This window comes from Trichosurus vulpecula, chromosome 5 (genome assembly GCF_011100635.1).
Source record: "Trichosurus vulpecula isolate mTriVul1 chromosome 5, mTriVul1.pri, whole genome shotgun sequence".
Lineage (NCBI taxonomy): Eukaryota > Metazoa > Chordata > Mammalia > Diprotodontia > Phalangeridae > Trichosurus > Trichosurus vulpecula.
In genome coordinates, this window is record NC_050577.1 from 164,084,908 (window position 1) to 164,373,265 (window position 288,358).

A 288,358-nucleotide genomic window follows, 5' to 3' on the forward strand; every position below is an offset into this window, starting at 1 on the left:
ATTGGTATGGCACTGAATAGATAGATTAATTTAGGTAAAATTGACATTTTTATTATATTAGCTTGGCCTAACCATGAGCAACTGATATTTTTCCATTTATTCAGATCTGACTTTATTCACGTGAAAAGTGTTTCATAGTTATGTTCATATAGGCCCTGGGTTTGTCTTGGCAAATAGACTCACAAATATTTTATAGTGTCTACAGTAACTTTGAATGGAATTTCTCTTTCTATCTCTTGCTGTTGGGCTTTGTCAGTGATGTATAGGAATGCTGAGGATTTATGTGGGTTTATTTTATATCCTGAAACTTTGCTAAAGTTGTTTATTATTTCAAGTAGTTTTTTACTTGATTCTCTAGGATTCTCTAAATAAATCATCATATCATCTGCAAAAAGTGATAATTTAGTTTCTTCTTTTCCTAATCTAATTCCTTCAATTTCTTTTTCTTCTCTTATTGCTACAGCTAACATTTCTAGTATCAAATTGAATAGTAGGGGTGATAATAGACATCCTTGTTTCACCCCTGATCTTATTGGGAATGCATCTAGCTTATCCCCATTACAAACAATGCTTGTTGATGGTTTTAGGTAGATGCTATTTTTAATTTTAAGGAAGGTTCCATTTATTCCTATGCTTTCTAGTGTTTTTAATCCATTTAGAGTTTTCTTGGCCAGGGTACTAGAGAGGTTTGTCATTTCCTTCTCTAGCTCATTTTACAGATGAATCTGAGGCCAACAGGGTTAAGTGACTTGCCTAGGGTGACACAGCTCTTAACTGTTTGAGGCTAGATTTGAACTCAGGAAGATGAATTTTCCAGGCTTCAGGCCCAGAGCTTTCTGCACTGTGCCACCCAAGCTGCTCATTCTATTTGTAATTCTTTCTTCCGTAGCTTTCATTTCTTTTCCAACTTTTTTTTCCTCTAATGCTCTCATTTCATTTATAAAAACATTTTTTAACTCTTGCTTCATTTTGTCCAGGAATTCTAGTCAAATTCGTGCCCAAACTCTGTGTGTGTGTGTGTGTGTGTGTGTGTGTGTGTGTGTGTATGTATGTTTGAGGCTTTGCTTGGAGATTTATAGTCATTCTCTTCTTCTGGATTTTTGTCTTGCTCATCTCTGTATTCATAATAATTTTTTTATAGTAGCGTTATTTTTTTTGCTTTCTCATTCTTTTAGCTTACTTCCTAACTTTAGGGCCTACCTCTGCACACTTCTGCAGGACATGTATAAAAAGTCCTGCTATTGCTTTCTTGGGGTATTGAGTATTAAGTTAATCCAGGATATCAAAGGCAGCTGAGGTTGGGAACTTTCAAACTTTCAGTGCTTTGAAAGTAATAAGATCTAAGGCAAAGTCTATTTTCTGCCTTTATTAACTCATTTTTGCAAGTTCCTAACCTGGATTTGATTTTGTGCCACACACCTGCTTGCTTATCCCTAGTTGGAATTCTAATAGACTTCTACTAGATTCTGCTACTGTTAACCAACTGAAAAGTTCTGCTAATTCAGAATGACAGAACTGCAGGCTCTTCTTTGGTCTGGGATTCCTGCCCTGACTATCTTATTTCAGGCTCTAGAACAGCCTAGGGCCATAAATATTCTTCACCTTGAAATGCCATCCTTGGGTATAGATTCCCCTCCTCAATCCTCTCTGGATCTGTGACCCAGAACTTGGTAATGAGCAACAGAGCTTATGAGGGCTACCTGTCTCTACATATTGTATAAGGTCAGGGCCTCCATGTGGGTCTGGGATCTCTACTGGAATATTCCTTAAGCACAGCTACTCCTGTCTAGACCTCATTCCTGGTATCCATAGACATCTGTGTCTATCTCCCCATGCTTACCCGAGCAGCAGGAATTGATTCACTATGACTTTTTCTTGGATTTTCAAGTCAAGACTTGGACTGGTACATTTTCTAGATCCTTCTGACAGCACAGCTGTTCTTCCTGTTATACCTCCATCTCGGTTCCTCCCTCCCAGACTGTGATTTTAGTAGGTTATATAGCTATTGTTATTATCTTTAGTATCTTCTCTTATTGTCTGTCACACTGATTTGTTCTTTGACACACTCATTATTTAACAAGTATTTTTGAATCTTATTTTAGGCTTCCTTTTTTCATATTTCCTTTTTAAAACAAATGTTGAAGATTTCTGCCTATTGGCATTTATATAAGGTTTTTTTTTATTTCAAAGAGTGTAATCAATGTATGCAGAGGTATGACTTATATTTGAGAAGTCACCTAATATTTATTTTCAGCTTTCACCATGTATCTTTCAGTTCCAGTTTTTCCAGCATTCTCTTTCTCTCAATCGTCTTCCACATCTTCTGCTAGATTTATCTAGTTCTGAAAAAGGAGACTTAAAATCCCCTTCTCTTTAGTAAAGAGGTACTCTCTGTATCTTCTTATATTTCTGCAAACTCTTTTAGGTAATAATGATAAAATAGCTATTGTTTCTAAAGTTATCACTTGAAGATTTCCAAAGTACAACATACAATAGCTCATTTGAGAACTTCATTGCTGTGCCATTCAATACATGTATATTTAATATTGATATGTTTCATTATCTACAGTGTCTTTAAGGATTATATAATTTCCCAGTTCAGCTGTGTTTTTGTTTCTGTTTTGTACAAAATTGTGGTTATAATTTCTGAGTTTTGGAGTTAACTAAGGCATAATCAATATTATTTGAGTCTTTCACTATGAAACAGTGGGTAGTTCTGTGTTTTAGGTATTTTCCTGTAGTTAACACATAATTCAATATATTCTTTTTTTAAAAGCCCATCTAAAAAAAAAACTTTGTTAATGATATTTAGCCCATTCTGTATAAGGTTACAAATTTTATATTTGGTTTTCCCTACACCATATTTTGTTATTTTTGCTCATTTTAGCACTGATAGGCATAATTTTTTCTTATTTCATTGGCACTTTTTCCAACCTGAACTTGACCTATACACAGAGAAATGTTTCCTACCTCCAAACCCCCTCCCTCTCCACCTCAGATTCACAAAGCCTTTCAAAGCTTCATTACTACTCCATCATTTCAAATAGTTGTGTATTTTAAGAATTACACACTCCACCCCATCACTCCCACTTCTTCATGAACTTGATTTCAACTCTGGGCACCAATACTCAAGGTACAGTAATCTTTTCCTTTCTTCCCTCTCTTCAATTTTGTCTGCTTTCATTCAACGGGACTTTACCCAATCAATTCTAAATCATTGTTTCTTAGGTATCCTCCCTACCAGCTGGGTCCTCAAAGAGACAAAACACCATTTTTACTTCCATGCAAACTATAAATTCTTAGGTTCTTTTATATTCATTCATTTTAAAAGATATTTTACACTGATAAATGTAAATTTCCATGTCTTCTGCAATCAATTGCCCCTTCTGTCATCCTCACTCTCTTACTAATCTTCATCAAGTATCTATTGGCTGCCCCTCACTGCATACCAATAGGCCCCTGTCTCTCCCAATGACAACTCTAACAGGATGCTATCATTCTATATCATTCCTCCCTTTTGAGAAGACTGTCTCCAATCCATGCTTCCACTTTCTTTCCTTTCACTCTTCTTAGTTCTTTCTAGTCTGACTTTTGACCTCTTCATTCCACTAAAACTGCTCTCTCCTAGTTATTGTTGAACCTTTATTGCCAAATATCATGGGCCTTTCTCAATAATCATCCTTCTTGACCACTCTGCAGCCTTTGGCAATATTGCTCACCCTTTGTTCCTTGATCATCCCTTTCTCCTAAGTTTTTAATGATGCTGTTCTACCCTGATTCTCCTTTTATCTGTATGACTTCTCTTTCTCAGTCTCCTTTGGTGGATCTTTATCTAGATGGGGACCACTAACCATGGTTCATCCCAAGACTTTATCTTGGACTTTGTTTCCTTCTCCCTCTATACTGTTTCAGTCAGTGATCTCATCAGTTCCCAGAGATTCATTTATCTCTATGCAAATAATTCTCAGATATATTTGTCCAGTCCTAACCCCTATCCTGATCTTTAATCTCATATCTCCAACTGCCTACTAGACATCTTGAACTGACTGTCTTGTCATATTAAATTCAACATGTCCAAAACTGGAGTTATTATCTTAAAAAAACACTTCACTTCTTCTTAACTTCCCTGTTATTTTTGAGAGTACCACCATCCACCCATTCACCCAGGTTCACAATCCCTCCTCCTCCCCCTCTTTCCATTCTTCCTCCCCCTCCTCCTCTTGTCCTCTCTCCTCCCCTCCATATCATCCAGTCATATCCAAAGTCCTTTTGTTCCTCCCTTGATAACATTTTCGTATATGTCCCCTTCTCTCCTCTGATCCTGCTGCCACCCTGCTGCAAGCCCTCTTCACCTCACATTTGAAATATTGTGATAATCTGCTGCTTAGTCTAACTGACTACTTCAATTCATCCTCCCCTCTGCTGTCAAATTGATCTTCCCAAAGTAAAAGTCTAGCCATGTCATTTCCATTCAATAAACTCCAGTGGCTCTCTATCACCTCTGGGATAAAATACAAAATTATCTATTTGGCATTAAAAGCCCAATCTGTCTCCCTCCTACCTTTCCAGTCTTCTTACACCTACTTCCTCACCCATGTACTCTGTGATCCAATGACATTGGCCTCCTCTCACAATGATACTCCATCTCCTGACTCCGGGCATTTTCATTGGCTCACCCCATTCCTAGAACTCTGTCTCTTCTTGTCTCTGCCCTCTGGCTTCTTTCAAGTCTCCTGTAAAGTTCCATCTTCTACATGAAGTCTTTCATAGTTCTTAATGTTAGTGCCTTACTTCTAAGATTATCTTCATTTTATCTTATAAATATCTTGTTTGTACATAGTTGTTTGTGTGTTGTCTCCATTAGATTGTGAGCTCCCTGGGAATCAGGATTTTTTTTTTACTTTCTATGTATCCACAATACTTAGTATGCTACCTGGCACATAACACGTACTTAATAATGACTTGTTGACTTAAAGTTGGGAGCCAAGTTTTGTCTTCTCAAAAATTTCTGAACCATCTCAGATGAATTTTAAAAATATATCTTTTTTCCTGAAAAGTTATGATTGATTTTGTTGTATAGGCATTTTGGGCTATTGACCAATTTCCTTGCTTTCAAGATATAGTATGTTCTGTTATGTTCAGTTCTTATTTTGGAAGAAAAATATTGCAAGATTCAAATAGGTGCTTTGTATTTGGTTTGCTTCTTCTTTGCTGCTTGTGGGGTGCTCTTATTGTTTCTGAAAATCTAATCTGATGACTACATTTCTGGGTGAACTAAATTGATGTTCCTCTCTTTCAATGTCCTCTGTGTTCTGAAAATGTTCTTTCTGTCCTGTTTTTGGGTACCTCCAGGAAAGTTTCTTGTATGATTTTCTGAAATGTGGCATCTTTACTTCTTGAGATTTTTCTGGCATACCAACAATTCTGGGTTCACCACCCTGTTCTTGGTCCTCTAGCTCTGATGTTCTCTTTATTTGTTTTTGGTTCAGAGCTGTGATATCATTGATGTGAGGAATCTGTAGACATAGGAGGAAAAAAAGAGTTCAAATTTAGGAAAACTATCCCAGGGAGCTCAAGTAAACCCAAGATAAATAGAGAGTAAAGGTGGTCAATAACACAAAGCAGAATGATTTGAGTGTTACATCTCCTCACCAAACCCTTTTATTGGCTACCTGTAAAAATTCCTTGTAGAAGGTCAGGTTTACAAAAAAGACACAAATGGGAAAACTTTGTAAGACACAAATTTGGTATAAAATGGTTTGTTGTAAGCTAGTTTGGAGAACATATGTTATTCTTCATATGGAAAGTTCATGTTACAAGCTGATTTCTGAAAAGGATTTGTGCTTTTGAGTTGAATTTCCATTATTGGTGAAAGGCCTATACTGAGTTATCTACATACCTTTATATAAATCCCCAGCACACTTTTGTAACACTGGCCAGAGATTTCATCTAGAACAGAATTTATATGTAGGGGAATCTAACGAGCCTTCATTAAGATCAAAAGAACCAGCTTTGGCTTTCTTAGTACTGATAGCCATCACTGGGTACAGGCATAGTCATGCTTATCAAATTTGCTGATTACACAAAGGACGATTAGTTGTCACCAGATGTCAGAGCTAAAGTTTTCAGATATACTTTGAACATTGAGCTGAATTTAATAAGATGGAATGTAGTAGGTATAAAATGTAAAATCTTAGACTCAGGGTCAAAAAACAAATTTCACTATCATAAGATATGCAAGATATAGCTAAAGAACAGTTTGTTTGAAAAATACTTGGTAGTTTAACAGACTGAACGCTCAATATGAGGCAACAATGTGATATAGCAGACAAAAAAAAGCTAATGAGATCTAAGCCTTCACTATGAGAGGCAGAGTCTTCAGGAATAAAGAAGTGGTAGTCCTTCTGTATATGTGAAATGATAAGACCACATCTAGATGATTGTGCTCAACTCTAGGCACCCCATTTTAAAATATTGTAAATCTGGAGAGTATTTAGAGGAGAGCAACAAAGATAATAAAAAGCCTCAAGATGATCCCATGAAAGAGAATTAGGGATGTTTAGCCTGGAGAAGAGAAGGCTTGGTGTCAGAGACTGGAGCATAACTGTCTTCAAATGCTTGAAGGGTTGTCATGGGGAAGAGTATTCTGCCTGGCAACTGACATTTGTATAAAACCAGGAATGATGGGTAGAAGTTGCAACGAGGCAAATTTAGACTTTCTTAATATTTGGAGCTCCCTAAAAGTGTGATGGATTTTATCAAGAGGCATTAGGTTCTTCTTACTCAGACATCTCCATACAAAGGTTAGATGACAACTTGCAAGGTATGTTGTAGAGGGCATTGATTTTCAGGTATGGGTTGGACTAGGTAGCCAGTGGGGTCCCTCCCAGTCCTGAAATTCTAAGATTTTTGTGTTTAACTGGCCCAGAACTAGAAGAAAATTAAGTGGGAGCCAGTGCAAAGGACATAAAGAGGCAATGTTTCTCAGGACCCAAAGGATCTATGTGTAGAGAGCTAACATAATGACAGCTAACATCTATATAGTCCTTTAAGATTTGCAAAAAGCTTTATATATGTTAACTAATTTGATCCTCACAGCAGCTTGGAGGTAGGTGTAATTAGTATCACCATTTTACAAAGGAGAGAACTGAGACTGAGAGAGTGGCCCAGGGTCACACTGTTAATAAGTATGAGGCAGGAGGTCTTCCTGATTCCAAGACCAAGGATCTATCCATTGTGCCACTTAGGTGCTTCATATAGTAAAGATAAGAAAAAAATTCAAAAAGGAAAGAATGGATAAGAATATTCAAAGCAATAAGGAAAAGATTAGCTTTTAAGTGGCAGGTAACAGAAAAGTCAAGAGGTATTTTTTAAAGTAGATAAAATAGACACAGATAAGAAAACTATTCCAGGACAATATTTTGAATGGGCTAGAAAAGAGAAAAGGGATGGGTGATGAAAAGAACAGAAGACTGCAGCCATGAGGACAGAAGTTCAATAACTAGTTGACAAGATACAGCTGTGGAAATGAACAAGCTAGCCAGTTTTAGAGAGGTGGAGTGACAAGGAGCAATAGAATATGGAAACTACTGAAACGTAATGAAAAGCCAACCCAAGATGGACTCTCAAAAGAAAATTTACCTTGACATTCCTTAAAACTACCTGAACAGTAAGGTGAAGTAGTGGATAGAAAGCTGGACTCAAAGCCAGGAAAGCTTGGATTTGAGTTCTATCTCTTATGTATACTAGCTATGGGACTCTAGGCCAGTTCCTTTACCCCTCAGTTCTCAAGATAATTGTCTAAAACTATAAAAGTTCAGAGAAGGGACTGACCTACATAAGTTGAGGGAGTTTCCTCACCTCAGAGATCTCTATTCCAGTAAAATCACAAGTCTAGTCCTTATCATTTCACTTACATTCTTATAGCTGATCTCTGTCCTGGTTCTGCTTCCTTTACCCTAGATCAGTTCATATAAGTCTCCCCAAGTTTTCCAAATTCCTCTTCTCTCCACCTCTCTTCAAACATAAGACTGCAAAAAGATCTGTCTCCCTGCTCTAAATCAGTTCTGAAGGCCAGAGCCTTCTCCTTTAATTAGAGATTGGCCTCTAATGCTTATCTTTCTATTCACATCCAGAGCTAAGTTATTAAGGTGCAGATTCTCCGCTATCAGTTTGTGAGCAACTGGTATATTTGTCACTTAGGTTCTAAGGCTTATTTCTCTGCTTTAATACATGAAGAGCAACAGCCACAAAGTGCTTGGCTCCCTAATGATAATCACTAAGAAGACCCATGCTTGTCCATCATTCAGTTCCAATGAGGTAAGACATCCTAACCTACACCAGGGGATCTCATCAAGCATTAAGGTCACACACTGGCAGAACCAATATAAATGAGGTGAATGAGTTGTCTTATCAGCAGTTGGAGAAGGGCAGTTCATCACCTTCCATAAGCACATAGTGTAGTAGTTAAGCAGGTTCCTCAGCCTAATGCAACATAAAACCATTTCCAAAAAATTAGGCGATACTTTCTCTTTTCCAACCATAGTTTAATCCTTCTTTTGCTGCCTCAGGAAGAGTGGGGTTTTTTTGGCTCCAAGAATTACCATAATTTTGTGCTGATAACTGAGGTGTAGTAAAGGAAGGGAAAATAAGCCTTGGAACTCTCTTTTATGTGGGCTGTAAGTTTTACACAGTCTTTTAAAAAAACTCCAAATAAATTGTGAAGCATTTTCAAAGGTACATCTTATATACAAGCAGTATACTAGATATGATATCTTGAAAGTCTGCAAGTCCATGTTATATAGTATATGTTTGGTTTGGGGGATGTTTTTTGTCTGACTCTGGGATTTCATTAGCATGGGGAACTCTGGATGTGGAGTTCAGATGCAGATCAGTATCTTTCTCCAATACAGATTCATATCTTAGAATCTAAGAGAGTGGCCTGGAAAATTGAGAGGTTTAGTGATTTGCCCAATAGAACACAGCCAGTATGTGTTAGAAATGGGGCTTCAACCTAGATCTTCCTTATTCCAAAGCCAGTTCACTACAGTTAGTCAATAAGTACTTACTAAGCTGTAACTGACAGTTCTACATATGGATGGTGTACCAGGCACTGAGGTCCTTTCTTGAACTAAATTGTCAAGCATTCAAACTCTGCTGCAGAAAATGCACTTCCAACAGGCTGGCCACATAGTTTGAATGCCCAACATATGCTTGCCACCATCACAACACACACAGGGCAAGTGCTCACAGGGTGGTCAGAAAAAGTGATTCAAGGACATTCTCAAGGTCTCTCTTAAGAACATTGGGATCGATCGTGTGACATGGGAGACACTAACACAGGACCACCCAGCATAGCATGCCCACATCAAAGAAGGTACTGTGCTCTATGAGCAAAGCAGAACTGAAGTAGCTCAAGAAGCCCAAGATGTGCAAATTTAGAGAATCCAAGTGAAATGTTCACATGGACTACTTGTGCCCAACCTGCGGTAAAGCATTCCAAGCTCATACTGCTTTGATCAGCCATAGTCACATACACCACAACTTGACTGTAACATGGTGATGTAATTTTGGTCTTCTTCAAGAACAATGGACAACAACCAACCAACCAATTTATTAAGCACCTACTATGTACCAGGAAGGGACAGCTAGGTGTCTCAGTGGATAAAGAGTCAGCCTGGAGTGAGGAAGACTCATCTTTCTGAATTCAAATCTGGTGGCCAACACTTACTAGCCATGTGACCCTGGGCAAGTCACTTAACCCTGCTTCAGTTACCTTATCTGTAAAATGAACTGGAGAAGGAAATAGCAAACCACTCTAGAACCTTTGCCAAAAAAACCCCAAATGGGGTTACAAAGAGTCAGACATGACTGAAATGACTAACTCTCAGGAGTATCTGTTAAAGGGTCCGAATTTGGTATTTGTAATATGTTGAAAGGCAGTGTGGTGTAGAAGATGAGACATGAAACAGGAAAATCTAGGTTCAAGGTACAACTCAGCCACCTACTGACTGTGTGCCCTTGGGCAAGTCACTTAACCCCTGAGTACCTGGGCAATTTTTAAATTAACAGAATAGGTGCCACTCTCCATTATTTGAAGGAGTTTCCTCCCCAGCCATTACCTATACCAATGAGATCACAAAATCCTAAAAAAGGCAAAAATATCTTTCTTCTCACAGTAAAAGGCAAAGGGGTGGAGAAGACTTTTGGATACCAGGACATTGGCCTTAAAAAGAAAAAAGACAGGATCCTTATAATTCTCTTGTGACATCTGGAGTTCAAAACTGTAAGGTTGACTTCCACGCATAGCTTCCTCCCTATTAGCAGAATTTGAGTAATGAACCTTGAAAGGTCTGTAATTTGAAGGGCACTGTTAAGGCTTCCCTGCCCAAAATATACTACCATCATGCTCATCTATCACATTTCCCGAAATTTCACCTTTAGAGGTTCTTCATGTTAGATTTAAAGGCTTTGGTCTCTCCAAGCATTATCTTTTAACATATGAACACCCTGAAGGTGAGAACAGAAAAAAGCTGTTATCAGTCATTAATCCCTTAATGGACATGAATTTGTCAGATGGCTTCTCTAGGGGGCAGCTAGCTAAGAGGGTACCATTGTAAGAATGGGAATGCTAATAGAAGATGGAGTAAAAGAAAGCATTTGAACCCACAGAGCTCTCATAGAGGAATTTAGCAATGAAAGACTATAAGAAGTCAAAGGACAAAATGAGAGTTCTGGGCACCTGGGGAGTGGGATTAGCATCTCAATAGAAATCTTCTGCAAGCTAATATAGTAGAATCCAAGCTGGATAGCAAGGTATCTGGTCCCCTCCAATGAGACAGTGTTGTACCATAGAGAGAGTACTAGCTCTGGAGTCAGGGCCTAGGTTCAAATTCTGCCTGGGACACCTACCTGTGTGACCCTGGGCAAGTCCCTTAATTTCCCTGGTCTCACCTACAACATGATAGCAGTGGACTATCTGGTCTCTGAGTTCCCTTCCAGATTTGAGTCTGTCATCTTACTATCTGTTTCCCCAATACTCTGATCTGACTGGAGCTTCAGTTTGAGTTCCCAACCTTGCTCTTCATGTCTGTTAGTGAGATCATTCAGGTTTAAGCTGAGGTTCACCAGGCCCAGTGGGGTGGTGGGGAGAGGAAATATGGTAAGGAAGCAGCATTCTACTGCCCACACCAAAGCTTTGTACCATACTGATGGTGACAAGCCTATTACAATTATCATCATCATCATCATTATTCAGAAGAAAGGCTGTTCCTGACTAAATAAAAATTTCATCATCTCAGTATTATTACCTCGAGTGGCTCTGTACCACATGTTTCTTCTAACTATGAACATATTTTTCCTCCCTTTTATTTTTGAGCTTAATTTGGATGAATGAATTAGTCAACAGTCAATTAACATTTATTAAGCACCTGTGGCTGCCAGGTAGTCAGCTAACCTAGGGACATGAATACACAAAATATAGTCCCTGCCCTCAAGGAGTTTACAATCTAATAGGTGAAGACAATACACAAAAGGAAACTGAAAAGGGGGTGAGACACCAGAGTGTAACGACAGGGGGTAGTATGAGGGCATGGTGTTAGGAACCTGATGGGGAAATGATATTCATGGAGGTAAAACCAAGTGGAGCAACTGACAGAAAATAAAGAGAATTACTAGGAATCAGTGTAATAACAGCTCATTAATCACACGTGTTCACCAGTGCTATAGGCCTACTGTCTCTAGACTCAGCTAGTGACTTCAGAAAAAAATTTGGTAGGTGAACAAGAGTACACAGATAACACCCCATCTGTGTCACAGTCACCAGCATGGCCTTTGCATCAGGGCTTTTACTTCTTGGAGGAAATTTACCTCTTACTAAGATAGAGGTACTAAAAGCCTGCTTAAGAGATTTTAACAGTGAGAAAAAACAGATTTCCCTTTCCTCAGCACCAAAAATAATCCAAACATGGGGTGGAAGAAGATGTATAGAATAGATAAAATGAAAGTAAATCACATCTGTCCTTATGGCTTTCAGGTGGTTTTTTGTTGTGGTTTTAATTTGAGGTGAAAGCAATTTTCATGAATCATCCTAATAATCCATAATGGTTAGACTTAGCCATTTTCGACAATTCTCTCTGAACTAGGAGAAGAGAGTCAAACAATTTCATTCGTTGTAACTACATACTCTAAGAGCAGAGGTGTTCTGGAGCCAATTTCAACCAGCTTTCGAGGTGGTTAAATTTTGGCTGTGGGCATTTACACCTCTGAAATAGCAAGCCCACAAATCAGGGCTTGATTTATTGTTTTGTTCATTGTCTGGGTTTAAGAAATTGTTAATCATGTAGAGTAAGCTTAAAAAGTAGTATGCATGCCTTTTCCCCCCGGAAGCCTAGTTGTTAAACATTCACCAATAGAGGCTGTATTGCTCTATAAAAATTATTTGAGTTCAGAAAAAGTGTAATAGAGGTGTGATTACTAGGCTGGTAATGATAATCATCATTGTTAAAAACAATAATAATAACTGGCATTTATATAGTACTTTAAGGTTTGGAAAGTGCTTTGCATCTATCATTTCATTTGAGTCTCACAACACTCCTGTGTAAGAGTTTTAAGAGAAGGTGCTGATAAACGTCTACACATTACTGAATCTTCGGTACTTCAAGACTGGATTCACAGATTAAAACTTAGTCTCCCTGCATCCTGGTCCTGCTACTGATTTCGCAGCCTGCAGTATTTCCCATCTCTGTCTCAATTTGTACTGTATGGAATGGGAGTAATAATGTGTGCCTGGCTCAGCAGGGGGTAGGGAGAGTTAATTTACTGTGGCAAAGCACCTTGGAATCCTAAACTGGCATAGATGCTGTGTGCACACAGGACGTTATTAATAATAGTCTCCTGATAGATCATTTTGCCAACAAGTAAAACCATTCTCCTGTGGTTCACCTTCCTTCCTCTGCCTCCCTACTCTCCTCTGCCCACCCCCAACACCCCATCCCACTTGCCATTTTGTCAGGTCTTGGAGGCAAATCTTTTGACAAGCCCAGATTTCGGTCCCCTGTCCTCATGCTGACAAACCTGTAACTTCTATTAGTCTTGGCAGCTTCTGGGATGCAAGGCAGAAAGGTAGACTGCAGGTGGTCTGGAGCAGTGCCAATTGGGAAGCTTTGGAATGAGGTTAGGAGACTTGAGGAATGAAACCTCAGCTGAGATGGCCAAAAGAATAAAAAAGGAAGCTGCAGTTATGAGGTGCACTCTATAATGTGCCTCACAGAATAAATAATTTATAGGAGAAATAAAGATTTCTTTTACCAGGAAAGCCGGTAATGCCACCAAAGATCCCATGTTGAATGGGTCAAAACAGTTAATGCTATTGGCTGAGACTAAACTGATAGCAATGACTTAAAACATAAAAATGTCAGGGATGCCTACAGATCTCTTTTTCTCCACACAAGACCTCGTGAAAATTCCCTCCATTCTACTTTTCTCTTGCATGGCTCAGTCTTCCACTTTCACTATGATGATCGTTTTTAGCCCCCCACTGAGAAACTCCTGCCATAGGGATAAAGAAAGGAGTTAGAAGGATGTTGAAGACGGGAATACAAAGAAAGGAGAAGATCCAGTCTCTCCCCAGGACCAGCCCCAGGCAAATCTGTGGTTTAGGCACTGTTATTGTTTAAACAGTTTAACCTTTTTTTCTGTCAAGGACTCCTTTAGAAGTCTGCTGGAACCAAAGGACCCCTTCTCAGAATAATGTTTATTGCCAACATTTGTAATTGAAAGAAATTTTAAATTTCAACTAGAGGATTGTGAAATTTTTTAATGGAATTTTTCTAACCATTTAAATTCTCAGGCCACTCCCAGAAATTTATTCACAAATTCTTTAAGGCCACTCCCAGAAATCTATCTTTGAGGTCTGTAGACCCCAATATGAGAATCCCTGCCCTAATCAACTGGGCCTACTTCTTCTCTCCATGAACCCACCACTCCCTGTAGCCTTCTCCCCCTCCTCCTCTCCGTCAAAATCTGTCGTCAAAAGAAAGAACTAATAGATTTATTCACATTAAGGACTGATGGGGCTTAATGGGTTTCTTAGCCTTAAGCCAAAGGAATTAATCTCTAATTACAGAATGTCAGGAACCATCAAGAAGATGGAGGACATATTTGGAGAGAACAATGACAGTCGGCATAGCACTGGAGCCAATGGAGTTGGAAGACCTAGTTTTGAAGCCTAGCTTTGCCACCTCTGACCTGTGTGATTTTAGGAAAGTCACCTCACCTCTTTGCAAGGGTGTGCTAGAGTAAGGTCTAACTAGCTTGCAAGAGTGACTGTTAAATTTTCAGTGGAAGCATTTATACCTCAGCAAACAGCAATCTCACAAATCAGGGCTTGATTTATTGTTCTGTCCGTTGTCTAGACTTAAGAAGGTGTTAATAATGCAGATTACATTTATAAGTATGTGAGCGTACATTATTTACCCCCAGAGGGCCTAGTTATTAAATTTTTAGCAAGATGCCCCTATATTGCTCTATACCAGGGCTAGGGAATCTGCAGCCTTGAGGCCACATGTGGCCCTCTAGGTCTTCAAGTGTGGCTCTTTGACTGAATCCAAACTTCACAGAACAAATCCCCTTAATAAAAGGGTTTGCTCTGTAAAATTTGGACTCAGTCAAAAGGTTGCACTCAAGGACTTAGAAGGCCACATGTGGCCTTAAGGTCACAGGTTCCTCACCCCTACTCTATACACTGCTTGAGTTCAACAGGAGGGCAGTAGAAGCTTCCAGAAATGAAGTAACATTAAGAGTGGAGGCTGCTCAATGCTAATGATAATAATAACAACTTGCATTTATCTATAGCCCTTAAAGGTTTGGGAAGTGTTTTACATCCATAATTTCATTTGAGTCTCACAACACCCCCTGCCTCTCTGAGTCTTAGTTGGAAGGACAACAGGGTATGATTATGACATCTGTCTAAAAGTAGTGGAAAGGTTATCAGTGTAAAAGGAGACCAGAATTATGAGCAAAGGGTAGAAGTTACAGACAAATTTAGGTTTCATATGAGGAAGTATTTCATAACAATAAAAGCGGAATCCCAAAATGGAATGGTTTGCCTTTGGAAGAACAGTGGGTTCCCCTTCACCAAAGGTCTTCGTGCAAGAGACAGTTGTCTTTTGTCCAATATGCTGTAGGATTCTTTTTTAGGTGTTAGTTAAACTCCATGGCTTTGCCTCTGAGGTCCTTTCCACATCTGAAGTCCTGTGACTCTATGATCTGTTGAGTGACAGGGAGTAGAGGGAGTGTGTGAAATACACACTCTCTGAGGTCCCTTGTAACCTTAGATCTTTTGGTATGTACTGTTTTTCCCTTGAAGGGAGGACCTTTAACTGACGTACTTCTATAAATGGTCTTACCCTTTTGGTTTTTGTTTCAATTTGTCTATTTTCTACTCTGCTAATATTGAAGCAAAGGGAAAAATAGTCCTGTCTGAAAGACTTTAAGGAAACCCTTCTTAATTACATGGAAGGTACTTTGGAGAATGCCAAGATGAATAAGATACAGTACATTTGTTCCAAGAATCATCATATCTTTGCATCTTAGAGCTGACACAGACCTTATAAGTACCTCACCCATTGCCCTCCCTTTACAAATGTAGAAGCTGAAGCTCAGAAAGGGATGGTGACTTGCCCAGAGTCCCATAGCTAGAAAGTCAGGAGCTTCCAATTTTTGTTGTTGTTCAGTTGTTCTCAGTTGCGTCCAACTCTCTCTGACCCCATTTGGGATTTTCTTGGCAAAGATACTGGAGTGATTTGCCATTTGCACTGAGGCAAACAGGGTTAAGTGATTTACCCAGGGTCACACAGCTAGTGTCTGTGACCAGATTTGAATTCAGGAAGATGAGTCTTCTTCTGTCTACTGTACCATCAATATGCCCAACCTAATAGGAAAGATAATACAGGTCCACAAATAACTTCAACATAAGGAAGTTTCTGACAAGTGCCATATGAATGATATAAACAATGCAAAATCAGAGGAGAGAGGGATTACCTTTGAAGGAGATAGGGCTTCATGATTATAGTGAAATCTGGTGGGAAGCTTAAAGGAAAGGTAATGTTTTCATCCTGCCCAGTTCTCACAAGAACATCTCAGCTGTTGCAAAGATCTTGCCCTTTTTTTCTAACTCCATATTAAAATAGCTTGCCATAATGCCTCAAAAATGCTGCCATTAAAATTCAACCATAGGCACAGCCTCAGTCTACCTAATACAGATAGCTAGATAACAAACAAAGGCATTGATCGAATTTTTTGGATCCAGTTTTTAAAAGAGGGAGAGAGTTTGTAAGATGTGATTCTCTATTTGTGATTCTGAGAGCTGTCAAGTCAGGAGCACACTGGTTCCTAACAGTGTGCTGCCTGGGAGCTCTCTCATTTGACAGGGACAGAGCAGAAAGAGAAATGGGAACTTTGTTCAATTCATGGCTCTGGATTTATAGCTAATGTGAACCTGGGAAAGTCATTTCCCTCTCTGAGCCTCAACCTCATTGTTAAAAAAAAACATTGAACTAGATATAAGATTCCTTTGAGCTCTAAATCTGTGGTCTTGTATTTGAACATTCTGTGACTCTCAGGCCACTATGATCCAAGACATTTCTATAACTGGTAGAATATTTGTAGGGAAGGAGCACTGGTCCTGTGATTTTGTTGATATAGGGAACTTTGGTTCCATCTATCAATGAGACTCGCCATCTTCTCAGCTGCTCATACACTTAGTTGCCTAGAGACCTGAGACATTAAATAATTTATACAATGTCTCACTGTTAACATATGTCAGAGGTAGTACTTGAACCCAGATCTTTCTGATTTTGCATTTCTATCCATTATGCCATGCTTGCTCTCAGAACATTTATTCATACTTCAAAGGCCATAAATGTTTAAAAAAGAAGCTGTAGTGGAAATGGGGACCATATTCCTTCGTGCTATTTATAGTCCTTACTACCACATTAGTGCCACTTGAATTAAAGCAACTTGAGTCAAATCAACTCAAGTTAATCAGTATTATTAAGCACCTACTATGTGCCAAAGATTAAACAAGATACTAGAGATACAAAAACAAATATTAAAAAGTCATTACCCTCAAGGAGCTTACATTCTACTGGGCAGAACTAATATGTATGGATAAAGTCAACACAACATAAATTCAAGTTAGATACAAGCAATACATCATGGAGCAACTTAGCATTCTTTCTCATTTCCAGATACCTAGGAGAAGTCAAAGGTGGAATAAAAATACACACAGCTGTGTAGAGAACATAAGAATGTTCTCAGCACACACATCCCAGAGGTTAGAGTAGCAATGAACCTTCGGGATTCCATTAATGCCTCGATTAATAAAACATCGATGAGCATGTTGTCTATAGTGAAGGCTACACATGCTTGTTTACAAATGACATACCACTTATCATCTGTGAATAGGGAACTTTGACTGCTGAGCTGCTGGGCTCTAATTCTCAGTCTGCATATGAATGTGAAGAGAGAAGAACCTGTTTATCTGGGATTTGCTGTTTGCTGATTTATAATGAAAAGATTCTGAAAAAAAAAATAGTTGGTGCCCTTTCCCACAATCCGATAAGCTGCTACACAGAGATAAACAGTCGCATTGAATTAAGCATGTTTGCCTATTTTTCAGTGTCAAATTTTAATTTTCTACTCCTTCAATTTCTTAGCATTGGGTTTTAAATAATGCTAAGTGTTTCTAAATTATGCAGAGTACAACAGTCTTAATCATAATATAGTCGGCTTTAAGCAGCAGGTAAATAACAAACATTAAGACAGTGTACTTAAACATTATTCTAATTGATTTTGGAGTTGCAGTTTTCAATAACTACATTTTTACTTTAAAGAGACTGTCAGATGGCTTAAAGGTCAGATAGTTAGCATGATGTTGTCAGTCTGCAGGGGAATATTCTAAGAACTACACATTCAATCTTCAAACACATCCATCCTATATATCATCTGGATTCAATCTTCTCTGGCACTGGGTATTTAATTCCCATTAATATTTTAAAGAAATAATACCATGCACTTTTATAGTACATAAAGTTGTCAGAAGAATACTCATTGGGGAGAAGAAAAAATCTAATTTCAAGCCATTTTGCAGGAAAACAAATGGCCAGTTCACCTTCTCTGTAAAGGCCACTTTGCCAATACCTCTTCTAAGAAAACCACTTCACTTCTTCCCCCCATCTCTACTTGTTGAAACACTGTCCAACCTTCAAAGCCTGGTTCATACATTGCCTCTTCCATGAAGCTTATCATCATGTCCCCCAAACCATATATAATCTCTACTTCTTCTGAACTCATTTGTGCTTATCATATTCTGATTTAAATTGTGGTCGTATGATATATGTGGGCATACGTATAATTTCTTTTACTAGGTTGTTCATGCCTTAAGAATAAGAACTGTTATTTATGTTTGTATTTTCTGCAGCCTGTAGCGCAATGCTCTGTACATAGTAGCTGTCTAATAAATGACTATCAAATGGATGAATGATAATATAGGTCGGATGGCCAAGTCTTAAATATGTATATGTCTCTGTGTGTGTATACACACAGACACATGCTTACATATATGTGTATACATATGCACACAACCATCCTAGCAGCCACAGACATAATTAGACATATTTTTATATGACAGAAACACTCAAAGCTTCCATCCTAAGCTGAGCACACATAGCTGAAAGAATGAGAAAAAGGACAAGGCTAGATATCGCTTGAGATTTCAAAGGTTCCCAAACTTTATTAGGTCTATTAGGTCTACCCCTATCTTTTTTTTTAAATTACTTAGTGCCCCCTGGAAATCTACTTTTTTTTTAATTTGCATCACCCGAGGCTACTACCACCCCCTGGATTATTCCAGCACCCACTCCCACCCCCTCCATTCCACCCCCAGGATGGTATTGTCCACTTTGGGAACCTAGAGCCTCCATGGGCAAGGACCAGGATGCTCCAGGAAGAGGGACTATTTCTGTAGACCAAGAAAGACTCATAGAGAGAAGGCACTTCAAAGTCTAGACCCTATTGAAACAAAGATGGCTGCTCTGGGGAAAGAGTACTTCTTTGAGCTTTATTCATACAGGAGAGAGACAATCCCTAAAGAAGTCCTTAAGAACTCAGGTTAAAAAAAAAAACACCAGGCTTCTCCAGGAATTGGCTGCTCTCAGTCAGAGGCATTAGCCAAGATGACAAGTGTTGGAGACTGGGCTCCAATGCCAGCATTCTCTTAGTTCAAGTTCAATTTGGGAAGAAAGTGAAGCACTCATAAATCATCAAACACTAGACAAAGGAAGTTTGCTTTGCCCTAATATAGCAAGGACATACAATAAAGATGTAGTAGCACTTAGCTTTAGTTTTGGTAAACAAAACCTCCCATACCTCAATGCAGAAACACCTCTACTCACTAGATCTTCAATGTATGGTAACTTACACGCATTTACACACTCACTAAGTCTGAGAGGCCTACACTGAAACTTCTTAAGCTCCTAGATGACCAGAAAACTACATCAGGGAAGCCAGGGCTAACAGGTCCCAGAGTTGGCTTCGTCTTCTTTGTAGGTAAAGCCTCCCCATGTTAAGAGTGGGAGGAAATATACTGCCTCAGGAAAACACTGGTCTTAGGAGATAAGATATTCACTGATTTGGGCAGGGAAAATAGCTTCATTTAACCAGATTGGCCCTTTCTGCTACATATCTTCTAAGGGTGGTTGCATGGGGAGAAGAGGAATCCCTCTCCTCCACTAACTTGTTACCTCATTGTCTTGTCCTGGAACTCCCAACTTTCACCCCATCTTCAGTGAGGGGGACAGTGCTTAACCTGATGGAAGACAAGGCATGAGATACAGAGTTATATGGACTACTGAGCAGAGAAATTTTTTATCTAGCTGCTTAGGGAAAAGCCCTAGTCATCCCACCCTAATTACATCTCTACTAGTAAATCTACAAACTTTTAATTAAGGATAGCTTGGGAACATGAACTCCGGATGATGTCCTAGAACTAAAAATTTTGTCTAAATCCCATGTCATCAGAGCTCCTGTATTCCAAGATGCAGTAAGAGGGACCTTGTGATTGCTTTGGTCCCAAAGCCTCTGTGTGTATTGCTTCCAACTTGCTATGAATGGTTCTGGTCAAAAACATAAGATGATATAATTTGAAAAAAGACTGTAGGTCACCACAAAGCCTGAACAAGTCTGTGTCCCTACAGTTTCCATAGTTAACCCCAAACTGACTTTTGACCATCTCTTCTGCAAAATTCAAATGAAAATGCAAAATTCCTATTCCACATGTGCTGAAAGCATCTCCCATAGTTCAATCGATTTGTATTCCCATCTTCATGCAAAACAATGGGGTAGTAGCTTTGGGGATCATTAGCCAAGCAATGGAATAAAACTAACAAATGTATTGTTCATTTCTCAACATGAATTCATATGTGCCATGCTGAGAAACACATAGAAATCATCCCTCTTCCAACCTAGCACCTCATAAGCACCTCTTAATTCCACATAAACCATATTTTGTTAAGGGCAAAACATGGATTCAGTCATTCCCCCATATGGTAGTAAGCTGGATTTCTTTAGGATACAAATCCAAGTTTATATAACCACATTTTGCTCATATTCACATATTGGCTTTTTTTTTATTAAGCTATACAATCAGACGATGAAAACAGACTCTTGCTAATTAACAATTCTTTTTTATTGGACACATATGGCAATTAATTTTAAAGAGTGGCTTATTCTTCTTTATCATTAGAGATAGTGATTAAAACATCTTTTCCATTCCATTGCAGTTTTGCTTCAAAGGGAGTTACACACACAGATCAAAGAGAAGCCAGTAATGAATTGACCCCCATCCTCCCCCTCCTCAAAAAAAGGAGAATTATTGCACCAACTTTAAAAAATACATATTATCATCAGTCTGGCTAATGCTCTGCAGCAGAACTCCCAAAGAGACCTGAAGTTAGCACTAAACATTCAACAGCATCTGCTGATGTCATTGTGAGGTCTGCACCCCCCCAAAAATAAAACAAAACTCAGCTCACTTATGCATCTCAGAAAAACAATCCATGGTTGGCTTCATGTGACAGGAAAGAGGAAGAAGTAAAAGGGGGAAAAGCTCATTTATTTATTTTTTAAAGGGCACTGCAAACAACAGAAGAGGGAAATGTCAAAAACGTAGAAGTAAATGTTTAACAATCTCCTCTTTCATTCTTTTGTCTTACTTCCTTCCCCCATGGGTCCTTTTAAAGAAGTGAATGTTGAGGCTTTATATGAATATCCAATGGGCATTTGTTAAAGCAGATATGTCTCATTAGCTATTGAAAAGTCACAGCATAATCACATTGGCACATCCCTTGAAAAAGTTTAGCACTACATCAGTTTGTCTCTCTTTGGTGGCAAAGAGCCCATTTTTACACATTTTCTAACGCCAGAACTACAATGGTGACTTTCAGCATATGGACAGATCCATTGAAAGGAAATAGAAGGTTAATAAAGATTCATAACTGGAGAGGCCAACAAGCTGTCTTCTGCCCATTAAGCATTCTGTCCCTCATTGCCATTCACCTAAATCACTCAGTCCCTTTAATAGCATGCTCTGATTTGCAGCAACAGTGTTCCCTCTGGCTGTTAAAGCTCGTCCAGCATCTCAGAGGATATATACTAAGAGCCCAAGGCAACCAAATTACTGCACCACCAATGCTCATAAATGAATCTCTACTCTCCTCTCCAAAAATGTTGATGACAGAAGAGGACTACAACTTCTGCTGTTTCTTTTACTGATTTTTGTTTATTTTTTTTCATCTCTTTAGGAATTTGGTGACAGGCTTCAGCAGTCTATTCCTCCCTTGTTCAAAGGACGAACCAAAGGCCCAGCATAGAAATGAAGCAAAAGGACTAACAGGCACATCTTGCTCCTTCCATCAATGTCTCCTGGAGGTATAGAAATAGGATCAATGAAGATGTTGACGAGGCTTCAGGTGCTTACCCTAGCATTGTTTTCCAAGGGATTCTTACTTTCTTTAGGGGACCATAACTTTTTAAGGAGGGAAATAAAGATAGAAGGAGACCTCGTTTTAGGAGGCTTATTCCCTATTAATGAAAAAGGCACTGGAATAGAAGAATGTGGACGTATCAATGAGGATCGAGGTATCCAACGCCTGGAAGCCATGTTATTTGCCATTGATGAAATCAACCGAGACAATTACTTACTTCCAGGGGTAAAGCTAGGTGTTCACATTTTGGACACCTGTTCAAGGGATACCTATGCTTTAGAGCAATCACTGGAATTTGTCAGGGCATCTTTGACTAAAGTGGATGAAGCAGAATATATGTGCCCTGATGGATCTTATGCCATACAAGAAAACATCCCATTACTCATTGCGGGTGTCATAGGCGGCTCTTACAGTAGCGTGTCAATTCAGGTAAGATTTTCCAAAGCTCTATCTAAAACTTTGAACCACTGTGCTTGAAAGTCCTAGAAAAGAAAAGGAGAAAAGAGCAGTTAATTTCATTGATAGATAATAATAACATGCTTGTTCATCTCATGCAAATACCTGGTATTTTGTGTGGCATACTGACAAATATTTCTCTACTAAGAATGGAAATCTTCTTTCAGGATTTATTATAAGGGTCAACTCTGTTTTTAGCTGCCTTATTTTGTAGCATTCTCTGCTCTTAGGTAAATAAAACTTATTTCTTAAACTCTGCCACAAAGTCATGAAAAATGTATGAGGAAAGGCAATATAATTACTACGCAGAACAGAATGGTTTGGCGCTTACCTGATAAGAGATTAAAAGCTGATAATCAGCCCTCCTGCTTTTGTGAATATTGAATAGACAAGAAGAACAGATTACTCAAGCTTTTGCAATGCTCATTTATGGAATTATAGAATTTGAGAGCTAAAAGAGACCCCTAACAATTATCTGCTTTTCAAGCACCTCACTTTACAGATAATAAAACAGGCCCAGAAAGAAGTGACATAGGTAACTCATAATAGAGTTAATATTGGAAACCAGGTCTCCCAAGCCACATGTAGTCCAGAGCTCTTTCCACTGCACAAGATTACCCTTAACTCTTTTCTTAACATCCAGTAGCCTTTAAGATCAAAATGAAAATCTTGCCTTCTTTGACAATGCTTTTTGTTGAATTAACAGTCAGGTGCTCACAAATAAACCATAATGTTGAGCCTGTCCTGTACTTGTCCCATATGATGTCAACTTCTCAAATTGACTATCTTTCACTGCTGTGTATTCTACAGTGAGAAATTGTGTAGTTTTGAAGCCTTGGGTTCTAGTCTTGGTTCTTACATTTCTTAGCTGGGTGACCATATGACATCTCTCAGAGCTTTAATTTCCTCATTGCTGTGCAGTACAAAGAGCCCTGGCTTCTAAGGTCAGAAGCTGTGAGTTCAAATTCTACTCCTGGAGCTTGCCCTCAGTGTGACCTTACAGGTACAAGTCACTTAACCACTCTGGGTCTCAGTTTCTTCACCTGTAAAATGACAGGATGGACAAGATAACTTTTGAGATCCTTTCCAGTTCTAGAACTATGATCATTGTATGTAAACTAACTATCTCACAAGAAGTGAAAAAAGCACTTTGTGTTTCTTAAAATATAAATGTACAATATAAAATACAATATAAATATTATAATCATTTCATTCATGGGGGGTAGCAGAGGGTGGGGAGGAATAGTCTTTTATGCCACATAGAACAGCTTCAGAATTTCTTTTTCTCCTAAAAGTACACACACACAGTAGGCGTAATTAAGATAATTAGCTCTCCATAAACACTCATTGCCTTCATTAGGTAGGTAGGAAACACCATACATCATAAAGATCAGCATGATAATTATAGCTGTATTTCTAAACTTAGATAATGAAACTCAAAATTGAATGTTTGGGTGGAGAAGACCAAATCTTCTCACTTACTGTGATGCACATCAAAGATACTTTCACCAGAAGAGCTCTAATTTTTTATAGATGGGGGTTACAGCCCCACCCCTTTGATTAGTGATAAGAGGATAGATTTGTCATTTTGTTCAGGATCACTGGTCTTATAAGCCACAAATGTGGACTGAATACCTCTCAATGACATCCTACAAAAAAGAAATGTATAAATAACCACTTATTTAAAGTGAGTGCCAATTTATGCCAAGAGGCAGTATGGGATAATCAATACAGAACTGAGTAGGAGTCAGGAAGACCTGAGTTCAATTCCTACCTTTGAAACATAATGGGTCTGTGGCTGTGGGCATATTACATTACCTCTCAGTATCCCAAGTAATTCTCTTCAAATATAAGTTGCAGAAAAGGTATTGATCTGCATTGGTAGAGGACATTTCTCACTGGAAGCCCCCCTCCACTGATGAAATCACAGACACTATGCAAAAAAGAAGGTAAAAAGTTCCATCAGGCAGATACAAAAAAAATCCCAATTTCTTTCTTTACACTACCTATTGACCTCTAAGGGCAGGGCTTCTCAATCCCATGTCTATGATCTCATTTTTTAAAATTTTGATAATCTTTCAATAGAATTTATTTCTTTTGCAATCCTTTGTATGTTATTGTTTGCATTTTAAAACATAATTCTGAGAAAAGGTCCATTGTCTTCACCAGACTGCCGAGGTGGGAGGGCAGAATACAACACACACAAAAAAGTCAAGAATCCCTGCTCTGCTGTTTTTTTTCTCTTTTAGAAGGGGGTATGTGTATTTGGTTTTGTGTTTGGTTGTTTGCTTTTTAGTTCTGTGGAATGCTAAGTTTCTTTGACTTGGGGAATGCTGGGTGTTAAAATGGAAAAGGAAGGGAAATGTCTTTTCTTCCTCTACTGTCCCCTCCAGACCTGAAAGGGGCTAGGGTAGAAATGCTCACAGATTATTCCTGATAAGGCCAATTTAGAGACTTCTCCTTGAGTCTCTCTTCTTCTTCCTTTCCTTCCATCCCAGCTCCTAGTTTCCCAGAAGTGGGAAACAGGTTAACCCCAGGGTCCAAGTACTCCTGGGTCACAACAGAAACAATATGACTTGATTAGTGAAGTAGAAAGAAAGATTCAGCTTTGTTTTAATAGAGAATCTCTGATTAGCAAGATAGTGAGGATCCCAGCCCAGTACCAGGAAGAGTCACTATCTCCAATGCCATTCCAAGGCAAATAATTGGTACAGTAGGCATATAGGTGGCATCGTGGATAAAGTGCTAGCCCTCACCTCACCCAAGAATCTATCCTGGACCCCATTTCTACATAGTCTCGACTTTTCTCACAATCAGCATTGGTAAATGATCTGATTGAGTATGGCAGCATTAAGTAAACAGCTTAAGATATCTATCAGAAGGCATTTGTGTTTTAATAGAAATTTCTTTGAGACCAAAAAAGCCCTTGAGACCCAAACAAATAAATCTCTAATAGAATTTCAGGTGCTGTAGCACAAAAGCAGAAAATATACATTAGACAAGAGACCTAGCAAGTATTGCTCAGATTCTCACCACAAAGGTGGCCACTTACTCCGTCTACTGTCTTAAGACTTTTGCACTGGATGTCCCCCTTACTCTCCCACAATGAGTATGCACTCCATCATCACCTCTGTCTCAGATCCCTGGAGGGTGGCCAAGCATGATAACCCATGAAGAAGAGCAAACTGTGAAGAAGCCTAGGTATTTGGAAATCAACTCATTCCTTCCAGTGCACAAGCAAAGAAGGCAACTATCTTTCTCAACCTTGTAGCTTGCAGAGGAAAAGCCAGAAACCTTTTTGGAAAATAATGCTCCCCTAATCTAACACTTATGTGACATGGATGTGACTATAGTCAAAACAGATTATGAAGGACAAGCCAAGAAGCTGCTAGAATTCATGGAAAACTGTTCTCTGCACTATGGAAGCTAGTGATACCCTCCCAAGTTATCTGTTTGTTTAGTATGTGTATATATATGAGGGCAGCTAGATGGCACAGCAGATAGAATGCTGGGTCTAAAGTCAGGAACACTTGTCTTCCTGAGTTCAAATCTGTCCTCAGACACTTACTAGCTATGTGAACCTGAGCAAGTCACTTAACCCTGTTTGCCTCAGTTTCCTCATTTCTAAAATGAGCTGGAGAAGGAAATGGCAAACCACTCCAGTATTTTTGCCTAGAAAACCCCAAATCGGTCACAAAGAGACAGGGAAGACTGAATGACTAAACAAAGAGTGTGTGTGTGTGTGTGTGTGTGTATAAGCATATACATATGCATATACATATACCTGTATATATTTAAGGCAGTATGATGTAGTGGATAGAAAGCTGTCCTCAGAATCAGGATGATCTAGGGACAAATCCTACCTCTGACACATACAGACCATTTGATCCTGGGTTGGTCATTTAACATTTCAATGCCCTAAGCAACTCTCTAGGTCTATCAATTGCAGAGGAGATTCTGACCTACTTTGGTAGAGAGTTTCTTGAACCAGAGAATTTCCTATACTGATGAAGTCACAGATCTCATCAAAAATATTTTACATGTAAAGATAGATAGACAGACAGACAGAATCCATATTATCTGACCAGGTGGACTGTAAGCTCCTTAAGGGTAGGAAGGCTTTTTATTTTAGTCTTTGCATTCCCCCAGTATGTAAAACAGTATAATAGATACTTAATAAGTACTAATTAATGGGTTGATTGGTCTTCACTGTACACTAACTCAGGAACACGAGGCAGTAGCCTTTTCAGTTCATCCCACATTAATGTCTTCATTTTGACTACTGCTATCTTTCTAGGTCTTAGCTGAGAAACTACTTTGCCTTAAACTGAGAAGGGGAAGAATGCAGGGCAGGGATGAAACTGTAGAGGAAATATGATAGCAATCATCAATCACATAATTTTTTATAAAATTCTACCCATTTGATGGCAACACATGACCCCAAATCTGACAGCTTTTTCAGACAGAAAACCATCTGTATGGAGGACTTAGATGGTAAAAACACACTTAAGCATCTTTGCTTTTGTGGTTGGGTCATTGTATTTATAATCTCCTTCATCTGGCCTGGATTGCTTTATCAGCCCAGTTGCTTCTGCAGGCTCTTTCTCTCCAGCTTCCTCTTCTTTCATTATCCTCCCACCAGAGTAAAAGAATTCTCCAGGAAGTCAGCAAAGAAGATGTCCCCTGCTGTGTCAGTTCATACAATAGGCAGTTTTTACAGATAGTGAAAACTGCATGAGACTGTAGAATTCTTAATGATTTGCTGGGTTAAGCTATATCACCATTGATGAAAAGCAGGGTAATTATTTTCCCAATGCTCTTATTAAATAAGACAAACCACTCAGCAGCATGTTAGCTAGCATGCTTCTGTCCTCTCTCTTCTCACTTCTTTATCTTTTAACACACTGAATTTTTAATGTAGCAATCAATGAAAGCAACTATCAAATCCCTATTTTATCAGAAAATATGCATGATATCTATTCACCTCATTTGTTAATAAGTTTCTTTCTGAAGGACTTTAAAGGTTGTGTCTTCTGTTTTGCTCTATGTGCCTGAAATCTCATACACTTCAGGAAAAATAATATTCATTTCACAGAGGAAAGAATTAAGCCTCTTGCCTGTTAGCCAGGCAATTTTCTATTCAGCAATAAATTTGAGAGAGTATATGCTTATCTGTAATTTTAATACAATTTGAAGATCTTCCCCGCCCCTTAATAGGCCTATGTGACCTGCTTTGAACCTGAGTCACTTGAGCCTGGGTCAGGAGGATTGTGATGCCCTCTGGCCCTGAAGAAGGGTTTATATCCTCTGAGGATAGCATTTTGCTTTGAGGCTCACTCATTGGAAGAGCCAGATGAGACTCTGGATAGCTATTAAGGAGTCCCGCACTTTGAAAAACTCAGATGTTGGTGCTTTTCTCTCTGGTAACTATGTGTGTATTGCTTTTGGTAAGACAGTTGGAAGCCCTGTCTGTTGGTCTTTGCTGTTTGAATTTGCTCTGTTTATATAATTTTTGCTTGTAATTTCTGTTTGTATTTTCTCTGAAGTTCAGGGTGCTGACTTTTCTCCTGAACTAAGTGAAATGTGTGTGTGTGTGTGTGTGTGTGTGTGTGTGTGTTTGATTAAAGTAAGATTGTTGACCCCTTTAAAGTTACTTTCCTTTAGAAAAGCGGATCAAAGAATTTGTGCTAGCAGCCCTCCTGTGTGCTGGTGTTATTGGTTTTACACCCCTATAGCAGCTGCAAGTAGCATTGTCGTTACGACCATTAGGACGCCATGAGTTAAATGTCTACAGTTGTCCATCTACAGAATCTCTTCAAATATCATATATGACCAAAGAAGAATCCCCTCTTCATTATCCCTCCCATAGTAAAAACATATTGTTGGATTATGGATTCTGGCCTGCACAAAGAATCATTCTGAAGGTAGTCTCCTAAAAATTTTGAGAGTGCTCAAAAAATGATATGAAGCAAAATGAGATATAGGCTTTTACCCACAAAAGACTCTCTATCCCACCCAAATAGACATGCCTGGCTATTGGCATACCTTAATGAACTACTAGTGGACTATATGGAGAAGAAAATGGAAAACCACTCCAGCATCTTTGCCAAGAAAACCCCAAATGAGGTCACGAAGAGTCAGACATAACTGAAAAAACTATTGAACAACAAAAAAGTAGACTATAAACTCCACAAAGTCAGTAGTTGTGTCTTATCTAAATTTTATATTACCTCCAGTACAAGTCAGTGTTCTACATGGCAGCGAGGTGGCTTAGTACATTGGACATTGGACCCGGCATCCGGAAGAACTGAGTTCAAATGCAGCCTCAGACACTTAATAACTTTGTAACTCTGAGCAAATCATTTAGCTTTTATCTTCCTCAGTTTCCTCATCTGGAAAATGGGGATAATAATAACTCTTACCTCCTAGAATTGCTGTGAGGACAATATTTATTAAGCTATCATAACAACAATAACAACAATAATAGAAACTAGCATTTATAAAACGCGTTAAGGTTTGTAACGTACTTTACAAATAATTCCTTTTTTTTTTTTTTTGCAAACCTGCTCTTATATTTTTTTTTTCATTTTAAGATGCAGAAACTGAGAAAAACAGGTTAAGTGACTTGCCTGAGGTCATCCAGCTAGTAAATATGTGAGGCTGGATTTGAAGTCAGCTCTTCCTGACTCTAGGTCTAGCTCTCTATCCACAGTACCACCTTGCTGCTTCTCAAAGGCTCAGCCTTACAGCGCTATATAAATACTAATTATTATTGTTGCTGTTACACACTCAGTCAATTAAGCTCCTAGTACTACATGGTAGGCAATGCTTGATAAATTCAAAATAAGAAAATGAATGAATGAACCAAGTTATTCATTTATGTTACCATCTCACAATGTGGTAGCTTGTGAATAGCAATCGGTCAAGGGCCTTAGTATAAAATCCTCCACTGATTCAGGCAGTAGATCAGCAAACACTGATTGAGCACATGCTCCGAGCAAAACACTGTCCGAGGTGCTGAGAGGAGGTGACGTGTGAACTGAGAAACAAAGGGAGATATGAATTGTGAGATGTGGTGATGAAGAGGGAGTTTAGGCTAGGCATGGGGAACAGTTTATTGAAGTCCATAAAGATGAAAAATGAAATGTCAGCTTTAGGTAACGGTTTAGGTAACAGTAAGCAGTCAGGTTTGGCTGAAATGTATAGTGGAGGTGGGGGTGGGGAAGAATAAACGATAATGTTGTGAAGGGCTTTGACTGAGTTTATATCATAGGGATGTTGTTTTGTTTTTTTTTTAAATCATTTTCCTTCCAAAGAGCTCATGGCATTCCTACCCCATTCATTCTTTCAACATTTTTAAGAAATAAGGAGGAAAAGACTTTGTTCTTCATTTTACAAGTGGGATAACAATTACAAAAAAGCCAAGTCACAGTCCTATGACTCAGTTTCCTCATCTATATAATGAAGGACTTGCACTGGATAATCTCTGAAGTCTTTCCTAACTCCAGCATTCTAGACCCCATGATATGCTCAAGGTTCTATAACCAGTGATGTATTCAACACTAGAAACAAAGTATCCAGATTCTCAGACTAGAACTTTCTTTACTAGATTGTACTATCCTTCCATTGTAAAAACTGAACCTATGAATTATTTGATAATATATTTTCTTTTTTCCTAAACTGAGTCAATATATATTTTGATATTCAGTACCTTCATTGTGAAAATAGACACATTAGAGAAAAAATAAATAAATACATTGCAAAACATGTTTCAGGATCAAGAAATGAAGGTCAAAGACTTGTAAAACACTAAGAAGTCTTACACCTATATACCATGAGTACTTTTGTAACATTGGGCTCCTGAAAATTCTGAGAAGTCTGGCTCTTGAGCCCCTTGCTATTTTTCCCATGTTAGTATAGTCTGGTTTTGGTGATGAATTCTGCAAATCACAATCTGAACTCCCAGCGAGGTAACCCTTTTGTGGTTTACAAACCATGAAAGCAATAAATCTAATACCAGAGCATTTAATTAAGACAGGTATTATCTAGCTGGCTCTAGAACAATCTTAATTATTAGGAATGTAAGCAATGCACATAACAAGAGGAAATTAATAGTAGTGTCCTCACAGGCGCTAGGGAGAGTATAGTCCAATTACCACTTAATCCCCAGTGACTGATTCCTCCCAACATGACATGAGAGGCAAAGAGTCATTTCAGAACTCATACCCAGTAGTAGAAACTTAAATACCAGTACCATCTGCCCCACTTAGAGTTCTGTGGAAGCTTAGAGTTCATAGAAACCTCTCAGCTTGGCTATGGAGTTCCTAGGACTCTCATCTTCAGAGATGTCATGGCAGTACAGCTCATGTGTTCCCCCTTTGGTCTCATGCTCCAACTGCATCCTGCTTATTACCTCCCACTCTACTCATACCCAAATCCCTGACCTCTCTTCTTCTTTTGTTTCAATACCCTTTCCCCTAGGTTTCCCTTCCTTTTCCTCCTTTTCCAATTTTATGTTGCATTTTTTCATAACCTCTGCATCTAGACACAAAGTTCCAAGGAGGGTTGAAGTTCTGGAATTTTCTCCAATGAACAGCAGATCCCTTACCTCACCATTGCAGGTGCTTGAAATCATGCTGGAGAGCTCCCATCAGGGCCCAGGTTCTTAAACTCTTTGTGCACCATGGAACCACTTGGTAGTCTGGTAAAGTCCCTGGACCCCTGCCAGAACAATATTTTTAAGTGCATAAATTAAAACATGTAGAATTACCAAGAAAACCAATTATATTGAAATGTAGTTATAAAAAAGTTGAAGTTCATAGGCCCCAGATTCAGCACCCTCACATTAAGCACAAAAGCATTCTTTGCCCATATTACACTTTCTCCAAAAAGAGAATCAGAGATCAAGCTTGACTATTGGAATATCAGATCCTTGAGGTCTCAGACTGTTTCATATTTTCCTTTAATTTCCCTGTACTTGAAATACCACTATACCTCACACAGAGTAGTCACTTAATAAATGCTTTCTCATTTTTATAGGATCATAGGTTTATAGCAAGGAGGGATTCTTAGGAAGGTTTTTATAGCAAGGAGAGATTCTTAGGAAGGCTTCTAGTTCATTCCTCTCATTTTATAGATGAGGGATCTGAGGCCTACAGAAGATAAGTGACTTGCCCAAAGTCATATAGTTAGTAAGTGGTAGAGTTGGGATTTGAACTCAGATCCTGTGACTACAAGTTCATTTCTCCATGTTCACTTTTCCTTCAAAGGATCAGAGGGGAAAGTGGTGAGAACTAAAAAAAAACATTAAAAATGAAACAATATTTTAATGGAAAACAATTTTTACAGAACAAATTATTTATATTCAATCTGATAATTGGCTAATTTGAGCAAAAGACAAGAGTAAATGCCAAATTAAAAGAAGAGATAAAAATGACAAAGGACTATGTCTAATCATAGTAGCTACAGCCTACCATGTCTAAACAAGCTGTCAACATCCAAAAACAAGGGAAATTGACAAAAATCAATGACATTGGACATCACCATTTCTTTGAAAGCTTCACCTATGAATAAGTCATCACAACAAGAAAGCCAAAAAATCCCAGAAGCCCATTCAACCACCAAATATTTAATCTCTATTCCTAACTGAGCAGGATAAAATCCAATGGCAAGACCAATTAACATATGAGCCCATTAGCAAAATATGACAGAAGACTGTGAGTACAATCACGTCACAAAAGGACAAAAAGCAACTGAAGGGAAAACAAGATGATAGAGAGCCTAGCAGGAGGTCAAGCTAAGCTGCCTCACCCTGAGAGCATCTGTAGATGAAACCATGAGGAAAACAAGAAGTATGTATGAAATAGAAGAAAGCTATGGACACAATATAGTGATTTCTTGTCCTAAATGATGATAATGGAACAAGCATATTTAGCTTCTCCCACTTCAGTCCCCAATATGCCATGTGAGAGAGACATAAATACTACAGCATCTAAGAAAACAAAGTTAAGAAAAGTTCCTGGACATGACCGAGTATGTTCTAAAGAAATCTGTGCTGGAAGGAACACAGCTTTGAAGGCAAGGCACTCAAGAGTTGATTTTGAAGATCTCAAAGAGAGAAAAGCTCCCAACAAGTGGAAATCATCATGGATGTTGCTTCTATTTTTTTTTAAAAAAAGAGACTGATAAAGTATTAACAACTATCGGCCCATATGCCTGTTATTTATCTCCATATAATCTTTGTGAGGATATTCTATGTGCACATTGAGGATATTCTTGATGAAAATATAAAGGAATAGAAAAGGTTTTGAGATGATTTTCTAGAGCAGAAAAGACCTTGTATATGGTCACATGATCCACTACCTATTTGGTATAGAGCATATGTTTTTACTTTTATTCTATTATTATTAACTCTCATATCTTTTACTTACCGCTTTTCAAAAAACGTGACAATGAAACAAGATGCATTTTTTAAAGATTTTTTCCCATGCATATCTAAAATAATGCGAGATTCTAGAACAGATGAAAATGAATTTGTTCAACAATTACTGAGGCCTGACAATAAATGAAATGTGATACAGAGACATATGTTCAGCTATAGCATTCCCTATTGCCGTGGAAGAGGTCATGATATACATTATTCACGTGGTCTAAACAAAAGAAAGATTTATTATTCGTGGCTAGGTATTCTATCTGCTACTATTTGCAGATGACATTGTATGATTGGTTTAACCAGCCACAGCAAGAAAAAGTGGATTAAAACTGATTTACTTGCCAGCCTATAAAATACAACTGTACAGTCCATTTAATTTATTCATAATCATCAACATACATAGCTCTCTCTCCTTTTCATTTTCTTATGTCTCTGATTTTCTTCCTCTTTGTCTGTTTCTCTTTGAAGAAACAGAAATATGCAGCTAAGTGGAACAGTGTATAGAGTGCCTGAAGTCAGAAAGACTCATCTTTCCGAGATCAAATATGGCCTTACACACTTACTAGCTTTGTGACCCTGGGCAAGTCACTTAACTCTGCTTGCCTCAGTTCCTCATCTACAAAATAAGCTGGAGAAGGAAAGGCAAACCACTCAAGTATCTTTACCAAGAAAACCCCAAATATGCTCATGAAAAGTCAAACATGAATGAAAATGACATAATACACATACATATACACACACATAGATGTGTGTACACATATCTACATGTGCATTTTTGTAGGTAGTTAAGTGTGCATGCATACACTCGTGCATATATGAGATTGTGTGGCATAGTGGACAGGGAACTGGGCTCAGAGTAAGGAAGACCTGAGTTCAAGTCCTGCTTCTAAGCATCCTGGCTGGGTGACCTTGGGCTAGTCACTTAAACTTCTTATCTCCACACAGCTATCTAAGACTATATATATGTGGTAGAACAAATGTTAATCTATGTCAGTAGAGGAGGAAATATACATATTGTAGATTTTTTGCACATATTGTGTATGAGTTGAGTTTTTTTTGTTGTTTTTCATATAGTAGATAGAATACCAGACTTGGAGACAGGAAGATCTAGATTCAAATCCTGTCTCTGTCCATACAACTTGCGCAAACACAAATTCCATCTCAAAGCCCCCAGGCCACCTTCTAAAACTGTTAGTTATTGCCAATCTGCATCAGTGAAGAGAATTTCCATGTTAAAAGTTCGCCACACTGATAAAATCCAGGTCCCACCTCTCTCCCAATAAATTGGCCTTCTATGATCCCTTCTGACTCAAAATATATTAATTTGTATCCTATAGTGATATATAAACATATATGCATGCGTGTACATATATATGCATGTGTGTATATATATACATATACATATATATACATATACATATGTATATATATATATATATATTTCTCAGGTATTACTAATACTGAGTAAGGATGGAATTAAGTAGGAAGAAGTAATCAAGCTTGACCTTGCTTAGGAAATGGTGCAATGCTCTCAGCAACCTCAAACTGCTTACTATCACACAGACATTCACATAAAATCTCCTTAAAATCTGCGTATCCATAATATTTGTGGATACTAATCATGGAACATTATCATAATGGCAGAATCAAGATTACCAGTAACCCAAAGGTCAATGAAGTGAGAATAAGTAGGCTGCAATATTTAAGAAGTAGCATAAGTGGCATCCACAACATCAAGAGCACAAATGAAGAGAGAAGGAGGTGAGCAGTCATGTAGTAAGAACAGGAAAAAACAGATGGACAGCCCAAATGCTGTACTGGTGCCATAGAGATATTAAAAGAGCCACAGGATGGCCTTGATCCAGTTCATTGGATACATCCTGTATGGGGAATTTATGGAGAGTCATGGATAAGAATCACTTCAGGTGAGAACACATGGAAGGAAGGGTTGACATCAGTGTAGGAAGCAGGTCATTTTGACAAAACCATGACTTCAACCAAATATCAGAGTATTATTTCATTTATGTCTTTCCCTAGTTTTCAATGCTAGAATGGGATGATTGATTTATTCAACCTCACCTCCCTTGAAGTGATAAAATGCCCAATGAATCAACCTCCCTGGGCCCTGAACTAAGTGTGGACAAGTCCTTTGAGCTTTAGTGGCACACATAATAGTTTTTTTTTAGATACCCCCAGGTATTTAAATTTTCTTTTATTGCAAAAATGTTGAAGCAAACTTGACATTTCAGAAGGAGAAGCTGCCTAGAGGGGGAAAAGAGGCCTTGTCTTCATCCCTGACCAATTTTCCTCTTCCTTCACATGCTTAGACCAGAATTGGACTTCGGGAGTTTATAAGAGTCCAGAAGATTTTAGAATTCCCATCTTCTTCTCAATGTCCTATTATTGCCATCAGACCCACTGGCGGCAGTGTTTACATTGGGAACCAAAGACGAATGTACAAAGATTTACCATCCTTAAGGGGAGATTCTTTAGCATCACACAAATAAGAGAAAAGGACTTGAAGCAACTAGCAGCTTTGACTTACCCTTTTGCCATATGTGCTTTTTAAGTTTGAATCCACTTTTCCTTTAACTCTGTATTTACTTGCAGGACAGTATATCATGGACTTTTGAGGGAATGTTTTGTACCAACTGTTCTAACTGTACCACCATGTGAGTTCCTAGTTTGAGCTACTGCCCACATAGAGGGCCATACTATCAAATACAAGCCTGTCCCCTTTTCTAAATATTGTGGTTTCACTGCCTGTAAGAGATAACTATGAAAGAAAGTAGGACATTGTTTTTTGCTCCAAGGTTAATTTGTTCCTTAATTAATCCCCATTTGGTCATGCCTTCATTTGGAGAACACGTTGTGAAAGACAAGAGGTCTATGCCAGGTCCATTGTTTCGAATACAAGAAAGGTTCATTCCATTATGGAATAGAGTCACTCCATCGCTGTTAGAATCAATGCTTTGTCAAAACCAAGCATGGGGAAGATGGGAATGGAAACCAACAGTAAAGCCACTTCTGAGAAATCATTAAGTGTTTAATACTGTAGTTATAGATTAATAGGGAAAGTAATTGAAATCAGAACCCTGGTTCTTTTAGTAAACTGTGAGATATGTTACATTAATGATATAAAGCCCTCCTCGAAATATAATTAACGTCTACCTTGTTGGTTTGTTTTGATCAATATGTCCATGGCTCAGTATTTCAAAAGGGAAATCGTTCATATTTTATAGTTTGTACTAATCAGAATCTATTCATTATATACTCTAAGTGTGTTTGCTTTTTACTAATATACAGATACATTTAATCCAAAACATGAAATATTTTCCCAATAGTAGCCCTTTGGGATTTAAGGACAGAGTTTCTCAAATCCTTGCCTCTGTACTACAAACAAGTACTGATGCTTCAGGCAATATATCAGTGAGACTCGGAACACTAATGTTGTGATGTCACTACTTTTGACATTACCACCTGGCATATTATGGAAATCCCTGTTATGAGCTACAAAGTCCAGATTCTTGCCAGATATTTGGCTTTACATGACAGTAGCAAGAAATACAAGGAACAAAAAAAAAACACAGTTACTGGTATCTTCTAAAATGACATTCTGGAGAACATTTCTTCCTGCCCAGAGATCATGACATGTCCTCTAACTAGCATGACATCTTGCGATATTTGCTGTCATCTAACAGAATTGACTTTGTAAGGCATGCCTTCCAGGGCTTGACTTGTTCCTTCTGAGTACAATAACTAAAATTTGGGTAGGTGTCATCATTGGATAGTAGTACATTCCAGGAGCACATACCAGGCAATTAAGTTCTCCCCAGGAGTGGCTGACAGATAAGTGGTATAGCACAGGATCTAGTCATTTAAACAGGTTTTGAGTGGGTGCAATGCCCAGCTGACAAATTCAGGTTTCTAAAATTCATTTGAGTCTTCCATTTGGAGAAAGATTTAAAGAAACATAATGCTTAGGTACAGATGAGCACCTTCTCATTTATTTCAACTATGATTCATCAATTACTACTTAATTAAACCATGACTTCTGTTTCTATTTTAGGGAAATACGTTAACCTCCCATCTAAGTGCTTCCAGAGACTTAAAAGTCCTTCAAATTCACCTTACAACCCATAAGTAAAGAGATCAGCTATGTTTAGTTTTGGTATCAAATGACAAAAGGGCAGGGATTCTTAACTTTTTTTTGTCTTGTACCCCGTTGGCAGTCTCACGAAGTCTACAGACCCTTTCTCAAAATAATGCTGTAAAATACATACTACTGTTGCTACTAATAATAGCTAGCATTTATTTAGCACTTTAAGATTTGCTAAAACATGCATATGTGTTATCTCAGTCAATCCTCACAACTTTGTGAGGTAGGTGCTATTATTTATACCCATTTTACAGATGAAGAAACTGAATCTGAAAGAGATTTGGTGACTTGCCTGGCGTCACACAGCTAGTGAGTGTCTGAAGAGGAATTTGAACTCAAGTCTTCCTCACTCCAAGCACAACTCTATCTACTGTATCACCTAGCTGCCAAAGGATTGCAAAGGAAACCAATTCTATTAGAATACAGTTATCAAAATATTTTTAAAAACAAGTTCATAAACCCTAAGTTAAGAACCCCTTCCAAAAGGTCTTTCTGCTTCTACAGCAGATATAGTATCCTTTCTCTATTGGATGCTGCCAATTTTTTCAGTAAAGAGCTAGTTTTAGTAAAGGCTCATTTTTCCTTCTATTTCCCATTCTTTTACTTTTTCACTTCAACTCAAAAACCCAAAAGATGAACTGAATATCAAATTGTTGCTCTCCTTACTTACTTGTTTGAGATCTTGTGACTTTCTTTCCTAATGTAATATAATTATTATGGTGATTAAAGTCACTCATATACACATAGAGTAAATTGTCCTTACTCCACTGACAATCCTCTCTTTTCTAAGAGTTCTCCATAAGTGGGTCCCATCAGTTGCTATGAGCTAAGAAAGACTTTTTGATTGTTCTGGAATATAATATCTCTACAGATGGATTATTTCTTTAACCAGAAGGCTTGAACCTCATATGGATCATTAGAGAAATAAAATGTCTACAGTTCCTGCTATGAAAATCAACTAACATAAAAATCTGCCTTCAACTGGTTAGATTCATAACAAAAAGAATTTTTTTTAAAAAACATTTAACTTTTTTTAATCTACCTTAAGGTATCCATTACTGCCATTGACTCCAGCAGGAAAGAGTGGAAAAGCAAGCAATAGCTTCAAATTTTCATGGACATGGAGCTTTTCTTTTCATTAACAGGAAAAGAAGAGTTTCCAAATGTCATTTGGGTTTATTTTTGAGCCTATTGGTTTTTTCTTTTGCTTTAATTACATAAAAGAGTGGTTTTTTTTCCTTAAACCATTCGGACTTGAGATCTGTCAGAGAAATCTTTTGAGTTGGTTAGTCAAGGAGCTTCCAATGAGCTATCCTCTCTGCCCCCAGAACTTCCTTCTGGAAACATCTTTTTTTTCTTAAATATCAACAAAAAGCTAGAAATCCTATAGCCCTTGGAGGAGAGGAATGTGTTGAAGTGTTAGGTGTAGAGTAGGACCTAACCACAAGAAAATTGGTGTTGGAATCCTTTATTTCTTAGCCCTTTTCTTGCCTTTTAAGGTTGCCTTCCATTCAAACCCTTCATAACTCCACTTCAACCTAGTCCCACTCCCCCAGGAGATTTTACCTGCCTTGATTCCTATTGTCTAGATCAGGGCTATCCAAAATGCGGCAAAGGGCCACCGCATGTGGCCCATAGTATGACTTATTCACCCATCTACAAGCATAGAAATTTACATAAATGCTTTAGTAGAGGAAGCCAAGCTGACACAGAGCTCTCACTAAAATAGCAAATCGAAATATATTGCCTATTGTTTCAATAAAAACCTAAGATTGGACAGCCCTGGTCTAGATTAATAAAAAGATTTGTTCTTTGAAGTTTGGATTCAGTCAAAGGGCTGCACTTAAGGACCTAGAGGACCACATGTGGCCTCAACACCATGGGCTCCCCACCCCTAATCTAGAAGAAAGCAGATCTGATAATCCACTGGGTGGTAAATATATTTTTACTCCTACCAGAATCATAGCTTCCCTGTTGCCCACGAAATGAGGCCAGTTAGGCATGCCTCTCCAAGTCTAGATAAGGCAGCCTTATCGAGAAGGTATTGCCAAGAAGCATGAAAGGAAAAGGCCTTCCTGAAATTTTAAGGTTAATTCAAAAGGAACAAGGGGTTCTTTTGCCTAAGAACAGTGACCTAACTCTTTAATTCTGAGAGTGACAGTATGTAGTGGAAAAAACACTAAACTTGGAGTCAGAAGACCTGAGTTTGAATTTTGAGTCTGATACTTATAAGGTAAAATTAGGCAAAACATTTAACATCATTAAAACTCAATTTCTTTACCAATAAAATGGGAATAATTATACTTACACAATGTTCCTCAGGGGATTATTATAAGGATCAAATGAGATAATGCACATAAAATATTTTGTCAACTCTAAAACACCATATAAATGTCAGCAGCAGTTGCAGGTACATGTTGAAATATACCAGACAGGGAAAAATTCATACTATAAATATATGAAAACTTATAAAGGAAAACATTAGTCATAGTCTAAATGTAAGCCATTAGCCAAAAAAAAGTTAGTTGTCCCTACTGTCAAGGAGCTCACAACCTAAAGGAGCCAATGGGAAAATATGCATTCAGCAGAAGAGAATGATTACAAGTGTGTTAAGAGGAAAGGCATCGCTAAAAGGTTACATACTCTGAGTGGTAGAATGGACCAGGAAAATCTGGAAATGCCTAAAAGAGATCAGCTTGGAGTCATAATTACATATTATCTTTTTAAGAAATTTTAATGATAAATGTATTTTAATATCAGTAAACATTTACTAAGTATCTACTATACGCCAGGCACTGTATTAAGTGTCAGGGATACAAAAAGAGGCAAAAGACAGTTATCTTTACAGAACATATAATCTAATGGGGCAGAAAACATGCAAACAAATACATACAAAACAAGATACAAACAGAATAAGAGGAAAGGCATTGAAATGAAGAGGGGTTGGGGAAGACTTCCTCAAATACAAGTACTCCAGTGGTGGGATTCAGCCGGTTCGCACCGATTCAGTAGAATCAGTACCTAATATTAGATTGAGTTCCAAGAGCCAGTTGTTAGCAGGGGTGGGACCTGCCAAGTCAGTGGTGCAGGTGGCACCTCAGCTCGGTTTGGTGGAGAACTGATTGTTCATTCATCTGAATCCCGCCACTGAAGAACTCACATATCTGAACAAGAATGAAAGAAAATCATAAGTGAAAAAAGTGAAATAATTAGCTTCCAAATAAAAACAAACAAAAAGAAAACCAAAAACTTCCAAATTAAAAAAAAATCGTAATGCTATCACAGCTTTTCTTCACAGCCTTGTCTTTCAGTTATTTACAGATTATTAAATATCAAAAAAGAAGCTGGTGTTATTAACTTTAACATTAACTGTCATCTGTTGTATTTAACATTCATTTCCCTGCAGTGTGATGTTCTCTTCATTGTCCTAGCTGTAATCAGGAAATGCTTTGTTCTTTTGATTCTGCCTTTTCTATTCAACATCACTTTATGTGTCTTCCCATGTTTCTTTGTATTCTTCTGATCATCATTTTTTACAATGCAATAATATCCTATTACATTCAGAGTTCACAACGTATTTAACCATTCTTCAATTATTGGACACATATTTTCCAGGGTTTTGTTTTGGGGGTTTTGTGGATTTCTTTTTTGCTATTACAGAATGTTGTACTGGGTATTTTTATAGAAATAGGTCTTTTGTTCCCATCACTAAACTTTCTAGGGTTGTTGAGTCACAGGATATAAATATTTTTGTAACTTTTATTGTATAATTCCTTAGCACTTTCTATAACAGTCAAATTAATTCAAAGCTATAGCAGCACTGAATTACTGCTCCAATTTTCACATATCTTTCCCAATACTGAATTTTATCTTTCATACAATCTTTAATGAGAACCTCAGGATTATTTTAATTCACACTTCTGTGATTATGAAAAACTTTAGGTACTTTTTCAAACAGTTTTCCATAGTTTGTTTTTCTTCTTTTGAAAACAGCCTGCTGATATTTTTTGACCATTTATCCATTAATTAGAGAATAGTTGATAGTCTTATGTATGTCAGTTCTGAATAGATTTTGGACATGCAACTTTTGTAAAATATTTAATGCAAAGACTTTTTTAACTGTTCAACATATTCTCTTGCTATTCCATATGCAATGCCTTCATTTTCAAAAGTTTTTTAGAAATATTTATACAATGAAATTTTGTATTTTTAACCCATGATCTATGGCAAGAGTTGGCAAACATAGTCTGTAGGCCAAATTTGGCCTTCTGCCAGTTTTCATATGGCTCAAGAGCTAGGAATGGTTTTTCAAAATGTAAAAACCATTCTTGGTTCTTAAGCTGCACAAAAATAGGTAGGAAATGAGGGTTAGTTTGCTAGCCCCTCGACTTGGAATATGTACAAGTTATAGAATTTCAGTTCTCAGTTTTCCAAGAATTCTGGATTACAAACCTCGAAAGTGAGAACTGTTCACTTAATCATTCCTTTTACTTTGTGAAACTAAGTGATTCTTAGCTGATAATCTTGAGGGAAAACATACTGGTGGGGGCTAAGTTCCCCCTGAGGATAAGATGGAGTCAAGTTCTGGTGCTAGGTTAGGATTGGGAATTAGGATGATGATCTTTGGAGGTTACATGGGCCACATCAATACAAGTCATTATGAATCTCTAAAGTGAAAATTGGTCTCCTAATTGTTCCTTTTACCTTTGGACACATTTTTCTGAGATACTTAGAGGATCCCAAGAGAACTCTGAATTCCAAACCTCTTCCTTCCCACTATTCTTAGCACAGAAATCAAAACCAAGCGCTTACGCTCTCTCTCTCTCTCTCTCTCTCTCTCTCTCTCTCTCTCTCTCTCTCTCTCTCTCTCACCCCATTCTAATTTATGCATAATTTAAGAGACTTACTTTGAAAATTCTACCAACATTAGTGGGAAAAAAGCTCCCCCCTGCAAAAAAAATATAACTTAATTTTTAAAAGCTTCCAAAGAAGAAAAATCTCCAGATTCTCCCCTCCCTCACAACACACACAAGTTCTGCATGTTCCATTGGCTTCCTGCTCTGCGTTCTAATTGGGCATATTCTAGCCAACAGGACTTCTCCATAACTGTAAACACCTGCCAAAAGTGAAAGGGCTAGAAAATTGGAAGCTAAAAGGAAAACTTGTACAGAGTTTAAGATGAGATCCAGTCTACTCTAAATCTAAAATGTCAACATTAAAAATGAGTCTGATTTTTTTTAACAATTATCAAGACATACACAGTCAGATAAGTGATATTTTTAAAGTATGTAACATGGAAAGGCTATATATTTATTCCACTGGTTATATTATTGCCTAAAACTTTTTTGGACAATCCTCCATTGAAATTGTATTCAGAGATCATTTTCAAGACTCTCCAAAAATCAGTTTCACTGTTCTAGAATTATGAGTAATTTTTGACCCAGAATGATTTTACCCAAATTGGAACATTCATCCAATTTACATGATTTAACACTGAATGACTTCCTAATTCTTCTAAAAACTCCAAATCAACCCTCAAAGAATGAAGTTTTGCTGCCACCGGTGATATTAAAAAGAACATTCCAGAGATTTTAATGTCAATTCTCAAATACAGGGCACAATATTGTCCATAACCTTTATATTATTTAGTGCTTACATTGATAGAGTTCAGAGCAGTTTGAAACAGTATCATACTTCACTGGGCCCTATAGATTTTTTTGAATTAAAATATTTCTCAGGAAACAACAAATATCTGCTTGTCAAATCTTCTGGTATTTTCTCTTAGATTTGAACGGGACCTTAAATCTCTAATGCAACCTAGCTGTCCAAAAGTGGAATGGCTTGCTTATTATTATTTTTGTTGTTGTTGTTATAAATAGCATTTATACAGCACTGACTGTGTGCCAAGCACCGTGCTAAGGGCTCTACAAATACTATCTCATTTGATACTCAGCAAAACCCTGGGAGGTAGGTGAAGGGCTTCAAGAAAAGGATGGATGATCAGTTATCAGATAGAAGACAGCACTGGTTCATTTGGGTCTGGGTCCTGTTCTCAACTTCTGTGAATCAAATTCCAAAAGCAGAATCCCTTCTAGAATATTCTTATCTCCAATTTCTACACAAGGCCCTTCATCATTCTTCCATTTATTTATGTTCTTTTGCTCACATGCAACAAATACATTTTGCATTTGTAGATTCTTTTTCATGTCCATTTCAGTTCCCAAGATAAAATGCAAGCATCTTTTGGGCAGGGACAATTTAACTCCTGTCTTTGCCCCAGTGCCTACCACCTGACACAAAGTAGGTATTTATTAAATTCTTGTGGATTGATCGATTGGCCCTTGATTGGCTTTACCTAAACACTTACCAGAAAAAAGGGAGTTCTCACAAAACAGACCATCCATTTCTGGGCAGCTCTTATTGTTCCCAAGTTCTTCCTTATATAGAACCAAAATCTGTCTCCCACTAACTTCCATCCATTCTGCCACCTGGAATTACCAACACAAAGTGAGTTTATTCATTCTTTAACATGATAAATTGTAAACTCCTTAAATGGAAGGATTGTTTAATTTTGTCTTTGTACCTATCCCCAGTGCCTAGCAAAGTGCTAGTACTGGTGATTCAAGCTTATTCTTTATAATTTAACTAAACTCAGCTTCAATCATCATGTGTGGCATTCTTTCCATTTGCTTTGTTGTTATCATTAGGCATTTATTTGGCTCCCTGGCTCGCCTTAATTCACTTTGCATCAGTTCATATAAGGATTCCTATGCTTCTCTGTACTAATTATGATCATTATTAGTGATATTTCATTACATTCATGTACCACGATTGGTTCAGCCACTCCCCAGTGGGCTCCTGCTTTGTTTGTAGTTCTTGTTGAAAAAGTGCTAAAATAAATATTGTAGTGTATATGAGGTCTTTCATCTTGTCAGTGCTTCTCATTTGATTCCAATAGCATCTTTGTAAGACTCAGCACAGATATTATTATCACCCACTTTAGTGATGAGTAAAGTGAAGCTTGGAGAGATTAAGGAACTTGGTTCAAGATTACATGCACACTATGACCCAAAACTAGTACTACTAACAAACACCCTAACTCGTGGTTTGAGTGTTAACAGTACCATATTCTAAAACTATTCTCCTACTAATACAGCTTAAGAATGCCTTAGCTTCTTTGCTGCCATACTGTAATATAAGCTCATATTAAGCCAGTGAATGACTAGAGCCCTAGGTCTTTTTGATATGAGTGGCTGTCAAGTCAGGTTTCCCTTCCATACTGATGTAATTGATTTTTCTAACCTAAATGTAGAACCTCATATCATCTATCTTAACAGTCCATCTTTCTTGCCTCTCAAGAGCTCTTTGAATTTTCATTCAGTCATCTATCATATTAGCTGTCCATACATACATACAAAAATTTGACATGTTCTTTCTTTCATCCAATTGATTGACTAAAATGTTGACTATGGAAGAGTCCTTTGGCTTGTCACTACTGACCTCCTTCCAGAATGGTATTGATCCTTTAATCAACAATCTTTAGGGATAATTGTTCAACTAGCTAGAAATCTATATAGCAGTTCATGTTAATCCACTGTACTATTCATTCACTCAATAATAAGGTATCAAATTCCTACTATTTACAAGGCACTGTAGTAGGCACTGGGAATACAAAGATGGAATCAGTCACAATACCTGACCTCAAGGAACTTATAATCTAATTTTATAAAAGAGATAAGGCATGTGCTCAGATAATTATAATGCAATTTTAAATATAACAAATATATAATAAATATAAATATAAAAAATAATTTAAATATAACAAGGGTCAAATAAAATACTATGATTAATTCAATAATAGAGAGAAATTCCAGGAAGAAGAGATCTGGAGGGATCAGGGTAGGTTTCTGTTTATTTACATGAGGGGAATATGTATATATATATATATATATATATATATATATATATATATATATATATACACATACACACACACACACACACATATATATATATACATACATATACACACACACACATATATATATATACATATATATATATATATATATATATATATATATATATATATACACACACACAAACACGTACACATACACTTCAAACTCCACTTTTGAAAAGCTGCCAAACTTTAACTTATTTGGAAGTTATTGGGCACATACCCAAAGTTTTTCCAAGTTAACTCTAATAGCAACTTCTTAGCACTAACATATATGGAGCTTAACATGGCTACAGTTGTAGCAATAGACTAATAAGCCCACTTTGGAATAAATCAAGATCTCTGTAAACCCCACCATCCATAAGCAAAATAATGTGTTTCATGAGAGATTTCATGAGAGAGACCTTGTTTTAGATATTTTTGCTGAAATCCAGTCATACCTGTTATGTTCCAAAGTAATAGTATCATTAAGAAGAAGAGGAGGGTAGTTTCAAAATTGCTTATACCCATGCTCACTCTCATTGATTTTTATCTAAATGCTGACAAACCATATATTCGAATTAGCCAGCAATCATTTATTAGGCCATAGTTCCCAAATCCTACTTTCTCCTCCATTTTGAAACTTTAGATGGAGATCTAGCAACTAAGTAGCACAGTGGATAGAATGCTGAACTGGGAGTTTGGAAATAGAGTTTAAATCTCTCCTCAGACACTTACTAGCTGTGTGAGGTTAGGCAAGTCATTTAATTCTCTCAGTTTCCTTAGATGTAAAATGAAAGGGTTAGACTTGATGCCTCTACAGTTTCTTCCAGCTCTAAATCTAGGCCCTGTGATCACGTGAGACTATGATCCTCCATGACCTGAGTTCTATTCTAAGATCTACCACTAATCAACTAAACTATGATCCTGGCCAAGTGACTTTACTTCTGGGCCTCAGTTTCCAAATCTGTAAAAGAGGGGGTAGGACTTAATGATTTCCATGATCACCTCACCTTGATATTATCTTAAAGATTAAGAATAGTGTTCCTGTACCATTATCTATAAGTTGTGTAAGTATTGAGGAATGCAACTCATCAAGGCCTGAAGCCTAGAGTTCATCTGAAGTGGCAAAGTCTTTGGATGATCCCTGTTTTTAAAATGAAGAAAAGTTATTTGTGACCGTTTTAGATATTTTGTAAGTTCCTAGACTTAGATTTTGGAAGATCATATATTTAGATTTTAGAAGAAACTTGCCCAAAGTCATGCAAATAGTAACCATCAGAGGCAACATGATATAGTGCAAAGGGAACTAATCTCAAAGCCACAAAGACCTGGATTCAAGTCTCATCTCTGACATCAACTGGCTATGTGATCCTGTAACCCCAGTATGATACCCATAGAAGCTGCTATGAATATGCATGACGCATGTGTATTTCCAGGGTAGATTCCCAAAATACAATAAACTCTCTTCCTCCAAAACAAAACCAAAATATTTATTCAGATACCAGAAAGCAAAGTTTACCATGGTAACAAAAAAGTTTGTACATATCACCAATCCAGGGAGCACCAACATCCCAAGCATTCCCTCCCTTAGGCCTCCCCACAAACAAGTTCCGGAAAATTCCTCCCTCTGCCTACTCATGCTAGCTTCTCTCTCTCTCAGCTCTGCCTCACTCTCACTTCCCACTCTTTTTTTTCCATTGGGCAAGCTCTTCCCACCATGGGTTCCATGTGACTCAGGGTCCATGTGGCTTCAGGCTGTATCACAGCTGTGAGCTGGGCCAGGGCTCAAAGCAGGTCACATAGGCCTATTAATAGATGGGAAAGTTCTTCCTATTCCATTAACATTATATTTGGCCCGAGATCTTTCATGTCCATTACATAGGTTGAAGGGACTTTAGGGGTAACTAGTATCAACATAACTTCCACAACAATACAAAGGAAATAACACAAAATAAACACATAAAACAGTATCTTAGTTCCTTAGCTGGTATCTGGAGCTTGGTCAATGCCAGGTCCAGGAGTGATATATCATGTTCTTGGACAGAGGGTGACATCCAGCTTAAGCAGTCAGTCATCTACATGTGGAGGGCATTAAGCCTTTAGGAGACAAATCTAGCCAAAAAGAATAAGGAGACAATAACCAGAAGCAGGGTAAATATGGCATCAGCCATGCTTCTGGAGTCTGTGCACCCACTATCATAGTATTATTCATGGTAAAATATATGAGTTAAGGGCACAATTTGGTAATCATCTTCTCCTGAATAAACAACAGTTACAGTATTATTTTTCCACATGCTATAAACTCCACAGCCTTTGGAACATCATCTGGCTTCCATTTTACCCATACTTTAGCTCCCAATTTTATACTATCAGCAGAAAAAAAACCCTTCAGTTCCTCTGATCGTTATTTCAGAAGGAGGGTCCATTTTCACAAGGAATAATGATCATTTGAACTATTCTATCATTTTTTACAAAACTGTATAGGTTCTTCACATAAATTTTGGAATTCCACAATAATTTCTCCTTGACAATTAGAATCTATTCCTTCAGCCAACACATGTATTCCTTCGGCTGCTAATCCTGACTTTGGTAATATCCAGACAAAATGATTTTTAGGGATTCTGATACATATTCCAATAGGGATTTTCCTTATTTCTTTCCTATCCAATAAAAAGTCTTCCAAACAACGTAAATCATGTCTTGCTGAACCAGGCGTTCCTGGATACACTTCTGGGACATCTTGCCCTACAGTCTAATACTCAATATTTGAGATCTTATATGTTTGCTGTTTTCTAATTTGCAGATTTGAGGTCATCATTCTAGCTAGAGGTATACTTTCTCCCAATGGTCTATTATTCAAATTACATAAAGCAGTGAACAAATTATATTTCAAATGTTAATAAGAATTATTAGAACTTAAATTCCTTAACTGTTCTTTCAATAATCCATTCATTCTTTCAATTAACCTAGATGCTTGTAGATAACATGGAATATAATATATCCATTGTACCTTGTTTAATATATAATATTTCTTCATTTCATTACCTTTGAAATATGACCCATTGTCACTTTGAATCTGCATTGGGGTTCCATAATATAGACTTATGATATCTAGAGTTCTACAGGTGTTTTTCCGGGTTACATTCTTACTGGGACAAGCCACTAGTACGCCTGAATAGGTTCAACACAAGTACATATAAATTTGCATCCTCTCCCTTGGGGTAGGGGTCCAATATAATCTATTTGCCAAATTTGGACTGGGATTTTTCCCCTTGCTATCTCTCTAGTTACTACCCGAGGAACAATTCCTTTTCCAGTTGACATATATGACATTCCTCTACTACCTGTTTTAACAATGAATGTGAGATAATAATACCTTGATCTTGTGCCCACCAGTGTGTGGCCTGGACCCCTAAATAGCCAGCCATTTGGTGGATACATTTTGCTAATATTAAAGCATCAGCTGGTTTCAGAGTAGGGACAACATGTTGAATAGCATCTTTGCTTAGTCAGCATGTGCATTGTACTCACATTCTAAAGTGGTGAGGGCCACATGAGCACCTACATGAAAAACTGACAAATTAGTAACCAACGACATGTCCCATATATCTTCCCATAATTCTTTGCCCCAGACTTGTTTACCATGAATTTCCCAATTTTGATTTTTCCACGTGGGCATCCATGTAGCTAACCCATTATCTATAGCCCATGAATCAGTGAATATATAACACTGTCCTCCTTGTTCTGTTTTAAGAGTTTGATGTACTGCCATAAGTTCAGCAAATTGACTATGTCCACCTGTCCCAGTACTTTCCAAAGTCTGCCTAGTATGTAGGTTGTAGGCTACTGCTTTCCAATGTCTTCTATGACCCAAATATTTTGTTGTCCCATCAGTAAACCACACATGTTTCTTTTGTTCTTCAGTTAATCCATCATATCCCTCATCCCGTTTTACCAAGGACTATACCAATTGTTGCTTTGGTTCAGGGGGTGTACAATTTCCCTCAGTATCTATGTTTGTTATAGATTCACGTAAAGCAGAAACTCCACTTTTGCTTGTTTTAGATCTGTTTTGAATGTACCATTTCCATTTAATTATGCTAGCCTCTTGTGCATGTCCAATTCCGTGGGAAGGTGGGGTACTCATTACCCAGGTCATAATTAGGATTCCAGGCCATAATATTACTTCATGGCCCAGAGTCAATAGTACAGTCTCTACCACAGCCCAATATGCAGTTAACAACTGCTTTTCAAAAGGGGTATACTGAACTCCAGAAGAAGGAAGTTTCCTAGACCAAAATCCTAAGGGTCCATTTCAGCTTTGCTGTTTTTGCCATAAACTCCAATTTGCATATTCATCCTATACAGTCACATGTAATTCCACTGGGGCACTTTGCATAGGCCATAAATCTAGGACCAGCTATATAGCACCCTTCACTTCTTCAAAAGCTTTACTCTGCTCAAGTCCCTAATCAAATTCATATTTCTTCCTAGTAACCTTATATAAGGGTTTCAGAATCTACCCTAAATGCAGTATGTGATATCTCCAATATCCTAATAATCCTATAAACTTTTGGACTTCTTTCTTATTGGTAGGGATAGGAAAATTCTGAATCTTTTGCTGGTCTTTTGGGAGAATCTCTCACAGCTCCTTATTCCATTGCATGCTTAAGAATTTTACTGTTTGAGCTGGTCCTTGAACCTTTGCAGGGTTAACCTCCCACCCTTTGCTTTTCATATGCTCAATTAAAAGCATCAAACTCTTCTCCATTTCTTTTACATTTTTTCTCTGTATCATAATATCATCTATGTAGTGGGTAAGCTGTATACCAGGTAGTTCTAATTCATCCAAATGCTCAGTCACAATTCTATGACAAATAGCAGAGCTATGCAGATATCCTGTGGCAAGCAGGGGAAAGTAGATTGTCTGCCCTGCCAAGTGAAAGCAAACTGGTCCATTGTTTAGAATCTATTGGGATAGTAAAGAAAGCATTGGCTAAATCAATAACTGCATACCAAGTCCCATCATATTTCTGGATCCTTTCTATTAAGGCAACAGTATCTGCAACAGCAGCATAGAAGGGGGAAGTCACTTTATTCAATTTTCTATAACCTACTGTCTATAATCCACTGTCATTCTCCACATCCCATCTGACTTTCATACTGGCCAGACAGGATTACTCCATCGAGTAGTTGTGGGGACTAACACTCCTGCCTCAACATATTCCTTTATAGTGTTGGCAATTTCGTCTTGTCCATGTGGCACATGATACTGCTTTAAAGTAATTACTTCAGAAGGTTCAGGTGAAGTCACTAGGTCCATTTTTATTTCACCCACTAGAACTGCATTAATTTCTATCTTCCTTACTGTAAATTGGTATCTCCCTTCAGGTAAATTTAAATCCATACCTCTCAGTATATCTAACCCAATGATGTATTCAGGGACAGGTATATTCTTTCTTAGGTAATTGCTCAATTTCATCATTAGTTTAACTTGGCTGGCTGGTATTTCAGCCCCTCCCAGCCTTACGATGGTAATAAGGGTTCCATGTTTAAATTTATCAGGGTTTCCCTACATAAGAGAGACCTCTGTCCTAGTATCTATTAATGCCCTAGTTATGTTGATCCATTTTTCCAGTATATGGTTAAACTGATAGGGGGTCTGTAATCCCATCTGTGTACTTCTTTAAGCTGGGGCTTGGCCAATTTCCAATTCTCCCTGCAGGTGTGACAAACTTGGATACAATGATTCAGGAGGATCTATAGGGGCAGTTCTTACTTCCCTGTTCCATCTAACATTAACTCTCTTTTCTTGGTACATCTTATATAGCTCATTAGTTGGAATACCATCTATTCTTCCATAATCTATCCCTGCTCTCAATAAAGCAGTAAACAATTCTCTCCTTGTTAATCTATTCTGACTTTGAATTTGCTGGCTATTTGCTCTTCTCTCTTGAGGAAATTTATCTTTTCCCCATTTCCCTAAGTCACCTAACTGCGAAATCTTATCCAGCACCTCCCAAAGAGGGTGCCCTATTTCCCCAATTAGTAGTCAGAATTATATGTTTATAAGCAGGAAGAGTGAGCAGTCTTCACATTATATTTCTGTGAGGAACCATTAAAGGAGTGCTGTGCTACATGTCTGCATCTCTGACCATTATTATAGTTTTCATTACCTCTTCCTTTAACTTTCTCATACAGTCACTAAGCAAATACCAGGGTCTGTCTCAACTAGGCTACATAGAGTCAGTGGGATACTGTTTATTGCATTCCTTGGTAGCTAAAGGTAACAAATTAGTCTCATTGTTATCTCCTTCAATATGGTAATCCCTAAAAGCTTGTTGTACAAAGGGATTCTGACTAACATCTATGAATTTCAAACAATCTATGTTATCTATCCATACTCCTCCAGCCCCTTCTTCACTGATTCTCACCACACAAGATACTAATGATTCTCCCATTTTGGGGGCAAATTGACTTAATATATCTGTGACCTCCTACTGAGTAAAATCCTCAGTTACTTCCTTAAACATTGTATGCCCCCCCACCCCCACCCCCGGTTCTCCTGCTTTCTTTGTAGTATTGGATGAGCATCACATTTCTAGAAGCCTCCTCATCTGATTTTGCTTCATTTTCCTCCCTTGTGTCTTCCTCCCCAGTGTCTGGGTTCCAATCAGGCCCCACACATGCAAGGGTTGTATACACCTTCCTTTTGCTAACTTTTCTCTTCTTTTTCTGAGCTAAACTCACAGCTGCCTTTTCTGCTACCACCTGATACTTTTTAGTTTGCTCTTCTAAAGGAAAGTTCTGACACTGTAGCATAGAAAGCTTCTCATGCAAATCAGCTAACTCCTTTTCTATCTGAACCTTTTCCTCCAGCAATTTGTGTCTTCTTTAACATATAATACAGTAACTTGTTAACAATGCCCATCCACTTCTACACACCCCTGCCATTTCTTTCCCTGGTTCTATTGGTATTCCTTGCAAACATCTTTCTAAATCTATTGGTTCTCCTTTCTGTAACCTTGGTTCCCAGTTTTCACAAAATCCTGTGCTTCTAGCCCATTCTCTTGCCAGGGAGGAATAAAGCAAATCCTCTCATCCCAGGACACTCATCTCTTTCCCTAGAGGCTTCCTATCTCCAAGTAGAAGTTTTATATTTCGTAATCCCATCCTCGTCACCAAATGTAATACCAATATGATACCCATAGTAACTGCTATGAATATGCAGACTTATTTCCAGGATAGATTTCCAAATATAATAAACTCTCTCCCTCCAAGACAAAATCAAAATATTTATTCAGATACCATAAAGCAAAATTTACCGTGGTAACAAAAAAGTTTGTACACATCACCAATCCAGGGAGCACCAACATCCCAAGCATTCCCCATATTAGGCCTCCCCACAAACAAGTTCCCCCAGGAAAATTCCTCCCTCTTCCCACTCATGCTAGCTTCTCTCCCTCACTCTCCCTTCCCACTCTTTTTTTCCGTTGGGCAAGCTCTTCCCACCATGAGCTCCACGTGACTCAGGCTCCACATGACTCAAGCTGTATCACAGCTGTGAGCTGGGCCAGAGCTCAAAGGTCACATAGGCCTATTAATGGATGGGAAAGATCTTCCTATTCCATTAATATTACAGACCTGTAAGCAAGTCACCTAATCACTCAATCTTCTAGGCTCTAAGGCTATAAGTTATGGAGAAATTGTGACTTTCATTGGCAGAGGGAGTTTCCTTTCCTGAGAGTTCCTCAGTGAAATCACCAATGCAGTCCCTGTCCCTTAGATAATTAGATGCTTATCTAAAACTTTTAGGATCCTTTTATCAGGCTGCTGAAGACTGTGGATCCTTTCTCAGATGAATGTTTTTAAATGAATAAAATAAAACACAGAGGATTACAAAGAAAGCCAATGATACTGAAATATACTTATCAAACTATGTTTTTAAAGTCCACAGACCTCATATTCAGAACTTTTGATTTAGAGATGTGTAGGCTTTTACACAAATATTAACCTCTTGACATATAAGACCACTTCACTCCCCAGCCTCTTCAGATGGGTATGTTCCTTTTGAACAGGTTACTTCATCCCATCACTAAAGTATCATCCTGAACCTCATCCCCCTCATAATTATGAGATTCCATTTACCTCTTTTCTGTGGTGTCACAATTACATTTCCACTCTCCAAATGTGAGGTTTATTCCTTTTTCTTGAGTTATATTCATTCCTTTAAAAAAATATGCTTCCAAGAGTGCCAATGGGCATCACTCGGCCCAGAACACCTTCTTCAATCTTACCGAAGCTCATTTTTCTTTCCAAATTTCTGTGGAGAGGATATTCTTTTTTTTCTAGTACTGACATCATTCTGTCCATAGCTCATTGTTTCTTAGGGCATGTCTCATTTGTAAATTGTTTCTGGCCATCTGAGACAGGCAGACAGGGAGCAGCAGGAGTCTTTGAGGCCACAGAAAAGAAAGACGGCATTTGCTTATTATAGTTTTCCTGACTTCTAAGAAGGACTTTACATTGTACATCATACATGACAAAGACAAGAATTATTTTCTCTAAAGCCATCTATGCCTTCTCTCCCAGCATATTTCAGGGTTTTTCCCCAGAATTATCCCAGGGGAGGAACTCTTAACTTGGCGACCATGCACAGTCAAGGAGTGATGAATAGACTTCAGAGAGTCTGCAAATTTTTTCAATATTTGATAACAATATTTCAATATAGTTGTTTTCCTTTGTAATCCTACATGTTTTCTTTTATGCATTTAAAAATATTATTTTCAGAAAGGGTCTATAGGTTTCATCAGACTGCCTAAGAGGTCCATGACACATGAAGTTAAGACTCTCTAAGGAGTCCACATCCCCAAAGAAAATTTTGATACAAAGAAGGAGCAGCTTTCCCAGTATCATCTAATAATTCAATAATTAAATTAAGCAAATCAAATTAAGAGAGCATAAAGACAGAGGAATCCAACTACTCTAACCATGTCTCAGGAATCAATTAGCATATATTGTTGAGCACCTTTCTGAGGAAATCCTTAGACCAGGGATAGGATGGAGAACCTGCAGCCTCAAGGCCACATGTGGCCCTCTATGTCCTCAAGTGTGGCCTTTTGACTTGGAACCTAAGTAGTCAACCAAAGAGCCACATTTGAGGACCTAGAAGGCTACATGTAGTCTCAAGGCTGCAGGTTCCCTACCTTTGCCTTAGACCAGGGCTGTCTAACCTTGATGGTTTTTATTGAAACAATAGACAATATATTTTGATTTGCCATTTTACGAGAGCTCTGCGGTAGCCAGGCTTCTTTTACTAAAGCGTTTATATAAATTTCTATGCTTGTAGGCAGGCCGCATAAATTGCACTGTGGGCCTGGTGATGTGGCCTGCAGGCTGCATTTCGGACAGCCCTGCCTTAGACCATACTGTTCCCACAGTATGCCTCCAGAATCAATAAAAAAAAAAACATTTATTAAGTACCAATTATGTGCTGGTCATTGAATTAGGCACTGGGGCTACAAAGACAAAGAGCCCTTGTCCTCAAAGAGTTTACCTTCTAAAGGAAGAAACAGACACTGATCACATTATATAGAAAGTGCACATGCAATAGATGAAAGGTAGTTTCAGTGGGAGTAAGGTGAGGGAGGCTTTAGCAATGGGGGAACCAGGAGAGGCCTTACACAGAATGGAGGTAATAGGTCTCTACTATCTCCAGTTTCTGTTCATTTTATATAAACTGGGGGGGGGGGGTAGGAAAGCCTAGGTTCCATTCAATTCAACAAATATTAAGGACCTAGTATCCATATCCTGCTACTCTGAAGCTGCCTGGTTTGGATGCCTGGACTTGCAGCCAGGAAGACCTGAGTTCAAAACTTGTTTCTTATACCTCGTCATTGTTTGATCCTGGGAAAATCACTTATCTATACTGAGCTTCCATTTTCTTGTCTTTATAATGAAGATAAATCAGTGCACCCAAGCCAGTGAATGGATGAGCAGATCAAATAAAGTAATGTATTTAAATGCACTGAACATTAGCTGGGAGGAAACAAGGCATAGTGACTAAAGAGGTGACCTCAAAGCCAAGAAGACTTGGGTTGGAATCCTACCTTTCATGTGTTCTGAGCAAATCATTTAATCATTCAATCAATCAGTAAACATTTATTAAGTATCTACATTGCACAAGGCCGTGCCTGGGATTACAAAAAAGAAGCAAAAAAAATAGTCCCTGCCCTCCAGAAGTTACTAAATGGAATCTCTCTAAAGACCATATACATTGCAGAGAAGGTGCCAGCCAGTATTAGTAGTGGGAGTTTGCGTATCAATGAAATCCTACAGCTCTAGTCCCCATCTCTGTGCCACAAATGTTAGTTAGCTACCATGTACCTGGGTAGGAGGAGATGATTCTGTAACTAACATTATTTCTGGAGCTGCACTAGCCTAAAAAAAGCAAGGAATCAGGGGTATAAAAGTCCCACCCTCCCAACCGCCATGTGCCTTCATGAATGCATTAGCTCTCTAAGAAGGCTGTATAATCTACCCAAGCCCTGAGAAAGAAGTTGAGCTCTGCATTTACCTTATAGCAAGTGACAGGTGTCCAGCTGTTCCATTTGTGTACAGCTGACAGGTACCAGTACATGTAAAAGATATAGACCATGTTTATAGAAGCTTACGGCTCTTGTGAGTGTTGGTTTTAGCAGCAGGACAGATCTCCTAGCACATGCTGAGTTTGGGCTTAGTTGCTGGTTTCTTTTGCCAGATCAGATGATGATTAATCAGGAGTCAGATGTCAGCTGTTTGATGTTACTTATGCTCTCGCTAACAGCTGCCTGTTTCAAACTGTGCCTCCTACATCGCGAATGCAAACCTAGAGCTGACAATTTCCAGAAGGAAAATTTCAAAGTGCTCAGAGAGTCCAGAAATAGCCAATGTAGTTTCTGATTAGAGTTAACTTTGTGCTTTATATAATTTCTCTAAAACTGAAAATGTACAAAGGATTTACAAAATATTTGAGTCAGCCCGAGGCCAAAATGTGAATTATCTGCACATCACTTCTGTGTCTGTTTATAATCTTGAATACATATATATAGAAATATTTTGTGATAAGCATATAAAATGTTATTTGAGCATTGATTTCTTCCTATTATTTGTGTTCTACCTTAAAATCCTACAAGGATGAGTAAATCCCAAGTCTGAAAGTTTGATTCAAATTGGCTTAAAACCCTTTTTGAAGAAGGCTATTCGTGAGTGATTTCTTTTCTCACAAGGTTTTCAATACCTCCTTGTTCTGCTCTTAATCAGAAATGCCATACAAACAGCATTTGCAGGCTTCCTTTTCCATTAAGTGGGAGGGGAAAAAAGCAGGAAAGTAAGAACACTTAGGAAAAAAACATTAGACAAGCTTTTCAGGACTTTAAGAAAAGTTTGAGGCTAAGGTTTTTTTTTTCGAGGGACAAAGAGAATTACAGTTGATTTTTGTCTAACCTAGATATCAGATGTCCATGTGGCTTGCCATTCTAAAATAAAGCTTTTTAAGAGGGTTCCTTTTTTTAGCGAGAGAGGAGGAAGTGAGAAACTGACTTCCCTGAGATTCTCCCTATGCACTGTAGCCAAGTGGTCCTAAAATTTTGGCTAACTCCCTGAGAATAACTTGTACAGCTAGGCCCTAGCAGGAACTACCAAAAAAAAACCCCAACCCATCAGTGCCACAGTATATGTTGTGTCAAAATGGTCAATGAAAATTTTTTTAAATAACCTCAAACCCCAAAATCCTACAAACTTCCCCAAACCCTAGCAAAAATTTTAGGAAGGAAACCAAGATCTTCCTCTCTTTCTATTCTCCTCCCATATCCATACTCTAATGTTCCTGGCTTGTTCTTGTATACAGTGCCACATGAGATGTAATGTGACAGTGGAAAGATCAGAACAGTGGCACATGAGTCACAGACTTATAGATTATTAGAATTGGAAGGAACTTTGGAGAACTTGGCTCTGATACTTCCTAGCTGTGTGAGCAGGGGTATTTATTCACTCAGAGCCTTTGTTTCTTCATTTATAAAATAAGGATATTAATAATAATTATTAATGTCTATACATTATTTTAAAGTTTACAAAGTGCTTTATATATATTATCTCAGTTAATAACAATATTAAAACATGAACTATCCATGGCTCAACAGCAAAGTGAGGAAAGTGCTTTGTAAATATCATAATGGGAAGAACACTGGCTTTGGAGACAGAGAATCTAGGTTTGAATCCTGACTATGCCATTTACTACTCAGTGATCATGGGCAAGTAACTTAACATCTCTTGGCCTCAGGTGCTTCCTCTGTTAAAATGGTACTGAGGTGCATATACCTGCTGTAACTCTTGCTAATGGAGAAGCTGAGGCTGAGGGATCACTTGAGCTAAGAAGTTCTGAACTACAGTCAGATAAGCCAATCCAGTGTCCACATTATATCCAATATCATTATGGTGTACCAAAGGGAGCATGGGACCATGAGGCCACCTGAGAAGGGGTGAACCAGCACAAGACAGAAATGGAGCAGGTTGGGAGGTGAAACTAAAATGGCGGAGTACAGGCAACAACTCAGCTGAACTCTCTCCAAATTTCCCTCCAAACAACTTTAAAATAATGCCTCAAATCAAATTTTGGAGCAGCAAAGCCAACAAAAGGTTGCACTAAGACATTTTTCCAGTCTAAGACAACTTAGAAGATCAGGAGGAGAAGTCTGTGACACCAGGGGTGATAGCTGGCCCACAGCTCTGGGGCCTCAGCAGCAGGCCCTGGAAGTAAAGGCAACAAGCAGCAGTAACAGCAGCAATTTCAGGACCTCTCAGCCCAGAGACAATAAGGGCATCAGACAACTGGTTAGAAAGAGATCACAGGTGACCCTTTGCTGGCATTGGGTATAGCTGGTGCTGATTGGCACCTCTATTGCCACTATTGCTGTTCTGGCTCACTGTTCAGGATAGAAAGGAGCACTATCACTTGCAGCTAAAAAAGAGCAGGGGAACTGGTCACAATTCCAAGGCAGAGAAGAGCACTAGCACTTATGGCTACAGGGGAAGCAGAGGCCCTTCCTGAGTAAAGAGCAGAGCACTGATCAGGAAAACAGTGACCATACCTATCCCCATCAAACCACCTTGGAAGCACTGAAAACTTGCAGGTCCCCAAAACTAGCTCTGAAAACAGCAGCACAAAAAAGCCTGAAGCTTGGGACAGTTCCTCCCCAACCTCAGGTGAGCAGAGCACAACTTTATTGTTCAAAGTCACAGTAATAGCCATATTGTATAATGATTAACTGTGAATTACTTAGCTATTCTCAGCAATGAAAAAATCCAAGACAATTCCAAAGGACTTATAAGGAAAAATGCTATCCAACTCCAGAGAAAGAACTGATGGAGTTTGAATACAGATCAAAGCACACTATTTTATACCTTTTTTCCTACTTTTTGGCTGTTTTCTTTCATAACATGACTAATATGGAAATATGTTCTTCATGACTGCACATGAATAACCTATATAAAATCACCTGCCTCAATGAGAGGGGAGGGGAAGGAGAAAGAGAGAATTTGGAATGCCAAATTTTAAAAAGCAAATGTTAAAACTTGTTTTTAGTTATAATTGGAAAAAATATCTTTTTCTTAAGAAGAGAATTAACAGCTTGGTAAAAGAGGCACCAAAAAAATACTAGCAAAAATAACACCTTAAGAAACAGAATTGACCTAATGGTAAAAGAGGCACAAAATTTCACTGGAAAAAAGAACTCCTTAAAAATAGGCCAAATGGAAAAAGAGGTGCAAAAGTTCATTGAAGAAAAGAATGCCTCAAAAAGCAGAATTGAGCAAATGGAAAAAGAGGTACAAAAGTTTGCTGAAGAAAATAATTCCTTAAAAATTAGAATTGGGTAACTAGAAACTGATTAATTCCATGAGACATCAAGAAACAATAAAACAAAGTCAAGCAAATGAAAAAAAATAGAAGACAATGTGAAATTATCTCATCAGAAAAACAACTGGCCTAGAAAATAGATTTAAGAATTATTACTATTAAGTCATAATCAAAAAATGACCCTCAACATCATATTTCAAGAAATCATCAAGGAAAATTGCCCCAATATAGTAGATCTAAAGGGTAAAATAGACATTTAAAGAATCAAGCAATCACCTACTGAAAGAGATCCCTAAATGAAAACTCCCAAGAACATAATCACCAACTTTAAGAGCTCCCAGGTCAAGGAGAAAATATTGCAAGCTACCAGAAAGAAACAGTTCACATATCATGGAGTCATAGGATCACACAAGACGTAGCAGCTTCCATGTTAAAGAAGCAGAGGGCTTGGAATATGAGATCTTGGAGGTCAAAGGAACTAGGATTACAACCAAAAATAATCTACCCAGCAAAACAGCATGATCCTTCAGGGGAGAGAAATTATATTTAATGAAAAAGATAACTTTCAAGCATTCCTCACGAAAAGACCACAAGTGAATAGAAAATTTGACATTCAAGCACAAGGCTCAATAGAAGCACAAAAATGTAAACATGTAAGAGAAATCCTAAGAGCTGTTTAAACTGTTTACATTCCTATACAAGAAGATGATACTTGTAATTCTTAAGACCTTTACTATTATTAGGGCAGACAGAAGAAGGGCATAAGTACGAATAAACTATGTTGGGATCATCACCATAAAAAAAAGAAAGAATGAAAAGAGACATGCACTGGGAAAAGGGGGATGGGAGAGATAGAAGGGGGAAATTTTTCTTATATAAAAGAGACATGCAAGGAAGAGCTTTTACAGTGGAGGGAAGGGAAGTTGGGAGGCCAAGCAATACTTGAACCTCTCTCTCATTTGAATTGGTTCAAAGAGGGAAGAATACACACACATACACACACACACACACACACACACACACACACAGAGTTGGGTATATAAATCTATCTGACACAATAGGGAAGGAGACAAGATATATGGGGTATGGGGGTAGATGGTAAAAGGGAGGGTGGATTAAGGGAGGCAACAATCAGAAGCAAATAGAATGTTTGAAGAGGGACAGGATAAAAAGAGAGAAGGGCAAACAGGAGAAAATACAATGGTGTATGGCAAGCAGGGTAGGACTTTTTTGTTGTCTTTTGTTTTGGAGTGCTTCTCAGCACTAAGGTAATCAAGTGCCTTTGAGAATTACCTTTGTTTCAATCAAGAGTCTTTGATTGAATCAGGAGTCTTTGATGACCTGCTTAAGTCACAGGAAAGCCTAGGTTACGGTTTGAGTTGCATGGTTGTGATGCCCTCTGACCCTGAAGAAATGTGTATATATACTCTGAGGTTAGCATTTTGTTTGGGGATCACTGACTGGAAGAGTGTCATGTGATTTGACCAGATGAGACTCTGGGTAGCTGTTGGAGCCCCCTGGCTTTGAAAAACCCAGATGTTGGTGCTATTTGTGTTATTTTGCTCCGTTTACATAATTTCTGCTTGTAATTTGTTTGTGTTTTCTCTGAAGTTCAGAGTGTTGACTTTTTCCCCTGAACTAAGTGAATGATATATGTATGTTTAATTAAAATGAGATTTTAAACCCCTTGAAGTTGCTTTCCTTAGAAATGCAGATCAAAGAACCTGGGCTAGCAGCCCTCCTGTATGCCAGTATTATTGGTCTTACATAGCCATAGTAGCAGCAAGTAGCATTGTTGTTACAAATGGTGGAAAATACACAGTTAGTAATCATAACTGTGAATGTGAATGGGATAAGCTCACCCATAAAATGGAAGTGAATGGCAGAATGGATTAGAAACCAGAATCCAACTATATGTTGTTTACAAGAGACACACTTGAAATAGACATACACTGAGTTAAAATAAGGGGCTAGAGGGGAATCTATTATGCTTCAGCTGAAGTGAAAAGGTCAGAGGTAGTAATTATGATCTCAGACAAAGCAAAAGCAAAAATAGACCTCATCAGAGAAACTACATTTTGCTAAAAGGTACCATAGACAATGAAGTAATATCAAAATTTTCTAAAGTCGATCCTCTGATAAAGCCCCATTTCTCAAATATATAGGGAACTCAGTAAAATTTATAAGACTAGGAGTCAGTCCCTAATTGATAAATGGTCAAAGGATATGAACAAGCAGCTTTCAGAAGAAGAAATAAAAGCTGTCTGTAGACATATTTTAAAATGCTCTAAATCACTATTCATTAAAGAAATGCAAATTGAAATGATTCTAACCTCATAACCATAAGAAATGACAAATGCTGAAGAGGTTGAGGGAAATTAGGTACCCTAATAAACTGTTGGTGAAGTTACGAATTAGCCCAATCATTCTGGAGAACAATTTGGAACTATACTCAAAGGACTATAAAACTCTGTATACGCTTCGACCCAGCAATACCAATACCATGTCTGTACCCCAAATAGATTGGAGAAAAAGTAGAAGGACCCATATGTACAAGAACATTTATAGAAAGCTTTTTGTTTTGGCAAAGAATTGGAAATTGAGGAGATGATCATCAAGTAGAGAATGGCTAAACATGTTGTAGTATATAATTGTGATGGAGTATTATTGTGTTATAAAAAATTATGAGGGGCGGGATGCCATTAGGGGGGAAAAACATGGGAAGACCTATATGCGCTGATGTAAAGTGAAGTGAGAAGAACTAGGAGATTATTGTTCACAGTATGGCAATGTTAAAATGATGATCGGCTATGAAAGACTTGACTACTCTGATCAATACAATAATCCAAGACAATTCCAAAGGACTCATGATGAAAAAATAAATGTTATTCATCTCCAAAGAGAGAACTGACAAACTCTGAGTGAAAATTAAGGTATGACAGTCTCAGTTTATTTTTTGTGGTTGCTTTTTGGTGATATGACTACTATAGAAATATGCCTTTGCATAATTTCATATATATAATTAATATCATTTTGCTTACCTTCTCAGTGGAGGGGTAGAGGTGGAAATGAGGGAAAGAATTTGGAACTCAAAATTTAAAGAGAAAAGAATGTTTAAGAAAATTAGTTTTTAAAAAAGAAATAGAGCAAATCAAAGTTTCTGTGCCAACTACTGGTAGGATTGGATCCATGAGATGGAGAAACTCAGGTGCATCCTCAAAAAAATAATCATGATCATGATAAATTACTCAGTTGTTTTCTGATAAAATGAATGGACTAGACTAGATGATCTGTAAGGTCATCAAAATTTATGACTAAAGTTTTCAATGTATGAGATACTGTTGTCTTCATTATTATTCTTATTTTCATTATCATTATTATTTCATATAAAACAGGTGGCAAATCTGCTAAGGCTCTTCCAGATCCCCCAGATAAGCTACGCGTCCACCAGTGCCAAACTAAGTGACAAGTCACGCTATGATTATTTTGCCAGGACTGTGCCCCCAGACTTCTACCAGGCTAAGGCCATGGCTGAGATCTTGCGTTTCTTCAACTGGACCTATGTGTCAACTGTGGCCTCTGAAGGTGACTATGGTGAGACAGGTATTGAGGCCTTTGAGCAGGAGGCACGTCTTCGCAACATCTGCATTGCCACCTCTGAAAAGGTAGGCAGGTCCAATATCCGAAAGTCCTATGACAGTGTAATCCGGGAGCTGCTCCAAAAGCCCAATGCTCGAGTGGTTGTCCTCTTTATGAGAAGTGATGACTCCCGGGAGCTGATTGCTGCTGCAAGCCGTTTCAATGCTTCCTTCACATGGATAGCCAGCGATGGGTGGGGTGCCCAGGAGAGCATTGTCAAAGGTAACGAGCATGTGGCCTATGGAGCCATCACCTTAGAACTGGCTTCCCATCCCATCCGGGAGTTTGACCGTTACTTCCAGAGCCTCAATCCTTACAACAACCACCGAAACCCCTGGTTTAGGGACTTCTGGGAACAGAAGTTCCAATGCAGCCTACAGGGTAAAAGGTCACACCGGAGGGCCTGTGACAAGCATCTAGCAATTGACAGCACCAATTATGAGCAGGAGTCCAAGATCATGTTTGTGGTGAATGCTGTGTATGCTATGGCACATGCTCTACACAAGATGCAGAGGACCCTCTGCCCAAACACCACCAAGCTCTGCGAAGCCATGAAGATTCTAGATGGAAAAAAGCTGTACACAGATTACTTGCTAAAAATCAATTTCACAGGTAAATATATAACTTTAATTCCTCCTTTTTGGTGCAACTTCCTAGAATGATTTAGGCCTGAGGTTCTTGATCGAAGGTCCATGATTTATTTTTTTAAATGGCTATTTCTATATAATTGGTTTCCTTTGTAATCCTTTGCATTTTATTTGGTTTTAAAAAATGTTATTCTGAGAAGGGGCCCATAGGTTTCACCAGACTGCTAAAGGGGTCCATAACACAAAAAGTGCTAAGAGCCCCTATTTTGGGTTAAGAATGCATAATTAATACCCCTGCATGTCAGTCCCTTAGGTAGTTCTTGGTACAGTGTTCCATTATAAATTCAAGCTTTTTAACAAATAGCCCAAAGAGAACTATTGTTATGGCTCTTTGTTGTCCTTATTCATGGCTAAGAGGATATCTTGATGTGTATACTAGGTGATAACCAAAGATCCCCTTGTGCTTTTCCCATAGTTCCATGGTGGGAGAATTTGTAGCTTCCTAAATGTGGGGTATGTTATGTTTGATCCCCTCTTGGATGCTGACCTCAGGATATTACATGGGGCATTTAATCCTGTTGACTTCTTTAGGTGTATCTCCGAGTAATGTGGATGTAGATAACAGACATCTCTTAAGGAAAATTTGAGCCAGAGAATCTCATAACTTCCACAGTGGGGGTGGGATGTGGGGGACAGGGGAATAGCATTCTTCTCTGGACTAATCAGAAAAAAAGAGAAAGAAAGAGGCCCAGATTATGTTACTTTACAGACATTAATATTTTGTTTCCAATATTATAAATCTCCATATATGTGTAAATAAATTTCGAGATATTGCTCAAAGGATATATTGAGACAAGGTTTTGTTTCTGTTTCTAGCAATCCCAAGTAAGTGAAACATGAAGGCAAATCAAAGCCATTCAAATGTTGTTCTTACCTGCAGAGTCTCAGGATGGCATTTGCGTATAAGGAAGTTTTTTCTAAATATGGTAATGCAAGCTTTTAGCACATTCTCAAAGAGATTGAAAAAAAAAAACTTGAGATTCCTCATCCTATTCCAGTATCCTTGTCAAAGGTGCTTCCTTTGAAGACTGAAACTCAAATCCAAGTCATTTAAAAGATAGCTATGATTACCGCTCACAAAAGGCCAAAAATATTGCAATCATCAAATAATATCATTGTCCTGAAATGCAAATCATTTTCTGTATCATTGGAGAGCCAAGCTAGCCTGTATATTTTGCATAAAATGCCTCCCACTCAAAGATATAGAAAGTCGTGCTCTCAGATCACTGAGAAAGAGGAAGAAATGACAAATAGTGTAATCTTCCAACCAGCATTAGCTTGGATACCCCATCACCAGCTCAGTGTTGTACTAAAACCCCAGGGGGATACTGAGAGCTAGCAGGCCAGTGTTGCAACACACAAGTCAGACTTGCCTATAGGCTCCTAGATCAACCACCTCATTTCACAGAAGAGGAAATTGGGGCCCAAGAACATTAGATGACTCCCCCAAATTCATACAAGCAGTAAGCATCATTTGTGGGCTTTGGACTCAGGTCCTCTAAATCCAGATTCACTTCTCCTTTCATTACACCATGATAACAGCTTACACCCCCTAAATACACACACACACACACACACACACACACACACACACACACACACACACCCAGCACTGAAAATGGGTTGTCACCAATGATTCTGAAAGATTACTTTTCTTTACTGTGCTGTGTCTACCATAAAAACATAATAGAACTTTTTTTAAAAGAGGGGGCACACTGTAATTTAATACTTACAGGTATCCAGGTAGTACAGTGGTAGAGTGCTAGACCCAAAATGAGGAAGACCTGAGTTCTGGTCTGGTCTTAGATTCATGCTTCATGACCCTAAGCATGTCACTTAACCTCCTGTGGTCTGAGTTTCTTCATCTGTAAAATGGGGATAATAATAGCACCTACCTAGGGTTGGTGTGAAGATCAAATGAGAAGATATTTGTAAATCACTTTGCAAATCTTAAGGCATTACATAAATGTCAGTTACTATCATTATTATTGTTGTTATTAAATAGCTTCAGATTAATTCCCACTGACATAAGAAATTAGAACAGACTGTAATTTAAAAGAGGAAATAGAGCATCCTGAATGTTCTTAAATTGTCCTACTGTAAATAAACATTTTTATGTGCACACTGCATCTTATTCACGTACTATCCATTTGTATTGCTAAAAATACATGTGATCTTTTCTTTATAATTTTTTCATTCATTTTGAGGTCATTCGCCTATTCCTCCTAACTCATCCTTCCTTTCATTCATTCCTTCCATTTCTTTCCTTCCTTTTCCCATCCCTTTCTTGCTGTCTGTGTCTGATGCTCTTGAAACAGAGTTAACATTTTGCACGTAAACACAGCACTTCCCTGTTCACCACTAACTGGGTCTCCACTGGCAAAGTCAAGTCAAGAAGTAATATGATGATCTACACAACAAAGCCAAATGTAGTTCTGTTAGCCTCTATGATGCTGTTATGGGCTTCAGTTCTACAATCCAGACTTGCTGCAGAGATTTGATCCCAGTGATCCTGCTTTGCCATGTCCTTTTCCATTTGTGAACCCCTACTAGTTACTCCTCCTTTCTGCAAAGACAGCATAAGAGGAAATGGGCTTAAACTAAAGAAAGGGAAAGAAGAGGCTTTAGAATTGCTAGTTAGAATATTTTCTTAGAGAGAAAGGGTAAACAACGGAATAAATTCTTAAGGGATAGTGTTGAAATAGCTAAACACATAAATATCTTTAAAAAACAGGATTTAAAACTGGCCAAGCACACAATGGAAGAAAAGAAAGAGCACTAGGAGAAGAGAAAAGAATAGAAATCTGAGCTGATTGTGTTCAAAAAAAAGGATATGTGATAGAATATTTGTGAAATTGGTTTGTGTTTGTTTGATGGTAGGAATGAATTGCAATTATATTATACAAATGCATTTCATCATCTTAAGAACATAGAATCTCCACAATACTGTAAGACTCTCAGATGTCAAGAATATACTAGTCAAACTAAATTCAGGAGAGATGGACTCTGTATGGCACTAGACACATACACAGTAGACACTCAGAAAATGCTTTCTAAAATCAGTTGGAAAAAAATCCATTCCAGTCATAAATTCCACATGTTAATCTTGAGACACAGTGTTACAGTTGACTCATTTGATAGGGCAAGGTGGTGTTGTTGTCTTTTTTTTGTGGATTGATCAATCAACAAACATTTATTAAGCATTTATGTGCCATGCAATGTACTACAGAAGATTTTTTTTATTTATTATGTTTTACTTTTTCAGTCTAAAAAAGTCTTTCTCTCACTCCATTAATTACCTCCCCCATGTGGAAAGCCAGAAAAACAAACTTCCTTTTACAAACATGTAGTCAAGCAAAACAAATTCCCAGATTGACCATGTTTTCCTCCAAATTATAACTCCATCTGCGCTCAGACTCCAGAATCTTTCCACCCAGCGATGGGTAGCATTTCATCATGAATCCTCTGGAATCATTGGTAGTCATTCACGATCAGAGTTCCTAAGTCTTTGATAGATGTTTGTCTTTACAGTATTGTTGTTACTGTAGAAATTGTGTGTGAAAATACAGATTTACAAAAACAGAATTTCCATAAAAAGAATCCTTTGCCTTAAAAAGCAATTTCCATAAATAGCAAACTTCCTAGTTACATTTCAAATATTGTTCAGTTTTTAACAATTCAATTTATGTATACATTTTTAGGAACACAGTTACATAAAGCAAAGTTCAAGAACATGTCAATTATAGAAAGCAAAATACACTTGCATTTCATGATTTCTCTCAAATTTCTAGTTATCTCAAAGAACTTCCTCTCTCCATCATGCACTATCCTTGCATCTGAGATCAACCCTTTTTTATCATCACATCAGTATTGTGGGTAATCAATGCCTTTTGAATGCCTACACTTCTAGGGTTTCCATGTCAAGTATTTGGATGAACAAGATCCAGCCATGAGTCGGAAATCTCACAAACCAAATATTTTCAGTGATTTTGCTTTATAGCTCTAGCCAGGGAATCATCCCACCTCTCCCAACTTCATTGGGATGTTTTCAACTACCAGAATTTGGAAATAGGATGGAAACAGTCTTCTATTCAGTACTCAACACAGATTTTGAGATTTCAGAGAAAGAAAGAAATTTTTTTTTTGGTAATTACCAACATTGGCCCCAAGAGTGAGGTGAGCAAATGTACTTCTTTCTCTTCTTCGGAGAGGTGGATAGAAATTGTATATACTACCAGACTCAAGCGGTGTATTCCTTAGTTTTGTAGTACCTTTTATTCCCACTTCCCTTTCTCTTCTTTATCATCAGAGTTATCTCTCTGGATAGGAAAAAGAAGAAGGCTATATCTGGAAATGAAGGTGATGTAAAAACAAAAGATGTCAATAAAAATTAAATGAAGTGATAGTCATCAAAGTTCAAAAACAAATATTGAATTTAAATTGTCGTTTGTTTTATAAGGCTTTTTTAAAAACTTCTTAAAATTTCATAGAGTTCATCATCTGGTGGCAAAGCTTTTAACTTTAAGGCAATTAAGCACTAGGGTAAATATATATATGATTATTAGATGTTTAACCAATTATGTGGTGTTAGTGTCATTCTATAGTTTCATCAAAATATACATTCAACCCTATGTACTATGCTACACAGCATTCCCAGGAAATAGATTAGCATTAGGCTTTTGCATCTCTGATTATCTAATCATGCAGTGCTGGGTGTTAGAGTTATTTGTGTCTTATCTACCTAAATAGCAAGGTCAATGAAGGCAGGAACTAGGGCTTATTTCAAATTTATGTCCTCCCTCCCACCCAATTTCTCAATGCCTAGAATAATGTTTTGCACATAGTAGGTGCTTAATAAATATTTGTTGAATGAATTAATAAGCCAAATGAATAGCATAGAGAGGTAGTATGGTATATAAGGTATAAAAGGCAGAATATTGAAGCCCTGGGTTCAAATCTTATCTCTCTTACTTAATCTGTCTAATCCTTAACTTCCTTATCTTTAGAATGAGGATAATAATATCTGTAGTAACTATTTCCCTGGGCTCTTAAGAGGCTCAAATGAGATAATATACTTTAAAGTAATATATAAATGTCTACATAATTATTACTATTATTATTGCTGGCTTTTATGTAGTACTTTAAGGCTCTCAAAGACCTTTATAGACATTGTCTCATTTTGTCCTCACAATCACCCTGGAGGTCCCTGCTATGAATAGCCCCATTTTATAGAAGAGGAACCTGAGGCAGACAGAAGTTAGGTAACTTGCCCAGTGATATCTTCATTTTATAGAGGAGGAAACTCAAGTAAACAATGATTAAGTGACTTGTCCAGGATCACACAGCTAGTAAGTTTCTGAGGCCAAATTTGAACTCAGGTCTTCCTGACTTCAGTTCTGGCACTCTCTCTATTATAACACCCAGCTGCTTTATAATGTGGACTCAAAGACATGGAAGGGATCTTAAAGGTCACTTAGTCCAGCTCCTGTATTTTGCAGATAAGAAATAGCATACATTAACTTTAACATCCCCATTTTACGTGTAGGGAGCTCAGTTACTACATGAACTGCTCAAGATGTAACAACCAGAAAATACTATATGGTCTTTCAAAGGGAGGAAGAATTCCCATATAATGAGCAATACACATGGATGCTGTGCAGTGCTCCTCAAACTGAGAATCTCAAAATGCTGAAAAGAAACATAGGGATGGGTGCTTCTCGAATGGGGAAAACCAAGCTGTGAAAATGAGAGCTACTAAAGGATCATACAATCAATCAATGACAGGGCAAGAGAATATTCCCATGCTCAATACATAGGAGTAGAGGGAACCTGGCTGTCCTGAATGATGAAGCAGGGGTAGGAGGGACTGAGCCAAAGCTTCCCAAGCTGGCAAATATCTCTGCCTTCACTGGGTAGGAGAGCTAGCAGCCTACCTCAAAATCCCCTCTACTGCTTCATTGTTTCTTCTGTAGAACACGAAGGGGAAGTTTCTGCTTTTGTTGTTGTTCAGTCATTTCTGTGGAGTTCTACTCTTCATTTGGGGTTTTCTTGATAAATGTACTGGAGTGGTTCACCATTTCCTTCTCTAGCTCATTTTATAGATGTGGAAACTGAAGCAAACAGGATTAAGTCACTTGCCCAGGCCCATATAGCTAATGTCTGAAGCCAAATTTGAACCCAGGAAGACGAGTCTTCCTAACTTCAGGCCTGGCACTCCATCTACTGTGCCACTTAGTACAGCCCAAATGGGCTTGGGTGCATCTGCTGTGAGGCAGAGACAGAATAGCTTTGAATCTCCTTTATACACACATACTTGGTACCACTTTCAGATACAAAGTAGAGAGGCCATTAGAATGGAAGACTGCAGCACCTCACATACTTATGTTCGTGACTCTGTTCCCAACAACCAGTAACAAAGGCAAAAAGCCCTTGAGTAATGGAATCACAGATCATTAGGGCTGAAATGGATTTTTAGGAATACCTAATCCAACTCCCTCATTGCACAAATAAATCACTCAATAAGCATTTATAGAGAATCTACATTGTATCAGGTGTTGCACTGGGAGCTTGGAATACAAATACAAAAATAAGACATTCTCTATAGCAAAGAAGGAAACAGAGATGGGCAGTGATTAGCCCAAGGTCAGGTAGCATCATCCCTCCAACCCAGATGCTCCAAGAGGTCCTTTCTTGGTTGAATCTGTAACCTCAGAGGGCAGGCAGACCAACAAGAGCATTCTTTTTCTTTTCTTTTTCCCCTGGGCTATGGCACTCCTCCATAGAACACATTTCAGTTGGCCCTATCCAGCATGCTTGCACTCTTGAAAAGCACACAGCTACCCGAGGCACAGCAAGGAAGCCAAGATGGGAAGAGCATATTTAGATGAATGAACTTTGAAGTTGCTGAAAGAGCAAATAGCCCTTGATCTTATTTCCCTCCTCTTGAACTTTTGTAGTTCCCACAAATGCCCAGAAAAGCTTTCCAGTTCTGCTGATCAAAAACTCCCCAAATGTAAAGACAAATGTTCTCTTCTTTTTCTTTTCCTCTCTCTTTGGACAGCTCCCTAGGGCTTATAATGAGAAGCTTCAGCCCTTATATGAGCACCCTAAATGATGTAACCTGTTTGTTTACTCTCTGCTCCACATCTGTTTTGTGGGGGCTTAGCACTAGGAGAAAAGATTCCAGCTGTGAGGTCACACAGTGGATGGAACACCAGCTGCCTGCTACTAACCTCATTTTCCCACACTTGGGCTCCATTCTACGCTGTTGATTATTCTTACTGTTTTGTTGCCGAACTCCCAGCTCCTCTTCTGTTTCATTTGGAAGCAATGGGTTCTATGTTGAAACTTGAAACAGAACAAAGGAAACATTTCCAATGAGGTAGGAGAGGCATCAGACTCAGTGCAGTGTTGACACAGAAGTAGAAACCCAAAGCCAGGCATTCTTCCATGTGGTCCTGAACTCTGGGCAAAGCAACACTTCATGACCCAATCTGCACATTTGTTTTCCCACGTGCTTGTACCTTCAGGCCATCACACATTCCTCTAGAATTGAACTAGAAAAATAAAGTTTAAAAAAAAGGATGAGTTTTTAGATGAGCTATTGGAAAGAATTTCCTGAATAGGAAAACTTAATTGAAATCGGCAATCTCCATCCCTATAGATCAAAGGTTCTTACCTTTTTTCTGTGTTGTGGGCTTTTTGGTAGTCTGGCAAAGCCTGAGGACCCCTTTTCAGAATAATGTTTTTAAATGCATAAAATAGAATACATATGATTACAAAGCAAGGCAATAATATTGAATTGCAAATATAATTTTTTTTTAAATTTTAAGTTCATGGACCCAAGGTGAGGAACCTCTGCTATAGACTTTAAAGAAGACAGTTATCTCTCTTGCTATCCTGAGAGTTGGACCAGACAAAACATTTCCTATAGCAGCTCTATATGACACTGAGTAGGAAGCTTTGCAGATTTCTATGATGACAGGGCATGGAATAGAACTTTTAGAGACTGGAAATATTAGGATTAGGAATGATGATAAAATCATAGGATTAATGAGTCAGAGCTAGAAGGACCACCGAGTATACGCTTTTACTTTGCAGAGGAGGAAATTGAGGCCAAGAGAGGTTAAATGACATACCCCATGTCAGATAAATGGCAAGGGGCAGGATTGAGAGTCAAACCAAGACTGAGATTTGAGTGGATCCTCTGACTCCAAATCCAGAATCCCTTCCATGGCTCTAAGGGGGCAGAAATTGGTAACCAGGAACCATTACTCCTTTCTTCCTTTTGCCTCCAGGAAAACATGAGCAAATACCCTTTGGAATTAATCTACCCTATTTTGAAGGAGTGCAGATCTTCTAGATTACCCCTATTTAAGTCCCTTTTAAATGTATGACAATCATTTAGAGCATATAGCATCCTTGTAAGGTCAGGGATTTGATGTAATACAACTGAAAAAGCATTGGTTCTATTTAGAGGTTTGGGGTTCAAATCCCTCTCTGAGCCTTACTGCCTATGTGATATTGGTCCATTCACCTAATGAACATGGGCCTTTGTTTCTTCATTAGTGTATCACCAACACAATATTCACAGCACTGACAGCAACTATGAATATGCTGGCGTAGTTCTGAATCACAAAATATAACAGACTCTCTGTATGGAAGAAAGAACCAAAACATTTATTCAAACACCAGAAAGCCAAATCCATCACAGCAACAAAGAAATCCACATACAATAACAATGCAGGGGACATTTCCATTCCCAAGACCTTCCCCCTCCTTGAGCCTTCCCACAAACAAAAACTCATTGCAGATTCCTCTCTTCCTCAGCTCTAACTGCTCTGAACAACTTCCTCTATTCTGCTCCACCCTTCCTGTTCCACCTGTTCAGCAATCTCCTTCCACCACAAGCTTCTATGACTTAGGCTTCCATGTGACTTAAGCAGGTCACGTGAGCCTATTAATGGATGGGAAAGATCTTTAAATTAAGCAAAAAAAATTCATTAGCAATACAATTAGTAAAAACAAGAAAGTTAGACTAGATGGCTTCTGTGAGGGCTCTTTCAGTTCTCATTCTATGATCCTATGATTAAAATCAATCAGCATGGATTTATTAGGGGCTTAGTATGTTCCAGACCCTACCCTAAGCAGCAGTGATACAAAGATAAAGGAAAAAAAAATACCTACCCTCAAGCAGCTTGCATTCTAATGGGTTATAAATTCAGTCCTATATCAAAATGTTCATTTAGCTTCATTCTTTGCCTTGTACTATTCCAATAACCTCAAATAATTTTCTCACAAATGCACAGAATTTATTCCACAAGAAGAACCAATTGTTTAAGTGTGGATTACTCCTAGTAAAAGGAATACCTGGCCTTTAATTTGTGGAGCTACTGAACTGGAGGACATTCCTTGCAGAATGCCTAGAAACTGGTCTCATGGATGCAACTTTTTTTTAATTATCCTTGAAAGGAGAAGACACACCAAAAGCTGTAATACTTTTAAAAGGGTTAAGGAAAAGGATTTTAACCCCTTAGATCTGGAATTGGAAGGGACCAGTCCAACCCCCTCATTTTACAGATAAGGAAACTGAGGTAGATTAACTTTCCCCGGGTCAAACAAGTTGTAGGTGTCAGGGTAAGATGGCAGCTTTCTTCCATTCTTCAGCCTTCTAGTTGATTTCTTCTAAGCTTAAGTCTAGAGAGCTAAACTACTGAGTCAGGAAGTGAATATATAAATATGGTTCCCTGAGGGCCAGACTGTAGCTTTATTTTCACTTTCTCATAATGATGTGGAAGGATCTGAATTCACCTGAGCCCCTCTCCTCCACATTGCCTGCAATGCACTCCCTCTTTATCTTCCTTCGCTGCCTGCCCTTCCCTGAGTCCCCAGTTAGAGTTCATTTCCTCCTCAAAAAACTCTTCTATCTATGATTTTAGCCCAGACGTGCAATTTCATCTGTGTAGGAGTTCTATGTGCTTTCCTGTGTATGTGTTAAATATTCTTCTCCTCCACCCCCTCGTTTCCCCACACAGGCAGTGTAAACTCCTTAAGAGTGGGGGATTTGGGGCTCTGTATCCTCAGCAATTAGCTAAACAAATGTTTGTTGAATTGAATGTAACACAGTTATTTCCTTGTCATTTTGAGCATGCTCATCAAAAAAAGCACACCCAAGTTAGCAATTTGTAAACATTAAAACCCTATGTGAGCATTTGCCAAGAGCTTAAATTGATTAATAATAACACTTTTTATTTGCACATTTGTGCGTTCATTGCCACATCTGATCTGCTCAATGGTCGTGCAAGGTAGGCAGAGTAGGTATTATCATTCGGATTTTATAGATGAGGAATCCAAGTGAGTGAATTTTCAAGTCAGTTCAACATGGATTATTAAACCAGTATTAGGTGCCAGATAGTGTGCTAAGACCAGGGGACATAAAGTCAAAATTAAAACAGTCCCTGCCCTCAGGTGCCTGCCTTTTCCCAAGCAGGGATGGGGAACCTGCTGAGACCACAGATTCTGATCCCACATCATATAACTATTAACTTGCCAAGCCTAGCCTAGAACTGAGGTCTTCTGACTCCAAGTCAAGTAATTTTGCTCTCTCATTGTCATTAAGAGGGAAGGGCAATATAATAATCTCTGCTTCTTATAAAATAGCAAGGCTTAAGGCACAACGAAGGCTGACCGCTGAAGTCACAGCAGAGGTTGCTCTGTAAATATTTGGAAATGTGTTCCTTAAAGGTAATGGCACAATGGGCAGCCAGGTGGCACAGTGGATAGAGCATTGAGCCTAAATTCAGGAAGACTCCTCTTCCTGAATTCAAATCAGGCTTCAGACACTTACTAGCTATGTGACCCCAGACAAATCACTTAACCCTATTTGCCTCAGTTTCCTTTTCTGTAAAATGAGCCAGAGAAGGAAATAGCAAACCACTCTAGCATTTTTGCCAAGAAAACCCTAAAAGAGATCACAGAGTCAGACACACTGAAAAATTACTAAACAACGACATAAAACTTAAGTTGAAAAATCTATGTTTTAATTCTCAATTTTTCTACTGCATGGTATTATGACCTATAGAAAAGTATCTTGTAGCCTCTCCGGACCTTAAGAAATAAATAAATACAAGCCTCTTAAAGTCAGGGGGTTTTGTTTTATTTTGTTCTTTGAATCTATTCTGTCTTTGAATCCCCAAGACATACCATAGTACTAGACCAAATCTATCTTTCTAGACTTCTTTACATTATTCCCCTTTAGTACCTCTAGGGTCCAGTCAAAGTAGTCTTTTTATCATTCTTCTTACGTGACACTCAATTTCCCACTTCTAGACCTTTGCATTGACTGTCCTCAAATTGCCTGGATGGCAGAGCCTCCTCACCTCGACCTCTTAGACTCACTAGTCTCCTTCAAGATTCATTCCCTAATGAAGTGTTTCCTTTATCATCCCAGCTGCTAGTCCCCTCACTCTCATCACTTTGTATCTATTTTGTAAATAATTTGTATGCAGCTATTCATGTTGTCTCCAGCATAGAGTGTAAGCCCTTGAGGGCAGAGGCTTTCGCTTTTGTCTTTGTATCTCCAGTACTTGGCACATTGTAGATACTTAGTCATCACTTATTGGTTGTTAGTTGATTATTTTGTGTCTAGTAAGCATTTAATCAATCCTTGTTGAATTGAGAAGGATAACACTCAACATTTGAGAAATAATGGTGAATCGTTAACTCTTTGCCGGAGCACCCCCAAAACCAAGTTATTTGGTCTTCTGCCTTATTTTAAAACATAAAAGAAGATTAGGAACTGTGCTGCCTGTGTTTGGGGCGGAAAAAGCCATATTTCATCTAATCAGTAAACATTTCCTAAAGCAGGTGAGATTAGAGATGGACTTTGAAAAGAGATCAGAAAAACCTGAAGAATTCAGAATGGGGAAAGGTTTTAGGTTTAGTCAGGACCAACCAGAAGATAAAGATAAGGAGAGATTTACTTACCCTGGGGCTCTCAGATTGTAGCTGTTAAAACAATGAACCTTCTTAAACATTTTGATTTCTTATAACAATAGAGAAAGGTGATTGATGTATCTCTTTTATATCTGTTGATTAGGCAAACAAATTAATTTTCATGTTCAATTGCAGAAGTTAAGCTCAGTATTTAGCTCCAGATCTTAAACTTAAAAGAGATAATTTGGCATAATAAATGGGGGCCTATCTTTGGAGTATGAAATACTTTACTTCATGTCCTTACTCTGACACTTTTTAAACTGTGATATCATGCACATGTCATGTATTAATTAATCTTGGGATCTTAGATTTAAATCAAGAAAGAGGCTTAGAGCCCTCTAGAGCAAATTCTCTCATTTTACAGATGAAAAAGTTTAAACTCAGAGAGGATAAGTGATGAGCCCAGAGTGTGACGATCTATTGAGAGTCACTTCTAATGTTATAATCTAGTAAATTTCAGAGGCAGGATCTGAACCCACATCTTCCTGATTCGAAAGCCAGAACTCTAGTCATTACACTATGAAACTAATCAACAAGAATTCATTAAGTGCCTACTGTGTGTAAGGCACTGTGCTAGGTGATAGGGGTAAGGAGGCAGGTGAGAAACAGTTCCCACCCTCAAGAAGTCTGCATTCTATTCTGAGGGACAAAATGTAGGCATCTACAGAATGAATATCAGGTGGAGGGTGGTGGGGAACAAGCATCTATGAGAATCAGGATGAGGAAGGGGTTTCATGTAGAAGATAGCACTTAAAATGAACCTTTTTAAAAAACAGGAATTTTTGATAAAGAGGAAATGCGTTCCAGGCATGGGAAAAAGCCAGTATAAAGTCAAGGAGATGGGAAATAGTGTGTTATGTATGACTCACAATTGCACAAGTTTGACTGGAGAGGAGAATGTGTGGAGAGTAAATTATCATAAACCTAGAAAGGTAGTTTGCAGACATTGTAAGGCATTTTAAATGCCAAACAGACAAGTTCTTATTGGATCGCAGAGGCAAGAAAGATTACTACAGTTTGTTGAGGAGGGGAATGCCATGGTCAGACTTGTACTTTAGGGAAAAAATAATTTTAGCAGCTGTGTGAGAGTTGTATTGGAGTAGGAAGAGAATGGAGGCAGGAAGACCTATTAAAAAGACATCACGATAGTGCAGGTGAGAAAAGATGAGCAGCAAGGCAGCATAGTGGGTAGAGTGCTGGGCCTAAATTCAGAAAGATTCAACTTCCTGAGTTAAAATCTGGACTCAGACACTTACTAGCTGTGTGACCCTGAGCAGTTCACTTAAGCCTGTTTGTCTCAATTTCCTCAACTGTAAAAATGAGCTGGAGAAGGAAAAGGAAAACCATTCCAGTATCTTTGCCAAGAAAACTCCAAAAAGGGGTCACAACAGATCGGGTATGACTGATCAACAACAACGACAAGACTAGGCTGGTGGATGGAAGTATGGGTAGCAAAAAGGGGGATGGATCTGAGAGGTGACGTGTAGGTAGAAATGACGAGATCTGGCAACTAATTGGATATACTGAGTGGGTAAGTGTTAGGGATGGCAGGTGATGTTGAGATTGCAAACCTAAATGAGTGGAAGGATGGTGTTCCCTGGATAGATACAAAGCACTCAGCCTCTCAGTTGCCTGGGTAACTCTCTTAAGGCTGGAATTGCAACCAGCAAACCCATACCCCAATTCCCCACAATTCTCATTTTGCTTCTGTCCTTCCTCTTAAAGAGTATGATTCTTGAAGGGTAAAGACAGAACACACATTTCTAAAAAGGAGCTGATACCCAAGATAAGCAAGGAGCTGATAAGAGAGCACCTAGTTGAACCTGAATCACCTAGTCCAAATGAGCTTTGACCTCTAGGACTCAAGAGCTGTTGGGATGTGATTGATGAGCCACCATGAGTGATACCTGAAAGATTGTGGAGAATGTGAAAGGTACAAGTAGGACTGGATAAGGTCAACTGCCCAGATTTTAAAAAAGAAAAAGAGAACAGAACCTCCAAAGGCTATTGTCAGAGAACTTGAATTTAATTTCTGATAAAATTCTGGAAAGGATTATTTTAAAAGATGATTATTCAGCATCTAGAAAAGGAAATGGCAATTACAAAATTTCATCAAGAAGAGATTATGCCAGACTAACCTTTCTTTTCTGACAGGGTTACTAGGTGATTAGGAGAATATTAAATATAGAGCTTACCTAGATTTTAGCAAGGAATTCGGTCACTTGTCTCAAACCATTTTTATGGAAATCATGGAGAGATGTGTATTAGATGATGGAATGATTAAATGAATTCCAAACTCCTATAGCTAGACTCAAGAGTTATTCAATGTCACAGGTGACCAGAAGTCACCTGTTAAGTTCCCTAGAAATCTGGGCTTGACATAGTATTGTTTATCATTTTTATCAATGACTTGGATAAATAACACAGATGGCATGTTAATCAGACTTTCAGATGAGACAATGCTGGGAGGTTTCACTAACACACTAGATATGGTAGGGTCCAAAAAGATGATGGCAAGCTAGAGCATTAGGCTGAATCTCACAAGACAAAATCCAGTAGGGATAAGTGTTTCTACTTGGTGCTTATACTTGGATTTGAAAGAATTAAATTCACAGGTATGAGACAGAGGAGGTACGGTTTTCAGACAGCAGTTTGTCTGAAAAAGATCTGAGGACACTGCAAGCTTAGTATGAATCAATAATGTGTTGTGGCAGCCAAGAAAAGCTAATACATGCTTCAGTTCTTTTTGGAGAAGTATAATTTGTACAAATAAGGTGATAGGCTCCTTCTACTCTGCCTTAGTTTTAAAAAATGCCTGGATTTTGTTGTGTTAGGTTCTGGGTACTATAGTTTCAGAACAATTTTAGGAGACTTGTGGCACAGTAGTGAGTGTGCTGGACCTGGAGTCAGGAAGACCAGAGTTCAAATGCAGCCTCACTTACTAGCTGTGTGATTCTGGGCAAGTCACATAACGTCTCTGAGCCTCAGTTCCTTCATCTGTAAGATGAGGATAGCTATAGCATCTACCTCCCAGGGAAGCTAGGATCAAATCAAGTAACACATAAAGTAATTTGCGAACCCTAAAGCAATACAAAAGTGTTGCTGTTGTTGTTTTATTTGCTTGGAGAGTGCCCAGAAGGAGATATAGAGACTTGGTTGAAGGATATGGGAACATTTACCTGGAAGGAAAAGAATCAGCAGGATATTACTATCTTCATGTATTTGAATTGCTAATCATGTGTGTACCTCTAAGAGCTAATCTGACATATACCTCCAAGTGTGTTCTAGGCAACTCTCTAAGGCTATCTTAAAGGCTATCAGTTGCAGAGAAAACACATCCCTGGATTAATAAAGAGAGTTCCCTGAAGTAATGACATCATAGGTCCAGTCCCCAACCCTATCTCTGTCCCAGTCATGCGGAAGGAGGAGCCTTCCCCAAAAGGCCAAACCAGAATCACTATGTAAAAGATAAAAAGGGATGTCAGAGAAAGAGCTGCCTTAGGAGGTAATGGGCATCCTCTCCATGGAAGTCTTCAGGCCTAGAGTATGGATGATCACTTGCTGAATATGGCATAGTGGGGATTTCTTTTTGGGTATGGGTCAGGCTTGATAGCAATAGAGGTCTTTTCCAACTCTTCAGTCCTGTGATTCAGCTTGTAATGTCTACTAAATAAATCTATCCCATCTTACAGTAAAATTCTCCTAACTAAATGATGTGACCTTGAACAAATCCTTAGCCTGCTCAGGTCTACTATGTTTCATCTACATGACGAAGATACTAAAATTTTCTTATTCTTACCCTCACAAGAATTTATCATTATAGCTAATGAGATGGTATCTATAAAGGGATTGTGCCTGTTCCATAAGACTGTCAACTCAAAATAATTTGTATACAATGAAAGATATTTTACATAGATGAAATAGCTACTAAATATAAAAAAAACTTTAATTTTCTTAAGAATTTTAATTCAGCCACTGCTGGAAATGAGACTTGAGTTTCAATTTTGGCTCTGTCACTTACTGTTAATTCTGTTACTAGTAACTTTTGTTTCTACCAGTATGACCTTGGATAATTCATTTAAATGATCCTCAATTTCTTCATCTATAAAATAAGGGAATTGGACTAGATGGTTTCTGTGATCCTTCAAGCTAAAGATCTCCTTTCCCAGCTACTTTCTCCACTCCTTTCCTTCCCTAAAACACACCCACATACACACATACACACACACACCCCCAACCAATAAAGTCATTTCAGTTCAGTTTCTTATCTTCATCTTTTAACAATGCCAAAATAGTGAATCATTTTCTCTACTTCATAAAATTTTAATGCAGTTGAGACTGTTTCTTGTCCTCCAGTCCTGCTTCAGCGGGCATTGAGCAGAGTGTCACTTTTCCTATTGGCTCAGGGCTCATAATAAGATTGTCCAGAGCATCTCTATTGTCGTGAAATTCACCTTAAGGGAAACATCTGGAAGGAGGATGGGATGGGAAAGTTCAAATGGATAATAACCCATTTCAACCATAAATTTATCTATATAGCCCACAAAGTACATGCCATTTATTTTGTGAGATCTCCTCCAAGTAAAGTTTATACAAAAAGGACAAGAGAGGCTTGCAAAAGGATATGAAAAGGCATCATATTAGACAGTCTGGAGAATTTTTGCAGTTTACTAACATGAAGGGATCAAATCTTTTTCAGACAACTTGCTCTTTCAAATACAAGTATAAGCATGAAGTATAAACACTTATCCCTACTGGATTTTGTTTTGTGAGATGCAACCTAATGCTCAACTTGTCATCTTTTTGGACCCTCCTATATCTAGCCTCTTAGTGAAACCTCCCAGCTTTGTCTCATCTGCAAGTCTGACTAGCATGCCATCTGTGTTGTTTATCCAAGTCATTGATAAAAGTGATAAACAGTACTTGGCCAAGCCCAGATTTCTAGGGCACTTTATGGGTAACTTCTGGTCAACTTGACATTCAACGACTCTTGAGTCTGGCCATAGGAGTTTGGAATCCATCTAATTGTTCCTTCAACTAATACACATCTCTCTATCATTTCCATAAAAATGGTTTGAGACAAACGATCAAATTCTTTGCTAAAATCTAGATAAACTCTATATTTAACAATTGCTTGTCTGTCTAAAATCTAGTAACCCTGTCAAAAAAGGAAGTAAAGTTAGTCTGGCATAAGCTCTTCTTAATGAAATTTTGTAATTACAACTTCTTTTCTAGATGCTCAATAATCATCTTTTAAAATAATCCTTTCCAGAATTTTACCAGGAATTGAATTCAAGTTCACTAACAATAGTATTTGGAGGCTCTCCCCCCTCCTTTTTTTTTTTTGATTTGGGCAGTTGACCCTATCCAATCCTACTGGAGCTTTCCCATTCTCCAAAGTCTTTCGAGCAGCACTCATGGTGGCTCATCAATCACATCCCACCAGCTCTTGAATACTAGAGGGTGTAGGTCATCTGGGCTAGGGTATTCAGGTTCAGTTAGATGCTCTCTTATCAGCTCCTTACTTATATTGGGTATCAGCTCCTTTTTAGAAATTTGTGTTCTGCCTTTACCCTTCAAGAATCATATTCCTTAAGAAAAAGGCAGAAGCAAAATGAGAATTGTGGGGAATTGGGGAATAGGTTTGCTGGGCGTAATTCTTGCCTTCAGGGGCACTGAGAGGTTGTATATTGTATCTATCCAGCCCAAAACCATCCTTGCATTCATTCATAGGCCCTAGCAAGTGTAGACACCATAGGAAGCTTCATTTCAACCCTAACTTTCTTACCAGTGCTACTCTTTCCTTCCCTCTAGCTAGACACTTCCAGCCCCACCCCTTCCATGGCCCCATCTCCCTGCAGGAAAGAATCCAGATTCCCTTTTTCACTTCAGCCTTCCAGGGCCCTCCCCACTTCTCAACTGTAGTAGGCCTCAACCATGGTAGGTACCACCCTACCTACTCTCTTGCTACCTTGATGAACAGATGTAGCTGCTCACACTGATAGAAAAGCAAGCAATCACCAACGATAATGATTCCAGTAAGATGGGAAACCACTAGTCTTTATCATTTTGGCCTCATACTGTGCCCTCCATTCCACCAAACTTTCCCAAGGGCTCTGCCTTTGTATGCTCCAGACCCCCAGATATTGCCATGTGAACTGCCAATCCTCCCTAGAGCCCTTGGGCTTTGCCATCTATTCTATAGTAGGACCACCAGTATATTCAGTCTGCCTGGAAGCCAGACAACTACTTGCAAATTGTATAGGGTGTCCCAAGCCTATTAAAATTAGAACTCTACTGACTTTTGGAATACCCTGTATTATAGGGGTGTTATTGTTGAGTTGTTTCAGTCATGTCCAACTCTCCGTGACTCCATTTGGGGTTTTCTTGGCAAAGATACTGGCATGATTTACCTTTTCCTTCTCCAGTTCCTTTTAAAGATGAGGAAACTGAGGCAAAGAGAGTTAAATGTATTGTTCACAGTCACACAGCAGGAAGAGTCTGAGGGCAGATTTGAATTCAGGTCCTCTCAACTCCAGCCTTGCTACTCTGTCCACTGAACCACCTACCTATCCCCACTATTATAGGGATAGGTGGAGGAAACACCTTTTCATGTACAGCTTGGACTGGATGGCCCCTGAGGCCCCTTCCAACTTTTCAAATCCTATGATCCTGTAATGAATTTTACAAAAGCTACTCATGAGATCATGTATGGAAGAAATGCAATCTATATCAGTGGAAAAAAATACCCGCATTGATGAAACTGATTATTTTTAATACATCCTAATGGTCTGATTTTATTCTTCTTTACTTGGTTTCCCAGGAAAGAATGGAGTAGATCCAAATTTATGTAGTGCCTAAAGCATTGTGCTAAGTACTTTGTACATATTTTCTCATTTGATCCTCACAACAGCCCTGTGAGGTAGGTGCTATTATTAGCCTGATTTTACAGTTGAATAAACTGATGAAGACTGGTTAAGTGAGTTGCCCAGTGTCACACAGCTAGTAAGTGTCTGAGGCCAGATTTAAACTCGTCTTCCTGATTCTGGGCCCAATGTTCTATCTCCTGCACAACCTAGCTGCCCCTAAACAAAGAAAGAACATAAGGAGATTGTTCAGCGGTTTCACAATACCACGGACCACATTATTCCAGAGTAACAATTATTCTCCTAATCTATTTATCTGAAGCTTCAATATGCCTTAAGAGGGCATATTGAGGTTCCTAAAGCTGCCCAGTTTAAAACTAGGAAGAACCACAGTCCATGAGATCATGCCTTTTGACTGCTAAGAATAATAATACTATAATAATACTACATTTGTATAGTGTTGTGATGCTTCCAAAGTTTTCTTCATGCAATCCCTTTGTTGTATGTATTTGTATCCGCATTTTGCCTGTGGGAGAACTGAGGCTCAGAGATATGAAGTTACTCATCCGGGATCCCACAACTGGAAGGTATTAGCCAGGGATCAAACTGAGATCCTCTCTTTCAAGGCGTAGCCCTCTTTCCACTACAATAAGGAGGACCATGATTTGCATTTGTTACGATCTATACACAGAGTCAAGCTGTTTGCAAAAGGAATCAAATAATCACAGAATCCACCAAATGGAAAAGGACCTTTTGGATTATCTAGTACAACCCCTTCATTTTAAATATGAAAAACCCAAAGCCCAGAAATAGTAAATAGGTTAAAGCTCCCCAACTAGTTATTGCCAAAAGAAGCCCCAGACCCTAGGTCCCCTGAATCCCAGCCCTGAGTTTTTTTTCCATTATGCCAAATTCATCAATAGATCAATCAATCAACAAGAATATAGCAAGTGTTTATTCTGTGCCATGCAATGTGCTAGTCTCTAGGGATGTGAACACAAAAATGAAACAGTGCCTGTCCTTAAGGTACTTACATTCTATCGAGGTGATCAACATGTAGATGTGTAAGAATATCCAGGGGCAGCTAGATGGCACAGTGAATGCAGTGCTAGGAGTTCAAATGTGGTCTCAGACATTTACTGCCTGTGTGACCCTGGGCGAGTCATTTAGCCCTGTTTGCCTCAGTTTCCTCATCTGTAAAATAAGCTGGAGAAGGAAATGGAAAACCACTCCAGTATCTTTGCTAAGAAAACCCCAAATGGGGTCACAAAGAGTTGAATATGACTGAAATGACTTGATAACAACAACAAGAAAAAGAATGTCCATTATGTATTCAAAATAACTACCAGGTAATTTATAGAAATCAGCTCTAAATTGTCATCTTATATATGCAGGTATAAATCCTTAATGAATGGCTAGCTTCCTCTCAGTAAGCCTGAAGTTCATTTCTCTTCATGGAACTGATCTATTTTGGGGGGAGGAAGGAGGAAGGGTGTCCATGTTGAGATTTTGTTTTCTATTGGAAATATACTGTTTGAGAAATTCATTGTTTCTCAAATAGCTCATTAATGTGACCCTCGTTACTATCATTATTTATAGAGAGCTATTTCAAAGTGCCAAGATTTATTTTTACTTTTAAAATATATTTAACAGCATCATATATAAACAGAGTGTATTGTGTTGGGAGCAATAAAATCCACATTCATCTGTCAGAAGTACAGAATGCTTCCTATAAAGCTAATTCACTAGATAGAAGGTCTATATCAGGGTTCACGCAGTTCTCTTCTCTAAGGGACTAACTACCTAATTAATTATGGTTTGAGGGAGTTATTTCAAACATGTCTAGCTTCCTAAGTCTCCAGACACAAAGGGTCTCAGGCATCGTCCTAAATATCTTAATCTTCCAAACTGTTCAAACTCAAGCCAAATTCCTATAAGAAATCAGAGTCTAAGAATTTAGATAATTGGATATAGATAGATAATACATAGATAGATAGATAGATAGATAAATACATAGAATCTTTCTCATCCAAGTCAGCTATTCTCCTTACAGCCCAAACACTGTACCACAAGTTGGATTTCTAATCACCACAATTTTCTCAAAACAGTTTTATAATTTGAATAACAATTAATTGAAGGTCTTCTGGCTATATTATTCCAGCTGAAGTTATAGATATAAAAAATTCTTCTAAAGGTACATTTGAAGATGTACTTAAATCTTAAATCAGGAGACATGTTAAAATCTAGATACTTACAAATCACATGATCTCTCTCAAACTCAGTTTATTTTTGGTTTTTTTTATCTATTAAACTGAAATAAAAGCTTGTACTAGCTATTTCAGATTTTTTTTAAAATGAAAACACTTCATAAACTTTGGAACATTATATCTATGTCTTTCCATATATATGTGAGTATGTATGCACATAAATGTGTTGTATGGTATTGCATACATATAAGTATATGTTCATATACAGGATGTTCCAAAACTCTGAATGATTAAAATTGCACACAGACTTTTGGAACACCCTGTATTTAGGATATTCTAATTCCATAGTACTCAGGCTTCACTGGTCTTTAGATCCTCAACTTCAGGATAATAAATTCCATACTAAGTTGTCTAAGCAAGAATTGTTGTTCTAGAGCTTAAAGGGACTTTAGAATATCTAGTCCAAACCCTTCATCTGACTTATGAAGAAGATGGAGCCCAGAGACTTTAAAGGACTTGCCCCAAGTCATGTGACTTAGGAGGAGTATATGACTGGAACAGGATTTGAACCTCAGTCCCCTCACTGCAAATTCAGTATTCTTTCAGCTGTGCTACACTGCAACCTCTGTATGGTGGATGGTAACATGGAGGGGAAATCAGCTGAATGTGGGGTGCCTGGCTGAAAAGACCTATTTCTGACACTGCCATAGACTCAATATCCATCTCACAGATGCTTACTCTTGGCATATTGCAATGAAATAATGTGACCCAAGGTGTAAGTAGGGATGCAACAACAGGGAAAAGGCAACCTCATGTTTGCAATTGGATGCTTTTATTCTTTTGTCAATTGTCTATTACTATTCCCAGAGTTCTCTTCAAAAATGCCTCACTATCTCTATTAAATTAGTAGGCAGTAGACTTGATGTTTTATTGGTCAGCCTTATCTCAGAGTTCTTAAAGCAGAAAGGGCCCTTTGAGATCATCTGTTTCAAACCATATATGAACCAAAACTTTATTTCCAATATGACTCATAAGTGATTCTCCAGTCTCTACTTTAGGAATACCCATGATAGGGAATTCCCTTGCTCCTGAGGCAGTTCATTCCATTTTGGAACAGCTCTAAATATTAGGGGAAGGTTTGTCTGTTTGTTTGTTTGTTTTCCCTTTATATTGAATTTAAATCTAGCTCTCTACATCTTCTACCCATTCTTCCTAGCTCTGCACTGAAGGGCCAAACAAAATAAATCAAATTCTTTCTTTCCAAATGACAGGTCTTCATATATTTGAACCTAACTATCTTTACTTACCCTAATTTTCCCCCAAACCTTCCCTTCTACAGATTAAACACCCCCCAGTTCCTTAACTGGCTCTGCTTTCCATTCCAGTTCCTCCCAAATCTCCTCTTCTCCAGAATCAACATTCCCAGTTCCCCTACCTGCCATGGTTTCCAGTCACCCCTCCCATCCTGGTCATATTTCCATGGACATGGTCCAATTCACCAATGTTTTGTAAAAATGTGGTACCCAGAATTTAACACCTTACTTCAGATGTGATCTAATCAGGACAAAGTATATTTTACCATCTTCCTTGTTTTCTACTTTTTTCTTCTATAAAAGAAGCCCAAGATCCCTTGAGCACTGGTTTTTGGTTGTTTCCCTCATAATGTTTAACTCCTTCAATGGATTTGCACTCTATAGAGCCGCTAAGTCTTTTTCCCAAGTACTGTTATCTAGCTATGCTTCTCCTAGCCTGTACTTAAACAGCTTATTTTTTAACCCAAATGTACTTTACTTTTTTCCCCCCACTAATTTCATCCTCTTCATTCAGTCCATTTTATTGGCTGTGAGATCTTTCAACCTGTTAGCTCCCCCTGCTTCACACTATTGGCCAATTGTGCAAGCCTCTGTCCAAGTCATTGCAAAAAATGTGTGTGTACATATTATATATATGTATAAAACAAGACATGGACTATGAGAAGGGAAAGTTCTACATGGTGGGACTCCAGGAGTTCCCAGACAATGCCTCAGGATCAAAAATATCAAACCTACCACTCACCATAGCTTTAGTTCATTGAATCCTCCAGATTTTCTAGTATTTAAAACTAACAAATATTAGAAATGCTAAAACTCATAAGAAATTTTCAACCTTATCAGCTAACCCCTTAGTTAAATTAATACTAACTAATCCAATAAGTATTTATTAAGCATCTATACAAGGCAATGTGCTAAGCACCAAGTATACAAAAGCAAAATGGAAAAAAAAAAAAACAATGAAAAGCTGTGCTCCTATCGCTTTGGTTCTCCACAGCATTTTTTTAAAAAAGAAAAAGCCCTGTAAAAGATTTATATCCCAAGATGTCTAATTTTTGTTGTTGCCTATGATTCTGTGACTGAAGAGTAGTTATATTCAGCCTCCAAAGCAAATGGAAGCCTTGATACCCTTCAGGCTGTTGTCAAAGTGAAAGTCAAGGAAAAATTAATTCAGTTAAACAAGCAGTTACTAAACTCTTACTTTGTGCTATACTCAGTAATAGGTATGGGGGACACCAAGATAAAAACTAAGCCATCACTTCCCTTAAAGAACTTGCATTGATAGGATATATACATAAATATCACACAAGGAAACAAGTCAGAAGAGAATAATAACAACCTGGGGCGGGGGGGACCTAGCAAGGCTTCAAGGAGGAGGTGAAACCTGAATTAAGCCTTGAAGGAAGTCAAGGATTCTGACAAGAAGAGATGAAGAGGGGTGTCCATTACTAGGATGCATGCCATAGTCTTGCACTTGACACTGGGAAAGCCAATCAAGTTGGGTACTATGTCACAGCTAAGACAAAACAAATTATCAGGATGTTGTTCTGCCCTCTCAAAACTACTTAAAGTGAATTTTTTCTCCCATCTTGGAATTTTACACTGTCACCCTAACAAGGCTATAAAGTGTAAAGGGTCATAATTCTTAATTACTGGATTGGGTTCCCTGGCTATGTTTACAAAAAAAGCAAGTAGCCCTGAGGGTGAAGTTAGGCTGTTTAAAGTCGTGTTTTAATTTTTTTTGTAATTGCAATTTGATTGGTAGTATAAATTACAGAGTGTACTTACTGCCTTTTGTGCCCAGCATTTCCCAAAGTGAATAATTTTGAATTAAAGGCTGATGCCCATCCAAAAGGTTCCCAGAATGTTCATAGGCTCAGTGAATTATGTATTAAACAGAATTCTTTAGGCTGAAGATAAGAGATACTTTTGATGTTGGCTAAGGTTTTTAATTATATTAATGGCTATTAATTTTTAGTCTTCTATAGAGGTGGTTTCTTGTGTTCTCTGTTCACTTATTCAGTTATTCCTTAGCCAGATTTTTCATTTTTCACATTAAGAGTGTCATGTGTTCATTCAAATCTCCCATGTTGTGACAGAAATCTGATGGCTAATTTCTGAGGGGCTAAGAGGAACAATTTTCTACAAATACACCACCTGCTGGACAATCACCATATATGCCCACAGGATTATAAATGATATTTTAGGCCAACCTCTTTAGCTGAAGGAGGAATGTGGTCATCTGAGACTAGCTGAAGGGAGAGTAAAAAAGTGCCTAGGGAGCTAACCTGTATAAGTCATGTCATTTGGCCCTGATTTCCTTGCTCAAAGGACTTAGCTCAATGCCTGAGGTGGGTTTTTTTTCCTTGCTTTCTGTTCTGTTTAAGACTCCAAAAGCTACAATTAAAGTTGTTAATGAACACTAATCCTAAGAAAATGAAAACAAGTCCCTTAGGCAAAACAGAATAAAACCAGCGAAATCTTCATCATCTTCAAAGTCAGTGAAGATCCTTACATGTAATAATCCATTCATCTTCAGGTTTTTTTTTTCTTCTCAACTAAATCAAGCACTTTGTACATTTTAACATGATGCAGCTGGGTACTGGGTAAGAGCTCTGGACAGGAAGTGAGGAAGAGTTAAATTCAAATCCTGCCTCAGACCCATCTTAGCTGGGGCAGCCTGGGCAAGTCATTTAACCTCTCTCAAACTCAGCTTCTTCATTTATAAAATGGGGATAATGGTGGTATTTCCTTCATAAGGCTGTAAGGATCAAATGAGATAATATGCATAAGCATTTTGTAGAGCTTAGGGTACTATATGCATGCTGTTATTATTTTGAATTATTTTGATTACGTACTGCCTAAAGAGCACGTTAATAGAGCAAATAATTTCACAAACTAAATCTGTCTCAGTTTATGCCCATTTTAGGGAAAGTAAAGCTATAAAATAGTCAATAAAAAGGAGAGCAGGGACCAAGACAGTGTGATAAAGTGGAAAGAATTTAGAGTCGAAAGTCAACACACATTTATTTATTAGGTGTCTACTATATGTCAGGCACACAGTGCTCTCCTACATTCTAACTATGACCTTGTGCAAGCTATTAAACCCCTTTGGGCCTTCTAGGATCACAGATTTAGAGCTGGAAAGGAAGAGATCCAACACTTTCATTTTAACAGGTCAGGAAATTGAGGATGAATTTGGCTCCCTTGCCAAAGATCAAACAGGTATATGTGTCAGAGCCAGAATTTAAACCCAGGTCTACTGACTTCAAGTTTAACCCCATTTCCCAGTGTGTGACACTTCCTTAATTTCCTTTTCTGTAAAATATGCAAAGCCAACAAGGAGGCATAGTGAGTAAAGAATTGATAAGGAATAGAGTAGAGCTTAATTCAGGAAAACCTTAATGCAATTAGTGTCTCATGAATTTGTTAGCTCTGATGCTGAGCAAGTCACTGAACCACTGTCAACCTCAGTTTCCTCATTTGTAAAATGGAGATATCTACCTCCTGGGGTTGTTGGGGGAGGGTTAGATAATATATGTAAAGCCCTTGGCAAACTTTAAAGCACTTTATGGATGTTAGCTATTATAGTATTCTCATTAGTGTTATTATTAATTACTTATTGGACTCAATGGTCTCCAAGGTACCTACTAACCCTAAATCCTGTCATCTTATAGGGTAGGAAAAAATCACAGGTTGGGAGTTAAGAGACATGAGTTTTAGACCCAGTTCTGGCACATAAACTGTGTGACTCTGGGCAAGTCACTTAACCACCATGAGTTTCTCCATTCTCATTTTCAGAATAAAAGAGTAGGTAGACATGATCTCTAAATTGTCTTCTAGCTCTTAGATTCTATGGCCTTATGATGTGTTCAGGGATTAAGTAGAAATGCTAAGAAAAGAAGAATGTTTTCCAGCAAAATGCTTTAATATCTCGATCTTATTCTGTCTTCTTCATCATCTTCAATAGCTTCTATTTGACCTCTCAAAGGTTCTGGAACATAAAAAACATATGCAGTATTCAGAGGAAAGCACATTTTCCTAGTGATATATCTGGTGTAACCTTGAGCTATGACACACAACTTCTTTATCTGTCTCATAATTATTATAGTAATTCTTAAAATTAATGTCTTCTTCCATGCACCACTGAATACTTGCATCTTGATAGGCATTTTATTAAATTATAAAATAGTACATCATATGAAGTTAGTCTAATATATCATTGCCATCCTTCATTTATTGTTTCAAATGTCCTATGAATTACTATTTCTATTATTATGTCCTATGTCAAATGTCCTATGAATTGACCCAAATACAAGACACCTTAAGTGAGATATCTTTGAAAGGAGTAAAATATATATGCACACAATCATTATAGTCTGAATTTGGGTTTTATATAAGCCAGATTTGGGGAGAAACTATGGACCACTTTGAACCAATGGCAGTGATTTCTATAATTCCTGCCTTTGTGATTTCAATCAATAAACATTTAAGCCCTTAGTATGTTTCAGGCACTCTGCTAAGCACTAGGGATACAAAAAGAAGCAAAACACAGTCTTTGCCTTTGAGAAGAACACAACCTCATGAGAGAAACAACATGTGTGTCTGTACACATACACACACACACACACACATATATATATGTATATATACATATATGTATGTGTGTATATATAAGTATGTGTGTACAAGCTGTATTCAAGATAAATAGGAAACAATTAATAGAGGGGAGGTACTATAATTAATGAGATAGTAAAGGCTTCCTCTAAAAAAAGTGAGATTTGAGTTGGAACTTAAGGAAAACCAGGGTAGTCAGTAGGCAGAGAAGAAGAGGGAGAGCATTACATCACAGGCATGGGGGCAGGCAGAGAAAATACTTGGAGCCCAGAGATGGAGAATCTGGTTAGAGGAACAGGCAGAAGGCCAGTGTCACTAGATCTCAGAGTACACCAAGGGGAATAAAGTATAAGAAAAGGCTGGAAATGTCAAAGAGGACCAGGTTATAAAGGTCTTTGAATGTTAAACAAAGTATTTTGTATTTGATCCTGGAAGTGATAGGAAGCCACCAGAGCTTATTGAATAGGGAAATGACATGGTCACACTTGCACTTTAGGAAAATCACTTTGGCAGAAGAATGAAGGATGGATTGGAGTGGAGAGAGACTTGAGGCAGGCAAATCCACTAATAGGCTGTTGTAATGGTCCCTGTATAAAGCGATGAGGGTCGAGAGTGGTAACTATGTCTGAGGAGAGGAGGGGGCATATTCAAGAGATGATGCAAAGGTAAAATATTGGATATGCGCAGTGAGAGAGAATTAGGAGTCTAGGATGACTTCTAGGTTGCAAGCCTTGGGGGCTGGGGGGATAGGGTTTCCTTCTACAATAACAGGGAAGGTAGGAGAGGGTAGGGTTCAGGGGAAAAGATGAGTTCTGTTTTGGACATATTTAATTTAAGTTGTCTACTGGATATCCAGCTCAAGATGTCTGAAAGGCAGCTGGAGATGAAAGTATAGATTTGAGAATCATCAAAGCCATGGGAGCTCATGAGATCACTGAGTAAATTTGTATATTTCCTATATCAGTGAAATCACAGCTTCAGACCCAGAAAACATGGAACTTACTCATTCCAGAAGAGAAAAGGACCCAGGATAGAACTCTGAGGAATACTTATGGTTAGAGGTAGTGGTCCAGATGATGATCCAGCAAAGGAGACTGAGAAGGAGCAGTCAGATACATAGGAAGAAAAGTAGGAAAGAGTGGTGTCCTGAAAACCTAAAGAGAAGAGAGTTTCAAGGAGCAGAGGGCTGTCAATAGTGCCAAAAGCTGCAGGGAGTTCAAGAGGAATAAGGATTGACAGAAGGCCATTGAACTTGGCAACTAAGATATCATTGGTAACTATGGAGAGAGCAATTTCAGTGGAATGACAAGGTGAAAAACTAAATTACAAGGGGGCAAGAGAGTGAATAGGGAGGAGGGGGAGGCACTTATTTTAGACACCCTTTGATGAATTTAGCTACAAAGGGCAGAAAAGACATAGGACAGTGGTTAGCAGGGATAGAAGGATAAAGTGAGGGTCTTTTCAGTATGTGGGAGTGTCAGGGTGACATGGGAGACATGGGTTTGTTTGTAGGCAGTAGGAAATGAGGCTGTAGATAGGGAGAGATTGAAAATAGATTATGAGTGGGGATAACAGGGGGCAATCTATTGGAGGAGACAGGATGGAATAGGGTTTCTTGAACAGGTACAGGGGCATTCTTGGTAAGGAGAAGGCCACCCCATCATGTAAAAAAATGGTGAATGAGGGGAAGGAGGCATCTGAGTGATAGATGAGGAAGAGGAAAGAAGAGAAGTTCATGGTTAATGGCCTCAGTTTTTTTCTGTAAAATATCCGTTAAGGGTCTCAGCTGAGATGATGAGAGAAGAGGGAGCCGTGGGAGGTTTGAGCAAGGGTGAAAAGGCTTGGAAGAGCCTTTGTGGAGAATGGGACAGTACACTGATAAGGTAGATTTAGAAGGACTGCCTAGGAGCAGTCTTAAGTCTGATTAGCCTGTAAAGCAGCATCGTGTAGAAACTAGAGAGATGCCTTGGAAACAGAAAGACTTGGGTTCAGGTTTCACCTTGTCACAATCTGACAGAACCATGAACAAGTTAGTTAACCTCTCAGGGCAAACCACTTTCCTTTCTCCCACACTCAACTCTCTATTTTTTTCCACTTAATAGTATTTTATTTTTCCAATTACATGCAAAGGTAGTTTTCAACATTCACTTCCCTCCCATTTCCCCTTCCCAAGATGGCAAGCAATCTGATATAAGCTATACGTGTATAATTATATTACACATATTTCCACATTAGTCATGTTGTGAAAGAAGAATCAGGAACAAAGGGAAAAACCACGAGAAAGAAAAATAAAGAGAGAAAATCGTATGCTCCAATCTGCATTCAGACTCCATAGTTCTTTCTCTGGATGTGGATAGCATTTTTCCATCATGAGCCTTTTCAAATTGTCTTAAATCATTGCATTGCTTGAGAAGAGCTAAGTCTGTCATAGTTGATCATCACACAATGTTGCTGTTACTGCCACACTCAACTCTCTAACTTGCCTGGGATTGTTAATCGCCATTGATAGAGGGAATTTCCTACATCAGTGAAATCACAGCTTCAGACCCAGAAAACCTGGAACTTACTCATTCCAGAGCTCAGGGTAATTATATTAGGTTTATAGATTTTTATACTCAAGGCCCAGGTTCATTAACATGAATTTGGGAGGTAATATCCATAGTTACTGGTCAGGATCTATAATTTCATTCATATAAATAAGCATTTATTGAGCACCTACTATGAGTAAGGCACTAACTAAACTGGGGATACTAAAAGAAAAGGCCAAAAAAAATCCCTTCCCTCAAGGTGCTAACAATATAATGGGGGAGACAATATGCAAACAACTATTGTACAAACAAAATATATGCAGCATAAACTGGAGAAAATCCCAGATGGAAGACGCCAGCTTTAAGGAAGACTGAGAACGACTTTTTGAAGAAAGTGGGATTTTAGCTGAGACTTGAAAGAAGCCAGAGAGGCCAGGAAGAGAGGGAGGGCACTCCAGGCATAGAGGACCATGAGTGAAAATAGAGTCAGGAAAGGAATTGCAAGGATGCCAGTGACACTGGGCAGTCATGTACACAGAAGGGAGTAAGGTATAATATTGGAAAGGGAGCTCCCTTGTTGTATCAATAACTGTGTTTCTAAATAGACTAATATTTCACTTATTGAGCAATTTCAGCTATATATGGCCAAGAACCAGGAAGAAGGCCAAACAATGGTGTCTGAGCAGCCAGAATAGATGTAGCAAATTTACTGCACCCAAACTCGTTAACTTCACTCATCAGAGATCCCTATAGGTTCATTCTCAGCCTATTAATCTTATTTTATAAACAATGCTAACAAGTTCAATTGTCTAATTCATTTGCAGCTGATTAGAATCAGAAGCTGAGGGTTATGGGGGGATGAGTAAAGAGAGGGGGGTCAGTCCCAGTTACTAACAGCACCGTTGTTATAAACATCAAATGTCTCTACCACTAAGTATGTGAGAGAAAACTGACTCGAAGCAGTTACATTTGAATGCTCCCAGCTGAACGCAAGTTTCCATTTGCCTTTTGAGTCTTACTAATCGCTGGCTCCATTGTGGGAGAGGTGGTAGATACTGTCTTTCAATCTTTCCTAGGCCTCACACAATGACCCTTGAGCATCTGCTCAGGCTTCCTTGTTGTAAGACTAATCCCCAGAACCCTGCAGAGGCTGATGGAGCTGTTCTAACCACTCCACTCCAAAGAGTACTTCACTTTATACTGCAATTATCACAGCCAGATATGCTAGAAGTCATTTGCTGAAATCATAGAATGGAAAAAAGAAACAGCTGGCATTATTTGCATGTCATAGTTTTTAAAGCAGTAAATTAAAGGGGGGAGAAAACATGAATTTTTACCCCCCCACACACACACCCTTTATTCCTACAACAAAGTTTTTGCAAAGACCATTTTCAAATCATATGTTATCATAAAGAGCCTTGAAAGGAAAAAATTCACTTCCATCCTACTTTTTACCTCCCATCTGTTATTGTCTGTGCTCCAAAGTAGTTCCTATATAGAGAATTGAAGGAGAATAATGGGACCACACACTAAAGCAGACAAAAGGAGTATTTCAAGGATCATTTGGAAGCACTATCTGAGGAAAGACAGCATATGGAAATGACAGCAGACAATTGACCACAGTGGTGGGCAGCAATCAGAATTGGGGTGGCTGAGTTTAAAAGAGAAATACCATGCTGTCTGGGAGGCATGGAAGTGGAGGCCCACAAGCAATTCTGTGCAATTATTAGCCAGTGAATAGCCTTGCCCTGCAAATAGAATTTCTGTGGTGCGATTCTAAAGGCTATTTGGCTGACAACTTAAAATGTCTCAACCCATACTAGCTAGCATGGCACTCACTGCCCCTACTGCTCACTCTCCTAGACATCTCTACCTCCTTTCAAATGTTCCTAGCAGAGAGATGACAAAGAAGTCTAAAGTAAAGGCCTTGCTGTCTGTCACTCTGTCCTATGCTTTCATTATGGTATGCTTCATAAAAAAACAAATTTGAAAGGTGAAGAAAGAGGTCTATTTCCTCTTCGAGCCAGATGCTTGAGTTTTCTGTAAGTCCTGAGATAAGGCAGGGTCCTCTGTCCCTCAAAATATCCCTACAGCCCAACCCCTACAACTTACCTGATTTTTCAAATTCTGTTAACAGTTACTTAGTTTGCAAATAGGGACCTGAGATAAGAGTGACCCATCCCTTCTGGGGAGGAACCACCAGCTTTTGATCCAAAGAATGATGAAAGGCATTATGAGATAAAGGACAAAGGAAAAAAGATTGTATAAGATTATATAAGTGTCAGGTAATTTTGTTATGAGGGATATTGAGGCAAAATGTGACTTGGCTGGTTGTTGTGACACTCACTTCTTATCCCCACTAGTCTAAGAGGGTGAAGCTGGCTGATCTCTTGAGCTTGGGAATTCTAAGCTGCAATGGCCTATAATGATAGAATATCCATATTAAGTTTGGCATCAATATGGTAAATCCCTGGGTGGGACTAGGTTGCCTAAGGAGGATCAAACCAGGCCAGATAACAAAACAGATTAGTAGTGAGATTAGGCCCATGAATCACTCCTGACCTCTCAACCTGCATGAGATGAATACAGCCAATTTTTAAAGAAATTTTTTAAAAAATAAAATTAACATAAACAATAGGGAGCTCTATTTTTTTTTTCCCAGAGCATGTATCCAGGACTTGTCCAAAGGTTATCTAAGATCTGTCAAACTTAAATACCACTACCCTCATGATTCAACATGGTGTTTGACACACAGTAATTGTTTGCTAAATGGTTTTCATCCAGTCATTCATTCATTGATTCACATAGGGATAAATGGTACTGCCAAGGGAACATTAAATATTACAGGCATTATTAAATCTTGACCAAGAAATAAAATTTTTAGGGTACAGATAGCAGTTTTGTTCACTGCTCCCAACTGAAAGCAAGAGTTTTGAGAAAAGAGGATAGATTGGGAAAGTAAACAGCTGATTAAGAAAATGATACCTGAGAACCAGACTTGGATTTCTAAGTCATTGCTTTTACTTGTAGGAATGACAGTCACTTAGCCAGAAATGGGGTACGCTGAACAAGAGCTGAGAAAATGTATTGGCCTAGAGACTTGCAAAAAACATCAAGATTTTAAATTGAAAATGGAGGGAAATGCCTACATATATACTATATATGTAGCTAGCTCCTATAGAGAGTAGCCTTATAATAATTTTAAGCAATAGATATGCCCAGTCATTTGCAGGAAAAAAGAAAGAAGCAGCAATAAAATTTATGTTAGATGTGTTTACACAAATCCACAGCTCACATTTACAAAGTGCTCTAAATTTTGCAAAGCACTTTACATTGTCTCATTAGAAATGGTAAGGTTAACAAAACTGGTTATTGTTACTGTATTGGGGAAAAGGTGAGGATTAAAGTGGTGAATAACCTACAATGGAGAGAAGGCTGTTCAACACTTTGCTTCTGTTTTTTCTGGCAACAAAAGGATTGCCTGTCAGGAAACCACCATGGTAGATTATGATCATTAAAGTGGTATTAGTAGCATCACTAAGATTATCTTTGTACTAGAATAAGAGATAGAAATACCTGAAATCAAGCCTTTGAAATCAATTCATCAGTATTTGTTAATACCTAATGGAAGTCCTCATTCCAAATATAACTTACAGTCTCCTTTTAGATTTCAGACCCTAGGACTTTTCATTATAAAAATTCATTATACATAAAATATATTATACACTATTATTTTTACTATGATACTTAATAATTTGTTAATTACATTATCTGTTATATTGAAGCAAAATAGAGTAGTGGAAAGTATATACGGCTTAGAGTCAGGAGAAGCCTATGTCCAAATGCCTTCTGCTACTTAATAGGCAAGTAGTGTAACCTCCTCTAAGTCTTGTTTCCTTCTCCAAAAAATGGATATAATGGTAGTACTTCACAAGATTATATGATGTGGATCAAATGCGATAACGTGTATATATTATCTTGAATACACAAAAATGATTTGCAAATCTTAAAGTATGTCAATTTTTTATCATCATTAACATCTATAATTACAAAGAACCTCCACAATCTACCACTACTTATACGATCATGGAATTTGAAATTTGGAAGGAATTTCAGTGGCCATGTAGCTGAACTCACACCCAAAAGGCATCCATACTCTAACATACCCAATAAGAGGTCACCTAGACTCTTCCTAAAGACCTATAAGGAGAGAAATTCCACCAAAGATTGAGATAGCTCCAATTGTTAGCGAGGGTTTGTTTCCTAAACTTACTAAATATTTGCTTGTAATTTGCTTGTAATTTCCACTCATTCTACTCTCCATCGCCAAACAAAATTAATACGATCTCTCTTCCACATGATACTGCACGAATACTTGAAGAAACTTATCATGTCAACCTTTCTTCACTTGGCCAAACTAAATATCATCCCCAATCCCTTCAGTCTTACTTCATGTGATATGGATTCATGCCTTTCAGCATCTTGGTTGTCCTAATATGGACACTAGCCAGTTTATCAGTATACTTCTTAAAATGTGGTCCCTAGAACTGAACAGAATATTCCAGATGAGGTCTGATGAGGACATAGTATGGTGGGACTATAATTATTCCCAGTAAACATACCTCTCTTAATTTAGGCCAATGTCACGTTAATTATTTTTGGCTACCACATCATATTGTTGACTCATTGAGCTTGCTGCCTCTTAACCCCCCAAACCTTTTTCAGACAAACTTGCCTGTCTCTTTTCCATCTTGTACTTGTTAGGTCAATTTTTTTGAACCCAAGTTCAAAACTTATATTGATTACTACTGAATTTCATTTTATTAGATTCAACACAATATTCTAGGTTGGCAAGATATCGTTCAGTCCTATCATCTAATGTTTTACCTACCTCTTCTCAGTTTCATGTTATCTGCATATGTGGCAAATGTGATAAAAATGATAACCAGAGTCCTCCTGCCATGTTGACATTGAACCATTAATAATTACTGAGTCCAGTGATCCAACAAGTTCTGAATTTGTCTAACTATATCATCCAGTCTAGTAATATCTCCCCATTCTCTCCACAACAATAGCATGAGATACTCTCTCAAGTTCTTTACAAAAATTGAAGTTAACTATTTCTCTGGCATGCTATAAGCTAACATTTTAGTGTTCTTGTCAAAGTGAGAAATGAGGCCAGTCTGGCCTGAACTGTTTTTGATAGAGTCAAAATGGCTCTTTGCAATCACTGATTCTCTTTCTAGATGCTCATCAACCATCCCTTTAATAATTCATTTTAGAGTTTTCCTGAAAACCAGAGTCAAACTCATTGGGCTGTCATTTGGCAAACTCTGTTTTCTTTCCTTTTTTTGAAAATCAGGTCATTTGTTGTTCTTTCATATTGTGGAACCTCTCCTATTTCCCAAGATCTTTCGAATATCACTGACAGTGGCTCAGTAATTAATCTACCAATTTTTTTCAGTCCCTAAATATGTAGTTCACCTGAGCCAGGAGACTTGAATTTATGAAAGACAACTAGTTGCTCTCTCCGTGTCTCCCTTTCTCTAGTATCAACTGCCAGTTAGCCATTTTTGTTCAGTCATCTTTAATGAAAGGACAATTCTTTTGGCAGAGAAAATATCATATTAAGAACTGAGCAGCTCTGCCTCCTCTAGAGTTTATATATGAGAGGAAATCTAGGGGGAAAAAATACACGCACATGTACACATACATAGATATATACAGACACGACCATACTGCCTCCTAATTCCAGGTTTAGAGAGGTTAAGTAACATTTGCCCAGAGAGAATGCCCCGCCTACACTGATATCCTTTATTTTCTTTTGCCCTGAAAAGATTTCTACAGTATCACAACTCCATCCCCCCACCCCCTTAAAAAGGACCAAAAGGGTAGTACTAGGTCTAAGATCTGTTGACTACCTCCTCTTTCTGACCTATGGTTTTCATGAACCAGATGGAGCCTAGAAGTGAGGCAAGTGTTTGTTTATAATTATCATACTTGTGAGCCTTGTGAGTAATTTGCACATGTGTACATGTCAGAAACGGAAAAAGGACAAAATCCAATAAGTCAGTCATCCTTACAATCAGGCTAATTCATATGCACTGGGATAGATTATCTAACTGAATAATAGATGTGGATTTTGCATTGTAAATAAATTCCTTCAGTCACAAATGTATAGGCAGCATAGTTTTATAATAAATACAGTCAACAACCTGATGAATTTTTTTTATATTTTTATATTAAAGCTATGACTAGACAATGATGATACAGTTAGACAGATTCAGAATTGGTCGGATGACTGAACTCAGAATAATTGCTAATGGCTTAATGTCAACATGGCAGGAAGACTCCAGAGGAGTAGCCCAGGGATTTGGGCTGTTTTTATCAATGACTTGTATAAAGGACTAGATGACATACCCATCACATGTGCAGATGACAGATATTAAAGAAAAGAGTCTGCTATTTTTTAAATTAAAAACTTGGCAATTGTAACATATGATGGTTCTCTAAACAAAGCCAACCAATTGCATAGTATTGCTTTAAGATAGTTTAGGACACTGACAGTCTTTTGAGATATGATTTACTATGTCAGTATTTCCCAAAATAATTCCTTCCTCCAAACTGTGTTATGGCTGCCTATTCTGCCTTTATAATATGGGGATGAGGAACAATTTTGTCTATAGTCAGTTGGTCTTAGAAGTTGGAAGAAATGGATCCAAGTCTGCCCTCTGTCACATACTGAATATGGGGTCTTAAATAAGGCCTTTAACTTTCTAGTACCCCAGCCAAATCTCTAGAAGTAGAAATTTTTTTTCTTTTTTTGTAAATTTTTTTATTCATTTTAAACTTAAATACAAAACAAGAAAAGAACTTTTCTTCCTTATTAGTTTTTTTTGTTCCCTGTTTTGCACTTTTTACTTTATTTTTCCCCTTCTGCCCTTCCTCCCTCCCCCAGCTCCATCCTAAAGAAGACTACAATTAAATGCAGACGTATATACGTATACATATATGTATACGTATATACACATAGATATCTATAAACATACACATAGATATCTATAAACATACACATGCATACACATCTATACTCGTACACATATATATGAGTGTACTATGCATATTTCCACTTGTCATCTTCTCCCTCTGAAAGTGTATAGTATCTTCCTTCACAGGTCCAAGCCTTTCCACATTTTTCTAAAACAACTATGTCATCATTTCCTACACCACAGCAATATTCCAAACCAATCACATCCTTTCCAAGAGATTGTCTATGAGAGTTTTCCCCCAATTTTCTGCATTCCTTCCATTCTTGGCTACATTGGTTTTATTTATACAAGAACTTTTTAATTTAAAATAATTGAAATTTCCATTTTACACTTCAACACTGCTCTCACCTTATAATATAGTTTATAGTCTGATACTGCTGAATCTGCTTCCTTTAATTTTTTGTCCCTGGTTTCTTTGAAATTCCTGACCTTTTGTTCTTCTAAATGAACTTTGTTTTTATTTTTTCTAACACAGTAAGATAACGTTTTTAGTAATTTAATTGGAATGGAATTGAAAAAATAGATTACCTAGGTCAAATTGTCATTTTTTATTATATTGGCTCCAGAACTATAAATTTCAGATGATGTTACAAATACATATTGTAACAACAATGTTGCTACTTGCTGCTATTGTGGCTATGTAAGGCCCATAACACCAGCACACAGGAGGGCTGCTACACAGGTTCTTTGATCTGCTTTTCTAAGGAAAGCAACTTTAAGGGGTTTATAATCTCACTTTCATTAAACATACATATATCATTCACTTAGTTCAGGGGAAAAAGTCAGTACCCTGAACTTCAGAGCATATACAAACAGAAGTTACAAACAGAGAAAATATAAACAGAGCAAATAACACAAACCAACAGACAGGCTTCTAGCTGTCTGACCAAAGCTATACACATAGTTACCAGAGAAAGAAGCACCAACATCTGGGTTTCCAAAGCCGGTGCTCCTTAACGGCTACCCAGAGTTTCCACACCAACACTCTTCCAATGAGTGAGCCCCAGACAAAATGCTAAAGTCAAAGTACATATACGCTTCTTTAGGGTCAGAGCACTTCACACCTCTTGAGGGTTTCATACCTCTTGAGGTTTTCACACCTCTCACGACCTAACTAGCAAAAGGGTATGGGTCTTCCTACAAACAAAGGCAAGATTCAATCAAAGGCATTGATTGCCCCAGTGCTGAGAAGCACTCCAAAACAAAAGACAACAAAAAGTCCCACTTTGCTTACCCTTACACAGATACAGATCATGATCCAGATGCAGATATAGATGTCAGTCTGTATCAATGGAGGTAATTTCCACACTGGGAGTTCTATATACTAATGAAATCAGAAGCCTAAATTTGACACCTCCCAATGTGAGTAAGAATAATTGTATTGTAATTTAAGGTTCAAATGAAATATAAAGTTCTTTTCAAACCTTCAACTCATATATAAATATTAACTATTATTATTGACAGCACCCAGCACCCTGACCCAATTTCTTTCTTATGCCTTCATACTCACCTTTTTCCCATCTCCTTTGAACTATCCTAAGATCATTCAGGAAATGAGACTCCTCCCGCCATGCTAACTTTTACTGGTACAATAAGCTGAAATGGAAGATAGTACTTGGTCTGTCTCTCTAGGTCAAAGGATTTAGATGGTGAAGGGAATTTAGAGGCCATCTAGTCTAACCCCCTAGTCTAACTCCCACCTCAGAGATAATGAAACTAAGGCTCACAGAGCTTGTATCTTGCACAAGCTCCCACGGGTGAGTAGCAGAATCGGGATTTGAACCCAGGGCCTCTAAATCCAAATCCAAGGTTCTTTCTACTGCACCAAGTTGCTTCCAATACTTATACCACAAACCACACGTAACAACAGTAATGGCTAGCATTTATACACCTACTATGTGTCAGGCATTGTGCTAAACATTTTACAAATAGTATCTTATTTGATATTCACTACAATCCTGGAAGGTACTATTATTATCATCCTCATTTTACAGCTGAGGAAACTGAGGCAAACAGAGGTTAAGTGACTTACCCAAGGTCACACAGCTAGGAAGTGACTGAAGAGACCGAATTTGAACTTCTTGACTCCAGGGTCAGCGCTTCATCTACTATAAAACCTAGCTGCCAAAAAAATGGAAATCCTAAATCTTTTCAATCTCTCATTACTTCTTCTTACTTGTATCTCTCTCTTGACGGGATGTTGACCAAGCAAAGATTTGCATTTATGCTTACTTTATGGTCACTCTATATATTATGGTTGTAGGATCACTGGAGAGATCTCCCCTCCCCAAACCTCCCCCCATCAACAATATGTCTCTCAGCAATTGTAATATCTAAATTTCTAATAGCAATGATTCATGTGTATTACCTGAGGTACCCTGCCAATTCAGAGGGCAAATCACCGAGCTAATCCTATGCCAGATTGAAGATAGGCTGTGGATCTATATCCACTCAAAACCATAGCTTACAAGTCCTTACCTTACTATTTTTGTTGTTGTTCAGTTTCAGTCTTTTATTGGCAAAGATACTGGAGCAGTTTGCCATTTCCTTCTCTTGTTCATTTTACAGATGTGGAAACTGAGGCAAACAGGGTTAAGTGACTTGGCCAGGGTCATACAGCTAGTACCTGAGGCCAGTTTGACCTCAGGCCCTCCCAACTCCAGACCTGGCACTTTATCCACTGTGCCACCTAAGTATTTACCTTTGAGCTATCAGTTCAATGCAAAGGTATTCAAAAAAAAAAATCATGTGATACATAGTAAATTTTAAAAAGGAGTAATGAGACATTTCCTTCATAAACCCAAGACAGTTGTTATTCAGTCGTTTTCAGCCATGCCCAACTCTCCATGACCCCCATTTGTGGTTTTCTTGGTAGAGATCCTAGAGTGCTTTGCCATATCCTTCCCCAGCTGGTTTTACAGATGCAGAAACTGAGGCAAACGATTAAGTGACTTGCCCAGGGTCACACAGCTAGTAAGCATCTGAGGCCAGATTTGAACTAACAAAGATGAATCTTCCTGACTCTAGACACAGCACTCCATCCACTGCACAGACTCTCCCACAAATACACCGTTATTGGGTAGAATAGACACAGATAGGGAGTCAGTCAGTGAGAAATGTTTACACAGGGAACATATTGACAAGCAGTCACATGTGTGGAGGGGCCTCTCCCTAGAGGATGTGTGCCCAGGGCTTGAGAGCCAAGAGGAAACTTACACCTCTCATGATGAGGGCTACTGATCTCTTTTGTGCTGTTATGTCACTACTCCCACCATGCCTTCTCTAGGCTGGTCTCTACCATATGCCGCTCTATTAACCATGTAGGAAGTCTCTGCCAGATGCTTCACCAGACTAGGCTAGATGCCCAATCTCTGCTAGATTCGAGGCCACTAGACAGTGCTCTACTTCCACCTTCTGGCTTCAACTGCAGTCTTAGTACAGCTCCATCATTTTCTTTTAATTCAGAGCCAGAGGCTTCACATAGCTTCTTTATAAAAGAGCTCCAGCCATATGTCACAAAACAAACAAAAAAAATTACCTATGAAAAGATGTTCTTAGCTTTTTCCCTTATGGAATGAACAACCTTGTTCACCCAAAGTCTTGGCTACTGGACCTTTCATCTCCCCAGCAAAAGATTTTCAATCCCCAGGGCCAAGATACACTTATACCTAAGTAGCTAATATCTTCAAGTTCAAGTTGTCTTTAACTTGAACTAAACTTACTGGTTGGAGGCAGCTAGTGGCTCAGTGGGTAGAGCACTAGGCCTGGAGTCAGGACAACCTGAGTTCAGATTTGGCCTCAGATGCTTACTGGCTGTGAGACTCTGGGCAAGTCACTTAACCTCGGTTCATGTTAATCCATTGGAGAAGAAAATGGCAAACCACCCCAGTGACTTTGCCAAGGAAACCTGATGGACAATATTGGCATGCTATGGTCCACAGAGTCATTGAGTCAGACACAACCAAATGACAACAATAACAAACAGTGGTTAATTGTGCTTGAGAGGTAGGAGAGTCTGGTGAGAGATATAATTATAACATATGGTGAGCATTCCCAAAGCTTTCTAATTTAATCTCTGAGGAAATATTGTACAGCATGTAAGGGTCATTTGACTAACTGCCAAACAGTTTTAGGGTCAAATATTCCCCAGTTTTCCAAACAGGAAGAATTTCATTTCTTTCACATAGATAAATTAACAGGAAAAAGACATAGAGACAAAACAATCTAGAGTAGTGTTGTCAAAGTCAGACAGAAACTAGGCACCACTAAATTGTACATAGGAATCACTGTGAGCCACATATTAACTTAGAAAACCACAAATCAACATTATCTATGTTTTACTCTACTTTTCTTCATTTTATTAAATACTTCCCAATTACATTTTAATCTGTTACCTGCCCAGTGGCCACAGTTTGACTAGCTAGAAAGTAAGGTCACCTCTTCTACCTACCCAGCCATACTCCTTCCTTTCCATATGCAGATGCATCCAAGCAATGGGCTCATCCTTGATTATGCCTTTCATAATTGTGGACCTTTCCCAATGTCCTTTTTTAAAATGCAGACTTCTGGGAAAAGCAACCTATTAAGAGGAAGTCCTATGAGAAACTGGAAAAAGTCAGTACTCTGGCTTCTGAAGATCCAGGTTCATATCTTGCTTCTGTTTCTTACTGTGTGTGTGTGTGTGTGTGTGTGTGTGTGTGTGTGTGTGTGTGTGAACTTGGGCAAGTCTCAACTTCCCTGTACCTTAGTTTTTCTTTTTTGTAAAGTGAGAAGGTTGGAGGCCTCTGAGGTTTCTCCAACTCCAAATCTATAATCCTTTGATCTTATGGCTAATGAATTTAGAAGATAACATAGTTACTGAGTGCCTTGATGGAGGGGGACAGGAAGATGTAAAACATTTGAATAAAACTAATAATATAATGACCTTATCTGAAAATGCATGCAGCTCTTCACATCCAGCACCTCCACTACCACCACCACCACCACCTCTATTAAGAAAACTTTGAGCAGAAATTTATTTATTTTTCTCTTGTACTCCCATCCTATGGTGGAGGGAGGGGGGAAGCAGTCTTTTAACGAATATATGTGGTCAAGCAAAACAAATTCCCTCAATAGTTGTACACAAAAATAGATGTGTCTCATTCTGCGCCCTGAATCCATAACCTCTCTGTAATGGAGAGCATGTTTCATCATTGGTCCTTGAATCATCATTGTATTGATCGTATTTCTTACAGCTTTCAAAGTTATCTGTTTTTTCAGTGTTGTTATTGTATAAATTGCTTTCCTCATCTCTACCTTTTGGTTTCCCTGGCTTGAGCTAAAATCTCATCTTCTACAAGAAGGTTTTGCTGATCCCTCAATGCTAGCACCTTACCCCTATTATCTCCAGTTTATTTGTATTCTCTCTCTCTCTCTCTCTCTCTCTCTCTCTCTCTCTCTCTCTCTCTCTCTCTCTCTCTCTCTCCCTCTCTCTCTCTCTCTCCCTCTCTCTCTCCCTCTCCCTCTCCCTCTCCCTCTCCCTCTCCCTCTCCCTCTCCCTCTCCCTCTCCCTCTTTCCCCCTCCCTCCCTCTCTCTCTCCCTCTCTCCCTGTCTCCCTCTCTCTCTCCCCCTCTCTCCTCCTCTGTTCCACTCTCTCTTCATATATAATATATATGCCTATACATGTATATAGATATATATGGGTTTGCAGGTAGTTTTCTTCATGTTGATTCCACCATTAAACTGTGGGATCCCTGAGATCAGTGACTGTCCCTTGCCTGTCTTCATTTCCATAGTGCTTAACACAGCAGAGTACCTGGCACATAGTAGGTCCTTATAAATTTTTTATTAACTGACTGTCTGCTTGAAGGGAAGAAAGAACCAAAAGAGTAGGCTGGGAGTGCTGAAGATAAACTTTGCCAATTTAATACTTTGGTGTAGAACTAATTCTGATGATGACATACATGCAGATTGACACATTTATGGTCAGTTTCTCAAAGCCTTTTTTAAAATTCTAGGGCTAAAGTGGTTAGACACAGAAACAAAGCTGTCTTCACAATTCTCTCATTCTCCCATGATTTTTAGAGTGAAAAAAATTTTGGTTTGGTCTTGAAATTTTATCCATGTAGAAAACTTCCAATGTAAAATCTTCCTTGATCATGACAAGTTAGCAACTTATATTTTTAACTTAACATCTTAGGGAAGGAATTCTTAAACTGCGGTCCATGGAAGGGTTCAACAATAGATTTCAAGATGTTAGTGACCTTGGATAGGAAAAAAATACACCATTGCTTATGCTAACCTCTAACTGAAATTTAATATTTCCTTCAATTGTGACTTTAAAAAACACTATTCTGAGAATGGGTCCATAGGCTTCCTCAGAATGCCAAAGATCTAACACACACACACACACACACACACACACACACACACACACTAAGAATATTTATCTTGATGAGTTGGCTGGTAGCCTGAAACGTTAAGAACATATGACACGTATGGGCATAGAGCTCATTGTGTGTCAGAGGCAAAACTTTCACCCAGGAATTCTCATTCCAAAGTCATCCCTCTGTCCACTTTGTCATGATGCCTCTCAGGGTAAAAATATAATGGGGAAGTAAATGGAAGAGACAACTCATGCACATGTAGGTAGCTAGTAGGTTTTGCAAGAAGGTAGTTTTACCTAAAAAGCTACCCTGTGGTATAAGATTGTGAAAGCATTGAAGTCTTTCTCATAGTTGTTCTTGATTCAAATATGGTATTAGGGTGTCTGACTCATTTGAGTTGGAATGATCCCAGAATCAATTAATTTTCATAAATATTTTCCACAACAAAATAATTTGATCTGTGATATCCATAACATTTATACCAAAGGGGATGCAAAATGTCAGTTACAGCAAGTGTAAGTTAAGAGAAGAAAATAAAGACACTATACTCCACTCAGGTTATTTTAACTCTGTTTTTTGTTGTGACAAGAATTTGGGCAGGGATATAGCCTTTTATGGATTAATCAGCAAACATTCATTTCATGCCTACTATGTGCCAAGCACTGTGCTAGATGGTGGTGATACACATTAAAAAATTAAACAATCCCTCAAGGAGCTTAACCTCTTATTGGAGGGGCTAATGTGCATATATCTATACATATATGTGTGTATATACACAAAGAAAGAATAAATAAAGGGAAGGGAAATGGATGGCATGACCTCTCAAGGTCACTTCCAATTAGAAAGTTCTGTAAATTAGCCCTTGCCTGTAAGAACAAAGAATCCTGCTATGGTACATTACTTTAGAAAGTAGGTGACATGTTAACAATAGAATGGTATGGTTTGGGAGGAGTAATTTATATTCCCTTGTGTTCCCTTGACAATGATACTACAGAAAAAGCTAAAAGAAAACTACCCATTCCATACATCTCCACAGCAAGGAAATACAGAATGGAAATTAATTTGGCCTCACCTATTGAAATGGCAGTTTATTCAATTCTAAGCCAGGCTGCTTATCTTCAGAAAGTTCAAGCTCAGAAACTGAATGAAATTGCCACTCTGCCCCTCTTTTTTATAAGAGAAGGAGGGACATTGTTTGCTGAAAGTGGAAAAATCCTATTTTAAAAATTCTTCCTCTCTTACTGTGATTAAGCTCCTACAATGATTAATCTTGCTACCGCTTTTTTTCCTTCTTCTTCCAAATGTGCTTTTCATAGTTTGGGCTGTTGAGTTATTATTTCTCCACTGAATGGGATTTTTTTTCAGCCAGCTTCACTTTCTGTTCAAATGGAGTTTCACTTTCCAGCCGTCACTCAAAGTAGCACATTTCTGCAATATTTAGCGTTTTAACACTGCAGATAGAGCAGACAATGAGAATGGGAGTTTGGGGATTCTTTTAAAAAATCATGAACATGGGGTTCTATTTAGCTTTTCTTTGGTGATACTTTTTCTCTTTTTACTTCTTCTCTACAATTTAACGAAAGTCCATTTAAAACACACATGCACAGAAACAAAGGTCATCTAAGTCTATCCTCTTCATTTTATAAAAAGAGAAATTGAAGCCCAAGGAAGTGTAATGTCTGGACCAAGTTCTCACAGATAATGAGCATGGGAGGGGGGATCTGAATTCATTATTCTGCACAACATTTTGCTATTCTATGCCAGCTTTCCCTCTGACTGCAGCACCCACAATTCCCTTCCCTGTAAGGAACCGACACCTTTTGATGAGAGTTACCAAGCCAAACAGCCTCTCTGGCTGCTAATATTCATCCTGGAGATAATCCAAGAGTAGCTACACATTTCCCATAGTCAGTCACAGTTAACTCTCTCCACTGAGTCATTATTCTCTCCATGGGTTCCAATCTATAAAGAATGTTATATGTCACTTATTGTATCTAAAGACAGGATTTTTCTTCTTCACTGGGAAGTGATTGACAGTAAGGAGACACCCAACTGGGCTGACTGCTATTTCCAAAGAGAGGAAAAGACCAACAATAAGCATGAGTGACAACGGGGAAAAGCAAGGAGTGCATTTGGAAAAACTGGTTTGGGGCACTTGGAAAGGATGGGCAGTAGAGGGGGGAAGATTAGTGAGTATGGACACTGGGAACACCTGCAAAGCCATAAGCTTGGCTTTGGAAGCAAGACAATACTATAAACAATCGATGGCATATATATATTTCTTAACACTGAAGTTATCAGTGGGCCCCCCAGGTAGAGTTCAGAAAGTGACTGCAGGTTGTCAAAAGGTGTCACACAAACTCCAAAAATTATCTTGAAGGAAAGATCGCATAAAGCTTACCATGGAACTTTCCCCAATGCAACTTAAAAAGGGGGTGGCAGGACACAAAGATTCAATCCCAGTTTAATCTCCTTTGTTAGTGCAAGTACCTACGTGGCATTCCGGGAACCAAGAATCTATAATTGATCCTCCTTTAGATAAGTGTCTATGCTTCAAAGTAGGGATAAAATGAGCAAGAAAGGGACTCAATATTTTAAAATTCTGTGTTCTTGTAATGAAACAATTTCCCACAAAGGCCTTTTCACAGACATTCCTGTACTTAAGATTTTATTTTTCCTTTATTTTGATCCTTCAAAGGAATTCTTGGCATTGAAAACTTGACCTCATGAGAGGTGCCCACACATTTTAATCAAGGGCTTATGCAAAGCCAACTGCATGTTATTACTGAAGAGCATACCAAGGTACTTCTGATCATTCTCCCCCGACTTCCCTTTCTCCATGGTATGCTACTGCCTAAAATGTGCACCTTTTGGGGTTGTAATTTGAGGGGAAAACACAATGATTCTTTTTTTTAAACTGTCTGGAGATGTGTTATTATTATAAAGTAACTTTCTGAAGCAGATTCAAGTTTATTATAGGATGAAGATATGATAAAATTTAAATAAATCTAGTCTAAGGTCACACAGCCATATAATATCTCATTTACCTAAATTTTTGAAAAGTGGTTTGACAATGTTTCATGTTGTTTACAGGTAAAAATGGAGAAATGTGGACTAGACAGCTCGGTAGATTCAGAATGGTGGTATAACCACACTCAAATAGTAGCCATTAATGGTTCAATATCATCTTGGCAGGAAGGATCCCTTGGCTGGCTCTGGGCATCTGTGCTTGGCCCTGGGCCATTTACCGTTTTTGTCAATGACTTGGATAAAGGCATAGATGGCATGCTTATCAGATTTACAGAGACAGAGAGTTTATACATTGGATGACAGAAAAGATCCAAAAATATTTTTGACTGATAAGATGATATATAATGAAATGTAAAATCTTAACATTTCAATTCAAAAATCAAGTTCACAAGTTGAAGATGGGGAGGAATAACTAAAAAGTTGTTAATATGAAAAGCTAGGGATTTCACTAAACTACAAGCTCAACATGAGTTAAAGATGTGATATGGAAGCTCGGAAAGCTAAACCAATCTTAGGCAGCACTAGAAGAGGCAATAGTTTTCAAGTACTCAAGAGGTCTGAGGCATCACCATACTCTGCTATGGTCAGACGCAGCTGGAGTATTGCATTCACAGTTCTGAATACTGTATTTTAGGAAGGACGTTGATAAACTTGAGGGTCAAGAGAAGGATGGTTAAGGGCCTCAAGTTCATTGTCTGAAAGATATGGGGATGTTTGAAGAAGAAGAGGACTTAGAGGGAAAGTGATAACTGCCTTGAAATAGTTTAAGGATTTTCATATGGAAGAAGTTTGTCCTGCTTCACCCCAGAGTCAAGTCAACATGCGTTTATTAAGTGCTTACCATATGCTAGGCACTGCAATAAATGACAACAGCACAAATTCAAGTGAAAAGACATTTCCTGCCCTCAAGGAGCTACATTCTAAAAGGGAAAGACAACACAAAAATGGGAGTTGAAAAGCAATGGAGTGAGGCTTGGTGGTGAAATCCAAAAAATGAAGGATAGATGGCCTGGGACCTTCCTCAAGATGAAGAAACTTACCAGTGGAAGGAGGAGGTGGGGAGTGAGGCATGAGGGTAAAGAGTAGAAATTGAAGAGAGATAACTTTAGACTTGATATAAGGAAAATCTTCCTAAAAATTAAAGTTTCCCAAAGTAGAATGGATAGCCTCAAGAAGAGACCAGGTTCTTATGTACTTGAGGTCGTTAACAAAAGGTTTGATGATCACTTCTCAAGCATGCTGCAAAGGGGATCCTTTTTTCAGGTATGAGTTGGAATAGATGGCTTCTGAGCTCCCTTGCAACTCTGAGATTCTGTAATTGGTGGGATATTAGAGATTATATACTCATAGGAAGAGCTAGAGGTTCAGAGAGGTTGGAACTTCTCCAGGGCCACACAGGTAGGAAGTATCAGGCCTCTAATACCAAACTTCCTTCTCTGCAACAGCCCTATGAGGTATATGCAGACAGACAGACAGACAGATAGATATTTACGTATATGTGTGTATACATACATATGTGTATGTATATATGATCATTCCCATTTTACAGATGAATAAGCTAAGATACAAAAAAGTGAAGTGAGAGCTCAGATGGGTAGTAAACATGGCCAATTTTTTTTAAACTTGCTTATGATTTCATTAGTATAGAAATCTCTACTTGAGAAATCTCCCTCCACCAATACAGATTTGCACCTGCTATTTAACTTGTAGTTGATATATCTTACATATATAATTTAACTTATAGTCTTAGGGGATTGCTCAGAGCATTATGTTAAATGACTTCCTCAGGGCCACACAACCAGTATGGGACAGAGCTGAGACTTGAACCCAGGTATTCTTGACACAAAGTCTAGAACATTACTAAGTATCCTGTGAGCAGCCCTGATGTTTTTGGACATTTAGCACTCTCTAAAACATGAGCAGCAAGGTGGTGTGATGGATAGAGTGCCCAGCCTGGAGTCAGGAAGACTCATCTTCCAAGTCCAAATCTGGCCTCAGACACTCTGCCTCAGTTTCTTTATTTGAAAATGATCAGAGAAGGAAACGGCAAACCACTCCAGTATCTTCGTCAAGAAAACCCCAAATGGGGTCACAAAGTCAGACACAACTGAACAACAAACAAAATATGAGTACCTTTTATTTATCTTATTTATCATATAGAATTTCCTCAGGGAATAAGTAAGATAGCAACATTTTTATGATGGGAAGGGAAAGGAAAGATCAAATCAGCCAACAAGCATTTACGAAGTGGTTACGATGTTCCAGGTCCTATCCTAAGCTCAGGAGATACAAAGAAAGGCAAAAAGCAATTTCTTCCCACAAGCAACTCTAATTCTAATGGGGGAGACTTCATGTAAACTGTGCACCAACAGCAGTACATGGGAGGTAATCTTCAAGGGAAGGTCCTTGAGGAAGGGGAGAACGGGAGTAGGAAGAGACCAGGAAAGGCTACCTGCAGAAGGTAGGATTTGAGCTGAGTCTTGAAGTTAAGACAGGGAAGCTAGAACAGAGAAGTGAGGAGGGAGACCTTTCCAAGCATAGGGGACAGCCCACGCAAAGGCATGGAGACAAGAAATGGGATGTCATGTGTGAGGAATGGCACTGAAGTACCTGAGTGTCACTGGAGTACTCTGAGGGCAGTAGCTAGAGTGTAACAAGACTGGAAAGGCAGGATGCAGCAAATATTATTAGGGCATAGGTTATATTCAGGTAGACCAAGTCTGGTGATCCAAAAGGGGACTTGGGGTTATCCTGAAGTCAACATGAGGGCACCAGATACTGGGAGAAAGCCTTCTTCACTATGTTGCTTTGGGTCGATCATAGGTTTATAATAAATGACATTTACTCAAAGCACTTTTTACATAAAGCATTTTTCATACATTCTCGGAAAATTCTCAGCATAATCTTGTGAGATCAGTGCTACAGTTATTATACACATTCTTATGGTTGTCCAGTCATTTCAGTCGTGTCCACCTCTCTGTGACCCCATTTGGGGTTTTCTTGGCAGTGATACTAGAAAAGTTTGCCATTTCCTTCTCTAATTCATTTTACAGATGAGGAAACTGAGGCAAACAGGGTTAAGTGACTCGCCCAGGGTCACATAGCTAACACATGTCTGAGGTCAGATTTGAACTCACGAAGATGAGTCTTCCCGACTTCAGGCCAGCACACTATCTAACGCTGTGCCTGAGGAAACTTGGACTCAAGGGTAACGTGACTTGCCTGGGATCACGTAGCCAGATTATGTGTCTGAAAAGGAATTCAAACTAAAGTCTTCCTGACTCCTGGTACAACGCCTCTATCCACTTAGGCTTATTAGAAGTGCATTGAGAATGTGAGAAATAGATATATCCATCAGTGAAAAAAGTCCCCAATATAGAGTTTAAATTGAATTCAAAACAGTTCATCTCACTAAGAGCAAGATGAATTTAGTTTGTGACATTGAAGAGAAAATATAAGTCCTTAAAACTCTGCCCCATGAGTATGTGCCTCTTAATCTGTATAGACACTACACCTGAGATGTTGTCTCAAGTTTTCCCACCTGTTATGCTATACTACTTAGGAAAAATACATGGCCTTTTTTTCTTTTATCAGACGAGGTTGGAAGCTTTTGTAGCACCATCTAGTGAAGTTTAAGGAGTTTTGCATAATTGATCTATCTTCAGAAGAGTAATAGCCAAGATTTGCAAGTGTCATGAAGAAAGCCTCCCTTTCTCACTCTCAAGGAGTTTTCTTTCCTTTTCTCAAGAAACTAAAGCAAAGAGGGATGACTTAAGAAATTAGTATCCTTAACGTGCCAGCCAATGCTCTTCTGGAAATCAGATTAGACTGGAGACAAAACTGCTAGGATGGCATGTGGAAAATATTCAAAGTGCATCTGAATTGTGTGTTCAGACCAGAAGGATCCTTGTTAATTCCAATGCCATGCCCTATTCCTAAAGCAACATGCCATCTCACTTAAAATTGTCAGCTGTTGGAAAATAGAGACGTTGGAATTTGCTACCCAGATGGCTCGGAGTATATCCTTTTTGTGTAAGGACAGATACCCTTCCTTCAGTGTGGTAAGCAGACAAATAAAGTATTGCTTTGAGGACTCTGGAAAGAGAAGAAGGAGGGAATAGTCTGATTGACTTCTCAAGTCTTTCCTTCCCTTCTCTCCCTATATTCTAGCATTTTGCTACTAGTAGTATCACTATAACAAATAATGGATTTGGAGTCGAAGGAACTGAGTTCAAATCTTAGAGACCTCAGGGGCCTCAGGAAGTTTGACTAGACGATCTCTAAGGCCTCTTCCAACACTGGATCTATTTTCTCATAATCTTATAATATAGTCCAACTGCATCATCTAAGATCTTTTTTAATATACAGATAACAGCCTTACTTATTGTGAATAATGTCCTGTAAATACATGTAAAATTAATCACAACAAGGAAAGTAGCCTTCTGAAAATGCTCTCATCCATTCATAACTATTTATAACCATGTCTAATTACTCATGTATATGATAGTTAATTTCAGAGAAACATGGACAGAAGATTTGGGTTGTTTGTTGGGTTGCCAAAGAAAAAAATTAATAAAATTAAAAGACTTTCCCGTAGAGCAGAGCTACATTTAGAGAGCTAGAACTCGATATAGGAGAACAACCAATCAACAAGCATTTTGAGCATCCACTATGTACTTCAAGCTGTTCTAGGCAGCAGGGATACAAAGACAGAAGTAAAAGGGCCCCTGCCCTCCAGGAGTTTTTGTTCTATTATTGGAAACATCATATTCATTGATATGGATAATATAAATACAAGGCAATTGAGGGAAAAACTAGCAGGTATAGGGATCAGAAAAAAAAGCCTCCTGAAAAGGGCAGTTAGGTGGATTAAGGATTGAGTACTGGGCCTGGAGTCAGGAAGACCCAAGTTCAAATCCAGCCTCCGACACTAGCTGTGTGATCCTGGAAAAATTACTTAACCTCTGTTTGTCTTAATCCATTGGAGAAAGAAATGACAAACCACTCCAGTACCTTTGCAAAGAAAACCCCGCGGACAGTACAGTTTATGGCATCCTGAAGTGTCGGATACAACTGAACAACAAAGTTTATTGAGTCAGGGTATAACATGACAGACACAGCAAATTAGAAGAAGTAGAGGTGGAGGAATGAGAGCAGATGAATTTAGGGATGCAATACAATTATAGAAAAGGCATTAGATCCCTTTAACTACAGCCTCTCCCAAATATTCAGGGTGCTCTCTTGGGGCTTCCAACTCATAAGAATCTAATAGAAGACTATGTCATTTTCCTATTAAGTCCCAGCAGAAAATGAATTCCAGAGGAAATAAAGCCTGAGGAAGGTTAGCCTGAATGCACTATGCCAAAAAGAATATACACTCTTAAACTGAGGGTGAAAGAAACTCCTTTCATCTTTTTTTCTCCTTCTGTCTCCCAAGCTAATAGCAGCAGATTTGAGTGCAGGAGTATCTCCACGGTAGCATGAACTAGAGAAAAGCAATAAGGGGAGTATGTATGGACCATTAACAGTATTGATTTTTCAGGGAAGCAAAAGAAGGTCTGTTAGTCACTTTCTAAAACCATAAACACTCTGAGAAGTGATGCTCTTTAAATATCCTTCCACCCAAACACTGGTGTTATTTTTTTCTGCAGCTTTTATACTTATGGAACATTTTTCATATGTGAGACTGAGCACCTGGGGACGTCTAAGTGTCACCCAGCCCCAGCTGTTAAGCTCAGATGACAAATAGCTAGTAAGAAAGGCTTCCGTGAATTCTGTCCCTAATCAGCAGGTAAATTAATTGTGGCCAGTCAAGGGTTCATTTTTTAAAACGGGTTCCACCCTCAAATCAGCTTGTTCTCTGATATTTGGGGAAGACTTTATTCCCTGTAGCTACAGTCTTAAGGGCCCTTTTAACTCATAACCTTCCCCAGGGTCTTTAAAGGAAACGCTATTCCATCTTGTCTCCTCTACTGACCCAGCTATCAAAGGCTACTCATCTTCTTCCAAGGATTCCTTACAGAATGGATCCAGTGTAATTTGGGAAATAACTGAGTGATATTAAAGGGAACCCAAATGGCTGTTAGTGGCTTCTAAAATACCCATTAGTGCTTATGAATAATGAAATGTGATCATGGCAGCAACCGACCTACAATAATAATAGCTGGTAGTTACAGAGCACTTTACATGCCTTATCTCATTTGACTCCTTAAAAACCTGTGTGATAGGTGGTACAAAGTGTCCCAAAAGTCTTGTGGTTCAGTCATTTTTTCAGTCATGTCAGACTGTTTGTTACCCTATTTGGGGTTTGCTTAGCAAAGATACTAGAGTGATTTGCCATTTCCTTCTCCAGCTCATTTTACAGATGAGGAAACTGAGGAAAATAGGGTTAAGTGACTTGCCCAGGGTCACACAGCTAGTAAGTGTCTGAGGCCAGACTTGAACGCAGGAAGATGAATCTCCTTGACTCCAGGCCCAGCACTCTATCCACTGTGCTACCTAGCCCCAAAAGTCTTAGTGCAGTTTAAAATTATATTGGCTAGGGGCAGCTAGGTGGTACACTGAGTAGAGCACCAGCCCTGGAGTCAGAAGGACCTGAGTTCAAATTTGGCCTCAGACACTTGACACACTCACTAGCTGTGTGACCTTGGGTAAGTCACTTAACCCCAATTTCCCTGCCTTCCCCCCTCCAAAAAAAATTTATATTGGCTTAAAACTTTACCATAAATTTTGGGACATGCTATAGTTTTATCCCCATTCTCCAGAGAAGGCAGCAGCATGGTATCAGTGTGGCACAGCTGGTCTTGGAGTTAAGAAGATTGGTTTTCAAGCTCTGCTTCTGGCATAAATTAGTCTACAGCACTGCAAAAAATCGTTGGACCTCTCAATGTTCCCAGGCATCTCTCTAAGTAAATAGAAGGAGACATACACTCCATGGCTTGCCATAGGAGAGTCTTCATTGGGAAAGGAAGATCCTCGGCTAGGGCTCTCTTCACTGATGCCATCCAGAAACATACCCCCAAAAAATTACAGATGAGGAAACTGAGTCTCCAAGAGGTTATGTGCCTTGTCCATAGTCACCATAATCACCTGTTAGAGGCAGGATTAGAACTAGAATCTTTCTTGACTTTCAGTCTAGTATTCTTCCCACTGTGCTTTGTGCTGAAGAATGTTAAATGCCACCTTGTAGTCAGACTCTAAAAAGGGACTTTTTTTAATGAAGAGGGGAAAAAATAAAGTTCATTTTAATTCTTCCCTGTCATTAACTATGTTATTTATTTTTTGTATCCCCATTCTTTTCAACCTCACAACAACCCTGTGATCTAGGTATCCCAGATACCATTATTCTTTTTACAGATGGAGAAACTGAGGCAAAGGGAGTAAGTTACCCCTATATTGCAAAGAGTACAACTATCAGAAGTAGGATTCAAAGCCAGGACTAGTGGGCTCTAATTCCTGTACTCCAACCAATGAATCAAGCTGCCTCCTGAGCAGTAAGTCTTGTGTAGGGTCACTTAAGCTGCACAGGAGATAGAGCACAGGGCCTCAAGTCAAGAATTCAAGTCCAGTCTCAGATATTTACTAGTGGTATGATGCTGGGCCTGTCACAGCCTTTGTTTGCCTCAGTTTACTCAACCGTAAAAAATGGAGATAATAATATCATCTACCTCACAGAGTTGTCACAAGGATTAAATGAGATATTTATAAAGCCCTTAGCATAATTCCTGGCACATAGTAGGCTCTCTATAAACGCTTATCCCACCTCACCCCCCAAACTATACTACAAATGTCCGATCTCTTCACTCCCAGCTCAAACCACCCTCTGGACCGTTCTAGCTCCTCACCAGCAAACTTGCCCTGCCCCTGTGTGGATACCCTCTCCTCACCCAGTCATTTGTGGTTCATGTTCTGTCTTCTATTAGAATGGAAGCTACCATCTGATTCCATTGTTTTTATGCTTAATAAATGGTCTCTTTCTCATTCTCTAGATTAAGTCCTCAGCTCCTCTTGATCATACTCTACTGAGTCAATATCTCTTAGCCACCCAGGGTTTCTATAGGACAGTGATCGATCCAGAGTCCAGCACGTGCCATCCTGTGAGAGGAAGACCCCAGCATGTACTCCAACTTAACAATTACCAATCTTTTATTTTCTTTCTTTCTTGATGACAGACTTAGCCAAAGCACCTTTGCTGCCCATGGTAAGCTGTGGTGTGTATGTCTCAGTTTGTGGACTAAACATAAAGATAGAGCTAAAATGAATATGTAGTTGTCTGAAATGTCATAGCTAAGAACGCAAATACCGCCACACTTAAGGACCTATCCTGGCTTGTGAGTGGTAGGAGGCCACCAGCAAGGTTAATCTCTCCAATTCCCAGGAGACAATTGTAAAGTGAATTTAAGTTAGGGGTAAGCTTGCTCCCTGAGTTTGCTTCTGAACAACTGGAAATCCCTCATGGTTCCCTTGGATGCATGGATTCTGTTGGCTTTCCTCATGCATTAAGAGCTATCCCTAGGTCTTGTTTCTTACTTTGAAATAGTTAAAACCTGAGAATGAGAACTGTGATTCCCTAGGAGATCAGCTGTGTAGCACTTTAGAATATTTTTTAGCTTTAATAACTCCAGAGGTATAACTGCTACAGATTTACCCAAAAAAGCATTATTTGAAAGGTTATTTGTTTAAATTTACCCTTATTTACCTTTGTGAACTTTGAATAATAAAATTTTAATTTTAACAAGATGGGCCACTCACTCATCCTGCATTGCATTGCAAGTTTCTGGATAACATTTTCTCAGACCAGAGGATTGGTCGAGGAGGTTCCCTTGCTTGGCCACCTCAGTCACCTGATCTATGTCCATTAGCCTTTTTCTTCTGGGGTCACATCGAGAAGGTCGTATGTGCATCAAAACTTCACTCTTTGAGTGACTTTAAGGCTATGATTATGAGTGGGATCTCAATCACTGAGCAGCAGCTGAGGAAAGTTTTTACACAGTTTGAAAACCAACCAGAGTTATGAATGCATTAAATTTTAAAGAGAAACATGTCACTAGCTTAAATTTTCATAATTAACTTTTTAAATAATGTTTTTGTAAGTTTGTAGCCTTTATATTTCTTAAGTTATTCAAGCTTAGATCAGCACTGAAATTTTTGGCAAACCATATACTGAAGACACAAATGCCTCATTTCTACCAATGTCCCTGGGAGGGTTTGTCACTTCTGTCCATGTTGCTCTGCTTCAAAACCTTTTCAAGTGAATCTATTTTCAAAACAGAGCAATGAGCCAAACTGAGAAGTCCTGGTCTTCACCAGAGTTCAGAAGACGCTACTTGAATGAATCCTTGATACCTGTGTGACCCCAGGGTGATGGGAGAAGGATTTCCATTTCAGAAGTGACAGAGATTCTTTAGACAAAATAATAACACACATCACTGAATAGTACGCCCTGTTTTCCTCCTCCTGGTATTTAGAACTGTCTGCAGCTCCCTCCTCAATGCCACCACCCCACCCCAAATGAAGTCACCGTGGCTAGAATTGCCTTTCCATTTGGAATACTTGTATGCTCCCTTGGAGAACTTCAGTTTGAGGAAAAGGAAGAAATTCTCCAGAGCTTTGGCAGTCTAAAGTGCTACACAGCTGATCTCCTAGGGAATCACAGTTCTCATTCTCAGGTTTTAACTATTTCAAAGTAAGAAACAAGACCTAGGGATAGCTCTTAATGCATGAGGAAAGCCAACAGAATCCATGCATCCAAGGGAACCATGAGGGATTTCCAGTTGTTCAGAAGCAAACTCAGGGAGCAAGCTTACCCCTAACTTAAATTCACTTTACAATTGTCTCCTGGGAATTGGAGAGATTAACCTTGCTGGTGGCCTCCTACCACTCACAAGCCAGGATAGGTCCTTAAGTGTGGCGGTATTTGCGTTCTTAGCTATGACATTTCAGACAACTACATATTCATTTTAGCTCTATCTTTATGTTTAGTCCACAAACTGAGACATACACACCACAGCTTACCATGGGCAGCAAAGGTGCTTTGGCTAAGTCTGTCATCAAGAAAGAAAGAAAATAAAAGATTGGTAATTGTTAAGTTGGAGTACATGCTGGGGTCTTCCTCTCACAGGATGGCACGTGCTGGACTCTGGATCGATCACTGTCCTATAGAAACCCTGGGTGGCTAAGAGATATTAACTCAGTAGAGTATGATCAAGAGGAGCTGAGGACTTAATCTAGAGAATGAGAAAGAGACCATTTATTAAGCATAAAAACAATGGAATCAGATGGTAGCTTCCATTCTAATAGAAGACAGAACATGAACCACAAATGACTGGGTGAGGAGAGGGTATCCACACAGGGGCAGGGCAAGTTTGCTGGTGAGGAGCTAGAACGGTCCAGAGGGTGGTTTGAGCTGGGAGTGAAGAGATCATGGCCAGGGACCCTCAGGAAGTACTGATCCTGCTCAGGGGCTCACTAATCAGACAAATAGTAGATAAGGATACATACTTGGAAGGGAGAAAGAGAGAGAGAAGGAGGGAAGGAAGCAAGGGAGGGAGGAAAGGCAAATAAATGGGTATGGGACACATCTGTTTGTTTTCATTGGTACATCGATTGAGGACATTCCCTCTACCTGCAGGTCAGCTCTGCAATTTATAATATTAGCTGTCTGGAGATATTGAGAGGTTAAGTGACTTGCCCACAGCCAATCAGACAGTGTCAGAGGCAAATCTTTATCCCAGGTCTTTCTAACTGAGGCCTACTCTCTGTCTACTATGCCAAGCTGCCTCTGCAGAAGTATTAATAATTACAATTAATAACTATTAAGTATAACAATCACCAAAATACAAACTCATATTGATGTACCTCTTTGAAGTTTTGAAGTCCCTTCCTCACAAGAACCCTGAAAGGTAAGTGAGGTAACTACGCTTTCCCCTTTCTACAAGCAAAGGGATCAGTAAGGTTACCTCACTTGCCTAATACCCCATAGCTATTAAATGACACAGCCAGGACTTGCACCAAAGTCTTCTGACTCCAAAGCCAGGCCCAAAACCAGAATAACTTTCAGAGCAAGAAATGGATGGTAGAGATGAGAGAAGCATTCTTCTTAGTACTAAGCAGCAACTTCAGCCAGAAATCTTTCAAAACTATTTATTCATTTATGCATGCATCCATTCATTCCACAAGAATTTTATTAAGTATAGACTAAAAGCCAGGTACTATGTTCATCCTGCAAATACAAGTACAAAATAAAATAGCCCCTTCCCTCAAGGAGCTTATATTATACTAGGAGGAAAAAATCACGTATACAGGTGAGTCAAGGAAAAATATATATATAATAAATAATAAGAATAAATTTGGTAGTTTGGTTGGAATGGCCCTATCTCTTAGACTAATGCTTGTTTTAGTCTTAGAATCAGTATGCTAACTTATCTTAGGTCTTCTGAAAGGTTAATAATGAGTAGTTGAGTGAAAAAAAACTGGATACATCTAAACCATATTCTTTTGTCTTTCAATTTTCATTTCACAGCTCCGTTCACTCCAAACAAAGGAATAGATAGCATTGTCAAGTTTGACACTTTCGGAGATGGAATGGGCAGATACAACGTATTCAATTTCCAGGATACTGGTGGCAAATACTCTTACCTGAAGGTTGGTCACTGGGCTGAAACTTTATCATTGGATGTCAATTCAATCCACTGGTCCCGAAACGCAATTCCCACCTCCCAGTGCAGTGACCCTTGTGCTCCTAATGAAATGAAGAATATGCAACCAGGGGATGTCTGCTGCTGGATCTGTATTCCTTGTGAACCCTATGAGTACTTGGCTGATGAGTTCACCTGTGTGGACTGTGGGCCTGGGCAGTGGCCCACCCCAGACCTATCTAGCTGTTTTGACCTTCCAGAAGACTACATCAAGTGGGAAGATGCTTGGGCCATAGGTCCCGTTACTATTGCATGCTTGGGCTTTATGTGTACCTGCATGGTTGTGACGGTATTTATCAAGCACAACAACACACCTTTGGTCAAAGCCTCAGGCCGGGAGCTGTGCTACATCTTACTCTTTGGAGTGGGTCTTTCTTATTGCATGACATTCTTTTTTATTGCTAAGCCATCACCGGTCATCTGTACTCTCCGACGCCTGGGTTTAGGCAGCTCCTTTGCAGTATGTTATGCAGCCCTACTGACAAAGACAAACTGCATCGCCCGGATATTTAATGGGGTCAAGAATGGTGCTCAGAGGCCGAAATTCATCAGCCCTAGCTCTCAGGTCTTCATCTGCCTGAGTCTGATCCTGGTACAGATTGTAGTGGTGTCTGTGTGGCTCATCCTGGAGGCCCCAGGCACACGAAGGTATACCCTACCTGAGAAGCGGGAAACAGTGATCTTAAAATGCAATGTCAAAGATTCCAGTATGCTGATTTCACTTTCCTACGATGTGGTCCTGGTGATCTTATGTACTGTGTACGCCTTCAAAACGCGAAAGTGCCCCGAGAACTTCAATGAAGCCAAGTTCATCGGTTTTACCATGTACACCACCTGTATCATCTGGCTGGCCTTTCTCCCAATCTTCTATGTGACATCGAGCGACTACAGGGTAAGTCTTTTCATGCCTTTTCTGCCCCTTTTCATGTTTTCTTTACCTACCTGGTGCTTAATTAAGCCAACACCTTGTAGATAACATCCCTCATTCATATCCCCCAGCATACAGCCCTTCTATTGTGAATGTCACAATGGGCCCTGTACTGGCAAGAGTTAGTCTTTTCAATAAAACCATGACCCGGCCCCCAGAGCAGCAGTGTTGCTCTAACAGAGCAGGGCAATGATTCACTACAGGTCTGTCAGGATGCCTTGGCTTGTGGCTTCAAACTAAAAGATGCTTGTAATAACATTTTAGAAATAGCAAGCATCCTGAACGCCATCACTTGATAATCAGATAGTTTTTAATTACTCCCTAAAATAGACTCAAAGTCAATGTTTATCTCTTCTATCCTCTTTAAAGCCTTGGTGCATATCATCTTTGGATTTATTAATTAACTTAAAGAAAATACTTCTCTACTTCTCACCTCAATTCAATTCATTTCAAGAAATGTTTCTTTGTAAATGCCCCCTCTGTGCTAGGCAATCTCAGCCCCACAAAAGGCAAAGGCATTCTAGAGCCCCAGTGGATTGGCTCTAATGACAGTTTCTCTGGCCCGTTGAGAAGACTCCCAGCCTCTTAGCCATCCCATTACCCAACTGTAGGAAGACAAAAACACATCAATTCATTGTAATGCAGTGGAAAGAACGCTGGCTTTGGAATCACAAAATCTGGATTTAAGTCTCATCTCTGAAGCTTAACTACTTATGTGACCTTGGCCAAGTCACTTAACTTCCCGAGCCTCAGTTTCCCTCAGCAAAATGAAAGGACTGGACTAGATAAATGAGGGAATGAACAAAATTTGTGTTCAAGAAAACAAACATCGACATAAGACAGTCTCTTTTTTCAAGGCGGCACAGAGAGGGCTAGACCTGGAACAAGGAAGACCCGAGTTTGAATTTTACTTAGCCTGTAGCCTTGAGACCACATGTGGCCCTCTAGGTCCTCAAGTGCAGCCCTTTCACTGAATCCAAACTTCACAGAACAAATCCCCTTAATAAAAAGATTTGTTCTGTAAAACTTGGACTCAGTCAAAAGGCCTTACCCAAGGACCTAGAAAGCCACATGTGGCCTCAAGGCCCCAGGTTCCCCACCCCTGCCTTAGACATTTAATAAGTGTGAGACCACTTATTGTCTGTAATCACTTAGGCTCTTTTTACCTCAGTTTCCTCATTTGTTAAATGGGGATAATAATAGCCCCTACTTCCCAGGGTTCTTCTGAAGGTCAAATGAGATGCTATTTGTAAAGCACTTTGCAAACCTTGCAGTGATATAAATGCTATCATTATGATTACTTTTGTTGTTGCTGTTCAACTATCCGACTCACGTATTGTCCGTGGGGCTTTCCTGGCAAGGATCCAGTGGATTAAGGCAAACAAAGGTTAAGTGACTTGCCCAGGGTCACATAGCTAGTAAGTATCTGAGGCTCTATTTGAATTCAGAGCTTCCTGACTCCAGGCCCAGAATTCAATCCACTGAGCCACCTGGCTGCCTCCATTATTATTGCTATTACTATTATTATAATTAATAGGAAGAGACAACACATAGTAGGTTTCATCAATAGAGATGAAATGGCCTCTGAGGTCCCTTCCTGATGTAAATCTTGGATCCGATGACCCTAGAATGTGCTTCTTAAATTTAACACAAGAAATAGTGTTGCACAGTGGTTAGAGGGCAGGTCTTGGAGTTAGGAAGAGCTGAAATGAAGTCCTATACCTTGTGCAGTGTGTGTGTGTGTGTGTGTGAGTGACTTAACCTCCCACTGTCCCAGGCAACTTGGTGAACCTATCATTTACTGATAAACTGCATACTTGTATCAGTGGAAGAAGTTTCTACAAGCAGAGTTGCCTCGTGTTGATGAACTGTTCCCACTAAAATAAGAATAATAGTTACTCTAACCCGCATATGACAGAAGGAAACTAAACCCAGCTGATGGTGCCATTGTTCATATCGCCTTTACACGATGCAGTAACAATGTGGAGACTTCAGCCCAACCTCTCCTCTCTTATCACGCAGAACATCTGCCCATTCCAGTGTTTGAGTGTGTTGAAAACATCCCTCAGTTGTTCTGGAGAGGTTTCCAAAATTGCCCTGAACATCCTAACCCAAGATTCCACCCCAAAGAATGAGCACAAGGTTGTTGTTTTCATAAGCTACTACTGGTCGTGTGTTTGTGTAGTCTTCATCCAAAGTGATTCCAGTTTAACCTTAACCAAAGATTTAATGAACTTGGTGCATAACAGCTACCCCAAATTCAGTGCTCCTATTTGTCATGCTGGTATATCCCTTATGAGGTAAAAAAGTTTGAGACACATAGCTTCTGGGTAATTAATCATTGTATTAATTATGCTAGTGAATAATTAATAAAAGGTTCATTTGGTTGTCTCTTCTAAACCAAAGATCACTCATGGAACCCACTCAATGCTTATAAAGTCTTGGAAGAGTGGATGTTCCTGAGGATGGAAATCAACTGATTGGTTAACAAGTAATGAACGAATGAATAATATAATAAGTGATGGGCTTATTCTAATGAGGGTCTGGGGGACATGACTCTGATCACTCAGTCTTGGACAAAGAGACTTATCTCTTCCCAGGCCACCCCAGTGTAGAACAATCTAGACAAAAGGGAAAATCCACTTCCATTAAGACTTGACTAAAACACCATAGGCAGAAATCTATCAATTCACTCAAACTAGAATTTCTTTACTTTTTGATCAGATCTAAGTTTTCCCAGTTGGGAAGGCTGTCAAAATAGCTGATGGGTTGATTTCTGAATGAGGAAATAGAAAGGGGGGGGAGGGGAGAAAACTTAGTCCTAATTCAATGGTTGGTTATTAACATGAGAGAAATAATCATTTCTCTCGCCCTCAAAACTTTTGTACATTGGCAGCTCCCATAATGCATTAAACTTGAAACAAAAAATAATCATAGTTTGACTAAAGAAAACCCCAAAACAATTGAAAAATTGACAGGCAAGCAAGCACATCTAGTCTACCTAATAGATCATTTAGAATGACTTGGATTTTTAGGTCCTTTACTTAATATTTTATTTTTTCCCAATTACATGTAAAAACAATTTTAACATTCTTTTTTTTAAATTGTGAGTTCCAAATTTTCTCCTCCCTTTCCTCCCCACCCCCCATAGAGAAAGGCAAGCAATGCAATATAGGTTATACATGTGTGGTCATGCAACGCACATTTCCATATAAGTCATTCTGTGAAAGAAAACACAGACAAAAAATCCAAGAAAAATAAAGTAAAGGAAAAATATCTTTGATCTCCATTCAGGCTCTACCAGTTCTTTCTCTGGAGATGGACAGCACTTCTCATCATAAGTCCTACAGAATTGTCTTGGATCATTATATTTCTGAGAATAGCTAAGTTCTTCATAGTACATCATCATACAATATTGCTGTTATTGTGTACAATGTTCTTCTGGTTCTGCTCATTTCACTTTGCATCAGTTCATGTCAGTCTTTCCATGTTTTTCTGAGGGCATCCTGCTTGTCACTTCTTATGGCACAATAGTGTTCCATCACAATCATATGCAACAACTTGTTCAGCCATTCCCCAAGTGATGGACATCCCCTCAATTTCCAATTCTTTGCCACCACTAAAAGAGCTGCTATAGATATTTGTCACAAATAGGTCCTTTTCCTTTTTGTTTTTTATCCCTTTGGGATACACACCTAGTAACAGTATTACTTAGTTAAAGGGTATGCATGGTTTTATAGCCCTTTGGGCATAGTTCCAAACTGTTCTCTAGAATGGCTGAATCAGTATACAACCTCACAAAGAGTAGATCAGTGTTTTCCCACATCCCCTCCAACATTTTTAATTTTCTTTTCTGTGATATTAGCCAATCTGACAGGTACAAGGCAGTAGCTCAGAGTTGTTTTAATTTGCATTTCTCTCATCAATAGTGATTTAGAGCATTTTTATATGACTATAGATAACTTTGAGCACTTTGTCTAAAACCTGCCTGTTCATATCCTTTGACCATTTATCAGTTGAGGAATGGCTCTTATTTCTATAACTTTGACTCAATTTTCCATATGTTTGACAAATGAAGTCTTTATCAAAGAAACTCACTGTAAAAGTTTTTTTTTTCACAGTAATAATTACCAACTATTTATTTCCCTCCATCCTATTTTCCCCATTTATCCTACTCGCTCTCTCCTTTTACTCTGTCCATTCTCAACAGTGTTTTGCTTCTGACTTTTACCTCCCCTACACTGCCCTCCCTTCTATCAGCTCCCCTATTCTCTCATCTCCTTCCCTTCCTACTTTCCTGTAAGGTAAGATAAATTTCTACATGTTGGGTCCTTTATAAAATAAGCAAGAAAAACTAGGAAATCTGAATGGGAATTTGAAAAATAACCTTAGTCTTTGAAAATGTAAAAATCTCTATAACTCTTTGAAAACCCTTAAGATAAGATATTGAGGAAGCTTGATAGAGCCAACCTTGAAGTCAGGAAGTCTTGAGTTCAAGTGTGGCCTCTACAACATACTGATTGTGTGACTTTGGACAAGTCATTAACCTCTCAGTGCCCCCAGGCAATTCTCAAAGACAGCAAATTGCAGAGCAAGTGCTGAGCTGCCTTAGGAAAGGGAGCTCCCAGCTAAAACCACAAGCCCAGTCTATAGGGAGAAAAAAAGACAAAATATTATGGGAACAAGATCAGAAAGGTACAAGGCTCAGATTACAGGAATCACTAAGCAATTTGTAGATTTATTTTCCCTGGATTAAAGCAGAAAACTATGGAACTTAGTGCAACCCAAGTCCCAAATCCCATTCACATGGGACTCTCTGGGATCTCTTTGGAGATCAACGAGAGTTATTTGGTTCACTTGGCCCCTCATCTATATCGAATCTCCGCTGCACCTCCTAACTCAGTCTCTCTAGTATATTTCCTTCCTCCTTTTAAAAGAACATTTATGGAACCATCCTCAGCAGAAGTGATTTGGAAGGTTGGGACTACAAATGATTGTAATTGTAATTAGTCTGAACTCTGGACACAGTGGTTTAAAATGGTTATCCCCCAAACGATTCACTACCCAACAGAAAATGCTTCAGGGAGTAAACATAAATAATGCCATAAGCAAGTAAACTTCCTTAGTACTTCTGTTTTAAAAACACAAAATATGGATTTCCTTTTCATTGTTTTAGAGTGGCACTAATCCAACAGAGTGGCCAAGTAGTTTTCTGGTGGAAGGATCTGAGTCCTGGAAAAATGGCAGGAAAATTCTAAGGTAGATGTATAGGTGACTGGGAAGTTTAATTTATTTAGTGAAGTAAAAATTAAGCAAGGTACCCAATAGTATAAATTATTATGGTCTAGTGGTGTGCTGGTAAATATTTAACATCCAGCTCTCTGAGGGGAAAAAAGTACTCGATAAACTTTGAAGATCAATTTGCTTTATTATCATTTTCTCGATCACTTTCTTAAGCCTAGATATCACAAAAATAATACATCAAGCCCTGATATGTTTTCAGGGCTTGCTGATTTCTGCAGTATAAATGCTCACACTGAAAATTTTAGAGCTGGTTCTGGTAAGCCAGTTCCACTGGTCTCCAGTACACCCATTTTGAGCCTTCACTGCTCCCCCACAAACAGTGGCAGTCTCAAAAGGTTGGCAGCCTTCCTTGGAGTGAATGGTTTCAATCAAATGGTGAGATTAGGGACCAGATTGCATAATTTTAAGAATTCTTGTGTCCAGGACAAATTTAGTGTGGAGGACAGTCCACCATGGATTCAGGCCATCCCCATGAGAGATTCCATAAGGTGGCTGATAGTAGCCAATACCCCAAACCTTTGGGAAGAGGTGCAAGGGGAAAGAGAGATGGCAAGTGGGGACCTCAGAAGAAGGATTCTATGGTGACAGGACCCTGAGGATACTGGCCTGGTCCATACAGAGGAAGGAGTTGGTTATATGAAATAGCAAAGTGTAACTACTTGGAGAATCATAACAGGGAGGAAATATGTCTTACTAGAAATTGATATCGTGGAACAAAGCTCTGGTCACTGGCGCCTACTATGACTCTGTTAAGTCAGCAATAAGTATAGATGATTTTTTCTAGGCATTTAGATATTAAAGGAAGAACACATTTAGGACGATAGATTGAGGATCAATTACCAGCATCAAATAAAGATTTTAGAAGGATGAGGGAAACCTTGTCATGTTTGTAAGAAGCAGGGAAAGAGCCAGGTGATAGCATAGGTATGGGAACTAGACCTGTTGTTACTGGTATAAAGAATCCCCAGATGAAGACATGCCTCCATCAAGGCAGACTGACATCTTCTCTACAACATTTTAGTCTAAATGAAAATAAGAAGTTAAAGTGACTTGCCCAGGGTCACACACTTAGTAAATGTGAGGCAGGATTTAAACTCAGCTCTTCCTGCCTCCAAGGCTGGTGCCTTATCTACTATGCTACCCAGTCAGGAGTGACCTTTCCCCAGAGCCTCATGTACAGCTTTGTTTTAAGCCTCTCTAACATACTTATTGGGCAGCTAGGAGGCACACTAGGAGCACTAGGCCAAGAATCAGGAAGGCCTGAGTTCAAATCTGACTGCAGACACTTACTAGCTGTGTGACCATGGGCAGGTCACTTAATCCTCTTTGCCTCAATTTCCTCATCTGTAAAATGAGCTGGAGAAGGAAATGGTAAACCACTCCCATATCTTTGCCAAGAAAATCCCAAAAGGGGTCACAAAAAGTTGGAGATGACTGAAAAACTGAACAACAGCCAAACATACTTACTATGTAATGTTCTGCATTATAGTTACCTATGTTTGTCTCATCTCCCTACTGAAAGAGAACATTGGAAAGAAACTGGACTCTTAATCAGAAGACCAGAGTTTGAAACCTGATTTGCTAGATTATTATCTATGTGGCCTTGGGAAGGGAGAAGCATTCATTAGGCATCTGTTATGTGCAACCATGCATTGTCTAAGTGCTTTACAAATATTCTTGCATTTAATCCTCAGCAGCCTTGTAAGGTAGATATTACTGTGATTATCTCCATTTGATAGCTGAAGAAACAGAGTTCAAGTGACTTGTCTAGTGTCACGCAGCCTGTAAATATCTGAGGCTAGGTTTGAACCAAGATCCTCCTGACTCTAAGCCCAGTGCTCTATCTACTGCACCATCTGCTCTCTCACTTCATCCCCCTGGCCTTTAGTTTCCTCATCTGTAAAAATAAAAATAAAATAAAAAGGGGAGGAGGGGTAGAGGTCGGATGGTGCTTAAGGTCTCTACGAGCTCTAAGAGTCTTTGAATATACTAGGTTGTAAAATTCATTAGTGCAGGGAAAATGTCGTCTATCTCTTCAAAGTTCGTAACAATACTCTGTATATAATTTTGTAGTTGGTCAGTCACTTTTCTGACTCTTCATGACCCCATTTGGGATTTTCCTTACAAAAATGGAGCGATTTGCTATTTCCTTCAGTTCATTTTACAGATGAGGAAACTGAGGCAAACAGGGTTAAATGACTTGCCCAGAGTCACACAGCTAGTAAGTGTCTGAAGCCAGATTTGAACTCAGGAAAATGAGTCTTCATAACTCCAGGAGGGGCGCTCTGCTCTATGGCGCCACCTAGCTGCTTCCACTTTTAATAAATACAGTGTGGCACAGAGGGTAGAAAACTGGCCTTGGACCAGAAAAACCAGGGCTTAAGTCCTGTCTCTGACACATACTTGCTGTGTGACCCTAGGCAAGACACAGCCTCTCAGTTCTCTAGGGAACTCTCTAAAATTATAAGTTTCAGAGAATATGTTGATCTACATTGGTAGCTAGGGTGTCTTCATCTAGGAGTTTTCAGTATCAATGAAATCATTGGTCCATTTCTTTTCTTATACTATGGATGGATGGATGGATGGATGGATGTAAGGATGAAATCAGTAACTGAAAAGACTAACACTTGGCATTTACTTACGCATTCTATGACCTAGAAACTCACCTTTCCTGGCTAGAAAGCACATCCCAGGGAAATCAAAATCCCTACTCTATTACACTGAAGGTTAAAATTCAGGAACAGTACCCTTCAAGGTCCCATTTCGGAGATGTATGTTAGTCCTAATTTGAGTTGCCAGCATGCCTATGGGAACCAAATAGTGAGATCTACAGGCCGTATCCAGAAAATAGCACAGAAGGAAGAAGAAGAAAAAAAGCAAGTTGAACAAAGAGCCTTGAGGGATGCCTTCAGAGATAAAAGGGGAAAGAACTAGGAACCACTGTCAGAGATGTTGAATAAAGGTGACATAGGAGGTCAGACCACTCTGAAAGCAAAAAGCTAATTGAAACAGGGAAGACAAAGAGCGAAGAATGAATGATCGGTATTATCAAAGTTTCTAGAGATTCAACAAAGAAAAGATACACATAAAAGATTTTCTAGACCAATAGTGTCAAATAAAAATGGATTCCTGCTGCCACATATTGACTTAGAAAACTATAAATTGACATTATCTTGTGCTGAAATACATTTTTGTTTGTTTTGTTAACTATTCCCAATTACCTTTTTGTGGAGTTTTTGTGGGTGGCTTACAGCCCACGGGCTTCACATTTTACACCTCTGCCCTAGACAGAAGTTATTCATGCCTTCAATGTAGAAAAGGCAGTAAGTAATCCATAGTGGGAGGACAGGGGAGTTCCTAGCAAGAACAAGAAGATTGTTTTTAAAGAGGATCTATTTTTTTAATACTGCAGTGAATCTTAAAGATACCAGATTTACTGGTTGAAACCATCTTCACAGAAGCCACTCTTTCATGCAATGGTAGCATTTTCTTATCTGTGGCTTTGACTAATAGTTCACAGAGGAGCAAAATGAACAAAATAAGGAAAAGTATCAGATAATTAAAACATCCCTCCAGTAATGCAAAGCAACTGGCTTTATTTATAAGCACTGTACTCTGGGATTCTGAATTCCTATAATTATTATCATTGCAACTAACTTCCATATAGTGCTTACTATGTGCCAGGCATGGCGCTAATGGCTTTACATTTATTATCTCATTTGATCATTGATGAGTCAAAGAGGAGGCATCATCAAACCTACTGTATTTTTTTAACTACTCTGAACTGGATTGTAGATAATTCATGTTGGCTTTTCGGTGCCCTCTTTGATTAGTTGTCTTCATGTTTCCAACAGCCAGAGAGACTTACCAAGCAAATCCTCTCTTCCTAGGTGCAGACCACAACCATGTGCATCTCTGTCAGCCTGAGTGGCTTTGTGGTCCTGGGATGTCTGTTTGCACCCAAAGTGCACATCATTCTGTTCCAGCCCCAGAAGAATGTGGTCACGCACAGACTCCACTTAAACAGATTCAGTGTTAGTGGAACTGGAACCACTTACTCACAATGTAAGTACAGAAATCCGTTATTTGTTTTTAGATTGCCAGCCAAAACATTGAACTACAGAATGGGCAGTAGAATGGTGGGGGTAAACTCATCTAGTCTTTCCTGAAAGACATATAGTTTCCCAGTCATTGTTCGCTGTCACCTGAGTGGGTACCAAGAAGTTTCTTTCATCCACAAGTGTCTCCCCTATTAGTCTGAAATCCAGCCACTAGACACTCATTCGTTGGTGGTATTAAGGACTTCTTTGGGAGGCACAGCTGAAAGCCTGGGAGTGAGAGCAATTGGTACCAATCACAGCACTGCCACCTGATATCTTTGTGACCTTGGGTATATCTCTTATCTTCTCTGGGCCTTGGTTTCCTCAGTTGTTAAATAACGAGATTAGACTAGATGACCTCAAAATCTATGAGTTTACGATCATTCAATCAAGAGTTTATCAACTACCCATGTGCCAGGTACATTGGTAGGTGCCAGGGATGCAAAAATGAAACAGCTGGTGGCACGAAGGATAGAGTGCCAAGTCTGGAGTCAAGAAGACCTGAATTCAAATCTGACTTCAGACACTCACTTGTAGTGTAACCTTTGGTGAGTTACTTAACTTCTGTCTGCCTCAGCATCCTCAACTACAAAAAGGGGATAATAATAGCACCTACCTCCCAGGATTGTTGTAACGATCAAAATGAAATATATTTGCACAGTGACATCTGAGTGCATATGTTTGCATACAGTAGGCACTTAGTAAATGCTTTTTAAAAAAGTCTCTCCTCTCAAAGAGCTTATATTACCTAAGAGAAGATAATATATAAATAGAGAAGGATAGGCACAATAGATTCAAGATGGTTCCAGTGAAAAGGACTAGTTCTGGGAAGATAAGGAAAGGCTTTAAGCCTTAGAGCTGAGCTTTAAAGAAGATTAAGAATCCTAAGAGGCGGAGATAAGGGGGTATAAGTCAGGTGTAAGGGATAGTCAAGAGCCCTAGGCAAGGGAACAGGGATGAGAGATGGACTGCTGTTTGGAAGGAAGAGCAAGGCCATTTTGACTGGAATGTAGAGTGTGTGAAAGAGAGCAATGTATAATAAGCCTAGTCAAATAAGTCCACTATTAAAATGCAAGTGTTCCTGAGAAGGTATCATTTTAAACTATTAGTAAATGTTTTGGGGAATGAACCAAGGGCACTGGTTAAAAGGAGGAATTAGTAGATAGCTTATTGGTAGCCAGATGAGGAAGGAGTTAGTACTATAGGAGAACCAGGACTAGGAGAGGGCCTAAAAGGGAAAGTCAACAAGAAGGCATTTATTTCTCATTCAACAAATGTTTATTAAGTGTTTACTATGTTCCAGAAAATGTGCTAAGCACTGGGGATACAAAAAAAGGAAAATCCAGTCCCTTCCCTCAAGGAGGGCCATTTGAATGAGGTGGGAGAAGTTGTTGTTCAGTCATTTCAGTCCTGTCCAACTCTTTGTGTCCTCATTTGGGGTTTTCTTGGCAAAGGTACTGGAGTAGTCTGCCATTTCCTTCTCCAGCTCATTTTACATTAGCAAAGACAAATGCATACTTTACAATTTTGCATGGGGTCGATACTTCAAAATACTCGGGATCCCTGAGAGTAAACTCATTAGTGCCCCAATTTCTGCAACTAAGTTAAGTAAGATCTAATTGATACTCTTCCAAGCGGAGAAAGGAAATACTAATGAAGTTGGTTCTCAGGGAAGCCTGGACCTCAAACCTTCATCAGAAAGCTGTTAGAGGCTCGAGTCTTTGCAGCCTTTCATACTCAAACCCATTGTCAAAATGATTGCAGTCACAGAGCACCTTAAGGACTGTGAAATCAGTTCCTTTGGTTCTCTCAGAAACATGCATGCTTATTTCTAGAGCACACAAACCTCACCTACAAAGCAGCCCAGCCATTGAAAAGGATTAATCTAAACAAGGCAAAACTGAGTTCTTTGGGTTACAGCCAACTAACATTGTCAAGTCTGGGATTGGACAGTCTCCACAAAGCGGGCTGGGAAAACTCCCATGTTTTGAGGCTACTGGGCAGTACCTCCAACAGGAGTAGGCAGGTAATTGTTGTCCCTTGCTGATTATTTGAATCGTGAACACAAACTGTGCAGAATGTCCATTGGTACCCCTACACACTGGGATAGGCATGAAGCAGGGAACAAGACGATTTTTATATCCATTGTAATTAATTCAGACTTCAACAATTCAGAAATAGCAACATTGGGGAGAAACTGGGAAGAAATTTATATCTGTCTTTTCTCTCTGGAGAAAAAAGCAATAGTGTAAATAAAATTATTAACTGACTTTTTAACCTAGTGAATGGCAAAGTGCTTTCTAGTACTTCAGAAGCACCAGTTTATGTAGAAATAATATAACTGCAACACAAACAAAAACCTTACTTTTTAGACTAATATATTTTAACTACTTATCTCTGCTCTGTTTATAAAAGCTAGGCCTATGCTAAACCATATTTGGTTAGCCAGCTTTGAGTCATATCCTTGCCAAGAAAACCCCAAAGGGGGTCACAAAGTGTTAGACAAGACCAAAATGGCTCAACAACAAAACTTTGAGTTATTATTACAAGATAAAACTGCATTTTTCTCAGAAATGTTTTCTATCTCAGACTTTTCATTGATGCATACTGATCTCTTCCAGTTAGTCCAAATAGGAGTGTCATAGAGTCAAGCAAAGGAAAGTACCTGCTAAAAGAAACAGTCTAGAATTCTATCTTCTATCAACCTAGAACTTACATACCAGTAGTCATTCTCGAAGTACTTCATAAATACTAACATTCATGCCAATTGGATAACATTAGTAGATAACCTTTATCCCACTGTGATTTCATACTCGTTATCGTAATTGACCCTTACAACATCTCTGTGAGATAAGTGGCAGATATCATTACTCTCATTCAGCAGAAAGGAAAACTGAAGCAAAGAGCCCAAGAATTCAAGAAATCAGGCAAAATCCCTACTAAAACCTAGATTTCTTGATTCCCAGTCCTTTGTTCTTCAAAGTCACTTTGCAAAGTACTTTGCTGGAGGCAAGGACAGAATGAATGGATGGATGAAACTGGAAATCTGGAGATCTTTGGCTCTATTCCTGAAAATGACTCTGACCCACTACAAAAGTCAGAGCAAAATCCTTGTCTATCCGCAATGTGAAAAAGGAACACAATTAGAACATCTCCTCTCTCACCTTCAGAGATATGTATTTTCTCATCAGGAAATGTCTTTAAATTTCTTTGAGTTCATCAGGCAAAGTGTCTATATAAAGAAAGGAAAGAAACGAGCATTTGTTGAATGCCTGCTCTGTGCCAAACATTGTGCTAAGCCCATCACAAACATCTCATTTGATCTTCACAACAACCCTAGGAGGCAGGAGTTTTCAATGCTCTTGTACAGTGGGCCACTTCTCTGGGCCTTGCTTTCTGTCTTTCTCCCACACCCACTCACGTCTTTTCTATTTAGATAAAAAGAAAAGGTCAATTTTTTTTTCTGATTTGCTCAACGTTAGAAGTTAGAGCCATAAGCAACTATTTCCCAGGATTAGTGAACAAGGATCCTACCCTGGGAAAAGAAATGGGATTGATTGCCTTTGAAAGTGATGGTTCACATGAATTTTTCTTAATTCCAAAGCACTGCCAGACAACCGTGCTCTAAAATGGGTGTACATAACAGATATGTTTGTATAATCCTCAGTGGATGGGTCTACAGAGTGGGGATCTACCCAGTCTTAGACAAAATAGACTATCTTTTGCTTACTCATTATAGCAATCATGCAGATTGAGGATCATGGGATCTAAGAAGGGAATAAGCATTTATTAAGCACCTACTATATGCTAAGCACTTTATAAATATTATCCTATTTTTTCCTGCAAAGTAGATGCTATTATTATCCGCCTTTTACAGCTGAGGAAACCGTGGCAGATCGAAGTTGAATGACTTGATCAAGGTCACAGGTTTGACTCTGGTCTTGATTCTAGGCCCAGAGATCTATCCACTATCCAACCTATCTGTCTTGTTTCTTTGACAAGACATGAGAGATGAATTTGGGGGCTGGAAAGGACTTCACAGGCCATCTAGTCCAACACCTTCAAAGTACAGATGAGGAAGATGAGACCCAAAGAAGTGAAAGAATTTAGCCAAGGTCATCCTACCCAGGAGTGGCAGAGCTAGCCTATGAACCTGAATCCTCTGATTCCAGAACCAAGTTCCACTTTGCTATCTCAAAAACTATTGATCAGACTAGATTAAGAAGCAATCTAGTAACAAGGAAAGAGCACACTGGACTGAGTAATGGGCGGGTAAGTGAAACAGTGGATAGAGTGCAGGGCCTACAGTCAGGAAGACTCATCTTCCTGAGTTCAAATCTGGCCTCATTTCACAGATGAGGAAACCAAGGCAAAGAGGTTAAGTGACTCACCCATCATCACACAACTGGTAGCTATCCAAGTTAGGACTTAAAACCAGATGATTATGACATGGAGGTCAGCTCCCTCATTTTTAATGATAGTTCTTACAAACTATTACAGTGGAGACAAGCTCTATTCTGCTTCTTCCTCTTCCCAGAGCATGGATTGTGGGAAAGGCCAAGACTTCTCAGGCTCTTTGTAAGGCCACTGATAGCTCAGAGCAGGAACGTGCCAATTCCACAAAGCAGAGCAGGCAAAATTTCAGGATATCTCACCACTAATCATAATCACTGGGGTTCCCTCCATTCCTCTTGACAAAAGCAAAATAAGAAATCGTATAGAACTTTGAACTGGCTGGAAACTTCAAAATCATCTAATCCAACCCCCTTATGCAAAGACAGGCTGAGAAATATTTAACAGAGGAATAATGCCTGTAGCACACTCTTGAGTTTTATCTACATTATTATCATTTCCTCTATCACTTTCCTCAGTCTAGACAAGCAACAAAATGATAAATCAAACCATTACTTATTGCCAATTTCTAAGGTGTAAATGCTTATATGTTAACAATCAACCCTTGTGAGCTGGTCTGAACCAGTTCAAGACAGTGCTAGCACACCCATCCTACAGATGAGGAAACTAAAGCCCAGAGAGATTGAAATAATTTGCCCAGGGTCACACAGGCCCCAAAATTACCCCAAAGAGCACCAAATGCTTAATTTCTTTAGGGGATAATCCAACCCTGGTTCAGTGACCAAATGCTAATGCAAAAATAGAAATGAAATTCAGGATCTGTGTCCTCAAATTAGAGACAGCCTGAAGTCGAGAGTCAAGAGTTGTGCCACATAGAAAAGAAAAAAAAATGTTTTCTAAAGCCCTTTTCTTCTAAGCCCATTTAACATCATATGCTTAATTCCTAAAAGCATCCTATTTAGATGAATAAATTCTCAAAGGCATTTAGTGCTTAAAGTCAGGTAAAATCCACAGAAGTTTTGATCTAAATTGATCCTAGCCAGTAGTGTGGCCTTTCCTGGCCTTCTGAATTTTCTGCCTCAACTCAGTTACGATATTCATCACAAAGAATATTCTGTCAATGTAAGTACTCATGTCTGAGAACACTGAGAGAAATTCAGAGAACACACAATTGGCAGGAAGGATACTTAAAAAATAAACCAACAAGCCTTTCCCTTTCAGGCTCGTGTTGAACGGCCTCTTGTTCCGTCAGCATGAGGATAACTTTCTATCCATCACAAACAGCTCACGCAAGATGTTCACCATCAAAGATCATTTCAGTCTGGAGAGCTTAGCTGTCCACATGATCAAGATTCTCTCAGAGCAGTCTTGATCTCCTGGCATGGATGCTACACAGGGAGGCTCAATCAATCAGATCTGATGATGATGAATGAGGCAATATGTGTACACAGTACCTGACTCAAATTTTAAATCAAAGGAATTGGGGCCCTTTCAAAATGCACCTTGGTGTCCTTCTTAAAGAAATGCACCATTTTCTTGAATTAACCAAATTTTAGCTTGCATTACCTCCTCTTTCCTTCTTGCCCCTAATAAATCTGAATTCAAATTCATTAGTATTGAAACATGCCTAAACCAGGGTGCTTAATGTGTGTGAGAGAAGCATAGGTCTATTTATAGATGCATGTTCATATCATCTAATAATGTTTGTTAAAGTCCTTTATGAATATAGGAAATATAGTGTAATGCTAGGGGGAAAATGTATTTACAGAAAAGTGGGCAGGTAGCACAGTACAGTCAAAGTAATACTAAGTTGGGAACCAGAGGAGTTAAGTTTTAATCATAGCCCTACTTCTTGTTGCCTGTATGGCTTTGGGCAAATCCTTCAACCTCTCAAAATAATTTTCACCTCAGTTTTCCCATCTGTGTAATAAAAGTTAGGCTAGGTGTTGCTTCTACCAGTAAATCATGTGACGTATGATCTGTTCCCTAAGTAGATGTGTTACCTCATAGAACAACAGCACCCCTAATCTAAGCCCTAGATAATCTGCTTACCACTCAGGAGAAAAAAGGTAACAATAAAAAAAATTCTCTTCTTTTCCCTCCTTCCCTCTCTCTCCTCTTTTTATTTTATTTAGAGTTGATTTTCATGGGATTCTGTGAGGAAACTGAGTGAATTTCCTATAGAGAGACATATGGGGGAACCAAGCAGTGGATGGATGTTAGAACCACCATGAGCAAGCTAAACCAGCCTTAATTGTTGGCATATTAGGTAACCACCTATGAAGTACGACTTCAGAGGCCAAGGGAAGATTGCATCAGTCCAGAAAGATACAACGCATACCAAGGAAGTGATGCCTAATGTTTCAAGTTTAGAACCCAATTCACTTAGTTCAAAGACCCCTCTTTAAATATCACTGTCCCTAGGAAAGGCAACATTTCAAGCTTTCCATCATTTATAGGGGGTAGGAACTGGATTATTCCATTAATAGAAGGAACTCCCAAGGGAGGAAGTTCTCTCTGCTAATTCAAATCAGTACCCTCTTGATGATTTACAGAGGTGCTGAGAAGGTAAATGGCTTCACCAGGGCTGCACAGCCACTTATATGTCAGAGGAAGGACTTAAACCCAGGTATTCCTAATTCTGAGGCTGGCTCACTATCTAACATTACCTTTCATCCATCATTTATACCTTACTATAAATGAGTTTCATCACTTTTCCTAGAAGCATATTTTGATAGAAGAAAAGAAGGACATAATAAATGGATTCTGGAATTCCAAATAGCACAGAGAGCGAATAATGGGCAGCAGACTGAGAGGCTGAGGTTAAAGAAAACGAATTTCACCTATTTTATTCATGCAATGCATCTTGAGCACCTACTAGGTGGGAGGTAGTGTGACTTCACAATTTTGCCCCTACGGTTGACCCTTTGAGTTAATCTAACTGTGAGATCAGTGTGACCAAGAGTCAGAGTGGGAAGAAAGGGCAGAAAGGTAGTAGGCAGACTTGGTAGATGCAAGTGAGGTCAAAGTCTGTTTTAATGCCTACATGGATGATAATTCCTAAAGGTTAAAGCAATGAGCTTAGAATAAGAAAGTCCTGGGTTCAAATTTTACCTCAGGTATTTGCTAGTTGTATCATGCTTAGAACATCATTTAACTTCTCAGCTTCAGTTTCCTTGTCTGTAAAATGACAATAAAAATTCGAGCATTCCCCCATGAGGTTGTTGCGAATAACAAATAAGAAAATGTTTGTAGAGTGCTTTGTACAACTCAAAGTACTTAATTATTATTAATTTTATAATTATATTTATATAATTAACAATTAGTTATTATTATTTACAAAAACATGTTATAAGTGGAAGGAAATTTTATTATTAAACCAGCACATAACCTAGATAGAATATCTATCATGCCACTTTCTTCATTTTCTATAGACCTCGATCCATGTAACTGGTCAAGTTTGAATACCACTATTTTAGAAGGATCATTTTAGGATCACTTTCATTGAGAGGCAATATGGTGTAGTGGATAGAAAATGAACACATTCTAGCCATATCATTCTATGAAAGTTACTTAGTCTATCAGGGAAGAATTCTTTAATATTATAAGAGAAGGAACTGACATGAATTGATTTTAAAAATAGTTACTCATCTGGGGGTTCCCTACATTAATGAAATCACAGGCCCAATTTCTATCCCTTTATTAGAATCACAGGCGGCCATTGCCTCATTAAAAGCTCCTTAGAATTTGCACCCCTATCTCTCTAGCCTTGGTCATAGCAGCGTGGAACCATTACTTTACTCATAAAGGAAGCATGTACTAGGGAGAAGATGGCCTTCTGTTTCTTATTGCAGAGTGAACCTTCTATAATCTCTCCCTGGAGAAACGCTGACATCTCCACCAGGAATCTCACACTGGAACTGAGCTGCCAGGGTCATCACTTATCCAGGTTACATCTATTAATTTCTACAGAAACTCCTACAGCAGGCCTGAGGATCCCCTTCTGTTGGCATATTCAAAAGGATAAGTGAGATAACAGGCTGGATGACCCAGCAGGAGAAAGGGGGAACCAAGCAGTTGGTGGATGTTAGAGCTACCATGAACAAGGCACTGAAAAAAAGCCAAACAAGCAGATGTCCTGGGGGGAGAGGGGGAATATTAAGGGTCATCAGGATCAAAGGAATGGAAAAATGTGACAGACAGAGGCAAGCCAGAGTGTGGGCTCTGTTAAAATATTTGTGTTTTATTCCAAGTCTGATGTATTACCCAGTTACATAATGTGATGACTCTGGGGATTTGAGCTCAGTGCCATTAAATTGACTGATAGACTTGGCATCTGAAAAATCTATTAAATGAATACATTTAGCATTGATCGAAAGCACAGGTTATCAGAACAAATCGGGTCTTTTACTTCAAAGCCGATGCAGCCTGGTAAACTGGGGAGCTGTTCTTATGCTCTCCATTAGGGAGAGAGAAAGAGGCTGATTGCGCAGTGTGGAGACAAAGCATCGATCTGGAGCACTGAATTTGTGAGACTAAATATGCTTTTTAATTGGTGTGAATTGCCCTTAGTAATCAATGACGGAGCTTATTAGGTCATTTGCAGTTAGCTACAGTTTTCTCGTTGAATGTAGAAAATGGCTGTTATCAGCCTTTCAATCCAAGCACCAACACCTCTACTCCTCAGAAAGCCAACATTGGGCTCCCTCTGCTTCTCTTTTGCTGGCATAATGACTGATTATAGAAATCTGCACAAGAACCCTTGAGAAAATGGACTAAACTTACCCTATTGAAGATCTCATGGGCTTTTATGAGGATAATAGCAAAAACTCATTACATACAAAAAAATAAGAGCTCTTAGATCTTTCACACATTTTACAACCTCAGGGAGTAACAGATGTCCTAAATATGGGCTGTACCGTAACCTATGAAGAGAAAAGAAAGTGAGACAGTAAACTCACAGTTTAAATTTTTTTTATTTTTATTTTAGACTACATCTCCCTCTCTTGCCCAGGTTAGAAGTATTAGGATTTCAATTTGTACATCACCTCACTCCAGCATCAGTTACAGCAGTATAAAACCATTACTCATAAAGGTTTATTAAACCTAACCCATGAGTAGTCGTGGGCACAATCCCACTCTGATTGACATGGAAACTTTGACCTAATCCCTTTTTCTAACCTAGGCCAGTTTGTCCATCTTTGGGCTGCCCAACAGCCCCCCACTGCAAGGGGGTTACTGCATTAATGACAAATTTAGTGAAGACACCCTCTTGGCTTTACCCTGACAGCAGTTCAGAACTCTGAAGTTCAAGAGATCTGCCAGCCTCAGACTTCCTAGTAGCAGGGATTATTGATGCATACCTCACAATTCAATTCTACAAACAGTTATTGAATACATACAATCCAGTGTGTCCCAGAAGTCTTAGTGGAGCTTTAAGCTTTAATAGTTTAATAATAGCTTTAACAAATAGCTTTAAATTGCACCAAGACCTTTGGGACACCCTGTATATAAGACATTGTACTAGATGCTGGGGACACAAAGTGACAAAAATGATAGTCACTGCTCTTAAGGAGCTTACAGTCTATCAGGAGGCATATAATGTATAAATGAACAAAGATAATATAAGGCAAAATATGATCAGAGCAAAGGAGAGGTCCAGACAAAGCTATAGGAAATTTTGAGGCAATAAATCTTTCAGTGAGAGATTATTGGGAAAGCTTCATGGAGAATGTAGTAACTAAGTTGGGCCTTGAAAGAAGAGAATTTTAACAGGCAAAAAGTGATCCAGTTATGGGGAACATGATTGCTTGAATGTATGGAAGCCAGATCAGGCACCAGCTAACAGTATAGGTTAGCTGGATAGTAGAATGCATGAAAAGAAGTAAATGTGAAATAAGGCTGGAAAGGCTCTTAAATTCCAGATAAAGGAATTTTTTTTGCAAATAAAGCAATTTTAAACAACAGAGTCACTGAAGGTTTCTGAGGAGAGGAGTAATGTAATGGAACCTAGGTGTTAGGAAGATTCACTGCAAACTGGGTGAAGGACCAATTAGAGAGGGAAGAGAATGGAAGCAGGGAGGCCAATAAGAGAAGTGATGCAAGCTTGAGGGAACTTGTTTTGCTTGACTATGAATGTTTGCAACAAAAGTTTTGTTTTTCTTGCCTTTTCAATTGAAAGGAAGGGAGAGCTAAAAAGAAAAAAATATGCATCTGAAAATAAAATAAAATTTAATATGCGATCCAAACCTGAAGTACAATGATAGTTAACAATGCAGAGAAGGACTTCAACAGATATTTTGGAGGCAGACTTGGTAACTGAATGCATATGGTGGATGAGGAGCAGGGAGCTTTACATATGATCTTGAAGTTTCAAGCATGGGTAACTAGGCAGATGGGGGCACCATCAACAGAAATAGGCATGACCTCCACCAATGTTTATCAAAACCTTTCCATGATAGTAATAATAATCGGAGTAATTTTTTCTTTACAAAACTTGTCATTTCATTGATGTAGGAACTTCCTCTATCTTAGAGGTTTGCCTGGGGGCATTGAGAGCTTATGTAACTTTCCCAAGGCCACACAATGAATATATGTCAAAGGCAGGACTTTTACCCTTATCTTCAATCAATAAGCATTCATTAAGCACCTACTATATGCCGGGTACTGTGCTAAGTATTGGAGATTCAAAGCAAGTTATATGCAGGTGTATCAGTAAGGCAAGATTCATGACCTGAAGGATGACCATGAACATGCCTGTATCGTTCAGAATTGCAAAGTATGAAAAACTCTCTAGGTAGGAGGCAGAAGAAATATAACATTTATTTAGGCACCAAAGAATCAGATCCCAGAACCAGTAATTCCAATTCGATGTAGCAGTAATTGTTTTCCAGAACCAGTAAGCCCATGTCAATGTAGTAACAAGGAGATTAAAATACAGTATTACAGCAAAGAGCCAAGTCATTCTGTAACCTTCCCCCCACCTCCTAAGACCTTCCCTTAAACAATCACTCACGAATCCTAACTGTTTGCTTGCCAGTGTCCTCCCCCCACTCAGTCCTCTGGTCTGCAACTCTCTGGTCTCCACTCTCCCCTCAGCACTCTGTTCTGCAGCTCTGTGGACTCAGAGTTCTTACTCCTTCTCCTTGGGCTGAATTCTGAAGTCTGGCTTCTCTTCTGACTTCTTGGTTCTCAATAGCTACCTTCTGGGTGTATATGTTCTTTTAGGGCCCAAGGGCTTCATGCCCAATAGGCAAAAGAGTGTGGGAAAGATCTTTAATCACTGATTGGTATCACAAAGATATGGGCCTGCCTCCCTTAAATGGCCCCACCTGAGGCCTATTGAATGGGTGGGAAAGATCTTCAATCACATTATCATCACATTCTGCCCCAAGATCTTTCACATCTAGTACATAGGCCACTTGTGTCTGAATAGGCATTAACATTTCTTAAGTACAACAAAATCCCCTCAAAATAAATATATCCCATTTGCAAAACACTTAAGATAACATCTCATCACCAGAGTGGCCACATGGCTTGCTGTGGACCCCTAGATATTTGTATCCATTACATAGGTTAATGGGAAACTGGTGCCAAAATACCATGACAGTACAACAATACAAGAATAGTACAAAAATAAGTATACAGAACAATATCATTGTTCCCTCCTCAATCGAATGGGGCTCAAAATTTTGGCGTAAGGGGTGAAGGTCTTGTCCGCCATAGCTCCTTCCTGCTGAAATTGGATGTAGAGCTATCCCTGCCCCAAAAGGTCAAAAGTCCCATTCAAGAGGTCAGTTCCTTAGCAAGCTAGCACCTGAAACTTGATTGATGCCAGGTCCAGGGATGACACAGCACAGTCATGGACGGTGGGTGATGTCCAGCTTAAACAATCAGACTTTTTCCCTGTTCTTCCCTTTTGGGATGCTAAGACTATCAAGTCTCCCTTTTGTTTGAATGGGTGGGAAACCTTTTTGCTGTCTTTGTCTTGGAATATCTCTCAGCTATTTCTCAGCATTAAGACAATCGGGAGCCATTGACTTGTATATGATGCAATGCTGGGGATGGGGAACTTTCTCATACCCAGACTGGGTAAGGTCAGAGCCCTTAGGGCTCCAAACAGGATATAATTGAGGGGAGCTTGGCGTTTGACTTTTGGGGTACACTCATGGAAGGAGTGTTGAGACTCTGGGCAAGCCGTAACTGCCCCCCGCCCCGGCTTTGTAACTCAGACAGATAAGATGTTGGTGTTTCTATGCTTTGTGATTTGAATCAGACAAGGTATGTCTGTTGATGTTTGTAATTTCTGTTTGTATTTGCCTTGAAGTTCAGGGGGCTGATCTTCACCCCCTGACCTAAGTAAACTGAGATTGTTAACCCCTTAAAGTTACTTTCCTTGGTGAAGCAGATCAAAGAACCTGTTGGCAGCTTTCTGTGTGGTGGATGTTGGTGGCTCTTACACCCCTACAGCAGCTACTAGCCACATTGTTGTTACAACAGGACAAATTGGAAATAATTAACAGAGGGAAGGTACTAGAATTAGGAGGGTTCGGGAAAGATTTACAGTCAAAGATGGGATTTTAGTTGGGATTTAGTTTGAAGGAAGCCACAGAAGGCAGAAGGTAGAATTGATGAGGAAGAGCATTCCAGGCATGAGGGACAACCAAGGGAAATGCCCAGAATGAGAGAAGTGTCTTTTTGTGGAACAGCCAGGAGGTGACTGGATCGAAGAGTATGTGATAAGGTGTAAGAAGACCAGAAAGGCAGGAGAAGTCTAGGTTATGAAGGACTTTGTATGCCAAACAGAGCATTTTGTACTTGATCCTAGAGGCAACAGGAAGCCAATGGAGTTTATTGAGTAGGGGAGTGATATGGTTACACTTGCATTTTAGGAAAATCACTTTGGTAGTTAAAGGATGGATTGAAGTAGTGAGAGACCTGAGGCAGGCAGACCCACCAGCAGGCCATTATAATGGCCTAGGCATGAGATGATGAGAGCGTGCACCAAAGCAGTGGCAGTATCAAAGGAGAGAAGGGGTCATATATGAGAGATCTTGTAGAGGTGAAATCAATAGACCTTGCCAACAGCTTGCACAATTAAGGTAAAAGATAGTGAGGAATCAAGAATAACTCCAATGTGGTGATCCTGATGGGCTGGGAGCATGGTGTTGCCCTCCACAGTAATGGGAAAGGTAGGAGGGGGTAGGGTTTAGGGGAAAAGATAGTGAGTTCTATTTTGGACATAGCTAGTTTAAATTGTTTACTAGGCATCCAGTCTGAGATGTCTGAGAAAAAAACTGGGGATGTGAGATTGGAGGTCAGCAGGAGGTTGGGAAAAGAAAAGTAGATCTGAGAGTTATTGGCATAGAAATGGTAATCAAATCTATGGAAGCTGATGAGATTGTCAAGTGAAGTATTGTAGAGGGAGATGAGATGAGGGCCCTGGACAGAACCCTGAGGGGCATCGATGATTAGAGGATGTGATCTGGATGAGGATCTAGAAAAGGAGAAAGAATGGTCAGACAGGTAGGAGGAGAACCTAGAGATAAGAGTATATCAAGGAAATGAGAATGATCAATAGAGTCCAAGGCTACAGAGAAGTCATGGAGAATGGGGATTGAAAAAATGTCATTTGATTTGACCATTAGGAGATCATTGGTAGTGTTAGAGAGAGCAGTTTCAGTAGAACGGTAAGTTCAGAAGCCAGAGTGAGAGGTGAGAAGCAGGAGGCATCTTTTATAGATGGTCCTTTTAATAAGGTTAGCTCCAAAGGTCAGAAGAGATAACAGTTAGCAGGAGTGGAAGGATTAAACAAGGATTTTTTTTGAGGATAATGAAGATATGGGCATGTTTGTGGGAAGTAGGCAATATACCAAACTCATTGAATTGAGTTGTTAGAGAGTTTGGGAGAAAGTCAATATGTATGTTGATATCTCCTAGCAGTAGACAGAGAGATTAAGTGATACAGTTGAGATGATACAAAGAGTTATCTGTTACAGGAGAAAGGATGGAATGGGATCACTTGAGCCCTAGAAAGGAGTGAGGTCACTTCATCATATGAGATGGGAGTGAAGGAGGAAATAGTGGCAAAAGGCATCTGAGTGATAGATGAGGAAGAGGGTAGAAGAGGGAGCTCATGGTGAATCACCTCATTTTTTTTCTATAAAATTGCCTAGCAATAGTGAGGACCCACTCAGAATTGTTGTATGTAGAAAGAAAGGTGGTAAACGGTGGGAGTGATCAAAGGCTAAAGTTTGATGGAGCATAGTCGGTGATATGAGAAAGGGGATAAGGAGAGGAAAACAGTGTAGAATTGAATTGGTTCACCAAAGGGTCAAGAGAGGGGAAAGAGGAGAAAGTGCTTAAAGCGGGAGAGATGGCTTGCAAGAAAATTGAAAATTCAAGGGATTTGAGACAACAATGTGGACAAAGGGCAGGGTTTTATAAGGGAAGACAGAGGAAAAAGTGAAAAGCTGACTAGTTATGAACAGAAAAGGGATTTTTGGAATTCTTGAACATAAAGGTAATACATTTAGGATTGATAGCAAGATCAAGAACATGACCGTCTTTGTGGCTGAGATAAGGTGGAGGAGTAGCTCATGGCAAGTGAGTAGGTTAAGGAATTGAATGGTTAGAGAGTTTGGGAGAGTCAATATATATGTTGATGTCTCCTAGCATGAGGGCAGGAGTTGGAGAGGAGAGAAAAATTGTGAGCCATCTACCAAACTCATTGAAGAAGGAAGGAGAGTAACCTGGAAGTCTGTAGACAGCAACTACCAGGATTTTCAATGCATGGGTTGTGGTAGTGTTTGTCCTTCATTCTTGAAGAGGACCAATGTCATCAGAAGGGTGATATCTTGACTTGAAAGTGAATTGAAGTGAGGCAGGGCTATGCAAAGTCATCAACCTTGCTCTCTCCTCCAGAGTCATGGGAGTCCAGAGGCAAGACATAGGTCAAGATGATATGATAGAATATAGATATGAATAGCATGAAGCTCAAAGAAAAAGAGGTTACTGAGTGATGGAGGTAGGGGGAGAACCTGAAAGGGACAATGCGGGAAGTAAGGAGTATTCCAATTTCCTCCCTCAACCAGTGAGCTGAAGAGAATAAGGGAAAGGAGGTCTAAGAGGGCTGTGTCGTCTGGGGGGAGCCAGGTAAGTTTCTCCTGACTCTGAGGAGAATCTTCTACCCACTATTCTATGCTTTCTCTATAATAATACCCATCATTTTCAAAGCACTTTAAGGTTTGCATAGTGCTTTACATATAGTACCTCATTTCATTCTGCAAGAGAGATGCTACTATTATTATATTATTACTGCTCCCCCCCCTTGTATAGAAGAGGAAATTAAGTCTAATAAAAGGTAAGTGACTTGCCTAGGGTTAGGCAGGGTTTGAACATGGTTCTTTCTCTCTAGTCTATCCTCTATCTACTATTCCATGCTGTCTTAGTAGGCCATCTTTATGACTTGCAAAGTGGCAAAAAAATAGATAGGAAGATAAGAATTATTAGTTGGTAGACAACCTCCTGATGATGAACTTTTCTGAGTTTAACTAAACTGGTCACTGAAATCCATGCCCCTTCCTTGGGCTTTTGGGAAAAACCTATCCAGCTTGGTAGGAAGTATCTGAGCCTCTCCCCCTGAGAACACAGTATTACCTTTATACCATAATGAGGCATTGCAGTAAGACTTTAATGGCTCAGGAAATTCATACCATTGATAAAACAATAATTTCCCCTACTGCACACAGCAAAATATAGAACAGTAGTAATATTTTTTTCGGATAATAAAAGAAAAGAAATTGCAAAACCATATACCAGAGCGATGCTAAAATGGAAGATTTAATCACATAACAGTTAAGGCTCCCCTGACTCCATTATGAAATGCTTGAAAAATATAAGCTGCGACAACAGCCTCATGGGGTTGGTGGTTATTATAATTTCTATTGCTCTACTAATAATACCTTGACTTTGGAGAGTTTCTTCCAAAGCTTGGAGTCATTTTACAGAGGGTGTCCCTTTTAATGGGTAGTGAGGTAGACAGAGACATACTAATTATTGCACTGGAAATTTGTATAGTGCTGCCCAGGAGATCATTATTATAGGTGTCAGAACTTTCCCAGTTTTCCGTGTGTTTAGCATTAAGGGAGCTAGGGGTCGTGACCAGGGCTTTGTGATCCAAATGATTGTTCCACCACTCACACCCCCTCCAAGTCCACCCTGTCAAATAAAGTTAGAATAATGGTCATTATGAGGTAGTCTTTACATGACAGGGTTCATGATATTGTGGATCACATAAAGTAGATTTCTTAGTATATTTCTACTTTAGATATGGGATAATTCAGGCATAGAAAGATTAATGGACTGATCTAAGAACTCATAGTGGGTTTTTGTAATTCCTAAACCAATTTCTTTTTTTACCATTCTTCAGCTTGTAAAAAGTCGTTCAATTCAGTTGAATACCATCTTAAAATATTTCTCAGGCTACCTAAATATACAAGGAAGAGTGCTTAAAGTTGATGTGATGCAAAGGTCAATATAACATGGATCCTTCTCCTCAATGAGATTACAATGTAGTAGAAGAAATGAGACCTTCACAAATACATACATATGATTCAAAGTAATGTGTGAAAGATTTTAAGAGAGTTACAAAATGCTATGAAAAACTGATGGAAGGGAATTTCATGGAACAGTTGGCATTTGACCTTAGTCTTGAAGAATAGGCAGGATTTGAACTGGCAAAGATGTTAGGGGTGGGAGTTTCAGGCAGGTAGAATATCAGGTAGTTTAACTTAGCTCAAACTAAAAGTAAACAAAGGTAAGGGTGAGGCAGGCAGATGGTGAGATTTGAAACTGAAGCATGGTCTAATGTTTGAGTTGAAACATTTTTAGTCATCTCCAACTCTTCATGACTCCATTTGGGGTTTTGTTGGCAAAGATACTGGAGTGGTTTGCCATTTCCTTCTCTAGCTCATTTACATAGATGAGGAAACTGAGGCAAACAGGAGCATGTGACTTGCCCAGGGTCACACAGCTAGTAAGCAACTGAGGTTGAATTTGAACTCACAAAGATGAGTCTTTCTGACTCTAGACTTGGCACTCTATCTACTGTGCCACCTAGCTGTTCTGACCTAATGTGTGGGACCATCCAATAGACATACTGAGCTAAGGAGACTAACTTGTATACGCTGAGTCAGATTAGCCCTACTTTGGGAGTTTCATAGGTGAATTGCTTAACTTACCAGAAGCATAAATTCAGGAAGAGACAGTTATGGAGGTACAGGTCTCAAATTTGTTGTGGAGAGTAATGATCCAGATTGGGAAAAGCAGGTTAATAATAGCAGGCAGAGGGAGGGGTGTAAGGTTGAATAGTGGAATGAGATATAAAGCTGAAGCAAACCAGGAAGAAGCTAGCAACAAAATCCATGGCCTGACAAGATTATATACACAAATTCTTCGAATATAGGTAAGAACCAAAGGGAATTAGAGATCCTAACATGAAGAGATAAATCTGATTACATCGGTATCACAGGGATAAGACCCATGATTGACATATGACTAGAAATGTATCATTTATTCCATAGGAAAAGAAAAATAACGACTGGGGGAAAAAGGAGGGATAGAATAGTATTGTATGTTAAGAAGACATATTTATGTGAGGAAATCCAGAATGGGAAGTGGGAAACATGATAGAGAATGTTACTGGGAAGAGCAATAAAAGCAGAGACAAAAACAAAGAGAAAATAAATTAGTTTCAGAGATAAATCATAGGTCTAAGAAAGGAGACATGATGTATTGGTGGGAAACTTCAATTGTCTAGACATCTACTGGACCTCTCTTTCTCTTTGCCAAAAGCAGAGCAACTAACAACATCTTGGTTTACTTTAATGATAAATTCATCTTCCCTCCTTCCCTTCATTTAGTAAGAAAGGAATTCTCTTCTGGGCCTGATACCACTAACTGGGAGGAACTAGTGGATGGGATAGAAATAACAGGAACCTTAGGGGAAGGTCTCCTCTTCTTAGAATTTGTGCCAGAGAAGAAGAGGAAAGCTGGGCCTAATATGACATGAACTCTAAATCGTGAGACAGAAGATTTCAAAGGATGTAGAGAAAGTCAAGGTAGAATCAGACAGATGGAAATTATATAAGAGAAGTAAGCCTAGGGAAGAATGGGAGAATTTTTCACAAATGAAATTCTAATGACATAAAAGAATTCTAATGACAAGGAAAAGAGGAAACTGACTGAAGAGACTGGTGGGTATTGGTCCTTATCCATCAACATAAGGGTTTTTGGTTTGGCGTTGTTTTGGGTTTGGTTTGGTCTTTTTTAAACAGCCTGGTTACATGGAAACAAGAGCAGATAACAGAGTATGAGTAAAAGTATGGCACATCCTATAAGTTTGAAGATGGTTACTGCTCACAACCTATTGATGTTGGATAAGAATGCTAAAGAAAATGCTTTTGGGGGTGGGGTTGGTTGGCTAAGTTGAGGAAAATAAGAACGTCAGAGAAGGAACAGGACTGTTCTTCTGCTTGGGTGGGAATATGATAATCAGTGGTACAGAGAAGGCTGAGTTATAAAATCCTTACTTTGCCTCCGTTTTCACTGCCAAGAATGATCTTTGCACAGGAAAGAACAAAAGTGGCTAATACATATTTGAAACACAAGATAAATCTGAGACAAGTAGTTTGTTGATGAGGTCTAGTTACTAGGCCCCAGGTGAAGTACATCCCAGAGTACTCAAAGAAAGAGCACATCTTCAAAAGAGGATGGTCTGAGGTACATACAGAGGTGGAGAAGGGCAGGAGTCTCACTTTGGTTTAAAAAAAAAGAAAGCTTATTGACACTAAAAAGTGAAGACCCAGGCAAAATTTCAGAGCATATTATTTAAAATGAAGTCTACTGGATATCTTAAAAAGAATGTAATGATCACAAAGACCAGAATGATTTCATCAAGAAGGGTTTTTGCCAAACTAACCTCATTTCCTCTTTCAATCTAGTTATTAGACTGTTAATCTGAAAATGTTGTAAATAAGGCTTAGCTAGATTTTAATAAAATATTGGTGGAATTTCTAGTATTATTCTTGTGGACAAGATAGAGAGATGTGCCTGACAACAGTACAGCTGAGTAGCTAGGAAATTAATTGAATGATTGGATCTAAAGAGTTAGAATTCAGTGGTTAATGTCAACTTGGAAAGAGATTTATAATAGAGTGCCCTAGGGATATGTACTATGTCCTATGGTTTTTAACATTTTTATCCATGATTGGATAAAGTCATAGATGTCATGCTTGTCAAATTTGAAGATCATGCAAACCTAAGAGAAACAGCTAGCTGGTTAACAGTGTCAAAATGCAAAGATATCTTGCTAGAATAGAACATCCTGAAACTTCAGAGGGATGAATATAATGTCTTACACTTGAAAAAGTCAACACTCTACCCTAAGGTAGTAGAGTTGTGATTGGACAGCAGTTCTTCTTGCAAGTAGGGACTGTTTCACTCTTTGTGCTTGGATCCTCAGCACCTAACACTGTGTAGAATGTACTAGGTTCCTCATAAATATTTGTTGGCTAAGTGACTGAAAAATGTCTACAGGTTTTTAGTGAACCACAATCTCCAAGTGAATCAATAGAGCAAAAAAGGCAAAGGCAATCATAGGCTGAATTAACAGAAGCATAGAGTTCAGAGAGAGAGGTAAACAACAGGGTTCTACTCTGACTTTGCCAGACCATTTCCATAATAGTAGGCATAGCTTAGTACTGATTAATGCAAAAAATTAATCCTCTGAACTGCTTAAATGTATTCAAATCTTTACTATTCAACGTTATAATTATGTAAAATATTATAATAGGTTCTAGCCCAATGGAAATATGCAGAGTGAATTCAAATAATGTGACCACATCAGGAGATTCATTATTTGCACTAACTGGGACCTAGCTATACATCTGGGTATCAAATTTTAGGAAGGACATTCATGATATGGAGAGCATCTCAAAGATGATGGATAGGATGGTGAATATCTTCATCATGCTAGATAAATTGAAGGTGGGGAAACCAGGTGACACAGTGGATAGAGTAATCTTCATGAGTTGAAATCTGGTCTCAGACACTTACTAGCTGTGTGACCCTGGGCAACTCATTTACCCCTTTTTGCCTCAGTTTCTTCATCTGAAAATGAGCTGGAGAAGGAAATGCGAAACCACTCCAGTATCTTTGCCAAGAAAACCCCAAATGGGGTCACAGAGAGTGAGACACAATTAAAAATGATTAAACAGCAGCAACAACAACAACAACAAAATGAGTGGAACTAGATATAATCAACTTAAAGAAAAGATTTAGGGCTAGATAATAACTGTCTTCAACTATTTTAGGGTTGTCTTGCGGATAACAGATTTGATTTTGAAGAAAGGCGGATTTTTACTTAGTCTAAGGAAAAAATGCCAAAGACTAGAGCTATCCAAATAATGGAATGGGTGTCTTAGGAGGCAGTGGGTTTTTCCCTCACTAGAAATCTTCCAGCAAAGACTGGGAAGCCTCCTATAGTGTATATTGTCCAGCAGTGGTGTCAAACTCAAATAGAAAAAGGGACCACTATTCTATAAGTAAGGATCTCCATTTGCTACATATTGACTTTGTTTTCAAATGTTCTATGATCTATAACATATTGTATTTTTATTTGGTTAAATGCTTTCCAATTCCATTTTAATCTGTTTCTGGCCTTACTGAGAAGCACTGTGGGCCACATGCAGGCTGTATATTCAATGCTTCTGTCATAGAGAGAACAGTCTCTTTCAGGTATGCTTTGGGTAATATATGGCTGAGGTGCTTTCAAAGTCTGTAAGCAGCTGACGGTAGGAATCCTATCTAAAACCTTGCTCTTCTGGAACATTAACATGTAGTTAAAGACTGAACTGGACTACAACTCCAGTCTTCTACTTCTTCACCCATTATGGTGTTTCACAGAGAGTAGGCACTTAATTTATTCAGTAAGCCTTCATCAATGAACAGATAAATGCCTCAGTTGCTAAAATTCCACCATTAATCACTCCTTTGGATTAAAATGAGTGTCCCTTTAAAATGCAAATATGTTACCTTGATCAGTTTTATCCATTAAATCATTAGCAACTTGATAGTTTATCAGGTTAATTTGCTAAACTCAGAGATTTGAAGAAATAATAAACCAAGACAAGGTGAGTTGAGGGAGATTCACAATGCAGAAACCCTACCCTGAAAAGGGTAGGGCCAGAGGTGGGGTTTTGGAGACATTGTATTAAAGTGGGGTCATGTCCAACTCTTGGGGACCTCATTTGGGGTTTTCTTGACAAAGATACTGGACTAGTTTGCCATTTTCTTCTCCAGATCATTTTATGGATGAGAAAACTGAGGCAAGCAGGGTTAAGTGACTTGCCCAGCGTCACACAGCTAGTAAGTATCTGAGGCCAGATTTGAACTCATGAAGTTGTCTTCCTGAATTCTGCACAGTACTTTATCCACTGTGGCTAGCTGCCCTATTAAAGCAGGGTAAAAGAAAGGAAAATAGTGGATTGAAGATCAGTAGGCCTGGGTTCAAGATTCAGGTTTCCCACTTGCTAGCTGTTTGACCTTTAGCAAATAGTAACTGCTTGGAGCCATCTGTAAAACAGGGATGGTAGCACCATTCTGCCTCCCTACCAGGGTTGTTTCAGAGATCAATTAATATATGTAAAACTACTTCACAAAGCATAAAACACTATGCAAAATTAAGATGTATTTACTATTATTAATATAATACCAAGAGACAGTGTGTCTCAGTGAATAGAAAGCCTGTCTCCAAATAAAGAAGCTCTGAGTTGAAGGCTCACACGTTCTATGTCCTGGTTGTGTGACCTGTCCCTGGACTTCTTGGTGCTGTAGGCCGTTCTCCAGAAGTTGCAGAGCAGGGGCCAACCTGCTTTAGTGGAGGGAGTTTCCTCACCCAGGAGGACCACCCACTATGCCAGTAAAATCCCAAGTCCAGTCCAGTCCCTATTCCCCTAATATGTTAATATGAGCTAGATAGGACTTGGCCACATGGGCATCTGCAGATTCCACACATTGGCTTCAGCATGAAATCCTTTTAGAGCCAGGAGGAAGAGGGAAAGAGACTGGAGCCACAACTTCATTGACCTAATGGATTTCCAGATGAGGAAACTCCCTCTACCAATGCAGGTCTGCCTCTGCTTTGTAGCTCATAGTCCTACAGAGTTGAGTTGCCTAGAACACTGACAGGTGTTAACGGCTGTTTGCTTTCGGTTTCCTCATGAACACCAAACGACATCACAATTGTAAACTACTTGGCCCAGTACCTGGCCCGGACTTAGTACTATATATAAATGTTAGCTATTATTACTATTATTCTTAGGTCCAAGGCTGACTCTCTAGATACTCACTATACCCTGCTGCTCCTCAATTTTTTTCTCCTCTGATTTTGAATTCTCCATATGCCTCTTCTTTCTCAACCAAGAGTAGGTAACATAATAGGCCTAGAATGGCTGAATCTGAAAGAGACCTTTAAGACGGTTTAGACTAATCCTATATTTTACATATGGGAAAACTGTGTTGTGGAAAGATTAAATGACTTACCTGAAGCTACCTAATTAGTGTCAAAGCCAGGACAAAAACCCAGGTCTTCTGACTCAATAATCTAAGGCTCTGTCTACACTACACAAACACAATGATTCACCTTCTGGTACTGACTCTTCCTTCCTGTTTGTATCTTCCAGCATCGGCCAGCACTTACGTCCCCACGGTGTGCAACGGGAGGGAAGTCCTCGACTCCACCACCTCATCTCTGTGATCATCGTGACTTTGCAGTTCAGTTCTTGTGTGTTTAGACTGTTAGACAAACATGCACATGCCATGCAATTCTCGATCAAACAAAACAAAGCAAAATGAAAAAAAAAACCCAACCCTAGTACCTTTTTTTAGAAACAGTACAATAAATTATTTTTGAGGACTGTACAGTACCTGGTGATGTGTTAGAACTTTTTAGGCCAATTTTAGTACCCTTATAATTAACAGTTCTCATAGGACATGGAAATAACCATTGTTTACATAGGCACTATGGTGATTAGGCCAAGAAGGAGAGGGTCTACTGCAAACATGGTGGCAATATTAGGTAACCTTTTTTCCTATGAAGTTTTTTGTAGGTCCTTGTTGTAACTAATTTAGAATGCGTTTCTATGTTGTATATTAAAGTTACATTATGTGTAACAGATTGTTTTTCTCAGCACAAAAAAAGGAGATATCAGTATTAATGTAAAGATATTGACAATAAAACCTTCAAGGTTTTCCAGCATGGTGGATGTTTGTATTCTTGTTTATTTTCTTCTTGGAGAATGAACCTAGAGCTCAAATCATTTTCTCCCTAGAGTGTGAGAGGAATGATGAATATCTACTTTCTACTACTTTCTAAATCTGAGATTTTTAAGCAAAGGAAAGCAATTACATTAAAATAAAGATGTATTTTTTTTTACCATACAACTTCACAGACCCCCTGAAACCCATAGCCCCAGGTTAACAATCCCAGCAATAAATGTCACTATGTTAGCGCTTGGTAAGCAGAACTTCAGACACATGTGGTAGCAATGTTGAGTCCATGACGGGGAATACTAGCAAGTAACAAGGTTAGAAGACAACATAGTTACCTGGTCTTCCTACAAACTCTTCTCTCTTAAGAAGCCCATGCATTACTCTGACTTACCCAGGGAAGAAGGAGTCAGTCCTCCTAAAGACTTGAACATTGACCCTGTGCATCTTGACAAGCTGCGCAGGCCATAGCTCCTGCTTCCTATCAGAACCTCAGTTGTTGTGAGGCATGTTGGGAAGGGTGGCATGCTCTCCCTATGGAAAATCCTCTTGCTTTTATTCTTAGCTGAAAAGGCAAGGTCCTTTGTTTCCCAGTACTATGCAGAAGTCATAGTTTCGATACTCTTTGCACAGAGAACATATCTTCGGTCCAAAGTTTTTTTTGACTTGGGGTTTCTTTTTTTCTAACCCAGAGAGTCTTCACTTAGGGTTAGTGAATTTTTTTTTTAACATTTGCATCACTATATTTTAAAATAAATCAGGTTTTTTGGTATCATGTATTTTATACATTTAAAAATATTATTTTGAACAGAGGTCCACAGGCTTCACCAGGCTACCAAAAGAGACACAGGACACAGAAAAAGGTTAAGAACCTCAGTCCTGGAGTCTAAAGAGACCCTGAGAGACAGAGAGAACATTAATAAAGAAAACCTACAGAAAAAAAATATTTTATCCTGTAGTTTCTTACTTACTCTCTTTACCCTAAAATTATGGATTAATTTTAGTTCTACCTTTTCTGTTTTCACCAATGAGATGCTTATGGCAATCCAAAGGCAGCCAGCCAGAGAGCAGAACAAAGATGCAGAGAATTAAATGTTACTATCAGAATAATACAACCCCTGAATAACTACGCCTGTACTAGATTTGAAACAGCTAGAGAGAAATGAACATACGCATATGAAATCCAAGCGGGTTAGCTTTAGAAGAGCATAAAAGAGGTGGAAATAGCACTCGGGTGTATGAAAGCTTTCATCTCTGTGATCTGATTGTGTATTTTTCAAGCACTAGATGCTTGCTAGGCCATGAATTCTCAGACTCACACAAAAAAAAAAAAACAGGTCACTGGGGGTGGGGGAAGTGCAAATGAATTGAGTAGTGGAATCAATAGCACTTGCTGACCTAAGCAAAAATATTTCTCTTGTAACTGAAAACTGGCAGTAATGCTAGCTAAGCATGTGTGCTCTGAACCAGCTTCAGCTCAGGAGAAAGGCAAAGACAAGGCCAATAGAAGAGAAAATAAACTCAGCCCACTTAGGAGATGTGACATTCTTAGGAAGGCAATAAGATGGGTGATTCAGTGCCACAGCTAATGCCTCAAACAATAAAATGGATCATGGATCTTCCTAAATGAGACAATTAAGGGCTGTGGGTGGCTCTTGGAGAAGCAGCGATTTTGAGATGTGTGGTTTGATCTATGCCCCATGTGTTTTAGTGCCTGCTTTGCCAATACGACGAAAACCTCTTGGCCCCTCCTACAGCTATCTCCTTCCTTTGCCATGAATTTATTTTGCACTCTCATGGCATCCTCTAATGTATGATCACTAGAAATGTTTTTAAAGCAATCAGGGGAGGGCACAAAAAGGTATCTTTAGAGGGAGAATCACACAAGTAATTTTACATAGCTGAATTTGGTGGGGTGCTTGGGTCATGTTATTGTGGTTATTCATTTTCTATATGACTTGAACATGACATCTTTCTGGAGGCTTAGCACTTTGCAAAACTACCTCAATCTATAGAGTTCAACAGGGAAGATCGGTGTAATTAATAGAGAGTATATCCAAAAGGCTAATAATATAGTTTCAATTCATTAAATATTATAAACATCTCTCAGTTGGCCCATAATAAGTATAACAGCTGTAGTGTGGTTAAAATTCAGATTATATACATAAATATAATATATATATACACACACATGCACAGATGTATATATATGTGCATGTGTGTATATAATACATTTATTCATTCATTTATACCCACATATATATATGTACACATATGTGTTCATACATATAACTCATCTATAATGTGTTAATACATATAATCAAATCTTATTAAAATGAGATAACTCATGTATAACTTGTAATCTTGGTGAGCTGCCTGAGGAACTGAGAACTTAAGTGACTTACACACAGTCCCACTGCTAGTAAGTGTGAGAGGCAGGATTTGAATTCATATCTTTCTAACTCCAAGTCCAACACTCTGAGGAGGAGGGAAGGGGAAAAAGGGAAAGGGAATAAGTATTAAGCACCTAATATGCACCAGGCGCTATGCTGAACACTTCATAATTATTATCTTATTCAATCTTCACAACAACCCTGGGAAGTAGGTGCTATTATTACGACCATTCTAAAGTTGAGGAAACTGAATAAACAGTGATTAAGTGATTTGCCCAGGTTCACACAAATAGTAAGTTTCTGAGGCTGAATTTGAGCTCAGGCCTCCAAGCCCAGTGCTCTATCCTTCCCACTACTTTCTTGCCTTTATACATGATGGTATTCTATTTCTCTTAAGGGAATGAACTCAGGAGCTCCAAGAAAAATAAGGCTCAATTTTGAAGATTTACACTTTACAGATTATAGAGAAGAAAAGAAATTTCACTGGCAGTTCAAGCATTTTTGACATATTTGAGACCTTCTATTAAGCATTTTCTTCCTGTTCTTTTTCTTCATAACCATGCCTTGTCCCAGATCTTTTTGGTAAGGAGCAAAATCACAAGACAGAGGACATATCAGTCAGGAAAACGATAAGGCAACAATGAAGAAGTCTTAATAGCAAAGAAACCAGATAGGTAAATGGTGACTGAAGTCTATGCATCCATAAAAGGAAAGAAAATTGAGAGAACTGAGAGAGGGATTTCTAAAAAATTGGGCAACAATTTTTGTCAGGCAACAATTAAGGTCAGCTACTATATGAACTAGAGCTGTGACAGAATCAGACAGGTCAGGTGGGTGAAATGAACAGCAAAGACAGACAGATGGATAGATAGATGGGTGATAGATGAACAAAAGCTCATCTCTAAAGAAAAAGTAGGAAAAGGCTTACAAAGTCTTCTAAAGGAAAAGCTTTGCTTATGATGCTCCTATGTCCCAGTCTCTGACTGTAAATAATTATATTTAGCCATAAAAGTTGACAATTAAATATTTATAGCAAAAACAGTAGAGAACTAAGGTTCTCCAGCAAGTCATGGAAGAAAAGGGAATTTGAGAGTGACCTTCAGAGAAAGCACTGTCTGCATTTCTGCCAATGTCAAGCAATGGTTGCATAGATACAAAATGCAGGCTAGACTCCATACTAGAGAAGGCGATAGAACTACAGGAGCAGATCCTGACTATGTGGGGAATCAGTGTTTCTTAGGGGGAAAATCCCAAAGAGGAAGTGAGGAATCCTAACCAGTGATAGGAAGTTAGGAGGTAAAAAAAATATGACAGAGAAGAATGGGAAGAAAGACCATTGAACCTTTGGAACTATGTCAAAGGTTTCTAACCTTCACAGAGAGGAGGGAACTTTACTCTGAGGAAGATATACATCCTAATGCCCCCCCCAAAATAAAAGAAAATTAGGAAAGAGGACATCTAGCAATAGTCAGAGGGAGAAGACACAAATCCCAGTGGTTGGTGACATCTTAATAAGATACTAATAGGTAGGTACCTTACAGGAGTGTCTTCCTGGAACTGTGACAGAATCTCCCAAAACTTTTCAAAGCTGATGACTACTGCCCACTTCTGGTAATTCATGTGTGCACAAATGAACTGCCAAAAAGGGCTAAAAAGCACCATTAAGGATTATGAATTTCTGGACAAGAAACCAAAGACTATTTGTGTATGTGTTTGTGTGTTTTAATCACTACTGACCATTGAAAATTAGGACCTCAGAAGGTAGACTGAGGAAGTAAACAACTGGTTTAAAATAGTGTCTGAGAATGGAATTTGGATTTGCCACAAGGACTTAAAATATAGATAAAAGAGGGCTCTTGGCCAAGATTGGAGGGCATCTAAAGAGAACTAGGGAGTGGGGGAACATACAAATATGCATATACATACACATATGTATTTTTTGGAAGATTGATGCCTTTCATCAAGAAGGCTTTAAACTGGAAGTGAAAGGTGAAGAAGCAATATACTAACATAAATCTGCCAAACCAGATACCTCGCAGGAATGAAGAGATTAGTGGAAGAAACCAATCATTCACAGATTAGAAGAATCCTCAAGACTCGAAACCCATGAGCTCAAATGTCTATGCATTAAAGGAAGAATATGGGTAATAAATTAGTAGGATTAGATACATTGATGAAAGAATAGACATTTTGATTCCAAAAGACATCACTTAATTTTGTTGGGATGCGACAAATAATTGGAACCTAGCAATAGAAGAGTCAGGAAACATTCAAACGAAGTCACGAAAATTCATTAAGATCAACTGAAGGAGCAAGAGACACTTAACATGGAGAAAGGACAACTTGGGGGAGAGGTGGCTCAAATAATAATAGTCTTCAAATATCTTGACTTGCGGTAGAGTATTAAGATGTTGTTTATACACAAAGGAACTTTCCAATACTGATGTGACAATCGCTGCCCTGGTCCCCACTGCCTGAAGGTCTCCAGTACTCTTAAGGGAGTTGGAGGAAGGGGAAAATCTAGGCTTTGCAAAAGACTATCCACCACCAACAGTATTCCCCCAAGTGTAGAGGGAAACCCTTCATAAAACCCTTCATACCAGTTCCATTTAGTCACTAAGAGTTGGATTTGCTTTTACAAGGAAATATTTACTTCAAAAGTTTAGTCTCAAATATACAAATTGACTCCCCCAACACATGAGATTTAATCCTTCCCATATACCACTTCAGTCTCAGAGGAGGGGGATGGGGATTAGGTTCATCATTTTAGCTCAATTCCTATAAGACCAGTCCCAATTCCAAGTCCAAAAACCTCCCTTCAGCTTGAGAATTAGGCACCCTGGCTTCTCATGGCTATCCTGTTGGGTTGGCTGACTGCAATCCTACCTGGAATCCTGGCTCAAAAATCAGCATGGTTTGAACTCCTGGGTCTTATGGGGATCATTTCTGGCACCTGACAATGAAAATAAATGACATAGAATAGAAACAGACCCACCCAGTTCCATTTCACAGAGTTGGAGTACAAGAGAACGGAGGAAGATACCACCACACACACACTGGTTCCATTCGTGGTACCCATGAACTGTGAGATCTTCGCCCTTTGGGCGCATCAGCAAAGAACACACAGAAAAGAGAGAAACTGTCCCAGTCTCGCTAGTTCTAGAGTTTGTTCTGACTATGCAGCCAATCAGAAGAGGCTGTTTCTACCCATGTAGTGGGAATCTCAGGAAGACAAGATGCCTCCGTGTTAGGCGACCTGGGGGAGGGAGTGTAATGGTAGGGGAAAGAGGACAGAAAATTCTCTTTGGAGCCAGGAAGAACAAGGTTCAAACTCACTGGCTGGGACCCTTGGGGAAGCCACTTAGCTTCGCCATCCCCTAGGCAACTCTCTAAAACTATGCAATGCAGAAAAGATATTGATCTACATAGATAGAAAGAGTTCCCTCTATCAATGAAAGAACCTCTATTCCTATATCCAAAGATTAGTGTGTGTGTGTGTGTGTGTTTGTGTAGACGCAGTGTATTCCAACACTCAGGAACCTTTTCATGCCTTTGGAAAGACTCACTAAGACAAGAGGCTCAGACAGAACTTGAAAGTCCAACCAGGAAAGTCAGGAAGCAGAATATCAAGCAGCCAAACTCCAAGCAAATCAAACCCACCTTTTCCAGTCCAATACTGAGGTCTTTCTTTTTAAGGGGATAGATTCTTTGATATTTAGGATCCTTGCAGAAACCTGCTATAATATATGTATATATGTATGTATATACATATATATATATATATATATATAATCAATTCTTCCAATGATATCATAAGGGTAGATACACAGTCATTCATTCAGAAACAACTATTTTCCTTTGAGATGAAAAAGGTTACTAAGCTGCATAAATATACTACAAAATTTGTTTAATCCCAGTGGGAATGGGATTACTCATAACCAAATACCAAAAAAAAATGCAACACAGTAATAAAATGTAGTCTATTTAATCAAGTGAACACATAAACTGCTCCATATTATTAGGTGGCATAAAACAATTTATCCATAGAAGACATTCTCTCATCTAGTGGAAGATTGCTTTAAATACATTTTGGCAGAGTGCTAGAAGACTTTATAGGCGATAGTTGGCTTAGTGAAGTATTTAAGGCTTCAGAACCACGCCTTTTATGAAATCCTCTTTCTCTACCATTTGAGGAAAAAAATAAGGAATAATAATGTCCATTAAAAGTCACGGTGGCACAATTAACTCCTTTATGCCTTCTAATATTCCATTAAGCTTTGCACAGCCCAGACATAAAACTTTAGTGAACTTGACAGCCAAAGTTGGTCTTAATGTTTTCTTTATAATGCTTCTTCAAGTGTGTCTCTTCAGGGCTCAGGACAATGTGGCATAAAATGACAGATTGTTGGGAACCGTAGGTAAAAGATAGCTCCTCTACCAAAGATGGCACTGAGCTGACAAAATGCTACTTTATATCTAAAATTAGAAGTAAAATAAATAAGAACTCCTCCACAGCAACTACATTGTGAGACAGTTCATTAAAATTTAAGGCATTTTTGACATGTCAGAGATTCGAGTCCAGTGACAAGAGAAGAAAGGAGATACCTGGGAGCAAATCCCAATTATTTCTATGGCTTGGAACATACATGTAGAGCACAGCCAAGGATGTAGAGAAAGGTGACAGGTGATTTTGTGAAAGCTTCTTGTCTCTGTCTATTCTTGCAGAACACTGCTGCATTCACAACTGTATGTTGCAGTTTTGCCAGTAATCAGAAAGGGCAGACTTTGAATACATTTTCCTTCTATTGCCTGATTTTTGATCAGAGGAGGGGAAAATTATCTTCAATGCTCCTTAATTAGTTGGATAAGAATCAGATTTTTTTAAATCTTCTTTATAAAAGATCCAAGAGCCAAAATCATAAATATATTTATACTCAGTGAATGACTCCACTCCTGAATACCACACATGAAAAATGGGATGATAGTAAATTCAATGTGTGAGGAAGTGCAGAATTACATACCAAAAAAAAACACATGAATGAACATACAATCAACAATATCATGGTGCAAAATCCCACATATTATCCAGACATAATCAAGCATGTATTTTGCTCCTTGTCCCATCCCACCCTCCAAAAAAGCATTACCCATTGAATCCAAAATTATAAATTGTGACATTCTAAGAATGTGAAGTACTTGGGGTAAGAAAATTAATAATAATTTCCCCTCCCCTCACCTACCTTGCTTCTTTCAGCCAATAAATAATGCCCTACCTCAGTTGAAATAAATCTCTTTTAACGTTCTTCTAATGTACTTGATTAGAACCATGCTAAGCACACCAAGATACTCAATGTCCCAGACCCTGTTCCAGTGCCCAGTCACTCAAAAAAATTATTTTGTGGTATATTAGCCAATTCCTTCATCATCCAAACATCTGTTCTTAATGAGTCTTAATAAATCTTGAGAGCAATAATAATTATAGAAAAAAATCACCAAATCACCTTTGATTTAAAATGGCAATAAGATGCCCTTTCCTGCCCAGAGTACAACAATTTTCTTGTCATACAGTCATAAGCTTTTTTCCAAAGCTAGATGTTGGTTTATTGACTGAAGAAACTTCTCCAAGCAAAAATCACAAATCGCAATACCTCAAAAGAGCCAATGGGAGGTCTACCCCCACATGCCTTGAGAATTGGACTTTACATGAAACAAGAGGATGAGTAGCCTATCGCACTTTTCCAAGAGCCCAAAACAATGCTGATAATTGTGAAATTAGTTGTCTAGGTTAAACTTGCACCTATTGATAAGCTATCTATTGCATTTCTCCACTTGACATGATAATCCATCTCACTTCATTTTTTCCTCACTTGAACCTCTATTTAAGAAGTTTTCAATATTGTGGCTTCCGTGTTAATAGAGGGATTGGTTGACTTCACAAGGTGTTAGGCATCCTGGTTGCTTCTCATTTTCTTCCAAAGGTACACTCTCTACCTTTTCCATCAAGTCCTTCCTTAAAGGTTACCTATTATCTAAGTTCCACCTAGCATGGAACTTCTGGAAAGAACACACATTCAGATACCCCAGGCACCTGGAGACCCTATTCTTTCCAAAACAGTGATAACTTGGGCTTCTCAAATCAAAGGGGAAATCTCTCTGCAAGAATGAAAATTCAAGTTCTTAAGTCTCAAGCACTGCTTAAAGGGAAATTATATTTTAAATGATAGGAGGGACAAAAAAATAGGGACTAAGGGACAGAGGGATTGTATCTCATGGAAAGCTTGAACTCTTCCAAAAGAATAAGGGAAAACATTCATATGATTGCACATGCATGCACACATACGTACACGCACGCACACACACATGATAATTCTCATAAAAGTTATAAGAAATGAAAGTTACCAATTAGTTAAATGGCATGCATCAGCAGTGCGCTGATGGGCTTTAAACTTGGTTTTCAGTTATGTATATACACAAATATCTCTTTCCTGAGTTGAACTTCACCATCAACTTGGCCACCAAATGGTTTGCTTTCCTTTTTGGCAAGGTACTTGACCACATGATAAGGCAACCAGACAACCAGAAGGCTCCAACCTTCTTTTTTCAACAGTCCAGTATTTCTCACAGGTATCACCAACAGTCCTGGATACCAAGATGGGCTCTAAAATGTGGTCCTGTAAAATTAGAAAGCAGGTTTCTTTGTTCCTTTGACCAAAGGCAGCACTGTCTCTTCATATATTGGGGGATCTTGAGGATTTCAGTTGAACAGATTCAAAATGATCTTCTTTTTCCTTCCAAAAAAAAGCCACAGAAAAATAAATCAACAAAATCCTATTATGATTTTAGAATCCTAGTGCAAAGAGCCAGAAGGGATACTACAGGTTATTGTTCAGTAACAAATAGAAATGAAAACTCACTCACTTAATATGGAAACCAAAACCTTCTGGGATACAGAAACAACCAAACTGAGAACTGAAACAGGTCACTTTTAATACCTCTGTAGCAATTTGATAGGGATAGACACTCCATCTGTGATTTCATTGACATACAGAATGCCCAGCATAGCAAATTTCTTCTACCAATACAGGTCCACATCTTTTCTGTAACTTAGGGTCTTAGAGAGTTACCTAGAACACTGACTATTTATGAGAATTGCCCAAGATTACAAAGCCAACATCAGGTCACTTAACCTCTCTGGGTCCAATAACAGGCAAAAAGTAACTGAATGAAATCAAGTATTTCCTAGGTAACATGGTCTCAGTCAAGAAAGAGAAAAAGCAGAAATTATCTAAAGGAGAGTGCCAATAAATATCAAAAAAATCATTTAGGCTCTCTGATTTGTAAAAATAATATTTTGGTTTCAGGACATTAAAAAACATATATTTAGTATTTATGGGAAATAAATCACAACTAATTAGGTTGACTATTAAGCCCTAGAAATATATCTTTGTTGGAATTTATTAGAAAATAAATTCAAAACAAATTCTAGGCTTTTCTCCCCTTTAACCAAGACAATGACAAATATAAAGAGGAGAGATTATCCATGGTTGAGTGGGGCAGGCTGGTCTTTATTCCCTTCCAGCCTTGTTCCTGGATTCTGGACTTCTAAACCATACAGTATTATACTGGAACTACCCTCAGCTCCTGGTACCTGCTCACCTTGAAGATCTAACTAGACTCCTCAATACAGACCTTCCCTCTGCAAGGCGGGCCCCTCCTCTGCCATTGTGAAGACCTAAATTGGTCTTCATTCTCCTCCTGGTCCTATTCCTGATTTCTGAACTTCAAAACTTTGCTGTGTCCTCCTTAAACTTCTCTTGACCCTGGGGTCTCATCACTCTGGAACACCTAAGCCATTCCTGAAGCCCTCACAGTCCTCCCTGTAACATCAACCTCCTTCTCCCATTGGGGAATTCCTTCTGGAATCTCTATTTTGTGGAAGGGCTGAGGCTGGCTTTCATTACATTCCCCACCCAGTCCCTGGCTTCTGGATTTCAAAACTGTTCCAGGTACATTTGTTTTAAACACACACACACACCTTCCCCCACCCCGCTCACTTTTCAGCTTCCTTTTGTGTGTCTTCACCCCATTAGAATATAAGCTCCCTGAGGGCAAGATTTGTCTTTTTGCTAGTATTTGTATCCCCACCACTTCATAGTGTACTTGGCTCAGAGTAATATTTGTTTCTTCATCGTTTCCTTTCTCCCCTCCCCTTTATTGTTACTAGACTTTGAGTGGCAAGAGAAGCTGAGTGGAGATGACTGAGATTGGGGAGGAAGTAAGGTACTTGGCCACTCGAGAAGAAAAGGTCCAGCAAAATGGCCAGGAAAGCGACGTATTTATACATTTTATTCTCAATAGCCTGTCAGGCAAGATGTGCCCCTGGAAATAGTATAAATGTATTTGCCAAAATCATGAATTCAAAAAAAAAAAAAACCAAGGGTTACTAAGATATTTTTCCATATTATTTTATTACCAATTTTAAATATATTGTATTTGTTGGCCGATTAATAGGCATGTGTAATGATGTAGTAAAATAAGTAGTAGACTAGAAAGATGAGGGTCTCAGCCCTGACTTCACTGACTACTGATGGAATTCAAGCCTTTCAACCTTTTTGAGCCTCGATTTCTTCATACATCAAATGGGAATAACGATACTTAATATTACTTATTTCAAGGATTTGTCTGGATTAAATTTTTTGTGAACTGTTATAGTCAAATATGAACTATTATTGTTGTTGCTGAGTGATTTTTAAGTCACGTCCAACTCTTCATGACCCCATTTAGTGTTTTCTTGGCACAGATACTGTAATGGTTAGCCATTTACTTTTCCAGCTCATTTTACAAATGAGGAAGCTGAAGCAAACAGGGTTAAGTGACTTGCTCAGGGTAACATAGCTAGTAAGTGTCTGAGGCTAGATTTGAACTCATGAAGATGTCTTCCTGATTGCAAGCCCAGTGTTCTACCCACTGTGCCATCTACAATGAATTATTAGACTTTTTGACAATTTGGTGGGATTTTTTTCCTCTCTTCTCCCTCCTTATGTCCCTCCTATTTTTAAAGCCAAGAAACAACAAAAACCAAGTGACAAGGTTCTTTCCCATCTGCTAAGTGAGAATGCTGACAAAATTTGCTTTCAGACATCATTTAATAGTATTGGGTTATTAGCTTGGGGACAATATTCAGACTGGAATAATATTTCAATAGTTCTATCATCTCACGGATATTGGTATGCTTTCCATTGGTCCAGATTACAATCCAGTCACATTTTCTCATCATTGTGATTGTTGTCCATGTTCTTCTGTGTGTTCCTACACATAGAGGAGCCATCAAATGAATTGGAGCCATTCATAGGTACTACTAGATGGTAAGCAGATAGAGTGTTGGGCTTGGAGTCAGAAGGATCTGAGTTCAAATCCCACCTCAGAAACTTACTATGTGACGCTGGTCAAGTAACTTAACCTCTCTGTCACAGTTTCCCTCATCTATAAAGTAAAGGATAATAATACCTTCTACTTACCTTTCAGGGTTGTTATGAGGCTAAAATGAGATATTTGTAAAGTGCTTTGCTAGTCTTAAAAGTGCTATATACTTTCTGGTTATTATTATTATCTGTTATCCCTTCCTCTGGTCACATGACTCTCTGACCTTTTTTAGACATACATTTTCTGAATGATACCCTTTTACCCTATCTCTCACATATAGATTATCATTGGAAATACCCTACAGCCTACTTATACTCTCCATTGCCCTTAGAATCACCTAAAATTTTGATTTCTTAGAGATCGTAATGTTGTAAGATAAAGAATCATGTAATATTGCCAGGAGAACATTTGTGTTGAAAAGTTGACTCTTTGCACCAGGGATTTGCATGGGACTATTAAAAGTACTGAATGATTTTTCAAATAAAATTCACCTTGGTATCTTTCTTCTATCAAATCTTGACCCAAACTCATTGTCAATCTACAATGACTGTACCAGATTTAGGTATTAACTAAATGCACTGGCCATAAAATTGAATGCCACAACATTTTCCATTTTTGGAGTCTCTAATACCTAGATTCCTAGGCTAATGTAAGCAATCTTCTAAGCAATCATGGAACTTACTGAAGAGGCTTTGTAATAGTCATGGACCTGACACAGCTATCTGTTTATGCAAGACATTGTCATTTATAGGAAGTCCGAACTCCATCCAGTCTTTGCACAGGACATCCTCCATGACAATATCAAATGCCTTTAGTGAACATTCATTTTTTTCCTTGCTTTACGCTACAACTAATGCTAATAATCAGATAGTCTTTAAATAAAGTTATATTTGTCATTGTATTTCTCAAAGAAACTTGCATGATCTTAACCTATGCATGAGAGACTCTTTGTTGAACATTTAACATTTTATTATGCATTACCAATTTTTTTTCTAAATCAACAAATAATAAACAGCATGATACTGTATTCTCTGCAGATTTTAACCAGTTGTGTGACTTTAAAGATGTGGTTTGCTACAGAGAATGGCACACAAAAGTCTGGCTGACATAATGCACTGTTGGTAGAGTTATGAATTAGCCTAATCATTCTGTTAAACCATTCATAACATATTAGCGAAGTCACTAAACTGTTCATACATTTTGATCAAGCCATACCACAAAAATATTTATAAAATCACCTTTTAAAGTAGCCCAAAAAAAGGAAACAAAGTGAGTTCCCATCTATTGAGTGAACAAATTTGATATTTGACATATAAAGGTAATTCAACATTATTGCACTCTAAAAAATAATATAGAGAATTCAGAGAAACTTGGGAAAACTTGTACAGACTGAATCAGAAAGGAGAGAAAACCCCAGAGAACAAGTTATAGGATGCCAAATTATAGGAAGGAAAAGAAGGCAACACCGAAAAGCTTCAACCTCTGATCAATGAGTAATGAATATTGACTCCGAAGCACCAAAAATAAAACCTACTTCACTATTCTGGACAGTTAGTGAACTATAAATGAAGAATGAGACACATTGTCGAATATGGCCAATGTGGTGGTTTCTTTCACTTAATTAAACTACTTTGTCATAAGAAATGGCTGGGGGTGGGGGGCAAGATTAAGAAATGACAGCAGTACAAATAGAACTGTCAATAAAAAAATTTGTTTTAAATAATCTACCTGTTCTCTTTTATGTTTTCATCAATAAACACATCTATCATTTTTATAAAGATTTTCTAAAGTAGACATATGAGCCAGAAGTTATCGATGTTCTATAAATCACTTTGTGGGGGCATTAATATTGTCTTTCATCTTTCTATTCTTTTCATGCCTTCCCCTCCCTAGGGTATTTTGTAGGATCACCCCTCAATGCTTTTAGTATTTTATTGCCTCCAGCATGGATTTTCTAGCTGTATATTTGGTCTTCCTAACTTAATCATTTTAAGGGCTATTTTTCCTTTTTCGTCTCATCAGTTGATCATTATCACTGATGATAGACTGCTATAGAAACACTGACAGGTTGGTTTCACTTTATATCTAATTGTTGCTCTTCTGCCAATTTTATGTTGGAACACTCTTGAGACATGACCAGATTGAGTCTTAGGCCAAATTTCCTGTTGACTGGTTTTGGATTCCACAGCTTTTTGCTATTTTATGAGGCAGTACTGCTCATTATCCTATGCCATCCTCCATGATGGCATTTTAGAAAGGGTGGGGGAAGTGTGAAGGGATGTTAAACTGGATAATGCCCAGGAGGGAAAAGTCATAAACAAAACAAATATCTTGAAAAACTGCCTTTAACTGGCACTGCCTTTGGCCCCTATTTCTGTCCTCCTATCGAGGAGATCAAGTGTTTGCTGGCTAAGGAAGCGTCTGGATTCTTTCGACCATCTTCTCATGGTGACTACTTTATATCAACTAAACTTTTGCAAGAAGTAGTGATTATCACAGGCATTATTTTTGTCTTTTTTTTTTCATTTCCCACTTTAGGTATTAATGGTTCCTTTGAAATGGCAAGGTTGAAGCTGGTGTAATTAATTAAACTATCTGGTTCTTACCAGTTGCCTTTCTTTTAATTGGATGTCGGTTTTTATTTTTGCTTGACCTAGTTGATCTGACTGCATAGAGATAGCTGATTAAGATATAACTCCCAAATCAGTAACATTCTCTGTTACAATATAGTCAATTTAATTTTTTTAATACTGTTTAGGGGCCGCTAGATGGCGCAGTGAGTAAAGCACTGGCCCTGGAGTCAGGAGGACCTGAGTTCAAATCCAGCCTCAGACACTTGACACATTTACTAGCTGTATGACCTTGGGCGGCAAGTCACTTAACCCCGATTGCCCTGCTTTCCCTCCTCAAAAAAAAATGAAAAAATTTAAAAATACTGGTTAATGTTTTTCATATCCAGTAACCTTTTATTCTCTTCTGGAAAACAAGTATTCATGCTGTATTGATGTGAGACTTTGAAATTTTCTGCCAACCTTGGGCCTCTTTGGTTTCATAAACCTGGAAGTAACTTCTCCAACATACTTTTTCATATGCTCATGATTACCTTTAATTATTCATCAGTTCAAATTGACTTTACTCTGCTCATATGGAACAACCTTGTTTTTTAAAAGGGTAGAAAAGTTTGCCATGGAGACAGATCTTAATTTGGGAGCAATTTGCCTTAATACCATATATATGGACCTGTGGGGTCAAGGGTCTATGAATGTGCAGCAGTGCTAAGTTCAAGTTCTACTTCTCACCTTTGTTGCCAAGGATTTGAGTTTCCCCAGGAGTGTCTGTTTATTGGAATATACAACCTCTTCTTCATTATCTTCCCCTTCCATGATAGCACAGCTATCTGCAGCAGGGAGCTCACACTCTTTTGCATTAGCTGTCATTACCAATTTAGAATATTTATATTCCAGCCTAAATAATAAAGAAGAGAAAAACAGCAATTGGGGTTTTAAATGCTAATCAGGAGTCACTTATTTTAGGTAACCATTTCTCTACTTAACTGTTCCAATAGTAAAATTCATCCACTCACTCAAATGTTCATCCTTCCACACAAAGCACTATTGTAGTCTTTCTTTCCAATGGATAAACATACCAACTTTAAAGACTGATCAGTAAATACAACGAAGTCAATAACAGTTATTCTGTGTTGATTGATTTTCCAAACTGTTGGGCATTTGCAAAACAGAAACACAACACTGAGCCCTAAATATGTTTCTTGGATTTGGGGATGGGACAGGAGGAAGAGGGAGTGTTTAGAAGGACTCCCAGGATTTAATCGGTACTGAGACAACAAGAGGTAAGAAAAAGAAGACAGAACTTCCGGGTCTATCTACATCATCCACTATACCTGATACTTTCCATTTCCACCAACATATTATTCACTTCAAAGGAGTCAAGAAGTTTAACATTATTATAAAGGCAGAATTCTGAGGATAAATAATCAAGCAACAAGTATTTATTAAGTGACAAGTCTGTGTCAAGCACTGTTCTAGGGCTACGAAGACATAAATGAAATAGTTCCTGCCCTCAAGCTCACATTCTACTGGAGGAAATAAATTCTATTTCTGCCATTATACTTAGTGAACTTCACAATTCTGACTACTAAAATGGTGAGACTGTAGAAGAGACAAGACAATAACATAGTATAATGTGAAAAGAATTGGACCAGTTCTCAAAAAATCTGGATCTAATCTCAGATCTCTCATTAGCTAATTCGTGTGACCTTGAACAAGTAAATTAATCCCTCTAGACCCTAAAATCCTCATGTTAAAACAAAGGAGATAAACTAGGTAATTTCTAACGCCCTTCTAGCACTCAAGTTCTTTGATCTCATCCTATGATCTATAGGCAAAATGATGCCTTTTGTTTGCTATATAGGAGGCTTTCTCTGCATTTTTACAAGAGACTTTTGGATTCTATGGAGTAAATAAAAAGTTGTTAGTTTTCATAAGCTAGACAGAACCTACAGTCTGTCATTCTAAGAAGAATTATAGGTACTTACTTTTGATTCTTTTTCCAGAAGTAGCAGGTCAAAGCCACAAGTAAAACTGCCGTAAAAGCACCTACTCCTGCTCCCACTTTTAACCAAAAGTCAACTGTTTCACATGTGGTCAATCTTTTTTCTGGCAAGGAAACCCCTTTAATGCATTGCTTTGGTTCATTCCATACATATAAGGTTTCCTAAAAAAAATTGAAAACAGCATTACAGATTCCACTAAGCTGGACAAGTTCAGAAAACATTTCAAAAGATCCCATGAGCATTGTATTGTTCTAGATACTCAGAATACAAAGATGAAGAAAACAGCACAGTAATTCCCCTTAAGAATTTTACAATCTAGTATATGACATGAGGAACTATATTTTAATGCTGACATTGCATGAAGCTATAAAGTAAATTGATATCTGGCTATTCAGAATCACACTGGATATGTAGACAGTCAGCCTAGTCAGAGTACCTAATCAGAGATCAGGGCTCATGGATTCTGCAATCTTCCCCCAACAGAGTCCCATTCATTGGTAGTGCAGATGTATGAAGACTTCTTCTCAAAATAGACATCTGAACTAGAGGCAGACCACCTAATCCCCATAGACCTAATCCAGAAAAATTCTTGAGTTCTCACCAAGACAAATAATTACCAAGAAATATACTAGTAACTATACAAGTAACTAACATTTTCTACTCTAGAACTACACAGAAAGTCATCTAAGAGCCCCTGAAAAACATTAGCATACCCATGAACAGAATATTTATAGCCTGCAAACAGTCGTAGCTATCTGGAGGCAGCAAGCTTGGAAAACTCTCTAAAGAAAACCCCAAGATAGTCAGAAAGATCCAAGGGAGGGGCCATGGAAGACTTGGGCATGGGGGTGGGAAGGAATGATAGACTATAAGAGCATGTACAGTGCCATAGTGCTCAAACTGGAACAGGCCCAAGGGCTCTAAGGCCCCTAATGTTCTGACCTGAGACTCTAGAGAAGGCCCTGAATATCTGGCATTCTGAAACTCAAAGATCCAATTGGGGTGGAGAGGGGCAATCCCTAGAAGGTGGAAGTCACGGAGGTGAACAAAAAGAACATATCACTCCGCTCAAAGGGGCAACAATGGGTGGACCCTAGTCTTGGCGCAAAGCCCCAATTTAGGACCTGGAGCTGGAGGGATAAGTAAATCAAAGAAAATGCTCACTAATATTTTTAAAATTATAAAACAAAAATCTAACTTCGTAACATATATAGGCAGAGACTCAAAAGAAAAAAATGTATTTTTAACAAAGACTACATGAATACTAGGAGGAATAAAAAACTGAAGCATAAAAGTTCTTAAGAAAAGACTTTGAAGAATAGTTAGCTCAGAAGAAAAAACAGTGAATGTTACCCAAAAAATAGAATTTCTAAATATTAGAACAAAATCATAAGATTAAGAAAATGTAAGATACTGAATATCAAGAATCTGAAGAAAACAAAAAAAACCTGAAAAATAATTTAAGAATTATTGCACTCCCTGAAAATCATGTTTCAAAAAAGAAAGTTTAGACACTTTATTTCAAGAAATCATGAATTAAACTACCAAAATGTATTAGAACCAGAAGACAAAATGAAGAAAAAGAATCCACTGATCAGCTCCTAAAGGGAAACCCTAAAGTTTCATCAATGTCAAGGAAGTGGTCCAAGTACCACAGAACTACAGCCAAGATCATGAAAAACTTAGCAGCTTCTACTAAAAACCAAATGAGATCTTGGAATACAGTATTCCAAAAGGCAAAAGCTGTTTGTTGGCTTACAACCAAGGATAGCTTACCCTGTGAAACAGAGTATTATCCATTGGGGGTGTGGGGTGGATTTTTGATAGAATAAAGGACTTTCAAGCATTCCTGATTTTAAAAAAATACTAGAACTAAGTAGAAACTGAAATATAAATGCAAGAGTCTAGAGAACCCTGGAAAAGTAAATTTGTCTGAACATTTTAAAGGACTTGCATGATGATCTAGTGCTAAAAATTTTAATACAGGGAAAAGAAACTATGGTCCCTCCAGAATTGTAATGTGTCCAAAGGGATGAGGATGTAAAACAAGAAAAATAAAGGTCCTTGAGGTATATTGGTTCTGTCCTAAGTGTTTTAATAGGATAAAGAGAATGGATTACTAAAAAAGGAATACACTGTTGTAGAAAAGAGGAAGAAGGGCATGAAACTTAGCTATTTCTTATAACTGGGGTGGGTGAAAAGAATATGGAGGAAGAGGTGAAGTAGCAGGTACCATATGAACCTTGCTCTTATCTGAAATGGACAGTGGAGGGCTAAATACACGTATACAAATTTTAGTAGAAATACATCAAACTCAATACATAAACAAGAAGAGATGAGGAAAGGGGGATTAAGAACAAGGATAGTATCCAAGAAGGAATGGTCACAAGCAAAACTGACATCTTGAGGATTAAAGAGGAGGAGAAGAAATTAGAATCTAAGGGGGAAGAGGCCTTAGATTGCCTCATATAACTGGGGAATGGCAGAACAAATTGTGCTACGTGGATGTAATGGAATATTATTATGTCATAAGAGACAATGAAAGATGATTTTAGAGGGTCCAGTATAGCGTGAATTGATGCAGACCAAAATGAGCAAAATCAGAAGAATTCATACAGGGACAACAACACTGTAAAGAAAAACTGAAAAATATAAGAACTCTGATCAAAGGAATGACCAGCCATGTCTCTAAAGCACCTATGATGGAGCATGTTTCCTACATCTTGATTGAGAACTGATGGGTACAAGCTATGAAAACATACATTTGCAGACACTGAGATTAGTTTCAATTGACTATGCTTTTTTGTCACAAAGGTGCTTTTTTTAACCTTTCTTTCTCTCAATTAATAGGAAAGCGGCAATAGTGACACTAAAAAAGAGAGCCATCATGACATTTTTTATGCACAGAAGAGAAGGAAGTTCAGGAGGGAGCAAAGATAAGCGAGATGGTTGTTAAAGAAATGTACAAAACTCATTTACTTTTTTTTAAAGCAAGCAGTATGAAACGGGGATTCATAATTTCATACAGAATTCTTTTGTATTCTTCTGTACATATGGAAATGTTCTTTTTGGATGTTTAAGTTCAGAAAAAATTAATTTTTAAAAGAGAATAAAATAATTACAAAGCACCATTGATGTCTAATAGGATCTTAATAAAGCTATTACTTATACAAAAAGAAAATACCACCAACCCCAAATAAAGATACACATGGGTAGAAATATTTTCCCAGGAATGGTAATGGGTTTTTGCCAATCTATCAACATTACCTTACTCAATCCCCTTTATGATTGGCTGCACATGTTTTTGAGCTGATCACATTGGTGAAACACAGAAAAATAAATGGTCCACCTGTGGTTTGAACTTTAGGTCCCAGTACTAATAGAGATTAACATTTGGGTGCTTTGATGCATCTAAAACCCAATGATATGGGTACTCCCTATTCCATATTCCAAATTTTAGATCCTGGTTTGGATTTTAATGGCTTAGAGTGAATGTAAATAGCAATTGTTTCCGTTCTGGACAGGAACTCTGATTGATTCTTTCATGAAGGCAAATTAGGCCATCTTTTTTCTCAATTCTTACCTGGCCTTTAATCACTGAATGGGCATTGCTTCAAACAAACTGAAACCTGGGAAAGGCCTTAACTTCAAAAGGCCAAGATGTCCCACTGCATTCTGGGCCATTGCCAGTTGTCTTGACTCCTGTCATGCTACTGGACTCTAATGACTTTGGCAGAGAGTGAGACTAATGACTTTGCACAGCTCTGCCTCACTTAAACCCAATTTACTTGTAAATCAAGACATCACCCTCTTAACGTTACTAGTCCTCTTCAAGAATGAAGGACAAATAACAACATTAGATTCCAAATGAACTATGCTTTCTCATCTATTGTGATGCTTGTCCATCCTACTGTAAATCCTACCATCAGTTAAGCTTTCTTTTTTTTTAGGCCATATCATGAATACTCATTTATTTTTTTAAAAAAAAATAGGTTTTTATTGATGTCTTCTGTTTCTTTTTTTTCCAAACATTAAAGGATGGTTTTATTTTTTTCAGTTAAGCTTTCTTAAGAAATAATGATAGTCTGGAGATAATGGGGGTAAGAACCTCTCACGAAGAGACGGAGAGCTATAAAGGACCCCAGAGGTCATCTAGTCCAAGCCTTTTATTTTACTCTTGAGGAAATTAAGTCTAAGAGAGGCTGACAGAGAAAATGACAGAGAAAACATCAAAAGTTCCCACTTTTCAGAGTCAACAATTTGTTTAAATGGGTTAGGTTGCCTCAAACGCACATAATGGCACCTTATTTTTTACTCTTTCTTCTAATTTGGTATTTTATTTTCTCTGAGAAGATGTGTTGTCTGGCTATACAAAGATAGGGAATTCTGGAATTCCTCCCATATCACTAAGCAGTTAGTTCTTATCTCATAAGATATTAACACTGTCACCTATCGAGATATCATTTAGGGTTTATCATGTCTGGTGCGCCCTAAATCTTTTCTTTAAAGAAAATATTCATAATACAAAAAGCATGATGGTTTTGCATAGTCTATATGCCTTTGGCCTGTCTTATTTCCTACTGCTAAACCATGTTTCCCAACATATTTTTGGTATCCTCTCCTATGCATACCTTTTACAACAAAGTCATTAGATATTAAAGTATGTGTCATTCATTTTGGGAGGGTCTTAAGTTCCTTGTAGAATTTCTCTACCTCCTCATTCTCTATAACAGATGTTCCCACATCTGTTGACTTCAAATATTCTCATGAAGATTTTTTTGTGAATGCTTATCATGAACACTGCAATATGTGCTGACCAATTTACTCATAAAATTATGCCTTTGAATGCATAATAAAACCAGTGCCATCGACCCTTTAATTTGCTTCTACAAGAAGAACCCGTGAGCCATATCTTCTTGTAGCTTTAACTTCCTTTTGTCTTCTGGTTTCATATATAGGAAAAAGGTTAAGATTGATTTGACTCGGATCTTGTAGTATGTCCGCTGACTGGCCCCGGAACAAGGGTCTCACATTCTGAGAACCAACAGCTATGCTAATTTTTAGAGACTGCTGAAAAGCTGTGATTCTTAGTAGGATCTGTTCTTTCCTCCCACTGCCACCATCACCTGGTACAAATTGCCTCAAGACAACTCACTGTGTTGTTTTCTTATGGTTTTTGCTTTCTCCATCTTTAAAAGCAAAACATTCCTTCTAATGAAATGGTCACTAAGATATATATTAACTTGGAATATTTGCCCTCAGATCCAATTTGCAAACAGCCAACGCTGGCTATAACCATGGAGATAACAATTCATAGTAGGCAAGTAACCCAAAAAGCCCACAATTTTTATTCATTCATGTACTGGGAGAGGATGAATCAATATAAGTATATATATGAGCATGTACATTTTTTTTCCTTCATAGGCCTCCCTTAAGATTGAATGTTAAAAACCTTAGCCTATGCTATCTTCAAAGGAACATCAAATGTTAGGTATATTAATTGGGTCAGGTCAGTCCTTCATCTTTATTTAGTTGACCATACAACTGTATCATGCAAGTCACATTTCATCTTAGTAACATCCAATGGCAGTAAAAATATATAGCTACTATTCTACTTGTCAGAATTTTTTTTCCTTTCTTAGTGCCTACCTCTACTACCTCAGCACAGCAGGCATTTTGCAGCTAAAGCAACACATTTTACTTTAAATATATATTCAAGTCACACTAGGTTATGAATAAGCTTGGACCCAATTGCTAAACCAGGAAGCTACATCTCCAAAAAAAATGCATCTCTGATGCTTAGGTTGGCCCTACAACACAGAGGCCCATGAGCACACTTCCTTGACTACTAAGTTTCATTACTATATCCCATACCTGAAATCCTCTCTTACAGGCTCCCTCAATCTCATGGTAGTCATGCTCTGTACACAAAGGACAAGCTTCGGCACTCTCCCACAGGAAATAGAATGTGCAGCCATCACAGGTACCCGCTGGACATGTGCTGAAGAAGAGAAACAGTTTCTGTAGGGTATTGTATGAACAGACTTGTGTTCAATCTACAAGCATTTATTAAGCATCTATTGTATTCCAGGCACCACCTAGGCACTAGGGATACAGAAACAAAAATAAAATAGCCCCCGACTTCAAAGTCTTCACTGTAGCAACTTTTTAAGTGAATCACCTTGGGCACAAATAGTTGTCTCAGCCCTGGAATTACAGAAATACTCAGGGCCTGGAGTAAAAAAAAAAAAAGTTTCTAATGTTCTATTTAGCGCTCATTTGTTATGTGTATAGGAATGTTAAGTCAATCTGCTTCTACAATAAGGCACAAATAAATTTTTAAAAGAAATTTAAAAGCTTATTAAATAGAAAAAGAAGCCATTTGGAAAGAACCTCTCACACACAAGCTCAGAGTCTTCTAGTCTAAAGTCCTTATTTTACTCATGAGAAAATAAAGCCAAGAGAGGATGAGTGACTTGGCCAAGGTCACAGGGATAGAAATGACAGAGCCACAATTCCAAAAATCCAGTCCCTTTTCTTTCTGTACCAACCTTGTGGAAATGCCTGTTTTAGTCATAAATTCATTGGAACCAGAGAAATCATTTTTTCTTTCAGTGCTTACATGACAAATTTCCAGACCCTTTAAGCCTAGGCGGAAAGAAAGTTTTGGAGGAGGGAAGTTGATGAGTTCAAATTTGGGGATATGTGGAATTTAAGATCCAAGGGGAAATGTCCATTAGGTAATTCAATAAGCATATAGTAATAATGAATCAAGTGACTTGACCAGGGTTTTACACACACACACACACATAAACACATATACTTAAACCAGAAGTGATAGTCAGAGTCATAAGAATGAATGAGATTGCCAAGGAAGAGAGTGTTGAGAAAAAAAAGGAGAGGTTTGACTATAATTAAGAAGAGGATGAAGATGAACCAGCGAAGAAAACTGAGAAGAAACATTTAGACCAGGGGTGGGGAACCTGAGGCCTCCAGGCTTTGACTGAATATCAAAGGGCTGCACTTGAGGACCTAAGAGGGCCACATGTGACCTTGAGGCCTCAAGTTCCCCAGCCCTGATTTGGACAGAGAGGAGAACAAGGGAATAGTAGTACCATGGAATCTGAGGAAGAAGAGAATATCTAGAATGAGCAAAGGATCAACAGTGTGATATGATGCTGAGAAATCAAGAAACGTGAGTACAGAAGAGAATCCATTGAATTTGGCAATAAGGAAGTCATTGGTAACCAGGAGAAAACAATTTTAATAAAAGGGTGAGAACAGAAATCAACTTGCCCATTAAAGCATAGGAAACGAGAGCATGGTAAGGAAGTAAAGATTAGTGAGGGTCCTTATAAAAGTTTAGCCATGAAAGGAAGGAAAGAAAAGGGATAGATAGTTGCTTGAGTTCTTTCTTTGTTCTCCTATCTTTGTGATTGTTCCTTTTCAGTCTCCTTTGCTGGACCATCATCCATATCATATAACTTAAATGTACGTTGATCCCAAGGCTCTGCCCTAGGCTTTCATCTCTTCTCATATAGTGTGTGTGTTTGTATGTGTGCACACATGCATACACTATATAGACATATATACCTATATATTTACATATATGTACAAATATACATATATACCTAAATACACAATATACGCACATGTGTATGCACTATATAGTCATATACACCTATATATACCTGTACACAAACATGCACACACATACACATCCATCATCCACATATTCCTCATAGATAACTCTCATCTCCAATGCCTTTGTATCAGCTGTTCCTCAGGTCAGGAATTCCTAGTTTCCTCCAAAGATCAGCTCAAGTGCCACCCTATATTTGAAGAACTTCCCACAACTGCTAGCAATTTCCCCACCCCAAAATTATCTTGCATCTATTGTGTGTATGTGTATGTGTGCATGTGTGTGTGTATGTTTATACACATGCACACTGTGTCGCTCTGATAGATGATAAACTCCTTGAGCACAGGGATTTTTTTTCACTTTTGTCTTTGTACCACCAACATATAGCTCAGTCTCTGAGAGGTAGTATTTATAGTATAAACCTATTTATTGAATAATGAGAGGGTATCAAGGTGAAGAGAAGGGTTTGTTTGGGTTTTTAATTTTAGAATAGGAAGAACTGAGCATATTTGTAGGCAGAAGGGAGAGAGACTCATTAAAAGGTGAAATACTGAAGATAAGAAAGGATGAGAGGGAAAGGAGAAAATAATCAGTAGAACAAAATCCCAAAGGAGAGAGAAGTTAATGGGGAAAAGAGGGCACCAGAGAAGTAGTTAGCTTTTGCAAAGAATCCTCTGGGACTTAAAGAAAGGAAAAAACATAGAGAAGGTATAAGATGCAAAAGAGGAGATACGAGAGAACCTATTGCAGGTGGCCTTAATTTTCTCACTGAAGTAGGAGACAAGGACATCTATAAAAAGAGAAGGGGTATGGGATAAAGTTGGGGATATAAGGAAAAAGTTTTGAAAAGCTGCTGTAAGTAGTGTAACAGGTTGCTTATCAGAGATCAATAAATGGATTGCTTGGTGGTAGCAATGGCCCCGTGAGGTTAGATATCAGGAATGTGTGGGGGACTCAAGTATGCAGTTTGGAGGCTTCTTCCAACAACTCTGAATAACTTGACACTAGGAGAAAACTTCTATGGTTAAGAATTTGCATGCAGACCGAACCTCAACTAACAGAATGTCCTGGTCTTCACTCAGATCTGTCACTGCTAAAAATATCACTTTGCTTTTGTTGTTTTAATTAATCATGGCTATACAACATGGGTTATAATGTAATTCATTTATTCAATTTTTCAATAAACACATTTATTCAGTCCTTACTACGTTCGAGGCACAAATGTGTCGGCAAGATTCAGTGACAAAAATGAAAAAATCCCTTTACTCAAGGATTTTCCATTGTACTAAGTGTTGCCCTATGTCTTGAACAAGTGTGACAGAATTATCCATTGTTGGAACAAAATTATATGTCAAATGCAAAAAAAAAAAAAAGATTATCAGGGTAGAAACAATAGTCAATCAAGAAAGCCTGGAATCCAACAATGGAGAAGCCCATGTTATTGAAGTGACTGACTTTGATAACAATAAGGTTATTGAAAGGAGGGAAATGAAGCCATGAAAGGGTGATCCACTGGGAAAGCAGAGAGAGATATGAGAGACCAAAGGTCATGATTAGGGGAAGTGAAGTGAAGTGGGAGAGAGAAATAAAGGAGAACAGGAATTACTATTGGAAAAGGAAATTTAGCACTTCAGAATCTTGGTGGTTCAAGGGTAGGGGAGGCATTAAAAAAAAAGGAAATTCCACGAATCAAAAGTATCATAAAGATCTGCTTCCACTTCTCAGCACCTGGCAGATAAAGGCTATTCAAAGTTAAATCATTTCTACTTTGAAATTGGATAACTAATTGACAGCATTCTTTGAGGTCATTTCATCCTTCCCATCTCTATGGCTTTGTGCTGACAGTCTTTATCCTTAGAATCTCTCCTGGAATCCATAAAGTCCTTCAAGACTCAACTCCAACGCTTCCTACAGTGTGAAGTATTTTGTTCCCCAGCTGCTAACGTCCTCCCCCTACCAGCAGGTTATAACTACATGTAGTCTTCCCTCATTAGAATGTAAGCTCCTCAACAACAGATACTTTGACTTTTGGCTTTCATCCCAAGTGTTTAACACAATATCTGGTACATAGTAGGATTTTAATAAATGTTTGTTGATTAATTGGTCTTTCCAATCTATTTTTAAAATGGATGAACATGATCCCCCACCTGACCTCCTTCTCCCAACACTATGCTCACATTTGCCTTCTCATATATCAATCAATCAATCAACATTTTTTAGCACTTTCTGTGTGTCAGACGTGCTAAATGCTGGGCACTAATACTTAAATGATTTCATCAGTATGAGAGGTGAGATCACGTCTTTGAAATACCTAAGCAGATGGGCTGAATATGTCCCAAAGAGTGGGGAAAAAAGTTCATTATCTGAAGATCAAGCTTAGCTAGGCAAGTCATCAGAAGACATACAACCCATCACAAGGTCTGCATTTGAAGCCTTTTGAACTTAGTAGGACCTTCCAAAGTTTACACTCCACTGGCATAACCTTCACACCAAAGTGAGAAATTAGCATAAGACTTTATTTAGCACTAAAGAAAAATCAAAATGGTTGTCTATTACAGAAAAGCTAAAGCATAAATCTTAGGTTCTTTGGTTGGTTGATTGGTTTTTTAAAGAATTCAACAACGGAAAAGTAGAATCTATGTGATTAACATTACAAAGAGAATAGGTTAGGAGTTAGGAGACTGGATTGTCAACCCTCGTACAGTTTCTAATCTGCAATGCCACCCTAGGCAAACAACAAACACAGTGTCTCAGTTTTGTCATCTATTAATTGGAGAATCATATCCATCCTACTAGACAAGGCTCTTTTGAGGATAAAATGGAACAACAGATGCAAAAATTTAAAAGCACAAAAGAAATGAAAAGGATGATCACAATCCTTTCCTTTCCAAAAAGAAATGTGGTAACTGTAACAATTGCAAAGAAAAAAATCAAAGGGCTTCTTTGATGTAATTTTTGAAGTTACAATTAAATGTCAAAATACTACAGTGATTTGATGCCTTTCCTTAGCAAAGTTCACTTTTAATAAGACTCTGAAAATGAAAGTAGTTTAGATTCTGGCTCAGTTATTTCATTCTACTAACATAACAAATTGTCCTCAATGGATATATACCCAAGATGAGCAGGCATGACTGAATTGACGTCTGCATTGCTGGGAGAGAGCAAGCACACCAATGCATTTACAAATCCATTATCATACTGGCATAACCCAATAAAGTGTTTTCCATCCGAAATAAAGAAGTCTATTCCCATGGATATAATTTTGAAAACACAATCCAAACAAGGAAAGGCTTCCTTATGGATTGAGGTAGGAAACAAAAAAAGAGCAAGAAGCTAGAATAATGTCCAAAATTTACAAGGATACTAAACACAGAAGAAAAACAGTGACCAAAAAAAAAGTAAAAAAGAAAATGGAATTATGGCTAAATTGTGTAATTCCTGACTGTTTTTCATCTGAATATCTACACTTCCTGTAAATAATAGGGGAAATGAAGGTGCCAACCCAATTTCTTTTGTAACTTCTCAAGAAGGGCTCCTAATCCAGGGTACAAATACCTCCATTGGTATGAGAAGCTTGTCAAGCACAGATGGGGAATATTTGGAAAATAACCATATTGTCCCAATGAATTATTCCAAAACTACAAGGGTTAATGAGGAAATTCGTGGATTGGAGAAAAAATTAAGGGGCTGGAGTAGGAAAGGGAAATATCGTTGCGATGCATTTGAAAAATTTGAGAGACAGTTTGAAGAAATAATTCCTATTGACCAAAACCAAATGGATGAGGTTTGGATATGAAATCCTTTTTAAATTGAGATACAAAACTAAAAAATCAAGGACAACAATCCAGCAAAAGATGAGCCAGCTAAGTGACCTTTAAAATAATTAGAAACTCTCATTTGGCTTCACATCAATGAAGTTATAAATTTTTTGCTCAATCCTTAATGAAGCATATCCTATTCTTAGCAAACATATGCTTACAAGACTTTAATTCCATTTATAACATTTTATCTCTGTGAACCAAGATGGTCAGTCCTGCACAAATGTGTTATTACTATTATCTCAAGTCTTCCTCCAAGTCAGGTATTACAGGCACAGATTTTCTAGCAATCTCAGGTTCCCAACAGGAGGCTAGGCTGACTAGCAAGGATAGACATTCACTATTCAGTTCAGGGGATTTATTTTCAGCACATGCCTCTCCTATCCAGCACGTACATAAGGATGGGAGCATGTAGGCACATACAACTTTACTATCAAATTCTGTTACCTTATTTGGGAACTTCATTGTCAGAATCAATCCTACTCCTATCATCTTGAGGCCTTATTTAGGGAAATGAGTAATAGCTCATCATCATAGAAAGCCTGGAGATATTGCTATGCCAGGGTAACAGCCCAACCATGCTTATAGGTAACTCATCAAGTGGTAGATTTTCCCCAAGAGTTTTTAACCTTTTTGTGTCAGGCTCTCCTTTGAAAGTCTGCTGAAGTCTTTAGGGCCCTTCTCAGAATAATGCATTAAAAATGCATAAGATTACAAAGGGAACCAATTATACTGAATTACAGTTATAAAAAATATATATATTTTTTAAGTTCACAGACTTCAAATCAAGAAGCGCAGAACAGGCAGATAGATAACAGGCTCCTAGGAACGTTCAAAGTTAGTAGAAATAAAATTGTTAAACCAGCAAGAGGCAAATTAGAAATCCTAATGCACAATATAGGCTTCAAATCATTTCTTTATATTCTAGCTATTACCTGGCCAGTTGGGTAACTCAGCTCTGCACCTCTGCCTCTGCCTCTACCTCTACCCTTACACCCCTCTGCCTCTCTACCTATCCTCTTTAAAGGAAGGTAAGTTTTGATGGCCGAAAGCTGCCTAGTTAACTTGGGGTTTGCTGGCTAGATCTCTTTCTCAAAGACCAAACCTTAAACCCAATTCATTCTGGAGCTCACAGATTGGACAACAATAGATCCCTGCCTGGGGCAGATAGGTGGTTCAGTGAGTAGAGCACGGGCTGGAGTCAGAAGGGCCTCAGTTCAAATCTGGCCTCAGACACTCGACATACTTACTAGCTGCATGACCTTGGGCAAGTCACTTAACCCCAATTGCCTGCTTTCCCCCCTCAAAAAAAAAAACCCAACAAGTCCGGGCCAAGCACCACTTAATGGCTATTTTTTTTTTTGGGCCCTTCTGGCTCAGAATCAATGTAAATAGTAACTTTCTCTTCTGGCTAGAAAACCTGAGGGTCTTCCCCTCCTAGTTTGATTTTTTTTTTATTAAAGGGGCCATCCCTTGACGCACTTCTTAAAGAGGCTTATTCACTGAATGGGCATTGCTTCACTCAAAGTGAGAACCTGAAAAGACCTTAGCCTAAAAAGGCCACGGTCTCCCACTGCATCCTGGGCCACCTCCAGTCATCCTGATGAATATCTGGCCACAAGACCCAAATGGCTCTGGAGGAGAAAGTGAGGCTGGTGACCTTGTACAGCCCTCCCTCACTTAAATCAAAGTAAACTGCAAGTAATGGCATTATCTCCCTGATATCATGGTCCTCTTTGAGAACAAAGGACAAACACAATTACCTGGCCCTTTCTACCCACTGCTCTTCTGCTATGTCCTTGAAAGCCTTGGCCTCCCTTTCTGACCCAATGTAGTACTTTTGGACAAAAGTCAAGTCATAACCATTCTTGGGAGCCAAAGCCTTCCCGGTGTCCCCAACTGCAATCATTAAGCTGAAACCTAGTACTAGTTCCAGAGGCCTGGGGTCCAGACTCAATATCAATCTATACTTGGCTCTCGCTACCCGGTCCTTCCCATTTATGCAAGTCACATTCCTCCAAGAGAGAACCTGGTGATTATAAGTGAAGAAGGGAGAAAACAGCATTTATAAACCGTTCACTATGTGTCAGGCACCGTGCTAAGTGTTCTGCAATTATACTATTTGGTCCTCACAACAAAATATCATCTCATTGTTCCTGCCTCTGTGAATAGGTGCAATCATTCTCATTTTATGGTTGGGGAAACTGAGGCAAAAAGAGGTTAACTGACTTGCCCAGGGTCACACAGGTAGTAAGTATATGAGGCCTGCTCCAAGTCCAGTGCTTCATCCATTGTCCCTAACTATACCGGTGTTGTAGGTAATATGTGAGTCATATTATCATGTTTTAGGAAATAAGCTTTTCTCGAATTCTTTCCCATCTCCCCACCAGGAAGATTGTAAACCTATGGACCAAAACTTCCAGAAAGCATGCCCATTCCCCACCCTTCTATACACACAAACTCAAGGGGAGTTAATGCTTCAGCTTTGGCAACTAGGTGACAAAATACATATGGCCTCAGACACTAGCAAGGTGGCCCTAGGCAAGTCATTTAACCACTCTATGCCTCATAGTGTGCTCCCAATTATGCTCCCATAGTATGCTCCCAAGTGCCTTCCCATCTATAAAATGGGGATGGTATCACAGAGTTGTTGAAGATAAAGTGATACAATGTAGGTAAGGTACTTTTCCAGCCTTAAAATGCTTTAATTACTGTTGTAGCTGTTATAATCACCATCATTCCCTGGGGCTGAGCTGTGGGTGAATGAGAGAAAAATCATCTAACCCATTATCGCCCTGCCCCCTCCCCCACCCTGCCCCATACCATGCTTCATATTGAATACCAACATTTACCAAGACATTTGGGACTATAGACATCTTGCCTACCCACCCTGTCCCCCTTTCTACCTCTTCTCTTGCTCTGGGAACAATAGTCAGGGGAATGTTACCACTGATACTAAAAAGTATGGGATACTCTACTGTCCAAGGCTACACTCACAGTCCCTGTGATTACCCAGACAAAAACTCTGTCTCTGACCATGATTCCCCTAGTTGGGTTGCCTTCTATTAAATAATAAGCTCAAAGAAGGCAGAGACTGTCTTAAGATCCCTGGGGCCAAGCACAGAACCTAGAATACAGTAGGCATTGAATAAATGTTTGTTAATGCTCTGGTTAACTTTGGTTTTGTATTTGTTACACTTTCATTCACTTTGTAATTGACATTCAATTCATTCATTTTACAACTGATGGGTTATCAAATAAGAAAATATACCTAAAGTCTTTTGCAAACCTTAAAACTCAATATAAATGCTGGCTACTGTTACAATTTTATGATTTTTGTGTTTTCCTAATTCCGCTTTTCTTAATGAATTTGCAAGTCTTTGTGTTCTAAAACAGAGCCCTATTAATGGCTTAATTTTGTTTCAATACTTAAATGATACATTTACATGATAAAACATGTCAATAAAATAATAGAACAGTAAACCTAGTCTCCTTTTTTACATATTATCCCTTATTTTAAGTGACCCAGTATGATTCTATAGTTTGTTTTTACACATTAAAAACTTCTGGAAAGTCTTCCTACATCTCAAGCTTACTCCCGCCTGCGAAGGAGCTTTGTGAAAAGGATACTTAGTCTAACAGATTCCCAACAAGTTTTGACTATATTCTGGTGGCTGAGCTCCCTCTTGTGGTCTTAGAGTAGGTAGCCTCAGGGAAAAGCCTACCAAGGGCTGAAATTGACACCAATTTTCTTTTTGACATTTAGGCCTTTCCCCCAGGAGAAGTAGAATCTTTTACAGGCTAGAACAGGAGGGCAGACAGGGTAATTAGTGTGGAGAGGGAAGGCCATTAAAGGACAAAGGACAAACCTATCTTTCTACTGGCACCAAAAAAATTTGTCTATTTCTGGACATCATCCCTTTGGGGACAGCAAGACTCCCCCCCTTCCATTAAGAGGACTTTTAGAAATCAGAATCTGACTCAAAGAACAATATAGTCTAGGTAATGATGGTATAAGCTCAAAGTTACAACAACTGAAACATCAGCGAAACATTAAAGAGGAACCGTTCATTCCAGCCAAATTGGCCTACCCTGGTATTCACCATAAATGACATCCCGTTTGTGTACCTTTGTATCACCCATGTCTAGGATACTTCCCTGCTCATCCCTGCCCTTTCGTACCCCCAACTCCTTCCAAGGCTCAGCCCAATCACTCCTCCATATGTAGCCTTTCTTGATTCCCTCAGTGTTCTCCCATCTTGTCATCACTAACAAAATCACTTTGTGTTTTGCATATATAACTTATCTATGAATATGGTGTATACCCCAGCACAATGGATGGACACAAGCATTTATGGAGTGATTACTATGTGCCAAGCACTACTATATGTTTTACAAATATTGTCTCATCTGAGTTCCTGGACAACTCTGGGAGGTAGGTGCTGCTATTAGATCCATTAGACAGAAGTTAGGTGATTTGCCCAGGAGCACACACCTAGTAAATGTGTGCAGCTGAATTTTAACTCAGGTCTGATTTCAAGCCCAGCACTTTACCCACTTTGTCATCTAGCTACCTCATAAGCTTTCTGTAAGATCTTTGATGGCAGAGAATAAAATCACTTTGGTTTTTGTATGACCCAGTGCCCGACACAGCAGGATCTTAATATTTATTGACTGATTAAGCTCACAGCCTTTTGTTGCAGGAATTTCATAGAGTATTGCTTTTAATAGTGGCCCTATGTCTAGAACCCAAATGCCCTACAGTACCCTCTGTTTCGTCTTTGGTATAGGGAAGCCAGCTTCCCTTAGATGAATAAATGAATGAATGTAAAAATATACATTAAGCCCTCATTATATGCCAAGTACTTGGAGACAAAAATACAAAAAGTAAGACACTCCATGTTCTCTAGCAGTTCCCACTCTGACTTGGAGAGAAAATATGACTTAGTTGATACTAGTAGAAATATATAGACAAGTGATTTCTGAGCCTGGTTTTGTAACACAGAAGGGTTTCCCAAATCATCTCCAAGACTGTCACAAAATTCTCAAAACAAAATTAATCTAAATTTTCTTTAATTTTTAAAGCAAATCTGTCACTTTGAAGAAAGGAAAAGTGTTGCAAAACTAACTAAAACTTAGCTGGTGTCATTATTCTCAAATAATTGAAAATGACTGAACACCCAGGGAAGGAGAAATAAAACAGCAAGGATGAGAGGGTGGAGACGAGCATTGTAACATGATTGTGCCATGAGTTGTCTCGCTTAAACTGATTCTTTACCTCTGCATTCCTGAAGGCCAGATTTGACTAGTCTTCCTGACTCTAGGCCCAGCACTCTCTCCACTGCACCACCAAGCTGCACTCCTAAAATCATTTATTTCACCCTAATGCCCAGGAACCTGAAGCAAATTATTTTTTATCCAATAGGAAAAACATCACCATCAGCACAGCACCACATTAAATCAGTCTAGTTTGTGGAAATCCCACCTTCTAAAGCAATGGTGTCAAACTCAAGTAGAAATAGAGGCCACTAAATGCTAAATAGAGGCCACTAAACATGATCCTTGGGCCACATATTGTATTATAAAAAACCACACGTAAACATCATCTATTCTCTATCATGGACAATTAGGTGTTCTCAGTGGATAGAGTGCTGGGCCTGAAGCCAGAAAGGCTCATCTTCCCAAGTTCAAATCTGGCCTCAGGTATGTACTAGCTGTGTGACCCTGGGCAAGTCACTTAACCCTGTTTGCCTCAGTTTTCTCATCTGTAAAAATGAGCTGGAGAAGGAAATGGCAAACCACTCCAGTATCTCTGCCAAGAAAACTCCAAAAAGGGTCATGAAGAGTCAGACACAACTGAAAGATGACAGAACAATAACATTCTTTATTACAATTTAATATATTTTGTTAAGAATTTTTGAATTACATTTTAATCTTTATTCTACAGAAAGCCTTTCCCGATCCCTCTAATTCTAGCGCCTTCCTTCTATTGACTATTCACCAGTAATCTTATTGTAGTTTTTTTTTACATAGTTGTTTGAATGTTGTCTCCCCATTAGATTGTGAGCTCCTCAGAGATGGAGACTGTCTTTTGTCTTTCTTTGAATCCCCAGAACTTAACACAGTGTCTAGCACACAGTAGGTCTTAATAAATACTTATTGAATGACTGATGTCTAAAACAATTTAGATTAACAGTAGTGTAAATTTCCTATAGGTGTGACTCAGTCTTCAAGAAACATGGAATTTTAGCATTGAAACATGGAGATAGAGTAGAAAGATATGATAGATAGATAAAATAGATGTAGATATATACACAAGATACATGGAATTCTAGCATTAAAACATGAAGATAGAGTAGAAAGATTAGATAAATAGAGTAGAAAGATAAGATAGACAGAGAGACATACACAAAAAACATGGAATTAGTATTGAAACATGGAGATAAATAGAAAGAATGAGTAGAAAGATAAGAAAGATACAAGAAACATGGAATTTTAGCATTGAAACATGGAGATAGATATGGAGATAGAGTAGAAAGATAAGATACATGTATATGTGTGTGTGTGTGTGTGTATACAGATACACCCCCACACACCCACACCCACACACACCCACACAAAAGAAACATGGAATTTTAGCATTGAAACATGGAGATAGAGTGGAAAGATATGATAAATAGATAGATAGATAAAATAGATGTAGATATATACACAAGATACATGGAATTTTAGCATTAAAACATGAAGATAGAGTAGGAAGATTAGATAAATAGATAGAGTAGAAAGATAAGATAGACAGAGATACATACACAAAAAACATGGAATTAGTATTGAAACATGGAGATAAATAGAAAGAAAGAGTAGAAAGATAAGATAGATACAAGAAACATGGAATTTTAGCATTGAAACATGGAGATAGATATGGAGATAGAGTAGAAATATAAGATAGATGTATATATGTGTGTGTATGTACACAGATACACACCCACACACACCCACACACACACAAAAGAAACATGGAATTTTAGCATTGAAAAGAGCCTTAGAGACTCAGTCTAACCCTCTTCATTTCACAGATGAGGAAAGGGAGGGACAAAAAGGTTGAGTGCTTCGTTTAAAAGCCTGCAGAGCTAAGACTAGAACCCAATTGCCAGTCCATTGGTCTTGAAAAAGAAAAATAACATTAATAATAAATAGATAAACATGAGAAGCCTCTGGACTTAAATTAATGGGGAAACTTGTAATATAAGCATGGTGAGGGAAGCAGAATGAGAAAATGCCTTTGGGGAAGTGGGGACCAATTAGTGTCAAGAGCCTATTCTTCATACTTAGCATTTGGAGAAGCTCTAGAAAATAAACACATTCATTTACAAGGTTTTTTTTTCTTATTTGTTGCCCTTTCTGCTCAGAATGAACCCAAGGCTCTGGGAGAAGTAAGGAGCTGATACCTGCCTTGTAACATACATCAATACAGAGTGATCATACAGAGACATAAATACCTGGGGACTGAAATCACACCTTGGCCAGGTTTGCTGAGATTGCATCTCATGGTGACAACAGCCACTCGCCCATTGTCGCAGGACGCTGTCACCGTGGAGGACCTAATGTGAAGTCAAATGAGAAGTAACCAAACAGATACTAATAAAAAAGCACAAACTATTGCTGACAATTGCACACCTGCAGACCAGACCAACTGAGGCACTACAGAACCTCATTCACTCAGTTTTTCCCTAATTTGCAATATGTGATTATTACAAGGGTTAGGCTAAAGTTTACTCTAAAACCATCTATGGCAAAAAAAAAATCCTGCGCAAATTATTATCTAAAACAAGATTTCAATCAATGGGTATAGTTAAAGAAAAGACTTACAAGAAAAGGCTATTTTCAAGCACTTTACAAGTGTTCACCAGACACAAAAACTTTTATTCCAATATAGGCTCATGCTTTATTATGTTAATTATAAGTCTTATATATTTACTAAAGCAGAGCTTCTATTAGGCAATATTGCAATTATTACTGTTGTTGTTGAATTGTCACATCCTATTCTCCATGACCCCATCTGGGGTTTTCTTGGCAAAGATAGTGGAGCACTTTGTTATTTCCTTCTCCAGTTCATTTTACAGATGAGGAAACTGAGGCAAACAAGGTTAAGTGACTTGCCCAAGAGGACATAGCTAGTAAGTGTCTGAGGCTGGATTTGAACTCAGGTCCTCCTGACTCTAGGGCTGGCGCTCTATCCACTGTACCACCTCACTGCCCAATACTTAGCCCAGTTTATAATATTGTATGTTTTCAAAAGTAATAAAGCTATCAGTCTTCTAAATAATGTATTATTCAGACTCTTCACCAGTTCATTCCTTCATTCAACAAATATTTCAAGCACCAAATATAGGTTGTCCCGAAAGTCTTGACACAATTTTAAATTATTAAAGACTGCATTCTGAATTTTGAGACAGCTTGTATGGGCAAGAAACTGTGGGAGACATAATGATATATAAGAAATAATCACTGCCTTCCTTTCTTATTAATAGTATTGTTGAGGAAGTAAAACTTGTGCCCAAATAAGCATACATTAAGTATTATATTAATTGTTCTAGCCCAATAGTGTCAAATTCAAATAGGAAGTAAATACCTGCAGGTTGCATGTTAATTTAGAAAACCAAAAATTAACATTATGTATGTTGTATTGTATTTTTATTTGTTTTGTTAAACATTTCCCAATTATATTTTAAACTGATTTGACATACTATGTGCAGGTGTTCCCAAGTATGACACCTCTGTAAATCTAGACCATATATTTTATAGGACTTCAAAGAAGGGATACTTCCAAACATGGTGACTCCCTAGGGCATGCTTCCAAGAGCTTCTGATGTCAAACTTTCTAACCAAATCCTATTCCCTGCAATGGCCACCATACTTGCTAATATATACTTAGAACATGTTTCAAAAGCAAAAGATAACCCTGACTCTAAGTGCCTTTGCCTAAATAGATTCAAAAAAACTAAATGACCAAAGAAGGATCAGTTTCCACTTACTTGTAAAAGAAATGTACGTCAGGTATTTGCCTTAATGGAGATGGAAACATATCTTCCTTCACGTTGATGTTGTACAATGTGTTTTCAACAGTTACCCCTAAATCAATTTTTAAAAAGAAGAAAGAAACCATTGAATATTTTTTAAAAGATGAGGTTTTATATCACCAACATGATACCCACAGTGGCTGCGATGAATATGCTGGCGTATTCCCAGGTTTGAATCACAAGATATAACAGACTCTCTTCATTGAAGACAAAACCAAAACATTTGTTCAAACAGCAGAAAGCCAAATCCTTCAGAGCAATGAAGAAATCTACACACATTATCAATGCAAGAGGCACCGCCATCCCCAAGGCTTCCCTCCACCAGGCTTCCCCACAAACTCCCTCCCTCTCTCACTCACGGTAGCTGCTCTGCTCTCTCTGCCTCCTCTCTCTCTCCAAGCTCCAACTCACTGCTCCACCCCTTCAGCAAGCTCCTCCCACCACAAGCTCCATGGGACTCAGGCTTCCATGTTACTCAAGCAGGTCACATGAAAGATCTTCCCATTCCATTAACAATACATTAGCAATACAGGTTTATTAAGTATCTATGCATTTGAATAGCATCTAGTCTTCCTTAGTTGGGAGACCCAAGTTCAAATATTGCCTTACATACTTACTATGTGAACAAGTCACTTGACGGCTCTCAGCCTGTTTCCTTATCTGTAAAATGAGGATAATGGTAGCACCTACCTCGTAGAGTTGTTGTATCAAATAAGCAGAAAGCACTTTGTAAACCTTAAAGTTATATGTAAGTGCTAATTATTATTATTATTTGTTAGTATCAGAGGATCATGGCTCTAGAGTTGGCAGGGACATCTACTCTAACCCCTTCATTTTACAGAGGAGGAAACTGAGATGGAAGGGGATTAAGTGATTTGCCTAAGGGCACACAAGTAATAACCATTAGAGATAAGCTTTCATGACTGTGGCATTCCACCAAGTTCACCTTGAAGAAGCAGCAAGATTCAGGCAAGAACAAGAAACCAATCAAGTCCCATAGAGCCAGAGAAGGAGCCTGAGCTGCTCCTCTCCAATGATTCCATCTACTAAGGCTGGCTACTTTAGAGTGTACTGCAATTCACAGAGGTCAGAGCATCATAGATCTAGAGCCAGAGAAGACTTTAGAGGTCATTTAGTCCAACCTCCTCATTTTATAGAGGAAACCAAGGCCCAGAAAGCTGAACTGACTCATTCCAAATTAACACTTAACAGAACAGGTATTTGAACCCAGGTCCTACAATTCCAAGTTCAGCGCTCTGTGGTGAAAACCAATATAATTCACATGGGATGATGATTTCTAGATGCCATTGCAAGGCTGATCTGAACTGAGGTTGTTGTTCAGTCATTTCAATGTCTGACTCCCATGACCCCATTTGAGGTTTTTTTGGCAAAGATACTGGAATAGTTTGCCATTTCCTTCTCCAGCTCATTTTACAGATGAGGAAACTAAGGCAAACAGGGTTAAGTGACTTGCCCAAGTCACACAGCTAGTAAGTGTCTGAAGCCAATTTTTTTCTATTTTTAATTTTTATTTCATGTAATTTATGGAACAAGCCTTTCTATAACATAGTATAATAAAAAAGATTTTTGAATTCAGGTCTTCCTAACTCTAGGCCCAGCATTCTATCCAAGTGCATCACCAAGCTCTTTCCTTAGCTTATTTTTATAATTACTCTTTTTTTCTAACTACTTTTCCCTATGTCTCTGTGTCAGCACTCCCTAGAGAAAAGGGAAAATTTCTTTCTGCAAAATGAAAAAGTCATCAATAAAATATTGTTGACTGAGCTTGAAGAGCTCTCAGAGACCTTCAGGGCATTTGTTTCTCAAGAAATCTCAGTGCTAGATGGATACAAGGTTTACATGGATGCAAAGAAAAGGAGAGGAAAGGTATACGTTGTCAAACTCGCAGGAGAGGCATCAAGTGCCAACTAAGAAAATGATAGATCCAGAAAGAGGACCGGGAGCCCCAGCTTCAAAGTCCAAACAGTAAGAAATTTCAGCACTCAAGACACTAAGGTCAAAGGACCAGACAGGAGACTGTAACTGATACTGCTTCTGAAATGTACGGTTATGCACCACTCAGCCATAGGCAAAGTAGTCTGGTGCCTGGTTTTCCCTTATCCTTCCTTAATGTGTCTTTTTCATATATTCACTACAGGGCTGGAGCATAGGTGAAAACCACATCAATCAGTTTTGCTATTTGTGAACAATATAAAAGGAAATATCCCTGCCCTAAAGAAAATCATGGTTAAAATAAAGGACTGATCTTACCTGTGGACTTGAATTATTCATGGTACTCTTATCCCATTACACAACATATAACTGAGAGTTGGCAGTACTATTATTTTGAGATTGTTATGCACACACATATACACACATATACCCCATAATACATCTTTAATTCCATAACCTGCACATTTATATATATATATATATATATATATATATATATATATATATACATATATACACACACATATTTTTCCTACCCAGAAAACACTTTTTTTCCTTAACAGCTTTGCTGGTACTCTGAGTTTGAAAATCTTACAAATATTTTATTTTAAATTAGAAACCAAAGAAATGGAAAGACAATTATCATTTTATAGTTTATACAGTGACCTATACAGTGTAAAATTAAAAACCACACTACGCTTAACTGCATTGCCACATCACTGAATTCAAAATGATGAGTGAAACATGCTTGCTCACTGCTTAAAATATGATGATGAAGAAGGATTCAACAGAGAAATGTTGTAACAAAGTTAAGGGAAGGAGCTGGTGTATCTAACTTGATTGAGATTTGCATACCTCTTTTCTGTTTCAGCCTTTAGGTTGAAACATCAGTGCCAGTAAATGAGAGACTTCTGAAAAACTTCTCTGCTGAGATTAATTGTTTGCCAGGATGCATACGGCACATACTGGTTGAAAAAAAATAGCCGTATGAATCTCAAAATATTATAACCAGACAAGCAATGCTTTACCATCATTGGGTTCATTGCTCATTTGTAGTGTTGCTCCTAACTTCTGTGATGCTGCTTTCCTAATTTTGAATTTTCATGGAACCAAATATACATATATACACCTACCTAAAAATATATCTGCAAGGCTGATAGACTGTGAAGACAAAGCTGTTCGGAAGCCCTTGCTTTCAGATGGAATTATAGTTGACTGGCATATAAACGCTCCTACAAAATTGGTGTAATCTTCTGACTCAGCTACCATTTCCTTCACAGTAATATCTGTTATATTGTTAGTACAAATTGCCATCTTCTTCCCCTGAGAAAATAAAGTGAGAGAAAACATAGGCTTCGATGGAGGAAAAATGAAAAACTACATTTCAAATTCACTCACCTTTTACTTCTACATATTTTTGAGGCCAAGAAAGCATCAATGGAGCAATACAAGACCCCACTGACATAGCCACATAGACACAAGTGAAAAATCCTGCTGAATAAAGGGTAATGCTAGAGAAATAGTGATTGTCAGTAACTTCAAACACACAATCTAAAAACAATGCATCTAAAGAGAGAATCAAGCTTCAGAAGGCTATGGGGGAGCAAAGTGAAGAGATTTCATTCTTCTTCTCCTCAATCTTATCCTGAGTTTAACATAAAAGCAATTTGTCAAACTGAAGAAGGAAAGAGTAAAACCAAATTACAGCCAGTCACTCAAAGGTTTCCAAAAAATCCTCACAGAAGGACTGAATTCTAAGCAGTTGGTCATTCCATTACCATGTATTCTTCCAACATCATGATACCAAAAATATTCATTCACTTGCTTTCATTTCAGTTATGATGTTTGTCTACTCAATTAAACATAATAAATGTCTTAAAATTGTCCTACCCTTACCCCATACCCTTCGCCCCCAAAAAACCCTTAGCAAAGACACTCAGCAGAAATATTTTGGCAATCAAAACAAGCCTCTTTAAAAGACAATAATAAAACATACTGAGAGATCCTACAGAAGTTTAATTCTGCTCCAGGGTTCCTAGCAAGAAATGTAAAAGTTAAGCATGACTATTTTTTATCATGCTTATGTATAGAGCTTACTTACATCCAATTCATTTCAACAAATACCTATTAATCATTATTATTTGTTAGGCTTTTCAGTGAAGATGCTGTGACAAGAGAAAAACCCCAGGAGATGGAGTTTCTGGGTAATAAATATTCAACTTATTCATTAGGCTGGCTAATAATCAATAAATTGACAATCAGTGGTTTCTCTCGGTAAGCAAAGGCAAAAACACGGAGAACCTAAAAGCCTTAGATATTTTTTGAAAGGGAATGCCCCAGTCAAGTGAAAATCAACTCTGATTGGTGGACATTTAATGAGAAGCTTGACTAGAAGGCTTAAGGTCTTCTTGCTAAGAATGTAACTTTATCGTGAGACTCAGCAACTTTCAGCAACCTGGACAGGAGAATCCATCTCTATCCAGACCACTCTGGTTGGTTTCCTCCTTCATGAGCTGGATCACCCTAAACTCTAATGGAGGGGTACAAGGACAGGGGCTCATCCCCCCCAGGCCTAGACTAGATTCTATTTAAACAGAAGTTGGATCTCCTAGTTAGGTGGGGTCCTGTCATCTGATTGAAAAGCGTATTTCCCTGAGGACTAGGACAATCTCATCAGTCAGTCATGTCCTTCAAAGTCTGACTTTTTACAGGGGCTGAACCTTAAATGAGGGAATAGAGAGAAAAACCTGGATCCCAAAATAATAATTGGTTACAAAACAATTTCTCTGAATAAGAAAGAAAAATGAACGAGTTCCTGAACTCAAGGTATTTACATTCTGTAAGGACAAAATATATATTCAGAAAAGAAATACCAAGTAATTTGAGGTGAGAGAGAACACTAGCAAATGTGGAGTTCTAATCTTAACATAGGAGATGGCTCCTAGACTGAACCTTGAAGGAAGATGAGAATTCCAAGAGGCAGAGATGATAAGGAAGAAATGCATTCTAGGTACAGGGAAAAGGCAGCCCATGCAAAAAGTATGGCAGTACCAGATGGCATGTTAAGCTTGGCGATTAGCAAGTAGGCTAGTTTGGCTGGCATGATACAGAGCTGGTGAAGAGAAGCAATAAAAAATAAGTTTGGAACAGCAGGTGGAACCAGATTGCAGAGGGCTTAAAATAATGCCAAGCTAAAGAATGTGTATTTTATCCTACAGGCAATGGGGAAAAGGGAAAGAAACTGGAATCTCCATCATATTTATAATATCTAGCATTTATATAGCACTTTAAGGTTTGCAAAGTACTTAAATATGTTATCTCATTTGATCCTCACAAAAATCCTGTGAGGCAGATGCTATTATTATCTGTTTTACAGATAAGGAAACTGAGACTGAGAAAGGTAACGTGTACACCTTAAACATTCTGTCTCATAGCATATGATTGATGTACCTGTTGTGTTCTCTCTATTAGATTATAAACTCCCTGAAGGAAAGAAGTGCTCCATTTTTCATTTTTATATTCCTAATGACTTACCCAGTGCTTCTTAAACTGTGGGTCGCAACTCCATATGGATTGCTTAAAAAATTTGGCAACAGTAAAAGGTTTCTGAAAGCATAATGACCAAAAATTAATTGATTTAGTTAATTGAAGGTGTTTCTGGCAGCACTTGCCCATGTTGCATCACACAACTTCATTACAGCCTTGTTTCTGAACACAAAGCACGCACATTTTGCACTGCATATTCCCTCAGGCCACGAAACAGGAGAAAAGGGGTCATGGGTAGAAAAAGTTTAAGAAGCCCTGACTTATACAACATACGCTTCATCAATATTTGTTGAAGGAAAGAATTGATGAATGAGATAGTTTGGGTATTTTCAACCTACTACTTTGGCTCTTCCCAATCCTAATGCTGCCCTACTTTTACTACCTTATTTCATGGTACTTCCCTGCACATAGAGTATGTTCTAGCCAAATTGAACTAATGGCTATCCCCTGTATATATCCTGCTTCCATGCTTTTGTGTAGACTGATTTTTACGCCTAGAATGAATCTCCCAGACCTCAACACTGCCCCCTTTCATTTTCAGCTTTCAAGTCCTAACTATGCTTTAAAGGATCCAATTCAATTGTTCCCTCTTCAGGAAAGTCTTCCCCAATTCTACAATGGAGTCACTAATAATCCCTGAGTTGCCAGATCCAATGGCCTTTTCTCAACCTTCATTCTCCTTGACCTCTCTGCAGCAGTTGACACAAATGATCACTTTTTCCTCCTTGATATTCTCTTCTTTCTAGGTTTTCAGGTTCCCATTCTGTCCTAGTCCTCTTCCTAATTCTCCATTTCAATCTCCTTTGCTGGATTCTCTTCCAGATCACATCCTATAACCATAGGTGTCCCTCAGGATTCTGTCCCGGGACCTCTTCTCTTCTCCTTCTATAAAATGTCACTTGGTAATTTAATTACCATCTCTATGCTGATAATTCTCAAATCTACTTATCCTGCCTCAACTTCTCTGCTAACCTCTAGTCTTGCATCTCCAAGTGCCTTTCAGAAATCTCAAACTGGATGTCTAATAGACATCTTAAACTAAAAGGTTCCACATAGAACTCATTATCTTTCTCTCTAAAGCCCTCATCACTTCCCACCTTCCCTCTTACTACGGAGGGCAACATCAAACTCCCAGTCTCTCAGACTAACAACATAGGAGTTATCCTCAATTCCTAACTAACACCAAATACAAGTTGTTGCCAAGGCCTGTTGATTTAATCTCTGCAACATTTCTTGTATATGCACCTTTCTCTCCTCTGACAGTGCCACCACTATGGTACAGGCCCTCATTCTGGATTATTGCAAGAGCCTCCTGAGAGTCTGCCTGTCTCATTTCTCCCAACTCCAATCCATTCCCCATTCAACCCCCAAACGAATTTTCCTAATTCTCAACCATGTCACTGCCCTACTCCATAAATGCCAATGCCTCCCTTTCACCTCCAGGATCAAATACAAAATTTGGCTTTTAAAGTCCTTTATAGCCTAGCCCTCACCGACCTTTGCAGTCTTTTTACACCTGACTCCCTATCACATAACCTTCAATCCATTGCACCAGCCCTGGAGTCAGGAGGACCTGAGTTCAAATTCGTTCTCAGACACGTGACATACTTACTAGCTATGTGGCCTTGGGCAAGTTACTTAACCCCAATTGCCCTGCCTTCCCCCCTCAAAAAAAAAAAGACACTCCATCTCTCAGACCAGGGTATATTCTCTAGCCATCCCCAAGGTCTGGAATGTTCTCTTTCTTCATCTTTGCCTGACTTCTCTGGCTTCCTTTAAGTTCCAACTAAAATCCTATTTTTTTACAGGAAACCTCTCCCAACCCCTTTTAATTCTAATGCCTTCATTCTGTTCATTATTTCCTATTTATCCTGCAGACAGTTTGAGAGTATATGTATATCTATACAAATATATATATGTATGTATGTGTATTTGTTTGCATCTTGTCCCCTCCATTATATCATAATTCCTTGAAGTCAGAGATTGTCTTTTACCTTTCTTTGTATCCTTAGTGCTTAGCACAATACTTGGCACATAGTAGACATTTAAAAATGATTATTGATTGATTTAATTCCCTGACTTCCTTCAAGTCCCAGCTAAAATCCTAACTTCTAGAGGAACTGTCTTTTACCTTTCTTTGTATACTAGCGCTGGTGCCTGGTCCAGTGCCTGACACATAGTAGATGCTTAATAAATGTTTACTGATTAACTGACAGATAAGAAACTGAGGCCCAGAGAAATTAATAGTATTACCCAAGGTCACTAGTAAGTGGCAGAGGTGAGATTCAACCCCAAGTCCAAGGACTCTGAGTCTGTCATATACTCTGTCTAGCTTTGTATTTCACTGTATTCCAGATTAGTTAACCTGAGGCCTAGACAGGTGAAGGGATTTGCCCAATGTCACAAAAGGGAGAAGAGAAGAGAATAAGCACTTATATAGTACCTACTGTATGCCAGTCACCATGCTAAGAGCTTTTTACAAACATTACTTCATTTGATCCCCATGACAACGCTGCAAGGTGGATGTTATTATTATCTTCGTCTTGTTTTTTTTTTTGTTTCTGGGGGTTTTTTTGGCAGGGCAATTGGGGTTAAGGGATTTGCCCAAGGTCACACAGCTAGTACATGTGTCAAGTATCTGAGGCTCGATTTGAACTCCTGACTCCAGGACCCGTGCTCTACTCACTGCACCACCTAGCTGCCCCTACTATCTTCATCTTATAGTTGAGGAAGGTTATGGAAACAGAGGTTAAGTGACTTACCAGGGATCACACAGCTAAAACATGTCTGGGCCTGAATTTGAACTCAGGTCTTCCTGACTCCAGGCCTAGCACTTTATTCACGACACCACTGCTGACAGAGGTAGTCAGAGCGAAGATCCAGTCCTAAGGCCTCTGATTCCAAATTTAGTGCTCCTTCCCCTGTTCTACGTTGTCATGCTTTGCTAATTTTTTTTTAATAAGTTGCTTTCACTCACAAAACTGTAAGCTCAACAAGATTGGAACTGTCATTCATTTCTATATATCCTAATACTTAGAAAAATGCTCTCTACAAAGACACTTACTAAATCCTTAACAAGCTTTTTTTTTTTACTCCTATTTGTACTCTCAAAGTCATGCCACATTAAAATGACACAAATTAAAATGGGGGATTTTAAAGCTGAAATAGAATGAGCATAAGAAAAAGGAAGAGGAGGAAGCAAATAGAAAAACAGATAGAGAAAAGGAGATGGCAGAAGAGTGGGAGAGGAAAGAAGAGAAAGAAGAAATTAAATGGTGAGAAATAAATGAAGGGGGAAATGTGGGAAAGAGAAGACAAAGTGGAGAAATAAAATATAAATAAACCTAAATATCTAAGCCCTGGGGACATAACTCACCATTTAACAAAAAAATTTCTGAGAAAACTGGAAAGCAGTTTAGAAGAAACTGGGCCTAGACAAACATCTTATAATATATACAAAAATGGAATCAAAATGGATAAGTGATTTAGACTTATTTTGCAAGTAAATTAGAGTATGGGGAAAAAAAATTCCCTATCAAATCTGTGGTTAAGGAAAAAATTTATGATCGAAAAAGAAATAGAGAAGATCACAGGAAGTAAAATGAATAATTTTGATTACATGAAATTAAAAGGGTTTTGTACAAACAGAACTAATGCAGCCAAAATTAGAAGGAAAATGGGAAACTGGGGTGAAAATGTATAGCAAGTTTCTCAGATAAAGGTCCCATTTCTCAAATATATAAGGGACTGAGCCAAATTTATAAAAAAAAATAAGAGCTATTTCCCAATGATAAATGGTCCAAAGATATAAACAGGCAGTTTTCAGAAGAGGAAATCAAAGTTATCAATAGTAACATGAAAAAATGTACTGTCACTACTGATTAGAGAAAAGCAAATTAAAACACCTCTAAGATATAACCTTGCACATATCAAACTGGCTAACATGACAGAAAAGGAAAATGAAGGGATGTGGGAAAATGAGGACATTAATGCACTCTGTTGGTAGAGTTGTGAACTGGTCCAATCATACTGGAGAACAATTTGAAATTACACCAAAGAGCTATTAAATCATGCATATCCTTTGACCCAGGAATACCACTACTAGGTCTGTATCCCAAAAAGATCAAAGAAAAGCGGGAAAGGACCTATTTGTACAAAAATATTTATAACTTCTCTTTTTGTGGTGTCAAATTTAACATTGGTATCCATTGAGGAATGGCTGAATGAGTTGTGGTATATGATTGTGATGGAATACTATTGTGCTATAAGAAATAATAAGCTTTATATGAACTGATGCAAAGTGAAGTGGGCAGAACCAGGAGAACATCATATATGGTAATAGAAATATTATAACAATGATCAACTGTGAAAGACTTAGCTACTCTGATCAAAATGATGATCCAAGACAATTTCAAAGAACCCATGATGAAAAATACTGTCCACCTCCAGAGAAAAAAACTGATAAACTCTGAGTGCAAACTAAAGCATACTTTTTTTTCACTTCCTTTATTTTCTCATTTGTGTTCATATATGTGTTTTCTTTGCAACATGGTGTAAGGACAAGCAAATTGGGACTTTTTGCTGTTTTTTCTTTTGCAGTGCTTCTCAGCACTAAGGCAATCAAGTGCCTTAGAGTCTTGCCTTTGTTTCAATAAATAGTCTTTGATTGAATCAAGAGTCTTTGATGATCTGCTTAAGTCACAAGAAAGCCTAAGTCACATGAGTTTGAGTCACATGGTTGTGACACCCTCTGACCCTGAAGAAGCATGTGCATATATACTCAGAGGTTAGCATTTTGCTTTGAGGGTTCACTCACTGGAAGAGTGTTTGTGGGGAGACTCTGGGTAGTTGTTAAGGAGCACCCCCCCCGGCTTTGAAAACCCAGACGCTGGTGCTTTTCTCTCTGGTAACTATGAATGTATTATCTTGGTCAGACAGCTAGAGGCCTGTCTGTTGATTTGTTTTATTTTCTCTGCTTATAATTTCTGTTTATAATTTCTATTTGTATTTTCTCTGAAGTTCAGGGTGCTGACTTTTTCCCCTGAACTAAGTGAATGATGTATGCATGTTTAATTAAAGTAAGATTGTTAACCCCTTAAAGTTGTTTTCCTTAGAAAAGCAGATCAAAGAACCTGTGCTAGCAGCCCTCCTGTGTGCTAGTCTTATTGGCCTCCACAGTCACTGCAAGCAACATTGTTGTTACACATGGCTAGTATAAAAATATGTTTTGCAAGATTTTACACATATAATCAATATCGTTGATTGCCTCCTCAAGGGGTGAGGGAAAGAATTTAAAACTCAAAAAATTTTTAAATGAATATTTTAAAATTTGTAAATATAATTGGAAAATATTAACAAAAGAAATAAAAATTATTTAAAAAAAAAACAAAATGCAAGTAACGCCCTGCATACACAAAATTAGAATATGACACTGTAGCCTACGTTTTTAAGTCTATTTTAGATGATGACCCACTCAGGGTCACATCCTCAGTTTTACTCTCTTGGTATGAGATGCTACATAGTACCACTGTGCAGCTAATAATACTGGATAAAGACAACTAGGGGCATGGGTATGAATGATAGAAGAAGAAATAAGGACAACAGTATATTAATTTCCCAGTCCCTCCCAAACTTGCAAAAAAGAAAAGAAAGGTAGGGAAGGGAAATCAATTCGTATTGCACATATTATCAAACTAAAATGGTGTGTTGATTAGTTTTACTGAAATGCTTCCTCTCCCCCTTTCTTTTTCAATCTTTGTCACAAGGGATGATTCTCTAGCGAGGTGAGGATGGAAGGATATATTGGGAAATAAAGGTAACATAAAAAACAGAAGACATCAATAATTTTTTAAAAGGATCAGACCTAAAATTCTGTGACAGCCAATTTGCTACAAACTGATCTTCAAAATTAAAAATCAGATTTATTTCTGATGCTTTAACAGAAATCACTGTGTAGTATGATAGAATCATAAAAATTAGAGGATCAAAAATCTAGAGGTCGATGGGACCCCAAAATCCATTTACTGAAACTCTCATCATTTGGTAGGAAATTGAGGATTGGGAAGGCTAGATGATTTGCCCAGAGACTCACAGGTGTGCGGGGGCGGGGGGGGGGGGGAGCAGTTCAGAATTTGAACCCAAGACCTCTGACTCTGAAGCCAGTGACTTTCTACTGTACATTGCTACCTCTTCCTGATGACTATAGTTGTCATTACATAACATTGCTCTATTTTGATTTGGAAAATGTCCTAAAAGGTCAGCTGCTTCCAATGTCTTATTAATTAATCAACCTTAAAAATCACATTGTCTATAAAATGAACAGAATAAAGTAGGGAACATTAAAACCATGGTTACCTAAGAAATAATTGGCATTGATGAGACTGACATAACTTTTGTTTTTAATTTTTAAAGGAATTTTTCCTGCATAATATGCCTATCACTTCACCCATTGCTTCTGGAGTCAAATTCTTTGTTGGCTCAATTAAAGAATGGACAAGGCAGCTCTAATGTGACAAGTGACTCTGAGCAAACTACACTCAAGTCCTGACATTTTTCTGAGAGTTTTCATGCAGCCTTTTCCTTCCTTGCCAAGACAATAAAATACCAACTCAATTAAAGCTGAAAAGCTACTCCAATACCCACCCCCCAACACCCTCCTGTACACACGCACAGACCACACTTGACAGTCAGAGCTCACCTCATGACCACACAGGCTGATGTTGAAAAAGTGGAAGTATTTGGTTCCTTTGGACGTGAAGCTCGGGCCATTCATTAATGAACCAACGCTGCTGAGGTTGCTGAAGTCATAGTGCAAACTCTGGTTTTCTTTCATGTAGGACAGGGAGCAGTCACTATAGCAAACTGTGTGGTCCTTTGGTAGGAGATGAAAAGACAAATACAAAAACAAGAAGACAGGAGAAATCATTGCTGAGTGAGGACAGCATCAGAAAGTTCATTCTACTCAACAATATACTTTGTAACAAGCTCTTATAGACCTGCCTCAGAAAGTCTCCTGTTTCTTCCCAGAATTCCTGAGCTCTGGCTCTTTTTCCTCAGGTGGGTTTAGACGCAATTGACTATACCCTTGTTAAGCACCTACAATGAGCCAGGCACTGTGTTATGAACCATGGCTAACAAGACAAAAACTAAATAGTTCCTGCCCTTTGGGAGTTTGCTACATTTGGCTGGGACAGGAATTCCGAACGTTTTTTGTGTCATGATCTCATCTGACAGTCTGGTGAAGCCCATGGAGCCCTTCTCAATGTTAAGTGTGTGCATATGTTATAAATGTGTGTATGTACGTCATACATAAGCGTGCATGTGTATCTATTAGTATGTGTGCATATATGGGCATGCATATCACTGTATATGTATTACATATGTGTTACGCATATATGTATCAGTATTGTGCTGTATATGTGTGCATGTGTTATATGTGTGTACACATATATGTATACATGTATGCATATATTTGGAGACTGGGTCTCCCTACTTCACCCAGGTTAGGCTACTCACTGGCTCCATCCCACTACTGATCGGTATGGAAGTTTTCACCTACTCTATATTCCCTGGCCAGAGCCACTTCACTGCTCCTTAGGCAAGTTGGTGGTTCCCTCCTCACCAATCCTGGGGCCTCACCCCATTAATGTCAGACTTGGTGCTGTCACTTAGCTTAGCCCACCAAAGCTAGAACTCCTGAGTTCAAGAGATCCACCAGCCTCAGGTCCCTCAGTAGCAGAGATTATAGGAATGTACTACCAAGAAAGAACAATATTTTAAATGCATAAAATGAAATACACAGTATTACAAAGAAAACCAATTATATTAAAATACTGTTTAAAAAGAAAAAAACAAGCTCATGGATCTCAATTTATTAACTCCTAAAGGAGGAATGAGAGTGAGGGGGAGAGCAAGCATCAAAAATAAATCTATTTTTTTTTCTTTTGAAGATCAGTTTGTAGTAGAATATTAAGTTGTCATGGAATTTTAGATCTGATACTTCAAAAATGTTTTATTTAAATCTTTTGTTTTTACATCCTTTTTATTTCCAACTATAATAAATAAGATAGGAATAAAGATATGACTTGTGAGAAGAGAACTATGATTGTAACTAAGAAATAAAGTACTTTGAACTAACATTGCCTTTTCAACTGAGAATAGCAACAAGTGTCTATGTCCTATGCCACCCTTCCCAACATCTCTTCCGACCAAGAGGTTCTCATAGCAAGTAGGAGCCACGGTGTAATAGCAATTAAGTTGGGACTTTCTTACTGTTTTAAAATGATTAATTGTCTTTGGTTGAGCCTTACCAGGTGCAAAGCCCCAGGCCCAAACCCCTATCTACTAGGTGCTAAGCCTATGTGGGTGTGAAGCTCTCAGTGTCCTAAGGGGAGTTGCTAAGACCAGAGCCAATAGTAGGAGCCTCAGTTCTGGTCGCTCAGATGATGTTTGATGACGGCTAAAGAGTGCATAAAAAGAAAGAACAGAACTATTTGCTTGGGCCTCTCACTGTTGGAGGTGTGCTGATGTGGAGACTCTGGGCAGTTGTAGTTAAGAGCCCTCCACCTTGTAAACCCAGATGTTGGGACTTTGTTAAACCCTGGTAACTATGCATTGAGATTTGAATCAGACAAGGTCTGTCTGTTGATGTTTGTCATTTGTTTGTATTAGCTCTGAAGTTCAGGGCTCTGGCTTTTTCCCCTGAACTAAGTGAATGATATTTGTATGTTGGACTGAAATAAAATTGTTAACCCCTTCAACGCTACTTTCCTTAGTAAAGCAGATCAAAAGAATCTGTGTTGGCAACTTTCTGTACGCTGGTTATTGGTGGATCTTACACCCCTACAGCAGCTGCTAGCAGATTGTTGCTACACATGGCCACTTCAGCTTGTCATAATGCTTCACCTCAACGTTCAAGACTTTGTGGGGACTGGCTCCTCCTCCTCCCCTGAGTAAGCTGGAGTAATTTGTGAGCAGCTAAGAGATAGGGACCATATTGCTGTTGTGTGTTCTCTGAAGGAAGCTAGAGATTCTATGAGGCAGAGGCAAGGAAAAGCATTGCAGGAATGGGAGCCCACATATGCGAAGTCATAGAGTTGAGAGAATGTTCTACAGAGAACTGAAAGGGTAGTTGGAAGCCAGAATGTGGCTGAGAAGTTTGCTGTTTATGCTGGAGGTAATAAGTTGTGATCTTTGAATGGTGGGTAACATGGTCACACCTACCATTTAGGATATCAACTTGGCCGCTGTATGGAAGTTAGATTAGAAATGAAAGAGAATGGATTCAGGGAGACCAATTAGGAGGCTATTGTCATAGAGAGAGGTGCCATGATAAGGGCATGAAGAAGGGACATGATGAGGGCATGAACCAGGATAGAGGTTACATGTTTGGAGAGAGGAGACATATTGAAGAGACACTGTGGAAGCAACAAGGCTTGGTGAGTGACTGACTATGGGGATAAGGAAGAATCTAAGGTAACTTTAAAGTTGTAAACCTAAGTGAAGATAAAGGTAGTGGCAGTGCCATCAATAGAAATCATGAAAGAGGAAGGAAGGGTGGTTTGGGGAAGAAATAAAATGAGTTTTATTTAGGACACGGGGAGTTTTGGATGTTGCAGGAAATCCAGGTGCCGGTATCCATCAGGCAAGTTGTAACTAATATAGGACCAAAGTTTTAGAGAAAAATTAGGTCCAGATAAATAGGTTGGGGATGCGTCCACATAATTCAGAATGTCCAAAAAATAAACAGAAAAGTTTAAAAGAAAGACATTGTTGGGCTTGCTTTATGCCAAAAAGCAAAATACAAATTCCCTGACATCTGGATTTGTCATTTTCTTCTCTACCTATGACCATCCATTGTTGGCTCTCACACCCCAGGAGGATAAATTTGAGATTCTGTGGACATCTCCTTCATATAAGGTAGAATTTATTTTCTCTGCCTTGGTTATTTTCTTCCCTCCCACTCAAAGGGGCTTTTAGAGGTGGGAATCTGAATGCAAAAGAAGTCTCCAGGAAATAGTTCCATGGATTTCAAAAAAATGCAGTACAGGGATTTTTCTTTCCATTTGGGAAGGTTAGAGACAATAAAGTGTATAGTGAACTTTGAACCAAGAACAGCTGTATAAGCATGAGGAAGAAGAGGAAAAGGAAAGGGAGAAGGGGAAGGGGGCCAGACAAAATGACCAAAGACTGACCCCTCAGTCTAAAATGCTATGATTTTATACAAGACTTTTGAGTAAATGCAAGAGAATCTCAATGAGTGTTGATTTAGTAATAGTTTAGATCAAGTTTTTCTTTTACCATAAGGCAAAATGAATCAAATAACCAGTACTGGCTAAGAGGAAGACATGACAGATACTCCACCCACTATCCTTTTTGGAAGCTCTGGCCCTGAAGGGGTAGAGGCATTGACTAAGGGAAAGTCATTACCAGCCAGCTGAAGAGAAATTGGAAAATAATGGTACTACCTACATTCCAAAGGTAGGGGCTAGCTAAGAGGGAGTAGGTGGCTTGCCTATTATACTAGCCACCTCCAATCATGTTATTACAGCCCCAAAGTAAAAAGGACAATTTAATTTTGTAGGTAGGACAGCTAGGTGGTACAGTGGATAGAGTGCCAGGCCAGGAGTCAGGAAGACTCATCTTCCTGGTTCAAATCTGGCCTCAGCCATTTACCCCCTGTGTGACCCTGGGCAACTCACTTAACCCTGTTTGCCTCAGTTTTCTCATCTGTAAAATGAGCTGGAGAGGAAAATGGCAAACCTCTCCAGTATCTTTGCCAATAAATTCAACCCTAATACATGAAGGAGATGTCCAGAGTCTCAAACTTATCCTCTTCAGTTGTGAGGGTCAACAGTGGATGGTCATAAGTAAAGAAGAAAGGGACAAATCCAGATGCTAGGGATTTTGTCTTTTGCCTTTGGCACAAAGCAAACCCAATAATTTTTTTTTCTCCTTTTCTATTTGGTTTTTGGGATCATTCTGAACCATGTAGATGAATCTCCAAATGATATCATAAAGAGTTGGACACAACTAAAATGACAAAAACAAAACAATAAAATTTGAAAGTGTCTGCTTATGTCCTGGTGAAAAAGAAGATCTCTTGTGGACACTTCTAGGACTGAAAGGATATTTAACATAAAACTATGTTAGCAATATGCAAAATTCAATATAATTCAGTTCAACAAATACTTGTAAAGCGTGTAATGTGTGTGAAGCCCTGTGTTAGGCCCAGGGGAAAAAACAACTTTAGATAAAACAAGGTGCTTGTATTAAAGGAGTTTATAACATAATTCATCTATACTTAGATGGATTCATGATCTCCTCAGTGTAAGTATACACTTCAGTGGGGCAGATCACAGCCTCTCCATGTCTTCTTATCTATATCCTTGAATATATTTAATAATTTACATTTATTTAGCATTTTAAACTTTAAAAAGTAATTGAAACACAGCTAGCGGGGACAGTATTTAGAGTGTTGGATCTGGAATCAGGAAGGCTTGAGTTCAAATATGGACTCAGACACTTACTAGCAATGTGATTCTGGGCAAGGCGCTTGACCTCTGCTTCCTTTTCCTCCTCTATAAACTAGGAGTAATGATAGCACCTACTTCCCAAGGTTATTGTGAGGATAAAACAATATGTATAAAGCACTTCGCAAACCTTAAGTGTTGCAAATGCTAGCTACCAGCTGTAGTAGTATTCTCATCAGCACCACAACCTGGTGAGGTAGGTATAGAGTGGGGGTGGGGAACCTGCTGCCACATGTGGTCTAGACTCTAGGTCCTTGGGGGCAGCCTTTTGACTGAGTCCAAGTTTTACAGAACAAATCCTTTTATTAAGGGGATTTATTCTGTGAAGTGTGGATTCAGGAAAGGGACCACACCCAAGGACCTAGAGGGCCACATGTGGCCTCAAGACCACAGATTCCCCTCTCTGGTACCATTATTCCCATTTTACAGATGTGGAACCCAAGGCTCAGAGAAGGTAAGTGACTTGCCTAAGATCGCACAGCTAGTAAGTGTAAGGGGCAGGATTTCAACCCAGTTCTTCCCAAATCTAATTCTAGCCTCCTACTATGTCATGTTGTCTCTAAATAATTCTCTATGGAAGCTCTAACTTCTTTGCTTTCATATTTTGGGTTGGGGGAAGGGCGAACATACCAATACAGGCTGCCCATCTGTGTGTTTCTCTCTCTCCCTCTCTCTCTCTCTCTTTCATTACATGAGGCATGAGAGAATAAAACAAACTGCCAGATAAGATCAGAAAAATAAAGCTACTGCCAACCACAGGAATTAGGGACGATAAAAGGAAGTATCAATTGATTTGAGTGTTGAAGGGATGAAAGCAACTCAGCAGACAGAGAAGGGAGGGAGATGCCATAGGTACTAAAAGGAGAGTGAGGTTACCTGGGCACTTTTGCTTCCTGGCCCACATGGAATACAAGCCTCCTTGCCATAGACCTGATGTATGGACAGGTAGGTGTCGGGTGGACATTCCTTGCACTGGTTGGTCTCTTTCTCAATGTAGTGCCCAGGCGGACAGGGTACACATGAGGAACCTGACTGTTGAGAACCCAGGGCACAGGCCCGGCAAGATGACGCCACTCCATCGACCGCATTTGTAGTTGTGATAGAATAGATTTTCACCATGTCATTGATAAACCGTCTACTCTGCAAGGAGAACAGAGAACAATGACTCCTTTCTTAAGGGTAAGAGCATGCTACCTAATTACCTGTTTAAGAAGGACATTATCAAAAGAACACCAGAATCACAATGCCACCATCCACGGCAAGATGACTAGCCATGGAAGGGTGTTTCTCCTTTCCACTTTTTTAACGAATAATCACAATGCTCTAATAGCCACGGATCCAAGGGAATAGGGTTCCTGGAGTTTAATTTTTATGGCTAGCTGATGGTGCGGTAAATAGAGCATTGAGGCTAGAGTCAGGAAGTTATTACACTGAGTCATTTCAGTTGTGTCCAACTCTTCGTGGCCTAATTTCAGGAGCTTTCTTGGCAAAGATACTGGAGTAGTCTTGCCATTTCTTTCTCCAGCTCATTTTACACATGAGGAAACTGAAGCAAACAAGTTTAAGTGGACAGATTTGAACTCAGGAAGTTGAGTCTTGCTGACTCCAGGTCCAGCACTCTACATCACCTAGCTGCCCAGAGTCAGGAATGGTTGAGTTCAAATTTGACCTCAAATACTAGATATGGTCACTTAACCTGCCTCACTTTATTCAACTGAAAAATTAATTTTCTCAACTATAAAATGAGGAAAACAAGAACACTTACCTCACAGGGTTGTTGTGAGGATAGAATAAGATAATATTTATAAAAAGTGCTTAACACAGTGCCTGGCATATAGAAAATGTTGTACAAACACATATTCCCTTCCCTTCCTGCCAATGGACCACCGTAATGTGAATGAACTTGGGTATATCTATAGACCTCAGAACTAAAAGAGCTTTTAATATTGGAACAGACCTTATGTAGATACTACATATATATATATATATACATGTATATGTATATGTATGTATATGTATATATATATGTGTATATATGTATATATGTGTGTATATATATATATGTATAAATAGATATATAGATATAGTATCTACTATCTCTCTAATAGACAGCTCCTTGAAGGCCAAGACTGGGTTGTTGGGATTTTTTTTTCATTTGTTTGCCTTTTTAAAAAAATCTCCTGCACTTTACATAGTGCCTGGCACAACACTGAGTGTAGGATAATTGCTTGTTGAACAATTAATAATACGGGCATGGCACAGGGGATAACAAGTTGACCTAGAAGTCATGAAGACCTAAATTCAAGTCTTTTGGGTAAAGGTATCAATCTGCATTGGTAGTGAAAGTTTCTTCCTGAGAGTTCTCTATGTCAATAAAATCACATGTTTAAAAATATATATATATAGTACAAATATAAATAACTCGCTTTAAGGTTTGCCACAGGTTTGACAGCCAACATTTCACTTGATGTCACAATGAACTTATGGAGAAGGTACTTTAAACAATCCTATCCTCATTTTATAGATAAGAAAATTGAGATCCAGTTTTTGAGACTTAATTACTGCCACACAGTTAGTGAGTGTCAGAGGAGGTATCTGAATTCAAGTCCTCCTAACCAAGTCAAGCATGCTATTCACTAAAACAAGCTACATTTATTGAGATAGCATGAGACGGTATGATCTAGTAGATAGAACACTGGACTAGGAATCAAAAAATGTAAATTGATGTTCTGCCTCTGTCACTAATTACCTCCATGATTTGGGTCCAACAATAACATCTCTGAGCCTCAGTTATCCAGCTACGAAAGAGCAGGGAGAGGTTTATAAAGCTTATCCTATAACACATATCATGGAGCAGAGTCTAATAAGCAGCTTTCATATGAGATTAGAGGTTCCACCAGGTTTTTTAATTTTCTTTTGTAAATTCAATTTTATTTTATTTTCAGATCTAAATTCTCTTTCTCCCACTTCTTCTTCCCCTACTCCCTCATTGAAAAAAGCAAGAGAAAAAACTCTGTTGTAAACATGTATATTAAAGCAAAGCAAATTCCCACATTGGCCATGTCCAAAAATAATAATATGCCTCAATCTACACTCTGAGTCTATCAGCTCTCTATCTAGAGATGGATAACATGTTTCATCTCAAATCCTCTAGGACTACAGTTAGCCATTATGTTGATCAGGGTTGCTAAGTCTTTCAAAGTTGTTTGTCTTTACAATACTGTTGTTATTATTACATAAAGTTTTTTTTCCCTGATTCTGATCTCTTCACTTTGATTCAGATCATATAAGTCTTCTCAGGTTTCTCTGAAACCATCCTCTTCATCATTTCTTATGGCACAATATATTCAATCACATTCATGTACCATAACTTACTCAACCAATTCCCAATTGATGCTATCATCACCTATTAGTGCATGAAATATCCTAAAGGTATTAGCTTCTGAAATAGTTGAAAACGAGGATTTATTTCCAGGGGGGAATAAAGCTCAGAATAAGAGGAGAAATTTATAAAGATGACATTACATTATTGAGCCCTTTGTATTTTCCTAACACGTTTACTCCAGAAATCTGGTGAATTATTACATAACCAGAGTATGGAATATGAAGTCAATGGTATTCCTGATCAAAAGCACATAGCGTTACAGATTTAAAGCTAAGAGGTAGTCACCAAGTCCAGTCCCCTTCATTTTACAGATGAGAAAATGAAACCCAAAGAAATAAACAATTTGCCAAAATTGTACAAGTGGCAGAGTAGCATTAGAGCCCAGCTCCTCTGACTCCAAATGCCCTCTGTTCCCTGTCTCACTGCCACTACCAGTTGAATTAAATGTGAAACAAACTATTCTGGGCACCTTGGAAAACAGCACTATGCCGATCCTGAAAAGGTAGCTGGCACTTACATCTTGGCCCTGATTCGTTCTCTGGAACGCCCACGTAAATGTGAATGTTGCATTCTTGAAAATGATGTGGGTATAAGCTTGTTTTTCTTTGGTTCCACCCCAGGATTCCACCACGTTGGTATTTTTTCTATTAATATCCTAAAATGCATTGGAAAAATACATATAAAGTCAACACAGACTCAATCTTAATATAAACTCATTATATTAAATAAAGATATACATAAATGTGGGGATAATAGAATTCAGAAAAGGTATTTATGTGTATTTAGGGTATGCCCAAAGTTTTACTGCAATTTTAAACTACTGAAGCTTAAAATTGAACTAAGATACTAAAACTGAAAAGTGAAAAAAAAGATTTTGAGAACATCCTTTGTATATACAGGTAGATGAAAGAATGAATGAACTTACGAACAAATAAACGAAAAAGTATTTATTATGCACTATGTGCCAGACACTATACTAAAACCTCAGGACACCATCATGATTTGTGCACGAGTTATACTGTTAAATGCTCTGAACAGGGACCACCTTCATAAAGTCCCAGGCCCCTTAAATTCTTCCAAGATTACGCAAGTATGCAACAAACTTTAGTACCTAGTAATCAGGGCACCAACTATGTTAAAGTTGCCTCTCAAAGCTTTAGCAAAGTAGAAAATGTTTGTTGTTCTTCAGTCTTGCCCAATTCTTCATGACCCCATTAGGCTTTTCTTGGCAAAGATATTGAAGTGGTTTGCCATTTCCTTTTCCAGCTCATTTTACAAATGAGGAAACTGAGGCAAACAAGGTTAAGTGACTTGCCCAGTGTCACACAACTAGTAAGTATCTGAGGCCAGATTTGAACTCAAGGAGATGAGCCTTCCTGACTCCAGGGCTAACAGTCTGTTCACTGCCCCATCCAGCTGCAGAAAACATTTAGTTTACAACAAATATTTCAAGAATCTATATTATCATCCATGTGGTTCTTCCCTCCATTGAAATAAATCAGAATTCTTCTATAACTTGGTGGAGGGTCTTTAAGAGTTCTGGTGTCTGGAAAATTCACCACCTAGTGGCCCACCTGGTGATAAGGGTTTCCAAACTTAACTAGGTTAATAACTAGAGATAAATTTTTAAAATTCTACCCATCTAACATTTCAAAGGAGAAACCTAAACTCAGTCAATAATTCCTAGAACATATAATCAGAGCTCAGGTTTAAATCTCACTTCTCTCTCCCTCATCCCTTAGGTACAAAGACTGTCCACTTCTACAAGTTTGGTGATGGCAGGGTGGTGCAGTGGATAGGGTGCCAGGCCTGGAGTCACAGACTCATCTTCCTCAGTTTAAATCCAGCCTTGGACACTTACTAGCTGTGCGATCCTGGGCAACTCACTTAACCCCATTAGCCTCTGTTCCCTCATTTATGAAATAAGCTGGAAAAGGAAATAGCAAACCTCTCCACTATCTTTTCAAGAAAACCCCAAATGTGGTCATGAGGAATTAGACAAGACTAAAAAACAATGCAACAACATTTGGGGCAGCTAGATGGCACGGTGGTTAGAGCACAGCCCCCGGGGTCAGGAGGATCCAAGTTCAAATCAGCCTCAGATCCTTACTAGCTGTGTATTTGCCTCAGTTCCTCATTTGTAAAATGAGCTAGAAAAGGAAATGACAAACCACTCCTGTACCTTTGCCAAGAAAACCCCAAATGAGGTCATGAAGAGTCAAACACAACTCAATGACAACAAACATCTCCTACTCTCTAGTCTGATGGCTACTACTCTCATAACAACTCTTCCAATAGCCTCCTAACAAGCCTTCCTGCCTCTGTTCTCTGTGTTCCGATCCATCTTAATCTTCCTGTCGCACAAATTTTATCATGTTTCTCCATTTATCAAAATCCATCAGTAACTCATCTCTGCTTACTGAGTAATGTTTAATATTCTTTGTTTGGCATTCAAGGCCTTCTACAATCTACCTTTCCAATTGTACCTGATATCACCCCACTCCAGGCACTCTACCACCAGTCAAACTGGACTATTCTGTCTTCTGAATGTGTGCTGTGATTTCCCTCCTCCACACCTTTGTAAACACTGTTCTCCATACTTAGAATGCCCTTTCCTCTCTCTCTCTTTGCCAGTTTAATTCTTGGCCATTCTTTAAAGTCCAACTCAAATACCACTAAAATCTACTCTTAAGCATTCCTTGATCACTCCTCCTACCACACACACACACACACTCATTTCCACTGTGTAGAACAACCTTCTTCCTCAGACCTCACATAATACTTTGCTTTGTACCAGATATCAATATACACTATAGTTATCTATGTATATGTCTTATCCCCTTACTAGATTATAAAGTCCCTACCCTCACTGAGCTTATCTTTATAATTTTTCATTTGCCTAGTACATGGGAGGCTAGTAGGGAAAAGGAAACAGCATAGAGTAATAGAGTGTTAGACCTAGAATCAGGAAAGACTTTGTTCAAATCATACATTTGTCCCTAACTATGTGACCTCCCTGAGTTCTAAGCAACTCCTGCCTTTCTGGCCCCCTTGGCAATATCATGAAGCCTCAAGACTTTCTTGAAATAATATTTTTAAAAGTACAAAATAAAATGTATAGGATTATAAAGGAAATGACAGTAAAATACATTTTATATGTATATAGATACATTTATGTATGTAGATATATGTATCAGTATACATACATATATTTTTTAAACCAAATTCATGGACTTCAGGTTAAGAATCTCTGCTCTAACACTTCTCTACTAAACCACAGATCAGCTATGATCTTCTTTGGCCAAAGGGATAATCACAAATCCTTGCTATATTGACTGCAAACAACTGAAAAATTGAATCAAAATATAGTCTTAGTTAACCTAACAAGTTATTATCCTTCACAATAAAGACCACTGATTCATGAATTTGGCAACATTAGTCATAACACAGATACATTGGCTAAGGGCCACTTTCTGCCTGATATTCATTAAAGAAAGTAAAATGAGCAGATTATGCCCAACATATCTGTCCTCCACCTCATAACTGAGACATATGTACTTTGAACTGAAAGAGGCCAAGTTTGCTCTGATTTCTGTGATGGAGAACAAAGACCTTTGTCTGCTTCTTTAGTACTCCCTGCTCTCTAATTCTCTTCTATCCTCCATTCATTTTACTTCTCTTTTTTGGTGTTCTTATTTTTATCCCTACTTAATTATATCATTCCACCCACATTCACTTCTATCTTCCAGGCTTCTGATATGAGTGTGGGTTGGGGTACAGCAAAGGGGAAGGGAAGCAAAGCAAAGCAAGAAAGAACTACCCTCTTATGTTTTCTATTTTTCTCAATAGAGGTGCAAGCCTATTAGTGACTTTTTGCTCTTCTGTAATTCTAAAATTGACTCACACATGAATGGTACTTTTATCACTGAAAAGATGCAGTCCCAATTTTGGAAAACACGAAGAAAAACAGAAAATTTAAAAAACATGAGTTCTTCTGCATATTTGAATAGCAGTGAAATTCCTACTTGAAATATAGTAGCAAGCTGAGTCATATGCTATGGAAAGATGCTCTTTTCACTCACCACCATGAAGTACAGCACACAGTCTGCTGAACAGATGGTCTCAAAAATAAAACTTATCCTTCCGAGTTCAGAACCTGTGGCTCCCGTCATGGATGTTGGAGGCCTATTTGCCAAAGCAGAAAGGCAATATTTACAATGTGTTCTCAATACAATTTGGAGACAAATTGGGCTTGAGTTTTTAGTGAAAATGAAAGCCAAAAGCTTCAGTTCCATTGACCTCCTGCTGTTACTCATTCCATTTTTGCCTCAAACTGTGTTTAGAACAAGTAGTAATAAAGAGTACCGTAGACAACTAGAGACCCGTGGCAAAATGTGGCTGTTTGCCATTGTTAGTACAAATGACGCCATCATACACTGAAACATCTGAAAGCATAATCATGGGATAAAGCTCCTCTGATCTCTGACATAAATGCCTACCATCAACAAGAGCAAAACAAAGACAAATTGGGATCAATTGATTTATACAAGTTGGCATCATAATTTGAAGGCAGAGTTGAGAAAATACAAAAATATTCTTGTAGTTAGCTTTAACCAATAACTAACACACTCTCTCTCTCTCTCTCTTTCTCTCTCTCTCTCTGAAGCATCGACAAATTCTTGTTACTACAGCATTTTAGACATAATATTCCAGCTGTTACTTCCTGGAATTAAATAATGACTAAGGTAGGACTTAGAGTTAAAATAGTCTCTGATCACAAATCCTATAAAATAGTTTATAGATAATTATCTTGTGGTTGATACTATTTCTTAATAATTTGAATTAGTAGAGTATTATATTACTTTATTAATACACATAAAGAATTTCTCTTTCAAGTATTCCTATGGCAAAGAATACAAAAATTCTTAAGGGCAGTGAATCAGAGTGATTTTCCTTACTTAAATCCTGGGATATGCAAGTTTAAGATCAGATAATCATTATCCGAGCCTCCTGCCCCACTCTGGATATGGTCTCCAGCCACCTCCCAACCTGCAAATATAAAAGCCAAATGTGTATTTTCATTAAGAAGAATGAAACATAGAATTATATATAGTAGATAAAGAGTGAGCCTTGGAATCAGGAATATCTTGGTTCAAGACCAGTCACTGACACATGCTATCTATGAACCTGTGGAACTCTCTAAGACTATTGGCTGCCAAACTTAGGCAGATTGGCATAAATGGAGTGACATTTCCCCCCTAAGTTTCCTCAACTGATGGCATCCCACATCTCGACCACAAATCTCCAAATAATATAAGAACAGTAGGACCAATGCATGTATTGTTTTATAGTTTTCTAGATGTTTTCCTTATAACAACCCTATGAGGCAGATTTTAAAAAAATTTCTTTTAATTTAACAAACATTTGTTAAGCATCTACTATGTGTCAGGTATTGTGCTAGAAGCTTTACAAATATCATCTCTTTCGATCCTCACAACAACCCTAAGAGGTAGATGTTATTATCCTCATTTTACAGATCCTAATTTTATCTGAGAGGGTATATGTTAATAGCCTAATTTTACAGATGAGGAAACTGAGGCGGCCAGCGATTAAGTGACTTACCCAGAGTCACACAACTACCAGAGTTCTATCCACTGCACCACCTAGCCATCCCTCATAGCTGATACCAGTATTATTATCTGTGTTTTACAGATGAAGAAACGAAGACCCTCAAAGACTTAGTGAATTGTCAAAATTTTTCCAGCAAGTTAAGCAGCAGAGTTTGGACTCAAATTTGAGTCTTTTATCTCTGAATGCAATGGTCTTTTCTAACCTATCATTTAGAAAAACAGCTTATATATTCATCACGGAATGTTAGAGCTAAAGGAATTAGAGCTAAATGATCCCTATGGCCCCATTTTGTAGATGAGGAAACTGAGGCCCAGAGAGGTAAAGTGAACTCTGCAAGGTCACAAAGCCATTTCATGGCAGAGCTAGGATTAGCATGCAGGTTTCTTTATTCCCAGGTCACAGTTATGATCACTCTTACCCTTCTGCTTCTCCTCAAATAAATGCGTGATTAAAAAAAAACTTCCTACCAAAAACTTCATTTCTACATGTTTAAGGTTCTCTTGCAACAGCTTCAAATGAGGCTAAAAAGATCATCAGCAGTCATGAGACTCAAAGTTAACAACTCCCGAAGGGGAAGTGCTAACTTGTCAACCTCAGTTGCAAATTAAATGCTGCGTTAAAAGGCTCCCTGATACCAGCAAAGATGTTTCTTTGCAAAATTCCCTATGAGAAAATAGCTGAAAGTTTGTGCTTTAGAAAAAAAAAATCTTCAATGAGAAAGCTAATAATTCTGTACCTCCATAAAGCCTACACTTTCTAAAGTAAAACAGATTTCTTTTCCAAATTCTGATATACTACCTGGAAATCTCACTCTAAACCAGGCCTGCACAGTATATGGCCCGCAAGCCGCTTGCAGGCCCCCAAAAGATTTCAGGCAGCCAACAAAAAATGTAGAGGATGTAAAAGAAGTAAAGATGTAAGGAGCATTTTGTCCATGCCCCATTTAACCAGCCTTCCACTAGTCACTGGTGGGTTGCCACTGTGCACGCTCTGTTTGTCATGTGACCCACAACAACCACCCTTTATACCTTTACTTGGAAAGTGAGCTGCTAAAAACCCATCTGCCGCCGAAGTTTACCATATCTTAATTTTGGCCCCTACCTACTGCCAAGTTGGGCAGATCTGCTCCACATCAACACTGGTAAGGGGAAATCTGAAGCAGTCTAGGGGATAAAGGAGAACAGGGATGTTTGGCTAAGAGATAAGTACCTGGGGCTGGAAAGCCCTGTGCCAGGCTGGTGTATTGGCTGGAGTCTGGCTGCCTAACAGTGGAGGGTGAGGGGCTGTGTAGACCAATAGGGCTGTACTCAGCTGCCACACTCAGTTTGGAAAAGGAGGAATGGAGGGGATTGATCGGCACTTATACCGAGCTTCAGAGTTCACAGAGCTCTTTCTTCGCAATAATTCTGTTAGGTAAGAAGTACAAATACTAGGAACTCCAGTTTACAGCTGAGGAAATGGAAGCTCAGAGATATTAACTGACTTGTTCCATAAACACACAGCTAATAAATGTAGAAGCCAGAACTGATTTTATTTCTTGACAACTAAATCCAGTGTTTGTTTAACTATGTCAGGCTGCCAACTCTAGGGGAGGGAAGGTAGGAGAGGAGCAAAGGAGAGGGAAAAGGAGAGAAAGATAGGGAGTAAAAGGGGAGAGTGAGAGAAGGGAGGGAAAAAGGAAGAGGAGGAAAGAGGAGGGGTAAGGAGGACGGAGATGAGGAGGAAGGAAGAGGAAGGAAGGTAGAAGAGAAGGAGAGGAAGGTAGAAGAGAGAGAGTGGGAGGGAGAGGAGAAGAGGGAAGAAGAAGGAGGGGAAAGGAGAAAGGGGAAAAAGGAGGGAGGGAAAAGAAGAGGGAGAGCAAGGGAGGGTGGGGAAGAGCAGAAGGAGGAGAGGGAGAGACGAAGTCAAAGTTAGAGAGACAAAGACAGAAGAACAGTCAAGACAAAGACTGACAGACACACAGAGAGAGGAGACAAAGACAGATGGAGATAGAGTCTGAGATAGAGACAAATGCGCAAAGAGACAGACATGGGAAGAGGGAGGGAAGAAAGGAAGGAGACTCAGAGACACACAGAGACAAATGGGTGGGGGTGTGAGTAGAAGGGGAAAGAAGGAAGGGAAAAGAGGGAGAGAACATCCTTCTCACAGAGTATGAGTGTGTTTCCTACTTGGCTAACAAAATTGAGTAAGCCATAAAAGATCTAACTGGGCCACTGATGATCTAGTCTGTTCAGGTTGCTCAAAGTTGGTAGGAATAAAAATTGAGAGAAAGACAAAAACATTAGCATTTAGAATGGGATAATTAATGGGCAAAGACAGTGGGGTATGTGCATAACAAAGGAGCACAGAGACTGCTCAGCCAATATATGTATTTCATCTTATCCAAGATCCGCTAAAACACAGTTTTCAATGCAAGGCAAGGCAGGTCATCTAAGAGCTCAAAAAACACCCAAGTTTTCTCTACAACTACTGCTCCCTTCACCTTATTTCTGCTTCCTACGACACAGCAGATGAGCTAGAATGTGACTGTTCCCATGTCCCACCAATCCCACAGTACAGAAGGTTCCAGAGCCACTACAGAACTTAAATCCTCTCCAAATTTTCAAAACAACGTTTTCAAGCTCTAGGCTGTTCTGTACAAAGCCCTTGATAATCTGGGCAGATCTAACTGGTGCCCACTTGTCTGGGCACCGGAGATAAGTAGCTCCTACGATAGACTAGTGAACAGCTACTGTCTGTATAATAATAGGATAGGAATTGGGACTAGACCAGGGATTTCGTTGGTATAGAGAAATCATGAGAAGAGAAACTCTACCAATAAAGGTAACATAATTTATAGCTGGAAGGGAGCCTAGAGGCTGCAGTATCCAACACTCATTTTACAGAGAAGAAAACTGAGGCTGATATCTCCTGTGTAATATATGGATTTAGAAATGCCTAGAGTTAAGTGACTTACCTGAGTTCTCACAGACAGTATGTGGCAGAGGTAAAACTTGAACCCAGGTCTTCCTTATTTCAAGACCAGCTCTATATCCATTCTTATCATAATGGCTTATGTTTATATAACACTTTCCAAAGCACTTCAAATATACTGTCTCATCTGGTCCTTACAACATTCCTATGAGGGAGATACTGTGGATGTGATTATTACCTTCATTTTATAGCTGAGTAAACTCATTCATCCTTTGGATAAACATTTATTAAGCACCTACTATGTGCCAGGCACTGTGCTATGCAGCCAAAAAAAGCTAGGACAGTATTGGGCTGCATTAAGAGAGGCAAAACTTCCAAAAATGAGGAAGCAACCACAGTCAGACCACATCTGGGGTTCTGAGTAGAAACCATTTAAGAAGGCCATTGGTAAAATGGAAAGTGATTCTGAGGAGGACAACCAAGATGGTGGAGGGTCTTAGATCCATGTATACAAGATCTATTGGAGGAAATAGAGCTGCCTAACCTGGAAAAGAGAGGTCTCAGGGAGGGCACGGTAGCTAGCTATGCTCAAGTATTTGAAGAGCTGCTCTTTTTGTCCCTAGTGAGCTGAATCAAAAGCCATGGGATGATATTTCAAAGATGGAAATTAGCCGTGAGGTCAGGAAGAACATTTTAACAATTAGAGCGTCCAATGGGTTGCCTCAGGAGATAGAAGGTTCTCCCCAATGGAGGTATTTAAGCAGAGGTTAGATGACCATTTTTTGAGTGCTTTATGTTGAGAATACAATTTCCTGGGTGGGGGTGGGGCTGAACTAGATAGCCACAAAGGTCCCTTCCAGTTCTGAATTTCTATGACTTAACTAACGTACTGTAATAAGTAGAATTCTGGACTTGGAATCAGGAGAGACTCCTGTCTCCTAACTGTGTGATCATGAAGTAGGTCAAAACATCCCTGAGTCAATTTTTTCTCATCAGTAAAATGGGGATACCTACTTCACGGTGCTGTTGGGAGGATGAGAACTAGATATTTGGTTCCAAAAGTATAGGGAACTCTCTAGGGAGAAATAATTTCAGGCTGGAAGAATCAGGGATGGCAAATGGGGGAGATGCCATTTGAGTAGGGCCTTGATAGACAAGAAATTAGCAGAGATATGGGGCCAAATATCCTGCATCTATGCAAAGCTTAATATGCACTTAAGGGATATTGTGTAGCTTACTTTTCTTGTTTCTGTTTTGTTTTCATAGGGTATCTAAAGGGAGAATAGTACAAAACAAGTCTGAATATAAACACTGGAACGAGATAAAGGAGGGTCTTAAATGCCAGGCTAAGAAACCTGGACTTTATTTGGTAGGCAATGCAGAACCACAAAGGGCAGCTAGGTGGCACAGCAGATAGAGTGCCAGGCCTCGACTTGGGAAGACCTGAGTTCATATTTAGGCTCAGACACTAGCTTGTTTTAATCTTGTTAGCCTTAATCCCCTGGAGAAGGAAATGGCAAACCATTCCGGTATCTTTGCCAAGAAAACCCCAAATGGGGTGACAAAGAGTCAGACGCTACTAAGACAACTGAACAATAACAACAACAAAGCAGAAATACAACTTTTTTGCACAGCAAAATGATCATGTCTATAGGGACATGAGATATTGAGATAGGGATCACTAACATAGAAAACTCTCAGGTAAGGAAACTCCCTCTATATCAATGCAGATCAGTACCTTCTCTGAAACTCAGTCTTTAAAAATGGTCACTCTAGAACACTGGAAGGTTAACTGACCTTCCTTGGGTCACATAGCCATACATGTCAGAGACAAGATCTGAATTCAAATCTCCCTTCAAATCTACCCACTATAGCACTCTGCCTCTTACAAAATTGTTGTGAGGAACAAAAGGCATAAAGGATGTAAAGTGCTTCATAAATGTTAAAGCTGTCTATAAATGTCTGCAATTATTAATGATTGCTGATAAATCAATTGCTAATATTAACAAAGTACTAAATTTATTAGTCTGTTATATTATTGCTGAATTATTAAAATGATTAACTATTAATCACTATTAATGTCAGCACTGTGGTTCAAATTCAGATCTTCTGTTTGCAGGTAAAATTCAATATTCTCTCCACTATACCACCTCACTTCTTAAGCACTCAATTACCTACTCATACATATCATGCCTATGAGAAGGTGAAGGAATGTGTTACCATGATAGGAAAAAAAATCATAGTCCTTTGACCACAATATCTAGATTTGGAGTAAAAGAAAACAACGGTAAAACCATTTTAGGTTCCTGCTCCCCACGATTCTGTTCATACGGAAATGAGCCAGAAAACAGCTGCCTGTGATTCCTGACTACAGCAAGAAGCTCTGGATTTGGACTCACCGTTCATTCCATCACATTTTGAGTTTCCAACATTGAAGCAGGAGGTTTTCATATTGGCAGGCAAGATGTTCCACCATTTATACTCAAACCCCAGAGCGGGTTCTGTTCCTGCTGGGCATGGCTTGCATTCTAGTGGAGACAAGGATAGACGAAAACAATAACACCAACAATGTTGTGGTACTGAAAGTTCCCCCTCTTTCTTTCACCAGCATCATTGATGATTCTTTAGCTAGGAGCCAGGAGAAGAAGCTTCTAGAACCTCTTAAGCCCTTTTGGAGTCAATAACATTTCCCAAAAAAAAGTCTGAACAAAAAAACCTTTAAAAATATCAAGACAAAAAAATCCATATATTTGTTCATAATCAAAAGGGAAAGGAGCAATGAGTGACTTTATAAAAATATTTCCTCACTTAATTTCCATAGATTAATTCCCATTCATATAAATATAAACCTAAATCATAAAGGCGGCCACCGCCCTTTACCATTTCAGCATTATTATTACTATCATCCCATAATTAAGGAAAGGCTTAATACTAAAATTAGTGGGATTTTCCTGTGAGTATCTGAAAACAAAAGTTTGTCCCACTTCCAAAACCTTCACACAAAATCCCATTAAACACCTAACACATTTAATGACATGTCTTTACTCATGGTACATTAAAGTGATGCCATTTAAGACGGGATATTCACATCTTTAATTTCTTTTTAATCGATAGTTATCATTTTCCCCATTCCAAGTTGTTATTGCTATAATAACTATTTTGACTTGAAAAGGCTTTGATCTAAACACATTATTCAACTGACTTCAATTAAATTATTTATTAGGTGACTACTAAGTGTAAGGCGCTGGAACCAAGGAAAAGACCTTCCATTAGAGACAGAGGTTTTTAATCTGAGGTCCAAAACTTGGAAGGAAGGAAAGAAGGAAGGAAGGAAGGAAGGAAGGAAGGAAGGAAGGAAGGAAGGAAGGAAGGAAGGAAGGAGAGAGGGAAGGAGGGAAGGAATCAAGAAAGAAGAGAAAGAGAGAGAGAAAGGAAATTTTATTTCTACATAATTCATTTCATTTGTAATCTTACTTGTTCTATTTTATGTTTTTAAAAACATTTTTCTAAGAAAGGGGTCACAGGTTTCATCAGGCTTGTCACTGGAACATTTAGAACCCCTGCATTAGCTATAGATGATCTCTCATGAAAGAATTTCTGTGAAGATTGCATTCTGGGGAAAGCTAAATTCCTACCCTGCGTTCCATCTGAAAATGTTCCATGTGGGCAAGGAGTACAAGAAGATGAGCCGTTGTTATAAAAGCCTGGGTTGCAGGGTGGACAATCCCTCTTCTCTCCAGAAGGGGGAAGCCTCACAGCATCTGTGAGGTCCTCTTGGCATATCTTGGGCTCTATCCACTTGTACATTATCTGTGTCTGTAAGGAGAAGCATACAAGTCACATATTGGGTCTCAATTATGTTAAGATTCCAAACACCTAAATGATCTCAGCTGGAGCATAGCTAGGACATATTACAGTAACTGACAGGCTGTGGATCATTGTACAAAGGCTGCCCAATAGTCAGAAAGCAATGTAAAATCATGGGAGAAACGGGAAAAAAAAGACATTTAAGCACCAATGAGGGACATCAGTCTACAGGGTCTCTCCTTCCCTGATCATTTAAAGAAAATATTCTTTTAAGAAAATGCAGCAGATAGTATAGTAAGAAGCATTTCTTTGGTATTCTATTATTTCATAGCATTTGGAAATCGATCACAGTCTTTCTAATACCTAATATTAAGTACACAAACAGGAGATGAGAGGTGACTAGAACATTTCTTTCACTTAGAGGCATTTAGGGATAAGGAACTTTTCTTTCATTCTTTGGCACATAGTATAAAAAATAAGGTACTTACACATGTATTCTAAATAAATCAATTATGTTATTAACTCATTTACCAAGCTCATCTTTCATAAGGTAATCTGATTTAACTTTTTTCTCTAACTCGATAGTCATTCTATTTTTTTAAACAGGAATGCAAGAGGAGACAGCCTTTGAAGAACATAGTTCCATTTAAAGGATCCTCAGTAAATATATCCGAAAAGCACCAAAAAGAATGGCCCAAATAAAAAGAGGAAAAAAATCAAAATTACAGCTGCAAGAGAATTAAAAGTTTCCTTTCCTTAAAGATCCAGGCTTCTGTCCTGGATAATTCTGTCCTCTTCAGGAAACAGTCAAGTGGTCAGTCTAATAATTTTAGAAGGTGGGTTGGTAAATCAGAATTTCAATGGTTATTCTGAAGAGCTATTTCCAATGATAGAAACCCAGTAACAGAAAATCCTTGTAGGTCATTGACTTTTTCCTCAAGAATCTCCTCAGGAAGATATAAAAGTCAAATTATTTCAACAAGATTATTTAGAAAAGACACATTGCCCAGCAGAGTCATAAATGGCATTTTTCTTTCTTAAATGATCTCAGTTCTTTCAGCTCACACATTATGGCCTCTCTAAGCAATTCACTTTGGCCAGTCATTGCACCTGTCCACCTCAATTTGCCATCTATGAAATAATGGGTAAGCTTTGCCTTGCTGAGATGCTGAGAGAATCACTTAGCCCCTCTAGTTATAAAGGGCTTTCAACTCTAGAAAAACCAAGGGATTTCATTAAATGAAATAACATTGGTTACAGTTTAAATTGACTCACAAGGTAAAAAAGAAACCATATTGGGGACACTAAGCAGAGCAGTTGTACTATCATGTTAAATTTAATATAATTTAATACCAATTGCATATATCCAACCTCAGTCCCAAAGTCCATTGGCATGGGACTGTCTCAACTGTGTAAGGGGGCAGGGCAGAGCTGGGGAAAATAAGAGGCAGAGTCCTCAAATCTTCATTGAGTTCCCTTTGAGCCACACAATAACTCCCCTATGCTACATGCAGAGGACAGCTCTTACATGTGGAGCCTTGCCATACACATGTGTATGTATATGAATGAATATATATATATATATATATATATATATATATATGACTTGTCTCCTACCTACCATTCCAGCTACAATGATGACCCTACTTGCTGTTCTTCACACACAACAGTCCTTGTGTTGAGAAGCTTGCAGTTTCTCAATACAACACTAGAATATGAGCTCCTTGAGGGCAGGGTCTGTTTTCACCTTTGTTTGCACCCCCAGTACTTAGTACTATGTTCAACATTTCTTCAGTACTTAATAAATGCTTGCAGAAAGACTATATTAAAATGTTCGTGGGTGTTGATATTTAACAAAAATCAACATGTTTGCTGGGGATCTTTTAAATGGAATTCTTCAAAAGCTGTCTCTTCTTGCATTCCTATTTTAAAAAATTTAGAATGACTAGAAGGTCAAAGAAAAAAATTAAATCAGATTATCTTATGAAAGATGAGCTTGGTAAATGAGTTAATAACCTATTTCATAATGAAAGAAAAAATTTTAAGATCCTAAGGAATATGAATCCATTCAGAGAAGATAGATGTGCAGCCCTTCCTTGATATAGATAAACTTCAGAATACAATATATGAGTTGACCAAGGTTATACAATCAGGACCTATTGAAGCGTGACTTGATCCTAGGTCTTCCTGGATTCAAGGCTGAATCATTACCATACTACCTTTCTATACATTTAGCAGACTCATAAATGATTGTTGATTGATTATTCCATCTTTTCCACAAGCATATAGAATCAGCCACAAAGGACCTTAGATAGCATCTAATCCAACTTCTTCATTTTGCAGATGTAAAATCTAAGACCCAGACGGTTTAAGTGAATTCAGCCCAGCTAGCAACAGAGCTGAGATTAGAAGCTGAGTGCCTAAGTCTGGCTCACTACAACAGGCTGCCTCTATGAAGTGAAAGTGTCAAATTAAGGCATATCATGTGCCTATAGATAAACTGCCAAATTAATAACCCTAACAAGGAAGAAAATGAGGTCAGTTTGGCATAACTAATTTCCAGTGAATGTATGTTGGATCATAATAGCCATAGATTTAGAGCTGGAAATAGTCTTTCATGATCATATATTGTACCCCTTTCATGTTCTGTAGAAGAGGAACCCAATGCCCACAAGAGAAAAGTGATTTGTCCAAGATAACAAAGGTAGTAAGTAGAATAAAAACCAGTTCTTCTAACTACAAGTACAATGCTCTTTTTACTACCACATATTGTCACATACTCTATCTTTTCTGAGCGTTAGAAATTCTACCAAAGTCATACCTGTGTATGTGATTATATATACTTAGGGACATAACTACTCCCATACAATGGAAGATCATTATTGAAAAGAATCATGTGACAGATCCTTCCATAGCAAATAATTACTCCTAAATTAATCTGCTTTGTAAATGTCTGATTTTTTATGTTGAACTTTCTTAAAGGCATGTGGTATATCTTAATTTAACAGTTTCTCTTGATAGAGGCAGCCTGTTGTAGTGATCCAGACTTAGGCTACACCATTTGTGTATAGTAGCCCCATTTACTTATTTCCATCCATACTGTTATCTGACAGTTTATCCTGTTTTTCCCATTCAGGCTACAGGTTTCTTAAGAACCCTAAATTACATGGTATGCTTTTCCACAATGGACAATGACAAATTACTACAATGTATATAGGGACTGAGATGAGGACTGGATCTTTAATTTAACTGTCATGGAGGCTGCAGGTTAAGGAAACTCCCTCTTCCAGTACTGTTTAGTACCTTCTCTGCAACTTCCAGTCTTAGAGAGTTGCGTAGACCCCTAAGGGGTTAAGTGAGTTGGTCGAGGAGGCTATACAACCTATGTACCTATTGGAAATGGGACTTGATCCCAGGTCTTCCTGGATTTGAGCCTAGATCTCTACCATGCTGCCTTTCTACGCATTTAGTAGACTTTTAACAAAAATTTAGTGATAATATAATAATGATGGTACCATGCAATCAGGATAGAATTTTAGTTATACATAGTCTAACATCAGCAAATATATGTTGAATCAAATTGAATTAATTCTAATGCCCAAGAAAAGTTTCCCAATAAAAGTTAGGGATCTTCAAGTCCTCAAATAACTAAAGTTTTGTGGTTTTTTTTTAGTAAGCACAAAAGACAACAACCTCTGTTTCATGCCTGAAAGGTGTCTCTTACAAAGAACTAAATGGATACTTCTGTTCTGAAATCAACTCAAAGCTCTCCTCAGATGTTAAGAATGAAGCTATAAAGGAAGACAGAAGAGAACGTGGCAGAAAGCACAGATACGGAAATGGCTATGAGTATTAGAGTCTGTCTGGAACCACAAATTAACTAAACCACAAAGAGAATATCACATAACCATCCATGGACAAGTCATCTACCTACTAAGCACGAATTCTATTTCTCTGTAAAAGATGAGATTAAGGCAAATAATTGTGCAGGCATAGACGTCATAGAAATAATTGCCTTAAATCCAGTTAGACAGACACAATCCAATCTAATTCAATGAGCCTTTTGAAGAGTCTTCTACGTGCAAGGCACTGAGCTAGGAAATAAAGTTGAAATGAAAAATATTCCCTGGTCTTAAGAAGCTTACATCCTACAGCAAGGATACAACATATAAATAGACGGGTTCAAACATTATAATTTGAGGGAGCAGAGACCACTAATAACTAGCAGGGATTCTTAACCTGGGGTCCATGAACTTCAAAAAAAATGATAATTATATTTCAACATAGTTTCCTTTGTAATCGTATGTATTTTGCTTATTCATTCAAAAACATTATTCTGAGGAAGACTCCATCGATTCACCAAACTGTCAAAGCTTGCCAGATGCATCATAGAGAAAATCTCTTCATAGGCATTGGTTGGACAAATGGCTACTAAGGACCCTTACTGATGACACAAAAAAATGGTTAAGTACCCTTGAACTGAGAAGGAGAGAAAATATCTCTCTCCCATAGGAAACAGCCCATGAGCTAAGACTGGAATGCAGTTACAGATTCTAACAGGTAGAGGTGAACATGGGGACATGGGGAACTGACTTTTCAAAAGCACAGAGGAAGGAAATGGCATGCCAACCTCAGGGGAAAACAAATAGTCTAGTTAAGCCAGAAAAGAGAATATGTAAAAGAGAGAAGGGCAAAATAAGGCTGGAAAGTTAGGCTGGGGCCAGATCGTAAAGGGTTTCAAATGGTTGAGGAATTTGTATTGGATCCTAGATGCCAGAGAGTCACCGACGGCCTTAAGAGGGGTTATGACATTGGCAAGCTTGATAACTGTCATCAAGAATATTCATGGAAGAGAGATGCATGACTAGCAATTGGCTCCAGAGGGTTGGATTAGAAATAAAAAAAACTTCTCAATAACTGTTGTTGTTCAGTCATTTGAATCATGTGACTCTTAATGACCCCATTTGGGGCTTTCTTGGCAAAGATACTGAAGTAGCTTGCCATTTCCCTCTCCAGCTCATTTCACAGATGAGGAAACTAAGGCAGAGTTAAGTGACTTGCCCAGGGTCACACAACTAGTAAGTGTCTGAGGCCAGATTTGAACTCAGAAAGAGGAGTCTTTTTGCCTCCAGGCCCAGTACTCTATCCACTGTACCACCTAGCTGCACCCTCTCAATAATCAGAATTGAAGTTGGAATGGGCTGCCTCAGGAGGTTATACATTTCTCCTCACTTAAGGTCTTCAAGCAAAAGCTTGCCAGATATATCATAGAGAGAATTTTTTTTTCAGGAATGGGTTAAACAGAACTGAAGACTCTTCTTGATCTGAAATTCTGTGATTCTGTCACTCTGGGTTTGGAATGATTACCTGGGCAACTGTGAGGAAGATAGATTTCAGAAAGAAAAGCCTGGAAAGCTAGGAGTCCAATCAGTAGCCCATTGCCATCATTCACTAGGGATGTATAAGTGGAGAAGAGGGGATAACTGCCGGGTCAGAATGAACTGAGACTACACTAAGGATTAGATAAGGGAGGGGGTAAGGGAGCCAAAGGAAAGTGAAGATTCAAGGATGACTCCATGTTTATAACCTTGAATGACTAGAAGGATAGTGGGACCCTCAACAGAAATGGTGAAGTTTGGAGGAAGGATGGTTATGAAGAGGTTCCCAATGGTTTTTGCTCCATGAACCATCATAACCTTTTTTTTTAAAAGTGTTAACACTCTGGTAGGGATTGGGCTTGAATATATAAAAATATATTTGTAATGTAATTTGGCAATTATTTACTACTTAAGATGATGTTAAGAATTTTGAGCACAGCCTCATTGCACATTGCTTTGAACCCCAAAGGAGTTCACAGACCACTAAATGAGAACTACCAGAGCAGAGGATTTTAAGTTCTATTCTAGACCCGTTAAGTTTGAGATTCCTTTGGGACATCAAGCTAGAGATACCTAAAAAGCAGTTGGCAATATGACACTAGAACTCGGGATAGAGACTGGAGCTCATACAATGATCTGGGCATCATCTGTAACAGGATGATGGTTGAACACATGAGGATCAATGAGATCACCAATAGAGAGTATAAAAAGAGAAGAAAAGAAAACCCAGGAAAGACCCTTGGGGAACATCCAAAGTAAAAGGCACACAGATACTAACAAAAGAGCTGAAAAGGAGAAAAAAGGACAGTAAAAAACCAGGAGAAAGCACAGTTACTGCCTTTCACATTGTGGGGATCAGGGGCACCCCTTGATCTGGAAAATCTATGCAAATTTTTTTTGCCTTCCCTTCATACCAAGGAAGAAGTCTGAATTATTATGGTATTACAAGATAAAATATGCTGATATTATATAATACTATACATATATTTTACACATTTTTGAGTTTCTAAACTTTTTCTGTGTCATCTACTGGCCTTCATGTGTGGCCTGTGACTTCCATGGAACTCTCCCAACATTCCCATTTAATTTCTTATGCCAATCTGCAATATAGCAAAACCACAATAGGGAAAGTCACAATGGAGAAGGGACAACTGTAGTGTCACAAAACTATAGGGGAGAGAAATGATCTAGAAAGAAGTGTTGGTTAACTGTCAAATGCTACAGAGAGGTCAAAAAGAGGAGCAAAGAGAAATAGCCATTAGATTGAACAGTTAGATCTCATTGCTAACCTTGAAAAAAAAAACCAACAATTTCAGTTGAATGTATTCAAAACTGGAAGAGACTAAAAGGTCAGTTAGTCCAAGCCCCTCATTTTACAAATAAAGAAACAGAGGTTCAGAGATATGTAGTGACTTATCCAAGGTAAAATAATTACATGGCAGAGGCAGGATTGAAATCCCAAATAAGGAACTCTGACTCTAAATCCAGGAGTCTTCCTAACACATGAGATCTCTTCACATTGAAAGTTATTGTTTTTTAATTAACTACCCACTGTGTAGCACATTGGCCTCCTCGTAAATTTAATAACACTTAACTCAAAAGGCAGAAATATGTGAATGGATATCTTTTGCCTTAAAGTGAGCTATTAAACAACACTGAAAATACTTATTTCATGAAATAGCAATTTAAAGTTCATACAAATCGTTCAATAAAAAGGACATTGTGAATAGTTGTTGCTACCTTCTCATCTGACGGAAATACTAAGTCTTGACACATCTGCTGAAACTTACCATTAGATATTTAGATTTATGAGTAAAATTGCTAGAATTGTAAACTTAATACTTACACTAAGCTTGCAGATGAAGTTTAAAAGAATCATAAACCTGCAAAGTTCTTCTACTTTTTCCTAATCACATTCACGAATGGCATCCAACCTTTTCTAGATGATTACGTAGTCAAATGATAATATAATGATAAAAAACAAGAAAGATACTACATTCAATGTATTTTGTTTGAATCCACTGCATATTTCATTTAGGTCTAGGTCAATTATTAACTTGCATAATTGAGTTATCTTCCCATAAGACTTTGTGATTTTGACCTTTCATGTATCTTTTTTGTAATACAATAAAGACTCAAATAGTCTGGATATAGTAGAATCTTATTGATTTGGGAGTAATCAATATTAAATTAATGATCATTCTGAGGTAGATTTGGTTGAAATTTATTTTACTAGTAATCAAAAGCATAATTCACTATGTTAATACAATTAAACTTACAGGGAATATGCTTAAGAAAAACCTTTTTTTAATCCATCCTAGTGTGTGGTTCAGTGGATATAGCTCTGGCCACTAAATTGGGAAGTCCAGCTTCATAACCTACCTTAGACAATTACAAACTGAGTGACCCTGACCAAGTCACTTAATTTCTCTATACCTCAGTTTCCTCATCTGCAAAATGAGGGCATTGGGCTCAATAATCTAAAGTCACTTCCCTTTCTGAATCTATGATTCTATGATCCAAGCTAACTACAAACAACCTGCTTGTTAAAGCAGGAACTTCTTTGTTAGTTAGCAACTGTTGGTTTAAGTCGCTGTATGTATTTGGAAATGATAAACCATTTGTAGCTTTAAAATATATTATAATTTAGATATTTAACTAATTCAAATAAGCCTCCCTCTGAGTTATTGTAGGCTGATAAGGTTTTACTGTATTGTGAATATTAGTATAGTTTTACTGTTAAATTCTCAAAAAATCCATTCTCTGAAAACTTGACAAACCAAGTTATCATTAAAGTATAATTATTATTAAAGTATAAATGTGAAGGAAGATCTGGTATATAAAAGAAACTATGTCCTGCATTCACCATCCAATAAGCTCAGAAGCAATGCATTTATTTCCCAAATGCAAAAAAAAGATGAGAAACTTGCCTTTTTTTAACGCTATTTTTGCTTTATTCATGCAGTGTCTCTGGATTCTTTAATTAAGAGAATGGCAGGGAAACTTACAGAGTCTATAGACACATTCTCCCTCTGGCAAAGTAGAGTTTTATGCTGATTACTTTGCATTTGCTAATGCAATTATACTGCTATTTGCCAAAAACTGCATTACCCAACAGCTGCATGGTTTTTAACTGATGAAACCCACTGTGGTACAAAAAAATTAAAGAGTTCTGAGACATTAGTTCCCTGTGACTTAATGTATAAAATTTAGAGTTACAAGTTTAGAAATGACTATTTCTAGAAGAAAAAAAGTTCTTGAATGTGTCCTGCTTAAATTCATCTTCTTATCACTGACTTTGGAAACTGAAGATTTGGGTTCAAAGCAAACCTCTGATGTTCACTACCTCTATGATCTTGGGCAAGTCTATTAACTTCCTTGGTTCTCAACTTGCTCATCTACAAAATGAAAGAATCAGATCAGATGGCCTCCAGAGGTCCCAGCTAGCTATAGATGTAGGATCCTATCACAGCGTAACCTAACTCCCTTGTGACTAAATACAAGGAGGCTTAAATTGATGGGTGGTAGGAGGCTTCACAACTGTACCTTTCCTTCATCATCACATGGAGTATGAATCTGAAAGTAGTCTTTTTGTGTACAAGGAGGGCGCTCCATACATTGGCTAGATCCTTCATCTGCAATGCAAAAAAGTGAGTTTCAGAAATGGAGCACTTCATTTTGGATGCCAGAAAAAAAGGGAAATGATTGAATCAACAAGTGAGATTGAAATAGATTCTGATTCCCTCTAAGACAAAAGGGATGCTGTGTTTCTCTTGGCTCTTTTATAGTGATAGAATATTGGAAGGGTAGTTCCTTTTTCTAAAGACCAACATTATTTAAACATATTTAATTATAAATTGGCTATTTTGATATCATAGCAAATCTTCTTAGCTCCAGTCACATTTACTCTACCCAGATACTGGGAGCTCTCTGTTTCAAGGAGAGAACAAAGAACAGTAGGCTCCCAAAGTATTGTAGGAAAAGCATTGTAACAAAGGAGAAACTGAGGACAAAAAGCATAAAGAGTAAGAACTCAAACTGCTCTCACTTTATAGTTTAGCCAAGAAAGACTTTCATACCACCCTTTCAGTTTTAGTATTTTGTGCATTTATATGATATAAAAATCCTATTCAGAAAGAAAGCATAATTCCTCATGAGAACATCCCTACCTGCAAACTGGGTGTCTTCTTTACATTTTATGCATTCTTTAGCACCTTTCTCAGAATAGGTGTTTCTAGGGCAAACCTGGCAGTTGGATAAACCTGGCTTGTCACTGAATGTGCCTGGCTTGCAGGGAAAACATTCTGATGTGTATGCAACACCTGTGAAATAAAAGAACAGAGACTGAATGGGAGGAAAGATATAATACAACCCAGATAACATGTCAATTTCATTTCCATGATATGATGGTACATTGAAAAGAGAGTTGGATTTGGAGTTAGAGGAATTGAATTTGAATCCTAGTTCTGTCCCTTACCACCTCTATGACCTCAGTAATTCACTTCATCTCTGAGCCTCAGTTCCCTCCTTGGTAAAAGAATTTGAGCTAGATAAGGTCCTTTCTATGTCTGAATCAAAGATCCTATAATCTTTTGTATTCATTCTTTCCTACTGCCACCATCCTAATTCAGATATTATCTCTCATTTGGAATTTTTTCATATCCTTCTAATTGTTCTCCTTGCTTCTAGTCTCTTCCCTATCTAATCCAAACTTTACACAACTGCCAAAGTAACCTTTCTAATCTATTGAGCTAATTCTCAAAAACCTTCGATAGCTCCCTATTCCCTCTGGATAAAATAAATACTCCAAGGACCTCCACAATCTCAAGCTAGCTTTGTAGCTTTATCACGTAGCTACTCTCCTGTAAAAGAGATAGAGATATGTGATAAAGCCAAAATCCCTTTGTGTAGGTTTTTCCTCATTCCTAGAATGATCTCTTGCCCACACTTGCACATGTTGAAATCCTCCCCTTCTTTCAAGGACAAGCTTAGGTAGTACCTTCTCAAGAAAGCCTTCCCTGATCCCCGTTTACTATAAGGGACCTCTCCTATTATTGATCTTCCATAACACCCTACCTTCTACAAATTTACATGATAACTTTCACTGCCTTCCAACCAATGATCTCTCAGCCAATGATCTCACCACTTAATCTAAGAGGACAAAAGAAGTCATGACCTTCCTCATTTCCTCTACTCCATCGCTCAAAATCCCTCTATATCTTCATTTACTCTCTGTATTTGCTTCACTCCCTGAGAATCATAGATCTAGATCCAGTATAATATTTCATTTTATGTATGAGGAAGTTGAGGCCCAAAATGGTTAAATGATTTGCACCACATCCCCAGATTGTAAAAGTCAGGAATAAAATGTGAACCAGGTACTCTAAATATTTTCTCTGAGCTCCTTCCACTGGACAGAGGATGAAGTGGTCCTTCTTACATGACCAACTGTTGTCCTCATGTCATGACTGAGGTCAAAGACAGAAACAAAGTTCCAATATATTCAAAAATATTCACAGCAGCACCTCTTTATGATAGCAGACACAACTAGAAATAAACTGGATGCCCACAAATTGGAGGATGGCTTAGACAAATCCAAGTTTACAAATGTAATGAACTATCACTATGCGGTAAGAATTGACAAATAAGAAGTATTCACTGAACTAAAAAAAGACTTATATAAACTAAGACACAGCTGATAAGCAGAATCAAAATAACAAATATACACAACTACAGTAATGTTAGGGAAAAGGTCACTAAACTCCGAGTAAATGAAAAACCAATAATAGTCCCAGAGAACAGATAATAAAAAATAACTCTATCCTCTCAGAAGAAACTGAGGAAGAATGTTGCATACTTGAGGGAAGTGGTCATTGTGTGGGGTGTTTACACAGAACTCTTTTCCTTTGTTATTATGAGAGGGTTCATTTGGGGGCAAAGGTAGGAAATGATTATCTCTAGAAGTATAATTTTACTGGTCAAAGAAAAGGCATCAATAAAATTTAACTTTAGAAAGAAGGAAAAAAACTTCCACTTGACCCTGCTGTCCCCTCAAACTATTATCTGATATCATCTTCTCCCTGTCTCTGCCAAACTATTAGAAACACTGGCTGCCTCTACTTCTCAGTTTCCATTGTTGGATCCTGCTTTTATCGCCTAAACATGGTTTTCCCTGGAAGCTCTGTCCTGGACCTTCATTTCTTCTTTCTCAACTAATAAATCTTGACCTTTTTGTGGGATGCACCCCTTTGGCAGTCCAGTGAAACCTGCCTCTTCTCAGAATATTTTTTTCATTCATAATTAAAGGAAACATTAAATTTCAGTTAGATGGTTTTTTAAAATGTAATTTTTTTTCTCCCTGAGTCCCTAAAAACCTATCCATGGACCCCTTGAGGATTAAAAGTTCATGCTCTAAGACCCAGGAGAATGATTTTTACTAAGACTAAAAATTGAAAAAGAAAACTACTTTGAAAGACTGGTCAATGCACTGATTGGCCATGACCCCAGAAGATAGGTGCTTCTGTAGGAGTTGATGAGAATGAAGACATACATTTTCAGAAATGCCAAATGTGTGCGTTTTTCTTGACCATACTCATAAGGTGAAAGGAAATGTTTTCAAAAGGAATTGGAATGGTGGATGATAGTGATACCAAAAAAATTAATGATAGGAACATGGATGAAGTATTTTTTCAAACTGGAAGTTCCCAGTACTAAAGCAAGACAGCTTTAGTACTAACATGCTGAATGTGTTTTGTGTCTTTAAAAAAGAAAACCAAAAAGCAGGCTGTTTTTAATAGTGATTCATGGTTTCATGTATAGTCCACTTTTTTTCTGTTCTTCTTTATATATGGAAATCCTCATTTCCTGGTGTTTGACAGGTTCAAAATAAAAAAAAACATATTATAAATGGTACTGAATTTGTGAAAAAGAATTGTCTTAAACCAAATTCATATAGTTAAACAACATCTTTCTTGTATATAAACTTCCTTATCCTTTGTCCACTTCTTTCCATGGATACCCTGGTTCCAAGGACTTTGAGTGATTCTAACACTATTGTACAACGTGGAATCAAAAGTCATGAATGTTATGTTCATGTCATATTAAAATTTCTTCTGCCTTTGGCATTACTCTCAACAAACATTCCTTGGGAATTTCCAAACAGCATCTGACATACCACGAGATGTCAGCCAGTGGAACCCAATTTCTAAAAGACATCTATCTGTAAGGCACAATTTTTTTCTAATAGTTTATTTATTTGTAACCAATAGTATCTTAACATTATATATAATTTAAATAGCTATAAAATTAAATTACATATTATCTTGCAAATAAATTCTACTTTTTCCTCCTTAAAAAAAAACACCCCTGTCTAGACTCTCTCATAATGATCTTATCTACCCTCTTAAGATTTAAGTATTACCTCTATGCAAGATAGTGATAGGGACACTGGAATTCCCTAGATGAGGAAACTGCATCTACCAATTCATGTCAACACCTTCTCTGTATTTTATAGTCTTAGAGAGTTGCTTAGACCACTAGAGGCTAAATGATTTGCCCAGAGTCACAGAGTTGGTAGAACTTGAACTCAGGTCTTCTGACTTCTACTTCCCCATGATACTACTCAGATAATAGTGCTAATTCTAGAGCTCATGTATACTGGGCACTAATCTAGTCTTTTCTGGGGCCAACAGATGTGTACGTTTATCAGAATATCAGTTATAGTTCCTTTGGCCACTGTTCCCTCCTGTTTGATTGCTCCAGATAGATGATTCCTAAATCTATTTCTATTCTCTCTTCAGAACTCCAATCCTTCATTACCAACAACTTGGTGGACATCACCTGAATGTCTCAAAAATATCTAAAATTCAGTATTTCAAAAACAGAACTCATCTTCTTTCCCTTTTCCTCTCCTCTTTTTCAGTTGATGGTGCCTACCAGATACCCAGTTTCAAAACATTAGAATCATCTTTGACATTTCTCCCTCACCTTTCGTGTCCCATCAATTATTGAAGTTGTCAGTTCTAACTCCATATTGCCTCTTATATCTGTCCTTTTTCTCTTCATTCACATAGTTCTTAGCAATTCTCCCTTTAACGATCATGATTACCTCCAGATTGCCAATTCCTACCTATGCAACCCACCATCTATACAGACGCCAAAATGTTCTTCCTAAGGCACAGTTCTTACAAAGACACTTCCCTGCTCACAAATTTCCATTGCCTTGAGGATAAAATACAAATTTCTAGGCTGGCATTTAAATCCATCACAATTTGGTTCCAGCCTTATTTCATGATTCTCTTCATTCGCACTACATTGTAGCCATATTGTACCATTACCTGTTTCTTGAATTTGGCATTATCTTATCTACTACTTCTGTATTCTCACATTTGCCTCTCCTCATATTGAGAACATGCTCCCTCTTGAGTTCCATCTTTCAAATTCATTAACCTTTTTGCAAGGTACTGGTCAGGTGCTACCTCCTACCCAAAGTATTTCTTCAATCGGCCTTTTTTCCCTCACCAAATTACCTGGTGTTTTCTTGTCTGCATGCATAATAGGTGATTAATGTTGGTTATGTTGAACTGAATTAATGTATTTGTCTTCTCCTCTTGCTAGAATGAAAGTCCTCCGACAGGACTTTGTCTCATCTTTGAATCTTCAGCACCCAGCACAGCATGTGCAATGGCACATGCCCTATTACCCTATGACATTGTAGATGCTTAGATAAATGTTAACCTATTGAATAACATCTAATAGACTTTTCTACCAAAAGTTAATTGAAGGAAAAACTTTAATGAATTGAGATTCAATGTTTTTTCTACTGTGTCACCCTCCTCGCCTAGGGTGGTACAATGTAAAAGTCACTGAATTTAGAATTGGAGCAACTGGGTTCAAAACTCAGCTCGGTCACTTACTAAGTGTATGACCCTGGGCAATTTTCTAGGTCTCAGTTAAGGAGGATGGACTAGACAGCCTTTAAAGTCGCTTCTGGTTCTAAATCTTATTTTTAAAACCAAATTATTTATCTGTGTGATTATAAGCCACCAGTGCCTACTTACTCAATCAAGTGAATGAGATCATCAAAGCCAGATGCTTGGAAAATTTGCAATGGACAGAGTTCTAGACTTGTAGTTATAGATTTTGGATTTGAATCATTTATTACTCTACCTCTTAAGATTTGCATTCATAGTTATTTTTTGCTTAGTCTTTCATAATATTAGCTTTCATTCCTCATGGAATGAGGTGCTTGGGGTATATTCTAGGGACATGTCATACAAGAGGAGGAAACAGACCTAAAACTTGGCTATCACCAATCTAGAAAGTAAATTAACCATAAGCATAAGATGGATAGTTGATTATATACAGTACACTAAAAATGTTTCACTTTATTTCTCTTCTATCTGAAACTATCCTAAACCTCTGGGACCAAGTCAGGAACCAAGTTATTTAATCTCTCTCTGGGTCTCAGTTTCTTCATCTAAATTATCAGGGACTACACCTTTTTATGTGAAAAATTTGGCTACTAACAGAGGGAGAAAAATAGCAATGGTGTAAGGAAAACTAATAAAATCCACTTAGGAAGAAATGCAGTCACTCAAATAAAATACAAAGGAGACATAGACTGTTCTGAGGACCAGAAAGAGAATTCCCTCTCAGATAAATGTACTGTGAGGACTTGTTTGAAATCAGTGCAATAACTGTGATGAGGATGGTTTCAAGGCATCACGGTCTATCAGCTTATATGCAAGTAAAGAAGTTTTAAGGTTTTAAAGGTTGTATCTGACAAACTTATAAATCAAATAATCATTTGGGAATTGTGGGAAGGGTTAAGGACTATTGGCTTCATATACGACTCAAAAGTAGATTCCTTGAGTTTTATCTCATGAGGTAAAGTTGAGTCATTGAGCTCCCAAATGCATTGATTTGAGAGCATAAGAAGTCAGCAGGAGAAGAAGCCATAAAAAGAGACAGAAGAAAAAGGAAAATAAGCTGAGCTCTGAAGAAGTCATAAGAATCCTGGGACTAAATTTAGAAACTAACAGGAACCAAGGGGACTGAAGGCTTTGTAGCTGCATTTTGGGGAACTTGTCGATTGTAAGAGAGGTATTATTTTGTGATTAGCTGGAGAAAGGTTGAGTCAGCTGAGAAAGATCTTCAACTATTTGGTGATATGAAGAGCTGAATCCTGCAGCTGTTAGAGGGTTCAATTTGTAGTTCTCCAATGCCATCTACAGCCTGAGAGAAGAGAAATTTCTCAGGGGTGCTTGGTTGCCCTTTATTATCTTTTCTGGTTTGAGAAGTAAAAACAGAAGGGAGAAGACAGACTCTTCATCTGTTTTTCTGTGAAAAAATGACTGGCTTTGCTGAGAGTCCAGTGGATAAAGCAAAATTCCCTTGCCATTTGTAGATCTGAAAAGCTTAGCAGCTCTCTGGCTTATGGGAACTACCTGTCACTGGGGGAAAAAAACATAACACCTCTTTTTAGCTTCTTGTTAAGAGGTGGCTGTGAGCTAAAAGAACTTGACACTACTTCATGAGCTCCAGAGCAGAAGAGGAGTACGCTTTATCAAGCAGGAAAGCAGCAAAGACCAGAAGGGTCTGTCCTTGCAGAGAAATAGCTTCATGTAGGATAAATTATTCCTGAGGAGACCAAAGACAGCAAAGCCTACATTTCAGAAATGTGAGTTGCCCCTAGGCACATGGGTTTCTCTATTCATGCATCTCCCTGCTAGGACTCTATAAATGCACGTCCCCAGTTTCCCATAGACACCACATATATTGGTAGACTGAGACCAAAGTTTATGGGTCAACTGTAATGTTTCAGATATGGCTGCTCTGGGAGTAAAATTTATAATTATTGTGTGAGGAATCAAATTTATGATTATTCCTAGCCTTTTCTTCTGAATAAATATTATGACTATTATTTTATTGCTTTTGTCTAATCATGTAGTAAATAGTTTATAGTTAAGAGTCAATGATATCACAATGACTGATTAAGTGGAAAGAGGAAGTACAATGGTAGTGGCTCAGGACAGACAGACACACAGACACACACATGACTCTTTGTCTCCCCACTGTTACCCTCTAGAATTCTGAGAAAACAAATAGTGAGTTGCAGTCAAGTGGCTATGTTGTACATTACCCTCCTTCTCAACACCAGACCTGCTGGTGTAAAAGCAGATTGGAATGACTAAGTCAGTCCAGAAAGACAGAGACAAAAAAGAGATAGAGACAGAGCACAGAAGGAGACAGATAAAGATACACACAGAGACAGAAAGAGAAACAGAGTTAGTGTCCACATTACTCCTGGGATACATACAATATAAGGAAGTTATACTACAGGATTCCTAAAGCGCATTCCAACTCTTAAAGTTTTCTGTCCTGATGTGTGACTCCTGACTTGGCCAGCAGATGTCCTCATTCACTCATGTTAGCACCTCTGCAGCATTGTCTGAACTCAACTCATTCAGGAACAGAATTGTATATTTAAGAGATTCACTGTTTTAATAAAAAGTGTCCTTTGTGCGTCTGAGCTGAAGCATGCCTACATCAGCATGTTTTGGTTTTGGTTTTCTGTAATAGCCAGAACCACAGGGGACAACAGAGAGGCAGTGATCTTGCCATTTAAGGGATAAGCATAGGAGGAGAGGGAGATTTTCATTGTCACTTCTGTAACTGTATTAATGGTTTGTGACATTTTACATTTTCATAATGCTCCCCTTCTCTTACCTATGAACATACTCAGTTTTCTTTAAATATGAAAATGCTTTCTCCAGAGCTACTCACCCAAGCATTCTCTTTAGTGCCTCCATATTCATTCATTCCTTGCAATCTGGCTTCTATCCCTTCTTACCTTTTGAAACTTTTTCCACAAAACTCACTCATAACCTCCTAATCAAATAGCCTTTTCTCCTTGGTGTTGGTTTATCCCTGAGTCATTCTTGGGGTTTTTCTAGTATCTGTTTCCATAGTATCACTCCACTTAGTATCATAAGATCATAGACTTACTTATTAATAATAAGATATTAATGAGAATAAGAACATTTACACAGTGGCTGATGATTTGCAAATAGCTTTATAAATGTCTCATTTTTATCTTCATAACAACCCTGGGAAGTTATTGTTGTTCTCATTTTACAGACGAGGAAACTGAGGCAGAGAGAGATTAAGTGATTTGTGGTCTGTCCCTGCCTTAGAATGGACCCATTTTACAGAACAGGGGACTGAGAGCCAGAGAAATACATCAACATGCAGGTATTAAGCAGCAGAGACAGCATTTTAATCCAGGTCATCTGACTCCAAATTCTGGTTTTTTCCACTGTGCTTTCTTTTTATGGTTAATCTCTCCTTGAGTTCCATGACCCTGTGCTCTCCTGGTAACACTCCTAGTTCTCTGATTTTTCTTCTATTTCGGTGGTTCTTCTTGCACCTTCTATCTTCTATATGGAGAATTTCTGGTCTGTTTCTTCTCTATATTTTCTCCCTTACTAGTCTTATCTTTTTTTACTATGGCAGTGTTCAGATGACTTCTAAATCTACAGCTCAGGCCTCAGTTCCAGCCTCATTTCTTCAACTGCCTACTAGATTTATGTACCTAGATAACTGTTTTATTCTTCAAACCCAATACCCCTAAAAACAAAAAAGAACAGATTTCACCATCTTGCCACATGTTCCATTATTATTCCCACGGTCATCAATGGAGCTCAGACCCTGTTCATCTCTCACATCAACTACTATAAAAGCCTCCCCGTGGTCTCCATACCTCCAGTCTTTCTCTCTTCTAATCCATCTCCCACACATATGCTGGATTCATTTTCCTAATGCAGAAATATAATCGCCAGTCTGCAGCTCCAAAAGACTCGGGGTCCTTAGAGTCTATCAATTGAAATCCTCATGCTGGCATTCAAGACCCTTATCTAGTAGCAGTACTTTTTTCACGATACACTCTCTCACATACACTATGCTCAAGAAGAAAAAAAAACCTGACCATACACTTATCTTCCTAGCACATCTTGTATTTCCTTGACTCCCATACCCTGGAATGTCCTTTCTCATATCTCTACCAATTAAACTCCTACTCGTCTTTCAAGGCCAATTCAAATGCTACCTTCTCCATGATGCTGCTCCTGATTCTCACTGCCAGAAATTATTTTTTCCTCCCCTAGACTGCCATAGATAGTACTTTGGACGTCTCTTACAAGTATAAATAGGCTCTGTTCCATCTGAACCACAGCTGGAGGAATGCATTGAACTCTCAGGGATGAATCTCAGCTCATAGTTATCCTTTAAGAAAGGACACTGAACAATGAGAGGATGAGGAAAATGGTGAGAGACCTCAAAACTGTGCTATCTGAAGATCAATGAAAAGAACTGGAGACTTTGATCTTGGAGTGAAGGAGACAAAAAGGAGGTAAGGGATGAAGGCCTATTGTATGGAAGGGAAGGTTTGTTCTATTTTAGTCCAAGAGGACAAGAGAAATGGATAGAAATTAGAGGCAAATTTGAGGAAAATGAAGGGAGAACTTCTTAACAATACAAGGTAAAGAAAAGTAGAACAGGCAGCCACTGGAGCTGAGTTCTTGTATCACTGCAATTCCTCAAGAATGCTGTAGAGGTCAATTCCAGTGGAGGTCTATGCAATGTCGTCAATTCCTGCCAACTCTAAGATTTTTCTATGTATCTTATCTCCATCCCTAGATTGTATCCTCTTTGCAAGCAGGAATGATAGCTATTAATCTTTGTATTTGTCCCAAGTGCCTACAACACTGTTCTACACAGAGTAGGTTCTCAATAAATGGTTATGTTAAATCACATGACATGTACTTATCTTTTGAATAAGTAGCAATGAAATGACATAAAAAATAACATCCTACAAGCAAAAAACCAATTGGCAAATAACAAGGAACAAGCCTGAGTTCTCCTTACATCCAACCTGGCACACAATGCATTAATTCACTTTGATTCATCTTTCAAAGAACTGTATCAAGCTACATGTAGCATATATATAGATAGCTACGTATACTAGCTCACCATACCAAAAACAGTTTTTAAAAAGTTAAAGAATGTAAGACAGAAGTACATCTTATCTATTGGCAAATTAAAAAGACGTTGTGGGGGGAGGGAGTATGTGATGAATATACCTTCAATAGTGATGTTTTTCACTAGTACAGGTTTCACCACTTTGGATCCCATGAGGATCCCCGTGGTCCTCCAGTATAATATGTTTGTGCCTGATTTTAACATGACCTGTAAAGATAAAAGAAAGTCACTGCAATCAGGCAAGCCTGTATTGCTTCCAAACATACCAGAAAGCTTACAATCTGTTCACTCACACCATTTTCTTTTTTTCTAATTTATTACTTACTCACATTCTTTTTTTAAATTTTGAGTCCCAAATCCTCTCCCTCCCTAAGACCCCTCTTGCCCCCATCAAGAAGGCAAGAAATGGGATATCAATTACTCATGTGAAATCATGCAAAACCTATTTCCAAATTAGCCATGTTGCAAAAAAGCAATAAAAACAAAGCTAAAAAATTATTCTTCAATATGCATTCAGACTGCATCAGTTCTAACTCTGGAGGTAGATAGCATTTCTCATCATAAGTCTTTTGGAATACTCTTAGATCATTACATAGATCGGAATAACTAAGTCATTCACACTTGATCATCCTTACAATATTGCCATCATTATGTACAGTGTTCTCCTGGTCTTACTTTGCATCAGTTCATATAAGTCTTCCCAGGTTTTTATGAAACCATCGTGCTTATCATATCTTATAGCACAATAATGTTCCATCACAATCACATACCACATCTTGTTCAGCCATTCCCCAGTTGATGGACATCCCCTCAATTTCCAATTCTTTGGTACCATAGAAAGAGCTAGTATAATTATTTTTGTACGTATAGGCCCTCCTTCCTTTTCCTTCGATCTCTTTGGCATACAGACATAGTAGTGGCATTGCTGAGTCAAAGGGTATGCACAGTTTCGTAGCCCTTTGGGCATAGTTTCAAATTGCTCTCCAGAATGGCTGGGTCAACACCATTTCCTACTAGAAAATAACAAACTCATTCATCTAGACCAGGGATGGGGAAACTGCAGCCTCAAGGCCACATGTGGCCTTCTAGATCCTTGGGTGAAGCCTTTTGACAGAGTCCACGTTTTACAGAACAATCCTTTTATTAAGGAGATTTGTTCTGTGAAGTTCTAGATCCTTGGGTGAAGCCTTTTGACAGAGTCCACGTTTTACAGAACAATCCTTTTATTAAGGGGATTTGTTCTGTGAAGTTCGAATTCAGTCAAAGAGCCATACTTGAGGAAACTACAGGGCCACACGTGGCCTCGGGGCTGCAGGTTCCCCATCCATGATCTAGACTCTACCAATTTAATTCAAAACTAGTGACATGGACTTCAAAGAGATATGTGAGCTACTGAAATTTACCTTAATACTATCTATGAAGGAAGAGTTTGCCAAGTTATTGAATGGGGTGAACAAAACAAGGAAGAGGTGGGCTTTTCCACTTCAGAGGCTAAAAAGGAAATGATAGCAAAATCCTTTATTTGAAATATTTATTTACACTAAGGGCCCCTTTTTAGAGTGTGAAATACCCAACCCTATATTTATCTACACAGTCAGCAGCTGTTCATAGGTGCCTCTGAGAGCTCTGAAAACCAAAAAGTAAATAATGAGCTTGTTTGCTTCTTCTAAAACCAGTCATTTCATTAAACTGTGGAAGCAGCAACAGCAGGTAACAAGAGTGCAGTGTGTTGCACTATTAAAGTCTGCTTCTCTGGGTTTGATTTCCTAGCCTGATACCCCAAGTTACACCTAGCTCAGAGCAGCCAGGCCTTTGCTCCAGGGCACCAACTTCTGGTGGAAGAGTTCTTCCTTCCACCTACCCCACTCTGGGGACTGGGAGTGAGAGGAAAGAAGTCAGGGAAATGCATATCCTTCTCTCAGCAACCACACCAAGTCTGGCAGGAACTAAGAGATGTTGAAGACCACTACTAAAAGAATCATGTCACACCCCCCTTCCATGCCCTGCCTTACACTCTACCTCCAGAGGATTCTGTACCTATCACTTCCCAGGCCTAAGCTAACATGTCCCTACCACTGCCCTGTTGGCACAACTGCACCTGACTGGGGCATACTTACCTGGCCTGAGGACCTGCACCTGGCAGGTGTGGGCTCAAGCAGGCCTCTTCAGCATGCCCAGATCTCTGTTCTCCCCGCAACCCATCATCCTGCAGGGACAGCCCCAGGCACTGGAAATGCCACTTATAACTGTACTGATACCTCAAGTTTTTTCTATATGCTCTTTCTTCCGTTATAGTAGGCACTCTTCTAAGTTATCAATTAAGCTAACTTTCCTTTGCATTTTAGGTTTGTTCAGAGAGAACACTTTTCATGGGTCTATTATTATGCAATCTGGTACCCTTACTCTGATATGCAGTCTTGAACTGGTCAAACAGAAACCACATTAAAGAAAGCCTCACCAGCCACCTGTTTTATCTTGCCCAAGAGTGGAAAAAAAAGAGTTGAAGAACTTTTCACCTTGTGCCAGAGAAGGCAAAGAAAGCTCTCAGATGACAAGTGGCACTTAGACCTCCCCAATCTAGAAGGAGCATTCATGTAAGAGAGTCTGATAAGATGCTAGCCTCACTCAGGGGCTACAGATAAAGAAATGCCTTGAAGAAGTACATTCCATTAACCCTCAAAGGATCTGTTGCTGATGCAACAAAAGTATGTAGACATATTTGAGGAATCATACTAGCAGCATGCTGTTAAATATTTAACAAATAGATCTCAAAAAAAAAAAGTCCCCATGACACACTTTTAAGTTTAATCACATTATTAACATTTTCACCATCACTTTCTTAAATGTATGCAATTAACAAAACAATTAATCAAGCCCTGTTTTGGGGAACTGACTAATTTCTGAGATTTAAATGCTCACAATGAAAATTTTAAAAACTTAATTGAAGCTGGTTCTAGCATAGCCTGAGTATAACGTAGTTATTAATTGTACTATTTTTAAGCACTTCAAAAAAAAGGTTTCATTGGTGAAATAACAACCCATAATCTTCACTGGTAAGTTTAAAGCCCTCAACATTTCTGCATATTGATTTTGCATGGCACTATCTCCTGCCCGCAGCCAGGTGGCACAGCAGACAGAACACTGGGCTTGGAATCACAAAGACTCATCTTCCTGAGTTCAAATCTGGCCTCAGATACTTACCAGCTATGTGACCCTGGGCAAGTCACTTAACCCCACTTGCCTCAGTTTCCTCTTCTCTAAAATGAGCTGGAGAAGGAAATGGCAAACCATTCCTGTATTTTTTTGCCAAGAAAACCCGAAATGGGGTCACAGAGAACTGGTTACGACTGAAGAACAACATCTTCTGCCCACTATGCTCGGAGGGACAGGCATAGAGATGGAGGTTGGTAGGAACAATAAAAATCTACATCAGAAGGAATTTTTAAGAAACTATAAACTCATAGAATCATAGATTTAGGCTAGAAGAGACCACAAAGGCCATCTAGTCTAAACCACTTTGTAGATGAGAAAATGGAGGCTTAGAGGAGATAAGTGACTTGCCCAAGGTCACACAAGTACTAAATTGCAGAGCTGGGATTTGAACCTAAGTCCTCTGACTCCAGAACCATATTCTTTTGACTATACCCTTTCCCCTTCCCTTCACTGAACCTGAATGAAGGCAACTTCCTTCATGCCTGGGAATTACCTGTACTTTACTCCTAATTAGCATCTAGTTTTGTTTATTTCCCTGTGTTAAATGTCAAATTATTTAACACTAAATACAGGTGGGGAAGTGAAAAGAGAGATGAAAATGAGAACAAGAGAAGAAAAATACCGCAAGACTTACAGAATGAGAACCCCATTCTCCATTGTCTGTCAATTTTACCCACTTGTCTGTGGTGGAGTCCATCTCCTGGCACTGGTCATTTTGTATCTGTGAATTAAACACAAAGGCCCTAATTGAGCATCCTGAGGAATATTTTCCATTTGCTTCTGTAGCCAGCACAAGACTGTGCATAAGAAATTCTAACAATGCACACCAAACAGAGATCCCTCATCATAAGTAATCCCCTGGAGGGACACACAACAAAGCTCCAGGTGTTTAAATGGTGACTAAGAAAAAAGTCATGCCCTACAGCTATATGTAGGTTGTCTACAGCTATGAGTCGGCTGTTATTATTTTAAGGAAACCGTTATGACAATAAGAAGTAGGAAAAGGTTGGATTAGTTAGCAGTTGGGAGTTATTCACAGCAGGATTACTACATGAAGCAGCTATGTCAATAAGAACCAAAAATTAACTAGTTCATCGAAATACGTTATCAACAGACCCTGTTCCTGCAACAAATTGCTACTTAAACCAGGTGAGTAGCTAGGTAAGTGACTAAGACCTATGTCAAAGTCCTGAATTTTTATTCCATGGCAAATGTTAATCCTAAATTGGCTATTTTTTTTAAAAAAATTCAGTGTTAAGAGTTTCTTCCCAATTACATGTAAAAATAATTTTTAAACATTCGTTTTTTTTAAATTTTGAGTTCTAAATTCTCTCCCTATTCCCTCCCTAAGAGGGTAAGCCATTTAATATAGGTTATACATGTGCATAAATTGCTAAATATTAATAATTACTATAGTTAACATGATTCTCCCAACATTCCTCTGATTTAGGACAGTATTGTTCCTTTTAAAAAATACTAATGATTTCTTTTGCATTAATGTCATTGTCCAAAAAAAAAAAACCCTTCTCCCTAAATAGAATTCTTTCTTGAAATATTAGGCTTCCACATCTACAGAGGAGAAAAAAAGCATGAAGAAATTATGAAAAATGGGGGGGCATAAGAATTGGAGAGGAAAAACAAAGTGAAATTTTGCCCTGGTTTGAACAGAGTTGAGACTTGAATCAGTTCTTATCTCTTGCTCCTCACCTCAAATGATTAATTTCCTACTGTCCCCAGATCCCTCCACCCCTCCTTGGTCCTTGTCCCAACAAATGAGCTCCTCACATACATTAAGGGGAAGGAAAAGTTACTTCAAAGAACTACTTCCAGTAGGACACTTTCTACAATAACAACATCATTATAAATGCAAGCAACCTTGAAAACCTTGAGATCTCTAAAATGACCAGTTTCAATGAAATGGCCAACCATGATTCCAGAGGATTGATGTCAGTGCAGGTTACTTGCCTCCTGATAAAGAGGCAATGTATTCAAAATGCAGAACAAGACGTTTTTGAACATGGACAATATGGAGGTTGATTTTACTTGACTTTGCACGTTTCATTATAGAGAGTTTGTATTTTTCCTTTTTTCCCTTTTAAATAGGGAAGAGAGAAAATAGATCTTTATTAATTAAAAAATGGGGGAAAAAACACCCACAAAGACCTAGTACAAATAATGATTCCTCTAAATGTTTTGGCTTCGCACTATTCGAAGTTATAATTATGTAAAATGGTCAGTGATTTGCAAAAGGTAAAATATGGTTCTTGGTTCCATTGGTCCTGGCCCACTGGAAATATCCAGTCTAAATTTGATATTTCAACCACATCAAGAAACTCATTAATCACACTAATCAGGATCCACTTGTATTAAATACCCAATGAAGTCTGGTTTAATGGCATTTAAAAGTATGCCCCTTATAAATACAACAGCTGTTTTAATGCCAGTGTTAAGCTATCCACATATCAAGGCTGCCTTCTTATGCCTCACCATGGCATGGAAGTGACACTGAATTTTTGAAACCTATGCCGGAGGAGCTCTGACAGATTCTAACAAGCTGGAAATTACTGAGAACAGACTGTGTAATCTATTATAACCATTATCCAAGGACCATCTTTGCTACGTTCCTGCAGAAAGCTCTTCACTAGAAGGCTGGCTACCATGGGAGACAGTTTTTTTTAACCACAACTCAATAAAACCATCCACTAAGGTGTGGGAGGGATTGAGATCTGTATCAGTAGAGGAAATATTCATAGCAAGGGAATCGTGGATCTTATGCAGTATTCAAGTCATAAGAATCAGAGGATCACAGACTTAGATGGAAAGGCACCCCAGGGGCCACCTACTCCAACCCTCTCCTTTTGTAGATGATGTCCAGAGAGGCCACACAGGTACTAAATGGCAGAGGCAGAATTTATACCCAGGTTCTCCAACTGCAAATCTGTCATTAAAAACAAATAGAAATCTGAACATACTCAAGGAAAAAATAAGGCTTGGATTCCTAACTATTCTTTTAGCTAGAAGCAGCTTGTACCAAAGAGCAGACTTAATACATCTAGGTCCTAATTAGTACTAATAAGGAATCCCCTGAAGTCATCATCTTTATTTGAATTAACATTATTTAAAGTTGTAATTGTGTAAAATATGGTAATTGGTTTTAGCCCAGTAGAAATATGTAGCATGAATTCTAATAATTCAACCACTTCAGGAGATTCCTTGTTTGCGCTAATCAGGACCTAATGGGTATAATACAAAGACAGGAAACTGAAGATTGGGCTTTAGTCCTAATTCTGGCAAAAACAAGCTCAGTGATCTTGGGCTGTTCACCTTCACTTCTCTGGTCCTCAGTTTCCTCATCTGTAAGTGGAAAGACTTGATTCTAGTTTCTTCTAAAATTGACTTTAGCTCTAACATCCTATGATTTTCATGTCTACATGGTTGAGTAAATTTCATGTGTTCTAGATGCTTAAAGCCCATCAAGGATCAAGGATGAGTCAGAATTAACACCTAAGATGAAGAGTAGGAGCAGCCTTGGACAAGATAAAACAAGAAATGAGAGCTACTAGACATCACCATCCCTTCTGACAAATGCCAGGGAGAACAAAAGCATTGCCACTGTAAGGCCAAAGAATGAAATTTTATGCCTCCCTAGCACCTTTTACCTAGAGATCTCAAAGCATATAAAAGTCTCCCATGGCAGAGGTGAAATTAGAATCTCCACTTAAAGAGGGCCCCAAAGCTGGCCATGTCTCATTGCCCAGGCTTCACTTCGGACTTTCTCTACTGCATCCCATCTCTTCATCTTGAAGCTCACTCCAGCCCTGGAATAATTCCCACATTGGAAGCACTCTCAGCCTCTTCTGCTCTCCCTCTGATTGGATGACTCCTCCAAGAACCTCCATTTAAGGAGGGAGCCCAGGCCAGCCTGGACTCATTCCTCTCCAGGCTGCGTCTAGACCGCCCCATGCCCTGTGCTGGGTACCCTCCACTACTACCACCACCCTTACTGCCAACTTTTCAGCTTCTTTTTATATTGTCTTCCTCCATTAGAATGTAAACCCCTTGAAGGCTGAGACTGTCTTTCTTTTTACTTGTATTTGTATTCAAAGGCCTTAGTACTGTGCCTGGCAGAGAGTAAGTAAGCACTTAATAAATCCTTGTGGACTGACTGATGTAGAGAAATTAAAGAGACTGGATAAAGAGGTTTGAAGGAGCTTGTTCAAAGTAGGCCCTCCAAATTTGCCTACACAGGCAGTACAAAGCACAGAGTTAAGAAATTATCTGGAAATTTTAGCTTACTTAGCCTGTTTGACTAATTCAGGAGGAAAAAATAAAAGAGAGAGGAAGAGAAAAGAAAGGAAAGGAAAGGAGAGGGGAGGGGGAGAGAAGAAAGTAAAGGGGAAAGGAAAGGGAGGGGAAATGGAAAGGAAGGAGAAAGGGAAGAGAAGGAAGGAGGGACAGAGAGAGGGAAGGAAGGAAAAGAGAGGGGGTAGGGGAGAAGGAGAAGGGGAGGGGGAGGGACAGGGACAGGTTCAGAGAGAGGAGAAGCCCGCCTGAATGAGTGCCTTTCTTCTCAGCTTCATTTTACCTATGTATCCATAGATTCTCCATTTGTTCAGTCATTTTTCAGTCATGTCTGACTCTTCATGACCCCATTTGGATAGCACGAGGCATAAACCACTAGGTTTTCCTCTACTCTGGGAAACATTTCACAAATGAGGCAGTTGCTACAGGAGCAAATGTGCAACTTGGGTATTGTTTAGCAGTTTAAATATTTCATTGGATTTTAGAGCTGTAATGGGATTTAGACATCATCAAATCTAATTCCTTATTTGCAAAACTATTTTTGTAATTAAGGGAAGAGAAAGGGGAAAAGACAGACAAGGAAAGGGAGGAAAACACATTTACTCAGCACGGGAGTTCAGTGTTTTTGCAGCCACATGAGCCACAATAGATATTTTCCAAGTTATAACAACTAAGTAAACATTTTTATCTCTAGTAGCTAAATCAGTTAAAATAGCTACTACACTCTGTTACAATCCCATTTGCCAGTCCTTTCCAAAACATGTGTGAATTGTCACCCTTGAGATAAACTAGTCCTCCAGACACAGAAATCCTATACTCATTTGCATTTCTGAAATATTACATGAGTATGCTTAAATGACTAATTAAATCTCACAGAGAGGCATACTTTAAACTATAATGAAAAAAAGAAGAGCCTTTTAAATCCACGCTGGAATTCTATAAATACACACAATAGAATTTTAACAAAGTAGTGCCAGTCACTGAACTCCAAATAAAAGTGAACTTTCCAGGAAATTTCAATAAAGTGAAAAGTTCAAAGCAAAAGGCCAAGTGTTAGTGGCTACAAAAAAAAGAAAGTGAAATTGTCGATTGTTCTTTCAAGAGGTAAAATAATGTGATTAGACAATTTCAGACCATATTATTTCACTTTTCTCAGCAATCCAAAGGTAGAAAGAGGGCAAAGCATCAACCAATTTAAAATAAAGATGAATTATTTTAAAAGATATGCAATTTAAAAGCAAATAAAATCCAAGCAGCTATAAGAGAACAGGAGGATGCTGATTACAAAAACAAAGGAGTGAAGGGTAGAAGGGAGAAGCAAGATTTATGATATCAAAATTTATCAGTGCCTTCTCATTTAAATCTAAGAATTTAGTGAAGTGGGGGGCGGGGATGGGGAAGAATATAAGAAATTCCAGAGTTTTAAACCTCTTACAAAGAATTCAAAGAAGATGTTGTTGTCAATATATTGGTATTCAAAGAAGACATAACCAGACTTCTTTAGGTGCACTGCATAGATCAAAGAAACTGTGCAGTCATCTCGATTGGACTCAATGTAATTTCCACGAGGGATCCAGGAAGAGCTGTGGAATCAAAGCCAAAAAAAACATCATGTTAGTGCACAGGACTACCTTCTCTCCATTCAAACATGTGACCAGGGTAAGAAAGACACTGCCGCATGAGCCAAAGTACTGGGCAATGCAGAGAGGAGCCACCCATTCACCAGCAGCCTTCAAAGCCCATGTGTCTTATAGGAAAATATAAATTCCCTCTGCCACCTAACCTCTTGTATCCTGGGGAGAAGCTCTAGGATTGATGGCTTTGAGGTAGCAATTTGTCACCTCAAGTGTGATCACTGAAAATACTTAACTGTTCATTCTTTTTAGGTAGAATAGAAGATAAGACAGAAGCATTCTTCTTGTTAACTTCTCATTAACAATTAGTCATAGCCTGCCACACAAAGTCCCATCTTCCTTAATGATGTATGTAACTTCAAGGTCATTACACTGGAAAGGCTGTATGTAGCCAGTTGTGTGCTAATAAATGTTTAACAACAGGCTCTACAAACACACACACACACACACACACACACACACACACACCACACCCCACTTTTAATTTGCATTAACATTTTTTCCATCTCTTTAAGTCTAGACAATAAAACAATAAATCAAATCCAGAGTGGTAGCATTTGCCAATTTCAAAGATGTAAATGTTCCCACGGAAAATTTAACAATTAGCTCACTTGAGCATACCTCTGGCTATAGTTTATCATTTGTTGCTTGCATTACTTTTCTTTAAAAAAGGGAGTTGAAATTGTAAGGCCAAAAGGCATGTTAAATATTATTTTAGTCCAGAGTCCTCCAGCTAGTTCTTATATTCTTAATGATACTCAAGATGAGAACATTCTGTGGGCTTCTTTGGTTGCGTCATTTTTATATCTCAGAAGTCTAAGCTAAGCCCTTCCTAAGGTTGAATTTTCAAACACGAATGCCATGCAAAATTCAAATTTCAGGTGAAAAGTTGTGCTACTCTAATTCCTGAAGACTGGGAAGTTTGTTTAACAATATACTCTCGATAATACAATCTCAACTACAGGAGAAGAGTTTGGAGTTTATCATTACAGAATTTTCCCTGTACCTTACACTTTAATTTTGGACTTTTGGTGATTTCATTGGTGTAAGGAAACAAGGACATTTTTCCCACCAATGCAGAATGGCCTCCAGGGTAATTACTAATGGTAAAGGGATTAAGTGATTTGCCGAGGTCACACAGGTAGCATGTGTCAAGAGTTTTCTTTCCCTGTATCATACTTTAAATCCATATGATGCATTTTCAAAAGAAACCCAAAAAGGTGAACTAATTTGTGTAAGGTCACAGGAGGGAATAATTTCTAACAGCATCCAGAAAACAACGTTCAACTTCATTTTGATCCTCCTCATATCTTTTACATTAATGCTTTTGCAAATACTCAAACACAAAATTAGATGAGATGTTTAGACACCAAAACTGTAACCTGCTTATACTTCTACAAGTGGGATATAGGATATATTATTTTAATGAGTACCACTCCGAAAAAAGATACATTTAATCAATCTATCCCTGTTGCCCCTCCCATTAATTCTCTGATCAGACTATCTGGAAAATTTTTCTAATATATCTTTAATATAATATATTAATATATAATTAATTATAAATAATTAATACATAATAATATAGTCCACCTTTATAAGTAATCCATTTTCAATATGCTTCATTTTTAACAGCCAATGTTACTTTTCTTGTTTATTTGTAATTTTCTGTTACTACTTCAGAGATCTGCGATTTCACTATGTGCAAATTCTCTCCAATGATACAGATTGCAACCTCAACACACGTCAGTAGGTGGTCTTTATGACTAACAACAGTTGAAAAAATACATCACCTGGCAACCAAGGGAGCTAGGTGTAACAGAGGACAGAACACCAGTCTTTGAGACCTGAGTTCAATTATGGCCTCACATACTCACTAGCCTCGAGAACCTGTTCAAGTTACTTAACTTCTATTTGCCTCAATTTCCTCAACTGTAAAATGGAAATAGTCCTGCATTATAATAATATAATAGTCCTGCATTTATATAGCAGGATTATTGTGTCAAGTAAAATAATATTTGTAAAGATCTTAGAACAGTACCTGACACATAGTAGGCACTTAATAAATGTCTGTTTCCTTCCCATTTTCTGAATTTAGCTAACCTAGGCCTCCAGAGACAGATCTGCAAACCCTTCCAGCTTGCTCAGACCTGAAAGCTCTTTTGTTCTCCCTTGAATAGCCATTTAGAGTCCAAACTCCAAGTGAGCAGAGTCAGAAAGACAATCTACACAGTAACAGCAATCAACTGTGAAAGGCTTGGTAACTCTGATCAATACGATGATCTCCCACAACTCCAAATACAGAACTGATGGCTTCAGAGAGCAAACCAAAGCAGATTTTTCCTTTCTTTTTTTTTTATTTTTCTTGTTTTCCCCCAAAATATAGCTAATGCAAAAATGTTTTACATGACTTCATATCTATAATGGTTATCAAATTTCTTGCATCCTCAATGGTTGGGATTAGGGGTAGAGGAAGTAAGAAGATATAGAACTAAAAATTAAAAGATTTTTTCAAAAAGAGTCCAAGCTCAAGTATACACCACAATGAGACACAAGACTAAATTTTTAAAACTTACTCAGGAGAAGTAAGCAACCTTCTTAAGTCATTTTTCAGTCATGTCTAACTCTCCATGACCCCATTTGGGGTTTTCTTGGCGAAGATACTGGAATGGTTTGCCATTTCCTTCTCCAGCTCATTTTAAAGATGAGGAAACTGAGGCAAACAGGGTTAGTGACTTGCCCAGGTAGCCACCTAGTAAATATCTATTCAGAATATGAGCAGGGATGATAGGACTGTTTCTGGTCTATTAGTAATGTAGCAAAAAACCAGACTTTTATTGACTGCTAAGCCAGAATTAGGTATGCTATCAATAGGCACTAAGTAGCAAAAGCACGCTGTCTCTGTTTTCTGCCTGGCTGCCTTCAAATGAAGAGGCAAGAAGCACTATAAGCCTCTGGGGGTGGGGGGGGAGAGGGAGGAAGAGAAAGGGTGAGAGAAGGGTGAGGAAGGAGAGAGGGGAGGAAAGAGGGAGAAATGGAGGGGGAGAGAGGGAGGGGGAGAAAGATGGGGAGAGGGAGGGGGAGACAGAGTGGGAGTGAGAGAGGGAGGAGGAGAGATGGGGGAGAGAGAGCTAGCACCAGACACAAGCTCTCCCCCACCCGAGACTACATGATGCTTTGAACATATGGCCCAGCTGTTGCTTCTGTAACTACTATGTCTATTTTTTCCTGCCTTTCATGGAGGCTTCCACTTAATGGACCAGGCTTCATGAAGGCAATATGAACTAGGCTTCAGTCTTGCGATGATGAAGGGACCAGGAACCTAGGCATTATAAGGAAAAGTGCGCTCCCAGGTCAGGGCAATGTTTTATACATCTTTATATCTTCTCAACAAATATCCCTTTGTAAAAGTAAATTGATTTTAGTTGACTAAATGATGCTGGGGCACTAATCATTGTGGGGCATTGATGATTGTAACAGAAATACTAACGATGTGTGATTGATATGGCGGGGGGCACCAGAATAGGGTCTTAAGCCAAAAGTATTACAAGAGCCTCACTGTCTCTCAGGGGTATCCCTAGAACCCCAAATGGTAAGGAGATGTATCTACCTGCCCTCTAGGCACCTGACTCAGCAGTGAGAGCAGAAACTGAGATAAGGACTCCTAAACTACACCCTTTTCCCAGGGTGACAAACAATCCCTGGATTCAGGATCTGGAGACATCTAGTTTAAGTGGAAAAAAACGAATGCATTAAAAAAATGTAACTCACATCAAAACTACATATGGCCAGAGGACAAGAAAGGACCTTTCTTTAAAACAAGTGAACATTTTCTCATCCTGGCCTAAGGTCAAGTCAATGACTTGCTTAAGAAACTTGGAAGATTGATTAAAAAGTCAAACAATGAGGTGTTTACTTTACTCTTCCTCATCTGAAATGAGGAAATAAAGCTTAGCTCTTCTTCCTTTCAGGGATGGAGAAGAAAATAAATCTCTAAAATCAACATTTTAAAATAGCTTTTCAGAAAAGCAATGACTTTTCTTGAGTATTCTATATTATTTTAAAATATCATTTTTCCTTTAAGTATGTACATTTTAAAGGCTGGACACAATTCTTAAGTTTGATTTGTATTACAGCCTGTGGCTTGTCTCTCAAAAAAATGGCCAAACTGACATATATGGAAAGGGAGAAAGAGAGAGAAAGAGAGACAGACAGGCACGGTTTGGCAATTTTATATAACACACATTTATACCTATACACACACAAATTCACTTTCTGAGTATAAAAAGAGCTATCATCATGGTCCTATGAAGACTAGTGAATTTAGGAGTACCAAACCAAGAATCATGATTTCTGACTCTGAATCCTGGTTCTGGCTTTCATTTCACATCCCTGGGATTCTTTTCCCTCACCTGAAAAATAAGGCAGCTGGACTAAATGGCCTCTTGAAAGTTCTCTTCTAACTCTACATCTGTGAACCTATGCCTGGGTTTTAGTTTTTTCATCTGTAGATGAGGGTATTGAAATAGACCATCTCTACAATCCTTTCCAGTTCTCCATCTATGATTCTATGAATACTTATGATACCAATAGGTCTGTGGCCACACTGGAGCATCTGAGAACTGCCCCATTTGAAGTTCCCAAGTCTATCAATCCTGTCCAGTTCCAGTAACATTTTTTACATGTACTGTATGCACTTCTAGAACCCCATACAATAAAATTCTTCTGTAGATCCCAAATACCCACCACCCATTAAGACCATGAAAATCTACAATTTTGCAAAAATTATCAAGTATACTCTTCTCCGTTACTTAGTCAATTTTAACCGGACCCTTTAAGTTTCTTACTTGTCACAGCTATCTGGTTTGTTCTCCGCAGGACCCACTGCTGTGTCCATGAATGTTGCGACATTGGAAAATCCCGCAGGTAACTCATCCCATTCATCAAACTTGATACCACTGCCCAAGGAGTAGGTGCCTTCCTCACACTTACTGCAGACCTGGTTCTTCATTTCTAGGTATTCACCAGAAGCACAGGAAAAGGCTGAAAAAAACCATTTACAATCAATTAGTTATGAGGGTAAGCAGGCACAAAGACAGTAACAGTAGGCTGCCATTTAAAATACAGTATTGTTAACCAAGAGCTCCACTGGGAAAACCATGAACATAATTATTCAATTATTCATGCTCTGCTATATAACAGACAATACAACCTGCCTATTTTCCCCACCTACATACTAGCACTAAGACCAAGTTCTCCAATTGTTCTGATTTGTATCTAGAGGAAATCAACATATGCACTGTGAAAAACAGCCTTTTTACAGCAAAATATTTAGCTTTGGTACAGCATTATTATTCATTCATTCAACAAATATTTATTGAGATGTTTGTGTAGGTTATGGTATTATTATATCACCCTTAGATCTCGAAAAAATCTAATTGAAACATTTTTAAAAATAAGTATCAGAAGCAGCATTTGAACAGAAGTCTTCTTGACTCCAGAGTTTTATATATGCTGCTATTCTATTCATAACTGTACAGTTTGGCAATTAGAAAGTATTATTCTATCCCCAAACTATAGATGGGAAAAGCTGAGGCATAGTAGAATAATGAACAGACAAAGCAAATGTCTTTCCCCCATGGTGCCAACATCTCATATAGAAAAGACATTACTGCATCCCTCATCTTCTAGTGGCCTCTACTGTGATACATCATAACCAATCCTTGGGGTACCCTGCCCCCCATCCAAGCTCTCATCACCACGGTTCCTTTCTTATGAGGCATGCCTTCCCTCTCCTCCTTATTCCCAATGTGGAGGCAGCAGTAAAAGTACAATCATCCACTATTCCAGCACATATGTGGTGATGGTGGCCAAGTAAAGATGTTTTAGTCTAGGAAGTCATAGGAATACTGAGAGGAGCCAAAGAGGAAGCTGATGGACATGCCCCTTTGTAATGACAATTTAGATTTGAAGATCTTTCCCACCGATTAACAGGCCACGTGACCTGCTTACATCACAGGAAGCCCAAGTCACATGTGGTAGGAGCAGCTTGCTGAGAGGAAAAGGAAAGCATGTCACAGGAAATGTTGAGAGAGCAGTTAGAACTGAGGGGGAAAGTAGACACAGCTGAGCTAACTGTGCTGTGAGTGTGTTTGTGGGAAGGCCTCAGCACTGGGGGGGCGGATGGTTTTGGGGTGGAGTAGCTCTCTGCTGTGATACTGTGTATTGAATTCTTTGCTGCTGTGATGGATTGTGCTTATTGGTTTTGGGATCTGGTTCTCTGGTGTCTGAATAAATGGATTACTTCTACTTTCTATATGGAGAGTCTTATATTTTGCAATACAGAACCACATAGGCATATTGACAATTATCGTCTATATTGTGATTTTTACCTTGCTAGTTCATCCTTCCAGAAGAAATGGCAACATTGGTTTGATTATGGTTGAAGAGGTTGAAAAGAAATTTGGGAAGAGTACATGTAACACAGCAATATAGATGAAAGAAGATGGTTAGGGTGGATAGAGAACTGGAACATAAAGCATGGTTTGTAACCAGTTAGTTCCAGAGAGTTCATGCTCACTCAGTCACCAATCAGGATATCTTGCAGAGTGGATGGCAGGAGTATGGCAAGATGCCAAAAGTGGAAAGCTAGATGGGATGCCAGGTATAATCATTGGAATTTAGTCATGTCACTCAATGAACTAGCTGAAAGTCTAGCCTGAGTTAGTCATTCTAGTATTAAACAAATGCCCTTACAAGTGGAAGAATACTTTTGCAAAGGATACAGCCTTGTTAAAGAACTAAAATACAAACTTGTGACTACTAACATTCAGTAAATATTCTATAGCATTTGTGGGGGGTGGAGGAACAAGGGGAAGGAAACAAGAATTAAGTGCCTACTACATGCCAAACACTGTGCTAAGCACTTTACAAATATTAAGCATTTTTCCTAGTTCTTTAAACAAATTTCAACTCAACTAATTCTGATTTGCACCCTGCCCCTTAATAAAAGGGCAAGTAACTTCAGATGTATTCATTACTGTGTAATTCATATTCTTCTTTATATCCTGTCCTGAACTATTGGGCAGTGTTAAAATGCATCAGTAAATAGCAGCCAGATGTTTTCATTGTAGTGGTATCTGGCAGATACTCAGAGAGAGCAAAACCAGATGCTCAGAGAGAAATGTGCTTTCATGGGAAAACACTTTTTTGCGTATAGTGAGTTTGTCTCCGGTAGTCAGACTATTTCCTGAATGTGGAGTTCACAGACAAGGTGTTAATTCTTTGTCCTGGGTCTTCATTGCCTAACTTGATTTTGTTGCGTAAGATGTGCAGATTTAGAGACACCTCCGTTCCAAATGTTCAGACTGTTTGTGCCCAACCTGTGGTATAGCCTTCTGAGCTCATTAGAGTCTCATTGGTCATAGCTGGATGAACTGTACTTTGACCCCAACAATCGTGATGTCATTTTGGTCCTCTTCAAGCAGGAAGGACAGCAATGATTTTGTTTGAGCAGCAGTAGGGAGGGTCAATGAATTGAAAAGAGTTCATACACATAAGCTGGTCCTTTGGATTAGTCTTTTTAAAAAAGGAGCCAAGGACTCACCTGAAAATAGGCAGAGAAAGAAAAAACACAGAAGGCACAGACAAACCAGACTGTCTAAGAGGAGAGGTTCTTCTGCGGGAGAGTACATCAAAAGCTCCAGAAAGGTCTTTTGGAGGAAAAGGACAAAGGGCAAGGAACAGACACATACACACAAACACAGAAGAAATAAAATGGGTACAAAGACCTGGAGGGAGCTCCACGAACTGTACCATTTGCATGATCCTCAAGTGGAAAAAAATCAACAAAGCAGGAAATCATGTGCATGGAGGAGCAATCTCAACCTGCCCCTTGGCTAGCATCATGAGTCATGTATCCATATAGCTTCAGAGGGAAGGGGGATTGTTTGCTGACTTCTGGAAAAAGAAGGAGACCCCCTTCGTTTATTTAAAACCTCTTTTAAATTGAATCAGTTCAATATCTAATAATCTGTTGCCCTGAATTCTTGCAGGGAAGCTAAATGGTATTAAACTCTGATATTTCCAGGGTTAGCCCTGAATGGGGATATGAACCATCAAGATTACTCGCGACAAAACCCATTCATTGTGTCAGGGACTAGGGATCAAATGAGTAAGTGTTATATTTTTATTTCACTTACACTCCTACAATGCAGTATCTGTAACACAAATGGGGGCACATAAGAGGGAGCTTAGTATGATGAAAGTTTTTCTAGTAAGTCGGTACGTAGGGGGCCAGCCCATAAATCTCAAAGTAAAAAACTTTGATTTGATTTTTTAAAAATATTTGCTCAAAATGGTTTAGTAGTAATCTAAGTTAAGTTCTAGTGTTTATTAAAGGGGCCAAAGTTCTTTGTATCATATTTTTTTCCTTCTTGTCTTGTCTTGCAAGGAGTAGGGTCCTTGAAGTCAGCTCCAGAATCACATCCCAAGAGAATTCTATGAAATAACATAGCTTAATGGCACATAGCTTATTGAATAACCTGTATCTCATGATGACCTCTGCAAAATAAATACTGTCTTCCTCTCTCTGCTTTATACTTTTATTCCCTGTGTTACAGTGTGATCCAATGTCATCATTTTACTTCCTTTGAATTCCTTAGTGGTTTTTGTTGTTTTTTACATTTTCAGTTCCTGTAGCTGCATAATGACTGCAGTGATTTTCAGAGGAGTTTTTTGACAATAAATTTGAATTTTGTTGAAGGCTTTTTGGTTCCACACCTGTTTACCAGTAACTGTGCTTTGTCTACTTTGTCGACAAGAATATGATCATGTGAAAAAATGACAAGCATAAAAAAAATGTGGGCTCCATTCTCATGTATTACTGGTAAGAAATTGAGTATGGCTTCCACTCCATAACCTGAGCAGATCTGTGCTCAGCATTGTCCCTTAGGAGTATATTCAAGAGCTTGATATGAATAAACCCCAGAATCTGGGGATTATTATGCAGTGAATATCTTATTTCAAAACAAGCAAGTGGTGTCCTTTATGATGTATGGAGCCCAAGAACGTATCACTAAAAGACACAACTCCAGGGCTGCTGTTCTTAAGACTAAGACATCTGATAGAAATATGTGATTACTGAATGTATACTTCTCACCAACACCATCATTGTCTGGATATTTTATTTCACTAACAGAATCAACAATTTGGTGAAGATGTTGATGTTTATATTGAAATGCTATCATAACACTAAAATTGCTTAGACGACATTACATGACCTCCTTATAACTATGGCTCAGAATAAAGCTCTGACAACGACTCTTGGCTGATCCAAAAGTAATGTCTGCTTGAAGACCTGCTATGATGAATGACGAATTTTTTGAAAAGTTGTAGAAGAAATTCTTGTTCAGGTGTTGGAGTAGATGGCCTCTAAGGTCCCCTAAAACTCTGAGAAAGATCATTCTAAGATATATAATGGTCACCGACTTTTAGTGTTGCCCTCCTTATTCTATTACTTCAAGGAAAGTTAAAATGTCCTCATAGTGACAGTGTGGTGTAATAGATAAAAAGTCAGAAAGATCTGGATTCAGGTCCTGCCTCCCAAGCCAGGACACCTGGATAAGTCACTTAAACTCACAGAGACATAGACAATGCTCTACAATTCTATTTAGCAAAATAGTTGCTAATTTCTGTTTGTAGAAGGAGTTTCCTCCCCGCAAGAATTCTCTATAACAACATCACAGGTACAGAATTTTAAAACAAATTGTTGAGGAACATGCATTTAAGCAAAAATTTCATAGGTTGTATTCATCGGTTGCAATCACAAGACACATGAAATTATTTGGTGATGAGGAGAATTATACTAGACAAAGCCTAACAAATGAGTACCTGGTCATTTCTAAAAGTTCCAAATGTTACTTTTATTGCTTTTTTTGGAGGGGGGAGGCAAGGCAATCAGGGTTAAGTGACTTGCCCGAGGTCACGCAGCTACTAAGTGTCAGGTATCTGAGGCCAGATTTAAACTCAGGTCCTCCTGACTCCAGAGCAGGTGTTCTATTCACTGAGCCACCTAGCTGCTCTATTGTTTTTTATTACAGTATGAAAATCCTACCATTATTTTATGCCTTTCCTTTTCAGTGATGGCATATTGTTTGATGTCTGGCATACATAGGCCAGAGGCCTATATAGTTATCCTTAAAGATAACATAAACATGACTGATAGTGCTTTACTTTTGAGATAAACATCTATAATTGCCTGGAATTATTCAGTGCCCAAGCAAGATAGGACAGATCTGTAATTGTTTAGACTATTAATCACTAAAAACATCCCAACATCAGCTCAAAGCACAGATGTGGTTAGCATTCCTGAAAAAATATAAGAATCCAAGCACTACTTTACCTTGGTTTATTCAAATAAAGATTCATCCTGTGTTAATTAAAAACATAACTAGTTGAAAGGCTGTCAGATTACTGTCAAAGTACAGGTTCCAAATTAATGAAGAAAAAGAGGGAAATGGTTTCCAGAGGGAATTCAGCACCATCTTGAAGACACAGCAGGCTTCAGATCTTCATATTCGACTGCTGGTGCTGGTGACCATGGAATACTACTTTTAATTGGGAGAGTATCTGTTCAGTCCCTTATGGTGTGACATGCTTTGACAGAGAGGGGGGGAAAAGCTCATCTCTTATTTAACAAAAGAGAAAGCAACCATCCATTCTAGACAGAAGGATCACACAACACTACATTCAAATGATTCAGCTTCCTTGCTGACGTTACATGCAAGCCATCAAGCTTATTCTTCTTTGGCTAATGAGGATCCTTCTTTTTTTCTTTTATTGGACAGATCATACCACCTGCTGCTTCAGGAAGTAGCTTTGCTTGTCAGAACCTGTACAGCAACAACTGAGGCTAAGTCTACTGCCAGCTGCTTACCACGTTCAATCTAAGAAAGAGAGTGGCTAATTGCAGAGTGAACACCTTTCAACACGCCAAAAGCTACAGACGTCTTATTACCGCTGGTAAAAAGCAGACGCAGACCTGGCAGGTGACAGAGACAATAGGGCCCCCATCTGATGGAGGTACCAGGAGATGAGAGAAGCACTGAGAAGAAACTCAGTATCTACACTTTGGTGAAAAATAGAGTAAAGACTGCTGCACATGGGGTCAAGAGACAGGTTTAAGTCCTGCCTGTGTTAATTAACAGCTAGATGACCTAAGACATATGACTATGCTGTGCTGGGTCTCTCAATCCACTCATTTATAAAATAAATGGATTAGCCTACAGCAGGGGTTCCTAACCTGGAAACATAATCATAACTTTTTAAAATAAATTTCTTTCCTTTGTAATCCTGTGTGTTTTATTTTGCACATTTAAAGACACTTCTGAGAAGGTAGGGAGGTAAAGAAAGGGGAGAGGGGGTAATAAGCATTTATATAGTGCGACTATGTACCTACCACTTCCTAAGTACTTGAATAAACATTAGCTCATTTGATCATAACAAGAACCGTTCGAGGTAGATGCTATTATCCCCATTTTACAGATAGGAAACAGAGACAGAGAAATTAAGTGAATTGCCTAGAATTACTAGCTAGTAAGTATCAGATGCTGGATTGGAATTCAGCTCTTCCTGAATCAAGGCCCAGCACTCTATCCACTGCACCTTAAACCTGCCTCAACTGCTGTTCAGAGGTTTCATCAAACTGCAAGAGGGATCCATGACACCATAAAGATTAAGAATTCCTGGCCTGTATTATCTGTAAAGCCTCCTCTCCTCCTGATACCCAAGACTCTTGTGGGATTCATCATACAGAAAGAGACATGATTTGAGCTGTAACAAATATCTTGTGTCTGTACCCTAACCTCTCATCTTACTCAGAAGGCACTCTCTGGAGCTTCTGATAGCCTTTACCTTTAGAAAAGGCTTCCCTCCATAATGGTCTCTTTTGCCTAATGCTTCTGTCTCCTCTCCTTTGTTTCCTTTTAAAGGCAAGTTACAGAATTTTTTGAGCCAGAGGGCATCTTAGAAATCAGTCTGTCAAACCATCTCATTTTTATAGATGGGAAAACTGAGGCCCAAGGGAATTACGTGATTAATTAGCAGCAGAACCAAGACTATCTTACAGGTCTTCTGACTCCAAAACATTTTTCCCCATTATACTATATTGTCACTCCATATGGCGATGTAGTTTATAACAGGGTTTTACTACAGTTGTGTCGACAATTATGGAAAATCCAGCAATATTACTTGAAATGAATGGTTACCTCCAGTGCACTATTCATTGTAAATTAGAATTGTACAAATTTGGTCCTACCAAGAACAGCTCTTTGCTTAGGGGAAAGATAAAAGTTAAGAAAAGTTAGGAACAAAGAACTTACTAAATTTAAAGTGTCTCTGCACCTCTGTAAATTTAGACTCCATGCTCTATAATAGTATCATTTAAAAACTACTTTCCTAAGTCTTAATAAAAACTCCACCAGAGAGAGCTGCACTATCATTGTGCCTGCCACACCACATTAAGCCTTCCTTTATCACCTTCCCTCTGCCTACAAGCAACTACTTTCTATCTTAGACTTCACATAGTAGTTGATTCTTTGCCTCTTTACTGCAATTATAACATAATGTTTGTAACAATAGCTAACAATAACAAAACAGCCCTTTAAGGTTTGCAAAGTGCTTTACACTTATTAATTCATCGGATCCTCACAATAACCCTGTAAAGTGCCATCATCATCATCATTCCCATTCTACAGATGAGAAAAGTGAGGCTTGAATCAAATGGCTTGCCCAGGGTCACCCAGCTAGTAAATGTCAGTGACAGGATTCAATCTCAGGTGTCCCTGACACCAAGTCTAACACACTATCCACTGTGCTACTAAGTTGCCTCTAATAATATGGTTATCTGCACTTCTGCCTGATCTCTCTCTAGGCTGTAAGCTCTAATGGGGCAAGGACTGTGTTCTGTTTAAACTTTGCTTCTTACCTCACACCTGTCCTAATATTCTGCACATATTTAATGTTTGTTGAATCAATGAATGTGCATTGAATCATTATTTGTATTTTAGATAAAAGTAACTTTGACAAGTTTAAAAAAAAGCCACTCACCTACTATACCTTCAATAAGTTTCTCATATATCAGGTTGACAGAGGCCTCACCTACCCCATACTTTGAAGGGGGTGGGGGGAAGGGACAAAAACTGATCCATATTATATGCTCCGGGTGATCATAATGCAAATATAAAACAGGTTGAAAGATTCCTTCTTCTTAAAAGCAAAATTGCCTTTAAAAAATGAGAGCTTTCTTACTGGCTTAAAAAAAAACAAACCAAATAATTCAGATTTAGTCTGAGGTCATAAGTCTGCTAATTTGAATAAATGGAAATACACAAGCACAAACATAGAGGATAATATATGTTATCCCCTGGGTGTTTGGCATAGATTAACACATAGTGGATATAGGCAAAGCTACAAGGAAGGTCAATGGAGAGGAAATGCACAAAGTAGCTGATGAGATCACTACATAACAGAGAAGAAAAGGTCTAGAAAATCAATTTTCCCTGAGTAGTAATTACATCCTGACTCAGTCCTTATCATCCTTCACTTTTCCTCCGCCTTGGAAAATGTCAGTCAATCTCCACGCTCATTAGCACCCTCTCTAACCTTGAATTGTGTACAATTATTTTCTCACAAATCTCTACCTTCATCTTTCAAAGGTACCTCTTCACCAGCTCTCCTGTTATCTGTTATTATTACCTCAAAATCTGCTCTACAGTGCCCTCTACTCCTCTCCCTCGTTCTTTCTTCGTTTTCAACTTACATTCCTCTGCTGTTAGTACTCATTTACCTTTCAACAAATAGTCTCTGCCCATCAGTGCAGTCCAACACCTCCCTTTGTCTTAGGGGGCATACTTCTAAATGAAAAAGACAACAACCTCTCAAGATGAATCAGCAAAAATTAATTTCTTTAGTCCCTTTATTGGGATCTGTTGCTGAGAATTAAATGGAGCTTTACAGAAGAATTTAAAAAGCCAAACAATAGTGAAAGTAATCAGCTTTTTAACTTGGCACCTTTACTGTAAGTCCAAATAGCTTAACCAGAGTCGTCCCAGGGAAGAAAGCATGAGAAGGCAGAGAGGACAACCAGCAGGGGCAATCAGGGCAGCATTCACCATCTCACACAGGACATCAACTTACTGCTGTGAAACTGAAGCAGAGTACCCACCACCAAACCAGGGCAACACTTGATACCTCCAAAATAGAACCAAAGGGCAGGAAAGCGACAAGGCCAAGGGTTTTTGCCAGAGAATCTCAGCCATGGTGGTCTTCAGAGAAGGCAAGAAGAGTCCACAGTGGTCTGTGAGAGGTCGCTCCCCAAACTTGGCACACTATTCCACTTCATCCAGCTCTTACCAGTTCTATGGGTGGAAATCAGAACTTGATGTATGAAATCAATTCTAGTCAACCCAAATCTGAACAAGGCTAGGTGTTTTTTAAATGGCAAGGTGGAGAGGAGAGGGAGGTCTAGCTTAGGTGAAGTTAATTGATTTCGTAATTCTGATATCACAAGCCAGGAGTTACCAATTAGCAAGACTGAGTGGGAGATAGAAGTTTCTAGCCCTACAGGGTTTAGAAAAGGGTGGGGGTTCCAGGCAGGAGAAAGGGTCATATGAGAGCCTATCACCAAAAAAGATTACCCCCCCCCCCAAATAATTTGTTTTTTTAATCTGTAATTCCCTTTACGTATAGAACTGAAACACAGCAAAGAATTTTAGAAATTTGCTTGTTTCTCCTTTATGCACTATGGAATAAGGCATCAAAGTTTTCAATGGGACAGCAATAAAATGGTCTGTTCTTAGCACAGCACAGCATCAGGTGTGAGAGACACAAAGGAGCATAACACATGATCTCTACCTTCAAAAAAGAAAGGAAAAGAAAAAAAGAGTTTTCATTTTATTCTAAATGTAGAGGCAACTTGGTATAGTAGACAAAGATTTAGCCTTAGGATAAGGAAGACAGATAAAAATCCCACTTCTAACACATTCTCCTGGATAGGTCTCTTAACCTCCCACAGTCTTAGAAAACTATATTAAGACTATAAGTTGCAGAAGAGATGCTGGGGATGAAGTGGGGAGGTGATGGGGGTACAGGGGCATTCTTCACTGGGAGCTAACTACACTGCTGAGATAATAGGTCTGGACCGAAAAAGAAAAAACATTTCTACAGATAAAAAATTCAAATCAAATCTTTTTTTAACTTAAAAAAGCTTAATATATACCTTCATTTCCTTTTTATATCCCCTGTGCTTAGCATAGTTCTTGGCACATAGCATGCACTTTCTTCCTTTCTTTCTAACTTTCTTTTCTTTCTTTCTCACCAAGTACCAACAGCTGACAAATGAATGAGAGGGAGCATAGTATGATGTGTTGGATTTGGAGACAGGCAGACCTTCAAATTCAAAGACCAGTCCGAGTCTCCCATCTGGTGCTTGCTGGTAGTGTGAATCCCAGACAAATCATTTAACCTCTCAATGCCTCCAGAATCTCCATGATTCCTAATAGATAGACTATTATCTGCAATCTGTACACTGGAATGTTCCCCGTGCTAGTGAAATCACAGATTCTTGAGTAAGCCCCAATAATATACTTAACTATGTATCTGTGATTCCATCAGTTTAGGTAATCCTTAGTTCTAATAGTAACAAACTCCCCCCAACAGCTTATTATTATTGGATGGTCTTTGGGAGCTGTTGTGGCTAAAGAAAATTTATCACCTACTGGCCAACTTTCTAGGAAATGTGCCTCTTCAAACTCCTTGGAAGGTGCCCAGACAATCCACGTCTGGTCCTGGAATCCAAACCTTTCCAACTTGGTAAGACCTGCCAGAGCTTGTATCCCAATGGTACAATTTGTGAGAATCCAGGGTTACCTCCATCACACATAATATGAAGACTTTATTGGGAGACCACAACATGTGCTCAGAAAAAAACAAAGTTGTCTAAATACATTCCATTGGGTCGCAGCTTTTAACTACAAGGGATGACTAGATTCTGGATTTCCTCTTCTGCTCTTGCAGAAGTATTTGCACAAATCAGAATGGAATCTTGGGGAGGGAAAGCAGGGAGTCTTGGAGTCAAGAGCTGAATTCAAACCTGGTCTCAGATACTCACTAGCTGTATGACCCTGGGCAAGTCACTTGACCTTCCCTGCCTTCATTTCCTTATATGTAAAATAGGAATAACAGCACCTACTTCCCAGAGTTGTTGTGAGGATCAGATCTGTAATGTGATTAGTACAGTGCTGCCCTAGCACATAGTAGGTGCTCCACAAATGTTAGATAGTAAGTAGTGGTAATAATAGCAGCAGCGGCAGCAAAAGAATGCTAATTAAGGCTAACAGAGGCAATTCAAAATTTGGTAGGGATGGAGGTAGTGGGAAGGGTCAGACTAGATACCCAAAGGTTCCTTCCAACTCAAAGACTCTCTATAATTCAATATATTTTTTCAGGTCAAGTCATGACTTTCCACCTTCTCTCCACCCCTACTTTCAACTCCCTTTTATGCACCATCTTCCACCATTAGAATAAAAGCTCCTTGAGGGGAAGGATTGTCATTCTATGACTTCTCTTTGGAATTGATTGTGAGACATGGGAGACACTGGAACAGGACTGCCCAGCATGGCATGCCCATATCAAAGAAGGAGCCATGCTCTATGAGCAAAGCAGAACTTCAGTAGCTCAAAGGAAATGTAAGATAAGCAAACCTAGAGACAAATCCACTCCAAATGTTCATGTGGACTATTTGAGCCTGACCTGTGGTAGAGCCTTCTGAGTTTGCATTAGTCTGATCAGCCATAATCAGACACACCATAATTTGATCCCAACACAGTGATGTAATTTTGGTCCTCTTTGAGAACGAAGAACAACAGCATTTGTATTTCCAGCACGTAGCAAAGTACTTGGCACATAGTAAGCACTTAGTAAATGCTCTGTCTAGCTAGCTAGCTGCTTCTGTATCTTCTTATTCTTTCATATGTACATATATGTATGTATATAATTACATATATATTTGTATTTGTATACATATACATGTGGATATAGCTACATTTGCTATAAACATAACAAATAGTCTTAGAAAATTTCCTAGAGCAATGAGTGGCTATACGACTTAGCCAAGGTCATATAAGTGGTCCTCAAATCCAAGTCTTTCTGCTCCAAGACCAACTCTCCATTGATGCCATGCTGCCTGTATATAGAGGGAGAAGGGAAAAGGAGAGGAAGGGAGGAAAGAGTATGACACTGTGGGTTGAGAGCTGGTCTTAGAGCCAGGAAGATCTCAGTTCAAGTGCTATGACACACAGTGGCTACATTACCCTGGGCAAGTCATATAACCACTCAGTGCTATAGAAAACTGTCTAAGACCATAAGTCTCAGAAAAGATCCCAACTTGGATTGTTAAAGGGAATTCCTCACCTAGGAATTACCTAGAAAAATGAAATCACAGGCCCAATCTCTATTCCCTAGCCCTCTAAACAGACCTAATATTTACATCTATAACTATAAATCTACTTTATAAAGTTCTATGCTAGATTAACAGGTTAAGAGAAATACAAAGAAAGAAATAAAAGTAAAAATTCTATTCATGTCTATTGGCTAGCTCAAAAGTTATGAAAGTGGCCTGGATTTTCTTTCTAGAAAATAGATGAATGCATATTCACAACTTGTAATCCTAATAAAGATTGGGAAAGCAATACATAATTACAGTTGCTGTACGTACATAACCGAAATTCCCTTCCAGATGCATGGGTCACTGAATAAGGAATTCAAATACAAGTAGTAACAATATTATAAATCAAAATGACATAAGCCAAAATCTGAAGTAACAAACAAACCTCACGGTTTTACAGGACTATATATTTTAAACTGAGATGAGCCAAAACAGAGTTGGAAATTGGATCCAAGACATTTTTATCCATTGGATACTGAAGTATAGTGTAGAATTATGGTCATTCCGCTTTCATGAGAATAGGTGGAAGGGAATGTATATGGGCTAAATTCTATATATCTAGACTTCAAAGAAAGAAGCAAAAGGACCCTTTAAAATTGTTGCTTTGGTACGAATCTGTGATTTCCTCAGAGAAAGGAACTCCCAGTGTAGAAACTCCCTTCACCAGTATAGATCAGTAATTTGTTTCTAACTTACAGTCTTTCAGAGCTGCCTGGATGTGGTAAGAAGTTAAGTGACTTGCCTTTGGTCACACACATGTGTCTGTGAAAGGCAGGCCTTCCTAACTTCAAGGCTATCCTTCTGTTCAGCCTGTTCCAGTGGCTTTCTTGTGCCACCGACCCCTGCAGCCGCCGCCTCCTCCTTTGATTTGTGAGTTCCTCTCCAGAAGTTCCATTTGAAAAAATACTCATGCAAACTACTTATGGCTGGTTCAGCTCCTGACTCTCCAGATAGTTTTATTACTTTGCCCTCCCCTTCCCCCATTTTCACTTCCTTTTAATGCTGTCTTCATCCATTAGACTAGAAGCTCTTTGAAGGCAGAGGCTTTCATTTTCCTCATGTTTGTGTTCCCAGCATTTAACACAATCTGGCATGTAAGTGCTTACTAAATGTTTCCCAGTCTAATCTAATGCTGTACCTTTCTATAGAAAGGTTAGGTAATAGAATATACTCAAATATGCAGCCTCTGCTTAGCAAAAAAAACATTGTCAAATTCTTGTTTATGTAAATGGAGAAATCATCTGTTCAACCACCCAACCACAGAACAGCAAGCATTCATCTGAATGTGCTCTGATTTAAGAGCATAAAGCTGTGGGACGACTTTGCTTCAAAGAACTTATATCCCGTCATGAAATTACCTTTTGGTCATTTGGGCAGCTAGCTGGCACAATGGATAGAGCAACAGACCTGGAGTCAAGAAGACTCATCTTCCTGAGTTCAAATCTGACCTCAGACACTTGCTAGCTGTGTGACCCTGGGCAAGTCACTTAACCCTGTTTGCCTCATTTTCCTCATCTCTAAAATGAGCTGGAGAAGGCAATGGCAAACCACTCCACTATCTTTGCCAAGAAAACCCCACAAGGCATCACAAATAGTTGGACAAGTGAACAACATTTGTCATTTAATAGATCGTCTTCACAGATCATCTTCTGAATATGTCAACTCTGAGAGTTCCTTTACCAAATCCTGCCTTTCCGTTACCCTATTGCAAATGCTCCCACTCCCAGTTCCATGCACAAAGAAAGTGCTTTGGCTTATCATAAAAGACCAAGGAAGGTACAACTGTCTGTCATTTCCTAGCAAATCAGAGCCTCCAAATAAATAACGACTAATCACAGGGACACTCCATCCAAATCCACAGAATACTGATTTTTGATTATGTTCAAACAAAATTTCATTTTCTTACTGCCATGACAGTTCTAATTTACTTAAATCCACTCTTCTTTTCTAAATAATCTGCCATTTGAGACCAAAAAAATGAGGAAGCCAGAAAAATATAGGAGGATTTGCTTGAACTGATGCATTGTAAAGTCAGGGAAACCATCCACACAACAACTTACAGTATAAGTAAAAAACACAGCTAAAGGCAACTGAACTTCATTAATGATAATAATCCCCCTTATTCCTGGAACACAAAAGATGAAGCACACCTCCTTGCCATAAGGAGACAAATGGAAAACCATGGTTTACACATGGCTTAAAATGTCAGATGTGGTTGCTGTTCAGTTGTTTCAGTCATGTCTGACTCTTCATGACCCTGTAGGGTTTTCTTGGCAAAGATACTGAAGTAGTTGGCCATTTCTTTCTTCAGCTCAGTTTCTAGATGAAGAAACTGAGGCAAACAGGGTTAAGTGGCTTTCCCAAGGTCATGCAGCTAGTAAATGTCTGAGGCCATATTTAAACTCAGGTCTTCCTGACTCCAGGCCCAGCGCTCTATCCACTGCACTACCTAGGTGCCTTGCTATGTCGGTTAGTTTTGCTTAACTGTTTTTCTTTGTTACATGGAAGAGTTCAACGGGTAAAGTGTGGTATTACGGAATGGTAGTGAAAGAGACAAATGTCATCAGTAAAATTTACAAGTAATAACAACATTCTATTTATATTTTAAAGAAATATCAACTTTTTTTCATCCAAACAGCCTACAGTAATATATGGCCTTTTAGTTTTCAGATAAACTATCAAAGCAAAAGTTACTCAAATAATCAAATTAAGTAGAAATAATAATGATAATAAATTATATTGTATACTGACTCGCTCTGTCTTGTGATTCTAATCTAAGAACAATTAATTAACGGAATTGTTACTGGGCTGACAAATTTAGAAGATGATCTATGTTAAATTAAAGTAAATGACAAATGACTAAAAATGAGAACACATTTCTTTTCTAGAATGCCTAAGCCAATGACTTCTGAACACCACCAAGCCAAATCAAGTAAAATGAGGGAGCTCTGGCATACCTGACAGTGAATACCTCAAATAAGTCTTATCCCTATGACCAACCTGAGCCCAGGATTCCTTGGACCCCTGCCTTGATGTTCAGGCAGCAACAACGGTTAGCCATCTGCCTTGCTACCATGAGTCCTATGTCCATACAGGTGCACACACACGTGCAACACACACACACACACACACACATATACACACATACAATATCTTACCTCTTTCTCAGAGATTAATAATCAAATCTACCTTTTTTTGTTACTGACAAGGGAGATACAATCTATTGACCAATGGCATCACTCAGAATCCATAGGATTCTGCCACAGGTTGCTTGGCAAGAGGGTCCCTTCCCTGACTATCACTCTCTGCTCCTTCATGCTCATCTATGTCAGCCCCATCCCACTCTTCCTTCCACTACGTCCTTTGTAAATCTGGTTCTGTCCTTCATATTAGACCAGCATTCTTCTCTGGAAATGACTTTTATATATTTTGTATTTATTTATATGTGTGCACATTGTTTCCTACCAATAGAACATAAGCTCCTTGAAGGCAAGAACTATTTTACTTTTGTCTTTGTAAACCCAGCATCTAGTCAGCACCCGGGGCAGAATGGGCACCTAACCAATGCTTGTAGGTCAATAAAGTCTATTCTAAAGTGGAAGGGTAAACAGGTTTCAGCAACAGAGATTTAAATGACAAAAAATTTCATCTTGTGCAGGAGCTCAAATTATTCACAGAAAGGTAGAGTTTACCAAAGAAAATATGCAAATGATTCATTTCCATTTTAATTAGAGATGCCTCTGCTTTCAAACCAATTTGTTTATTGCCATAAGACAAGGTGTTTAAATGTGCTGAGCAACCAGATTAATAACAGGATATTAAGCAGCTTCCAGAAAACCTCAGTAGTATAAATGCTGAGGTGAAATACAGTACACTCCCAGAGCTTTCAGCAGCTTAAAAAAAATTCAATAAAATAAAAAAAAACTACTACTCCACCCTCCAGCTTGCAACAATGAGAGTAAATCAAATAAAAAATAACTATTTCCCATTGGGTTTAAATCACTGCTGGCTTCAGGCACAGAGGCACCTGGCTCTATTTGTCTTTCCAAGCATAAATGCAGAGGGTTCCCTTTTGCAAAGGTCTCTGTGTTTATTACAATTTACTATTTGAACTAATGTGAAGCATTTATGTTTTAATCAGGAAAACAGAAGGTCAAAAAAGGTCCAAACATACTGCATTCTTTCCCTTTCACAGGGTCAGGCAGTCCAGAACAGTCCACTGCAGAATTGGGAACGGCAACTCTCCACCTGGAGCCACTGCTATCACATTCCGTATATTCAAAGTGGTAATCTTTCTGCAAACAATTACAAAAATATGTTATTCATTTCAGCAAGTGTGCACAAGAGTCCATGTCATCACAAATCCACTAGGAACTTTGCCAACTGCAGTCTCTCCATTTGAGCACTTTGGGACCCTGCTACTTCTGCCTCCATGCCCTTTCCCAATAGAATGTATGCTCCTTGAGGACTCGTGTTGTATCCCCAGCACTTAGCACAACACCTGCCACATAGTCAGGGCTTAATAAATGCTTGTTGGTTCACCTATTCTTCCATGTTGTACCCTCACCTTAGCTACTCTTCCCCACAATTCACCAGGTCCACACATTTCCTTTTTCCCCACTTTCTTCTACAATTCTACCTTCTGAATGAGAGGAAGGTAGAACTAGATAATTCTATCAGTCAAATAGAAGAGGTAGCACAATCTTTCCTTGGTCCAGCCTAGTCAAGGATGAAAATACCACTCTTGCCCTCCTTCTCAATATGCTCCTCCACCATTCCTGTGCTTGGTCCAGGGAGGAAGAGTTAAAAAGAGAACATGTCCTGATCTAATTCTCATTCAGTTTAAAACCTGACAGAGGGTAAAAGAATTAATCATCCAAACACTGAGTAGAAGACTTTCCAAGTTTTTAAGTGGCTTACACAGGCTCAACACACACCCACCCCCAACATGCCATTTTTCAGCATATTTGCAGAACATCAGTTACAAGGTTGAGCCAAAATACTCTTCTCTATTTGATGCTACAAATTCTCACTTTGCTATTTCATAATCAGCAAGCACATTACAGCTCACTTATGATCAAATAGAAGCAAGTATAAAGAATAAGAATATCAATTCACCACTTGGGGGACGACAGCAGACAGGAAAGCCTTAAATCTATCGCAAAACTTTTTTACTATTTCAAATGCATCAGAAAAGAAGATTGCTTTTATCTTTCCTTGTCTTTCCTCTAGTCCCCCTTTCCAGAATAGGATGATAATGGTGTTGATCAGAGTTAATACCAGGAGAAATAATATGTGTATTTTATTGGGCTGATTTTGGGGGTTTTTTTGGAGGGGGAAAGCAGGGCAATTGGGGTTAAGTGACTTGCCCAAGGTCACACAGCTAGTAAGCATGTCAAGTGTCTGAGGCCAGATTTGAACTCAGGTCCTCCTGACTCACTGTGTCACCTAGCTGCCCCGGGGTGATTTTTAAAGGCCCTTCTTTACAGAGGCTGGGGACTGTGTGTATACAACCCCACATGTAATGTCAGACTTCTCAAATGGGTTCGTTACATTCATTTAACTTTTTCCTCTTTTTTATTCTTTTTTATAAGGGCTAGCTTTCTGGAAGGGGGAAGGATGTACTAAGAAATATAAGTCTGGTATTAAAAAATTAAAAGAAAATAAAAGGAAGGGAAAGGAAGTCATATTCTCATCATCTCCATTCCTTTTTACCCTACTTTGACTGTTGCAAGTGATAAAGATAATAAGACCTATTTGTTTAACATTTTGTGGTTTACAAAGTACTAGCACACACATTCCTTCATTTAATAGACACAGCTAAGTGGCCCAGTAAATAGAGCACTGGATCAGGAGGGAGAAAGCCTCGAGTTCAAACCTGGTTTCAGACATGTGCTAGCTGTGTGACCCTAGTTTAAGTCACTTAACCTCTGTCTGCCTCGGTTTCCTAAACTATAAAATGGTGATGATAATGAAAACATCTACCTTGAAGAGTTCTTGTGAGGATCAAATGAAGTAAGAACTGTAAAACACTTACCACAGTACCTGGCACATAGTAGATGCCTATTGAGCGTTTATTTCCTTCCTTTCTCATTAATTCTTACAACAAACCCACAAGGACAGATCTTAGTTAAAATCCTCACCTAACAGACAAGTATAACTAAGTTTCAGAGAAGTTAACTGGCTTATCCAAAGCCACGTAGCCAAAGGGGGGAAAAAGACAAATCCAGGTCTTCTGACTGCAGGTCCAGGGATTTTTCCACCATTATTAGGGGAAGCTACAGGAAATAATGGACTATGTAAATAAATTGACATGTTAATTCAAAAGACCAAGATTTCCCAGTGTGGGAACCCCCTCCACAACAAAGATTGAAATCCATCTATGAATAAGTAAATAATTCCTACTTGGTTGCCTATAGTACATTAGGTTACTTTAAGTTAGTTAAGTTAGGTTTCTTTCCAAACTTCCTTTGACAGAATAGCTAGTCCTCAGCACTGAACTTCTGGACAGCTCTGGTGTAAGGAGCTTAGATAACAATAAGGAGAAATGAGAGCCACCATGGGTAGTGAGATAGAGAACCAATCACAGAAAAATAATAGGATTGCCATGCAACACAGAAGGCCCAGTCTGGATAACATAAATTTTCAGTTAACAAAATTAGCATGCTTGCATGACTTCATCCAGTAGCAGTCATCAGCATACATGTAAGAATACAGAAAGTGAATGATGAAGTAATAACCTAGAAGTTTGGCAAAGAATTAGCAGCACAAAGGACCAAGGAATGAGACTGGAGGACAGTGTGTAGTTGAACTTGGTTACTACAGCATCAAGACTGCTAAGAGAGAAAATTTAAGGCCAGAGCAGAGGTGATAAACTGGAAAACACAGAAGGATATAGTGACTATAGATCTTGGTGAGAACACAGTATAAATTTTAAGAGGAGTGAGGCAGAGAACAATGTGGAAGGGAAGGAGATTATGAGGAATTTCAAAAGTCCAGATTCATAGAGATTAATAGTTTGGGATAATGATAACACCAAAATCCAACCATCATTGAGTGCAAAGTTATAAGTCATGGGAGTTCAGAAAGTTGTGGAACTAGCAAGCCATGTGAATATTGAAGACAAGAATATGGTGTTGAGTGGGAGAGGCTGACTGTGAGCCAATTGCTGAGATCTTAGAGTAAAGAGGGAGAATGACCTGGAAGTCAGTAAATGACTGCAACAAGGATCTGAATAGGGTGACACTGAGGACAGAATCATCTTCAAAAAAGGAGAGGTTGAAAGAAGAAAGAAGGTCTGGAAAAAAAGTGAGAAAAAAGGAGTGGCCCATTATTTCTCCTCCTGGCCCAGCATGTCAGGATCAGATGATCACAGAATCTCCCAACAAGAAAGGACTTAGAAGATCTGGTCCATCCCCCTTATTTTATAGCTAAAGAAACTGAGATTCAGAGAAGTCAAGTGACTTGACTAAGGTCACAGAGGAAGTTAGTGGCCATCATCACTCCCTCTCCAGTGCTCTTGCCAGTAGAGTACTCTAGTTCCATTGGTAGATGATTATGAACTAGATCAAGGCATAGAAGAGCAGACTAAGTGGAAAACACCTTTCTTCCATGCTTCAATTTAACCTCACCCTCAGCTATACTAAGAGTGGGGCTAAACCAATGAATAAAGCTTACAGTCCTACTGGGCAACTGAATACCAAGTTAATTCAATTCCATAAGCACCCATTAGGCTCTTACTATATTCAAGGCACCATCACAGAAAACAGAATAATATAGCTATCCTCTAAAAACATGAATCTGTGGAGGAAGGAACTTTGGTGATAGGAACATGGGCTTAGAATTTAAAAGGACCCAAATAGGCCATGGAATCTACCCCTTTAATTTACATGTGAAGAAACCAAGGCTCAAAAAGCTTCAATAATGGTCATTCACTAGTGGTACCTTAGGTTTTGAACCTGTTTCTGGCTCAAAGTCCAGTGCCTTTTCCTCATTGAATAGAAAGAATTGCCACTGCATCATGCTCTCACTTCTATGAGGTGATAAAGACAAAAGAAACAGGCCACAAAATTCCTGGATAAGAGGACTAACTTCCTTCTCTCCACCCCCCACTGACCTTAACCACAAATGATGCTACGCCAGAGTAATCATTTCTGGCCCCATAGACTCGAGTGCCTTTATTGGAACACTCTAAGCAGAATTCTCAGGAAAACCTGGTATTCCAGTGGTGTGGAAAATGACCTATCCAAATTAAGTAACAGATGGTTGAGTGTCTATTCTGAAGATAGGAACTTGAGGTTTTTTAATAAAACAGGCTCTGTTTTTTTTTAAAAAAATACTTATAAAGAGTGGAATTTAATCAAGAATGTAGGAATGAATAAAAGAAAAGCATTTATTAAGTACTTACTGTGTTCCAGACATGCCTTCTCTTTATACAGAGGTCTTCTACCATCATCCAAATCATGATACATGAGAAAAAGTACAGGATTTAGAGTAAAAAATCTTGTTTATACAGAGGTGTTCTACCATCATCAAAATCATGATACATAAGAAAAAGTGCTCTGATTTAGAGTCAAAAATCCTGGGTTCAAATTCCAACTCTGCCACTCAATAGTTGACTCTCGGGTACTTTATCTCCTTGGGACTCAGTTTCCTCCTTTGTAAAATAAAGGGACTGGTCTAGATAACCTCTTAAGTTCCATCTACCCCTAAATCTATGAATCTATAATCCTACGAAAACAAACTATATTCCTGCAAACACAGTAGAAAATTTTATCATCTTTACCTGAAATATCATAAGTCCAAAAAAGAGTTCAGACTCCTGGTTCTTGATTCCAAATTAGGTAAGTTTTTTTTCTAATTAGTATCAGGCTTTTAGGAGAGAAGGGTTGGGCTTGTTTCTTGTAAGTAGAGAGTTAGAAATTCCATTATCCTCTCATTAATTCCACCCCCCCAAAAAAGAGAAACAGGCATCTAGAAGCAATTTTTAGACATTAGGAAAGGACCACTAAAAATCTAGACATATTCATTTCAGTTAAATTTACACAGATACGTATAATAGCAAGCTACTATATGCTCAGTATTAGGCAAAGGCAGGAGCGGGGCAGAGTTGTACAAAGGAAAAGACATAACCCCTACCTTCAGGGAGCTATCTTGACAGGAATAGGACATTGATATATGAAACTTTTCAAAAATAATTTTTAAAAAACCCAGTAGATTATTAAGAGCTAAAATTAGTAGGTATTTAGAATTGAGAATTGATAGGATAGATCAGCAGACTGCAGCGGTTTGGGAAAGACTTCATAAGAAAGATGGGTCTTGAACTCAACCCAGAAGAATAACTAGAGTTTACAGTTAAGCTAACTGGAGCTACCAATTCAATTGAATTCAATGAGCATTTATTAAAAGAAACTCCGTCCTTCCTCATCTCTGACTTTTGGCTTCTTTCAAGTTTCATGTAAAGACCCACCTTCTGCAAGAACCCTTTCCTAGTCCTCTTTCATCTTAGTGCCTTCCCTCTGAGAGTATTCCCAATTTATCTGGACTATATCTCATTTGTACATAGACTTCTACATGTTGTCTCTCCCACCAGACTGTGAGCTCCTTGAGAGCAGGAACTGTTTTTGGCTCTCTTTGTATCTCTAGCACTTAGCACAGTGCCTGACACATAGCAGGAATCTAATAAATGTTTGTCAATTTGTTGAAACTGTATAAAAATCCTTGTGCTGGGTTGTTGCTGTTGTTTGTCCATGGTTCTCAAAGAGGACCATGACATCAGAAAGGTGATACCATGACTTGCAAGTCATTTAAATGAGGGAGGGCTGTGCAAAGTCACCAGCCTCACTTTCTCCTCTACAGCCATCTCTGTCCAGTGGCAAGATACAGATCAAGACAACTAGAGATGGCCCCAGATGCAATGCAAGACCTGGATCCTCAGAATTCAAAGACGAAAGAATTCAATTAGAATCAACAAATGTTTATTAAACACTTACCATGAGTAAGACACTAGAAATAAAAGATAGGACACAAACAACGCTCTCATGGAACTAAAGGTCTAATAGAGGAGATAAACTCAAATAAATATAATATGCCAACCAGGATGAGAAAGCATTTATGAGCTTCAATCTGTACCACTGTAGGGATTGTGTAATCTGTTTCCTCAATTACTCAATTTAATAGAATTCAAGTGATTCCCTATTATCTTCGGACTCCTTTGTTAGTTATTTTAAAGCTCTTCACAAACTGGTACCTTCTTTCCTTTCCAGTGTTCTTACACATTAGCCCCCTCTTTGAATTCTAGACTAGCCATAGTGCCCTACTCATTGCTCCACGTATGCCTTTGCACTTGCTCTCCCCCATGCCTGGTACACATTCTCCCCTCACCTTTACCTCTTAGAATTCCTGGTTTCATTCAAGAAAACTTCCAAAACTACCTAGGATTTATTTTATGTATTTTCTATATATACTTATATGTGTATGTGTGTGTCTGTGTGTGTGTCTGTGTGTGTGTGTGTCTGTGTGTGTGTCTGTGTGTTCTACCCATTAGAATGTAAGCTTCTTAAGGGCAGAGACTGTTTCGGTTCTGTCTCCATGTTGCCAGCAATTCACACAGTGCCCGATGAGTAGTGGGAGCTTAACTAAATGCTTATTGATCGAGTATGCACATCACAGAAATCTCAGATTCATCCAAATGTCAAAGTCACGCTGCTTTACATTTGTACATCACTTAGTTTATAAAGGGTTTTAAGGAACATTATCCCATTTGATCCTCACAACAACCACTGAACAAACAGATTCCTGTTCTTTTTACTTTAATCGGCAAACTGCCAGTGCTCACAGCAGCTGTGTGTTCCTCCCTGCCCAGCCTTTCTGATAGATCAAAACAAAATAGAGAGATGCACCAGGGTACTTCTCAGGGCAACAAAGTTTAATTAAAAGTGGGGAGTTACAGCAAATAATCATAAACACCACTGTAAGATTAAACAGGAGGAGGAGAAGCAAGGTAAAGACTGTTGAAGAGCCTCTGGTCAAAAAGAAGAAATATCAGTAACAGCTCAAGGAATCCAATGGGGAGGAGAAAAAGAATAAGTACATTTTCTTCACATAAATGTTCATTCTTCTTTTGTACTTTTTTTTAAAGTCTGAGAATGTGAAATGTAGGTGTCCAGAACAATGTAACCTTGTAATCTGATAAGGATGAAAGATCTTCAGGCAGGACAACCCGTGGCTTTTAAGTGGCCAAAGTCCTGTGCACATTAGCTTGAAAAAATTGGGCGAGTGAACTGTCTGAGTAAAGTTCTAATTCAGATAAATGAGGGTGCTCACTTGACTATGTGAAAAGTTTAGGGGAATGATCATACCTCCTAGATGCATAAACAAAACACACAAATTGTGTTAAAATTTCTTTTATCCTACATCATCAAGATACAAGAACAGAGCATCTTAATGAGATTTTTTTTTCTTTAAAAAAGAAACCTAGCATACTAAAGTTACCATGGGAACCCACCACTGAGCAAAGATTCACATATCATTTCTGGTTATCACACCTGGTTAATGACACATACCTCTTATATTCATTTGGTAAAAATGTATCATTTTTCAAGAATTGCTTTTTAAAATAATTTTAATTAAATCACATTCCTTTTGATTTCCCCAGTTTAAGTTAACCTTGTTTTGTGGCTTTTTTTCCTATTCCAACTTTGTGGATAATTAGGAGGGCAAGAACAGGAGTCAAGAGTCTAGAGTTCTTGTTCTACCCTCTGCCAGTGATTAGTATGTTCATCTTGAGCAAATTACCTCACTCCTCTGGGCCTCAATTTTCTTATCTGCAAAATGAGGAACTGAACTATATAATGCAGCACACATACAGTAGAAGTAATGCAGATTTTAAAGTCAGAGAACATGGGTTTAAATCTTGGCTCTATTCCTACATGTGTGACCCTGGGCAAATTGCTTCACCTCCCTAGGACCATCTAGCTACAACTGGAGAGGAACTCAGAGGCTCTCCAATCTAACTAATTATCTTCATCATCAGATGAAGAAGAGGAAGTCCAAGGAGGTGAAGCAATCCAAGGTCGTACAGGTAGTAACAGTTACATTATTAGCAAAATGAGAGAGTTTGACTAGAGGACCTCTGAAGTCCCTTTGTGGCTGTAAATCTCTGATCTCAGGGTCTCTAATGTCTCTTCCAGCTCTAATATTCTCTTATACCCACATGGCCATCGATCAGGGAGAAAAGGAAAGCAATTACATCATTGCTCCGGGCAAGACTGAGGAAATGATATTTTAAAACAAGATATCCACATGACCACAGAAGGTGGAAGGGATGTTGCAATCATTCTCTTCTAGGATATTAGCCAGACGATCTACAAATATATTAGTATCAAAACCACAATTAGTAATTAAACTACACACAAAAGGAATGTGGTACTGGAGAAAAGGCTTGTGAATTTCCTAATTGTAAATACCTGTTTTAAGCATATGCTGGTGTCCCTTCTATTTCCCATTGTTAGAGGGGCATGGAATAGTATAAATCATTGAAATAAGGTGTACAAATAATTTTTTAAAATCCTAATTTTGGACATTTGGTTCATTTCCCATACATATATATACATATATACCCACATATATATGTGTGTGTGTGTATACATATATTATGTACATATTTACACATATACATGTATATTTAAAACTATTACACTCCCCTGTCTTATTCTTCAGATTCTCTAGTGGATGTGTTAACAATGAAATGACAGGGGAATTGGAGAAAGAAAGAGAGCAAAGAAGGACCCTAGTTGTTGAGGGAAAATGGGTAATCAGACCTTTGAACATCAAGAACTGCTTGAAAGCAATACTGAACTGAACTGTGTTTCAAAAAAAAATTCTCTGTTAAGCAAGATAGCTTGAGGAACTACTTAAAAGACTACAAATTGAGGACCAGAAGCTGCTGCTACTGTTTAACATCTGATTGGCCACAGTACACTGAAGAGCATACAAAGTATACAGGCAACATGGATTTACCCTATTTCTGTTAGCATGCATAGGATCGCATATGCAAAAATTTTAAAAATCACACAAATATCCATATAGTGTAAATGCAATCACAGAGAGATGCAAATGTTGAAAGGGACAGAGTGTGTATATGTATGTGTATGGACGAATGAAAGAAAAAGTATTTGTCAAGTTCTTACTACATTCAAAATACAGTTATCCATCCACATCATGGAGGTTAAGGGCACAGAGCCTGTGTGAACTGGAAAATCCTTGTAAAATTTTTTAGCCCTCCATTCATACCAGAGAAGAAGTCTAATTTTTTTTCTTTTTATGGGGTGTTTATAGTACCTTTTGTAAAATTTGGGTTTATATTTATGTAATACTATACATATATTTTATGCATTTCTGAGTTTCTAAACTTTTTCTGTGTCATCTGCTTGTCTTTATGCCTTCCCTTAAAACTCTCCAAAGATACCCATTTCCTGCGCTGACCCCATAATATATTGAAACCGCAACGGGAAAGTCATGGTGTGAAAGGGATAACTGTACTCTGTGAAAAGCTGGAAATATAAGCTGGCATTTATATAATACTTGAAGGTTTGCAAAGAACTTTTTAAGTATTTATCTCATTTTGTCCTCACAACAACCTTGAGAGGTAGGTGCTATTTATCATCCCCATTTTACAGATTAAGCATCTAAGGCCAGATTTGAACTCAGGTTTTCTGAACTCCAAGTCCAGATCTCCATACAACTTTCCATTCAGCTGTGCCTTTTCTCAAGAAGCTCACATTCTAATGGAAGAGACAACATATAAAGCAAGGTTCAGCTCCAGGTCTGTGTGCTATGACCAAAGAACTGTGTGGCCCTGTAGAAAGCACAGGGGATTTGTATTCAACAGACATCAGTGTGAATTCTTGCTCAGCTATTTACCAGCTGTGTGATCATGTCATGCATGAACCAGTCACTTAAATCTCTTTAAGTTTCAGTTTTCTCATCTGTAAAATGGGGACAATATTACCTCTTGTACGGTTATGAAGATCAAATGAGATAAATACATAAGGATTGCAAACCTTAAGGCACTAACAAATATATTCAGCATAACCTTGGACAAGACAAGACTTCTCTGAATCTGTTTCCTCATTTTTCAAATAAAAGGGTTGGATTAAATGATTCCTAAGGTCCTTTCCAGCTCCACTGTCAACATTGGCCTGAAGGGGCAGCTAGGTGGCACAATGAGTAGAGCACTGGCCCTGGAGTCAGGAGGACCTGAGTTCAAATGTGGCCTCAGACACTTGACACATGTACTAGCTGTGTGACCTTGGGCAAGTCACTTAACCCCAATTGCCCTGCCCCCCCCCCAAAAAAAACATTGGCCTGAAGAGTTTGGGTAACATTTAATCTAGAAAAGCCCTAGTAAGAGAGAGACATTCAGACAGACATCAATCAGTTAACACTTGTCTCTATTTAAACTTCACTGATTTCCTAACAGAAACACCAGGATGTACATTTGTCTCCCACCTGAGTTGTTTCCTCTTCCTTTGTAAACTTCCGCTCAACTCAACAAGCAGACCCACCAATCAATGTAAATGTGCGTTTCACAGTTTTTCCTTATTTAAAAAAGCTACCTACAATGTACTATTTCTCTCCTGTCATCCAAATAGTGCTGCCTCTACCCCTACCTGACTGTATTCCCCTTCCCCATTCTTTCCATTTGAGGTGAACTTCTCTTGATCACCAACCTTGAAAGCCAAACCTAGACTGTTCCAGTACGTCCAATCAATTAATTCAACAAAACCAAATATTTACTGAGTGTCTCGTATGTGGTAGGCCCTGTGCTAGGCTTCTCTCCCACACATTATGCATCAGGGATATTTTAGCCAACCTACCTTGCAAGCCTAGCTTCACCACCTATCTGTCTTCCCACATAGTAACAGCTTCGCCAACCCTATTTCATGATGGCCTCTTGCTAAATAGTTTCTGGGACATTTCCCCAAACCATTTCAGGCCTTATACCTGACTTGCTCTGCAGCAGCTTCCCCAAATTAGCAAAAATTTGCCACAATTTTATACATAACATGTGCACAACAACATATTTTTAATGTTTTATGCTTTTCACCATCCCTTTTATTTATGTTGGGCATTTTGCTTGATTTGACATCAATCCAATGAAGAAAGGAGGAATTATAAATTGTATTACAGATGAGGAAACTAAGGTAGAGAGGCTAAACTAAGGTAGAGAGACTTGCTCACAAAGACTGTGACAGAGGAAAGATTAGAACCGGGATCTCCTGATTCCAAATCCGTTGCTTTATCACCTACACCACCCCTCTCCACAGTCCAGAAGAGTAAATTCTATCTATGAACAATAAATTTTATGTATTTTAGAGGCGGGAGGAACCTTAGAGGTCATCTAATCTAACCCCCACCTTTCTGAGATGAGGAAACTAAAGCCCATAGAAGTTCAATGATTTGCCCAGGATTATACAACAGCAGAGCCCGCATGCTTTGAACCCAGGTCTTTTCACTTTAAACCTGATGCTCTTTCTACTCCATCAGTAGAAGTGGAAAATGTGTGAGACCTGGAGTCAGGAAGACTTCAGTTCAAACGTGACCTCAAATACTTAATAGCTGTGTGATCCTGGGCAAGTCACTTGACCTCTGTCTCAGTTTCCTTATCTATGAAATGAGATAATAATCATCGAAAGGTTGTAAAATTGTGGAGATAAAATGAGATAAAATTTACAAAGCACTTTTCCAATCATAAAGCTCTATGTAAATGATAGCTACTGTTAATATTATTATTAACCTGCACTTGATTCTTTTTTTTTTTCAAAAAAGATCACAGAGCAACCTGATTCCTGACATATAACATATAGACTGCTCACATATACATATAGGTCTCTCACATAATTCTGGTGTCAAGCAGCATGACTAAAATTTTTTGACTTAGGGGTTGACTATATATAACCTTTAATGTATATAGTTACATCAGAGGAACATAATAATTTTACCCCTGGTAAATCTGGAGCAATGTAACAAAAAGTCATCTTATCAGAGGATTTACTGAACTTTCTAAATTGATTGTCCTCTTAACTCACTCTCATCCTAACAGCTGAATCACAAGGAAAGCATTTCCCTCCTACCTTCTTATGGCTGGATTTCACAAAGACCTGTCACTCCTAAACGCTTCTTGCCTGACGGGAACATTTCTTGTTTTTGAAGAGTCCTGAATTATGATTTCTAGAGAACGAAGCTTAACTTAATTATTTTGTAACTAAGGTAGTTAGGGACCTAGTCTGCCTAAAGAGGAACATCAAAACCTTAAAGACCTTCGTGTTAACTGTATTTGCTTATGATAATTAGATTACCTGTACACAAAATTAGTGCACCCTGGAAGGGAAGAAAAGCATCTAGCAAGATTCAGAGAGACCATAAACCCAAGAGGACAACAAACTCAACCAGCAATTGGGCTAAAAGTGACAAAGTACCTTCATTCCCATTTTACCAATTCAGGCAACAATTATGTGACCCTAGGCAAGTCACTTGAATTCTCAGTAGGCAACACTAAAGCTGTAAGTTGGAGAGAAAGTGTTAACCTGCATTGGAATGGGGAATTTCTTCCTCAGGAAGTTTTCTCTATCAATGAAACCATACGCATTGTCTCTATTGCTATCTCTATGTGGCAGATATTTTGTTAGGCAATAGGGCTGTAGAGACAAAAATAAAACAATCCTCGCCCCCAAAGACTTTATGGTCTATTGAGGGGGGGAGGGGAAGTGGGGAAAGTAGAATACAAGTACACAGTTAAGTAAATGCAAAGCAGTTTCAGGAAGTAATGCTAGCTAATAAGTATGGGGACCAAGAAAGGCTTCACAGAGGTTGCAGCTACCATTGACCCTTGAAGGAAGCTAGGGATCCTTAAAGGCAGAGATAAGGAAGTAGCCCAGACGGAAAGCTATGGCAATGAGGGGCAGCATTTTGAGTCTGGGGTGGGGGAGGGAAAAAAAAAAACAAAGAACAGGGGATAATGCAGATGAGCAGTCTAGGAAAACTTGAGAGAATTTTTTTTAATCTGGTTTGGAGTCAGGGTGTTCAATAGGGGAAGGAAGGGAGGAAGGAAGGGAGGCGAGGGGAGGGAAAGCTCTGGGCACCTAATATGGGTAAAGAAAAATGGCACCAAAAGGAAAATAGAAGGTCACTGAAAATAAAATTTAAATCTTTCCCGTTTTTGCTCAGAGTAAGCCTTGCTGCTATGCATCTGATTTTATGTCTAGCTAAATGACTGGTAGAATGGATTCAGGTACAAAAGCTTGTGAAATACAATTTAAATGCAAAATACAAATAGCTAACCCATGGAAATGTTCCCACTGGGAATGGAGCTTGACTTACAAATGATGATTAGAGAAATAGCATAAGTTAATAAGTGACTCCAAGAAAATTTGACGCAAAAGACCAAAAGTTATTCTAAATATGTACAGGTTTATTGTTTAAGTCTTGAATTTAAGGACTCAGTTAACTCTAGAGTACCTTCTGGGAAAGAATGGAATCCCATAGCTCCAGCTCCATTGTCATAACAATGATCCTCAACAGCAAAATTGAAAAAAAAATTTAGCTGTTCAGCCTATTAAAAATAAATTCATCATACTTTAATGCTGGTCCTCATAAAGTTACCTGAGGAAACTGATTCTCATGGTACTGCCACAACAGATCTCCC

At 38.5% G+C, this 288,358-nt stretch overlaps 2 protein-coding genes across 2 annotated transcripts in view; one reads left to right on the forward strand and one right to left on the reverse strand.

The window, feature by feature from the left end:
- Positions 1-21,885: 21,885 nt before the first annotated feature.
- Positions 21,886-154,467, forward strand: GRM3 (glutamate metabotropic receptor 3). The gene is made up of 5 exons (XM_036762167.1): positions 21,886-22,472; positions 62,322-63,177; positions 120,701-121,767; positions 130,998-131,172; positions 154,304-154,467. Exons 1-5 carry the CDS (start codon positions 21,975-21,977, stop codon positions 154,375-154,377), a joined length of 2,670 nt encoding a protein of 889 aa, XP_036618062.1. The 5' UTR covers positions 21,886-21,974; the 3' UTR covers positions 154,378-154,467.
- A 9,155-nt stretch (positions 154,468-163,622) lies between these two features.
- The window catches only part of ELAPOR2 (endosome-lysosome associated apoptosis and autophagy regulator family member 2), a 196,938-nt gene continuing 72,202 nt past the window's right edge, over positions 163,623-288,358 (reverse strand). The window contains exons 2-22 of the mRNA XM_036762173.1: positions 274,826-274,946; positions 257,996-258,191; positions 252,953-253,100; positions 247,850-247,936; positions 244,104-244,209; positions 234,132-234,284; positions 233,509-233,597; positions 224,413-224,593; positions 223,177-223,305; positions 217,192-217,282; positions 216,316-216,418; positions 212,751-212,888; positions 209,725-209,988; positions 204,015-204,188; positions 194,905-195,094; positions 191,774-191,870; positions 190,238-190,339; positions 177,153-177,279; positions 171,261-171,439; positions 170,005-170,170; positions 163,623-164,070 (exon numbers count right to left, since the gene is read on the reverse strand). Coding sequence (XP_036618068.1) covers positions 164,011-164,070; positions 170,005-170,170; positions 171,261-171,439; positions 177,153-177,279; positions 190,238-190,339; positions 191,774-191,870; positions 194,905-195,094; positions 204,015-204,188; positions 209,725-209,988; positions 212,751-212,888; positions 216,316-216,418; positions 217,192-217,282; positions 223,177-223,305; positions 224,413-224,593; positions 233,509-233,597; positions 234,132-234,284; positions 244,104-244,209; positions 247,850-247,936; positions 252,953-253,100; positions 257,996-258,159 — 2,748 coding nt within the window. The 5' untranslated portion in view covers positions 258,160-258,191; positions 274,826-274,946 and the 3' untranslated portion in view covers positions 163,623-164,010. The remainder of the gene's footprint in view (positions 164,071-170,004; positions 170,171-171,260; positions 171,440-177,152; positions 177,280-190,237; positions 190,340-191,773; positions 191,871-194,904; positions 195,095-204,014; positions 204,189-209,724; positions 209,989-212,750; positions 212,889-216,315; positions 216,419-217,191; positions 217,283-223,176; positions 223,306-224,412; positions 224,594-233,508; positions 233,598-234,131; positions 234,285-244,103; positions 244,210-247,849; positions 247,937-252,952; positions 253,101-257,995; positions 258,192-274,825; positions 274,947-288,358) is intronic.

Excerpts from the sequence above, each read along its gene's own strand:
- GRM3 (XM_036762167.1), top strand. The coding sequence starts at position 21,975 with ATGTCTCCTGGAGGTATAGAAATAGGATCAATGAAGATGTTGACGAGG. Across the intron at positions 22,473-62,321 it reads ACAGTAGCGTGTCAATTCAG|GTGGCAAATCTGCTAAGGCT; the intron begins GTAAGATTTTCC and ends CATATAAAACAG. Across the intron at positions 121,768-130,997 it reads TGACATCGAGCGACTACAGG|GTGCAGACCACAACCATGTG; the intron begins GTAAGTCTTTTC and ends CTCTCTTCCTAG.